Consider the following 287,473-nt stretch of genomic DNA (forward strand, 5'->3'; position numbering starts at 1 on the left):
TTATTTTTTTTTCTTTGTACCATCTTTACTTTCATAATTTCATGTGTGAGTATTTATCTTGGATAAGTTAGAAGCTGATTGGCTCTTTAGTACTTAATATTTCATAAATGCTGATGCAGCTATTCCTCAATTGCTCCAGAAGCTCTTCTTAGCCTGATTACTAGCTCCGCTGGCTACAGAGAAGGAGAGGGGATTATTGTTTAATTCTGGGGAAAACTACAGTTGTTAGTCTCAATAAATAAATAAATAAATAAAAATCCTAGTGTAGCTAATCCAGGGCGATGGGAAGAACATTTTTAATGCATTTCCAGCTTCAGTCTCTTTATAAAATCAAAAAATCAGCAATTGTGTTCACTGTAAAGAGTAACCATATAAACAGTATAACAGTTACTGATGTTCTTTTGCCTCCACATTTGTGAGAGTTCCAGGGGGATAATTTTTCCCAAAAGATATTTTGTAAAGAAATTTGCTTTAAGTTTGAATACTTTATATATTGAGAAACATTTTGTTGTGTATTGAAAATCAATCTTTAGGTTGTTTTTTGTTTGTTTGTTTTGATATAGTGAGCTGAATCTTTTTTGAAGAATAAACTTGATGGCTAGGAAACCTTGACAGAGTTTGGTAGTGGTCAGGAGAAGTCTTGTAGCAACTTGCCTGCTTTTTAGATGTATTGAGGAGTTAGATAAACTCATTCTAGAAGTGTCATTTGTATATAGGATGTTTTTTTTTTTTTTTTTTTCTGTGCTCCCTCTCCCTCAGTTTTTCCTCTGTATTACAAGTGAAAATTGCATGCACAGGAACTATGGGATTTTTGTAGGAACTCAAATATCAGTAAACTTTCATGTAGGCTTTACCACTGTTTTTTGTTATTTTTCCACCACAGACCTCTGAGATACCTTAAACCTGGCAGTTGCTGGTGCTGCTATAAACATCTGGCAGAGAAGTCTGCTGAAGGAGAGCCTTTACTGTGTGATGACAAAATTAAAGACTGCACAAATGGAGAAAATTAAGGTTGCCTGGGTTACCTTCAGGCATTTCCTGTCCATTCCGTGCTCTGCTCTGCAAACTTGTTGTTTGTTCGTTTTGATACAGCATCTGTATGTACATAAGCTTCAGGACTTTAAAACTGCAAACAGAGCTATGTCCTGAAGTGAAAGGTTCTGCCACAGGTCCCAAAGATAATTTTCTCCCTTTTTTCTCATGCAACAGCTTCCCAGCTTTTCTTACAGTGTCTGAGGAGCCAGCGCAGCAGAAAGCAGCTGTTCTGGGAGTCTTGCTCATTCTATCAAGAAGGTTCAGAAAAGAATCGGGGCCTGTCAGTAAATGAAGTTGTTTTTCACTGTCTTTGCTTAGGACGAGTTGAAAGAAAAAGGATCAGGTAAAATTTCTAGCTCTTAAACATTTCTTATGGATGCCTTTACAAACAAGGTAATCTCTACTCTGAGGACCCAACAATGGATGCAGGGACACGGCACTGAAAGCCTAATCCTCTCACACATCTTAGTAAATCCCGTGGGATTCAAGTATGTTTGGCAGTAAGCCAGGATACCTTCTTAGTGAGTTGTCCAAGGTCAAGAGGAAAATCATTGGCAAAATTGGGAGCAGAATTCAGGTCTCCACATCCCACATCACATAGGAATACTTTATCATGGAGATACTAATTTACTCTTAGGGTTATGAAGCACAATAGCTCTCCGATCCTAACACAAATGCATGCGTTATGCTAAATTTGACATGTTGAAGATGATATTATGAACAATGTATAGCAATAAATATGGGCATACAATTCTGCAGCATCATAGAAAACTGTGTTATGTGCTGCACACAATGTAATTAGCTTTCATTCCAGACTTTCATGATCTAGGGATCATATTTGTTATTTGTATATATTTTACACATCTTTATAATGCTTGAAACACAAGACGGCATGTGGGAAGATGTCTGTGAGATTTTTTCAGACATGTACATTTTAAAAGGTTACCATTATCTTTGTTTAACACGCTCTCCTGAAACAAAGGTCATTTAGGGGGTGGTGGTTTTGCCTTAGCTATGCCAGTGAGCAGTGCTTTTTGATAGATATGGTTTCCACATATTTTTTTCAATTTTTTCTCTTAGAGAAATAAGGTTTTTATTATAGTCAAGAAAAAATAAAGTCCATGTAGCACATGGCTATCTTGGTAGGAGCTTTAGTTTTGCATTAAATGATTTGACTTTAGTTAGTTATTTTAACTGTAGGTTAGTTTAGATTTTGTATAATATACATAAAGGAAATCCTTTCAGAAAACCTTGAGGGAAAAAAAAAAAAAAAAGGTGCTTAAAACTGAATGTATGTTTATTCTGAAAAATCAAAGATTAAAAACGAATATGGTCTTGATTTATTTTCTTCTGACCAACCACACCCTAGAGGAAATAATTCACTGAGATTAGGTTACTTTCTTATGCCAGTTTGTGTTCTTTCTCCTAAAACAGAATACTATCAGTATGGTGAAATTGTCTGAGCTGTGTTAATCTACTTTGGTTCAGGTAGTATATCCAAGAAGCTGTTTATCCTGTGGATGTTTACAGTCTGAATAAGTGCTTTCTAGGAAAGGTTACAGTTGAAAATCAGATGGATGTGCCTTCCACCTTAAAATGGTGGTCTGCATGTCCTTTGAAATGCTTTTCCACATCAGATTTCAAAATGGAGCCCAAGATCTTCTAGTCTGCACAGACTTTCTCTGCTGTTTAATCACTGCTAATCACACTGAAACATAGCTAGTGTCATGAGCTTTCATTTCACTTTGTGAAATCCTGGACTTGTGAGCACACACTTTGATGATGTGCAGTGTCCCTGCACTAATTGCAAGGGAATTTCAAGAGCAATTTTAATTTGCTCCTTGGCTATGATCATACACAGCTGTCATATTTCTGCACCTGGATAATCGTTTTTCAAGTGCCAAATTGTAGAAGTGCTGGATTTTTGCAGGTCTGGATTTGGGGGTTTCACTGGTAGATATTGAGTTTATTTAACCCTTGGAGGCTATTAGATTTACTTAGCCTTCTCAATGTGGAAATCTGCAACATATTCAGAAACCTACACAGATTTTAAATTGTGAGCACAGGGGAAGGCGAGCTGAGGAGTAGCTCATCCGGGTGTAAACTATCTAACTGTATAATTTTATTTGTTGACATTTCATTAAATTGTGGGAGGGTGTTAAGTGATATGTCTGAGTCATACTGACAAGACATGCAGGGCAATTTGTGTTTTGAGACTGTTTTGCAGGCTAGCAGTAGGAGTCCTGGAGCACTGATGACTTGCTGGCACTGGGCTGCAGCTGCCAGAGGACTGGCTGGTGACACATAACCAGCAGTGGTCCTTCCACTTGGCTGCCAGGTTCCCAGACTTTACAGAAAGGAAAGTATATGAAATATATTTTCTATCTATATGGGAAATGGAAGAAACCACGTGACTGTTGTCATAAAATGCAATTTACAGACCATGGATGGGCTGTATGGTAATGCAACTGTCAGCATGCATATAACCTGCAAGGCTTACTTGATAGATACATGCTGAGAAGAAATAATTCCTCTTGTACCTTGCCACGCAGTTCAAATTGGGCAGGAAAATGCAAAATGGATCATCAAAAAATTTATAAATTTGTGAATGACCTGGCTTGTTTTGTCCTTTGTAGAAGGCAGGACTCTTCTGTCCCAGGGTACAGCAACCAAAGAGGGAGAGACTGTCATTGCCTCCTAGGAACCTGCATTTATATAAAAATAAGTGGCAGGACAGGACATATACCATCCCATACCTGAGATATACTATTTATTCACCCAGGAGGTTAGCACAGCCTCTTTCGCTGACGGGTTAAGCCAGTTCACTAGCCTGTAAACTTGTGTGTATCATGACTTGTCCCATGTTTGCTTTTGCTGACTTTTCTGCGAGGGACACTTCAAAATAGAATAGACAAAGATTAGGACTCATAAACCTTACAAGTGCTGCTCAACAGCACTTATAGTTTATAGATTATAGTTGCCACTCAAAGCAAAATTGCCAGTATGAGGGGATGTGAAAAAAACATGAAAAGGAGGGAATGATGAGGCAGGATGAGTTGAGAGAGGGGAATCTGGGCAAGGAGGTGTAAATGTATTAATACATGTATTTCATCACATATAGCCTGTAAGTAAAAATGCAAGTAAGGCAGAAGTTTCAGATCTGTAATTCCATTGGGATTTTCATGAATCAGATTCCTGTGGCTTATGGCATTACCTGAATCTTTTGACAGAACTACAACCCTATAATTCACAGCAGGTTGTATTTCATTCATAACATAAATCTGTCAAAAGCTTTCAGTGATACCATAAACTATAACAGCACTGTTCAAAATTAAAAATAAAGACTTTGAAATTGTTTATAATTCGACAAGAAACTGACATCCATTACTTTTCATAGTATACGGGGAAAATGAAAACTTGTATTTAGATGTGAGATACACATGTAAACATACATGTCCATTATATTCGTTTGACTGTGGCTGTTATTTATTAAGAGAACATCCTGTGTTAATCAAGATACTTAATTTTTTTGCAGGTCTATATCTGTGCATCTCATTGCACAAATTGTTGCATCTCATCTCTGTATCATGAGATTATGAAGCATATTGAATAAGTATTCATTCCAGCAAAGTAGAATATTTATATTTATCAAACATAAAGGATATCTGTCATCCTAGATGTCATCTAGCAATAAGTAAAAGCAGTAAATAACTGTTCTTGGAATGGGTCAGTGAGTATTTTGTTGTCCCTGAGCCAAATCAATAACAGCTTGTTTGCTGCATCCCTTGTCATCTTCCCTGGAGTCAATGGTCTGCTTTATTGACCTTAATAACTACTATAATAAATCCAGTACAAATGAAAAAAGCTCTGCTCTGTAATGAAAATCTGATAGCTTATCTGTCATGCTGTCCTGTGTAAAGAACTATGTTCATTCTGCCCTGTCCCCCAGGACTCTGGCATTAGATATGCTGCAAGATTATTAACTACCACACAGTTTTATATGAAGTTCATCTTGTAGCTTTTCTATGCAGTGGTATTCCTTCTAATCTCAGATTTTATCTTTAATAAATTGAATCTTGTTTGACTCTGTCCATTATTTTTATGATTTCTTCAGCTGAACAGACTTACCATAGAAAAGATGTAAATGAAAGTAAACTAGGTCTGTGTTGCTCTCCATTTTTGTTGCATATGTTTCAGCCCAGGAAGTAGCTCTGAAGTGCACATTTTCCCTCACTCGATAACTAAAGTACCTAAAGCCATTGATTATGAGAGATCTTTTAAAGCATATTTTGCCTTCAGAATAACTTGGACTCTTGAGTCATTAGTGTTAAGTATGGTGGCACCAGTTTTGTGATGCAAATGCTTAAGGGCTGCTTCAGAATTTCTGTATTAGCAGCATTTTCTTCATTTCACCCTATTTTAGTAGAAAATGGGACCATCTGCTGATCTTATATAAAGTCTGTACTTACCATATAGTAAAAATTTAATGGTGTTTGACTGTCGCTACTTGGGTCACCTATTCATGGCTGCACAGCTCATTCTGATTACCTTCACTGTAGACTGTGGTGTTCCTGACAAAACACAGCTCTCTTAAGAAATACCAGCTGCTTCACAAGCTACATGTGTACGTATGTGCTACTATCAGGAATATTCAGCGCTGACCCTTTGTGGCAGATTTCCAAGGAAAAACCAGATTATATATGGGAGCTGGGTTGCACCTTGTTAAGTGAAAATGCCTCATAAATGCATTATTTTGAAAGATCTGAGAAGCTGAGTACTGCCAGCAGTTGAGTTAAGAAAAAGTTTGCGAATTTGTGTTTCTCCATTGCATGACATCCAAGTTTAAGTTGAGGTAATTAGACATAATGTGCCCTTTTTGACTGCTGTCTTATCATGGTGAGCATAAAGTCCAACTGCAAAAGGTCTCATGAAATTTCTGTATTGTGAGCACTGATGCTGTTCTGTCAGCATTTCAAATTTTGCTACAGAGCAACATATAGATAAGTCTAATGTTGAGGTCAAAGCAATTTGACAATAAACTTTTACAAAATGAAGACAATAATCCCTTTGTTGGCCTGTTTCTCAAGATGAGAATGCTTCAGTCTCCATTCTGTTTCCTGCTGGCATTATTTTTTGGGATATCAATTCTGCCTTTGTGAATTTTTTAGGAATAGTGTAAGACTGGAAGAAGGAAACCTCATGAATGGATCTGATGTAGTTTGGACAAAAGATTGTGGGGGAGGACTACAGAGGAAGAAGTGGTCAGTGCAAGTGTCCCGATCATGCCATCCATTGTATGGTCTGGGTAATTTAAGGTCACTCTGAAAACAAAATCTCCCATTCCCTCAACACCAAAAAGAAACCCATTCTGATGAGAGTTTTAATGCAGTAGAGACCTTATTAATTACAAAACCCTCTCAATTTGTACAAACTGGGAAGACTTACATTGAATTTATGCTCTTACAGACTAATCCAATCCCTTGCTGTGTCAGCATAGCACTGCACTTTGCAGTGGATCTGCACTGTTACATTGCACAGGTTAGGGAGCAGCTCACAGAGCTAGAATAGGAGCAGAAGAATCCCAGAATACCCACAGGATCCTAGAGTGCAGCTCAAAACCTTCCTCTTCAGGGGAAGAAGCTCCAAGCTGCCATGCAGAAAAAGGGTATGGTTTGAGCAGAAATGGAAAGATTTGCCATATCCATGAAGCCGTGTACTAACAAGCAGTTGCAGACTGAGACTTGAGCAGCAGTTTCTTTGCTGAAATTGGAGACACTTTCCCAATTCATGGCTGTTCAGCATGCAGTCTAGCTATTTGAACTTGATTTGTCCCTCATTTACATAGCTGTAAATCTTTGCACATTTCCAATTAGATTGCAGGAGTAATTTCCAATTAGATAAGAATAGCATTAGGTGTATTTCATAGAGTGTTTTCTACTTTACATGCTTATGACACAAAGGATTTGAAAATTAACATTTTAGATTGCTCATACATGTAGATCACTTCAGATTTCTGGGATTTATTACTAAACAGTAGTTAGGTGTTTTAAGGGACATCTTAGGCAAGGTCACTGTCACCCAATCCAAATTCAGTAAAGATTTAAGCACAAGCTCACTTGATGCACCTGAAAGATCATGCCAAACCAGATGTGTAATGTGAAGTGTGTGCCTGTAAACCCCTGCTCTGATTGTCCATTGTTGCATGTGCACAGGACTTCCTGATTTAACAAGAGCTTCAGCCGGTTCCAGAAGTGCACTTACATGGCAGTGGTTTGGAAATCAAGGGTAACTATTAGCAACAATAACAAACAGTTAGAGGCGAATATGGGAGGAATAAGAAAACCCTAAGAGTGCTTGCCCAGGTTTCTAGCTTGTGAGCATCTTGAGGGCTTTTTTTTTTTTTTTTTTTTTTTACTGCATGCATAACTAATCTGCTCAACTATTTGCAAACTATTAACATATTACACTTAAATATTGCAACTTTATTTTTTTTTATAGTTACTTCAACATGTGTCCTTTTAAAATCACTTAGACTATTAAAGGATGATTAAATGTCGCTACATGGCGACATTTAAACTAAAAACTAAAAATATATACTTCTTATGTAGGACTGATTTTGACTTTGAAGCTGGATCACTACCTCGCAAAGGTGAGGCCAAGTACTGGGAAAACATAAAATGACAGTTCTGACTGAAGTGCTCTGACGAGGAGAATCCTTACTGTTCCCATGTGCCAGGTATTTAGTGCAGCATGAAGGCAGAAGAGGCCTTACAAATGCTGTCCCATTGCAGCAGTGCCTGTGTCACACAGTGGAAATGTTAGGATCATTTGGGCTGCTAGAAGGTCCCAGAAAACATCAAGCACAGTGGAAGGAGAAGGTGACTTTCAGTAGTTTGAATTATTTATCTCTGTTCCCTAAGGGCAGGTGCTTTCAGAACAGTAATTCTGCCACATGAGTAGTAGGAAAAGTTGAATTTCTAATCCAGCTAAAAAGCTCAAGTATAAACACAGCACTGAGCACGAGATGTTCAGCCCTTTAATATATCTCTTCCCGGGAACAAAACAAAAATAATGGCAGGTGTGTAAAAGTAGTGCAAGAGAAATAACAGGAATTTACGTCAGAGAAAGGATCTGAGAGCAGGATAGTTCATTGTAAAGAAATTTCCCGGAGTGGTTCCTTGGCTCTGCACCTCTTTCATGTTTAGATGAGATTTGTCTGCATCCATGGCTGGCAAATCCCCTCTTACCCTAGCAGGGTGAAGCGATGACTTGCAAAGCCAGTCCTTGGCCTGACTGGGTGTGAAGAGGAGAGTATTTAAGCGCGGCTGAGCCCCTGGTTGTTCCCTGTCAGAAAATCTCACTGGTGGCTGGATAACTTCATGAGATGTTATCTTGGTCTGCTTTACAGACTTCCAGCTTGAGAGCTTTGCTGTCCACGCTTCTTGGTGTTGTAACAAATGGCAACTTGGCCTGGAAGCTTTTTTTTTTTGTAAAGAAAAGAGAACTTCCCTGGTTCCAGGATTATTGGCTCAAAACAGGTCCCAAACCACAAGTACTTCAGTCATCAAGTGAGTCAGTATCCTCTGAGGATGCTATTAATAACAGGAAAGACAAAACACACAACCCTAATTTAGCACACATTTTGTTCTTACCAATGGTCAGCTTAGTCTTTTGATTTCTGTTTTTATGCTAGCTTTCTACCGAGAAGGGATTCACCTATTTTTCTGAAAATAAGAGGAAACTTTCTCCCATCACTTCTAGCTAAAATCTAGACAAAAGTTGATTCACTAGCTTAGCCTTCAAAGCTGAACTGTCTACCCATTTTCAACTTGTAAAGTTTATTTTTCTCTGTTATCAGCAAAGGCTGCTCTAAATTTAACCATGCATTTTTATTTTTGGTGCAGACAAAAAAAATCCTCCAGGTTTCCTGTCAGTCAGAAATGAAATTGAAGATTTCTGCTGTGTTAGCCAACTTTGACCTCATAATTTAGACTAGATCAGACTTCAGAGACAGACTGCCAAGGGTAGCCCGTGGTAACTGTGTAACTCTGGTGACTCTGTCTGGGAGCAACACCATCATCCTGCTCACCCTCAGTGTGTTATATCCGACAGATTTTGCTTTAGATGATTTCCCTCCATCTCGCTTGATTCTGCTGGGATTTTCACATGAGTATGTCAGCCTTTGCTTCCTCCAGGGAAGAGGTTTCCATTTATTTTTGGAGTCTTTAGACTTAAAGTAGAATTTGTGCTGAATATAGAAGTAATAAGCTGTGTTACAGTTTCTAGAAGACTCTGGGAAGGTTTTGAGTAAAAACCTCTTGTAAAGATTCAGGAGTTTTCTAAAGGAAAAATTACTGATATTATAAATGGAGCACAAAACCCACATATACCACATTGTTGTATTCAAACTTCTGCCCACAAACACAAAGAAACTTTCCACTTGTGGAAATCTGAAGTGGTTAGAAAAAAAAGAAAAGAGAAAACGAGGTCATTAGTCACTAAATTCCACTGTAACTAGAATTCCACCTATTTCCAGCAACTGGGCAGTAAAACCATGAGGTTCTGGTAGTTCTGGCTGTGTGTCACCACAGGTGTCAACTGCTTTGAGAAAGAATTTGCAGAGTTCCAAATGCAAGTTATTTCCCAAATTCCCTTCTGAAAGTGTGTTGGAAGTAAGAGGCTCAATACTATCCCAGGGTTTAGTGGGTGATATTGGTGGCAGGGGAATGGTTGGACCAGATGATTTTGGAGGTCTTTTCCAAAGGTAATTGGTAACTCTATGATTTTTGAAAAATACTGATCTTGCAACCCTGTTTGTTACTCAAATGTTAACAATAGTGTTTATGGAATTGTTCTGTGCTTTATTTTCTATTTACAGATTACTGCTGTATCCTGTGCAAATCCTGTAATTCATTGAGTAAGAAAAGAATGAGCATTGCTACAGTTTTATGGGTGTTGGGGGAATGGTATACAGTAGAGCAATTGAGATAAGGATCAAGGGGAACAGAAGATATGCTGTCATGTGTGCTTTAAAGAGCCTGGAACTAAACATCACTATAATGTCTTTTCAGTCTATTAATTGTCATATGTTGCAAGTAAACACAAACATCAAATACCACTACAGACAGACCGCATGCCAAGAACGTAACCAGCATTGTGCTTGTTTCCCTAGCTTCCTCTAACATCTCAAGTTGAACTGTATAGTATCTGTGTACACAAAACAAAGGCTTTCCTATTTCTAAGTAGGGACACAAACTACCTCAACAGCCTTTGATTCTATTCTGGGACAGCAAGCTGATGTAGGCCAGGAATTTTGCTTTTGTTTGTACTAAAGGAATTGCAGGTTCATTCACTTGAATGTGTCCAGTAAATAAGCAAACCTATAAAGTTATAATTCCACCAAGACCTAACTCTTCCTAAAATTGTTAATGAGTAAGATACCAAAGCAAAATTAATGTATTTGGGCAAAACTTTAAACTATCAAAATAGAAAGTATCACATTAGTGTAATTATAAGAAAAAAAAAAAAAAAAAAAGTTTTGACCAGAAAAAAGTAAGGTTTATTAAGTTACAAAGGTGTGTATGAAATGATACAATGATGAAATTTCATTTTTGTATTATTAAATTCAGTTTTTAACACACTTCATGAGAGCATCCTCTTCTAGGAAGTGTAGATTTGCAGCATTCTGTGTGTCTTAGTAAAATAGTGTGATTGACATTTAAGCATTCTCAGGGTTTGTGGGAAATTCTGTCTGCTTTAAAATTAATATTGTTTTCTACTGTGCTATGATGTGATTTCTCGATTTCAAATGCAGGAAGGAATGTAGGGTCAAGGGGAAGTATTTTACTTATTGTGGCAGATGCATGGAAAGAAACTTCTAACAGAAGAATGCTGATGGACAGTATTAATCATCCTACAGGCTGATAATATCTAAATATTCGAAAGGCATAAACTTTCCCTGAAGCACAAGGGACTGTGAAGACTGTTCCTCCTGGATCTTTGAAGGTGTGATCTGGTATGGGGAATAAATGCTAACAACAATGCAGAGCTCCCTTGTCTTTATACGCCCCTCTGTTGCAACAAAATTTGTTTGTGAGGTATTTATCTGAACCTGGTCAGAATCAAACTTTTTTTTTCTTTTTTTTTTTTTTTTTTTTTTTTTCTCTCAAGACTCTTCTAAGAAAACAAAGTCAAAAACCCAAGCCAAAATAAAATGCTTGGATCAGTTTCCCTATCCCATTTGCTGCAGTGACCCATGGTGGCACAACGGCCACGCTACACAAGCAAATAGCGTCGAGGAATAGCAGCGTATCCACAGAGTGAAACATCATGCTGAGGACCCATTGTCCATCTTAAATGCATTCCAGGAGGCTGCATTTCAGACTAGCTCTAATCCAGCCCTATGTCCTGAACACCCTTTAGTTGGTGAGAGTGTTTCTGGAGCTGTTTTTTGCTTACTTGCATGCTCTGGGACTGCTCCCCAGTGCGAACCAAAGCATGAGAAATGGGAGAGACCTGATGCAGAGCTACAGTGCTAAGGTAGGCTTACCCTTTGCATGTATTACAGCTGAGGGAGTGATAAATGTTGGGGATACAGCATGGACATTGTTTAAATTAGTCTGACAACACAAGTGCAAAGGAAGCCTCTGATTTGTATTTGCTGACTGAACAGCTGCAGTGGTACAAGAGACGATTGGCCCTTGCTGTGGTTTGCTGCCTTTTTACTGAAGATTTTTCCTTTCATTGCACAGCCAGCGACAAGGAAAGTGTGGGTGTTCCTTGTTTGCCTCAGTAGAAATGAGGATGACCTAGTTTAAATTGCTGTAGGAAGTGTTTTGAAGCAACCTGGATTGCATGGCACTGAAACAGCAGAAGGTGCCCTCGTATGTCCCATTGCTGGGCTCTGCTCTGGTGATGGTAACCTTCAGAGAGGGGTGGCAATATTTCATGCGGGTCTAACTACTTGATAAATGAACTTGTGCATAAGCTGTGACTGAGGGGTTTGAATTTTAAGTTGCTTTAAACACACAGCTTTAAAGAGGCTTTCTGGGAGAAGGCAAGGAAGAAATATATTCACAAGCTGATTCAGAAGGAGATAAGAAAAACTTCAATTTCTTTTTATCCTTTATCCTTATGTTTTCCCACTCTCTTTATCCCTTAGATGATTCTAACCTTTTTGATACCTTTTTTCTGTCACTCCTGTTTTTCTCCCATCAGATGTTTCTATAGGATAAACCAATGCACTTGTACAATACAGCTTTCTCTGCTGGTATCTTCTGTAAAAACTCTTTTCCAAGCCAATACACAGAGTTGTGTTAAAATGAATAGACTACAAGAAAGATTATAAGAGAAGAGTTAAGAGAAGCTGGTAAGGAGGAAATGCAGCTGTGATCTTAAATGAGATGAAGGGTCTATGAGGCTAGGACACACAGGGGGGACAGAAGCTGAATGCAGGGAATAGCCAGTCACTAAGAGTGGTAATGTTACCTGATGGGCCCAGAAGGAATCAGGTCATCTCATCATCAGGTGAAGGACTGAGTGAAGTGGCAGGTTAAGTATCAAAAGCAGGTGAGAGGAAGGCTCTGAAAAGGCAACACCTGGGGGCTGAGTAGAATTCAGCAAACAGGTGAAAATATGGGGAGCTAGAAAGCTGTCTATCTTGCTATGTGTGTTATCACCTGTTAAACCGAGACATGGCTTGATGTCACTGGAAAAAACAAAGGTTGGATTCTGTGAAGTTGTATGTTAAAGTCTTGCAACAGAAGCCACTCCATTATATGGAAAGTAAAACTCAGAATCTCCCAGGTAGAGATGGTCATAAATTGTATTAAAAAAAAAAAAAAAAAAAAAAAGTATAAAAAGGGAGGGAGGGAGAAAGAAAGAGGGAGAGAGAGAGAGAAAAAAAATCATTGTGAGGATTAAATGCACTTAATGCCCCTTGCTAGACCCCAAGCTGTCAGGGGTCTGTCATATGTGTTGTCATATGGAAATCCAGCTCCATGAAAAGAGTTTTGGATTTGTGTATCCCAAACAGGGAATGAGCCTGTAGTTTTGGACATGTGGTCAGCCCAGCAGCACAGAAGTTATTGCATCCACAGTGCCTGTGATTGTTGTGGGACATTTCTACAGTTGCTATTTTTTTTTTTCTCATCCAGAACTCCCCCAAAATACTCACACTGAAACTACAGCTAGGGGAATTAGGGTGTAAAAATGTCAAAGTGATGGAAGGAGCTGTTATGATCCAAAAGAAGGAGGGAGGTTGAAGAAGCCAGGAAAATGTCTCCCAGCTTTTTTTCTTCATTCCTGTTGGAAGCTTGTTTACACAAAAAGAAAATGTTGAAATTTCTTACTGTTACAGTAGCTATAAATGAAGCTGTGACAAAAATCCACCAGCTCTTACTCCTAGAGGTTAATAACTAAAGTTCATATGTGAACATGAATAATTAATTTGATCTATTGCTTGTCGCACTCAAGGGCTAGGCTCATCCTGGCAAGATGTAGTTCCACATAACAGGACCTAATGCTAAAATAGCTGGCATCTAATGGAGTTCACAACTGTGAGGCAGATCCTTAGCTCCCAGAACAGTGTGAGGAGAGAGCTGGCTTACTACAAACAGGATTCAGAAAAAGATGAAGGCTCTCTGGTCCAGTTGTTGGGCATTCATTTGAAGAGAAGCTATTTTGAAAACCAGGACTGGTGCCTGGGACTGGCTTTAAAACCTACGAACACATTTGTGAAGGAGTTCTGATGAACAAGAATGCATGGGATTTGTTTCTTTTTTTTTTTTTTCTCTGCACAGATCATGACAATTTTGGCTGGAACAATTTTTTATTTCACTGTATCCTTTGAGAGCTGTCAGGTAGCAAACCATGCTCTGTGCTAGCTGGCTGCATGTACATTGTCAGCCACTACAGAAGTATTGGCTTCTCCAATAACGCCTTGCCCTTGAACTCTGAGATTTTGTTGGATAATGTCAATGCCAAACATATTGTACACCATAAGTGAGTTAGCTGAAACCCAACTGCAGCTCACGAGGGCAATTGCAGCCCCAGAGAATAAATGTAAATAGTAATTAAAGTCCTTTTTTTGGATAAGTTTAAAGAAACAGGAATTCGTACCAGAAATACAGATCAGATGCAAAGCCACTCTGAGTATGCCACAAACAAAGACCCTATGGGGAAAAATCTGAGAGCACATTTTGGAGACAGTACTGGATGAAATGAGGCCTTGAACTGGGAGCAAAGAAATGCACTGCCTCTCTCTGGTGAGAAGAAAACTTTAATTTAGGCTTGTTTTAATTAACAAGACTGAATTAACCAGATCACCATTTAATTCTTTGACTGAAAACAATCTGCATGTCCCACAGAAGGGTGGCAGTGCTGCAGGGTGAGGTAAATAACCTACTTCCAGCCTAGCCCATAGGGAAAGGCAAGCTCCTCAAGAGTGTGATTCAGAGGGAAAGCTTTTGGGCAATAAGCCTGTCAGGCATGAAAAAACTGAAATCTGCTCACTTCAATGATACCACTGTGGAAAAAAGGCAACTGTAAAAATAAGGTTAAAAAAAAAAGGCTATAAGGGGTTAAAAAGCTTTTTGGTATGAAGCTGACTTTGTGTTATGGTTGGGGCAACTCAGCGAGTGCTTATGGAACAGGGAGTGGGACTTGTCAAATGCACAGAAATGGTCATTATGGACTGTAAGACACGATAAAGATGCTGGGCTTGCAACAGAACAACTTATCTGGTTGCATATACAGTTACTGTCATGGCCCCGAGGGCGCCACCATCCCAGGCCCTATAGCAGCCCCAGGGGACACCCCACGCTCCTCATGCCCAGACCCAGGGAGCCACCAGCCCTCGAAATGCTGTGGCAGCTAGCATGGATGAGAACAGGGGAAAAAGCTACTGTGAGAAATGGATGTCTGGAATTTGAACAAGCATGCTTGAAGTAGTGAATGAGTTAAGGGCTTGCTGGGATGTAATTATGTCTATGAACTTTATAATAAATGCAGGTACAATAAATCTTTTTTAAAAAGTCCTACAAATTTGGTTTGTGGAAATTCCCTGTGAAGAAACATGGCTCAGGTGAAGCCTATGATTTATAGGTAACTGAGCTGCAGTCAATACTTTGGTTTTGCCCCCAGAGCAGAAACTAAGAGAGCTGCATGTTATGGGAGATTTCCACTAGTTGATAGAGTTAGGAGTGGTTGAAATCTCTTCTACAAGTTTAGGGTCTTACAAAAATTGTAGCTGCTAGGATTGCATGAGAGCTATGAGAGAAGGAGTTGTCTGTCTTTTGTAGGACATTTTGATCAAATATGGGGATTTCAGCAACTATTAGTAGAGAGAAAAATAGTCAGAAATGCTGAGCAAAGATGCAAGCTGATCCATGTAGGACAGTGAATTTAAGTGAGGAGTACTGCAACAGGCTGGTAGACTGGCTGAGAGTAAAGCTGGCCCAGCAAATGACGAAATTGTACCGCATGGAGCCAAGGAGACACTGGTGGTTAGGGCCTGGTGAGCAGCCACCCCACGACTGACCACCAGCGTGAAGTGGAGAGACCTTCACGGCCAGCAAGGAGGTGTCTCACCAGGGCTTAGAGCTGAGCCCTCCGTCCCTTCCTGGTCCTCGCTGGCTGAAAACTGAGCCCCCATGCATGTGAGCAGCTTCAAAAGGAAGTAATTTACCTTAGGCACACAATCAGTGAAGGAATTTCTGCCGATTAAATGAAAACTGGAGCAGTGCGGAACGGCCAAACCCTCAGATGTTCATAGATGTATGGAGTTTTCTACAGCGTATCTGTGGGGTTTTCCAAATTCCAAAACAATTGTATAAAATCAGTAAGAAACCAGTTTGGGGTCATTTTCAGCACTAGAAAAAGAAATGCTGTGTTTCAAAACCCCTTGCTTTCCTATGAAACACAGATACTAGTGCTTACAAACTGTGAGCAGGACGGATACAAAGAATAAGAAAGGAAGTAGCTTGGTGGAGCGACAGCATAAACTGCTTGTCCCCTTCCCTTCTGCTCCCCAAATCCCTCTTCCAATATCCTTCCTGTTCAATCCTCTTTGCATTTGTTCTAAGAAAAATCTTAAGAGTTCTACAGTATTTTGTAATACATTCACGCCACAAGAGGAAACTCATTCTTTCTGTGATATATTTTTAGGCTGCAAAAATCTGGTCCTATTCTATTGGTAATGGCTTCTTGTAATTTACTGCAATACTGGTTTAAAAAAACACAGGCTGCTCTTATTGGATGATAGATTTAAAATCCCCTGGAATTTCTGTGTTGTTTTTCTTTATAGACCTTAGTACGTGCAACACAGTAGTCAGACATGCGCGTTACATTCCAATAACGTGGTGTCAAACAAAGTACTCAATGAGAAGTCAAAGTAACTTGACAAAATAAATACTCCTGATCTGACTCAGCCTTCCCCAAATTAGGACTTGTCTGAGTGGGGAAGCTTTCTGGTGTAGCAATCATGGAAAAAAACTGTTCCCCTGGAGTAACATTGGGAGTGCAGTAGTTTGGAATAGAGTTGCAGAGCTTCCACAAAGGGATTTACACTATATTATCTACAGCGGAGCAACTACTTAGGCTAACTTCACAGAGTTGGTACTGTGTAGACAGTGAATTCATGTGCAGTCCTCTGCAAGCCGTGAGTCTGGAGCAGCTGTAGGAAGGCATGCACTGTGTACCTGGGTGAGGAGGTGAGGGGGACTTGCAGTTAGTGTGTCCCCCCTGGGGGGCTGCGGGGAGTCTTTAAAACTTTACAAAGATGAGTCGCAGGCTCCTGATTACTTCTGGCGTCCAGGGCCGGTCTCCTGTGCCGCAGCTCACACGCTCCAGCTCCCAAAGCAGTGCTAGGACCCGCCCGAGAACAAAAGGCAGCTCTGCCTTGACTTTCTTCGCGGCTGGAACTTGCCGTTCCGCACAGCTCTTCCCGTAAACACAGATAAACGCTTCCACGCGTGCATCGTGCATCTGCCCCGCAGGAAGGCAGGCGAGCACAAAGCTCTCGGAGCCCAACTCCGCGGGGAGCGCCCTGCCCGGGGGTAGCCCAGCCCGCAGGTAGACGCTCCGCAACGGCGACCCAGCGCTGCCGGCCACTTCTGCCCGACGACGACGGCTTTCTGCACGGCCCCTTGTTTCAGGGGGGCGGCGGGGGGCACCCCTCAGGAGCCAGCACCTCGCGGTGGGGATGGGGATGGGGACGGGGGCGCGGCCGGTGCCAGCTCCGCCTCTGCCCCAGCGCCGCCGGGCCGGGAGCGGGGCAGGAGCGGGCGGCGGGAGCCTGCTTCCTCCTCCTCCTCCTCCTCCTCCTCCTCCTCCTCCGCTGCGGAGGGGGCGGGCGGACAAAGGCTGAGGGCTGCCGCCGGGCCGGGGCGCGATGGAGCGGCGCGGCGGCCGGGGCTGAGGCTGAGGCTGAGGCAGGGGCAGAGGCGGCTCGGTGGTGCTGAGCCGGGCCGGGGCACATGGTGCGCGGCTGGGGCACGGCGCTGCGCACCCGCGGGCGGGCCGAGGGGCCGCCATGGACAACTTCTTGGCGGAGGTGAGCGCGGGGCGCTGGGCTCTTCCTCCCCTCCTCCTTTTCCTCCTTCTCGTCCTCCTCCTCTCCTGCTGTGGGGTCGCTTTGTGGGACCGCTCACGGCCCCCCGGTGGTGGCGGTGGGGTCCCGGCTGTGCCGCGGGGTGGGCAGGGGGCTCCGTGGGGGCACGGCGGGCCGTCCTTTCGGGCTCCTCGGGAAGGGGTGCCGGGGACAGGAGAGCTGTGCCGGCGGAAAACGCCGGGGAAGGAGGACCTGGAGGGAGATGGAGCTTGCAGCTTGCCTCGTGGGTCCCGGCGGCTTCGTTGTGCCCGGCGAGGGGAGCACACCAAAGACGCTTTGCTGCTTGCTCGCGGCAAACGCCGAAAGTGGAAACTTGGGTCCTCTGCTGCGCTAAAGCAGCTGAATTTTGCACGGCGCTGTTTTAACGAGTCGTTACAACCTGCCCAGCGCCAGCACAGCCTTGTGAATAAAAGGTGTTCGCCACTACTGCGGCCACTTCTGCATGCGCGTAGCTTGCGACTCGATTGTGACTTCCAGTGATTGCGCCTTCACGATTATTTTAGTCACACCCCTTGCTGAAGTAGTTGTAGTGTCCAAATGTTAAGTGCAGGCCAGGCATCTGTTTTCCGGGGCGGCGATTAAGCTGCAAAACTGTCCCCTGCCCTTGTGAAACAGCTGCCTCGTGCTCTCTGTGCTGTTTATGGTCCCACAAGAAAAATAAAAATAAATAAAAGTGCTGTGTTTACCGGAATAGTAATTAGTCAAATAAAAGGAGCTCATACACCTTGCTGCCTGTTACCTTTTCATTTGTCAGACAACAAAAGTTCTGCCAAGTGCAATAAGAAGGAAGAAATGCAGGATTAACTTTCAAGAAGCCTGAGTTAAGCAATAATGGATTTTTTTTCCCTGTAGAAGACGTTGCCCTCGTCTTTCAAAAGCTTGCAAGCCATGAGCAATGTGGTAGTATTAGCCGAGCCTTGCAAAATTAATCCGAGGAGTCATTCGCCCTGACACAAAGTATGGTAGCATGCCCTACATAAAGATGAAGAAGAGAGTTAATGGTTTTGACTCCCCTATTAGCCAAAATTACTTGCCCCAGGCAAAAAGCAAGTAAATTTTGCCCGTCTGTGTTAGTATTTCAGCATATATTTATGGTAATGTGTGGTTGCTGCATGCAAACTTTGATCTTTCTTAAGAACTCTTGCTCCCTTTCAACATGTTGATATTACTTTAAAAGATCAGTAAATATAGCACCTTGACTTTAATCTGCATCCAGAGCCCCACCTATAAGTATAAACATTTTCCTCTCCTCGCACTGGAGCGTATGGAAATTGCGTATGGAGAACATAACATACACAATAGCAGAAATGCAGTGGGCCTGACCCAGCTACCACAGAAAAACTGGTGTTGAAGGTGCTGGGTCGAGACACGAGCTGGCTAATTTAATTTGCGTGAGGCAGACATCCTGCAGCTGCTCTTTATGAAAATATTTACTGACTTATCTGAGCGAATTATTGTCCTTGTTAAAATAGGTTCTGGTGTATGCAAGGAAGAGGAAACTGGATGAAAGGGACAGGTATCAGGCCTGATCTGCCCTGCTTTTGCTTGACAGTGACATATGTCTGCTGATAATGTTACATTTTGGGAGAAAAGCTGCTAAGCGAGAAGGGCGTATGCTAGCTTAAAGAGAATTAACCTGACACTTTATGGGGGATGTTGCTCAAGGTTACCAAGATGCCCCTGTTCAGTGCATTGGAGGCAGGGGTGTCTTCAAGTCTGGCTCTTGCAGAAAAACAACTAAAAGGCATTTCAGGAAAATACCCACTTTTGCCTCTTTTTTCTTCCATGTTTTTTCATAGCTAGATGCTGATTGTAACCTGCTCGCTGTATATTATGGCTCTCACTGAAACAAAATTAGACAGTTGTGTAAGACCTGGTTAAAGTGTATGTATGGGTGCGTTGCAGAGAAAGTGTTCTTGTTGGTACTTGCTGCGTTAACTGAGTTGTGGGATACCTCCAAGCTCGTGCCGCTCAGCTGACACCAGTCATACACAACTTAGCAGCTTTTTGACTTTTGAATCTTGCTGTCCTGTTTCCTCCCTCTACTATTTCTTATCTGTCTTTTATTCTTACAGGGTGACAAGTTGTTATATCTGTCTGCAGAGGAGCCTTGATTTACATTACTATCACAGTTTTTTTTAACTCTGTCACTTGAAAACAAAATAAACTGAAAGAATGCTTTTAGTAAATAATTAGGCTGGAAGAATCAGCCCTGGAACACACCTCCCAAAATGCTTTAATTGATGGAAGATATAAAAATAATTTTGCTGGAAGATATTAAAGTAATTATAAAGTTATACTTTAAATACAGAGGAGAAGCGGTTTTGGAGACTATTTAAAAACGTCTCAGGCTGCTGATTGATCTGCGCTAACTTCTGGTGTGTGAAAGGCCAATGTTGGAGTCTTAACCTCATTTGTATATTTATGTAGTCATATCTTCGGATATAAAGTATTAAAAACTGTAGAAATCCCAAAAATCCATAATAAGAATAAAAATATTAAAACTGTATGTGTGTGCAATAGAGCCATTTGGACATATTGCTCAAAGCAGACTGAAAAAGTTCCTGTGTTTAACCAGTGGCTAGATTGCTGTCTCCAAAGGTGGCTGAGATCAGGCTTCAGTTTTCAGTGGGAAATGTATTCTCATTAAAGAGGGTTGCATAGCAAGAGGTAAGGAGGAAAATCATCACCAGATGAGAAGGGACACAAAGAATTTTGCACAAAAAAGGCACAAGGGGGAAGTTTGAGGTGTCGTCTTGGCATCTGAGGTTCCCAGGCAGTGTGTGCCAGGGTAGCAGGGGAAGTGGATGAGTCAGGTCCATCCTCTTCTCATGCGGGGTGAAATCACCCTGCCCTGCTCATGCATCGTGTTTCATCAAGCCACCATCACTGTCCTCCTTGCAGGAGGAGCGTGGGTCACAGAATGGTTTGGGTTGGGAGGGACCTTAAAGCCCATCCAGTTCCAACCCCCTGCCATGGGCAGGGACACCTCCCACCAGACCAGGTCGCTCAAAGCCCCATCCAGCCTGGCCTTGAATGCCTCCAAGGATGGCCCTGTTGAGGTTGTGGAGCAGTTGAATCTGGGGAGGTCTTGTGAGACTCGGGGAGGTTGCCTTACCCAGAGCTGACCTCTGAGATGCCCTCAGCTCCAGAGGAGCTTGCAGGTACCCATGCACAAAGCAGTGGCTGCATGTGGTTGCTGTTGGTGTGTCCACTGTGCTTTAGTTTTAGCAGTGCTGCTGGAACCTCCAGTTGAGGATGTTTTCCTTCCATTCCTCCACTCCACAGCTGAGTGTATTTGCCCACTACCCTGTTTTAAGGGGGAGGGCTCCCAGCATGTCCTGAAGGAGCAGGTGTTGAACCTCACTCTGCAGGAAGAATAAGGAGTAAGAATTCATTCTGAGGTTTTGAACGTAATTTCAGGGTCTGTCAGAGGTGGTAGTGGCCAAGCATGGGATCTCTAAGTTTAGATAGGCAGCCCCAGGCAAGCTTCTCCTTGGTGCTCTGGTGCTGCGGCACGAGGAGGATTTACTGCTTCCCAAGGCAGGGCTGTTCATGGAAAGCATTGAGAGGTTTGCTGTGCCCTGCAACAGAACAGCCTCAATGCTGCAAAGTTTTTGGTTTTACAATGAAAATATGACAATGCTAATGGATTTTGGCATTGATATAAATGAGCTCTGGCTATGCTGTGCAGCATAATTTACAAGTTTAGGACAATCTCTGAAGTCTGCCAGTTTTCATTAGAGGTGTTTTGCTGATAGCACAAGCATGGGGCTGATGTTGGGCATGTAATATTGGTGTAGCTTACACCAGCTCTACTGCATTTTAGACTGGTGGGGCAAAAACATCACCCTGAAGCAATGGCTTGGCTCTGGCACTTACGAGTTCTTCAGAAACTTAATGTTTGTGCCAAGAAGGAGTTGTGCCTCTTTCAGCTCCTGCAATTGCTGTGTTTTCAGCAGTTTCTGAGGTGTGACTATGTCTTTTTTTTTTTTTTTCTTGGAAAAAAAACACGTTGCTGATTGTTTTGTCAACAGTTACTTTTATGTTAATTAGAGGGCAATCTGTTTTGAGCAGAAAATGATTCAAGGGGGCTCAGGACTACCTTGCTGGCTCAGAAAGAAAAGAAAGTTTTTGTGGGTTTGTTTCTGTAAGTCAGGAAATCGTGTTCGGCTTATTGGTAGCACGTAATCTCGACTGCCTACTACATATATTTCACATGTGCCTTTCATAAGATATATTTGTACAACTGAAGCATAGTCATAACTGGGCTGGAGCCTAGCAGCCCTGCTGGCACCACGAATATTGTAAAATGACACAAGAATTCTCTTAAAGCTATAAAACACATAACTATTGAAATTAGCAATAGAAGCTGTATGTTGTACAGAAATAGCTTGTGGTTTTTAGGTATGTTCAGTCAGACTCCAGCTATAGGAGGGCTGTGAAAACCCCACCATTACAGAAAATTATGGCTTCTTCAGAGTCTTTTTTTTTTAACCTTCTGGTGATACCTAATGGAAATGTTTACGCTTTTTTTAGTCTTTACCATAATTGTACGTTCATGTTAGCGTTTTGTGTGCAACCTATTTTTGCTCTAATCGGATCTTCCTCCTTATACGCATTTTTGCTCAGTGAGGTGGGCTTTTTGTGTGTGTGTGTTTTGCAAGGAAAATCTCTACAGCTGCAGATGCAATTTCAGGTTTTCTGTTTGGCTGCGTGGAAGCGGGCAGGCCTCATACTTGCAAGAGCTGCCCTTGGCTGTAAGGGGCTGTCTCCCTGATGTGTCTGTCCTCTGTTGTGCTAAAAAGCCTTTTCCTGGGAAGGGCTGGAAAAGACCTTCTGGTCTACTGAGGTACTGAGGTGGCCATGGCATGCAAGATGGGGCCAAGAGTGTGGTGAAGACCTGGCACATCTCAGGTCGTCTCCTCTTTCTGACTGTAGGAATGAGAAGTCCAAGCAGAGCTTGTCTCCCTCAGGCTCTGTGAGTTAAATCCTGAGGCCGCTGGTGTGGTGCTGTGGGCTTGTACTGCACCTGCGTACAGGTGATGCTGAAGTGAGGATGTGAAGAACCTCTTCATTTGGCTCTTTTTTTTCTTTCTTTTGGAGCTGTTGCAAATCCTGCTGCCCAGTAAAAAAATAATTACATTGTAAAGCATGACCAGTCCCAACTTATTTCTGAAGTTATATGGCATGTATTTTTGTCAGAAATGATCCACAATGTTTCTGTGATTCTGTGGGGGCAAGAGAGGGGACACTTTGTGGAACAGGGAAGCAAAATGGAACAAGAACTTGGGACATGATATTGATGTCACTTAAAAAAGGACTTCTAGCAATAGCATTTTTTGTGCATGTCTTGGATGGATGCAGCTCTGGTGCCTGTGATGGGTTAGGAGGAGGAAGCTGGTGCCATCTCCTGCAGCAGGAGCAGCAGCCCCGTCCTTTACACACACAAGGTGGTACATGCAAGCCCGTCTCAGGCCACGAGCACCATGCATCCCGTTCTGTGAAGTGCTGGGAAATGTGTCCTCTGGGCAGTTTGATCTCACGAACCACTGCAGCCGCAGGGCCAGTATTTCCCTCAGTGAATCACAGTACCCAGCCGAGGTCTGAGCTAGAGACATCATTTTGGGTGGAGCCCTGGTAAAAGGGCAGGCAGCAAAAAGTCACTATGAATTAAGACTTTTGCTGAGGGGGGAAAAAAAAGTATTACCACCCTGAAGTCACTAATTGTGGCTACTTTACAAGTTTTGGGATGTGTCCTCAAAACTGGCTAGACTGATTATAACTTCAGGCTCATATGAATGAGAAGGTCATGGCTTATGCATTCTCGTTTCTCTTGATCTTCCTGCTATTCATCATTATGTGACATTTTAAACCACTAGTAAGACATGAAGGAGGATGGCTAGATGATGTTGGGGCAGCAGTTCTGGGCAAGTTACTGTTTGGGTATTTTTTTCTCTTTTTTTTTTTCTTCTTTTTTTAATTGCTTATGATTTCTTAAGATACCCTGTGTATGTCTGAAATGTGAACATTATCCATTGGTCATATTTATCAAAACGCAACAGTGCAGCTTTGTTTTGGGCAAGCTGCTGGTTGAGGAAAGTTAACTGGGTTATCCTTTTGGCTAGAGTTCTATTAAGTAGCTCAAACACTCCATTCTTTTAAAGATGGATCTTTTAAGAAATTGAATGCAGAATGAGAACTGGTATTAACTATCTTGTAGGTCTGTCTCCTGGAGTAAACTATCCATGCTGAAGAAGAAATTACTGCTTTGTTACACGGGAAATTTGAACATCATGTGTTGGAAAAGTATACTGGGGCTCATTAGGAAAGGATGGAAGAAATGAGTAGAGCACCACTTGGATTACTGGCATTTCTAAATGTACCTGTAAGAAGTAGCTGTATGTAGGGGGAGAATGTACGTCCTGTCCTAGACTCATTTCTGCAAAGTCCATCAACAAGATTATAATCTCATGTAGTTTCAAGTACAGTGTGATCTTGCTTTTTGATGCCTTGTGCTGGATAGATAGAGCAGATGAGTCTCTTGCATGTCCTGCAGCTGCACTATAGGGCATGGCTTAGGGGAAATCATGCCTGACAGGACGTCTCCCCACTGCAAGCTAGTGGCTGGCTGGGAAGGCTGCTTGCTTGTGTCAGCTGTCTGTGGGGAGGTTTGTTTTACTCTCGGGTATAAATACTTACTCTCTCTTGAGGTGTTATTTTCCTTTGCGGCCAAGTGGCTGTTTTTTAGTCTAGCCCATAAAAGCCTTTTCATGTGGCAGAAAACTTTGATTCTTTTTTCCTGCATTGAAATCTCAAATGTGAGTAATATTGGAGGAACTTGGTAATTCACGTTTTTCCATGTTGAATACTTTACTAGTAACAGACCTGGTTTGGGTTCAGATTTGACATGCGGCAGAAATCAGTGTGTGTTTGGTTTAACTGACCAAAGTTAACATTTCCATTTTGAGTAAATTCTTCTGCAGAGTGGTTTAACACACAGTTCTTGTATGAGATTTTGTTATTGTTCCTAGTGAACGGTTCTGTGCTTAGTTATTTTTTTTGCAAAGCTGGAGCATCCATACTCAGAAATAGTGGGGAAAAAATACACAGCTCTTCAGCCTTTTTAAGGCTTTGGAAAAAACTTGGCATTTTACTCTTCTGCATGGAAGGAAGTATTCAAAAGTGAAAGGTGGTGGTCACTCTTATGGTTTTGTGAACTTGCAGTGAAAATTCAGATACAATGTATCTTAAGTTGGATTTCTTACTTATTTCAGTGGTCCCGCCTCCAGTGGGTAATTTTCACAGAATCATTAGTGTTGGAAAAACCCTCCAAGATCATCTGGTCCAACCATCCCCCTACCACCAATATCACTCACTAAACCATGTCCCTAAACATCATGTCCAACCTTTCCTTGAACACCCACAGGGATGGTGACTCTACCACCTTCCTGGGCAACCCATTCCAATGCCTGACTACACTTCCTGAGAAGAAAGGTCTCCTAAAATCCAACTTATGTTTCTATCAAACCTATGCTCATGTTTTTTTAAACATGTTGGAGCTCCCTAAATGTGGGAGTCCACATAATACCTTTTACTTTTGCTGAGATTAATGGCATGCTGACAAGTGAAGGGAAATGTCCTGGAGGACAGACTTTGTTGATATCCTGTACCATTCAGTAGCTTGCCATAGTTCAGAGTTGAATAGGGTTCCTGCATTTGTATGTTAATACAGTTTTGCAAATACAGCACACACACACATATGCAGCATATGCTTAAGTTGCTTTAGTGGGGCATTTTGCCTGCTTTATGGTATCAGGCTATCTTTTTTTGAGAGTACGTGACCCTCATCTTGTGGAGAGCCTTGCTAGAGATTTTTGAGTTTAAGTTAGTTTGAATACTAAGCAAAGGTCAATACTGAAGAGATCTCTTAGGTTATTGAACAGTTCTCTTAGGTTAAATCTTCCTGTGAGATTATTTGGGTTTTGGTTCTGTTTTATCCCAAATGGAGGAAAGAGGAAAAGAGAGAGGGAAGCTCAACAGCCGGCCTCGAGCAAAGCTGTGTTTTCTCACGTGATCCTGGCTAATGGCATGCAAAGGGTAAACCGTGGTGTTGGAAGACTCAGGAAATAAAAGGCTAAGTGCTCTTTGATGTGTTAGTGTTGCCTCTTCCTATATATTCTTGGGAAACTATTCATAATCCTTTATTATAGGCCAGTGATATGAGAGTGTGTTAATACAAGTCTTTCTTTGTTTTGTGTTGGAGACTGCCCTCACGGGAGATGCCATATACCTCAGCAGAGGGAAATGCTTTATTGCGGCTTTTTCCCTCAGGGGGATAGCTGCATTCCCACCCTCCACGAGTTTACCAAAGGGCTTTTTCTCATGGCATGCCTGCTTCTATACCAGGACAGTTGTTAAGAGTGCTGAGACTTTTTTTGTATTTTTCCAAACTCTTAACTAACTGGCTTCCCAAGCCTGACATTGCGGTCTCAAAGGCGAAATTAATTTTGGTGTCTGTAATGTTCGTTACCTTGGGTAGAGACCTGAGGCTCAAATGGTTGATAAGCCATAGCTGTCATTAACTTCAGCTACAATTACAAAGCTGGGTATTTTTGAAAGCTGTCATTGAAGTTAATACCCAAAGCCCCTTGGCCCTCTTCCTGTAGCACCCTGCACACCTTCAAAGGGCTGTAGAAAACGTACTGTGATGAACTCTACAGCATCTAGAGAAAACATTTTTGTAGAGTTTTTTGCAGTATTGGATTCTAAAAATGGTACATGTTTTTGATGTTGTGCATTGTACATGTAAATGCTCTTTCTTCCGGAACCTGATAACCCGAAATGCAGAATTTATCTGGAAGCATTCTCATGCTTTCCTTTTGGCCCTGGTTTTGGCGACAGGAGATAAAAGTTTATGCCTTGTTTTGAAATTAATGTTTATAGTGTTAATGGAAATGGATTATTTGGTCCTATTTTAGTTGCTGTTGTTTAGTGTGTCATCAAAATGTTGACTGCATTTGTTGAGAGTATGGGATTGTTTTTCTTACAAAGTTGTTTATCCTGAGGAAAAGTCAAATCCCTTTGTTCTACAAATCCATCCAGTTAACAGAAGCAGAGGGCTGCATAAAGAGATCGCTTCTGTTTGACCACTTCAGTGGCTCAAAAAAGAACTGTGTATCTTGGTTAGGCTATATTTTTATTTGCTTCAGGAAGAAGCCAAGTTGGCAAGACAGTGGGGTTCACACCAGGACAAGGAGTAGACACAGATTCTGTAGGTCAGACTTCTTGTTTTGTTGGTCTTCTTTTTGGATCTCTTCCCTGTATTAAATGTAGACAGTGGCTTTGGGATTTCAGTTATCTGCTTATTACCTCTTTCTGTTGATAAGTGCAATGAATAGGTTTGTTTGCTGTGCGTAATGATTTAAGTCTGGTATATTCCATGGAAGAAAATCAGCGTGGCTTTTACAGCAGGGCTTTGAAGGATGGCATTTCCTGTTTCTTTTCAAAGTGTATACCAGGAAGAATATCTGATGAAGTGAGTTCTTTGTTGTTTAAACTCTGAGAATCACATTCTACCATGTGATACTTAATAATCTATTTTCAGGAATAAACAAACTATTCAACGAAGCACATCTATGCTATAAAATAAAATTTGCACAGCAGCCCCCTTCCCACCCTTGCAGTTACATTTCCAATAGCTTTCACGCCAAATCTGAGAAGTTGTTACAGATGGCAGATGGGATTTTGACACAAAGCTGCATGGTACTTGCAGCAAATGGGCGATTCTCAGTTCTGTGTTAGTTTTGAGCCTCTCCTCCTAATTTTGGTGTTTGTGTTGCACCATTTTGCTTAGGTGATTCAGTACCTTAAACGACTGCAGTCCTGGCGCAATAGTGAACTCCCTGGGTCTTTTATACAAAGCCCACGAATAAACATAATTGCAGTATAATTAAATACTTGTGTTAAACTTTTACTTCATAGTTACACCCTTGTCAGGAAGAAGCCTTTGTAAGGTGCAGTTAAGGTGGAGATGCCATCAGTAGCTGCTGGAGGACAGAAAGCGATACCTAAATCTGTTGATTGTCTTGTGGGCTTGCAGTGGTCCTTTGTCAGTGGCAGTTCTTACTGGGGTGTGAGCAGAAAACTTTGAGTCATGGGATCTGTTTGCTTCAGGTTGAGCACTTACGGTGTGCCAGGTGCTACTGGAGTCTGCCAGATATGAGCTTCCATCATGAATTTTGAATTCTTGAGCTTGCATGGTACCTTTTGAAACATTCACTTAAATTGCTTGCAAATCTTGATTTTGAAAAAGCGTGCAATCCCTGTGTGCAGTCAGAGGGGTTGCAAAAGCTTTGCCATTTTCCTGGGATTTTTGTTTCTGTGGCAGAGCTTCTTTGTTTCTTGTGGCATGAGCATGCGGATGTGCACCACCTTTTATTAGGACAGGAGAGTCAGTGCACCTTAATCTGTGGCTAAAATGAGGGGGCGAGGAGGGTTTGAGACAGCAAAGTGGGGACGACTGTAGTGATTCACCAGGGACCAAAGTGGCTGAGGGGATGGTGCAGGGTGTTTCAGGGAAAGTGGTGGAGAGAGGTTGGTGGCAGGCTCCGAAACGGAGTGGGTGCTTTAGCAGGACTGTGCCTCACAGGGACTCCTTGTCGGACAGGAGGGGTATGTCTGAGAGCTGATAGTTTGCAATGAATAAATTAAACATCTGCCTTTGCAATTCCTATCAAAATTGGAGAACAGTGTCATGTTGCTATCCTGATGCCAACTGGAATTTTTCCTCACTGGAGGTTTTGAGTGTAGTTCTTCTGGTTGGCTCTCTGGTGTTACAAATGCCAGCATTCTGAAAAGTCTTGCTTTTTAGCATTGCCCTTTAAAGTCCTTTTTTTTTTTTTTTTTTGAGGGAGGGTATTGAACAGTGGAGTGCTTTTGGATAGTTTCACAGAGGCTTATTGGTGAGATCTGAGGTTATCTTCAAGAAGGCTGCAGTAAGTTATGTCATAAAAGTTAGGACTGCGGTATTTGTTAGTATGCTGCATCAGTGGCAATGTTATTGTAGAAAGAATTGTCCTTTTTAGTTTCACTTACACTGAAATTCTTACTTTAATGTTGTTATGTGATCATCTTTTCCCTTGACTTCATTCCAGACGCTGTATCAGAGTGAGTAGCAATCAGTGAGCAGCTCTCTGTCTTCAGAAGAGCAGTCGTGGCTCTACCGTTTGCCCTCCAGGAAACAGTTGGCTTCTTATCAAGTCTTTGTAACTGTTAGAGGGAGAGGTTTCCAGAGATTTTGGCAGCATGGTGAGTGCTTTGCCACCTGAGGCAGCCCATGCTCCAGATCCTGGGAAGCCTGTTGTTTGTATCCTCACCCATGGAAGGGTTCTGAGAATATCTGCGAGCTAGGATGTCCCTTTTGTCTGCTTTGAAAAAGAAAAGGCTACATCAAAAAGCTCTAAATTAAGGCTGTATAAACTGTTGCTTCTGTTGTGGATGAGTGTATTTATTTAGCTCCTGGATTGTATTGTCATCCAGCTGTGATGGTCTGTGCTGTTGCTTCCTTTCCTTATGTACCAGTGAAGAGGAGAGTGGTGGAGGGAAATAATGCCTTGTACTCATTGTCTGTACAGATCTAAATATGATGTTTATGCCCTTGTTCATTGCTATTGGTGATGTTAGCCAACTAACATGCTGGTATATTGCATGTTTCTGAAGTTTAAGTAAATGATTTGGCACAGCTAGGGAAATATCTGCATAACTCGGAGAAAACATATGACAATGAGTTATTTCAGGGTTATTTCAAAACAAACAAAAAAGCTCTTGCTTTGCATATATGCACCTCTTTCTGACTTTGTAGTTGGAGTCAATTGAAACAGTGTAAAAAAAAAAGTCTTATTTTTGTTTGTTTTGTTTATTTTTCAAAGTTCTGGGAAGTTTGCTGACAGCTCAAAAACTGTACCAAGCACAAATAACAGAAGACTCTGAACAGCTGACAGCTGAGGTTCCCTTCTGGAAAGGTGGTTCATTGAGGAGAAAAAATAAGTTCAGAAGTGGTGACCATTAGTGGCTATAAATAAGTTGGGGGGGGGGAAAATTTTAAAAAAAGTTACTTGCTTAGGGTTTCAGATGGATAAGAGAGAGGTTGTTCCAGTTTTTCATCTTTATTGTGTGGTAAAAAGTAAGGTACGGTATGCCAATGTTCCTTTTTTAGATGGATTTAAAAATAGCTGCTCTTTTACTATTTTCTGCACAAAGAAAACCAGTGCTCTTTGAGAATACTTGCATAAAAGGCGAATGCTCTTTGGCTCCAGTATGAGATAGATAAATGAATTAATGAATCGGTTCATTTCTAATGGCACGTGTTCCCTACAGAAATAACACCTGGTTTGCAACCTCTCACCTTGTGGCCGATTTTCTTCCTGCTGCCCGTTGGCTCTCCAGGGATTTTTACTGAAGCACTGGGGATGGGGATGCCAAGACCTTGTGTGCAGTAGCATTGTGCCATGATGGGGAACCCTGGGACCTCTGGGGTTTGTGACCATCTTTGGAGGGGATGTGGGTGTCATAGTCTTCAGGTGTTAAGATAAAGTTCTTCCAGAGGACCTCCCAGGACACCTCATGTGGTCCTAGACTCTTGGTTTGTTTCCTGTTCCTTCATAGAGTGCTTCTCCTACAAATTACATTTTGAGCTTAAATTCTTCCTTCAAAGGAGCAGCTGCCTTTCACACTAGGTTGATTTCAGTGTAGCTAAGTGAGGAGCTTGGGGGCTTGCATAAATAGCTAAATAACAGTTAACCTGAATTTGATTTCACTTGTGCAGAATTGGGACCTTAATCTTCAGATCCACGTTTCTTCTTTGTTGACTTTGACTGAGCATTGATACTTTTTTAAGTCTTATCCTCTTACTCTCTTAGCACTGAGTGCGTCTGTGACCATCTTATACTTCTCAGGCTCCTCTGGAATATAACAGCAAAGATGCAGTGCACTTAGGCATATCTCAAGTCAGAAGAAGTTTGTGAAGAACCGTTCTGTGCCTCTATGAAGCCTGGCTTCAAGTCTCCCGCTTGCTCTGGCTCTTCCAACCTGTTTCAGAAGAGCTCCCGGGCAGCGCACTGCTTCCTGCTGCGAGGGCTGTAACAAAGGTCTCTTCTGAACTGGGGGTCACACGGGCACACAGGCTGCTCCCAGTCCTGAGCCTCGCTCCTCTTATCAGCAGACGTTGGTAGTTGCCAAACAAGTGGCAGCGATAGCACAGGAGGGGGAAGTAGTTGGTGAGCTGAAGGCGTGCGTGTGGGGCGGTTTAAAGGGGCAGGAGAGTTTTAGGGTTTCAGTGCTCTAAAGCTTAGTTATGAAATCATGGCTACAGCTAATGGACCCAAAACAAGCAGCAAGAGAGAGTGTTGGGGCTGAGGTGGCTAAAATTTGGTGCCTAGACTTGTATCGTATTGAGATGTGTAATTTTATCCCCGAAGATTTAGCTCCTGGTGTTGCTCTGCTTCAATGAAGTAAGGAGTTACTGATTCAGCACGGTTTGTAATCTCGGGATGCGCACGAGACATGCAGTTCAATCTGAATTAGAGAAAAGTCACAATGTATTTAAGATTGAGCACATTGTGTTTTGGCTTCTAGCCGCATACAACTTGCTTGGCTTCCTTACACAGTCCAGGCCTCAGGTGGGAGAACTGATGAAGGGCATCCCCATGGGGTAACTCAGGAAACCCCCCAAACTCCACTTAACAGTAGCTGATCAAAATGACTAAAATTCAGTAGGTAACTACTACTGGTTGTTACTATGAAGCTGCTCTCATGCTGAAGTGCTCTTCTGCATCACTGCTGTAATTTGTAAGCCGATAATGGAGTATGGTAGCCCCACATACCCCATGCGGCTTTCTCCCTCTCTTAGCCAGGAGAACTGATGTGGTCTCTGTCCCCATGTTCATACCATAAAGAATTAGGACAGGAAGTCTCTATTACAATTGGCTCTCTGTTCTCCCTGTACAGATGCAGCTTTGTTAACAAATGACTTGTCTAACTTACTGCCGTTTTTAACCCACGTCAGTATTGTTACGTTGATCTGAACGTTGACTGTACAGCTTCTTTTCTTTTATTGCAGATGTATTCCTGGAAAGCTAGAAATGAGTTCTTTCTATGTAATTCGCTTTCTTTTAATGAGGCCATCAAGCCATCTCCTTACCAATGGGGAAAATGTGGTATGTGACAAGGGAAGAACAGGTACCACTCGTAAACTTTGTAGTGGAGATGTTCAGCATTGACTCAGGAGTTTCATATGAGATTTTCTGGCATTTTAAGAAGCTGTCCTTGAGATGATCAGCTTTAAAACAGTGGAAATGTTGATTCCATACTGGCCCACAGAAGGCTTAGTTTCAGTAATGCTTCTCTTAATTTAGTGGAAAGGAAGCGGAGCATTGTGTGCAGTCAAGAGAAAAGGAGAGTGTGCCTTCTGTGGTTTGTAACTGTTGAAGAAATTGGTTTGTGTCAGTAGTGGATGGGGTAATTACATGCCATCCTGTGTGTTTCAGGCACCAGATGGTATCATGAGAGCTGCTGTTAGGAGGGAAAAAAAAAAGTCCTAACTTAGAGACACTGTGTAGAAAATATGTTTAAAGAAGGATAGGACATTGCCCCCTCCTTGAAGTGAGCAGGAAGAAGCAGTGTGCGATATACATTATTCATTATTGTGTACAGTAAAAGTAGTAATTGAGTTTTACAGGGCATGTTCAACATCTGTGGTGCAGTATTGTCTGTATTATTCACACATCTATCTGAAGAATAGAGGGTGTGAATATGTGTGCTCTTACAATGATTCATTAGCAGTGCGTGCTCTTTCTTGAATATTTGAGACTGAGCTTGCTGGAGAATTTTGCTGGAAGTTTCTTTTTGCAACAGAAGGACCACTGGATATAATGACATTTTATTTCTGCCAATGTGCCCATAAATTAATTTTTAGGCGAAAAATAAATGTACATGATGTTATCTGAGGGACAGACTTGTACAGTAAGTGGGCTAAGAAACAAACCAAACAAAAAAAGCCAACCTCCTTGCAACTTAGCTAAATTTGCAAGTTGCCTTGGAAAATCAGGTGCATTTATGGGATTGGCCTTAATGTGAACATGAGGAATTAAAACTAAGCATGTGTATTTGTAGACTTGTAGCTCTGGGCATACAGACTCTGTAGTTCTCTTCTACAAACAGGAGAGTTTGTAATTCTCCTCTACGAACTGCTTATGTGACTAGGGGGTGGGGATACTCCTGGAAGGAGAAAACATCATAAAAGCATAAGTATATATGAAAATATACATAGAAGTCCTGATGGTCACATTTGTGCATAAACAAACAAACATGCTCGTGGCTATCTAAAGATGAAAGGGAGTTAAAAATGTGGACAAAACAGGGTTTTATAGGCACTCTGTTCAAAAGATCTTAATTCAGTGATAAACACACTGCCAACGTTTAGCTGTGTTCATCAAATGCTTGAGTAGGTAGAATTACGATGAAAACACATTCACTTCTTGAAAACAAGGACAAGTTGATACCCGAAACAACAGGGAAGCTGTAGGAAGAGCAGCCAGCCCATGAGCAAGAGGGAAGGTGATGTCATGTGAACTCTGTCATGGGATTTGGATGACTTAAACTTCACCACTGGTTCTCTCAGAGTCTTAAAATCTTCAAGGACGAATTGAATCTATTTTCAACATGGTTCTGTAGTTGCAAAAGGCAGCTACAGGATTTTCCATTTCCAGTGTTTGGTTTTAAGCCCCTCGGGTAGTGAGGTGCAGTACATGAGGTGCTGGCTCTCGCACCGGTGCAGGAGGAAATAGTGGCACACTTGACCAGCACCATTCCTCACTGAAGTAACAACAGTTCTTAGGAATTTCTGATGTGAAAGGTTTTGCTGTTTCTGATGGATGCAGTTTTGAATATCAGCTCCTTGTTTTACAAATATATCTGGTTGCAAATAAAACTTGACCTACCACCCGAGTTCAGGAGGTAGACAAGTTCTCGTTGGCTTCCTTGGTGAAGGAGCAGGCACATGGACTGGGGTTGGCAGGCATGAAACTTGAGTAGAACTCCAAGGTCTCAGAATTTATTTCCTCATTGTTAAGGAAATCTTTGTTTCACCCTGTAGAATAAAGTATTTTATGTACTGCATATGGGGCTAAGAGCAGTGTGTGCTGTAAGCAGAAGTTATGCTTCCATTTCATGTTATTTATGGCTTCTTTGAATGGAAAACTGGTTGTATTTGAAGCCAAATCTTTTTGACCAGCCACTGAAAGAAGGTAATACAGAGCTGGCAGTGAAGGAACATGTTGCTACTGCAGCATTTATTTGCAGTAAAGTGGAAGTAGCTTTTCATGATTCCTACTGTTACAGCATTAAGCAGCACTGTAGGGATACCAGATAGAGCAGAGCTGTCATGTGGGGTTGGATTTTCTGGTAATAACAATCAAGAGGCTTCTCAGGTGTTCTGCTGCTCTGAGATTAATAACAACAGGCTGGTTTTTGAAGAGTAGAATTACCATTTTGGCTAAAGCAGTCTGAAAAATTAGTAACGTGCTTAAAAGTATTCACTTTTTTAAAATGACACTCTGAAAATAATTCAATGAGGATAGGTCCCCTTCTAGGTGACTGAGTTGGAGCATTTTTCCAAAATGACATCTGGGTTCAGGAGGCATGCGTTCACGTGCATACATCACACGCTCATCAGCTGAAATCAAGCACGTGCTCTTTCTTATGAAGGAGTATTTCTTGCATCCTCCTTTGTTCTGCAGCAATTTGCCCATATAATGCTGCTTCTGCAATTGCATGTTCAGCATTTATGGAAATGTTGTTTTTCAACAGTGTTTAGGTAATTTCATTTTGCCCAACTTTACCTACTCTGTTTTAAAAACAAAATAAAAAAAATAAAAACAGACAAAGAGCTGTTTTACTGATTCACAGTTTAGTAATATGAAGAGTGACTTTACAACTAGTATGAAAAGTAGTAAAAGGTCCTGGCTGTGTTTACGCAAAGGCAAAAATCTATATTTGTTTCAGACTTGCATTCTTTAGTGCCATAAAAATCTGATTGTAAGTATGTAAGGTTAAATATGTTTTAATAGCTCTATGTCAAGCAGCCATGGAAAATTCCCAGTCTGAGTTTGTGCAGGCATTTGGATGCTATGAAGTCTGTACACTTTGTGGTGTGATTTTTAAGAAGAGGCACTTCTGTGGGCAGGCGAGAATCAGCGATACTGCATTTTGAGTACTACGCTTGCATTTTAATTTAGGCACCCTGCTAATTTGACTTGAACTTTCTATGCAGTCACCTTGTTTATAAATCGTGTTAAGCAACATCCTTGTCATGGCAAGCCTGTAGAGTCCTGCCAGGTTTCACAAACTGGGGATCTGCACCACACTGTCAGAGGTAGATGTTTATGGAGTTGTCTGGGTTGACTCTTACAAAACAACTGGCTGACTTATTTCACTGCCAGCTGAAATAAATTGCTTCAAGAAAGGTTCAAGCTGTGGAGTAGATATACTTTCAGAGGTGGCTAGGAGAAAAAAACATGGTTCCCTTGACGTTAGGGACAACAAGGGTGACTTGTGAAAGCGTGCCATCCAGTTTGTTGTAGCTTCCAGCATACCTTTCGGACAGCAGGGCGAGGAAATGCAGAACAGCTTTAGGAGCCTGCTAGAGCACTTCTCTTACAGGAGAAAGGCATGTTTTTGTCAGACTTGAAGTTGTTGCATGTTGTACATTTATGTATGTTGCCTGTCTGTTTCCTTACAGAGGCGTATGTTCATCTCTGGGCTTTCCAAGGCATTTGGTAGTGCTTTATAATACAACTTCTTGAAGACGAAGTCGCCAGAGTGGGAAGAAGTGCCTGCTTCTGGGCACGTTCTCATGAGCAGCACAATCCTTGCACATTGCTACATCCTCAGCTCTCCACCGAGATACCCGTCCTTTGCGTGCAAATGCATTTCACACCCCCAGGTCTCAGCTGTTGTTGTGCTATCCTCACCAGCCTTGACGTCTGCTGGGGTTTGCTGTTGAACATTTCAGTCTAAAAGCAGCTGTGCTCTTGACACATCTTTCTCTTACCCTAATCCGGGGCAGCGCAGCTTTTCACAGCCTATGTTTGTAGGCACTTGCAGGCTGGGAGATGACGTGAAGTGTTGGCTGCAGCTGGCAGGTCGTTGTGTGAAGGAAACAGAATCTCCTCCCCATATTTAGACCAAAAAAGATGAGTGTAACATCTTGGCCTGAGTAGGTCACGTAGGAAACTACGCTCTGATTTCAGGCCTGATCCTGCAGAAGCAGGGAGAAATCTACTGCAGTGATGCTCTGGCTCTCTCCTGAGCAAGCCTTGACTAATGAGGAGAGCTTTGGTGTAAGGAATCCCCACCTTCAGATATGGAGGGTGCAGCTGTGGGGTAACTAAAATGTATAGTCTTTTGGCCAAGAAGGTAGTTTACCCACTGAGGGGCATTGAGCTATTCAGCCCAGGGGCTGTTTTGCTTTTACAAGGAGGAAGTACATGCAGCAATCTAGAACAGTCACAGCCCAGATGCATTTACTTTGTACTCATCATTTATCTCTGCGATAAATGCCCATTTTGTCAGGTACTAATGCTTCAAATCACTTCTGTTTTGTTAAGGTCTCCTAATTGCTTTTGTGGTTTAGTTTTGGATTAAATCTTCCATCAATCTGCAATACAGTGCAATGAATGTGTTAAAAAATATTACAGAATCAACTGCTCTGAGTTGGTGCTTTTGATACTAGGTTGAGGGATTTGTTTTCTCCTGCTAACTGCTACCAGCTTGTATAAACATGCATTGGAGAAAAAAATAATGAAATAAATCAACAACACAGTGATGCAGGAAATGTTCATCCCTGTCGTGAAAAAAAAAAGATGATGAAAAATGCGAATGTGTCAAATCTCTAGGTGTGCCTGTGAGTGAGGAAATGTACCACACCTTCTCGTTGAAAGCTGGAGCACAGATCTGTAGCTTCTTTGAAACGATGCTATGAGCCAAAAGGAAAGGTGTGGTGGTGTGCATCCTAGAAACCTGAGAGCTGCTTTATGTTGCCTGCTTTGGGGGTTTCCCTATAGCTGTGAGATGGAAAGGGGTATGGCTTTACAGGGTTTGTTCCAACATATGGCGTGGAAGTATTGATGACCAGAAAAGGGCTGTGGATTTTCTGTGTGCTGATTGATGTAAATACCTGCTCCTTTCCTGGGTTTTCTGGTAAAGGTGTTCCCTTCTGGCAGCCTAATGGTGGATGTGTTTAAAAGGAGTCAATATTTACTACATGTGCATTCTATGGAAAAAAAAAATCAAAGAAAAAATGAGTTGCCCTATAGATGCTTCATTTTGTGGTAGCACGACTGCAGAAAAATCAAAACACATGCTGGTAAGAGTAGGATTCCTGGAAGGAAACATATCTCGTCAGAGAGGAGTGGACTAAGCAAAAGCAGGAGATTGCTTTCCAGGGGGTTGTGACCTTGAGGGGCTGAATATAATGAACACAGTGTTTCAGGCTGCCTTTTTACCTTGCAACTGCTGCATACCATTGGTATTCATCAGCATTGACGAGGCTCTGCAGTGGAAAGCCTAGCAAAGCATCACTTCATCTCTGAGAGGAGTCTAAAGCTGATAAAATGTTAAACTTCAGCATGCATGGAGGAAACACTGCTACCTTTTATCTGAATTTAATGGCTTTCCAACTTTACCTAAAATATGTGTTATTGCTAAATTTTTCTTGGGTATAGATTCCACAGGTTTCAGCTAAGCTGCACATTCTATATTTATTCACACAGGTGTAAAGCAGCACCAGTGCAGCATAATTTGGGGCCATGTAACCTCCAGGAAGGCTGGGGTTAGCCCTGGTTGTTGGATTTCTGCTTGCACCATTGAACAATTGACTGGGAGAGTGTGCTTGGGATGAATTTCTCCACTGCTACTGCATCCTGTCTCCTAAGGTCCCTGTTTCCTTCTGTGAGGGGAAGTGTTACCAAACACCTCTTGCGACTGATTTTTCTTTAAAGGTGTTTGATCACAGTTTGAGAAGTAACCCATGACCAGTAACCTTTTTCATAGTTACTGACGCTTTGCTTTTTGGTTCGGGGTTAGTAGGTGAGGACACTTATATCCTATTTTTAAGTTATTTAAATATTGAATGGATTTTTTAATTGAATAATAAATTAATCAATACTTACTATAACAAATTATTAAGTTGTAGGTTTGTATCCTGCACAGTTTGATCTATTCTCTTTATATTTCAGGAGGGTGAGGGCTTCTTTTATTTTGAAATGCAGTGGCGTTCAAATTGTATGTGACTCACATCTTACTTTATGGTTGAGTGTTAAAATTGGTTGGGAGCCTCTCCTTGAGGTGCTGGCACACCTGGCAGCACTTCTGTCAGGTGCATGTGAATAAGCCTATGCTCTGCCTTTTAATGATAACGTGTGCCATTATTTTTGCTTAATTGGTTGTATTTTCATCAGGTGATCTCCAGACAGGTAATTTGCAGTTGCTCAGTGATTATTGTGGTTTGTAGCAAACAAATTAGTGTGGGAAGATGCTAACATGAGCTTTGCAACTTCAGGTGTCAGTAGCAGCATCTGCTCTTTTTGTGCTCGCCTGAAGCATGAGAGGAAAGGAGGGAAGGGTACGGAGGGGTGCTATGCTGTCCTCTGCTTCTCAGGACATTTGTGTGATGCTGTGGAGAAAGGTCATCCCATCTTCGAAGCATGCTTGTGAAAGCCAAGCACCATAGCTGGACTTCAAATGCAGAGGGTTGCACTGCACAAAGTCAGGCTGCTTATATCCTTGATTTTTAAGTTTTTTTCAAGGATTAATTTTTAGGGTGAATTTTTAATTAACTACTTTTCAGGGATTTTAGGGTTGCTTACACCCTGGGGATGTAGTGCTGGTTCCCTATCACCTCCAGGTGTTTCACAACCTGTGTTGGACTTGTTCAGTGTCCTGATGTGAGCCTGATAATGTCCACGGGAGCTTCCAGAACCAGCCTCAGCTCTTTTGCTGCCAAGTTGCTGAAGTCAGTTGTTGCAGGCCAGAAAACCACATTTTCCTGCCTGGGTAAAGACAGGGCAGGTATTTATTTTTCATCCATCACGTGTGCAAGGAGGCTGCTAGGCTGTGGGGTGACCTAATCTGTTGGAGTTGATGTGGCACAAAGATATTTGTCCTGGATTTGGTACGTTGCTCCTGATTTATTACAGCAAACACAGATAGGGTTGAGCAGGTGGTGGTGGTGAAAGGTACTGGATGAATCGTTGCAGCTGGTGGGGATGAAAGACCCAAGCTCTGTCTGCTAAGCATGGGGCAGCCCAGATCTGTCAACTGCTTGTGGCAGAGGTGTCACAGGGATTTGTTCCTCAGCCTGGAGTCAGAGCAGCTGGGTGGGCCTTCAGAAAGGCAAGGTACATTGGCTGCTGTGGATGCTGCTGAACAGGCTCAACAACGCCTCCTGACTTACTGACTGCCAGTGCCGTTTGTCTTCTCTTCCTCCTGGTTGTTACACCCTGCTACCTGTTGGCCATGGTCAGGCCTTACCCAACAGGTTTACCCGTATGAAGGGTCCTCTTGATGTCTGAGATGTGGCAGATTGGCAGAGTAAGGAAGGGGTTCTTGTGTTTGCAAGGCAAGAGCTGAGTTCCCGTCTTGTTTAACATCTTCATTAGCCATCTGGATGATGAGGTAGAGTACACCCTCAGTAAATCCATGGACAGCACAGAACTGGTGGGGGTACCCAGTGCAGCCATCCAGAGGAACCTTGGCAGGTGGAGAGGTGGGCTGACAAAAACCTCGTGAAGTTCAACAAGAAGTGCAGAGTCCTGCACCTGGGGAGGAACAACCCCAGGCCCAAGTACGTGCTGAGGGCAATGAGTCAGCAATGTGCCCTTGCTGCTAGGAAGGCTAATGTTGTTCTTGGCTGTATTAGGCAAAGTATCGCCAGCAGGTTGAGAGAGTTGATCCTTCCCCTCCACCAAGCACTGCTGAGTCCAGTTGTGGATTGCCTAGCACAAGAGAGACCTGGACGTATTGAAAGAGTCCAATGGAGGGCTACGTAGATGATCAAGGGACTGGAGCACCTCTCCTATTGAGGAGAAACTGAGGGAACTGGGACTCTTCAGCCTGGAGGCTCAAGGAGGGGAATCTCATCAATGTGTATAAGTTCCTGAAGGAAGGGTGGCAAGAAGATGAAGACAGCTTCTTTTCAGTGATGTCCAGTGCCAGGACAAGAGGCAATGGGCAAACACTGCAACAGAGATGGTTCCCTGTGAACATCATGAGGCATGTCTTTACCGTCGTGCAGGTGACCGAGCACTGGCTGGAGAGGTTGTGGAGTCTTCCTCCTTGGAGATCTTCAGAAGCTGCCTGGAAATATTCCCGGGCATCTTACTCTAGATGTACTGAGCAGGGGGTTTGAACCAGATGACATCCAGAGAGCCTTTCCAGCTTCAACAGTTCTCTGACTCTGTGATTTAAGATTATTCTGTGTCTAGTAATCAGCATTACTGTTAGTAAAATAAGTAAATGAAAGAACTGTGGACTGAATGGGTCCATTATTCTCTTCTCTCCCTCTCTTTCACACTTGACTTTCTTAACCTTGAAATGCAGTCTTGCTAATCCTTATAGCTCCAGATTGTAAACTGTGTCTTTCCAAAATCCTGAGCTTTAGTTTTAAGAGAATATGGAGCATGGAAGAATGGGGCGGGGAAGAAATGCTTACAGAGTAATGTGGGGAGAGGTTTGGTTTTTGACTTAAGGCTATGATCTTATGTCTATTTTCTGCAATGGAGGTAAGGCTGGAAATAGCTTGCTGTCTCGCCTGTCCCCCCTCAAGCCCAGGAAAATACTATTCATGTGTAAACTGATATTTTGGAGTTGCAGGTAAATGTAAACAAAATAAAAATCCCTCAAGTATAGTTACAGTTGTAGTAGGATTGTGAAATTTTCCAATATGGAAATGAGCTAAATTGGAACCTTTTGTAATTTGATGATAGCAACTTGACAAGTGAAAGCTGTGGTGATCATCTTGGGAGTGTACCTTGCACAGTGTATGCCTTAATAGGAATTATTTTCACATAAGAATCCCACTTGGCTAAAGATAAGTTTTCCTGGAGTTGTCTGCTTGATTGGCATGGAGGGAGAGGGGGAAAGAACAAGAAGAAAGAAGATGATGATGATGATGAGTGTCCTAGAAACCAGGAAAAGGCCTTGCCTTGCCCAGTTCTCTTCCTTGTGTTCTTCTAGGTGCAACACAGTTATTTTATGGTTGATGCTTCTTGACGTAAGAATGCCTTTATAACTTCTACCAGAATAGGTTTAGGTAACTGGCAAAAAGCAGTCAATGGTAGAAACTATCTTGAACAGGAATTTCATCTGCTTTGGGAACTAAAATCAGGCTGAACTAGTATGATGTCTCTCTGGGCATGCTTCTATAGCACAATGAGTATCAGAGAAAAACTAGTTCCATATAGTTTTTCTGTATTACAACTTCTAAAAAAATCAGTGTCCAGGTACTTTGTAGAATGGTGTTAAAACCAGTTTCTTGAGTGATGAGCCTAAAAGACATGCATCTCATGAAAATAAATGGCAAACACCAGGACCTGTGTGTCCAACGAATGTGTGTTTTTTCTACTTAATCAGCTTTTAAGTACTCAGAGATGTCCTTCCTAAATAAAAAATTTGAAATTGAGACGGAACATCCTTGCAAGTGGGAGTTCCCAGACTTGTCATGGGATTTACATGTGGTGAATGAGGAACAGCTTTCAAGCTCAGCCTCAAACTGACCCATGTTCCAGAGGAGTCCATCTCTCTTGTGTTACTCCAGGCAAGCCACTTGGTTGGTGCTTGTGAGTCCTCTCACCTGGTCTTCACTTTGTATTCTGTTCAGGCAGGAGAGGCAAGAAGAAGATGAAAAAAAGTGCTAGGGTGTTTTAGAACATTTCTGAGAAATGGCTTTGAGATTCTTAGCAACTTGTGCAAAATGAAGACTTGGCAGCTAGAATATTTCAAAGGCAACACTTCCTAAGAAGAGTGAACTTGTAGACTACCAAGCACAACTGGGTGCTGTGGATAGCTACAGGCACTTTTCTCCCCAGGTCAGTGGCAGAGGTACAATGCAGAGTAACACACTCGATAACACAGAAAAGATTGTTTGCAGAAGGTAATGATGATTTAAAGAGACTTCGGGCAGTTGTGCTGGACTAACTGCTCTTGCCATATTGTTATAAGCCTCGATGAACAGCTTTTAGAGGGAAATCTCTTCCCCTGCTACTTCTACGTGCACTCACACCATCCTTCCTTGCTTCTGACTTTGTTGTGATTATATGCTGCAAAAAAAAACAACAGGCTCACATGGATGAAGAACTGTGTACGTGTGTGTAGATTAGTTAGAATTCTATTGGTTTTAAGCAAGTAAAAGAAGTTTTTTTTGTGTTTGTAGTCATGACTGTAATTGATTAAAAAAATGTTTTTGAAAAATAAGGATGCTTGGCAAAACAAAGCTGTCATCAAAGACAAGAGCAACTTTGTTTGAAATCTGTGAAGACAGATCTAGGGCTTGTATGGTTGGTTCTTAGAACAAATTCTATGCTATTTTGTGAGCATACTGTATATTCCTTTTTAGGAACTTGGATTAGGGGAGAGAATTACATGCTACTTACCTTCTTAAGGTGACCGTGAAGGCCCTAGGAGGTCTGTCATTTGCCTGTTTCTACCCCCTGCCCCAATATGGATGGTGACGGAAAGGTTTGCAGTGGCCCCAACCTCTTTCCCTCTTTGTTCCTTACATCTCCCCTCTGTCACCAACAACTGCCTCTTCTTCTTACTAATTTGTTGTCTTTTTGAACTACCTCTCTTCCTTACAAGTTTTAACAGTTTTTCTCTCACCTGAGATGGGATGGGGAGAGCAGTGGAGGCAGTACTGCGTGCAGGACCCATTTCTTGTACGTGCTGGTGATTTACAGAGGGACTTGCAACTGTGGATCCACTAAACAGAGAAACATTGCTGTGCATGTTCCCTACTTCCCTGATTTCACATTTTGCAGATTTACTCACAGTTGATAAGAACTATTCAGAGTGCTGATTTTTAATTTTGGAATTAATCAGAAATGCCATTGACTCAACTGCCTAGAAATTTATTTTATTTTTAACATAGACTTGCAAGCACAAGAAACAGATGTCTCCTAGCAGCCTGTCCTGCCTGCCTGAGACTGGTAATGGGTATAGGCCTTCCAAATCCTGACATTGTTCTATTTTTGTAGCTGTGATCCCTATGGTGTAGGTTGGGCAGTACTCAAAGCACAAAAAGATAGTATTTTGCAAAACTTGACAAAATGTAAAGCTGAAACTCAAATCTTTCTCATTAAAGTCATAATTCAGACTGTAGCAATACTGGTAACTCTTTTGAAAAGACTTGATGGCATCGCACTGCTGTATTTTCTTCTTCCATTATAACAAAGCCAGTGTTTCCTAGTGGCGTGGAATCTTCGTTGTCCTCAGGTGCTGTTAACCATGTCTTCAGAGCTCCATTAGTGAGTGCAATTGCTTTTTGGCTTTTGATCTAGGCCTGCTGTTAATGTGTGTATTCAAGCTAAGCAGCAGAAGGTGGGGCGGGGTGTGCTCGTCCACCTGCACGTTTAAAGGTTAATCTCTGCTCTGTTTGTGTTGGGAAAAACTGGAAACTATATATTTTTTTAAAAGGCTTTACTAAATAAAGTGGCAGTGGTGTGAAGGGATGGTGTATTCAAAGGCCCTTGGAAGGTAAACATTAATTCCAGTTCCCTATTGAGACAATAATAATAATAATATAATAATAATAGTTTTAGTCCAGTTAGTTGCTTTTAAAGTGGCAGGCTATTGTCAGTGCTGCGCTATCTTCAGTTACTGAAACAGGAGGAGATGGATTCTGTTCAAGGTTAATCAACAGCTGCTGCGCAGACCTCAGGAGCAGAAGAGCTGGTGCTTTGATCTCATGTGGGGGATGGACAGACAAGAGAAACATCGAGTGTTCAGGAGATTTTGTTCTGCATTAAACTCTCCTCCTAAACTGACCTTATATCCCCTGGAAACTGCTTCATGGTTTTGTTCTGCTTTATAACAGTAAAGTAAAGCAATATGGCTTAGGAGGCAGAGCTAAACTCATTGAGGGAATGATGTTGGTAGCTTACTATGCTCTCTGAGGAAATTGTAATTAGTGCCTTCAGTGTTTTGAAAATGAATTCTATTTCATTCAGCTAGATTAAGTATGTGCCAAGATCTAAGTGCATAGTCATTTAGTTAAGTTGAGTTTAAGATTCTGGAATTTAGATTAAATGCTCAAATACCTTCCAGAGCTGGCTTTCTCTCACGCTCTGCAGAGACTTAGAATTCAATTAGTCCTTCTCGGTAACTCCTTCTGTCCTTTGATAATCTGCCTTCCCGACAGAAGACTGCCAGTTACTCATGGGGGAAGGCAGAATGTCTGGAAAGAGAGTTCCTCTATTGATTAGTTTATTTCTCTTTCATAGACCGTGTGGCAGTAGCGTACACAGACTTCAGTACTAACTCAGTATTTCAGCCACCCCAGAAATCCAGCGCTGGGGAATCCTTTTGCTGGTGAGCACACAAGCCCTGTAGAGAGGGGCACCTAGATCAAGAACAATATTCTGAACTACACATTAAGATGTCAGGCAAGTGGCCATTATTTATTTATTTTTTCCCCCTCTGGACTTTACCATGGAAGAACAGGTCTGGTTCTCTGCTTGGGAGGTCTGACACTTCATTTTCGGATGAAGTTGGTGAGAGAGATCCTACTTTCAGGGCACTTTGAGTTTTCCACTAAGTTGTTTGGCCAGGCTCATTAGGATTTTGGGGTACCTGAAGTGAAGTGTTTTCAGTTTTGCTAAGCTAGCGATGAAAGACAAGTTTTCAGAAACAAAAGAGTTCATTAATACGAAATTGCCAATGTTACATTTCTGTCTGCATAGCTTTTTTTATTGGTATGGCCCTCCTAGTGATTAGTGCATAATTTAGTAAAGAGGAGTAACAAAGATAAATGTGGTTTTAATTATCTTTGTCATGAAAAAGTTATATCTGGCTTGACTGAGTTAATAACATCTTTTCCTGTCTCTCAGAATTTACGTTTTTGAGCCAAGCTACTGTAGTGCATAAATGAAAGGTTTTCTAAATACATATTGACTATTTTTCCCTTTGCTTTGTCAAGGCCTAACAATTAATGCATTTTGAATGCAGTTGTGACAATAACCTACATTACTTGCCCTTAATTTAAAGCAGTTTTAACTGCTTTGAATCAATTGCATTGATGAGTCGACTTTTTTTACATTATAACATGTGAATGAGTAGCATTTAGTCTTAGATGATGACAGTTATTATGCAATGGGTGCTTGTTCATACGTATGTGTGTATATGCACTATATATCTATGCTATATAAAAATGTGATAATCATGCATGTAGTTAATTTATTCACCATACAACCTGGATATGTACAAAATTGGATTTGTTAATTATGGTTTTGCAATGAATTCTCCACTGTTTAACTGAGATAAGGTTCTTCTATTCTGGAAATCAAAATATGAGCTGTTTCCAATAGAAAGTTAAAAAGTAGGTTTTTGTCATCTAAGAACAGAACACCCAGGAACAAAGAAGTCATCTTTGCAATTTCAGCAGTAAAATCTGCAAGGGAAAAGAACTCAGGACTTCTTCAGGTAGCCTTACAGCTGTGAGATTTACAAACCTATTTCCTTTGCCTTTTGGAGTCAGAGGAAATCAATTGGCTTGAAAATAATGGCATATGGCCCTTCTTCTGTACGTACAATTCCAAGTATTTTTACAACTTTGCTTCACTGAATTAAGAACCATTGGGCTTTAGTAAGTACTTCGTGGCTTTGTTTTCCCCCTTATCACAGAGTGACAGAATGGCAGTGTCCCAGATTGCTTGTCAAGGAGTGACCAAGTTACCAAGTTTCTCCCCTAAAAATAAGTTGGGATCAACATGTGTGCATTCAACATTGTCCTTCCTTGGCGGGCTCACAGTTGGTATCTAAGCCCATGCCTGGAGAGCTGGCTGCGTGCTCTCTATCTCCATCCAGCAGGTCCAGAAGTCCGTGCCTGGTAGTCATTCCTTGCGCTCACCCTACAGACCACCAGGCTAAATCAAGTTGGGCTTTAGGCTCTGAGAAGTCTCAGACTTTTATTTCAGTGAATCCTTTTTTGTAACCTACCTTTCTGAAGTGAAATCAAAAGGTGGTGGCACTTTGCTAAAGGATACTGCTGGAGTTAGTGGACATTTCAAAATGCCGTCCCTTGAACTTGGTCAGAAATTGTGAAATGAAAGCGTACCTAAACTCTGGGATCAAAGTAGATTGATGCGAAGATTTTGTAGATCTGAAGACTACAAAGTCTTTGGTATATGTCTTGTCTGTAAATTAACTACTACTGAGGATTTTGTTCTCAAAGCTGTCGCTTGTAACAAATATGCTTCAGAAGGATTGCAGTGTAGAAAATGACCGATGGGATCTTTTGCCAAGGCATTTTTTATATTTTATTTCTTCTCTCCCCCAGACCAGGAGGTCCTGCAGTGTACCCTGCCCATGGACAGACATTGTATTGTTGAGCTACCTTGCCAGAGCACACGTTGTATTTGCATTTCGGAGGCCTCGGGCTTTGCAAACCGCATTGTTCCAGCAGTCTCTGAATAGTGGCTATTGACCCCTAACAATGTACATTTGTTTAAATCAAACCGTTCCATACTTGCTTTAAAATGCTTGTTTTAGGGCTAGCCCAGCCAAGTGAATGCTTCTGTGTAGGCCCCTGTTTCTGCTTCATAGCCAGAAAAATGCAGAATGCATTATTTAATTTCACTATGGAAAAGATTATTCTCCTTTTGAGAGGCTATTTTGAATTCTGAGGTTTTGGCAAATATTGTTGTGGCTTAATGTTTATAAGCGTTTTCATTGCCCTTGAAAGCATAAACTTCATGTTGGTTGTGCTCGGAGATTCTGGCAAATAATAAACGAGGTGAACAACGGGGTTTTGATTGTCCTGAAGTGCTTGAGGAACTTGACTGCATTTGGACAAACAGGGTTTTTTGCTGTGTGTTTAGAGAGATCGAATTCAGAGGTGGAGACCGACTGGCAGGGACACTCGGAGCTTTCCTCTGGGAAGGTAGTTAGTCTGGAACAGAGTCCTTTTTGCCAGCTAGGGTGACTTCAGCATGTCATCCAACCTGTTGTGATTCGTGAGCTCGACTGTGGTTATTTGCTATGGGGCTGAAGTGAGGCTTTATCAGCTTTTGCTGGTGAGGAGCCTGGGAAGCCTGAGAGTAACACCTCCTGCCATGCAGAGCGCCTGCTGGCTCTTGGGTTCCTGTGTGCAGACCCAAGCAAGTGGGTGCTATCACTGGGTTTTGAATTACATTTTCAAGTCCCCTCTCACTTTGACCACTCTCAGGGAGCCCCCTGTTTCTCCCCCTCTCTTGCTGTGGTTGCTGGTGCTCTGCTTTCTCTTTGGCACCACGCGCGTTTCCCTGCTCTGTGCTGACCCCATGCTCTCGAGTCGACATACCCCATGTTTGATCTGCCTTGGACTTGGTATAAACCTGGAAACCATCTGGCTCAAGGTTTTAGACATAAAGTGACAAAGAGCTCTGCAGGTATTTAAAAAGGAATGCAATTTGCTAAAAGATGGAACGGGGGCAAAAATCAGGGATGCTCTTGTGTGTGATCCCCTGTATATGGCTGAGCTCATGCCATTCAGAGAAACCAAGTAGCAAAAGGTAGCTTTCTGTAATCTTCACTTTGTTTCTCAGTGCTGCTGTTCTCCCAACATAGGAACAACGATGGTGTTTATTCAACATTATTTTAAATGTATGAAACTTGTAATGTGGCTAAGCTTCTGCAGTACATGTGAGCCACTCTCTTTAAGGACATAACAGGAATAAACTGTATTTGTTGTGGTTGTTCATCAAGAACCTGTACCCAAACCAACTTTTTAAAGCCTCGAGTCTTTTTTCTGTGTGTACAAATTCAGACAAGGATGATCTTTGAATGCTGGCATGCAAGATTAATTTGAATCTTTTGAATTGTTTAATTCAAAATAAAACAATTAATTTTATTTATTTATTTATTTATTTATTTTTCAGGGATTATACAGCCAAAGTCACAATCTTTGGCTTATCAGAGTATATCCCAGCCCCTTCCTATCATGCCTTTACCTTTCCTTCTGGAAAGGATTTGCCTGTTCTGATGGAGGGGCGACACGACACAAAAGCCTCTGTTCTCTAAATAGGCCTAAAATACTGTAATTCTGATATGGAACCTGCTGTCCCTGTATAGAAAAAGGACTATAGTTTGTGTTTGAGGTTCAGACCACTGGGGTGCTGCTGCTGAATATCTTCATGCTGCCTGAAGGCTTCTCCTGCTCAGAGCAGTTCAGGCAGGTGTGATTACCCTGCCCATCTGCCTCATGTGCACTCGGTGCTGGCTGTTTCTTTTCCTCTGTGCTGGATGGGTCTACCTCTGAGGGCCACAGACAGCCAAATAAAAAACTAAGTCTGCACCTACCCTCTTTCACTAGATTGACTTAGGTGTTTAGCTGATGGTGTTTCTGTTGCCTCTTTGGCTCTAAACAACAAATGCTATTTCTTTCTCACTTTTCTTGCTGGCAGATTTTAAAAATCGGAGTTCTTCTGCAGCCAGGAGAACAAGACAAGATAAAGGGCAAGGGGGGTTAGAAAACAGGTGAAAGTTGGTAGGGGAGAAGTGCTGTGATCCTAATGGGTTGAAAATAAAAAGGTAGTGAGCCTGTTGGCTTTGAGGAGCCAAAATGGTGTGTAAATTTAAACACTGCTTTGTAATTTTGTGTGTGCTAACATGAGGCACATGACTCAGTGAATTAGCCCCAGCTGTTCATGCTGGCATTTAGGCACTTCTATTAAAAACAAACCAAAACTACTCCTGTGTTTGCGTACTTTACTTATGGCAGAAGATGACAACTACTTGCTGAAAGATTATTTTATTTCTCACTTACTTATTTTGCAAGTGAGCTTGCTTGCAGCTAGCTTGCTTTCCTTTTATTTTCTTGAGTTTTCAGTTATGCCATCTATAACTCTATTTTTTTTATTCTAGGGGTCTCGTGTCTGGTTACGAGAAAATAATCAGCATTATCCAAGTACTGTTCATTCCTGTGCGGAAGGAGTTGTCGTGTTCAGGACAGACTATGGCCAGGTACGTGCATTGGCTCCTATTTACATTCTCCTTTCTACCACTCTGTGGAAAAGAAACAATTCTGCCTAACAGGGAGGACAGGAGAATGTAAAAGTCTAAGGCGCATGAATAGAAGCATGCATTTTATATGACTTGAATGTGGAACTTTGGTTTCAGTCGTGTTGTCCATTGCATATGGACAGCTGGTCAGCTGCTACAGCCGTGTCTGACAGAGCTGAAGGTCTGAGAGCCATGTCCAGGAAGTTACTTACATCCCAGAGGCTCCGTCCTGCTTGCTTAGGTTACCTGGGCTGTTGCAAGCAGCGTGTGGTCTGCTGTGGTAGCATACCACTGGCTGCCAGCTGGGGAAGGAGGCTGGTGGGCAACTTCTGTTCTCTCCTTCCTCTCCCCCTTTTTTTTTCTTTTCTCTTTGGCCAGAAGAAGGCAGAACAAGCCCTGCCAGTTGCTGACAGCATGGCAATGCTCTGCTTTCTCACTCACTTTTCATTTATCTGTTTATTCTGCTCTTTATCAGGCCACAGTTTATCCAGACCTCCATTCTTGCAGCTTCCTTGAAGAAAGTACAGTGGAATTCACATTTTAGATTAAGACTCAGATACAAACAGTTACACTGGTGCAGATATCAGAGTCAGAACGCTGTCTTTGACTTTTGGAGGGTGCTCCCTCCTCAGTTTTGCTTCCTTTTTTCTTAGTTATTTGTACCAGATGGAGGTAGCTTCAGGTAATGAACAAGGCAGAGGAAAGTTTGATAGTATGGAAAACATGCTACCTTTTCTTGCTGCCTTCACTTAATGTTTTTCTGAGTGACAAAGACAGAAAAGCATTTCATTCAGAACCAGAGAACCCCTACTTTTCTCACATGCCTTTTTGCAGACAGGAAAGGAACTAGACAGAATCGGTGTTTTTTGATGGGCAAGATATAGGTTAAATAGAGGGAGTGCAGAAAATGGGATTGTTAGTCACACAAAATGTCTTGAGGCTGGTCTCAACTGAGGCAGGAGGACCTCCTCAAACAAGATGAACTGAACAGAAGATGCTTGTTGATAGAGGCACGCAGAGCTGCCTAACTGGTAGCAATACTAGGCTGTGTTGGATTCAGATTGTCTTTCCTTCATGAAAGAAGGTGGTAGACAAGCGGTGATAGCCAGGTTGTAGAAAGCTGAAGGACCAGTATAACACACTCCAGGTTACTAGGTGTCTTGGATTGGTGACCCAGAGACATACAATACAGGGGAAGATGTCCACAAAGAAACTACTGCTAGATGCAAAGCCTCCTTCCAGGACAAGAAGGTGCCTTTGTGTGTGTTGGTGTGTTCTCAGTGTGATGCATGTTAAGTTGTGCATTTGTTTGCTCAGGTTTGGGAAGTTGCATATTTACAGTTTACCCTCAACATGCTCTACTGAAATTTGAGGCCCCATGAAGTGCAGATGCTGAGACTGTTTCTTCTGTTGTTTGTGAATAAAGAAGGATCTTCCATATTAAGGCATTGTAGTTACATTTTGTTTTGCTGTGCATGTTGTTACAGTATCATATGCTCCAAGCCACTATCTTCACTAGGCACCTCATTTAAACATAAGCCCTAGTTGGAGTGACACAAAAGTTTCAGAGGTGCTACCTATAGTTTTTCACAGAATTTTATAGATGGACACCTGACTGTGAAGAACCTGTCTTTTAGAAGTGGTTCATGATGTCGACATGACAGTCCTTGTACTATGGGAACTGCAGGTGACGGCTTGCATTGGTGCCCTAACATGCCGTGGCAGAGCTAATATCAGCATCTATGAGTGGCCAAGCTGCTTGCTAGCTGCCTTGTATACATGCATTATGTGTACTGTTGCCTTTCCATGGTGTACAGAATGCAGGCTGAAAACTCAGGTAATTTGGGAGAAGACTCAAGTCACTACCGTAATACAAACTAACTGATTCCATTTACTTAGAAAAGTGGTGTTTACAGCATTAACATAAGAGAAAAAGCAAAAAGTTTGTCCTGCTTGTTTTAAGAGCAGGTGTCATGCTATGCTGTGAAACATCCAAAGACATAAGGAGCACACCTCAGAACCAGTGCATGGCACTTAATGTTGCCAGTGGGTCTGAGCCAACTGTGCTCCAACTAAGGGCAAATCAGCAATTCACTGCATTTTTAACTTTAATACTTTTCAAGGCTTATGCTTTCAAGGGTGCACCCTGAATTTACAGGAAATGTGCCAGCTGACATCAGTGCCAATTAATACTGTTCCTCCCACTGCTTTCTGAAGTGTCTTTGGAATATCCCGCCCTTGCTGCTGGGTTACCTGTGTGCTGCAGAAGGCAGCAGGCATGAGACGTGAATCTTAGGTGACACCTGATGATGACCTCTGATGGCTTTGTGATCTCCTGCAATGCTATCCTTCATTTTAAAGAAGGAGGCAGGGCAAGTGAGGGGTGAGATTGAGGAAGTGTGGGGTGATGATGATTTTTTGAAGGGTAGCCAGCATCTTGATTCCCAGACCCTTCCAAGAAGCAATTGTACTCAAGTCTAATGACAAACTGATGAAAGTGTTGGGGCCTTATCAAAGCGCAGCACTGTAGTTAATCTTCTCTAATTCAGTAGCTTCTGTTAGGATTTTCAGTTCTCACCTTTCTTTTTTGGATTAATTCTCAAGATGGGATTTGCTGGGCAGTGGGACTAGGAAAGCATGTTTACTAGATCTGTGCTCTGAGCTTATTTGTATAAACTTGGGTTTCAACTCTTTGCCAGCATCAGTTTGCAGAACAGTGGAAAGACATCATACCAGAATACGTTACTTCTGAATTTCTGCTTTTTGTTATAAATGGTGGAAATAAATTTGCAACAAAAACCTGTGGCATACAGTAGTGAACTGGAGGAGTGTTGGTTGTAAGTAATGCTCCTGAATGCAAATATTCATGTGTAGACTACACCATACTGTTCAGCGTTAAACAAGTTGCATATCAGGTTTTGGATCACTTCTTGATAATCACATGCTAATATAATTATTCCTTGAGCAAGACTAATTATCCTAGTGGTACCTGTGTGTTGAAGTTGAGCAGTTCATTTGTTAATCATTGTTAAAGACTGTTGTGATACTGTTTGCTGCTGCCGTCATCCTCTGTGATTTGATGGGCTTGAGTGGAATATCTGCTACATGTGATGTGATACTAAAAAAGGAATTTTGGGTTGGAGGTTTGGGGTTTCCTTCAGCAAATAGCTATGAAACAGTCTCATCCCTTTATGAAAGAAAGGAAAATGTGGCACTTCACTGAGGTAGATGAAAGCCTACTTAAATAAAGGGAGGAGAAAAAGTAGATCAAGGCTATGTTTCAATTCTGTGGCCCAACATGTTGGAGTGGGAGGTGAAAGCTGTAAAATCCCTCTCTTCCATGACATTGGCCAGTAGCTGGCTCTGGAGTGCCTCTGCCATATCTACTGAAGGCTGGCTTTCACAATGATGACTGCAATGAGTCAAGACAGTGTGATGAGTGGACAATTCAGTGTGAATGTTTTTCTCTTTCTAAGCACCCCCCAGATGCTTTCCAGAAGAGAAGACTACTGTATTAATTTGCCGTTTAGTGGGTTCATCGTTTTTTCTTTATTTTCTTGTTCCACTAGTGTGTGTGTGTAGAAAGGTGGTAAATGACTGTGCCTGAAGTTTTGGTAACATCATGCCTGTGAATGTGTGAAGTATGTCAGTGCAATGTATGAATACTCAGATTTTTTATTTTTTTATTTTTTTAAAAAAGGCACCCTAAACTTTCCTTGCTTGTGTATGTGGTGCATATATATATATATATATATATATATATATAAAAAGATGTCATTGCAGGTATTGCAGCTTCTTTCATCTTCATGGGTATTTTTATCTCTATTTTTAAGCTTAAAAGTTATTTTTTAAGGATGTATTCACAGTACAGCAGACATTTCCTCATTGCCATATTCTATAAATTTTTAATGAAGCTGTGTGAGCTTATAAAGTACTCAAGTGAATGTTAAAGAAAATGCTGAAAGCCCTGCTGTCGCTGTATGCTTTGTTTGAAATGCCTTACTTGCACATGTTCAGTAGAGTGCCAGTGATTCTGAGGGGAAAAACTCATTCAATTTTTTTCTCCTTTTTTTTTTTTTTTTGTTTTCAAATAACATGAACTTTACCTTATTTCAAATAAAATCCTAATATTTAGTTTACCCTTATATGAAGGAGGACTGTGTTGTTGTCTTAACTTGTACAGATGCACTTGAAACTGTCCCCAAGGAAAGCATAGATATTAAATATAAAAAGTTTGGGGTGTACGATATCTATCAGCAGAGCTTTGTTGAGTTGTGTGGCATTAATTCCAATAATATCTTTCTGGTCTCCTAATGAGGACTCCATTTTTTCTTCTGTTTCAACATCAAAACATATAGGCAAAAAGTGTAAAGAAATGTATAGTCAGAATTCCCTTTGTTTAAGTAGTAATTGTGGTTTGTCTTAGCAACACTGTGTCAATGATGGTGAGTTTTTGGACTTTCAGAACAGCACCTAATGGCACACATTTTAAATAACATTGATTCCCTTCAATGGAGATGTTATAGCTATAAATTTAAGACACAACGTGTGTAGGGGAAATCTGTTGTGAAGAAATTCATACAAGGGAAGTAAAAGTTCAACCAATTGCTGCAATCTATGTAGTCTGACATTGAAATTTAAGAATACTTAATTGCATACCTGCTTAGTTGACCGAGAGGAACTTTTAAATTAAATGTGTTATAAATAGAAGCAGCTGGGCTGTAATATCCTAAAAATGTAGGTTATTTAGAAACAGATGTCAGATTTCACCAGTAGAGACTTTGTCAGTTAAAACAGCTTTCTGTGAACTTCCTTTACAATGAAGCCCTTCATGGAACGGTGTTATGTCAGCAAACTCAGCACTGCTCAGTATCCTCTGCTTCAAATAAGAGGCACCTGTAAGTGGTTTGATCAGCAACAAAAGTATTTTTTCCTGTGTATTTAACTTAATACGGCTCTTCAGGGGCATTTCGGCATTGCAGGAATGGGGAGACTACAGGTGTTCCTTGTTAAACACAACTCAAGTATGTTTTCCATGGCGGCTGTCACCTTTTTTTTCCCCTTCTGGTTTGAGGGCTTGAAGAGTTTCTCATTATGACTTCCATTCAGAAAAGTTACTTTTCAGATTTGATTGAGCTTTTTTTTTAAAAAAAACAAAAACAAAAACAAAAAACAAAAGACTTGGTTTTGGGGTTCTTTTCCTTTGTTTTCTTAAGTTAATGACAGGATTCTGTTGAAGTTACCCAGTGATTATTCCAGTAGAATTTGTTCTCATATTTAGAAAAAGTTATGGGGAGAAAAATAAAAGAAAAAAAAAACAAAACCAACAAACACACCCCACAAACCTGCAGGCAAATGGTTAAGCACTTCTCATAAGTACTCTTTTCTTTGCCTTGTGTCCTTTCTCACCCATATTTGGGACCGTTGAGCTGGTTTTTGAGACTGAGTAGTCCTTTTAAACAAGAGTCTTCCGTTCATATTCACAGGGCATGAATAACTCCACTGAAGTTACTTGGCTTAAGCTGCTGAAGTCAGTAGGAGTGTTTATCAGTAAGCGCTGTGTTTGGCTGTGTAGGTTCATGGGATCAGGCGTCTGAGAAGTAAATCCTTCTGGACAAGGATTTTCTTAGTTATCATTGAAAGACGTCGTGCTTGCTTCTAGCTCTTCCATGTGAAGATTTGACAGTATTTCCAAACAGAGTTGTTCTTTTTACTTTTTCCTGAATTCAATATCTATTACCCTTGAAATACACCCTTACAAGGGAGCATTTTAAAGAAGTCCTTTGTGCTTTTCTTTGTATATACAGTGTCTTAAGAAAAATACACAAATACATGCAGTGAACTTTGGTATTGGCTGGTTTTAGTGCTAAATAAATCAATCTCTTTCTGGAAAATTATGAATACATTTCTGCTTTTTAATTCAATGGCACTAAGAAAGATTTGTGGTTACTGGTACTGTGTCGTTTGTGCACGTTTGGGACAGCAGATCCCCTGCCTCCAGGGTATGGGGTGAATTCCAAATTCAGCAGCTTTGTATCAGGAAATTGGATTCCATCTGTCTAAACATCATAAAGCGCATATTATCCTGTAGTTAGTTATATTTGGCTTAGCTGCAGTAATTCTCCCGATTATTTCTAGTATACATAAAAAGTGTGGTACTCTGGCTATCTGGATGTTGTTGTCTTGGGCTACTTTGGGGCAGGAGGGGTGTTGTTACTGTTGTTTTTTAAGGGGTGTGCATGGGAATGTGGAAGGAGTGGTGGTGATGTGGGGTTAGGGAGCAGCCGAAGTCAGCCGGAGCGCCTCTTGGTGCTCTGGGTTTATCCTCTGTGGAGAAGTGTTTACATCTTCATGCAGGGCGTCAGCGTTCGGCCTTTCTTGCTGCAAGCATCTGTTGACACACGTGTAAACATGGCTGGAGGCAGATGCAAGCTGGGTGCTGCCAGGCCTCAGGGAGGCTGAGCCAGGCAGCATGGCCTCGGGGAGGCCCCCTCTGTCCATCTGTCCCCAGCCTGGCCATCAGGCTGCTAGGTGGGGCAGCTTGGGGTCCGTGGCTTCCTCCTACACCGCACATCGTGGGCCATGACCAAAGCCCCTCCATGTCCAGCAGGGGCTCAGTGCAGGTGTAGGCCTTGCAGCTGAATGTTTTCCTTCATAGAAGTGCTTCCTCAAAACATGAAGCATTACTTAAAAATATTTCATCACTGACTCAGACTAAATCACTTGTAAATTGAACATTTTTTTTCCTGATGCATCATCTTACTTTTTTTTTTAAGTACCAGCTAATTGGAGAAATTACTAGTTTGGGTTTCATAAATTTTCCAAAATATTGGGGAATGCCTCTTTGCTTTAACCTTGACATGTTAAAAAGGCAATTCACACTACTCAAAAAAAAAACAAAAAACATTATCTTTAGTAGAAGACTTTTTTCTGAATTCAGGAGTCAATTCAGATTGCCTTTATATCTTCTTGATATCAAGAGAAATATTTTTATATGATTGTTATTCTCTGAGTATTTGTTAAAGGGCAATAGGGAAGAGTCTTTTTCTGTGTGTTTGTCGAACTACTGTGTATTTATTGCATAAAAATACAGAGCAGGTTTATAAAATGTCTTCTAAGATGTGTTGCACATGTGCTGTCCTTACTTTTTTCCTGTTGCTTGCCTTTCTGCCAAAACCACTATCAGTTTGATTAATTCCAGGAAGGGGAAAGTTTTAATCCTGAAGTGAGATATTTTAAAATAAAGGATGAATCAAAAATAAAAATAAAAAATTGGCTGCTAGATCAAGTTGATTGTATTATTCCTGCAGAATTAACATTCAAGCTACCAGTGCATAGCCACTTTTTGTCAGAAATCAGGGAGATTGAAAGTGAACAGCCTAGAGATTTTTAATGCACAGATGATGGGGGCAGGAAGGCTAAGCAGTGGCCATAAATAACTCTTTTAATGCTGGGTTTTCAAGGGTTTTGTTCCGTGTTTCCTAGACATAATGGGACTGTTTGCTTTAACTATACTGAAATTAATTTGTTTGGCATTAGTGTGGCTGTTGTTAAGTGTTTTAGTAACAACGTAAATTAAACCTGTATGAACAAAAGCATTTATCTCTGCATAGAGAGTTGCTTTCTGCTTTTTTTTATAAGACCCGCCTGAGAGCAGTTAATATCTGAGCTGCTGACAAAGGGGTGCGCCTTGTGTCCCCGTCGCTTGCTGTGGCCACGTCATCAGCTGTGGCTACGTAAACAGTTAAGATGTCAGTCTTCTCTCTTGCTTTCTGCAGAGAGAAAATCCAAACCATCTGTGCTTTTTTGTGCTTTTATTATGCTCATACTAAAGATAGCAAAACTGCTTTTGTTTTAAGATTAAAGCAGATGTACACAAGCTGCCATATTACTTTCTTTTGTAAGAGAACACAGTTCAGCTGTTCACAAAACACAGAAAGGAGTTCAGGCTGCCATGTGCCAAAAAACGACAACAAAAAATCCATAGTGCTGTGATGAGTAAGCTTGTCACCTCGATTGTTTTGTTATTACTGAATTCCCTTGGATGTGGAGCCAGTCTCCTTGTTCAGTGCTGTTGGTGCTTCAGGGTATGCGTGGTTTGGGTTAAGTGAAGTTACACAAGGATAACTTCCGCCTGCAGTGCTCAGTTGTGTTCAGGTGAGATTCGGTACCTTGCAGTGCAGATAAATGGTGGTGACCAAACACTGAGATTGTGACTTGGAGAAGGCTCCCATCAACTTGTCCGTGAACTTGCTGTCATAAGGAGTTGAGTTAAATCATCAGTTCCATAGAATGTCCAAATACTTTATTTAAAATAAATTAAAAAAAAAATAATCTAAGAAATGACTGTGTAATTTTGAAAGGGATTTCACTGAGTGAGGGCTTGCGAGAAAATGCTAGTGTGCATGAGCAATTATTTTCAGACATGGTGATGGTCCTGCAAAGAGATTCTCCTTGGGCGCACTGAAAGCCATCCGTGAGCTGGTCCCACTTGGAGCTACAGTTTTGGGAAATGTAGAAGCGCTCATGCTACTTTGCTCCCTTGGGGACAGGTGGCTGTGCTCCAGGAAACAAACGCTGTCTGCGAGTGTGAGCTGTGGCTGTCTGACACTGCAAACTGCTGTGTAGCAGGATCACAGACCTATTAGCTGGTACCCTGTGAGCAGAATAAATCAAGTGCTGCTGAGTGTGTTTGTTTCTCTGATAACTGGCCTCCAGAAGAAAGTATGAGCTGAAGGGTCCTTTGTATGTGCTGTATATGCTTTGTGTTTGGAGCTACTGTGCGTTAGCATTGGGGCAGCACCAGTTTCTTCTTTATGCTGTCAGCCTGCAGAACATCAGTGAAAAGACATAATTCAGTATCGTGAAGGGTGTAATTAAGGGGAAAAAAAAAAAACAAACTTGTGTTATGGAGCTTTGAAAATCTTGGGTTGCTATTTCAAAATCAAGTGAGTAGTCAAATCAAGGAGGAAGAAAAAGAAACAGTAACCATCTGGCAGGTGGTCAGAGTACTGCATTGGTGGTCACAGTCATCCCAGTCAGCAGGTACCATGAGGCAGTGGTAATGAGGTAGGGAAGCAGCTAATGTCCTCTTGCAGGTCATTTGTGGGAGGCTGTGGTGCCAGTTTTGTAGGGGACAACATCATTTGATCTTTCCCCTGTGGTCCCTTGAGTAAACGTTGTGATAACCATTACCTTTTTATGGAGAAATATGGAAAATGTATCCTCATTTCCAGATATCCTTTTCTGCACAAGTTAACTTTAAAACAAACTAAATCTGCAGTCACATTGTAATTTTGATGTTGGATCACTTTTGAGGCCTAAAACCCAAAATACGCTCCACTTGAAAGATGAAATACTTCTTGTAGAACTTCAAATTCTGTTTTGACCATGTCTATAGTGGGAGAACTCTGTTTTCATGGCAGCTAGCAGCAAATTCAGGAGCATGAAAGTATATGGAGTGTATTGTTTTGTAGTTAGGAGTTGCAGAATGTTTGTGTTCTTGAAGATTTCAAAGCAACTTTTTGTTTGAAAGCACCAAGCTTTCTAATGGGAAGGACATCTGAGCAAGATTTCCCCTAAAGCATTTCTGCAATGTGATAATAAACTCTTAGTTGCAAAAGGAACTTTAAGTGCTCTTTCATAGTGGTGCTTTTATGTTCACTAAACGAGGAGAAGGGAAATGTTATCATAGGTCACATGCCTTGCCCTCATACAGCACACTTTATTTTGTAAAGCATGTAAGTTCCTATTTAGTATAAACATGATGGAACCAAGAAATGATTTAAGGAGGTTTATCTATTCAAGCTGTCTTAACTAAGGACTAGCAAAAAAATTATATGGGAAAAGCTTTGTGTTGCATTGTGAAGTTAGGTACTGGAGAGCCAGGGAATGGTGTGGTGCCTCTTTTTGCACGGTAGAATAAGCAGAGTAAAACCCATAGGCAGGGAGGTGGCTGTGGTAGACATGGGTGAGGAGAAAGGAGTGTACCCCAGGGGAGGTGCTGGAGATGTGCTTGGGCTTCTCTGTGTTCCTCAAGGAGCTACAGCACCCGGCCCAGACTGACTGTGGTGGTTAAAGGCACCCAGCAAACATTAACAGAATGGAAAACCTCAGTTAACCTTCTTCAGCTAATGAGGCGCACAAGGGAGGTGGTCCTGCCATCCTCCTTTCAAATGCTTGGATGTGAGTGAATGTTGATAGCTGGGGCAGAGAGCTGCAGGGGGAAGCAAAGGGAGATCTCGCTCAGCAGCACCTGGAGCTCGCCACGGGCAGATGGGCTTTCCCGAGGTGTTCAGCTGCCAAATATTTGAGGCTCTCCTGAATGTTCACTGTGGGATTTTCCTTCAGTGATTTATAACTTTGTTGAACTGATGACTTTTATAGGAAAGATAAAAATCTCGCCTCTTGAAGAAGTTGCTCCCTTTCAAAAATAAACATACGTTCTCCAAAGAATGGGCTGGTAGAGCATTCAGACATTGAATCACTAGAATTAGTGTAGGTGAGTGAGACAAAAATACTGGCTTTCCTATGAAAAGAGACTTAAAATAAGCTAATTTGAAAATATATGCATCATCAGTAAGCTATGTACCTGACATTGAGTGCTTCATCAGAAGCTTTCCAAACGTAGCAGAATTTTAAGCTATTGAAAACAGATTCGGGAAGGGAATATTTAGCAATGTTAATAACCAGAAATGCCACAAGCCTGTAATGAAAATAATGATGCATCTTTTACTGCTGATTACTTCTCTTTTGAAAGTACGTTTTTCACAAGCATCAGCAAGGAGTTCTAATTAGAAGTAAATAATAGAATATGTTCCATTATTAATGCTGCTTTCAGGCAGGCATTTAATATACATTGAAATCTGATGGCCAGACTTTGTTGGCATTATCTTTGCATCATTATTGGCTTAAATGCAATTAAAGAGGGTATCTGTCACCACAAGATTTGCCCAGGAAATATGAAGTTCTGACAAGGATAATTCAAGGTCTGTGAGGCATTTGAGATATGGTAATGGTTTTCACATGTCCTCTGGGGAAAAGAAGGGGGAAAAAAAAAAAAAGTGTGTGGGGAAGCAGTATTTCTCTGATTGGGAAAGCAAAAGAAGCATGACAAAGACTTGGTAAGTTAAGAATATGAGCATGTCCTTCTAAGAAGAACGTGACTGCTGCACAGAGCTTTCATGTGACTGGAAAGATGTGATACAGGCAGGGGCAGCATCCAGCACAGCTTGGGCAGAGTGCAAAGTAGGCAGAGAGGCAAAGAAGGGTAGGGCTGCTGTGAATCTAGTTTTTTTTTTAATATCGCCTTCTGGTTTCTCTGGGTGATTTTTTGTCTCAGATTCCAGATCCAAGTGTTAACAGATCAGACCAGACACTCCTGTGCAGATTCGGTGTTAACAGTTTGGACCAGACACTGCTGTGCATATTCAATTACTACAAGTCAGCTGCTGATATCTGTTAGTCCCAAGCATGTCTAGTGTGTACATATGAAACAGATGTGTTCAAATGCATTTAGAAAGTAGCAGAGCTATCTCAATGCAATGTGGTATCTTAGTGCCTCTGATAGGTTGATGCAGCTCTTCGGCAAAGTATTAAATGATGTGTACATATTCTGTGTAGATGAGGTGGGAAATGTGCATGTGTGCATGCAGATGTGCACATGTACAACAAGTCTGCCACATCAAAAAAACACTGTATTTGAAATGTCTACTCTGCATCATATACACATCCATTTCTGCAGAAGAAATCCCAGGCAGCAGGGTAGTAGCCTACAGAAGTTTTCTGAGTGAAGACTTGACTTTCCAGACAAAATGTTACACTAATGCTAGATTAAAATAAAGCCACAGACCTCAGCTAAAGAAAACAGAGAGTTAGAACAGTATTCGCCTTGTGTTATTGATAAGCCCTGCAATTCAAACAGCACTGACTCTGAGTCAGTGCTGTTTGAGTATGAAACCCCTGTGACTGACTTTCTGCAAACTGAACAAACTGTTTCCTGTACCTGATGTCCTCGGAGCAGATTAGGCAGCTTGAAGTAGGCTAAGATTTAGACACCACAAACATTGAGTTGCTGAAGCTGTTCTTTAGTCATGCATTTTTGCATGACTTCTAACCTATGCACAACGTGATGTAGTTATCAGTTACAGTGTGGACATTATGTAAATATTAGGCAGCCTATCAGATGTGGTTCAGGGTTGCAGTTACAAGCAATGCTTCCTCCATTTGTGCATGAAAATGAAAAGAAATGGTTGACTAGCAATGGGTAACTGATTAGGGAGCTATGGGCAAACATTACCACACTTACAGTTGCAAAACAAGTTCACCTTTGAAGTGATATCAACTGAAAACAGTGGCCAGAAAGACTTCTTTTCTTGAGAATTTGCTGAATGGAAAATGGATTTATTTTTGTAGCAGAAGATGAATTAACTTTACTTTTGGAACTTGGTTCCGGATTTTTTCTTCACTTCAAGTTGCAGTCTTAAGCTCTTAATACCCATGAGGTAATGTTGAGACTTTCTCATGTGAAAGAGAATGCAATCAAACTCATTCCCTTGCTTGATGCAGGTCTTAAATTCATTTTTGATTTTCATTTGGACTTAACATGCAGGAACATCCCATTACTTCTACAGGAGTTCAGCTGTAAAGGGATGCCAAGTAGTGAGTGAGCCTTTGTTTGCACAAAACACAGATAAAGCAACCGAGCTCCTGACTGAGGTGTCCCTTCTTGTGCTGCGTTCCTTGGATCAGATTTCCTTTTTGGTAGGCACTAGGGGCAATAAAGCGTAAGATACGGAAGGAGAAATAGCTACCTTCTGAAATTCCAGGCTTGCTGACCAGTTCAAAACACACTTGCCTTTTGGAAGAGTTTGTGAGATGATGGAAAAGCAGAAAAAAAGTCTGGATGCTAACCTAGTAGTGTCATCTACTGATACAATTGAGCCTTGAGCACTTCTAGCTTTGTTTTGTTTGAAGCTAATTTCCAGCCTGGCAGGAACTGTTCTCTTGATGTGAGTTTTTTGTTTAGCCTTCTCAGTGCAGCACATGCTTTCAGGAGATGAGCTTGTTATTTCTGTCTGCCAGAGACACTCCAGTATCCCCATCTTGTTCTTGAATTACACAGCCACCAGCTTACATGTCTCTAGAGTGAGTAACAGTTCTTTGCAGTATGTGGGTAAATATTTACATCTCTTTCCCTCCCACTTGGTAGAAGACTCCAGTCTAGTACAGTACAAAGTGCTTTGTTTAGAGGAAGAAAAAAAATCATTGTTTAGCTCTTCAGTTTGGTTTTGTGGGGGCGTTATGTTTATTTAACAAAGGCCAAACTAGACACGGCATGCGTTTTGCAGCAAAGCCCTGCTTTCACCCAGTTTCGCGGCTGGGCTGATGGATTTATGAAGAGGTGATGGACTTCAAGGTCATGCAGTGAGTCAGTGGTAAAGCAGAACCTCAGGTCCTGCTGACTCCAGTGCTTTGTTTCATAGTCAGACCTTACAGCTTTGTCTTCACAAATGACTGCAGCAAATGAACCAAACTCACTCCCCACTACCCCCTGCCCCGCAGTTAATTTCAATAAGCAAATGCCGTGGGGGATGTTCTGCTCATTTAAAATGAGGTCGATTGATGTCGATAGGCTGAGACTCGTCCTGACAGTAGGTGAGGAATTCTAGAAGAGATTGTGTTGATTCTTTTTGGCTCTTGGGTGCTTAGAAATACCAATTAAATGCAAGTAAATTTGTGTGTTGGCTATTGCTACTTGCATATTTACTGCTGAGCAGTGGTATGTGCGGATCCTAATCTGTTTGCTAATCCATTGTACCAATCACTGCATGAAGGCAAATTGCCAAAGTGAAGCAATTGTAGTGGTGGATTGATTGGAAAACTCATTGCAGGTTTGGGCCAGTGTCTTCCTCTGCTGCAGGTGCCTACCCTGAGCTGCAGCAAGGAGCTTGGTGTCTGGAGCCAGCAGAAGCATTCTCTGCACTCGAGAGGAGCAAGTTGTTCCTTGCATACATCAGCAGCTACAGGAGAAAAATCAGTAAAAATTTCTTGACACTCTCATTTAGGTGAATATGATATTTGCTGTGTGGCATACCTGCTGCTAGAAAGGCTGGCTGTTGGTCCTGTGGACTTGGAGGGGAAGAGTTCCTTAGCTTTAAAGGAGTGTGCCAGGTTTTCATGCTCGAGACTTCAACTTTTTCCAGAGTTTGTGTAGATGGCAAGTTCTGGCGGTGGCCTTCAGCCAAGGGCACTGCAGGGTACTTGCTGACTGAGGCAGAAACGAGCTTGTAAATACTATCCCTAATTTCCAGTTGAGAAATTTAAGAAGTGATTGCATTTTCTGTTAGTGAAAAAAAAAAAATTAGCAGTCCACCAACTGAGAAACACTTGGTGTCTGCACAGGTTTGCCAATGGCAAAGCATCCGGTAATGTTGCCCTGGCATGTTGGTTGTGGTTGGAGTCACCTGGTGGTGCCACTTAAATGTTGTCAGCACCGCTTCCAGTTCCCATCCGCACTTCCCTTTGTGCTGCTGCACCTGACTTCAGGTTTGGCTTTCTCTGTTCGAAGGTTCAGGGTCTCATGAGTATGCCGTGAGAAGCTTAGTAATGAAGTCATTTTTATTTTTTATTTTTTACTTATTTTACCTTTTTTTTTTTTTTTTGCCTCTTTTTTGTTTCTTTATCAGCAAGCAGCACTTTGAACACACATGTCTTTTAACTTTCTCATCACAATGAGATAATACTAACACCTAGTATTAAAAATTTATTCTGTTACGCATCAAGTGTAGTATTCCAAGGCCTTTCTTTCCTGAGTTATTTTTTGTTTGGTCCTCTACAGATGGATGCAAATGGATATATTAGCTTTACTTCTTTTGTGATAACTGTTTTGGCCTTGATTTGAATTCCTCTTATCAATTGCATCTGCATGCAGAACTTATGCCTTGTTGGGAAAGTAAGGCACCTTACTATCTGTCAGTTGCAAGGCAAAAATAAAATCTCTGCCTTTATGCATTTAATAGTAAAATAATAGAGATCTTATCAGTAGTTAGAGACGTGTATTGCTAAGCTCAGCTGAAAACCTGGTGTGTGGTAGGAAATCAAGCTAATACATGCTCCATCCGTTAAAAGGAGCAAGCACAGCATGAGGCCAGGATAATGAGAAGAGTATAAAGGGAACAATGAATTTTACTGTTAGACATTTTTTTTGAAAGCTCATTATTGGACATCAGGTTTGTGAAGAGGTTTGAAAGAAAAGCCAGTTCTTACTGTTAGAGTACAAGTGGAGTTTGAACTTTATTTGAAAAGATCTTGAATCTCATTACAAGTATTTTGATCTACATGGTAGCAGTAAGAGTCTGAGTTTTGGTCTCTGAGCTCACAGAAAACTTAGTTAAAAACTTAGTTTAAAAACTAAGTCTAAAACTTAGTTAAAACTTAGAAATTTGATATTTAAAGTCCTGTCTTTTACTTCTTGCTTTGTGTTTGAAAATAGGTCTGTGAATCACAACAACAGCAAAAACCCTGTGTTCTTTGCTTTCACATTTTGTATGAGAAGTATTGTGGCTTTTCTAATTATAAGTAGAAACTGCACTATAATCAGGGGAGCGTCAACTTTTTTTTAATAGAAAGTACTAACAAATGCAGCCTATTACAGGCTGTGGGGACCTTTTCTGCTCCTAATAAGTTTCCAACAAAGCTATTAGGCACGTGTGTAATAACGTTGAGCGTCTGAGCATGCAGCAATGCTCTGGGCAGTACCTGGGCTGTGTTTTGGCATAGAGTATGCATACGAGTTGGCAGCTTGGTTTGGTCAGAGACTCCCATGGACTTCACTGAGGTTTGGATCTAGCTGGGGTTGGTGGAGGGCTGAGCATCCAACCAACCGGGATGAAAGTTGTATAACTGATGAAGATTACAGTTTGAGTGTTGTTGCTTGAGTAACCAGCATATGCATTCCTTACATCCTCTTCCACTGGAAATAAACATTTGGTGGTGGCTGATCTGTATGCTCTTCTTCACCTTACCATCCAGTAGCTTGTTTGAACTTGTATAAGTAGTGCATCTTCTGTGATCTTTAACTGGAGATAGCAACATCTTGCTAACATGTAAAACTCCCGTGTGTTTTGGAAGCCTCTACCGTGCCTTTTCTCCACGGGAGGTTGCTCTTTGTGTGTGTGCTTTGGTGGCTTGCACTGTGAAATGTTCATTCACCGTGTAGCATCAGGTTTGAAGTGCCTGTGTGGAGCCTTGTGCTTCAAGGGGATGTCACTCCGGTGCTTCAAAGCATCTTTCATATCACGTGGCTGGCTAGACTTTGCCTGTTAACTCACATTTGGGCACAGTCCTTTGGAAATAAGCTTGTCTTTCTCACCAGATCAGATATGTAAACAAGTGCCCGTGTTCTTGGTCTGTTGTGAAAGATCATGTTTGGAGGGAGGAAAAAAAGGGCCTTTTGTTTGGCGCTCTGCTAAGCTGCATCTGCTGCCCAATGCAAGTACTGCTTTGCATGGTCTGAAGACAGCTACAGCCCAATAGTGACTGTGAATGTTTTAGCTACAGTGATACGAATTCTGACATTAGCATTTCATTTTGATATCAAAATGTCTCCTTCCTTTCCCCTCCTTGTCTTCCCAGTGCTTTTATCTTTGACTTTCTGGGATGTGGTTTGTGCAGAGTCAAAATAAAAATATCTCTGTGGGCACTGATACCATTATAACTTCAGCTGATGTAGCACAGTGGTTTGACTACAGTGGTGTGGTTGTATCAGTAGAAGGACATCCTTGTAGTTAGGCACTGAGTTTTGCTGAGACAAAGCTGTTCTTGTTCACATTGCAACTGCACAGAAAACTCCCCTGGCATCCAAGGACCCAGGCTTTGCCCACATGGCATTGTCTCAGATACATATGGAAAAGGGTCGAGTGATTTTGGTAACAGCTGAGAAAACTTTGTTGGAAAGGGTTTGACCTCAGTTGCTGGTGCTATAGCAAAGCAAAGGACTGCTAGGCTGCTGTATCCTACAGCACCAAGGGGATAGTTTTTGAATTTTATTGCAACTGTATTTCAATTGGATTGAACTGTGTCCCAAAGGGCCTAGAAGACAACTTTGGCAGATGTGCTAGCACTTCCCAGTTGAGGGGACAAGCTGTTAACCCTGGAACATGTAACCTTAGGAGCCCTGTGTGCAAAAGAAAATTCCCCCAAAAAGCATGCTCTGTCAGCATGATTGTGCTGAGGTCAAGGGCCTCTGCTAGGAAAACTTCTCGTATTTGTGATTCACAGAGCTGCCTCAGCAGGATCTAGTGCAGACCTGCCTTAACAGTGAAGCCTCTGGTGTCGACGAGTCATCTCCTTTGGAGACCAGCACTTGCTCACGTTTTGTCAGCAGCAGAGTGTGTCCAAGGTGTTGGAGTTGCCTTGCTGCGAGCTGCAACAGATGGAGGGGATAAAGAAGAGTGCTTTTTCAACTTCGTTATCTGCCTTAATCTAATTGAGGGACTGTATGCCCAGCACGTGCCTTCTTTGACTTGCCCTCTAAAGTCGTGCATGCTAGTAGTCCAGCTGTGAGTCCTCCCCTTAACTGCCTTCACTGGTGCTTGAGCTACATGAGCGTGCGGTATGTGTCCCTGCCTGGGAAGGTGAAGCAATCTCTGGTAGATGCGGTCCTGTGGTGCTGTGGGAATTCTTCATTTTTATGCAACCTCCGATAAGGGTGTACCTATTTTTGGTCCTGGGCAAATCAGTTAAATCAAAACCTGTAAATAATGGTAATTGAAATCAGGCACTCTCATTTAGATAACAATGTGAACCTGTGTAGCATGTTTTTAAGGATGCTAAGTTTCTTCCTGGATGTTTACACTTGTTCAGTATTTCATAGTAAGGTTTTGTGTTTGAATTTTAGCACCTGAGTTTGAGCCTTACTTGTCACTTTAGATCCATTTCCTTCTCTGAAATTCTCAGCTGCATTGGAATCTAGCTAATGCAAAACCACATGTTTTAATATGGTACACTGGAAACATATTTTTTGCTTGTGCAGTTATTCCACATGGGTATTCATTCCCTAGGTATACTGTGTGGGATTTTTTTTCTCCCTATACTGCAGTAGTATTTGTGCATAGAGCACAAGGTATGTAAATTTCAGTTGTGTTTTCTAGACGTTCAAGGTTTGTGATGGTGTGTCTCCAAATTTGTCTGTTTAGCTGAGCTTCTCAGATGAGTGAGCTCCAGAATTGAGCAGCTCCAATACAATAGTAATTATTTTCTTACAATACGGGGGTCTTCATTGGATAATTTAGGATAGATTAATTTTCAAACCATATAAGAAACAAGTATGGTTTTCTTGCACCTACCTGTCTTCTGAACTAAATGAAGTGGCGATTGCTCACTGACACTGGCCTGTTGATTAAATTGACTGTGGAGATCTTTGTGTGCTTTGCCTGCTTATCCACACCTTGCTTATCTGTGTGGATGTTACTGGAAAAATGCAGAAAGATCAGTACAGAGATTTTTATTTCAAGCTATTGTAATGTAGAGTGACAGATAAATAATAGGTTTGTTACTTGAATAGTTGGTAAGCATTCTGTTGTGCTGAAATCAAGGTGTGTGCGTGTATGTGTATATATAAAACTCAATAGATTGTTTTAGGAAATTATCTTTTTCAAAGGTTAAACAGTTTATATACATTTGTCTTAGTATGTAAGAAACTTGCTTTTCGTGCTGGTGCTCATGCATATTTTGACAACAAAAGGGCTTGCAATACAAATCCTAAGGCTTTTGTAGGATCACTACATTTTTCATGTTTTGCGGTTGATTTAGAGTCACTTGTTGGTTACGAGTGGCTTGATTGTGAGTCAGCTCAGTATTGCCTGACTACTTTCTCATGTCTTACCAGACCTTTAAAAAAGTAAGAGGATAGTGCTGAGTGCTATTACTGCTTTCTTGTTAATGAGAAGTGGGACCTCTGTTGAATTGGCCTCTGGTATGCCTCATTTTTGTAGCTTCAGGCAGAGTTTGGGGCAACAGAATGGCTGTACGTAAAGTATTCAGCAGAGACATTTGTGTGTGGAAGTCCTGATAATGCAATGTACTTGTTTTTTTCCTTCTCATTTGGAGTTACTTTCACCTTTTTGTCCTGGCTATAGACAGCCTAACCACTTCCTTGGACGAACGAGTCTGCCCTTCAATCCAGAGCACCTGAGTTTTGAGAAGATAATGTCTTGATTAGGGTCACTCTGTGAGCACGTGTTGGTGTAGTGGGAACCAGTCTTTCACTGCAGTATCCACAGATGCGCTTTCTTCATTTGTGGTTTTGTGAGGCATCACTCCTTGCTGATGAGGATGTGTTTTTGTGTTTTCATGATTGCCTTGATACTAAACAGAATTGCAGTCCTGGAGCCATGCTGTAGCCTGGTTATTAGGTGGTGTCTGTGTGCTCTGTATGTGACTGTCCAGGTGTGCCCCTCCTGCAATCTCTACTCTCCACAAACCACTGGTAGTGGCCTTCCTTGTATGTTGTGTGCTGTGGTACATCACTGCTGCCTTGGACTTGGTGGCTCTGGGATGAGGACAAGTGAGGCTGAGAAATGCTCAGAATATCACTGAACTTGGGTTTTGAAAATCAGTGGGACAAGGGCTGGGAGCCATGAATCTTGTACAAAAAATTACCATCAGGGGAAAGGTTTCTATTGCTGGTTTAAATTGTGAATAACAAAAGAGAGCATCCATCAGATGGTGGTAAATGAAAGATCCTTTAAGGGGGAAGAAAAGAGTTTTGCAGTATTTCACGGCTGAGGCTTTACTAAATAGAAACTGAATTTAGGTATGCCTGTTCACTGTGTTACACAGCTGTAGAGCTGAAAATATTATAATGGTCTCTCTAGCTTCATAATTTTTGCCTGTAAGATGAAAGCATGCCCTTGTGCATATTTCCACCAACCTCTGATTTAATTTCACAGACTGAAGCTATGTGTAACAAAAATCATTGCATCACCAGAAGAGTAGAGTTTACGCGTGGAGCTAAGTGACTGGATTTTGCCAGTGTGTCTTTTTGTAAGTCTAGGTTTTGGTTCTCAAACATGCACGGGTGAGATGAGAGCAGGGGAGAAATAGCTTTGAGAAATAGTTATATTTGAGAAATAGTTAGGTAAATATTTTCAGGGTAACATGACATTTGCGAGGGCTCTGGGTAGCTAAGCTAAATGGTTATTTAAAACTTTTTTTTTTTTTTTTTTTCAAATCTGACTTTGAAAAAATCCTCCTATAGAACAAACAGTTCTATATTTGCAGTAGGTAAGGGCAATACACCCATCAGCTTGTAACTTACATGGATAAAAATACTCAGAGCAACTAGTTCTGTTTTTTCTTCTGCATCTCTTGCAGCAGAAGTTGTTCTCCTTTTTCTTGCCTTAAACAAATAAAATTAAAGAAGAAAATTTTGCTCATCTTGCATATCACCAGAAATCATGAACAATAGCGTTTTGAACTTTGACAAATTGAAATTTGCAGTGGGTTCTAGCTTTTAGAGGAATAGGGCTGGGATGTAGCAACACAGGCAATCTGTGCTCCCTCCAGTGCCTGAAGTGCGTTTGCCTGAAGTCCAACAGGGGTCTCCAGGGCTTATTTAGCATCAGTTCAGCTCCTAACTAGGTGGACATGCTGTTTTATTTGCTACTCTCTGAGCCTCCTTCATGTTAAGGACTATACACTATAAGTGTCTGTAATAAGAGTAAATAGTTTGTATGCTAGCAAGAAGGCTGCACCCTTGACAAGATCGTGCATGCAATAAGGTGAGCCTGTTCTGGGAAGTGAGAGGTGGCATCTTTAGGGGAAGAGAACATTGAATTTGATATGGGGAAAGACGGCCTTTCCTCACTTGGAGGAGAGCTTTTCCCGTTGATCTCTAAAGCTGAGTTTTGAGATATGATTTAATCAGAAAACACAGTAAAATAACCCTGTTTGAATAGTTGAGATTATCCTGGGAGAGTAAGTGGAGGGCAGCACTATTCATGAATATAAAACATTGTCTTGTCCACGTCTTCCACCTTTCTTCCTATTCAAGCAATCAGAAAATGTGGTCTAATTTTTATCTTTCTTCTCTCTTTAAAACATTTTTAGTAACATGCTGGGGGTAATTTCACTAAGTTTTCTGTTACACTTGTATCTGACACTTATTTTAAATGACGTAGATGAGCTTTTAGAGCTTCGCGTGCTTGAGGTTTGTCAAGACAAATTCAAAAACAAACAGCAGTATCCTTACAAAGAAAAAAACATTTGTGTATTTTTCTTTGTAGCAAAAGGCTGAATTTTTCTTTCTAGGAATACTAACAGTATGGTTCTGTGTAAAGCTACCAAGTAATCCTCTGAATATGGACATCTTTCTTCTCTGTCTCCATAATTCTGGCACAACTAACGCAGAAATACTGCCCTTATGGGGGAAGGGAGGAGATGCTATGAATTGCTCTTTGCTCGTTTCATGTGAACCAACTGTCAATGAGCTCCTCAAACATATACACGTATATGCAATCTGGTACATAAAATTAAAAAAAAAAAAGTCACCACAGGCTAGCTATGAGATACCAAATTGCCTATATTGTAATTAAGTGTATTACGTTCATATGTGTAAAATTTGCTCTTTTGCTTCATTCAAGACAGAAAGTTCATAGTTCAAATGTAAGCCAACCATTTTATATGCTGATTTTATGGGAGTGACTTAGAGAACAGTCTGTCAAACATTTACAGCCACAAGCAACTTGTTTTCCTTATCTGTATATAATTCATGTTCTCATGTATGTCAAAGCACTACCAATGTCATAAAATAAGACTTATGCAATAAATTTTGAAGTACTGTCATCTTTTGACCATTCTAGCTGTACCATTTACTTACCTCTTTCTCTCTTTTTTTTTTTAACTTAAAGGTTTCATATTTTAATAGGCACAGGCTCTTCACAAGTGCAATGAAAAGAGATTCTTACTTGTACACAAGGAAAATTACAGGAAATTAACAGTAATACAGGAAATACAGTAATACAGGAAATAAACAGTAATACCTGCAGTAGTCTCTTGACATTGTAGTGTGTCTAAGAAAGAATAAAAGCTTTTTTAAACTGTTTTGTGAATCTCTTAAGGCTCTTTGGGCCTGTTACACTCTTGTTCTGTTTAATGGAAATGCACTTTACAGACAAAAGAATATATATATATATATATATATATATATATATATATATACCAAAGCAGACACACTAATATACAGTAATGTTTTCATATTTGTACTTCAGTATCTCCAAGAAATGTTTCACTCTTAGTGCTAAGACACTGTAAAACTTTACAGCAAAAGAGTAGCTTTTGTCCTAAGAAACTTTCAGAGAGCTCACTCTGACATACCTAGGAAAGTATACAGTATATGAATAATAGACAAATTTATCAGCATATACGTTTGAGAACCTAAGTAATTAGTGACCGATTGACTAATCAGTCTGACTAATGCTCCTATTAAGTGAAAATTATGTGATGATGGTGGTGGATGCTTGTAACTAAGTGGTGCTTGTCTTGTTTCCAGTCAAAAATTTTGTACTTCAGGTAAAGTATGCATTCATGTCCAGTGCAATATTTTATAACCAGTGAAAGTTGCATGTGGGCTTGTAGTTCAGATAAGTACACAAAAACCTAAAATTTCTGAGTCTACACAGTCCAGGTCTGCCACCTCTCATTTCTTCACCTTTTCAAAAAAAAAAAAAAAAAAAGCAACATGGCTTTTTAATATATATTTATTAGCTTTTTGTTGTTTTTTTTTTTTTTTATTCTACCACTTTGCTTTCTCTTGCTCATGGTTTCATGATGATTGAACATTGTGAAATACTAAGCTGTTTCTGCTGATCTGAAGCCAGAGCTGCCCTTGAACACAGGAGGTCTGGAAGACTTCAGCTGTGTAGTGTATGTTGGGAGGGACACACGCTACACACGAAACACAAACAAGCAATTGGGGAGAAAAAAAAAAAAGAGTCCCATGAGGAAAATCTGCAGAGCTGGTAAATGAGCTGCCAGTAGCAGCTCCCTGATGGGTGCGGGGCAATAAGATCCTGGCCTGGGGGGGCCAGTCGGTCTCTCAGGGCATGGGTGGAGGTTTCACACACGTAACAAAAAGCCGGCTCTCTGCTGGCAGAAGAAGCATGTGGTTTCGTTTCACACTTGTCCAAACCTGTTTGGGCCTCTCCTGCAGCAGGGTTTCTTCCTGCTACAGCTAACTGTGTTTGGGGGGGCGGAGGGCCAGCCCTCACCCTGCGATTTAACGTGGCCAGTTTCACCACTGTGGCTCCCATGGCAGCTTAATCCAGAAGGAGGTGTTGGTGAGTGCCGTGCTGCAGGGGCATCGTGCCTGACTGATGGAGGCAAGTGCCAGAGCCCTGGGTGTCCTGGAGCCCTCACCTTCGCTTAGCACCATGCCTCACGGAGAGCCGTGGTAGTTTTTATGAGCACGTCAGGGCTAAAGGGTAGAAGGAGGCCCAGCCATGGCAGGCTGATGTGAGCAGTGTTGCCAGCTGACCTGTAGTCCCAGGGAACAGCCTAAGGGCACAGTGAGTTCTTCAGGGCTTTAGAATAAGGTGTCTTTGGGCTTATTTTTAAAAATAACTTTATGCTGAGATATGATGATGAAACCTTCGCGAATAGTTAAGCTATCAGAACGTACTGTACAAAACGTCCTGCTTGCTGTTTCACAGCTACTCCCGCTTCTCACCCCCTTCCGTCACTCTTCCCTCGTCCCCTGCTGTCCCTGCCAGGTGGGCTGAGCAGCCCCCCAGCCCCCGGGATCAGCAGGCACTGTGCCATGGACACCATCACTCTATCCCCTGCCCATGCAGAGGCCTTCGCTGAGGCCCTGCTGGCAGCGTATGCGTGGGCAGTGAGTGCCCCTCCAGAGGGATTATTGCCCAAGGATCGTTTCAGAGCATTAAATGCAGGTTTGGGCAGACAGCTCTGCAGCATATCACACACTGGTTGGTTCCCTTCCAACCCATGGAAGTGTCTACTTCTTAATTTCTAGATTGGAGCTGAAAATATGATATACAGCTATCTTCTGGGAGAAATGGGAGTGGGATACACTACAAGTTCAGATAGGAAATTCAGGGAGGTACGATATAGCTGTACATAACCACAGAGCCAGCACTGTGGACCTGAGTGTCAGTGTTCTTAGTGTCCCGATGTCTGGCAAGTCTGCTTGACTGTGGTGCAGAGCTGAAGCTGCGCTGCCTCTCTTCGCCTCAGCTGTGCTGTGGCAAAGCCAGTAAACCCTTCCACTGTGCTGCATGAAGGCTTCTTCCACAAATACATCCTTGTCCCTTTGTGGAGCTGGTGCTGGCCTTATTGCTGGGCAATGGGAGGTGAGCAGTGAGGCCAAGGCAACAGTTGACCCCACTCTGGATCCATACATGGACTACCCTGTGTCTCTGAACTGCCTGTGCCGGCATCCTGGTTCATGCACTGCGTTTGGAGGACATTTTATTGTCACTGCGTGGAGCCATGTGAGATTTATCTCCAACGTTGACTACGCAATGTGGCTAAAACATCCCTAGGGAAGTGGTCACTGCACCGAGCCTGACTGAATTTAAGAAGAGATTGGACTGTGCACTTAGTCACATGGTCTGAACTTTTGGGTAGACCTGCGTGGTGTCAAGAGTTGGACTTGATGATCCTTAAGGGTCCCTTCCAACTCAGGATATTCTATGATTCTGTGATCTTCTGTTTTAAATACATAGGCTGTGCTGTTCTTACCACTGGTTTATGAAACCTGTGCTATACCAATGGCATTGGCCAACTCTGTGGATTAACTACCTGCACCTGCTTTTTGATTTGCCATTACTTTTATGCATGGGCATCATAAGCATTGATATGCCACTGAAAAGTCAGATCGCTAATACTATTAGCAATATTTTTTTTTTTTAATAATTGGGGCACATGCTTGGGTGAAGTGAACTATGCTATTGTGGGACCCAAAGCTAATTTGGGTAGGTTAAAACCTTTGGAGACCTGCTGAGTATTAGTCTCTTGCTGCATACTCTATAATTAATTACCTCTGTGTCAGAACAGGGCCTGTAGCAAAAGAGGCAGACAGGTCACCCCTGTCAGTTACTTTCAGCCAGAGATGGGGAAAAAAAAAACAACCTCTGTTTGTTGTTTAGTTGAATTAATGAATATAGCAATGGAGGGAGTGGCCTTGCTGTGTTCTCCTCAGGTAGCACTTTCCTGAAAGGCTGATGAATTCTTTTGAGATAAGTATTCATGATAAAAGTTAACTTTGAAATAGCGTAGCTTTGTGAACAAGGCTACTGTAGAAACTGTGCTGTATGCTAAGGTTCAGGGGAAATGCTATGTTTTACATTTACCTACCTGTAATTCTGCTTTGAACATTTTCCATTATGTATTGTGATTTCCATCATGTATGTATTTGCTTTCATAGATATAAGTCCTTAGGAGCTTATTTTATTCAGGGTTTGAACTCGTCATGTTTCCACCTCCGTGTCCCCACATGTAAGTTAAAGCTATGCACTTACCTTATTGGGGAAAGGGAATTAAATAGACAGCCACCTCTTTAAAGGGATCCTTCAAAAAAGAAGCTTTGGGCTGTGAATAAAATATGCCCTTGGCTCTGTAACTACCAGAATAACCATGTCAAAACCTTATACCACAGGCAACCTGTAAGAAAAACAGGTAAACACTGGCTTAATGAAAAGCCTTCCTGTTCTTAAAAAAAAAAAAAAAAAAGGGGGGGGGGGGGGAGAGGGATTTGCATGGCATTTGGATCATTTGATATCCAGTTCCTATTTCCAGGGATAGCAACAGAAAACACTGGCAGGGGCATGAATGGGAGCACAGGGTACCAGTTGCCAGTGAAGTAGTGTTCTTGGCTTGTCTTTACAAGGCCATTGTTGATATTACAGAAAAAGATTAAAAGTTAGCTTTAAAAAAAAAAAAAAATTGAAGACGGGGGCTCTGGATTTTGTTATCTGTTAAAACGAATAGCTCATGCTTCAGTTTGGATTTGCATTTTCAGAATCCCTGCAAGCTCATACTGAGCTTTGTACTAATCCTTAATATTCTGATTTGTTTTTCTCATGACATAAACAAACAAACAAAAAAAAAACACTTTAAACTGTTTTTTAAACAAGCAAAAATAATACTAGACTCCTGTCTATATTTCACCAGAGTGGGATCAAATGGTTGGAAATTAGTCCCTCAAAGATGATTTCAGAGCTCTACCAATTTACTGTCATGTTAACCTTTTGCCTCGGCTGCTTCTCAGGAAACCTGTCAACACAGAAAGACAGCTTTTAAATGAAGAAGGGAAAATAATACTGAAACAGACACATTACTGTTGTGAACAAAAAGTAATTTGATTAAATAGAGATTTGAATGTAATCATATGTTTTTGCTGTGAGATGTGCAATATTTATAGTAGGAAAAAACAAGCCAAGATTTGGATAAATTAAAATAAAATAGAAACCTACTTAATTTACAAGAGTGTTATACATGTAGTTAATGCTGTTCGGAGATCAGAAAGCTAAAATTGCACATATATGAACTTTTTCTGTGCAAGTTGTGAAGTCTTTAATTCACAAAAATTCACAAACAATTATAATGCAGTAGACTTTTTTTTACCTTCGTTGCTGGAATCAGAAAAAAAATATCTGTTTTATTTGTTTGTAATATTTTATTTGACTGTTTTAGGACGTGTCACATAAAGTTTATTTTCCTGTTTTATTAGGAGCTATACTTCACTGTTTGTGAGCACTTGTGCGTTACCTCTTTTCATGTTCCTTAATGTTAGGTCCTTGCTTAGGTGTTGGCTGCACTGAAGAGCAGTCAGTTAACTGAGAGCTTGGTTTACCTCTTGCTGTGAGCACCTGAGCCCATCAGCTCTTGTCCCTTTCCTGCAAGAAGGGTGAGAGAGAGGCCTCCAGCATCAGCTGGAGCAGAGGATGTTGCAAGAGTATTTTATTTTTTATAGCTGATGCTATAGCAGGTTCTACTTTTTTTTGTTTTGTTTTCTCCCGAGCATGCTGGCTCTGCTTCTTTGCTGTCCCAGACAGCAAAACCAAGTGAGTTAATTGAGCAGGCAAATTGGATGGTGGTGGTTGGGGTGCCACAACAGCCTTGTTCCTGGAGGAATTGTCCACGCAAACCCCACACGTCATCCTCCATCACCATCCTGGTGTGGTGAGGGAAGGTCCCTGCAGGGTCTGGGATCCATCTGTACCATAAGGTCAGTTCATGTGGAGCGCTAAGTGGAGAGGAAGGTAGAGAGGAGTGAGGCCAAACAGTTCATGTAGACATTGCTCTGGTTTTGTTCTTTACCCCAGAAGGCCTCGTCAGGGTGTAACCTTCTTCAGCTGAGCATTTGCCCAGGACAAGGCTTGCTTTGCTGGAAAGGTGCCTTGGAGCTCAAGCTTCTGTGTAAACCTTGCCTCTGATTTTATTACTGCAACACTGCACAAAGACTGTTCATATTGTAGACTCAGAGGCAGTCCAATCAGCTTCCTGCAGTTTTTTTCTTCTTACTTAGAAAGGAAAAAAAAAAAAAAAAAAAGGATTTACTGAGATTAATTGCTGTGTGCCTCAAAAAAGCTGGTGTAATTTGCAGGCTGCTTATTGAACAGAGTTGTTCCAGTTCTTGATAGCAGGGCATTTTATTCAAATTCTCTTTGTTCATTCAGTTGCAAATAATCATTGTTTATCTTGTATGAATCATTGAATAAATATGAATTTAAAATTGGGAGTTTCACTCAAGCTCTAACTGATGTTGACAGTCAAGCTAATGCTTTCAGTGCCTCACATTGTCTGTGAAAGCACTTTCTATTGTGTGGCAAATGATGGATAAAGGAGACGTTGTTGGTTTGTGGTGGGTTTTTCTATTTTTTGAATCTTTTGGTCTCAGAGGAGGAGGAAGTGTGAGTTTTCACCCCCTTGCCCTTGGAGCCGGTTAAGGCAGTACATGCTGGAAGCAAGGGCGGTACTGCTATTGGGGCTGTTTTCTGGGTGCTGCTAACAAACAGTGGGATGCTCTTGTAGTGCTGACTCCCGGGGATGCTTTGGGGTGTCCATGCCTGGATGGCAGAGGCTGGTCCGGACCTTCTTTAATTCTGCCAGTAGGTGCTTGGGTCTGCTTTCTGCTTCATCTCAGTGCCCTGCAGCTCGGAGCCTCTTCCATGACTTGTGGCTCCTTCAGAGCTGGGTTTCGTTCAGGCCCTGTGGCTGGCCTTCTGTCTGGCAGAGAGCCGAAGGTTCATCCGGCAGTCTGTCTTCTGCCCCATGCTCTTGGACTGTATTTTTTTGGTTACACATTCTGGGAAAGCCTGGGCAGCTGCAATGCTTCCAGTTCTCATTGCACGAACAGAAAGGGGGGTACTTTTCCATGGCCGAGCAAGTGCTGGTGACGTGCCAGGAATGTTTCAGGTTTTCTGCAGCACCATGGTCACAGTATTTATAGGTGTGTGGACTTATTAAAAATGAGCTATGATGAGTCTTCAGGTGCAGAGAACTGTAGGTTATACCAGGTCACCTGCAAGAGAAGTTAAATTAAAGATGCGCCCTTTTTTTTTTCTAGTGTGAATTAGCATGGACTGCCTAGAGGCTTACTATAGTATAATCTAGGTAAAAATGATGTGTTTAATTTGAATTAAATTTCTTTATTGTCTGTGTAGGCAAGCTCAATTGAAGGGTCATAAGCACTGAACCTGTAATTGAAAGCTTGTTCGTACTTGATGATAGAGCTTCTCTGCAAACGGAAACAGCTCGGTGTGTGGAATAAACTGTCTTGAAATAACCCTCACAGAATAGGCATTAGGTGGGAAGCCTTGATCAGACGAGCTTATTGACGTTGGTCAATGTGTAGGGGAAGAACAAAGAGGTGTGATTTAGCAGGTTTGCTGAGCTCTGCTGCAGTGCTGGCTGGGCTTGCCCGTCTGACAGGGAGCTTCTCCACGCTGTTTAAGTTGAGAAGCAACAAGGGCCGCTTTTGTGAAAATGCCAAAGGTTCAATAGCAGTGTTGTTCAGGGACGGTGATACAAGCTGTTGCTGGCACTGTAGCTGGCAGAGGTTAGTGGGAGAGGTGGGGAGAGGCAGTGGGGCAGGCTGCCAGCACGTGAACCTGGGGGGCCGCTGCTGTCCCAGGTGGCCCAGGCAAGTCTGCGAAGTGGTAGGGGAGGGAGATGGAGGGAAAGGGTTAGGGAGATGTTGAGGAGGAGGAACTGAGCCTAAAAGCTGTGGAACTGAGGTGGGCACGGGGTAAAAGCAAACTAGGGGATTATAAAGAACTGCATTTGGTACATCCAGTGACATGCAGAGTGGGCATCCAACCATTTTGATGTGCAGGTCATGGTGACCACCTAACTGGAAGGGAGGATGGGGACTGGGGTGATTCCTGGCGTAGGTGGGGAGAAATAAAAACAAGCTGATTCTCACTGATGTGTGTATGGGATGTTTGCCTGAAGAAAAGGCCACTGTTGGTCACAGTAGTAACAATATCAGTTTAGTTGGTAATATATTTTTTCATGGCATCTGGAAGTGCCTTACATAAAGTTACTTAATTTCCCCCCATTGTTTAATAAATAATAAACTTAATTGTGGCTTTATTTTTTCTTTGAAAAAGATTAGATTATATTGCATCAAAGCAAGCCTTGAGCCATGGTACATCTTGTTGCCTGAAAGATTGTTTGGGGACAATGGGATGGATGTCTAAGGTCAGCTGTTACAGAGAAACAGTAAATTATCAGACAGAAGCATTACTTGGGTCACATTGTTGTCATACTAACCATAGAACTTAAAATGTTGGATTTTAATCTGCTTTGCATTTGATCTTAAATTTTTTTTTATTTATAAGACAGCCTCCTTGTCCTCTATTTTAAATATCCACTTAGACAGTAGATCACTCCAGGAAAAAAGTAAACTACTAGATTTTTATTTTTGTTTTTAATCTCTGGATCCTTGGGCTTTTAATGATTTTTTTTTTTTCTTCTTGGAATGCTGCATTCCACAGTTTGTAATGTGAGCTCAAGGCCTCTTGTTTCTACTTGGAGTCATGTATAATAGAGAGATCTTGCAAGATTTATTGCATTCTTTCAACTTCTAAACACGAGGCGAACACAAATGATGATCCTCAGTAAGGACCAACAGCAGAGAATTAAAAAAAAAAAAAAAAAAAAGATATTTTTAAGTGGGTGTTTCTGTGTACAGTGACTGTGAGCAAAAAGATGCTGTAGAAGATGGAAGGCACTGCTGTCTTAAACGTGTGAGCCAAGTCCACTGGAGTTTCTGTTGAGTCGTGGGGATCTTCACTGGCATCACCACAGCAGTTGGGATTAAACTTGTAAAAAACACATAGGCAAGCCCCCTGGATGACAAGAGGAAGTCTGTTGGTTTTAGGTTTTGGGTGACAATTAACTTTCTTTTGTTGTCTGTGGGATAACCAAACACTGTAGTAGTTGATTTGCAAATGTCATAGACAATGTAAGTCTCGTTGTTTTGTATTTTTTACAGTTTGTCATCTGAGAAACTGGCTTACATCTGTACAATACCTCTTCACATTCACCTTCCCCATCTTGCTGAGTTTTATGTTTAGAACTCCTATACTTTTCCTAATCCCTCTGGCTACGTGGATTCAAACAACTTAATTTAAACTGAGACTTTAGACTTTGATATTTCTGTTTTTCATGCATAAATATCTGTCTTACCTTCTGGACTGACCAAAAGTTTTCTTAACCTAGAAGAGGGCAGCAGAGGGAGGTTGGTTGCTCCTATTCAACAACGCAGGTGACAGCGAAGTGCTATATTGCGTAGACACTGATGAGCCCTGTGTTATCAGTACTGGGTGTTACTCAGGAGCCAGCTCTCACCGAAGCACGAGGCCGCCCTCGTGTCTGCTGGAAAGGATCAGGTTCCTCTGCTGGTGGGGCAGGGCCTGAAAGCTGGGCATCCTCAGCCAGGCAGGGGAGCAGGTGTGTTGATGCTGCTTGTGTTTGTTCGATGGAGGTTAAAGCCTTCATTATTTTTATGTATTTATTTTCATGAAGAGTTGAGCTATGTTTCCATTTTTTAAAATAATGAAAATAACTTTGGGAAAGGGTGGGAGAGAACTCAGCCTGCATTGGTTGGAAATTGTGTTTGGGAGGGATGAGGGTTCAGGTCACTGTGTAAAAGATGCTGTTTCAAAATGCTCACAGTACGTAAACTTTCCAGTAGATGGTCTTGCATTGTTCTCAGAGAGCAGATTATGTAAATGATATAGCTTGGGTCAGGGCTTCTGAGGTGTAGACAGGCTCATTTCTGCCTTGAAACAAAAATCTCGCAAAAATCTCTCTAAAATTTTTAGCAGACCTTCAGGCTTCCTCCCATCCAGTATTGTTCATCAGCATCAACATAAACACTCAGTGCCTTGTGAAAAGCACCCTGAGGGATTTGATTGTGTGTTGGCTCTGTACAGACTGGGAAGCTTGAGTGTAGCTTGTAGCTTTTACAAGAAATGGTGATTGTGTGTTTTTTGATGCGCCTTACCTAAGCACTTAATTCAGCATCATCCTACATTCACTTGAGTCAGCTGTTGTGAAATCCCTTGATACTGCTTAATGACCTTATTCAAGCAGGGATTTTTGTCACTTGGCATCATGTCATGAAATGATACAGTGAGAGAGAAAGCATGTGTGCTCCTGTCAGTGAGTGCCTGCTCTGGCATTCCTTCCTGGTGTTAATAAATTGTATTACAAATTAAATTACATTTTAACAAAAGATTTTCATTAGATTTTGAGCTTAGGGCTGATTGCAAGTGCAAAAAAAAATTAATTAGATATTGTTCTGTGGTGTCTCCTTTCAGTGGAATACTGGAAACTTCTCATTTTTTTTCTCGTGCTAGATTACTTGCACAGGATACAAATGTATTTTTCAAGTTAAAGAAGTGACAGATATTAAGGTCTTCAAGATAGTGTTCTTGCTCTTTTACAAGCAGCAGTGAAATTAACTTAATTGCAATCAGGTGCCTCAAACTCTTCATTTGGTGTTATTTTTCTTTATTTGCTGTAATTCTCCAGTAGGCTCATGGGTAGATTTAAATGAATATATTCATGTGAAATAACCAAATATGAAGATACAAACTTACTTAATAAATGTTTGCACACTGTGGAGTACAGTATTGCATCGCTGATGCTGCAGTATTTATGAATAGGGTACAGTATTTATGAAGAGGCAAAATTATGTATTTATTTAATAAAGCCATCATTTTCATTATATGTCTTTGTCTTAACATGTGATTTGTGAGCTGTCAGCTCTCTAGATAGTCCTGTACAAAATGGCTTATACCAGGGATTCCACCGTTTTGGATCAAAACTTCTCACATGACTTGCATTGTGAAAAACTCCTTCACCTAAGGTTCGTCTACAGAGCCTCACCTTTAACCTTGGTGTGTGCTGTTGGAAGTTCTCCAGCTTCCTACAGTGCATTAGAAAGTGTTGTACCAGTGTCTTCTGCAAAGAGAAGGTGCCTGGGGGATCAGGATGGCATTGCAGAGGGTGATGCGGGAATCTTTCTGGTGTGCATGATGCAGTCGTGCTCATGTCTTTCGGGAGTTTGTGTGCTGTCGAGGACTTCCGTCTAACTTTTTTCCTTGGCCCTGCTTGCAAGGCTGATGTTCTCATTGTGAGACAGCGAGGTTTTTTTTCTACTTGTTCCTTCTTATCTGGGTAATACTTCTGGAAGTATGAGTACAATGCCCACTCCCAGTATGTGGGGCCTGACATTGTGTCTTAGATCTGACAAGTGCTACAGGTAGCATGGTTGTGGAGCAGGTGGACCTTGACAATACTCAGGGTATGTCCCTGTCACAGCAAGGCTGATGATTTTTACCCAGTTTTGGAGAAAGTAGATTTCAGCTAATAATCCTGGTGATTTCTAAATAGGCATGAATCAGGATATGGGGGGACATATCATCAAAGCTTTCAAACTGGCTTTCAAAACCAGACCCCAGTGTGTTTTGTTTTTTCATACTTTGAGTGTGACCGTATTCTTAATGTTCATTCAAATATTCTTGTACTCGCGTGGTAAGGACAGTTGGGCAGCTTTGAAGTGTTCTCCTTTCCCATTGAGATACTCTTTACTATTGATTAGCTGGATTCACTGTTGTGTCTTGTTCCTTCTGTTGCTGCTCTTTGTGCTGCTCCCTCCTATCTCAACCTCTAATTTTCACTTCCGTGGTAACTTCGAGAGCTCTCATTTTCCATGCACTCTTAGGGTTTAATTTATAGTTTTCCACATATTCAGCGTGTTTGTTATCTTGGTCCATTTATATCTTGAAAGGAAAGAAGTTTTTGCTGAATTCTCATTTAGGTTTGTCTTAAATCTCATTCCAAGTTTCCTGCATGCTTTACTTGACCTTCCACAAATGTTGGCAAGATCTTGAGGATGGATGCTCCTGTGCTCTGCCAATGTGCTCTTCGTAAAGTTCAGGAGCCTACTTGGTCATCTTCCTTTTCTGCATGCTGACCCTGCAGAGTGGCTCTCAGTTCCTATTTCCTGAGGATTTCATCTGCTGTAATACTAAACAATGTGACCTTTTGATTAGTAACGATAAAGTTCAAGGCAGCTTTTTCACGTACTTGTCGTAATGAAGGCATGAGTTAAGATGAAAAGAAAAAATAAGCAGGCCTTTCAGGGCTCAAGAAGCAGGGCTACCCCAAAAACCCCTTTGAAGTAAATTAAGTCTATGCATGTGATATCGCTGCCTTGTCTGTCATCTCTGAAGATTTAGTTAGAAGACTTTGAAATTTTGCGGTGGAGTTGGGAAATCTTTAGGATACAGCAGCAGTGGGGAAGGGGTTCCTTCTGGTCTGGGTGACAGCCACTACGACCAGCCAGTTTTCCAGTGGGTTAAAAAATGTCTCTGAGTCAGCTTACAGAGCCATTTCCTCATCCAAACAAGAAGACAATGTGTGGAAGAGCTGCAAGTAGGAGAAAGACCAATCTGAGCAAGAGAAAATAGTGTTTTTCAGTGACAGAGATGAATCTGTAAAGACCATCATCAATAGTTCTGCAACTCACAGGTCAATTGTCATGTTATTTTTTCTTAGTGCGTTTTTATTAATTCTTTATGCTAATAATTTTGCTTAGTGATAAATGGTATACTCTGCATACCTTATTAATCTAGGCATCACATATCAAAGAATAGAAATCACAAATATTAATATTGTCCTCCTAGAAATGATGTTTAATTTCTTTTTCATGTCCACATGACCTACACTCACAGGACATACCATCCCCTTTTCGTTTTGAGTTCTCTTACTGAGTATATCTTTCTGATTTAATTCTGTGCTGATATATGCCTGTTAGGCTGCTTACTTTTCTCAGATTTGCTCTGCTTAAATCCCCCCAACCCCCCTTTGTTCCAGCTTTAAGATACTATTTGTTCTGTTTTTTTCACCATGGTTCTTCCAACTAGCAGCTGCAGTTTGTTACTCTTGAAATGCAATTATCTCTAATTCCAAATTGCTCTTTATGGTTAGTCTTGAGACTGCTAACATTTATTTTTTTTAGCTCCAAAGTTTTGCAGTCAATTGATTCTCTTCACAATTTGTTCAGTCTCGTAGATACCTAGACTGTCTGCCCCCGCATCATATAAAAGTTGCTGTTTTCTCTGTCCTGGCTAACATCTGCCTTGTACAAATGCTTGTCTTGTCATCTTGACAGTTGCTCATCACAAAATGCTTCTTAGATCTCTAGATGTCTGTCTTTGCCTGCAGATATGGGTTGTGTTTTGGATCCTCTGAATCTTAGGAACTTTCTCATGGTTTGTGTGTCCCGTCGCTGCTCACGCTGCCTTCCAGCATTTGTTAGAGATTCATTCCCTACTTCTTTTTTTTTTTTTTTCTCTCCCAGCCTTTCCCCAGTGTACTTTCTCATGGTCTGAATGACAGCTCTAACTGTTCATTGGTCTGTGCCAACATATGGTACGTTCAGACTGGGATATGATCTTAATAAACAGATTTCATCAGGCAATTCTCCGCAGTCAGATGGTGGGTTATCCTATACAAAGCTTCAGTGTGAAGTCTGTTCTGTGTTCCTCCTGTTGCTTCTTCAATGTCTTTCTCACTTGTCTCAGCAAGACAGACAAAATCGTGCAGCAGCGAGTGGCAGGAATCTTTTTTCTTAAATGGCATTCTGTGATGATATTGCTATCCTTGTTCAGTCTTTCATTAGCAGGAGCATACTTATGTTTGTATTTGGAAAAATTTTTGGGTTTTCTTTTCCTGAGCAGAACTGTTCCCTTCCACGCTGCTGCGTAATCCCCAGCCTGCACAAGCAGTCCTGTGGTGCTCAGGAAAAACTGGTGTGCTGCTTATTCCACTCCTTCAGTCAGTTTTATAAATATTATTTCAAAGGATTTTGAAAGGTTTGGTTTTTTAGTATTCCACATTGTTAAAATATTTGCATTAATTCTGTGCTTGACTTTCTTAGATTGCAACGGTGACGTTAGCAGGGACTAGTGTTGCCAAAGTAGCATTGGCTACGAGATGCAGACATATGTCTATAAGGATGGGTTGCCAAGATGTAAATTAAAAGGAAATGGGAAGCTGTATTCCTAAGCAATTTTTTATGATCTTTAGTGATGTCAGTATTTGTAAAAGTTTGTTTCACTAGTTTGGGGATATGTACAACTTCTGAGCATACTTGTGATAGTTTTATGAAAGATCAAGACTCTGTTACAAAACACTTCTACTTAAATTATGACTTTTTTTTTTTTTAGGTCTTTTACTGTCCACTTGGAGTAGGCTTTAGAAATCCATCTTAGCAGTGTATTACTTAGAAATTGGTCCATCCATTCACTTTGGAATATCTGCTGCATGATGAACTTAGTTTGCTAATTACTTTAGGAAAAATGACCTAACCCAGTAGCCGTCCTGATCAGGACTTGAAACTGAATGGAAGCATTAAGTGGATTTCAGATGCAACGCACAAACACCAACAGCCTGTTCAATCCATAACTTTTATTTGCTGTTTTGCAGTGTAAAATGTTTTTCCCCCCAGCAATTTGATTATGCTAAGTTTACTGTAAGGAATGGGGATTTTAGGGAGGGGAGAGGGTTGGTCTTGGAGTTTGGGGGAATGACTATTTACTTGGTTTATATGTCTGTCTAAAACTAGATTCCATTTACCCATAAAAGACCTTTTAGTGTTCGGTGTATTTTCAGTAAGCAATAATTTTATATGACCCCTGTGCATGTATTTGAAGCTTTAATGAAAGAAGCATTAGAAGAAGGTACAAATGGCAGGCTGTTGTATTGTGCAAGTCTGCACGCTTATGAACTGGATAGAGAGTATGAACTGGTATGAAAACTCCTTTCTCAGATAAGAGTTTTTGAATGTGTTCTCTGATAATTATTTCTTTTTACTCTTTCAGGTATTCACTTATAAACAGAGCACAATCACACACCAAAAAGTAACACCTATGCATCAGACGAGTGCAGAGAGTGTGGAAGACATGGCAGCCCTAGTAGATCTTCATGAAGGCTCTATTATGCATAACTTATTCCAGCGATATCAGCAAGATAAAATCTATGTAAGTTTCTTCTAAAATTAAGAAAAATATCCCAAGGGAATGTTTTTGTCTGTGTAACTGCTGTGTGTGTTTTGCTGTTCTATGGTAATATGTGCTGTGAAGTTCTCCAGTTCTTTGTGTATATGAGTGGAGTTGAAGCATGCTTTGTCTAGAGACTTATCAACAGCAATGGAAGGAGAAGGCAGCTCAGGGCTGGCAAGGCAATCCATTGCAAACCTCCAAAAACTGCTAGACTGCATGTCTGTACACTTCCATTGACTGGGTTGCGCAAAGGATTCTTGTTTTTTCTATTCTCCTTTAACCTTGTGCATATGCCGTGTACATCTATTGGAGATGCGCACTATTGGAGATCCAAGATTCAATTCTGACCACCATAGCCCTTTTTATTACAATAGAAGGGGGAAGGTATTAGGATCCTGAGGACTGTACCATTAAAGCAGAGGACCTATGCTATTAAATACGAATAGAGTTTGGTGTGTGTGAGAACAGGCAGCTGTTTAGGAGTCTCAAAAACTAGGAGTTAGCCTACACAGAATTCTTCTTCTCAGCTCTGTAACTAATATATATATATTTTTTTGTGATTAGATTCACCATATCTTAAATATGTTTATTAGTCTTGGTCTGAATAGATATTAATAATTTCCTGAATCTGGAACTACACTAAACGTGAGAGAGGTACAGGGAATATTAGTTGCTGTAAGAGGTCGTGAAATCTCACTTTTCAGTTGTTGTGTGGTGGAGGTGGTTGTTGTTTTCAGTAATACTTAGAGAACATAAATAATTCTTGTCTGAATAATCTTTACAGACCTTTGATTTGGCCATACACATGCTTTATTCCAAGCTTCATTTAAGTTTGGCTTTATTTTTTTAAACATGAATATGTGTTAATGTAAAGATTTCCCTGTATTTAGAAACTTATTGATGATAAAAAGGAAGAAAAGGCACAGGGAAATTCTGTCCTTTGTAAATTACCTTAAAGGGGCTTTAGAATCCTAAATGACACTTAGAAATCTAAATGTTGAGGTGGTTCTCTTTACAAAAGTCTTTATTTTTTTAATTTTTTTTTCCTCGAGCCAAATGAACTATTTTGCCTTTCAGAAAAACAGTAAACAAAAAATAAGCAGCATGTGTGAGCAATTGCTTGTGCTGGTACTTGGTAAGAGTTTAGTTTTCCATTGTTATTATTAAATTAGACGTTAACACTTGGTGCAAGTCTAAAAACAAAAAATCCATGTACTCGTGGGATGTGGATGTCAACCTTTCCCCCTTTTACAGAGTGTGAGTAAAGGAGGTAATTTCTTGAAGAGGCAAAGAATATCTTTGTTCTGAAGACACGTCTTAGTTTCTTCCCTAGCTTGTCCAGACAAGTTTAGGATATTTCGATACTTGGTACTCAGTGTAGTGTAGATTTCTAGACAAACAGATTTGTGTGCAGTTAGTGATTGATGACAGATCTTCAGTTGCTGCTGAATACTCACTGTCCTTTCAGTTTTGCTAATTCTACTTTTTTTTTTTATGCAGCTCACCTGAAAATTGAATAAAGGTGATTGGAATAAAAAAAAAAAAAGTGTGTTTTGAAATGCATATGTAAGAGTCTCTGTTATCTGGTATACCTAACCAGGGATGAGAATGAGAATCATCTCTCTCCTCATTGGTATCCCACTTTTGCTATCCAATGGCAATGCATTAGCAGGACAGGCTTCCAGGAACAGAATCCCTGAGAAAAGCGGATTAAATAGCTTGCATTTTATGAAAACTTGATAGGTGTATACGTGTGTGTTTTAAGAGGAGGTGTTGTCAGATTAAACTGCAAAATAATGTCTGTTCAAGCCAGAATCTCTTACCTGTAGTGAGCTGTTTAATGGTAATTTGATGTATGATTTTTTTTTTCTTTAAAGAGAGTAAGAGAGACTGAAAGGTGACTTTACCTCTGTTAAACACATACTTGCAGCTGAAGAAATGAGGCTCTCGGTCATTCTTTTTTGCGAATAGACTAGTTCATATACTGGACTGTGAAACCCACTGGAGTTCATGGCAGGAACAAAAAACTTTACAGATTGTGCATGTGCCCCTTCTATTCCCTCCCCAAAGTCCTCTGCTGTGGCTAGTAAAAGCTTTGCCAGTGTAGTGTGCACAGTGAGTCTTCCTTCTATCTATTAGCACCTCAGTTGTATCTGTCCCTCGTGAAGTAGGGGTAAATCAGGAGGGCATGTGCCCCACTGCACTTTGAGTTGAGGGGCTAGTCATCCATGTGGAATACTTCTCTCCATTGCTGAATAAAAAAGCAAAATATAATTGCCATGTCCTGGCTTTTAGTTTACAGACGCTTGTCATTGTTTGTCACCATGTCCCTGTTTACTTCAGCTCTGCTCACCTCCTTGCCCACCTCCTGAGTGGAAAGGTACTTTTTAGCTTTCTATGAGTTCTTTGCTTGCAGTATTACAAACATACTAGTGTGGTTCTTGAGTTTAGCGGCTTTTTTTTTTTTTTTTTTTTTTTCCCAGTGGTAATAAGACTGGGAAGCACCTTTGTACACAAAATGAGGATTGCACTTAATTAGGATATGAGTTTGGGTGCTTGCTTTTTCTCACAAACTGGGGAAAAAATGGTATGAAGTGAAATACACTAAATTGTGGTGTAAAATATATATAATTTTAGAAATACAAAAGAAACAATTTAAAAGAAATTTAAACAGTTGCTTTCCCAGGAAGACAATATTTATGCAAGTCTTCCCCTGTTAAGTTGTGTGTTTGTATTTGATGAAGTGTTTATCCAGCAGTGAGCACTTCAATAAATATCTTCAGATGTTTGAGTTCAGTTTACTTTTCCTTTACTTGATAACATTTTTGCTTCTCAAACTCACTTAATCATACCCTTACTCCTAAATTTCTCTCTATTTCCTAATAATTACTATAAAAGATACTTGCAGTAGATGCCAAAGATTGTCAAACATGTCAGTGACTTTATTTGCTGCTGTTAACAACTCCAGCTATAAAGGTCAGCGTAGGATTTTATGTATTTCTTCCCTTTTTAGGTGGGTGCTGGGGGGGTGTTGGTTCTATTGATTTGACATATAGACTATGTTATAGACTGTGTTCATAGGGTAAATGATGCCTGGCACTGTACTTAATTTGTTGAGGCACCTAGCTGAATCTATGTTGTGAGATGAATGACAAAATTTGTTTTGATCCATATGCAATCATCCTTTTATATCAGCATCAAATCTGTCAACATCTAATTGTGATACTTCCTGTTTGTATTTCTGTAGAAGATAAAAGGGTATGTTTTTCCTTTTTAGTATGTGAAAAGCGTGGACTATACATGCCCTTGCTAGATTCCTCAGAGCAGGCTCCTGTCTGATACTTTTTTCAGGTTTCTTGATTAATGCAATTTTTCTCTAAAAGCTTGGTTTTGGGCTGCCACTGGAAAGGGGCAGGGTCACTATGCCAGTGATGGGGTGCTGGAGGGGTTCTTGTTGCTACTCCCTCCCCCGTTTTGCTTAACAGGAACAGCTTGAGACGGGAGGTCCAGCTTTTCGACAAGGTTTAACACCTGTGTTTGAATTCTCAGATTAGCTTGAGTGCCAGGTTGGTGTGTGGAAAAACACAGAAAGACAAACATCAGTGCTAAAACTGGAAGGTGCCCACACTGCAAAATGGAGCCTTTTTTGAAGGCAAGTGAGGGATTTCATGGTCTCTGAAGCCAAGCCAGCAATGGCCTCATGATGTGGAGAGAGGAAGTGCTGCGGCAGCTGTTCTTGTCGCCGTTCAAAGAAGACTTGTTCCCAAAGCTGTTGATTCGGGTTTACTTTTAGTTAAATACACATCACAGAGGAGACTGGCTTAGTCTTGGAGAAGACACTGTAAACCACATCGTGTGCGAATTGTAGTACAGGACACACAAATTACAGTGTCCAAACTGGTTGTGGGAGGAGCTGCTGTTCCCTTGTCTCTGTGGCCAGTGGTTAGGTGCTGGTGCAGGCAAGTGGATTTCAGAAGAGCACGACAGAGGAGTAAAGAAGAACTTTTGCTGAGGCAGAGGAGGACTGAAAATAACCGCAGTATGCATCATGCACTTCCCTACAGAGGTTTCCAGTGCCAAATTGACCCTCATTTGCCCATGTTCAGGCAACAAACAAGTTCAAAAGCACTTCTAGTTGTTTATTTTTCTGTTGATTTAACTCTGAAGTAGCTTAGTAAGACCTTTGAAGTAGCACTTCTTTGACAGGTGCCATTTTGTTTAGGCCAGAATCGGGTCCATGTGCCCAGAGGGGCGTGCTGGGCCCAGCAGCCAGAGGCCTCTCGGAGCAGGGAGATGTGCCTCCAGCTTGTACAGCGGCCAGGAGGGTGAAAGCACATAGCCTATTTTTGCTCACTTTCAAATTAGGACTGCAGATTGCCCACCAATAATCATAACCATCTGTTAGGTTTGTGTGTGTCTCTATAAAAAAAAAAAAAAAAAAAAAAGAAAACGAAAAAAAAAGAAAGAAAAACCTTCTGTACCAGCCACGTAGACATGTAATGTAGCAGCCACATCCACATCAGAGGAGGGTGGTGGTAATTAGGAGCTCAGTGTTTGTGGCTGGTTTTCTTTGTCTCTTCAGCTGAAGCAACAAATATGGAATGCTCATCTATCTGTACTTAAAATCAATGTATAAATAAATGAATATACCTTTTAAAAATCTATTTGTGCTTATTTGCTTTAGCAGCATATTCAGATGTAGTTTGTTAAATCATCTAATTATTGCATGTTTATCTCCCGTGAAGTCATGAAGGTTCCCTGAGGGAACTAGTTGTTGTTTGTGCAGTATTAATCAATAACCACTGTCGTGTTTGTTTTTTTTCCCTCCAAATTCTGTTCGCAGACTGAGACACCGTAGTATATAGGTCAATTGCTGGCTGTGACTTGTTGTCTAGGTTTTTGCATATTTATTTTTTTTTCCTGAGTAAAGTAAAACGCATTTCAGAAGCAGTGCAGTTGCTCTGTCAACAGTGCCATGTCAACAGGAAGTAGACGTTGTTGCGCGTTTTTTAGTGGGAAAACCACAAGGCATGTTGATACCTTGGTTAATTGAACAAAGTAAGACAGATGTAATTTATGGAATCTGAAAGCACTGCTGTTTGGATGTTCCCAACAGTGGACACAAGTTTTAGGTAGAGGCGGACAAACAAAAGAAAATTGGTGAAAGACAGTAGCTCCAAAATGTTTTACTAGAAAGACAAAAATTATCATGATTATTTTCTTAAGCAGAAGAATTTGGAAGCTGCAGAATGTGCAGAAAACTGGACCTTAAAAGAATGTGTATAAAGTACCTCTACACGATGCTGGACAGCTTTGGTCTTCGGCCTACCATTATCTGTAGTCCAAATAAGTGTGGGCCATTGACAGAAGAAGAACAGTGACAATTTAAGCCACCTGGTAATCTGCACTTCTGTCCAATTTTCAATAATGCTGTCAAGTAATGAGTACATTTTGAAAAGAGGCCAAAACATTTCCTTGCTTCCACATAAATCTTACTTACTATAAAATGTGTACATATAAATGCTAGTATTGTACATGTCCATTTAGGCCAAATCCTTAGTTATTTCACTGGCTCATAGAACCACATTTATTATAGTCTTATCTGCAAACTATCTGTAATTGCACAGTTTTTTCTATATGTAGCTAATACTCTAGGGCGGTTCCAAGTAATCAGTTTGCAGGATCTGCTGTTTGGTCACTGAAGAAACTTCTGTTTATTTAATTGCTATACTTTACTTTACTGTAAATAAATTTAGAAGTCATGTTGATGAATCTGTGTTTTTTCATACCTTCTGTTAAGGTGCCTCCTACACTACTGCAGAGAATGGGGATAATTGTCTATACCAGGTCCTTTCATGGAGGTGCACCAAACAGCTCAGTTGCTAAGATTGCATGAAAGATGTCTATATATAGCTACTTACCTCTATAATTAGCACGTTATGCTTACATCAGACAGTGTTTTCAAAATGTAGTTCAAAGTGAGTTCATGTCTCCAAGCATTAATTACAGCTTCCGTTTCACATCTGTTATTGGAGAGCAGTAGACAAAGATTTATGTAAACACAGCAGGCTTTTAATTGGAAATTTAGTGGAATCTATATCTGGTGATCACTATTTCTAAAAGATGGTCAGTTAAATAGATCAAGATTTGTCTTCCAAAGACCAATTACTGTTATTTTGTTATTTTTCTTTTTAAATCCATATTAAAGGAAGAATATAGCTGTCACAATATGAGTAAACAAATGCCATTGATTGGTTAACCAACTTTTATTCTTTTTTAATTGCTCTTTACTGCTGAACTTGTGACACTGCTAATAATAACAATAAAAACTTTACCTGAAGTCCCTACTGAAAACATTGGGGATTTCTAAGGTGTGTATACTCAGATCTTAACAATTCTTTTGGTCTGAGAAATTGTGGTCAACATAATAAAAAAGGAGTTGCTCAGAAAGGTCCTTGTGGTTGGGTAAGCTATCATGTTTTCAATGGCTACAGAAACAATTTGATTTTAGGTAAATTTCTGTTACAGTTTGTAGTAGGTTAGGTTCTCTTGATAACCTGCTATGTGTGTATGGTGCAATAGGGATATTACTGGCCATCATCAACGGACTCTGTCAGTGAGGAAGATGAGGAGGAGGAAGACAAAGTTCTGTTAAAATAACAAAAATCTTGCTTTTTGCCTGCTCTGTACCACTATTTTTCTTTCCATGTGGCTAGCTGCTAAAAGAATAAATGATGCATGAAGGGTCAACAGGGTAAATTCCTGTTGATTTCCATGAGTTTTGAATGAGAACTGAGTCTTTTGTATTGAAAACTACAAAGTAGAAATCTTACCATCTTGTACAGACTTGAGCATTGGTGATGATATTGCTAATGTTTTCTTATATTTGACGGATTGCTTTTTGCATTGGCTTTTCCACATCTTTATCAAACGTCACTGGTAACGATGTGAGCTGAGAAGAACAGAAAGTAGACCATTTGAAGTTATTTTTTTTTTTTAACAATTGGATTGTAAATGGTGCTGGATACTTCTGCATGCACCTTTGTATTGTTTGCAGGTAAGGTTCGTCTCCTTTCTTCAAGGTCTATTTGCTCTCAAACATCTACAAAGGAGGGCAGGGATTTAAACTCTGAAACTTAAGCCACTTGTCTGTCACCAGGACGTGGTTTCTTAATGTGAATTGGGCTTTGACTATAAAGTGAGCTGTACAAAATTTACTGCTTGTGCTACACAGACCAAATGCCTTATTCCAGCAGTTTAAAACTAGAAAGGCTATAGACAAGCATTTTAAGTTAAAAATGTTATAGCTGCTGTCTACCTGCTTAAGTGGATAGTTCATAGTGAGACTTTCATTTGAAAATATTTAATCCATTTCTCACAAGCAGTTTAAATTATTTCCTTTCGATGTCTGTCAATATTTATTTTCAAAACACCAGTGGGATCTAGACGTTCCCTTCAGCAGATTTTTGGCTACTAATACAGTTTGCCATCTTAGTGCTGATTTGTAGAACCATGGCTACTTGACTGTAGTTCAGTGTCATCCAATAAATAATCTGGAATTGACTTCATTTCGGTTATTCAGGCTTTTAGTTTCTATTTTCATGCTCTGTTAAAGCATAATTTCTATTCTTCGTACTTGCCTCCTGAAAGAGCATTTTTTGTAGGAGAAGCTTAAAATGCCTAAAGCATGGAAGTTTCAAAAATCTGGATGTCAGTACAGAATATACTTGCAGGCAGAAAAAAAACAGATCTCCAAAACTTTGTATTAGAAATATTTCTCCCGAGTTCTGGAGACACTGATTTTGGCGATATCATTGACTAGAAGTTTTGTTTTCATTTGCATGTGTTTTCTCTGAAAAGCCTCTTTATCTTAGCAAGATTATCGATAGGAAGGAAGAACTTACTTTTCCCTTGCTTGAGGGCTAATTAGACCTTCAGACAGCTTTGAAACAGTCATTTGAACATTGTGCAATAACAAAGCAGGAAGAAGAACCAATGTGTGGCCACAGGCCATTTGAAATGAAGAGCCATGGGGTCTCCACTCTTTGTGGAGCCTTTTCTGATTTGAGCTAGTGTTCTCCTCATTAGAGCCAAGCTGTGAAATTGAGCAAACCTACAGTCACATTATGTATTGCTGCACACGAAAATGTCAAAAAATCAATGTCTCATTCTGATTGATCACGTTTTTGTTTTGTGTGTGTGTGTTTTGTTTTTTTTTTTTAATTCAGGAGGTCACCTTCTCTCTTCACTTGGCCGTGGAAGAGATTCTTCCATAAGAAGTAGATATTTTATATAAACAGTCTAGGCAGTAGATTGCTGAAGATCATTATCCTGACATCCAGTAGACAGACCTGCTAAATGGCAGAGATTCTCTTGGTTCTCTTGTACTAGTCAGCAAAGAACAAGGAGGCTTGGTCCTTCTTATACTGAGGAGAAAAATTACTAGAAACTGGTGAATTTCTTAAATCAGGAAAGGTGTCCATCTGATATTAATATTATAGTCTTTTACATCAGAATGTTTTTACTTTTTACCTTTGGCTGTAACAACCCTTTTGTATCAGTTTTTCATTATATTAGTTTCACATTCCCCACCTGGGTTTTGCCGTTTCTGGTTTTAAGGTATGGATTTTTTCTTCTTTGGCCCTTTTAATATTCTGGGCACTTCTTCGATGCCAGTTCATCTTGTTTCCTCCAGAAAAACAAAACAAAACAAAAAAAAAAAAACAACAACAACAAAAAAAAAAACATTGGAGATCCTCTATGTGTTGTGTGGATTCTGGATAACATTTGTGAAGTTACTTGAGTATCTCGATCCACATAGAATTGTCTGTTCCATAGGAGAAAGTTAATGAGAAAGCAAAGGGAGTGGATCTCAACTTGTGGAGATCTCTTGTTTTTATGCAGGTTCTTCATTATCTCTGAGCCTTCTCTTGAGTTAAGCTGAAAGATACAGCTGCCACTGCACTCTGTTCTGCTATTTCTGTTGGTAGCTAACGTGAACAAAACCCAGTTTTTACCCCTGAAGAAACACAAAGATTTTCTAGCTTCGTTTAGCTCTCTAGAACAAGGACACTATGGATGTGCAAGGTTGGAACTGTAGGGAGTGGAAGGATTAGCATAGTTTAGAAGTTAGAGGTAGCTGGGTTGCTAAGTTTGTCTTTCTTCATGAAAAGGTCACATAGCCTTTGTCCTCAGAGAGGCCTGGAACAGGGTGGTGTAGGTTAAAACTCAGTACCAATGGAAGCGTAAGGTCGCTTTAACAGAGTTGAAGTGTGAATGCAAATTGAATGGGGATATTGTTGCCCAACAGTTGCCTCTGATCATCTGAAATCATGTATAAATATTTCAAAGTTATTCCAGAATCTTGCCATGAGCTGTGCCAGTGAAAACGAGCATAAAGCCCAGCTTTGAAAATGCCTTGTTCTGTTACTCCACAAACCTGATCTGTTCTCGGCACAGAAAGGTAAAAGGCCATCAGGGAGGGGAGGTAGCTGGCAGAAGAGGCTGATGCAGCTTACCTTGTGGAGCAAAGCACATGGGAAAATGCAGTTAAGTAGTGTGAATGTGTCTGGGAAGAGACTTAGAGAAAACAATGAGAGGGACACCATTAAAAGGTGGGTCTTGAATGTAGGCAGCTGCCTGCTGGCATTTGAACTTAGTGACATGCTGCCTCATTCTGATTCCCTTCAGAAGGTCGTCTCCTGTGGATGCTAACTCCCATGTTTATAGTATGTTTTGTGAACACACAGGCCATCTCATTTTGCAATCAGTTCTTCAACTGACTTTGAGAAGAAGGAAGGAGAATATATTTGTGCATATGATACGCATACATAATGATGTGCGCATTGAGAAGGAACACAGTGATAAAGAAAAGCAAAGCTGATGTAAATTTGGGCTGATGGAAACCCACCATGAGTCACCAAACATGGTGAGGGTTGCAGAAGCCCAAGCATGTAAGGATAATTACAGAGTATGACATTTTCATCACAAACATGGCTTGATTGGTTGAAAACATCTAAACTTGTAGTCTAGTAATTCAGTTTGATTATGGCTTTTAAGAAAGGAGCTTGGCTTCAGACATTTTAACTTATAATTTAGGGAGAAAACTGGATTCCATCCCACTGAAATTAGCTCAAGACCAGCTGAAAGACACAGCATACTTACCACAGAGAGGATAAATCAAGAACCTACCATGAACAACAGCATTAATTTTCATCCCGCTTATGGCATGCATATGCTCCTTCTGCTCCCTTCCTTAAAAAGCACCCCAAAATATGGTCCAGCCATCTTTCTCCTTTTTATGCTAATATGTGTATGGTGGTTGACCTAGTTAGCTTTGCTTCAGCATAAATGCAGTCACCATTAAAATTAATCCTCTTACCTGGGAGAACTGGGGAAAAATTGAGGCTGTGCCTAGAGCATTAAACAAACTTTTAATCCCAGGTTTTACATCGTCAAACTTTGAAATTTAGTGTTGAGAAGATAGAGAAATTTGACAAGCTATTTTGTGCTCTTTTAAGACTGTCTGTATTTGCATGTGCTATGAAAGCACAGGTGTTTTAATTCAATAGTGTTACTCTAGCCTACATGATAAAAGGTATGAGAGAGATGAGGCTTGTGTGGAACGTGGATGATCTTTTAACATTTGTTATCTGAAGGTACCAGACAGTGGCTTTCTAGTGAGCCAGTTGCACTACAGTTTTATTTCAGTTTCCCATATATTAATGGCAAGCCCAGAAAATGATACTTGTTTCATAAATTGCCAGGTTGATACACCACCACCACCAAACAAACTAAAAACAGACAGCAGCCCTTACTCATCAGACATGGAATCAGTTCCATCAATGATTGTAACAAAGTTGAGAGCTGTACAAAAACAGTCTGGAAACAGTTTTTGATGCATCTGCAAACATGATTTTGTTTCTGCAGTAAAGATAGGTGGTTTTTTGGCCCAAAGCAGAATATCTTGAAAGTGCTCTGAAAAGAGGGTTGGATGCCTAGAGTGCTATCTTAGTGTTAATGTATGTATCTGTGACCAAACATCTTAATTCTGTATTTGATCAGTTCCAACTAGTGTCATGCTAAGCAATGTTGCGAAGAATATACTGATATTGGCGTCACTGAAGAAGCACAGTGATTGAAATTAAGTAATGTAGTCTTTTTGTGCCTGTTTTAATAGTGCAGGCAGTTTTAGCTTCTCTTCTGATCGTTGATCAAAGACTTCATTCGGGAGCAGCGTGTAACGCCCTTTAACAGAGTCCTCCTGCCTTCTCTGTCACCTTCCCTGTAGCATGATATGCAAAGCCCAAGATAAGTCTTTTTCTATTCTTTTCATTTTCTTTTAAAGGAAGAAGGAAAAATTGGATGTCTCAAATACTAGAAGTCAGGGAATTACAGAGGAGTACATTGATGTAGTGGGTGAAGAGAGGTCACAAGAAAAATAGTGTGGGATAAAATTGATGACCTTACATGGGAAAACCAGGCTTGGATAAAACAGAGATCATTGAAGAATCCTTGGGAATAAAAAAGCTATTGTGGAGGAGATGCCTGAGTCTTGGCATGAGAGGGGAAGAAATGGAAGGTGGATGATTGCTGGACATGAAGCAAGGCTTGAAAGGATGTATGCAGAAAAGATTTTGTGAAAACGGGAAAAGATGGAGAGCAAAGGTAGTCCTGATCTACACAGTGTGATTGGTTTATAGGATTAATTAAGTGAATGTGTGCTTGGGCTGCTTCCTTATTTGTTGCTTGTTCTGTGTAAGAAAAGTTGGAAAAAGAAAATTGAAGGGGAAATTTCAAATTCTACTTTTTCCTCTTTTATTTAGAAAGCCTTTTCTACATGGGGTAGAAAGACATTTAAAATTATATTTAGCTAAACTATTGCAAACTTTTTTCTCATCATTTTAAGCTAACTTGAAAGAGATTATTGCAACCAAGATAACTTCTGTAGTGATAGACAGGACTACTCTGACAATCTATAGTTTCTCTGGAGTATTTCTGTGGGTGTCAGAAATCTTTGTGAGCTCTTGAGCCTTGTTAAAGAACTAAGTTGTTCTTGAGTGTTTGAAGAAGTCTGGGGTGATTTCTAGACATAAGGTTTAAAACTGATTGCTGTCACAAGGCAACAAGAAAAACAAACAAAGAAAGCATTTAGAGAACTGATGAAAAATCTCTTCCTTTCTCAAGTACATCTTTCATTTTGACTCTTGTGATGCCATCATGTAACTGAACGTCTAGCTGAGAAGACAGGGCTTGAACTTCTAATTTTGGAAGTCAAAGGATCAGCAAACAATCTTATTTCCTTTTTTTTGTGTTAAAAGGGGGAGCAGGAGTGTCTGTAGTTTGTGACCAGGATGCATTACCAATGTAAAATTTCAGTAAAAAAAATTAAGCAGAAAGCACCACATTGGGATTCAGACTGAATTACTCAACTTTTCATTTATTTTTAGATTCAAATTTGTTTATTAGTGGTGATCTGATAATGAGTTGTTGCTGGTTTAGTCCATAACAAAAGAAACCAGGCTTGCAGCAGAAGCTCTACACAGTATTTCTTTGAAATACCCCTCAGACTTTTTCAGCAGGAAATTTTCAGAAATTTTCAGTCCACTTGCTGGTACTCTGGCAGACACACTAGTATTTTTCCCATTCATAACTGCTTTGGAGTGCCTTCATTACAACAAGCAATTATTGACTGCGAGAATCAGATTAGAAACTGCAAAGAACAAAGAGAAGAATTAATTCACTCTCTTTTAAGCAAAGTGGAAGTGACATTCTTACATGAAAACACCTTTTCTAAAATTTCATCTAAGGAGCTGCCTCACAAGGTTAGCATAATAAAGTAATTCAGAGTTCCTGCTTTTGACTGGTATCTGCTTTAATTTGCAGTATGAATGATGCCTGGTGCAGGAAAATGCTCAGGAGATAGTGTAACAGCCCTGTGCTTTTTTGTGTATCTTTGCACCCACCTGGCTCGCTGCTATCCTGCTTGCACTTGCAAAACTGGAAAGTCTGCCCTCGGAGAAAGCAGTTGAATGGGGAGGCTGATAGGATTCCTGAGGGGATGGAGGCAGAGCCCTGCACGGGACAGGGTGAATTGTTGGCACCTGCTCCCTGTCTGTGAGTCCAACCATGCTCCAAGTCCATGACTCGGGGGCTTCTGGGGGTGCCAGGGTGGAGGCTGGCAGAAGTGCGATTGGGTTTCAGTGAAATTGTGCTGCTAGGAACAACATGGGATGGTGAGGGGACAGGAAAAGTAGTGATCCTGGCATTGTTACAGCAAATGACTCTTGGAACAGAATCTGCTCACGGATCTGGAACTGCCTGTGTCATTTTGAAAAAGTTTTGCTGAAGCCATGGGAAAGATCATCTCAGGTTGAGAGAGCTGGTACAGAAGTGGGCCGCCCTCCTGATACTTCGGGTTTGGAATAGGAGAAGCAAGAAGAGTTGCACTGCAGTCAGTGGTGGTGCTTTTTGCCAGTGCTTTATCACTGGAAGGTAGAGGAATATTGTGGTGGTCTGTTATGTGTTTGACCACACAGAAGCTGTAGAGTGGATATTTACAGTTATAAAGTTGGGTGGTATCAGTGTTCATATGTTTGCTTGTTTGCCGTAGTATCTGGTTTGATGGTGTGCCTCAAGTTACTATTCCTACTTCTGACTTCAGTCAGACTTTTTAGTAGGGTAAAGAGGTGGATCCATAGCAGTCTGCAGTGCAGGCATTGACCAATAAACCACTCATGTAATTAAATATTATGGATATATCTCTGCCCATGCAATCTGTACTGAAATACGTATCAAGCTGAGGAAGTTTGTTCCTAGATACTTGCCCACTAGTTATTCAAGAACCCAAGAGGGGATGATCCCAGGAAATTAAACTGTTGTCTCGGTGCTCTAATTGCCCTGCGATACGATCTCGTGTTGAAATGGGATCTTTCCTCTAGCTGAAACCTTATGAGCTATTGTACAGTGTGGCAGGTTTATGAAACATACGGACTGTGAGCTCACAGCTCTGTAAAATACACCTCATTTACAGTGAGGAAGAACATTCCCCTTGCATCTAATAAAATTGTCATCATTTCAAGGACATTGCTGTAGTCTCCTTAGCAAAAGCTTCTGCTGGTGTTGGGCCTAACAGAGGATGAAGCAGATGGATAATGGGAAATAAAGCAGCAGGATAACAGTGAGAAAGGAGAGCAGATACACAGTGATAATTACGTATTAATTAAGGAGAAGAGAAAGGAGGCAGGTAGATGTGAAACGCAAATGCTGTGGAGACATGGAAGAGATTGAAAGAGAGGAAAGCATGAGGGAGCTGGTGGTCAGTGGGTCTTCACAAGTGCCCCTGCAGTGGCTTGCTGGAGGCAGTGCTGCAGGTGGAGGACATGGGGCCCCTTCCTGGAGCCCTCTGGGGATAAAGTGCTGCATACACGAAGAGAGCCCCAGCCCTGCTGCGAGCTTCATAGCCAATTCCTGTTGGTGATGACAGGGTTATCTGCTGACAGAGCATCTGTATGTACACAGGGACCATGCTACAGAGCTGCAGCCCAGATCTTTGCAAGGCCACAGCAGAGCTGTTGAAGCCAGGCGCTCTAGCTTCTGGCGTGTAACCTCAGAAAGAGCACTTAACAAAGTAAAATTAGTATCACAGTGTTAACACTACATATATTGTATGCTATATCAATTAGTTTTATGTGCCCCAGAAATGTACCGGAAATTCTGGAGATAGTGTGCTTAACGTTATCTCCTGCTTCACTTAATTTGATTTTATTTGAAAAATATATTCAGGTGGCTAGACGATGACTGTGAAGCAGATGGAAAAGACAGAAAATGAGTAACAGTGCAAATAGGCTGTTGTACATGATCACGTTACCACAGCTTAATGAGTTAAGGCAATGGGAATGGGTATAAGCTACTACCTGGGTGGTTTTAACTGATGTGCTCTCTAATTGCAACAGGAGAGAAATGAATGTTGTGTCAGTTGCCATTGTGCATCAAAGCAGTAGTAAATTAAGTTGCATAAATTTAGTATTTTGGCAGCATCTGCCAGTTCATGTACTTTTCTTAGGGCCTGTTACCCTCTAATGATGCTAGTGTCTGATACTCCCACCTTAAAAATGGGGAACAGAGAAGGTTTTTGATACTGTGCATGGAAAAACAGCCTTTGCAGCAGTGCTCAGGACCTAGGGATACAGTCATGTTTGGAAAGTTCATAAAGTCCCTAAGAACGTGTGAAAAGCACATGTTCACTGGTGCTCATTGATGCTTCCGTGCAGTGGTAAATGGTGTTAATGCAGGGACGAATCCTGAGCTTGGAAGCTCTGTGCTGTAGGCAGGGTAAGCATGAAAACACGGGGGAGGTGGAAACAGTTTTCACCCTTCTGTTGCTCTTGTCCAAAGAACAAAAGTGGGGAAAACTACTAGCCAACTTTATCCAAACTCAATGAGGATTGGTAGGCTTTTGCAAATGTGTTTACTGTCTTTCATTTGTGAGGTCTGTTACTTTGCTCTACCCCATCTCTAATAACAACTGTGGGGATTTTGTGCTTGCAGACGTACATTGGTTCCATAGTTGCTTCTGTGAACCCTTACAAGACCATCCCAGGGCTGTATGACTGCACTGCCATGGAGCGATACAGCAAGCACCACATGGGAGAGATCGCACCTCACATCTTTGCTGTGGCCAACGAGTGCTACCGCTGCCTTTGGAAGCGTCACGACAACCAGTGTATCCTCATCAGGTAAATGGCTGCTGCTTTGATTATCCCCGACAGTGTACCTCAAGGTGGTTTAGAGACAGGTATTCAGAATGAATGAAGAGGAAAATTCCAAAAGAAAGCAGGCTTTTAAACCATCAGTTTGGGCAGAGATCTTTGAAATTGCAACTCATTATTCTGCAGACCTCTTAAAAGCATCCCTTGCAGCTCAATAGTTTGTCAACACTATACCCCAAACCTGCATCTAGAGGGAAAAAATAAATCTATACCAGTCTTGAGAAATGCTGTAAATAACAACAGCAAAAGAAAAAATTCTTCCCGTTTCAGCTGCTTGATTCTGCCTGATCACTTTTACTTTCTTAATCTCATTGTGCCTTAATTTAATGGCATTTTAATAGCCTCCCATTTGATCCACTGCATCGCTGGTGCTCAGGATCTCACTGCTGCTGAATGTACACTGAAAGCAGTTGGCATTTCAATAGCTTTTAGCAGTTTTCAGCTCCTCCTTCCTTCTGGTTCCAAAAGAGCAATGAACAGAGCCAGCTCTTCGCCTGGTGTGGCTCCCTTTCCCCAGCCTGCCAGCTCAGCTGCGTTGGCTCACACAAGCACAGGGGAAACCAAATCCTCGCTCACCAGATCAGCAGGACCAGCTTGTTGGCAATCGCAGTGTGGCACCTTCAGGCTCCGTACAGGGACTGATGCATGATGGAGTGAGAATTTGTTTCCCCTCCCTCTCCCCTCTCCCCTTTGCAGTATTTTTGTGCCTGTTTTCTCTCGCCATCCTGCAGCCAATAGCACAAGCAAATGTCTTCAAAGTGAGAACTCAGGCGCAAGGTGACGTGATACTGGCTGTCTCCTGACCTCTGTGGGAGCCCATGCGACAGCAGTGGGACCAAAGCACTGGTCAGCCATCAGGGCAGAGAGGGGATGAGGCAAAGTGAGAGTAACACCTTTTGCAGTAGGCAATTTCTACAGGCTTTTAAAATTGCAGAACAATTTGCAAGGTTTCCTGGGTAAGAAGAGGATTTGGCACATGTAGTTCAGCACACAAGCTGTTGTTGGAAATGCGGATCAGGTGCAACACAGCTAGGTCTGTTTTCAAGTTTCTGAAAGCTCTCAGCCTCTGCCTGCTCTTTCCTCTGGGCAGGTCCTGTCTGGTAATGACAAAGACAGAGGTGGGCTGTGAGTGATTTTTTCAGCTTTCAACTTTTTTGTTTGGTTGTTTTTGTTTTTAATGTAATATATAGTGCTGTACATTAAAAGATGAGTCCAGATGATGCTCCAAGTTAAATGCATGAAGATCTTTGTGAAATTAGATAGACTGGAGTCATTATTTTGTGGTGTAATGTCAGCTAATTACTTGTGAACAACCCACAAACTTGAACTTTGGGGTCTGAAATCATTTCTGGTGCCTAGCAGGTAGCCATTAGTATCTTTGTTAATTTTATTCTGTACTGGCCCACTTATTTTACCTTTCCTTCCAGTTCCTCACAAGCTGCCAAGAGAAAAGCATGTTGTGTCCTAAAAAGGAAGCAAACAGAGGTCTCTAATGTTCCAGAGGAGTCTCCAGCAGTCCCTGCTCTGTAAACCTTGGTACAGATAAACCATAATATGGAGAAGTTTTACATTAGCAGTCCCTTTTAAAATAGCTTACTTTGGCTATGGGATTAAGCAATGATTTGTGTAAATTTCGTGTTTCAGAGAAGTGCCATAATACAATCTTATAAGGGTATTTTCTATTTCTACAAAATATGAAGGAACGTGCAATTCAGAACAAAAAATAAAAAGTAAAATCTACTTTCCTAAAGCAGTATTATCTGCTGTATCTGTGAAGGACTTGGAACAGGATTTTATTTTTTTTAATCACTAATGGTTTTCAAAAGTTCCCATGATTGCATTCTTAGTTTGAGGCATCAGAATTGAAAATATAGCAGTTTGCTAGTCATCTCCCACATTCTGCTCATGCCTGTATCTTTTACTGGTTTAGATTGAGGTGTTGCAACAAGTCACTGTCAGGCTTTCTTGCTTACTGCTGGTATTTGAAAATCTGGTCCAGTGGAGCTCTTCCATGTCTGAAATCAGGCAAATGTTTTTGTCTTGCATTTCATGTAAGAGATGGAATAGAATAGTTCAGTTGGAAGGGACCTGCAAAGTTCATCAAGTTCAACTGCACTGCAGTGATAACCAAAAGTTAAAGCATGCTATTGAGGGCATGGTAAAAAGGAAAACTTTGTTCCAGTAGGAAAAACACATTAAGCTGTGACATCCAGTTAAGCTGAGTCACTTACTAGAATAACTTTCACATTCTGATGTTTAGTTTTCACTTGCTTCTAGTACAGGGATTGGAAGACTCAATAGCTCCTGTAACAAACAGGCCTTTGAAATAAAGCACTGAATACTTGTGATCCTCTGGACTTGAAGTGCCCCCTGCTGGCATCTAGATTTAATTCAGTTTTGTTTTGGAGCTGCTTTCTTATGTGGTATTGGTTTCAAAAACCTGTAAAAAAATAAAAGTAAAAAAGCTTCTGGACTGTTGAAATAGTTGGAATATTTTTCTGTATGGGGTAAGATAAAAAGGTTAAGGAAAGAACCTGGATCAACAACTGTCATCAGTTGTGACTCAAAATGTAATAGAAATCTGAGACCATTTTTATAATGTAACAAGACAGCAAAGGTATAAAGGAGGGGATATGGAAGAGAGAATATTAAATGGAGTCATCTAAATATGCTTATTTATCATTCTGTTACACAGGCTTATTTTAATTCATTATACTGCTGCATACAGAAGACTTCGCAGCCTAAAATGTCAACGAAATGGCATCTTGAAGAAGCTGTGCACAGCCTGGGCATCAGCATATTAATGCAGATGTGAAATGGTATTTTCACTCTCCAGGCTAAAAGATGCTTATATGGTTATTAAACTAAAGTTTTTCTTGTGAAAATGTCTACATCAACGAATGTTTAGTTTCACATTGATCTCAATCTTACATCAAAGGCCAATTTCATTTAAAACAAAACAGAAAAAAGCCATTCAATTTAAATTTGATGTTACCACAAATGCATTAAAAACTATTTATGTACTCTGATTTTTCAGCTGGCATAGCTGCTATTCACAGAATGTGAAATGGCATGCCCACCAGTTGAGCTGACTGGCTGGTCAGAAATCTGGGTGCCTCAGCAGGAACACAAAGGGGGAGTCCCTCGTACTCAAGGAGCAGTCAAGCAGCTTGTCTTGATCAAGAGCAGAAACTGATTTCCCCAGGGGTTAGATGATGTGTTCACAAGCTGGGACTAAGTTCAAGCCCCCACTACCCTTTAATGTAAGAATAGGAAAATATCTTTCGGTTTTATTTTTGTTGCTCCTTTGTTTAAGGTGGTCTAATCCATATACATGCAAGCAAACACTCTTCTCTCTGATACAATAGTAGTAGTTCTGCTTTAAAGCACTCAGAAGATATGTAGACCAATACAAGGAACAGCAAGAGTCACCCTGGATTATATTCAAGTTGGTGGCACAAGTGGGAAATCACAGTCTGACAGCATTTTGTTCTCTTTGTTATCATCTGATGGCTTGACATTTTCATTGTTGTTCTTCAGCTTGAAGATCAACATAAAACAAACTGCTCTTTGGGTGAGACCCGGGCTTGTGATGGGAAAACTTTCTAATGAGACTGACACACCAAAATTCACTTGTGTGTTTGAAGAACAGTATTTGCTGAGGGGAGCTATTCTGTCTGTGTCTATCTGTCTTTGAGGATTTAAAGCCAGAAGACAGAACTGAGAAGTGATTTACAGTTGTGTTGATACAGCCTCACTTGCATTATGTCCTTCAGAAAGAGAAGTGTCTCATAGTGACCCTTCTTCCATTGCAGCAGTCCAGAGTTCAGACTGCTGTGCCCTTTGTGAGATGCCCAGGGTAGAACAAATCATGGAGGAAAGTTAAAGATCTCCTAAGTGAGAGCTTTGTGGGTTGCTGTCACACAACATATTCAGAACACTGAATACAGTGATGTGAAACAAGCTTGGCACTTAAACTCATGGGATAAAGAGTATCTTGAAAGGTTGACTGGGTACTAAGAAATTCACCCTTCTTTTAGTGGCCTTAGCAAAGTCTTTGTAGATATAGGTTTTTTAAGGAGTCTGAAAGACTGATCCAATTCAATCTACTGCCAGTGTATGTACTGAAGAGGTTGAGTAAATAACTTTGAAGTTTAGTGTGCTTGTTCTTTATTTTCATCTGATTAATGATGTTTTTATAAAGCATTTTGCAAAGGAATGATAAAGAGCCAACTTGATGTGGAGAAAATCATGTCTCAAGCTGAGCAACACCACATACGAGTGAGATCTTACTGCCATGTGAGAGGGGTCCCAGAACCCATCTACCTAATGTTTGGTAGTGGTTGTAGAACTATATAGAATCAAGTGCTTACTAATAAGTGAATAGAGAACAAAATAGAGATTATTGGGTAAATCCATCTGTTGTTTGTATCTTGAGTACTATGTACAAGCCATTTTTCCCCTTGATTTATATCTAAGAGAATTTTGTGGAACTGGAGGTAGTTCACAGGCCAAAAAATTGTAATCAGAAGTATAGCATGATTGTATGTGGAATTAGCTCATGTAGAAACTCATGGAAGATAAACCCACTGAGGTTACAAGACACACAGAAACTGGGGTCTAGATCTGCAGCCCTCTGAACAGCAAAAGACTGGAAGCTGGAAGAAGACAGAAAGGAAATAGACCATGTCTTTCCTGGGCATCTCTATTTGGAGGCCATCAGAGGTATGCAGTGAGCGGGTAGATCATTATCATTGTCCTGACCCGGTTCTGAGCCTGTCATGTTCTAAGAAAAAATTTTGCAGGTACTAGCTATGATATAAATAAGCATGGGAAGTATTTCCCATAGGCTTTGACCCTCTCTGTTTAAGGGTTGTTCTTGATTACTCTGGGGTGGCTCTCAGCTTCCCCAGAACTACACATGTTCCTTGCTGTTGAGCTATGCGTGCTATCTACCTGGCAAGGAGGGGTGAGAATTTAGGCAGGAAAAGGTACGCGTAGCTGTATTAAGGTATTTGCACCAGGCAAAGATGATGCTGGCATTCGTGAAGCTCTTTCAAAACTAGTAGTAGCAATGTTTTGCTAGTCCTTTGGTGTACAGGGAGCCAGTATTAGATAAGTGGAATCTCAAATACTTGCTTTGTTGGCTTGAGCTTGAGTGAGCGCTGGTCTGCGAAGAGAAAGGGGATGAAGCATTAGGGGAAGGTACTTATAATTTGGAGTCCTGGACATCAAGGGTAAAACTAAATTAAAAGTACTACAGAATTGGAGATAGTAGAAGTATGATGAATCATACATGCTGGAACATTTCAGCAAATAGCGTATCTTGTATTAAGTTTTATGAAACATCTTAAAGATTTGGTGATTGTTTGGGGGAAACACTTAAATCTCAGCTACAAAACTCTGTATCTCATTTTGTACTCTGAATGCCTATTTCCTGATGATTTTTGTAATAGTTGGGATACATTTGCAGGAAAATTACATGTTGTTTCCTCAGGCTGTACCTTTCTTACTTGCTTTTTACTGGAAAGCATCATTATCCTTTGCCGTGACCTAAAATCACCAGGCTCAGCACTCAGTAATGGCACAGCAAATGACTGTCAACTCAGTTAAGCTTGCTCCACATGTTCAGTTGTAGTCCAGTGACAAAACTCCCACTTGCTACAATGAAAAGGGTGGAAGACCAAAATATACCTCCTTTCATTGGGAGTAAACCAAAATTAGATACAGTTTGATTAGAAATTAGGAAAACTAGGAATTAGGCTATAGCATAGAATATAATGCTATGACTTCACGTGAAAAGTAAGCAAACTGGACAAACTTTAACCGCAGGCTATGTTTCTTAAAGGCTCACAGTATGCTTTTAATTATATAGTTACATAATTGAAGGGAAACAATACTGGGGAAACAAGCCAAATTTACACCTTATCTTTTTAGACCATTTGTTTTACAGAGAAATTGAGTGCATTGCTTTCTGCTGTATCAGCAGGATTGCTTATTAATAATGTGTTTTTCAAACACCAGTTTAGCATTATCAAATAGTTTTGTTCTGTCAGTTAAGATGAGAGATTTTACATCTCTGATGAGAGGTTACAATTATTTTGGACTCATAGTTCATTTGAATAGGTATATAGAAAGTTAAAGAACATGTAAATTACTAAGAATATCGGTATTAATTACAGTAGTAACCTATATGCACTGGTATCTAACATTCTCCTCATGGAAGGACTCCCTCCTTAGCTAGATTGCTGCAGGATAATCCCAAACTTGCCCAGCCTAACTCATGTTGGGGAAATCTTCGTACTCTGGACTTTCTCACTGAGCATTGCTGTGCCTTTGTGCTAACTTTGTTTTTCAGTTTTCGTGAGAACTGCTGGATGGTATGTGTTCAGAGAGCTGCTCTTTGCCTCATGAGTGTTGTGTACATCTTTACGCAATAAATGCCTTAAAATGCCATCTGGAAAGTGGTATAAAGCCTAAGAATAGCTTGAATTTTGTTTTGAATGTTGTATTCAGCAAGTTTAAAGGTGTCTTCTGTTGCTGTTTGAGAATTGTAACTAATTGCACTAGACTTCCAGACCTCTGGGAGTTGAGAGTTTGGAGGGCTGGCTGTGTAAAGGACTTCTTCCCTGGTATCTAGAACCATCAAACGACTTTCCTCCTCTTCTTCTTTCAGTGGTGAAAGTGGTGCTGGTAAGACAGAAAGCACTAAGCTGATCCTCAAGTTCTTGTCTGCAATGAGCCAACATTCACTGGAACTGTCTTGCAGAGAGAAGACCTCCTGTGTGGAGCAAGCTATTCTTGAGAGCAGGTACTTCCTTCATACGTGTGTGTGTAGCCTTGGGTGTTGGACAAAGGGTCTGTTAACAGAGGTGAGACAGTCTTAGAAGATGAAAGTACTTCAAACCTGGGTTAATGGAAAAAACACAATTTTGCTTTTGTTTTGTGCCAGAGGCCCTATTGCTGTTTCACACGAAACCTATTAAGGTGTGGTAAGTTTAACAGAAAATTGGTTGGTTGGAAATTGCTCGATGGTCTCCAGGCACTTCAGACAGTTTTGAAGGACTGGAGAGTATTTTGCTACTTTGAAACCCCTGTATATATGCCATTTATTGCTTTGAAAACCATTAATGAATAAATTAACCTTGCTTTCTTTCTAATGTAGGTTTGTGCAAATTATTGCTGGTATTGCTTGGTCTCATTTTTAGGAAAAGACTGAATCACTGAGAAACAGTTTAGAGATGGTCCCTCTACATGTGCAATATGATGCATGCTCACTAGTTTTTATAGGAGTTGTCTGTACTGCTGATGGAGTAGTAATTAATTAAATAACATACTTGACTGAGCATCTGGATGCTCTAGAGAAATGCGAGCACAGTGGGATGAAGCAAAAAGATTCATGGTTTTGAGAAGGACTATTTAGTAGTGGCTTTCATTTTTATTTGTAGCTGAATTCAGATACTCACGGAGGAAAATGGGTAATGGGAGGAAGAAACTATTGGTTTGTATAGCCTGCGGATAAGGAAGAACAATATTCAGCACAGTGAGGATAAAGTGTGCAAGTGCTAAAGGGAGAATAAGGAGAACTGATAAGACACATGAATAAATGCATCAGACAAGGTGGACTTTCTACACAAGAGTAAAAAGCAATCAGTGCTCAAATGAAATAACACATGATTCTAAGCTATTTAAAAAACAGACAATTTGAGACGCTATTACCTTTGTTTATCATGCTTCATTTTTTTTTAATCTTTTAATCTGCTGTATCTTGGTGTTTTTTTAAGTGCCTTAGGACAAGGACTATTTTCCCTAAATCTGTATAGCAATCTGCATGCACTCAGATTTCTTATTTCTATGATTTGAGTACTATAATGATAATTGCTTGTGCCTTTTCACAGTTACAGATCAAGCTGCTGAGTAGTTTAGGATTATCAGTCTTCTTGTTCCTTATTACTTGCATATCTTGATAGAAAATTGAGATGTCTGTTGTTAATAAATTGAGAGTAATACTGAGGATGTAGATTATGGCTGAGGAGGGTGTCAGAAGTAGGCTTTACTGAGTGCTATCCCATTCACCAGTCCCTGTGAAGCTATCAGCATTCTGGTCACGCTTTAACACTTCTGTCATTCTTCCGTATTTTCACAGTCCAATTATGGAGGCTTTTGGCAATGCGAAGACTGTTTACAACAACAACTCAAGTCGCTTTGGGAAGTTTATTCAGCTGAACATCTGTCAGAAAGGAAACATTCAGGGAGGAAGAATTATAGATTGTATCCTTGTTTGGTGATTTGTCTTGTGTTTGCAGGCAGCCTGTATATGCACCTCCTCTGTGGAAGGCTGAGAGTGAAGTTGCACGTACTCTTTTCTGTCCTTTTACCCTATTCTGAAACATACAGTTAAGTTGACCTGATTTATGTTGGGAAAAAGAAGCAATAACACCAAATCCTTCATGTGTTTGTGCAAACATGCATTTGTGGTAGGGCAGGATGTGTATAATCTCAGAGGACCAGAATTTTGTACTGCTGCTGGTGAGAGTGGTTCACATGCACGCTCCTAAGTAGTGAGCTAACAGAGCCTTAGTTCTTGGGAACAACTTCAGTTGTCATCTATTTCCCTCATTCATTATAGCTGAAGATAAATTTCTCAAGTTACTGGAAAAGTACTTGAAGGAGAAGAGCTGCTGAGTTTCTGCAGTGTGAGGGTGGGTGGGTCAAGTCCTTAGATTTGTCCTGCATTTGGAAAATTAGACTATGAGCCAGCTCCACCAGAGGTGTGAGGATGAGGAATACAGCCAGGGGATGGTAAGGTGTATAGATGAAGACACAACTGACTAGACAGGTTGATTGTGGACTCCACTTGCAGTCTCAAAATAGTACCTGGCGTAACCAATGTAGAAATTTTTTACATCTTGCCACTCTGTTTGGGGGAAATATACTGGTGGCTTCACCTTCTGAAATCCTGCATAGTATTTTGAACATAAGTTGCTTTTGCAGTGGAACAAATTTCATCCTTAAGGCTGCTCCCAAGCTTTAGATAAAAGACAAAGTAAAGGAAAGCAGATGCTGTTTAAAATGCATGAAAATACAAGCCCAGTTTTGATGGGATGGGAGGAGGAGTTTTGGGAACACATTGGTATTGCAACTGTCCTAGTATTACCACTGTTGCTACTTTATTAATCTTATTATGGTAAAAAGCATGTAGAAAGAAAAGGCCATGATACTCTTCCTACTGTCTCAAATGAAAGAATTAAAATTAAAAATAGCTTGTTTGTTAATTGCTTTTTGTTTTATTCCTTGACTGGAGTTTTTGTTCTTGGCTATAGATTTATTGGAAAAAGTAAGTTCATATTTGTTCATGCTCAGTTAATTTAGTTTGTTTTCTTTGTGTATGAAGATTATTTTTTTTCTTTTTTTTAAAGTTCTTGAAAATGGCTGTTTAAATAGAAACTATTTTTTACTTTGACAGAACCGCGTAGTAAGACAAAACCCTGGGGAAAGAAATTATCATATATTCTATGCTCTGCTGGCAGGGGTAGAAGAGAGAGAGAAAGGTGAGTGGCAAAGCTTAAGTCACATAACTGTACTGGCTTTCTGTTAACAGTCAGCCACAGTGACAGCAGCAGAGAATATAACTGCAGAAACTCAATAAGCCAAGCAGCAAAATGGATTATTTATTCAGCTGGAATTCACTGGGCATGAATTTGAGCTCTACCTGATAAAGTAACCCGCTTAGTTGAAGAACGTCACCAAGCTGTGGGTCATTTTTCTAACAGCTTCTTCTGTGGCCCTGGGAAAATTACTCGGGGACAAACATGCTTCACCATGTTCAAGCTGAATATTTTTGCTGGTACTAAATAACTCCACAGCAACAAAGAGAAGAATTCTGGTTCCTCTAATCCTCTCTCATAAAGAATAAATCTACTGAACAAAAGAAATGACATTTGTATATGTGCAAATTTGCCTAAAGCTGTCTCAGTATCTCCCTTTGGGCCTGCTGTCTTTGCATGCTAAAAAATAGAATTATCTCCATTGTACAGCTAAACAAAGTAAAATAAAACACCATGTTTAATTTTAGTATAAAATGTTGTTCACTACATTGTCATAATTTCTGAGAAGATGAATTGTGAACTATGTAGCTCTGACATATTAATCTGTGGATTTTTTTTTTTCATTCCTCCTCTTCTCACCCCTCATCAGATGCTTTTTACTTATCTGTACCGGAGAACTACCACTACCTGAATCAGTCTGGATGTATAGCGGATAAGACAATCAATGACAAGGATTCTTTCAGAGAAGTCATTGTGAGTTGTTTCACTAATTCCTTATGCTTTAAAAACATCAGAGGAGTGGATGCCTGGGGCCTGTTGATAGAGCAGGAGACAAAGCCTTCCTATACTTACGTGTGTTTCCCTCTGACATTCTGGCTCTGTGTGGAGCTCTCCCATAGAGGCACTAAGCTGACAGGGACTTGTTTCTCGTAACGCACCACTGTTACCATGAACATGTGTCATGTCACACCTCCAGTGTTTGATTTTTTGTTTATTTTTTATTCTATTTTTTTGCAATGGATGATAATTAAGTGAAATGATTAAATTTTGGAATCAGAAGAGTATCAGATAAGAAGATAGTAAAGCATTTACATGCCTTTACACTTCCCTACATGCCCAGCTGTAGGAATATTTACAGGAGTTTAGGGAACCTACCCATCTATATGGTTTTTGTACCAAAACCATCCATATGCCCCACTGGAAAAGCATGTCATGAAGAAAACATAAACTGTAGTCCCTTTGTCAGCATAGCCTGTATCTGAAGTAAAGCATCATAAAGCATAGGTGTGCACAGGAAGCACGTTCTGGTGTCCTGCCTTTAAACCTGACTCATTCCAAACATCCTCCAACAACAGGGTTGCTCTTTGCTCTTCATCATAAAAAAATAAATAAATCACAAAATAAAGTAGTATATTTGCTTTCCCTCCTTTGCCTTTCTCCAGTATAAATAGAGCCACTATATCTATACTGAAATGGCCAGTTATGTTTATATAAAAAGGCTTATTTTATGTCTCTTATTTATATGAGATTGTTCACATGAAAACATCAGAACATAAAGCAACTGGAAATAGCCTGCCTCTTATGTAGAGAATGGTTTGTTTTAGCAGATTGTTTTACATTGCAGGCGTGTCTGCTTCCACTGTCTTTTCATTCTAAAGCTTTGTATGGATGGTGTAGTGCCTGCTGGACTGACGCTGCAGTGCAGTTTGTGGAGAGTGAAGCACGTGGGCTTCTATGATTCTTTCAGCTGCAGTTGAGAAATCCAGTTGAATGCAGTAATATACAGAATAGAGATGAGCAAAATGTAAACACAGTTTAAAAAACAAGTCTTGATGGAGATTTTATCTGAACAGCTTTATACTAATGTCAGCAATTAGCTACAGCAATTAAAGTACACTGACTGTTAGGATAATTCCTAATTGCTTACCAACTTGCTAGGGTTATTCACAGCAGAATTTAAAAATCAATAGAAATAAACACTTTAATGCCCTTCACCAAATTATATTCACTTAGCTATTTAATCTCTTTGCCAAAGTGAAAAAATAAATATGTATTTGATGCAGCAGTTACTTTCAGTGTAAAACTTCCTATTCTGGGGGGGGAGGCTGTTGAAAAAGTTGGTAATTTATTTAAATTATAGCCACATAGCTTAAGTAGATTAGCATGACATTTCATTTGTACTAATCGTCCAAGGGGTAGGCAGAGTATGAAATCAAGTTGGCAGGTGAAGTTTGTGTGCTGTCCAAAATGTGGACACGCTTCATGCACGCGGTGAGGCTGCCCAGCCGCTTACGTGGAGTGGGAGGTGGGCAGAAACCCTGTAGTTTGCACTTACCTGTCTTTTTCTATTATGTTCATCCCCTTTCTGTATGTTGATTGCAATTTAAGTTCCAGAAATGTTACTTAGGTAAAACTTCTTTTACGCCTTCCCCCCTGCTTTCTTTTATTGATGCTTTCCTGGAAGCAAGATGATTCTCAAATGCCTGCGCTTCAGACATTCTTTCTTTCCTTTGTCTTTATGTAGGAGACAGTGAGGAAGACTTGCAAAGTGAGCATGGAGATGAATTCATAGTGTTGCTGCATTTTTTTAGAGCTCTGTTTTGAAAGGTCTTCTAAACAAAATAAACCTTCAGCCTCTGCACTTTTGTTTGCAGGATGGGTCTGAAGTTTTCCGTTTGTAACTTACGATTTATGAAAGTTAAAGTGTGTCGTGTGTCTACTTGCAGTGACCATAACATGATGCACCTTAACTGCAAGGGTATAAAGCTATGATCTAGTCTCAGACAGAAGCATACTAGACCCAAGTTTTGGTAATTTCCAAAGGTATATAGTCACCCCTTCTATGTCAGAGAACAGTGGATATTTCTCTCAATATTTCTTTAAATAGAGATTTGCTGTTCTTGTTACGTAGTTGAGCCTTGATCATAGCCATATTGGTAATTCATAATTTCAATGCATTTTATATAAATCTGCTTTTCTTTCGCAGTTTTACTGTAACATTTCAGACCATGCTGGTAAGATCTGTATTTGGGCTTCATGGCTGGCCCAGAATATGCCATAGAAGACCTCCTCCGAGATCTCCATGGCTGAGAAACAAACAAACAAATCTTACACATTGCAGTGTTTCCTTCCACATGCTTTGTTACCTGCAAGGCTAATTGGCAAAATTTGGTAAAAACACAGAGAAGGTTATCATTTATCAGTTAAAATCACTGAAATTGTCTAATACACAACTCAGTAGGGCATCTCAGTGTTCGTGTAGTTTTAGTGAAGAATTTGAAAGCAAATAATATCATCCTTATAGTATCAAAAAGAGATTTCTTAAGACCAGACTAATACCTGTGTGTTCCAAGTTGTCCTCAGAATGTCCTAAAATGCATTCAATTTGGGTTGAAGCCACAGGAATTAACTCCTGCTAGTCTTCTGTTGGTACTGACTTGCGTTGCAAGGGCCTGACAACGTGGTGAGTTTGTGCTTGTCCCCCTTTTTGAGTCAGTGTGTGTTTTATTTAAGAAGTCCACATGTCATTCCAGACTGCAATGGAAGTGATGCAGTTCAGCAAGGAGGAAGTGCGAGAAGTTTTGAGGCTGTTGGCTGGCATTTTGCATCTGGGAAATGTTGAGTTCATCACTGCTGGAGGGGCACAGGTGTCCTTTAAAACAGGTGAGAAGGCTGTGCTTCCTTGTAGCATGTAAATATCTCTTGTAATCTTATATTCATTGCTAGTAGATCCGACCATAGCAAAGACAAACACTGAAAAGGTATTTTTGCTTTTTAGCACTTGTAAATTTTGATTTAAGTTTTATTTTTTGCTTTTCAACAGGTGAAGCAAATTAGTCGTTGTTGCTGGATGCTAGATCTTAATTAGGAAAGACCTTGAACATGTATTTATTCCATTAATAGTAGTGAAATTCCATTTTATTTTAATTCTTTGTTTGAAATAATCTCAAATTGACCAAACTTAAGTGAAAAAGTATGTTCCTTAACTGATACCTCCACTGAAGGTATATTTTGTTTAGAACTTTATATACTGCAGTTACAAACGTGAAAGCATGTGCTGGTATGTGTAAAGACTAGGCTTCTGAATATTTTAAATATTTGTTTGTATATGGCAATAAAAAATAGCATTATGTCCTGTTTTATATACTGCATTACAGCAAATTAAAATATGCAGTAAGAAAAAAAAAATGCTGGTTTTCATTATCCCAAGGAAAGCTTAAACACATTCATCTGTATGGTGATTTACTTTTTGTATCTGCAAAAATATGTTGGAGTAAGCAGCAGATTGTTCGAATCCTTGATATGTAGCATTAAGAGGAAAAAAATGTGACTTAATTGTGATGAATCTCCACTGCTGACTTCCTTCAATTGTGCATATCTGTGATACTGTGCTTTCTTGGTAGCAACAGAAAAAAACTCTAGAAATTCTAGCTGTCTTTTGATCTCTAATTCCCATCATAGATTCTAAGAATATTAGATGATTAGAAGCATCTTAAATGCTGATTGACATAATAATATCAAAAAACGAATTCCACGACCTTATATATTCAAGGACATATTTGTCTCTTTTGCCAGCTCTGGGTAGATCTGCTGAACTACTGGGGTTAGACTCCACACAGCTAACTGAAGCATTGACACAGAGGTCAATGATACTCAGGGGAGAAGAAATCCTAACACCTCTTAGTATACAACAGGTAAAGCCATCCATGTTTTAACATATTTCCCTGGTCTGGTCAATATCTGGCTCAGTCTTCACTTCACTAGTTAAATCTTTGGCTGCTCATACATCAAAGTTGCCATCAAAAATGTTATGTAGTTTTTGTTTTGGAAAAGTATAATTGGACTTCTAGGAATCTCTGTAGATCCCATTCGGTCATTCTGGCCAGGGCTGGTAGCTTGGCTGTTGTAATTATTAGTCTGATTGCTTAACATTTTTTCCAATTTCTAATCATGCAGGCTGACAGTTTTCCTTGTTTGACATTTGTGTTACGTAGGCATTTGTGAAAACTTTCATTAAAAATAATTAGGTTTACAAGGGGATTAGAAAAAGGTGTACATCAAAATACGCTTACCAGTGGAAGGGGGAATATTACATTGTTACTACCTACCCTTTTATTTTCTTCATCCCCAGTTTGTCTGTAATTTTCTAATCTTTGAATGCTTTAGTTTTAAAATGTAATTTTAAAGCCATGTAAGTATGCAGCTGTTATAACTTACACTGTTAAAGTTCTCAGTTACACTGGTGATTGGTATGTTGTGTGTTATTTTCATTGCAGGCAATCGATAGCCGAGATTCTATGGCTATGGCACTTTATTCTCAGTGTTTTGCTTGGGTCATTAAGAAAATCAACAGCAGAATCAAAAGCAAAGAGGACTTCAAGTCCATTGGAATTTTGGACATATTTGGATTCGAAAACTTTGAGGTAGATTTCAAAAATTTGTTCAGATGAACTGTCTGATATTGATGCTTCGTTGTTCTACATAGCTTTGCCATCTTCACTGGAACAGATTAAATTTGTTATAACTTCAATCAGTTCATTACTTGCAAAGTAAAATGCTTTGAATGTATACATTTTTGAAAACGTCTTCCCTTTTTAGGTAAACCGTTTTGAACAGTTCAATATTAACTATGCAAATGAAAAGCTCCAGGAGTATTTCAATAAGCACATCTTTTCCTTGGAACAACTGGAATACAGCAGGTAAGGGTTCCAGGTGAAATTTGAAAGAATTTTGAAAATATAAATATTCACTTGAAATTTGCATTACCAGCTACCTTAGCTTCCTTTGAAAGTATCTTACTCTGTCTCTATGTATTTTTTAAAAGAAAGCTGATTTCACGGTAATTTGCAAGACAAACACATCAGCTCCTCCCATTTGTATATTTAAAATCTTTTCTTTGTAGTTGTCAATAAAAAGGCTCTCCTTATTTTCCTTAGGGAAGGACTAGTTTGGGAGGATATTGACTGGACAGACAATGGAGAGTGCTTGGACCTTATTGAAAAGGTAATAAAGTATTTGGAATCAGTACCAATTTCTAGATCTTTTTCTCGCGTAATATGTTTCTAAAACACTGCTGACATAAAAGAGTAGATGATAGCAGCTCTTGCATGTTTGAGTAGTGATCTTTTAATATGATCATTTTCATGCATGGACATATTCTAGATTATATTGTAAGCTCAATATGCATATCTTTCCTTGTAACTTTTAACAGTGTGTGATTATATACAAAAGGAATATCTGGAAATTATTTAAAAGAGTAGAGAGTCTGTCTTTAGTCATGAAGCTTGCCTTCCTGTTTTTTTTCTTCCTATTAATTACACTAATATTCATTGCTATAGTAAAGAAAAAATTATAAACTTAACACTATAAAGTCCACATTTAAAGTGTAACATGCAAGATAATTTCTACTTTGCAAGTAAAAAAAAAAGTTTTACTTCTGCAAGGCAAAAGAGAAGGCTGATAAGGTGGCAGGAGGGGACGAGACAGGACAAAAAGAATGACCATGTCTTTCTGTCATAATTACTTTTTCTGGGTTGTGGGTAAACTTTATTTGTTGCCTGACAGTTTTTGCTTCATCCATAATTTGGTGTGTGTTCTGATTTGTACTAAAGAGACATGTAAAAGATTGTGAAGTTTCTCTGTAATTATTGATCGGAATATTAGCAGTGAGGGGCAGGTGAGACACAAGTTCACTGCCTAGATATGGCTGGATGCTGTCTGGCTGAATCCAAAAGCCTAAGTTACAAACAGTTTTCATGTGTCCACTTCTGCCAGCAAAGCAAGAGGACTGCATGAATTTATCTTTGCATGGCTTTTTGAGTTTACGTAATCACAGAAACTCCATGGTGGTAGGCAGAGGATGTAAGTGTCAGGATGTGACTGCCATCAGAACAGTGGAATTTGGCAGAGGCTGCTCTAGGCTAAGAGGAAGTGAATTATTAAAATGTGCACCTGGAGAACTGTGTTTCTCTGAGAGGCTGTATCAACCTGAAGTTTGCTGGACACATTAATTAACTGCAGGGTAGCTTACTTTGTTTGCCACCTATTCTATTACAAAAAGTAGGGAACATCAAAGGAAATTATGAAGAGGCATATGCAAAACAAAGGGAGGTTCTGTTTTATGCCATGCATAGTTAAACTGTACATCTTTTGTTGTGCCCCTGGGCACTGTGCATGCCAGAAGCCCTTATGGGTTCATCAAGTAAGTAGATAAATTCATGGAAGGAAAGTTGTTGAAAGGCTTGGGGAGCCCCAAGCTGCTGATCATTGGAGACTTTAAGGCAGGCTGGAGTTGTATTCTGAGGCAGAATCACTGTATGCACCTAAGAACTCCCTACATGAAGAAGATTGTGGCTTCTTTCAGTAGCTTCTATTTCTTTGTTTTGTCTGCATATTGTATGCTGTATGTTTCAGAAGGAGTATAGCTAGGAAAACAGGATTGCAGTCTTCTAGGAGAGTGGGTTTTTAGTCATGTAGTCATGGCTTTGCGTTTCTCTGCAAACAATACCTTCAAGAACATTGTGATTTTTCCAAACTAGGGACAAGATTGGTGTTCATCTGTGCACTAACTCATCTTCTGCCTGTTTTCATTGTTATAGAAACTTGGCCTTCTGGCACTCATCAATGAAGAGAGCCATTTTCCTCAAGCTACTGACTCCACCTTACTGGAGAAGTTGAACATCCAGCATGCTGTATGTGATGTCTTGCTGATGTATTCTGGGAAAATTATGAAGGGCCTTTTTGCTTCTGTAGAAATGCATGGTTCAAATACACAACATACAGTTGCAGAGGATGCTATGGACATGATCCTACTTGCTTTCAGAACTTGAGTCAGTTACCAGGGAAAACAAATCCTTGTTACTGTCTAGGTCAAGTTTCATGTTGGTGAACAGGTCAAATTCAGCTCTTAGAGCTCTGACAACCACAGTAACTTAGATTACTTAGATTTTCAATTTCCCTTGATTTAATGAAGTATTCACCTTGATGTGATTTTCCAAAGTGTTGCTGTTCCCTCTGTACAGAACAGCATTACCTTTATTTGTAATCCTAGAAATATTTTCAAGAATTTTGGTGATGCAAGCATATATCTGCTGATCTTTGTAACTGCCAATTTAAGACAGAACCGTCCTTTCCGAGATGCCTTTAATAGAAGGGTTTGCCAGATGGTTTCAGCTTTAGCATAATGTCTTTGTAGATACTATCAATCTGTTATTATTGCATTTAAAGTAGTCCAGACTAACAAATCCTATTACTGTTATAAGTTGATTGTTTGCTTTTGGAGTACTAATCTTCTGGGGAGTTTGCAGGAAGACAATGGTTTGTTCAAGTCTGGGTTGAGAGGATAATGTGACCCTTTGTATTATTCTACTCCCTGGCCCCTCAGATATTTTTCTCTTTTCTTTTTCCTTCAATTAGAACAATCCTTTTTACGTAAAACCACGAGTTGCTGCTCACAATTTTGGAGTGAAACACTATGCTGGGGAGGTAATTTTCTGTTCTTTTCTTTGCTGAAATTATTCCAAACAGAATTTTCATTAGCTTAATTTTACCCTGAGGCTGCTCAAAATTAACTAAAGCACTCTGGTCCCTCAGCGCTTTTTACAGTACCACCATTGTGAGAGGTGCTCAACTGCTGGGCTTGGTGTTTGAATCAGCTCTGTTTCCTGCTAGGTCCAGTATGATGTCCGGGGGATCTTGGAGAAGAACAGAGATACTTTCAGAGATGATCTCCTGAACTTGCTACGTGAAAGCAGGTACATTTCCAAGATTTTTGTTTAGGACATCATGGTAAGAGGTGTCATATTTCCTAATTCTGCCGAGGTTCGAGTATGTTAAATGTTAATAGCATCAGACCTTGACAGAGTTGAAATGAGCAAAGAAATATCAGAGGTGCCTTTAAGCAGATTCTCACTAAGGCAGGTTTTCCCGTCAAATTGCCATTCACTCCAGGAGACAGTAGCTCACTACCTTGTGAGTAAGGAAACTGAAGGCTGATGATGGTTTCCCACTATTATGGGGTGCCACACAGGCAGCATACATGCATGGTGTTTCATTTCACATACAGCTCTATCTGCTTGTATTTCTGGCATTTCCTAATTTTGTTGAAAGCTTAGTGTTCAGGACCTACCACAGTGCAAATTATTAGTAAAGGCTTAAAGGGAAGAGTTTCTATAAAGAGTCTGCTCTTGAATGTCATTTGTACTTACATGCCTCCTGTCATCCTGTTGTGTAAGGTCTCACAATTCTTACAGTACCTTGTAAGCTGGAGCAGGCCCACATATGCCTTTCTGTAAGCATATGACTGAGACTCAGGGTGCATGGGGGTTCACAGAGAGGAGGGAACTGAGCCCAGGTTGTCTGTGTTCTTGGCTGCTGCCCTAGCCCATCCAGTCATCCTGCTTTGCTATGGGAGTTGTTTGCTTGTAAATCCCTTAACCTGTTCTGTGCAGGTGAAACTATTAATGAGTATTTCTCTCTGTATGTTGCTTGTTCTATTTTCATGATGTATCTGACATGGCATCTGTTAAGTGATGTATGTAGGTTTAAGTAGTAAGTTAAAGCTGCAGGACCTAGTTTTAGAGTAACTCCATTTAACTCCTGGAGTAATTCCATTTAAGTTGAAAGATCAGTATTTATGTAGAAGTGATAGGAGAAGGATACTAGTGATAGTGTGAAAAACAGCCTATACAGCTAGCATCTGAAAATGAGGCTCACGTGGGTAGCTGTTTTGTGTTGTGGTACAAAACAAAATGGAAATTTCGTTTATTCAGGTACAGTTCCCATTACAGTCAGCTGGAGTTTTGGTTGAGTGAGTGGAGTAAAACGGAGTAAAGATTCTTCACACTGCATTTCCCTGATGGCGTGTTAGCAAGGGAGAGGAAAAAACCTCTTTGTTACATTTTGGTTATTTTTGGTTTTGCTCCCCTGAGTAAATTCTGCAAAGTCAAAGTCTGTAGTTAAAGTTATGGAGAAAATTAAAGTTATGGAGAAAATTTGCATGGAGGATTTCTGAGGGACAGAGTTTACTCTGCATTCTGTGGCGGTACACTGTGTGCTCTGTATACTTTAAAGATTTTATTTCTCCTTTCTGTTTCAGTCTTGATTTCATCTATGATCTATTTGAACATGTTTCAAGTCGCAACAATCAAGACACTCTTAAATGTGGAAGCAAGCACCGAAAACCCACTGTCAGTCTACAGTTCAAGGTTAGTTATTTTGTCGTCTCTGCTCTGTAGCTAATCAGTGACAGATAAACCCTGTTCACTAAAGAAAATCGTGGACCAAAACAGGTGAAAATTAAGCATCAAAATAATACTGTCTCGTCTATGAAACTGCACTTACTAATCAACTGAGTGGGCATACTAGTTAGTTTCAAGCAGAAGCCAAAGTTCACATCACACCATCCACACAAAACTCCTGTTGCTTTCCATTTGCTTACTTGTCCTTATTTTAAAGCTCTGCCATGAAGTTGGTCTCTGGTTTTGTTTCTTCTTTCCAATTCAAAGCCAACCACACAAATGCACAAAGCCTTACAGCAGTGCCTGTATACTATGAAAAATAAGTACTGAGTAAATATCTCACTAAGATGTTGCATTGCTTTGTAACTTAGCTTGGAAAGCATTTACATTAAACAGCATTTTATGAGGCTTTATAGCCCTGCCATCAAAAATGGCACCAAATTGAAATCTAGCATAAAGTCTAAAGTCTATCTGCAAATTATTTAAAAGAGAAAGTTTGGCACAAAACCCTTTCTAAATTGCAGGAGTACAAGTCTGGATTAGTTGTCTTTCATTTTGCTTAAATTAATATACATTTGCACTCTTCATTTACTTTTTTTTTTTTTTTTTAAAGGGAGCAGGCTTAACCCCCTTGAGGGCAGATTTTATCCTAACAGACTATTGCTGACTGTTGGACAAAACAGGAAGGAATGTATGCTGGGGCGCACACAGTGCATTTTATTGAAAAACACAAATGTTATATTCTGTGGACAGCCTGCTCTGTGCTATCGTTGCTTGCCTCACACAATACCCACTTGTGATGGGGTGAAATTATTTGCTAGCTCTTGGGGATAAGGCAAGGTACTGTTTCCACATAGTTCTATCTGTGTAAAGTAGGTCTTAAGATGTTAACATACAGAAACTAAGTATATTTTTCATCTACTTTGCAAGATAGAACATAATGTAGAGTTCCTTCTCTTCTTCATCAGGGCCCACAGACAGCATAAAACATGATAAAATATGAAATCAGAACACGGTTGCCTCTTAGCTAAAGCTGCACTAACTGACCATTAACTAGTCAGAGTGCTTTACAAGAGGTTGACTTTCAAGTCACGCTATCCCCAATGAATTTGTTAGGGTATTTTTCCATGTTTTAAAGCTGTCCAAAGTTCTTAGGATAGGCTAGTTAACTCTTTTTTTTCATTTGATTCAGAGTGCTGACTGTTGTGGGCCAGGGAGTGTATGTCAAATAGCTGAAGTTGGATATTATCTGCGTCAGTTTATTGCTTAAAGCAAGGATAACTTCATTTTGGCTCATCATCTGACATTGACTTAAAGGTGTGCAGAGCTTTATAAAATCTGGATGCCTGTACCAAAGATGAGTGTGAAAACAGATCAAATCATCATTGTTTAAACTGACCAACTTTCCAGTCTGTGCTGGTGTTGTAGTTGGTGTTGCTAGAAGTCTGAGAATTGGCTTAGAGGTTCATAGATAGGTAATGTTCACGCAGGTTTATGCAAATGAAGCCATTACTTCAAAAGTGTAAATATTTGTCTTTACACAAAAATATTTGTCTTTGTATCTTCTCACTGCTTAATATTTGCTGCCTCTGACTCCTAGTCCAGAGGCCAGCAAAAGCAAATAACCCACAGAACTATCATTTATGTTCCCAGTCACTTCACCATTTGCTCCCTTTGCTCAGTAGCAACTCTTGTGCATATCCACAACTCTGCCTGTTGCCTTTATCGCTTCCTGTTTAATCACCAAGAAAACCCTTCGTCTGCAGATTAAAGCAAGAATTTGTTGCAACAGACTGCCCTTGGCAGTTTCACTCAGAAACATATGTTAGGGCACACAGTGTTGCTCCTTTAAAAAGTGAATTTTCTCTCTACTTGGCAGCTTGCTCTGTATTCTCTTTGCTGCCTGGCACACAGTGCCACCTTTGAGGAGTGAAACGTTACCATTGCTAGTTTTCAGTGCTGTTCAGAGTGTGGGCTATGCTCCTGCTCAGTCATTTGTATATCTGCAAGTAAATATAAGGTTTCAGTTTAAAATGGAATTATCATACTTAATGATACAGAATGGGGCAAGTTGGAATAATGGCTCGGGAGGGAAAGGGGTGGATATATAATTAAAATAATAATCATAAAAAGACTGAGTTTTTTTTTGTGATTTTTATCTCCAGTTTGAGGTTTAGATAACTGATAGTATAATGTGAATTGGGTCATACAGAGTTACAAATCTCAGAGGGAGGAAAAAAAAAAACAACACATTTTTACATTTTTTCTGTATTTTTTACTGAAACTTATAGCGTATCTTTTTATTGTTAAGTACAATAAATAACTGATAGCAGTTAGCTATCAAATGAAATAACTGTGCAGCTGTCCGCTTAAGTGTTGTCTTTCAGTAAGATATATCTTCTTTACCACTATATAGTTTACTCAATTTTTGTCAGATAGGGGGATTTGTTTGAAAATCTATTCCTGACAAAACAGTAGGTACTATATTCTAAAGTACTTTTTTTTTTTTTTTTTTCAGAAATGTTTTACATTTTTTCTGCCTTCATGTTGATTTATATTTACTACTACAGTGTTCTTTTATAGCAAGAAAGGGAGAAACCATGTAGGAAAGGGGAACTCTGAACAAAATGCTGCTGATTGCAGGGAAATTGGAAAATGAATGGATATTGGGTGGTTGAAATAAAAAGAGGAAATCTAGTTTTTGCAGTTATTTTAGTTTCACCTTAGACCTCCACCTTGCTTTGTGGCTTGATTGAGTATAACAGTTTGCAAAATGTGGATCCTAAGTCTTAAAACACTCATTCAAAGATACTTGAAACAGAAATTTTCTAATTTGTTGTTTCCATATGAACGGTTTCCCTCATTATCAACCTGTACATCTTGTTCACTGTAGAAGAACAATGAAAGTTTTGATCAGAGGGGCTAGTGGAAGAAACAAGCATGCATATGTTTATTCTGTATGCTCACAGTGTTGTAAGTTTACATAATGTTGTATTTTCTGGTGTGAACCGCTAGGTGTTGCAGTAGATACTGTCTGCAGTACTAAGCTGTAAGAGCTTTTTCTGGGGTATTTTGCTTGTACAAAAAGTCCACTTGTGAAGTGCTGTCTTCTTTCCACCTGTATTTTAGGAATCACTTCATTCTTTAATGGCAACACTGAGTTCTTCAAATCCTTTTTTCATTCGGTGCATCAAACCCAATGTGCAGAAGGTAAGATTTAAAATTGCTTCTGTCTTTTCTGTGTATCCCAGGCTTAATCTTTCACTGCTTGGTTGGTTATTTACAGATGTGTGATGTAGACAGTAGCGCTCTTCACCAGCTTTGTAAAAGAATCTGCAAAGTAAAGGTACTGGGAAAGGTTTTTGATTGTTTTTTTTTTTTTTTTCAGGCAGACTTGGTCTCTGGGCACCTTTTTAATAGCCAGTGTTCAAAACTTTCTGTGTGGGCTCTAAGGATGGTTATAAAGGGAAGAGTTGCCAATTTTATAACCTGTGAGAGCCTTTTTAGGAAAAAGATGTCAAAACTACAAAGCTAGTTTTAAATCAGTAGAGGAAGTGAATGGTGGTGCATGTAACAAATACTTTTCTTCCAATTTATGTGCAATACTAGGCATAATCATGCTGGCTGTTCTGTTACAAAATAGGTTTTTAAAACAGACTTGGAAACTAAGGCTTACTGTATCAATTCGTCTTTGAGTTGCAGATAATGAAAGAAGATATCAAGACTTAATTAGATATGTTTGAGGGCTCTGTAGAAGATGAAGGTAACAGTATAGTAATTGCTGAAGTTAATATTGTTAGCTGGTCCTGATATTGTGGGATTTTGTGTGTCATTTTCTGGCTTTATAGACCATTGTTTGGTATGGTCTGTATATGTAAAAATGCGACAAGTAGAGGTACTAGGAAAAATGCTTTATGGTTTTCACAATGCAAATAGCTGACTTTGCTATAAATCTGGTTTTAGATACTACATTTATATGAGTTATGTAGTTAATCAGGACAATGAAACATCAAACCAGGCAGATTTCCAGATTTCCCAGCTTTTTTGGATTGTCTGTATGGTATGTCTCTGACCTTACATGCTTTCAGCTGCTAACTGTTTTTAACTACGCTTTCGCACTGTTGCTCGTAGTATGTGAAATAACATGCAGATTGTGGGCACCTTAGCAAGAGGAACTAGCCAGTAAGCAAATGGGACCTGTTTTCTGTGTTCTGAAGTCTTTCATGCTCTGAGTATGCTTTGATTTGCAGCCACAAGGCAGCCAAAACCCCATGGATGACAGAGTCTTTGCTGGCAGCTGGGTTCGATGAGCACGTGTGTGTAGCAACGTTCCTGATCACTGAGGGAGTGCAGTTTTGAAAAGCCTGTTTTCCCTGCTCCCATTTATTTCTGGAAGCCCCACAGCCCTCATAAAGCCCACCTGCTGCCACTAGAATATAAGACGAATTTCCGTAACTCTAGTGTTTTTTCTTGTTTGTCCATTTGCATCCAAGTAAAGCTCATCTCTATAGTGCCAAAGTCACAAGGATTTGCCATGGTTGATGCAAGGACTGGGTGCTTGTTGTGTTTCCATTGCAAGAAAACCACTGAGTTCCCACTCCAATAGTCCTTGTTGTTCTCACAGTCTTTTCCCACTGGAATGCTCCATCCCTGGTGAATTTGGCATATGCTACTGTATCTGCACATACATTTTACTAAAATTAAAGTTCTCACAGAATTAGCATCTATGAAAGCAGAAGCTTTAGAGAATCTTGAGACAGCTTCAGTCTCAGGAAACCACATCTAATTGTAGGTTTCTGTGCAGAAAAAGAGATTTGGAAATTCCTGTAGACAGTCCCTTTCAAAGTGTGCACAAAAATATCAATGAAAACTCACACAAAAGTGTTTGTCCTTGTTTTCCATTTGCTTTAATTTCATTGCAAGTTACCTGGTGAAGCTGTTGAATCAAATTAAAGAAATCCTATTTGAAGAACTAGATTGATGTTGTAGTAGGGAAAGGATCATGCATTTTACTTGGAGCTGGCGCAGTAGAAGACCTGATGGGAAACAAGGAGGAAAATAGTACATAATACTTGTGAATGACATTTTGCACTCAGGAAGGTATTCTCAGAATGCATTTCTGGAATTCAATATTTTAAGTTTTGTCTGCTGGGCACTGCTGTCTGTTTCTTCCATCTCACAGACATGGTGATTTTTAGTGCCAGTCTTGTGTAGTTTTTGGTATTCCTCCTGCTGCAACACCTCTGCAGAGGCAGGCCTGTGGATGACATCTAGCTCTTCTGTAGCTTGGCTGGATTCTGAAGATGTGCATCATGTTAGAGTTGTCTTTCATAGTTCGTCCTGCCGTATGACATGTTGCTTTTTTTCAGCAAGACAAAGGAACACAGGGTGGGTTGGTTTGCATAGCTGTGAACTGGCACAGCTCAGAGGGACGTTAGCAACACATGAACTGTCAGGGATTACCACATATGTGCCTCACTGTGCAGGGCTGGATAGAAACATAAATGCCAGAAACATTCAGATGAGATGCTAAAATGGAGAAATTAGGATGCTTTCAGTATGTTTTCTGTCTGTAGGTTTTACTCTGTGGTGGCAGTGACATGGAATGCTAAAATGCCACCCTTCAAAAGGTATTTAATTTAAATGGTGCTTGAGAATTAACAAATGATTTGAAAGAAAGAGACATTTTAATTGCTTTTTTGAAATATGCAGCAGTAAAGGAGAGCTGGACCAGAAGGGCTCTGAAAGGAAAGAGCAGAAGTTGTGTTGTCAAGAGCAAAGCCTCTCAAACTAGTCGTTACTCTCGTGACTGGGTACGAATAGGTAATACATCTATCAGCGAGCATCCTCTGAAATTCTGGAGAGGAGGAGGTGGTGCCTGAGAGCTATTTTACCATAGAAGCATGTTTGAATTCTGTAGGTGAATGAGGTTGAGCAGATGGAAGACATTCAAAGCTTTGAAAAGCAGAACATGCAGCAGACAGGACTTCCTCCGCTCTTCTAGTCATTAAAGTTTATTCATGTTGGATAAGAGAGATGATAATTTACAGTAATTATTTGATATTTAATTGATCAAAAGTTTAATTTCCAAATATGTTACAGTGGCAAGCAAAAACAATTCAGCACATGCAATAAAATACTAAACATTTACATATCAAAGCGGGATCTACACTCATTAGAGCAATTTCCTAAAGGGAGCACATAGAGTACATGACCTTTTGTCACAAGACATTTCAGCAAGCAGGCCTCAGACAGAAGAACAGAGGACCCATTAATCTTTGGGAGACCCCTAAACAATCAGTCTATCTGTCTTCACAGTTTCCAGTCTCTTCTGACTAGCCATAACGTGGAAACTTTTCCACTTGGAATGCTTAATGAGTGTTTTCTGCTAATGAAGGGTCTTTCTCCTTCATTCCCTTCAACTTCAATGCAGCATTCAGAGCTACATATCATTTCATCCTTCTGAAATTTCACACAAGTTTCTCTCTTTTTTTTTTTTTTCCCTCATGTTTCTTTTCCTGCCTCCTTTTCTATCTGATAATGATTCATACTGGCAACCTTGCCTTTTCTGTTCTTCATCCATCCTTTCTGTGCATATTATTTGTTTGTTTTTTAGAAGTCTTTTAAAAACAAACTACATCTACTTCTACAGCAACTTAGCTGCATGTTTCTTCAAGGTTTGCTTTTACTAATAAAAAGTTGTTAAGCCTTTGTGCTTAACAACAGGAGTCAGTTTGGGTAAATCTAAGTTCTGAACGGTCTATGCGATCTCTTCCAGGGACAGAAATTCTCCCATTGGCCAGAAGGAGCCAGCCTCAGACAGTTGGCTCAAGTGACTTCTCGAGTTCCCCTCCATTCAGAACTTTTCTTCAGAGTCTTAATGTTGGTATAATCCCTGTGGGTGGCCCCTACCTCTAGTGTTGGTGTTCTTCTCTGAAACGGCCTCATCTGTGCTGATCTATTTTAAAACTTTGGTTAGTACAGCTTGCTCCTGTAATTCCCTGCTCTTGAGACAGGTTCAGCCACTGCTGTTTTCTCATGCACATAAGTGAGCAGGCTCAGGGCTTAATCCAGTTTGATCCTGATGGGCAAAATCCTGGTTTCACTAGAGTTGGCATCAAATTCTTGATGCAGACCAGATGTGGTTTTGTTTTTTGTTTTTTCTTTGAGGAACAGAAGTGCTGAGCCTCTGTTGACTTTGCTTTCTGTTCATTTATTGTTGGTCTTATTCCTGTGTTGCAGTGATAGTCTAGCTACTGGCAAGATGAAAGCCTTCTCTGAAGCGTTTGATCTCTGAAAGGGCATTTTTTTTCTCTGCAGTTATTTTATATATATTTAATCTTTAAATTTAACTAGATGAGGTAAAGAAATGAGACAAAATTAAACCTGTATTGTAAACCTCTACTGCAAAGCTAGGGGTTACAGGGAGAAACAGGAAAACCATTAATAGCTTTGCAATTCAAAGAAAGGCTGGTACAAAAAGGTCTGTAATAGATTCTGTGAGGGTTACTGCTACTTAGGAGTCCTGTCATCATGTGCATATTCATTCTGGGAAAATTAGTATCAAGGCAGTAAGATTGCTAACAGCGTTTCTGGGGACAGAGCCACTTAAAGGGATCAAGGTAACACTATTGGCACCTGCAGTGTGCTTTGAGGCATGGGTCATTAATAGCCATGAGACACTGTGGAATAGCAAGTAGCATGTCCCCTAATACCAAATAAGATGCAAACCTATTTCACTTGGCGTCTGAATGAAAATTGTACTCTTAAAATAGCTCTGAATCATTACAGACATAAGTATGGCATGATAGCAACCTAAACACCAATTAGAAGTACAGCTCAGGAACGTGGTACAAAGGAACAATGGAAGAACAGCTTGGTCCCATCTGCGACGATGATTGTACGCAGGGTGTAGAGCAGGTACAAGTTCAGCAGTATGTGTACTGGTGGTCAGGCTGGAATTACAGTATTGTCGTATTGAACCTTGACTCCATGAATTACTGAGTTTACCTTGTAGAGAGTTTTTTTTTTTGCAGAAATATGCATGAAACAGAGCAACTGTAATGCCAATGCAGCAAGAAACAGCCCTGACATAAAACCTGAATGATGCGGGATGGGAGGCTCTGAACTTCAAGGCTAAACCTTCAGCACAGGATTGTTAGCCATCAGGATAAAATACTTATTTTTAGAAATCTTTATTTAAAAAAAATCCTTAATACAGTGGTCTGGCTTCAAATTTTTATGCACATCCTACTGCAGTTGTATCTCAAGCATATACTTTATACACCAGCCTCAGTCTGTCAGCAGACTGGCATGTAGATGTCTTTGTGTTTTTTGTTGTTTGGTTGTGTTTTTTTTTTTTTTTTTTTTTTTTTTGGGGGGGGGGGTGGTTTGTTTTGTTTTGTTTTTCTTTTTTTTTAAATATATTTATTTATTTTTATTTTTATTTTTAAAACATTTAAAACATTAGGTTCCAAATGGAGGCATCTTTATGGTTTACTGACCCAGTTGTAGAGCCTTGGGGTAGCCCTTCTGCAGTGAAGCTGCTATGGTTGCTGGTGCTGGGAGCTGGCACATTATGAGGTAAATTTGGATGTCCATAAGGAGGGAACAGAAAGCCTGATCATTGTCCGTACAACTTCCCTGTTGTAATACTTTGAAAGTAAAGGCCCAGCTACAACTGCAGGGGGTGTGTGGTACTGTCTGTAGAAAGTTATGGTCTGGCAGTATTCATTTATAGGTGTGTAATTGCTCGTGTATTAGAGATCCTTCCTGCCTATTTTAAAAATTTGTCTTTAATCTCAGTTGTTCTCAATAAATATTTGTCTTAAGAAGGCTCTCTGGCTGCCAATTACTGCTGTCATTGCTGCTGGAGGAAGCAGAGCCGCAGGCTCTGAGCATGGATCAGACTTGCTGAGGCAGTCCGGGTATGGCTCAGAGCACTGCTCTTCGGGCTCATGCTCCTGGAGAGACCAGCCATTTCCCCAAAGCAGAGCATGTTTCCCTGCTCTCACATCTCTTGCCACAAGTACACAGGGCCAACTATGAACTATTTGTCCTTATTGCTTTAACTAGCTCTCATAAGGCTTTATTCTTCATCAGGATGGCACAGTCATAAGGTGTGGCACCGTGCCCAGCTGACACGGCTTAATTCAGCTACCTGGATCTTGTCGCCTTGGGTTTTGCAGAATTACATAGCTTCAAATCAAGACTTGTGGATTATGTCCCAGCTGCATCATTTTCTGGCACATCACTTAAGTAATTAATTAGGTCAGGCACTAGAAGACTCCTCAGGTAAAAGTGATGAAGGGAGTGGGTGTAAGGAAAGCAATCCTTGCTTGCGCAGTGCCAGCAGTAACGTTACGTGTGGATCTGAACCCATGGAACAAGACGGTTCCTGCAGCGAGTCTTGCGCTGCACAGGCACTGCCCAGCTTCTGTGCTGTCTTCACGCAGCGTGCCAGTAATGCTGCCCGGGGTGCCCCTTTATCCCTGTCTCAGAGCACAGCTGCTTGCTGGGCTGAAGCAGGTCGTTCCTCTCTCCAGGCAGTTGCCCAGACAGGCATGTCCTTCTTCTTCATCAAGGTTTGTTGCTAACTAAGCAGGGCTGACAAGGCATCCCTTTGCTTAAGTGTATTAAGAGTTTTTTCCAGTGACCACGTGTAAGGACTGTAAAAAGGGAGGTGTTTAAAGCTCGAGAGCTGGGATGGGTGCTACCGGGGAGGGAGCAGGTGCTGTGTTGCAAAGATGGCATCAAATCCCAGGCAGTGCAGGCAAACAGACTTTTTTGAGTATTTTGTGAAAGTGCCCAGTTGCCAGGCTCTCCAGAAAGAGCATTTGGTGGGAGTCTGTCCACAGGTCATTGTCAGATCTCTGATGGTAAATGTGGTGGTGTCCTTGCAGGAGCAGGCTGGGAGGCTGCGTGGAGAGCAGACGCTGCTTTGGGAGGAGGTGGCCCAAGCAGCAAGCTCCAGACCAATTCTGTGCGGGAAAAAGAAAACCCTCGGGTTGGAGTGTTTTTCAAGTGCAATGCTTGCTGTGTAGTTATTCTTTCTGAGCTGATACTTGTAGTAATTAAAAGTGAGAAGAACTTGGACTGCTGCAGCAGTTGTTCTGCCAGCAGCAGAGGGTCTTACCGGTCTTACTCTGCATTTTGCACTACCTGCTGGCTTCTTTGCGTGTTTTCTGAATTCCTTTGTATGTGGTTAGGTGGCATGGACAGGCATTTGCAGAACTGCAACTGCTGATCGCAAATCTGAAGTAGTTTCTTTTTATATATACCAAGCAAAGAACTTGGCTTTTCTTCCTTCTGGTGCATTGGCACCAAGTATTTGAATTGCAAGCATTGTCATGCAAATGCATGCGTGGAAAAAGTGTGTACTTCATCAAGCTTTTGGAGTTTTCCTTTTCTAACTGCAACAACAACAACAAAAAAGTCCTCCCGCATCTCTAGGTGGCAATTTAAATTCAAATCCTGTTTGCTGTGTTCTCATGGTAACTACTACAAGGGAATATGCAGAGTCCATGATAAATAGCCATCGTTAAAACTCCAAAAGCGTAGCTGGGGCAGAGAGTATTGTTCTTTAGCAAAAACTTCAGCATTCGTAACTCCCTTGCTGAACTGTGTCTCAGGGCATTTTGTGCGTTTTATCTCTTAAGATTTAGGAATTTGTTGGCTGTGAAATATATTTACATTCTTGATGCTTATAAAGTGAGATTAGCCCTGCTGTCCTGTTAGTCAGGAATATCTACAGCAATTGCTGTAGAGCCAGCCCTCGCTAGGCTTGACTTCCTTTGAGTGCAGCAGGAATGAATTAAGCAAGTACAGCCAAAGATATCACATGAAAGACTTGAAATACCAGTGAGCTGAAGAAAGCCCTGGTCTGTGTGTGTGCATAGCTGCAACTGCTAAAGATTCAGTTTTCCACAATGGGTGAACGCTGAAGGGTGAAAAAGCCTTAAAAGGTAAGGGTCTAATTCATGCAGTTGTTTTTTGTGTGTGTGTGTTTTTTTTTTTCTTTTTCTTCTAATAATTTTAATCTTGCATGCTTGGAGCTGCAGTGGACTTGTAGAAAGAGAAAAGAAAATGCCTGGAGTTTGTCAGAGCAAGCTGTATTGGAAATGTTTCTGGTCTTGAATTTTCTTTTAAAGAGGTTAAATGTGTGCAGAATCAGGTTTATGAACAAATGACTAAATTACGGGTCTAATCATATTTTTGAACACCAGGAGAACTTTCCTTCCAAGCGGTCTGCTTTACTAAATCATGCTCTGTTTGAAAGTTAAAGGAGTGATTGTTCGCAGAGCAGGAAAAAAGTCAGCAGAGCTGGAGCTGTGTGTGCAGAGGGGGGAAGATCTGAGCTGTGGCGATGGTCTGCTTTGTGGAGAAAGATCTTTTCTGTTGTTTAGCAATTCGTGGCATAGATTCAGGAGAACCAGCTATGTAAAGTTTAGGAATGTAATATCCCTGCACTTTATTACAGCATAAGGCACGGCTGTAGTTTGGCTTTGATTACATTGCAGAAAAGTGTCAGTGGGGATGAATGCATTCGGGGGTGGGAGAGTCCAGTGAGATATCTGCAGTACCCAGAGGTTTAAACTGCTCTTTTAGTTCTGGTGAAACTTGATGGGATGCATTTGAGAAAATAATTCTTTCACTGCAGAAACACAGGAAACTGAATGTGCCTGTATATATATTAATAACATAAAGGATATTATGACAGCATTGTATTTTGTCTTGCTCTGTGTCATTTGCCCCCTTCTGCCCCCCATGAAACAAACCCCACAGCCCAGCAAGTAGAACAGCTCTGTTCTGGGATCTTCATTTTGTTCTTGCTTTCCCACTTAAAGAGCTTGCCTCTGCGAACATTAGAATTCAGCCACAGGGTAGAAAATTAGTCTAAAATTGCTTGAGAGAACCTGTTGTGAAGGGAATGGGTTTGATCCTGTGTCATTGAAGTCTATGGGAGTTTTATTCTGGTCTCAAGACGAGCAACCCTAGATTTGCCTTGCAAATCTAGATGGAGGTGATATGATCTGATAAAGTGCGTATGGGACTGGGAAAGGGGATTCTCATAACTCCTGATTGTTCTTCTCGCACTGATGTTAAGATACGTCCTTTTAAACCCCAAGTGGTAACAGTGGCGGTAGGTCAAAAAGTAGGTGGTATTTTTGTTGTGTGGAACATGAATTAAAGGTATTCGGTATTTCTTTTGCTGAAACTGCTTAGCTTCAAAAAGGGGAGCATTCATTTTGTTTCTCATTTGTTATTTGCTTATTCAAAAAAAAAAAAAAAAGTACTTATGAGCTGTGTACCTTGCAATATAAATAGAAGCATAATAACATTGATTTTTTTCAATACAGCTAGATTGCTGATAGGAATTATCTGGAAGTTGTAGTACTGTCCCAGCTATTCACAAATCTTTGTCAGCGGCACCCTCAGAATATAAAAGTTATGTTAAGAGCGAATGGTAATGTTGAAGAGTAGACTTGGGTCAGTTCTTAAACTTTGTTTTCATATTTAACTGTACCTGTGAATGTGTGTGTGGCTTTTGTTAGTTTAATCAGAGTGTACTGCAAATAAGCAAAGACTTCATGGGAGAAAAACTCACTGTGATAAATTCATAAGGACTAAGTACAACTGCAGTTACCTTGTAACATACTTCAGACATGAAACATTGGCTGAAATGTCATCAATGCATCTTAATTTTGTTGAAAACACTCAAATTGTTTTCTAGTGTTTTTAGGAAGTTGATACATCTAAGAAGCAAGGCATGTCCATTCTTAACACTGTTGTTATGTCAATGTTAGAGAAATGAGATTGCATTTTTAGTTGTATGAAGTAGAATTTAGTTGTAAAATCCATGTTGCAGGACAACAGCTGAGTCCTACCTGCATGATGGCAATTAGCCTGATCTACAGGAAGAGTTTGAGGTTGCTGTTGTTGGTCTGTCTCCCCTAAGCTCCTGATGTGTGCTCCCTGCTCCAGCAATAAGGAGCTGGACGGCAGGACTCAGCTCCCTGGAGCTTTGCTGTGGAGGTGGTAGAAAGCAGAACTCTGCAGGCTCTGTGGACAGCATTAATTTTGTTGTTTGGTCCCAAGCACGGGGTAAGTGTACACTTCAGGCATCCGGTCTGCAGAGTTCCTGGTTTTCTGCACATGAGCCAAGAAGCACTTTGCACTGTGTAAATCATTCAGGCCACTGAGAAGTTTCTAGTTTTGGCTGCCACCTTGGATTGTCTCACACACCTGTGAGCATTACACAGTGTTTGGTGTAGAAAAGGCAAGTTTGTTGCCGAACTAATGCTGTGCTGTATTTTCAGAGCTGACATGATGAGATCTATAATGGCATTTTCAAAACTTACTCTCTCTGGACCTGGAAATCTTAAACATTAGGTATATAGTAACTAGGGGATTTGGGTGGTCTCAAACTTTTTATAATCAAGCAAAGATAAAGTAGATGAATTGAGAGAATATATATACTTCCAGAAAGCCAGATAAATGCCAAACCTTTTGTGACACTGGCTTTCTCAAATGAATGGCTGCCCCAGATTCAGCATGAAAAGGACCAGTATGTCTACCTACAGTTTGCCAGCCACACAACTTGTGCATATTTAGCCAAGAAGAGATGGTGTCCAGCCTCAGAGCTACACTATCATTAACTAAGTAGTCTTTCAAAGGCAGAAATGGTGACGTTTGCTAAAAGTGGGCTAGCACTTAAGTTAGCATCACAGAAGTTGTTAATGTAATCAAATCGTTCACAGAGCAAACAAAATCCTGTTTAGGAAAGCTGATTCTATCTTCAGTGTCTCTTTCTGACTTAAACATGTAAGGGTTCTGTTTTGTTGTATACCGAGTGCCAGTGTATAAATTTCTCGGAGAAGAAATTGCTGTTCAGCCATCCAAAATTGCTGTTTCCCTGTGACCACTGGCATGCTCAACCTAGAGCATCTCAAGATCAGCCAAGTTCTTAAAGGGCATATACATCTTATTGGCTTCAGTGAGCATGTTTGAATGGTTTAAGTTATTCATGCTGCTTTGGGTGTGCTGGTCAGCACATAATAGAGTACCTGGAGCCACAATGCCTCTTGTCACACAGCTTTGGGAAAAAAAAAAAAAAAAAGGAAGAAAGCGAGGCATATGTGCAGCACTCTTACAACTGTGTACCCAGACTGAAGTTGCAAGTCATCTGTGCAAAGAAGGAAGACGCTTCACACCTGTTGCTCCAGTGAAGTGCAGTCCACAATGCTCTTCAGTCCCAGGAAAACCTAGGCTGAGTATGCCAGCAGTGAAAATGCATCTTACCAGTCATGGAGTCTCATGATTGTATTTTCCAGATTTTCTGATCATGGTGAAGAGGGATAGAGAAAAATACATTTCTGGGGGGCAGAAAGAGCCATGTTCTTATTTAAATGTGACACAGCAGATTGTAAAACCATAAGTAAGGCAGAGCTTTTTTCCACAGGATTTTTTTTTTTTTTTTAATAAAAAAAAAAAAGAAATAGAGTTAACTAAGCATGTGCTTCATGTAACTAAGAAAAGATGGAACTTGCCTTAGGGAAACAAAGGGCCATTGATCAGTGTCCCTGAATGTAAATTCTGCATGCTTCATGGAGATGAACAGTGACATCCCAGTTAAATCACTGAGGTGGTGGTTGAAGGTTAAATTAATTAGGCACTGATGTCATTTTATCATCTATTATAATTCATTCTCTACTTGAATGTGTATCTATATATTTATACAGATACTTATACTATATATAAATAGCCACGTATTCATATAGATACACACATGCAGTTAGATCACTTAATAGCTGCACTAATTGTTTTTTTAAAATGGCATATTGGTGTTAAGGGAGAATTCTTGCCATCTGTTTTGGGTAACTCTGAATCATGCAAATACTGCAAAGTCAGTTGACTCTGTAGGTAGCTCTTATTTCACAAGCTACACGGGAACTGGAACAAACAAGTACATCTAAGTTGGTGCAACTTTTTTTTGTGAGAGAAAAGTATACAGTGACTTTGTTTGCAAGCGTTAGCGTTTGCCAATATATTATCTATAGCAATGAAATCACAGTGTCCTTTTTGTTTGTTTTTGGTCTGCCAGGTGAAATTGTTAGCAGTGCTGTTAGGAAGCGTGGGTAGCTAGCTGCTGCTCTAGCCAACCTTCTGCTGCTGATGTTGACTCATCTGTTCAGTCAGCCTGGACGCTGCAGCAGCACGGCAGGGAATATAGGGGGAAAGAGGTCCTCCACCCTTTGTTTAGATAGTATATCAAGAAATCACTAAAGAGGTTTTTTGTTTGGCTTAAGGTGGAAATTTCAGAATTAACAGAAAAAAAAAATAATTTGATTTTGATGTGGTACTCTCAAACATCAAAGAACTAATGTAGGAGACTTTCCAACTCTTAATTAAAGAGGGGGGATCTGTTGCATTTCAACAAAGGAGTCCTAGGAGAACAAATGCATTGCCTTTTTCTGTGATATGCACATACAGAAGAACAAACAACTGCCTTCATTTTCTGTTCTTCCCCTGCAAACACACGCACAGATGTGTGCGCATTTCAGTTGGCCTTGGTATCTGGTGTTCTAGCTGGGTGTAGATTTGCAGAGCAAGCCCTGAATGCATAATGTAAGAATGTGTAGAGATAGAAGAGCAGCAAGAATGAAGGACCAAATCCTAAAAAAAAAAATGCCAAAGTTAGACTGATGCTATCTGAGACGTACTGAGATAAAAGAAGCAGGTGTAATTAATGTACTGATTATACGGGATTAAGCTGGGTCATTTATCCAGGCCATCACGCAACTCTAGTCAGCCAGATAGATGTCTGTGCTGATCATGGGGATCCTCCTGACTTTCTTCTGTAAGCCTGATAGTCCTTCTGCACGCTAACACCGTATCTGAATGTAAGAATCTGAAGGATCTGAAATACACTCTTACAGGTTTTAAAACTTAAAGCAGCCCCTGGATGTCCTGGACACCCCTAGACTGCAGGAGGTCCTTGGTAGTGATGTGAAATAGCAAGTTTTATGTGGCAGTGGAAGGGGTAACTTCGGCATGGAGAGCTGTGCAAGCCTGCAGCTCCTGCAGGCTGAGCACAGGGGTCCCGGGGGCCCGAGGAGCGCTTGTGCCTCGGGAGCGGTGGCTGCAGCAGTGCCATGACCCAGCAGTGAGAGCCGGGGGCCATGCAGTGAATGGAGCCCTGTGCCTTTGCTGGGATGGGAATAATCTGCCCTTTCAGTGCAGCCCGACCTCTGGTTTCCCAGCAACTCAAAGCTGCACGGCAGAATATTTTGCAGAGTTCCTAATTTACACATATCAGATATTGGCTGGGATTGAAACCTGGCTAATTTCCCATTACGACTTTCTGACAAAAGTCTTGATACATGAAGAAGAAGAGAGAGGACTCCTTAGGAGATAACTCTTTTAATTCAGATCTTTTCCTCGATGCAGGAATTGCACTGGAAAGTTGACTTCCTTGCAAAAGCAGCACATCTGTGTGTTACGTTGGCTCTTTATTCTGTAGGCTTCTCTGTTGGTCTGGTGAGAGAACAAACTTTGTGTAGGAGCGAAATGCATCAGAGAAAAAGAAAACCACTTGTGACTGCATTACTGAAAAAGGGTGCGATCAAGTGCTACTTCCTAATGTTGCTTGAGTCCATTTTTTGATTTTCAACTAGAAAGTTGCTGGCCTTCGTGGACATGCAACAAGCACATACGCTCCACATCTAATTAAAAATAACTCAAACTTGTTTATTACTTTTAAACTGTATGTTTTTCAGAGGTGTGATTCCTGATTGTTGTAAGATTTTTCCTTTTTTTAAAGGTTGGAGTTGATGATGTGAAGGATGTTTTTGTTACTTGGTGCCAAACGTGTGAAGGGTTTGTAATGACTTAATCTAATCTAGTCCACAGTGCTGCAGCCTGTGCCTTAGAAAGTCAGCCAAACTTCCCTTGCTGGACTGTCAAATACTTGCATAAGAAATGAACCTGCTCCATGCCAAGATGAAGCTTGTGTCTGGGAAGTGCAGTTTTGGATTACAATGAGTACTGTGGGTCAGGAGCTGGGCGTCTCCTTCCTATCCTCGACACAAAGTCCGTGTTTGGGAATTCCCATACCAAAGGTTATAGAAGCCAGCGCTGAGCTTTATAAATAAATAAATTAGCATTTTTTCCAGAAATAGAGTGCTGAAAGGGGATCGCTGAGATCATTTAGTTGAACCAGCTGCATGGCAAACTGTAGGGAAAATAGCACCTGCTGGAAGAAGGAAGTCCGGCATTTTCTTGAAGGGTCTAGTGGTTTTAGAGGGTCCCACCATCAGGAGTAAGCAATTCCAGTTAACACATTTGAGGGGAGTGGAGAAAAGTCATGCCTTCTAGTTTAAATATGTCTTCTGTTGATTTTCATGCTCTTCATGTGTGTATCTGCTACATTTTAGAAACTGTTGTTGAAGGTAAACTCTTAGTTTAGCTACTTACAGATTATCATCAAGGCCTTGCAGGTTTCTCACTGATGAGCTTCTCAAGGCTCTTATTGAAGTCCCTTGCTGCTTTTCTTCAGTCTGATCTTTATTCTCATGACTCTTTTCTAAATGCTTTCCAGTTTAGCATCTTCCTTTATTGCACTTCAATTTGGATGCAATATTTCAGTAGCAGTCACACAGCTGAGGAACACAGGATAGCCCACAAATCACTAAACCAACTTCTTAAATACCAGAGAATTTTTAGCATTTTCTTAAGAGCAATGCCCCAAAACAGAAGACTCAAGTCCTAAATGGCATTCAGGTGTGCAGTCCTAAAGGAAGAGACTGTGCCCAGATCAAGAGGAAGTGGCAGGTTGGTGTCCTGGGACTGAAACTCAGGTCAGTGCGATTTGGATTTACTGTTTATCTGCCACTCTCCTTGTGCTTCATGAACTGGTGTCTTTGTCCTCCTGTGAGTGCAATGTTAGCTCCTTCCACCCACGTGTAGCCAGTAAGGTCTTGTGACTGGAATTGAGGTTATTCCCAGCCATTTCTACCTCTTTATTTCTACTTGCAATAGGGAAGAAGAGATGATATCCCTGTATCTTCTCCCTTCCTATGGAGCTGCAGACTCCATAAGCCTCCAAAAGGCTTGCTTAATTTTGTGTCACCCTGGGAAAGCAAGGAGAATTGCAACAGTGGTGACAAAAGTCATCTGCAGTACTATTTCAGGATGCTTAACACAGTACCACTGCTGAAGTAATACTGTTAGCATTTTAGTGAGAACTCGCTATTTGGAGGATTTCACAGACTAAAGTGTGAGATTACTTGTAGTAATGCTACAGTAGACATAAAAAAGTAGACAGGATTAGGTTCTTACAGTGATAGTTAGAAGAAATGGTTTTACACCTATGTCAGGCTTCAGCCATGTAAGATGAAATTAATCTTAGTAACAGGTTCTCAAGTATTTTTGTCCTAATTTTCTACCCCCAATAAACCTTTGGATCTTTCAAAAATAAAAGCATGATACTAAACACCATTATCTGTGCCACGCAGGCAAGAAAAAAATCCCATTATAGTAACCATCCTAAAATGGGATTTACTGCTTTTAGATACAGAAACGGACTTATGGCCAGCCTTCCAATAAACTGTCAAATTAAAAAAAAAAAAAAAAAAAGGTTGAAAAGTCTGCTGTAAACAACTAAAAGTATGGTGAAAAAAAAATGAAAACACAACACGGGTGGAGTCCTGGTCTGTGTAAGTTATCTAGAGTCACCGCTGACCTGGAGGGTCAGGATTTCACCATGTGCAGTTGGTTTGTGTGCAGGCTCAGCAGACATGGAGCAGTGTATGTATGGCACAGGCATGTGGCATTGTTCTCTTGACCATTGTAATGAACAATGGTGACACTGGTGTTGGCTGTCCTGACACGGGGTTGGTAAGGGAGGACAGCTGTCCTTGCAATTAGTACCTCACAGTGTGTTTCTTCATGGTATGTCTGTAGCTATCAGGCAGCCTGATCGATCTGATTGATTCTCTTCAGAAGAGGCCTGCTGACCGATCACAATGTGGGGAGAATGAGGCCAGATCAGGGTTTAGTCTGCACGGTTTGGAGGTTTTAATTAGGAGGACCTCAGATGAAATGGCAATGGATTACTCACAGGTGGAGAAGGAGGGTCCATAAAAAGTTCCAGCTGGGGTCTCTGCTGTGAGTTGCACCTTCTGGTGCTGCCCTGGGGCCCTGCCAGAGCTGCTCCAAATCTTAAATCCTGCTTTTTCCAAATGCTCTTAATCGGCTGTCTCACATGGATGGTCCTGCAGCCACTGTTTGGGGACAAATGGCTGTGAGACCTGCTGTGCATTTCAATGGACTCGCTAAATAATGTATTCAAGTAGCAAAGGCTCACTTCAGCAAAAAACTTAGCTTGAGCAGAGAAGGCTCTAAACATACTCAGATAATTTAGGCTTAAATACTGGAGATTTCTGTGCCTTTAACAATCCGTTCCTGTTCCATGAAGTTTTAATTAGTGTGTAAGAAATTATACACTGTCATTTTGAGGAGGTTGCATTCCTCTAGGTTTTTAAATCACCACTACTGAGAGAAGTAGACAAATCCTGTCTTCAGACACCTTTAGAAAGGAAGGTTCACAAAGAGGCTGTTGTGTTTTCTCAGGGTAGCATTTAGTTCATGCGAAACACCCAAAAATAAAATTTATCTGAAATGCAAGACTACAGGGACACTGACTAGCAAACTCATTTAAATAGCTCCAGGATTGTTAGTTTGACTGTTGTTGATGAAAGTAAAAAATCACAGCAAGCCAGTCAGAGTCATTTCAGCATCCTTCCCCCAGTTATGAAGCTAGTTTGAATTCTTATCTTTGCTACAGACAAGCAAGACCTGAAATGTGACATCTTTGTCAATGGACCTAGCTCAGTAGTGTTCCTGACCCAGTTGAAATCGTTAAACTTCAGTGCAAAGGGTCAGTGTGGAAATACCAACTGCTGCATAGCTCTTAAATGGCTGCTTTCTTTAAAATATCCTTGAGACATCCTTACTTGTTAAGTAAGCTGAATGACAGGCAGAGGATAAATACAAAACCATTTTTACATTAATTTATTAAGTCTCCTCCTTTGACTGTTTTGGTACAATTGAAGAACTCTAAAATTACCGTGTTCTTTCTATGCAGTATTATTTTTAACACTGGCATCTCTAACCTGCAGCATGAGTATGACAAAATTCTGAAGTTTGTCACTTACCTGAGCTGTTTAGGGTTGGAAGATAAATCATGCGGGTCAGATGCGGTATTTGGAATTGCAGAGAAGATCAGTTAATCGTGTAAATGCTTGCTGCTGGTAAATGTAGTACTTTCATGTTCAGACCTGTAGAGATTATATAAATGAGACAGCATATCATTATTGAGTTTGCAGTGAAATCTGACCTGGAGTTTGCCAGAGATTTTTTTTGAGGCATAAGTGTTGATTTAATATATGTATGCTCTTTTTCTGTCAAGTTACCACCAGCAGTGTTAGTACTTTTTAAAGGATTTTTTTTTTTTTTTTGGGGGGGGGGAAGGGGGTTGTGTGGAAACCCAAGAGAATTTGGACATGCGAAAATGCAAAATACTGTTATTTTATGTTTATTCAAACAGTGCTTGACTTTCTGCTGCCATGAAGTGGAAATATGAAATAAACCGTTTAGCTGTGATGTACTCTTTGTTTTTATCTACCTGTACTTTCATGGTATTTGTCTGTGTAGACATATACATACTCTGGGATAATGAGGAAACATCTTCAAAAACAAAGCCAGCATCAAACTTGCTGCTTTTTTTGACCCAAATCTCTTCCAGCTACATTTCGTTGCATACTTGACAAGACCATAGAGGGTTTATTTTCTTAATCTTTCTCTGCATGGACTTAGATACGTGGAATTGATGCTTCGCTTCTTTGGAGAGGACATCCAGATTGTCGTGCTCTTTCTGCTCTAAGTGTAGCAGTTCTGGGGTTGAAACCCTAGTGAAGGAGCAGACACCATCAAAGTTGGTGGTGCAAGGAGCTGAACAGTGGGTGGCTGGAGGAACAGGGGTAGAGAGGTAAGATAGTGTTTGTTCAGGGTAGGACAGTGACCAATGTGGACGGCACTGCAGTTCAGGGCCCTTGAATGACAGCAAGAGTGCCCTAGACCCTGCCCATATCCTATCTTTGCAATGTATTCTCCTATTGAGACTGCAGCCATTTCCTTTTCACTTCTTTCAGTTTGCTGGACTGAATCCTTGGCACGAGTAGAGGCTGCCAAGTAGTGTGCGTGGATAAGAATCACTGAGTGTCACGTGGTTTAATAAAGACAAACAATGGGAATGCAGAGATTTTCCTATCAGTTCAGCTAGACTAGGTGTTACAAGTTATTTTATTCACGTTTCAAATCTGTCTAGGAGAAAAGCCTGGCATTAGTTTTGACTCAAGGAGTTGTTGATGGAGATCAGTGGACCATGGGGAACTGTTTCAGAAAGATCTGGTTTAGTAAGTCCCTTGTGCAAGCAGGGGTTATTTTATTTCTGGGGGAAAAAAAAAAAAAAAAAAAAAGAAGATATCAGTGCACCTTGGGATGCAAAAACCCACTACAAGGCAGGGGAAGACTGACCTGTTTTTAATTCATGCTACTTTTTTCCAGAGTTAAATTGCCAAGACTTTGTTCTAGGAGTGAAGAAGAATAGATTTAAAGAACTATGACAGTGAGAAAAGTTACCATTTTTTAAACAAAAAGTTACTTTTTCATATCCTCGTGTCTGTTGTTCAACTTTTCCATCTCTGTACATATCATCCTACTCAAATTGTCACAGCATGATCTATAAGCAAGGCGCTGGTATTTTTTTTCCCTCCTCATCTCTCTGTGAAGTTCCTCCTGCCTAAATAAAATCTGTGAGACTGTATGTAATCTGTCATTATTGTGGCTGTGCTTTTCTGAGGCAGCTAGTAGTTCTGGGATGAAGAAGGATGTCTGACTGGTGAAAGTCAATTATCCTCATTGTCTGAATGGAGCAAATGATCTGCAGAACAACAACACAAAAGTTTTGTGTGTGTGGTATTTGCTTGGGGCCTCCACTTATGGTGCTGTCCAGGGAAAAGGGATGTTGTTCTTCCCAACCTCAGTCAGACTGTAATCTAAGGAACGATTTTATAATGAAAATTATGCGTAGGTGTTAGATGTCTATCCTAATGGCTTCTTTTAATTGTGATTTTAGGCAGAAGCTTTGCCCTTTAGGAGGCTCACAGCATATCAGAGCAATCATTTAGCAGTTTAAGGAGCCACAGTCTCGCCAGCACAGACTCCAGGTCACATTAAAGCCTTGGCATTAGTGCTGTCTGGCCCAAACTCAGGGGAAACTTTTGAATTCTGGAAATGATACATTACAAGTTGTACTGTGAAAGAGTGCACTGAAAAAAAAAAAAAAAAAAGCAAAACCCAAAACACCTTTATCAAATAGAACAGTCCTGACTCGTAGCTATCAAAGAGTAAGAAATTCCACGTAGATGTTGCTCAGTACCTGAATGTGGCTGTGACCCATGTGAGTCCATAGCCTTTTGCAATTTTGTGCATTGGAGGGGTTTTGGAGGGACTTAGTGGTAAAAGTGTTTGTGTTCCTCCCATGGGCAGGGACACCTCCCACCAGACATGGCCTTGAATATTTCCAGGGATGGGCCATCTGCAGCTTCTCTGGGCAACCTTTTGTAGCGCCTTACCACCTCTGAGTGAAGAATGTCCTCCTAAATTCTTTCTGATATCCAATCTAAACATACCCTTTTTCAGTTCAAAACCATTAATTATTCCTTGTTGCTACACTCCCTGACAAAGAGTCCCTCCCCAGCTGTCCTGTAGGCCCCCTTTAGGTACTGAAAGGCTACTGTAATGTCTCCCCAAAGATAGGTGAAATATTTTTTGTATGGATATTTTATTCTGTTCTACACTTAACACCGCTGTGGCTGTTGAGCATAGTTCAAGTGGAGGTGGTCATTGTTCTCCATCTTAGAAGTTGTCTGCAGTGGCATGTGTATAGTCCTTGTGCCCTGCTTCAGTAAATGCTTCTGCAACTGATTCGTAAGTGCGAGGAGCCCTGCTGACTGGAAGTTGTGCTTAAGGTTATCCCTGCCTGTAAGCATTTATGTGACTGAGGCTGAAACCCCCTGTGTCCATAATGGAAAACTACCCGATGTGAAATGTATCACCAAGTCATAAGGTGCTGAATGCTGAGATATGGTGCACAGGACTGCATTTCTTATTTCTTCTGGTTGTTTTCATAAGACATGGGAAACCATGGATGCATTTAATCGTTTTGGGTTTGTCGTGGTTCCGCTCGAGTGGGCAGCCGAGCTCCACCACAGCCGCTCTCTCACTCCCCCTCCTCAAAGAGGAATGGGGAGAAAATATGTGAAAGGGGCTCAAGGATTGAGATAAGGACGAGAAAATCACGCAATAATTAGTGTAACGGGCAAACCAGACTCAGCATAAGAAGACAGATAGTAAGATTTATTGCTCATTACTAACAAGCTAGAGAAGTGAGAAACAAAGGAAAGAAACCAAAAGCACCTCCCCCCCCCATCCACCCTCTTCCACCTCCTCCCCCCGAGCGGCGCAGGGGAACGGGGGAATGGGGGTTATGGTCAGTCTACAGCACTTCTTCTCTGCCGCTCCTTCTCGGTCACTCTCGTCCCCTGTGCTGTGGGGTCCCACCCACGGGATGCAGTCCTTGACGAACTGATCCGGCGTGGGCTTCCCACAGGCAGCAGCTCTTCCAGAACTGCTCCAGATATGGGTCCGTACCACGGGGTCCATCCCTCAGGAGAAAACTGCTCCAACCTGGCTCCCCTACGGGCAGCAGCTCCTGCCAGATCACCTGCTCCTGCGTGGTCTCCTCTCCACGGGCTACAGGTCCGGCCCGGAATCTGCTCCGGCAGGGGTCTTCCACAGGCGGCAGCCTCCGTCGGTGCAGGGCCACCTGCTCCACCGTGGTCTCCTCCACGGGCTGCAGCGTGAAACCCTGCTCCACCGTGGTACTCCATGGGCTGCAGGGGGACATCCTGCTTCACCATGGTCCTCACCACAGGCCACAGGGGACTTCTGCTCCGGCGCCTGGAGCACCTCTCCCCCTCCTTCTACACTGACCTTGGCACCTGCAAGGCTGTTTCTCACTCCCTTGACTCTCCCGGCTGCTGTGTGGCGCAGCAGTTTTTTCCCTGTCTTAAATATGCTCTCACAGAGGCGCAAAACAACATCGCTTATTGGCTCAGATCTGGAAAACAATGGGGCCCTTCCCAAACATGGGGCGGCTTCTAGATCTTTCTCACAGAAACCACCCCTATGGCCCCCTGCTACCAAAGCCTTGCCACGTAAACCCACTACAGGGTTTTGGCTCCCTCCCTGCCTGGCTGCAGCTCTCCTTGTTGCTCAGGTCTGAAGAGTTTCTGGGATGGCCCAGTTAAAAACCCCCAGGTGATGGGAGTTCTGTGCCTTCTGGTTCTTCATATTGAGAAGGGTAGGATAGAGTCCATCCAATCTCTTACCACTGCCCCCAGGGTTACTCAGAGCAGCCAGATTTGTTACTGGTGTAATTCTGGTGATAAACCAGGGTAGGATTTGACCCTCCAATTTAACAGTCTCATGTGTCTTGGAGTAATTAAAAATAATTAGTAATGGAAAGTGAAGGAAATTCACTGATGTAAAAAAATTGCATTGGTCTTTGTGTTGCTTTGCTGATACCACATTAACATCTCTTGAAGTTTGTTGAGTTTTGGCTTAAAAATCCAAGCTTCTGAAGTTGGGTGACACTGACAATCTCAGCTGTTGGTGACAAAACAAGGCTGTTTCTAACTTCTGTAGTTGCAAGAAAAACAGTCTTGAAAATGTTTCTTCCCTTGTGAATCGAAACATGGATGGAAATGAAAAGGGTTTTTATTCTTAAAAAAAAAAAAAGTAATGATCATTCAAACCAGCCTTGTGGCTGACTTCTGACTCGTTAAGTGCCTGGGGCTGGTGTTAAAAGGATTAGGTAGTTGAGCAGCCAGCTGGCTCTGAGCAGGAGGCCCTCCTTCAGGGAGGGAGAGATGTCCATCTGTCCATCCACAGTGTTGCTGCCGGGCTTTAGTGTATCCGCTCCCATTCTCACATCTGAACACGCTGTCCTGACCACAAGTCTGGCGGGGAATGCTGCCCTTTAAGCCAACATGTGTAGGGGTAGAAGGACCGCATCATGGCCTACAACTTCCTCACGAGGGGGAGTGGAGGGGCAGGAGTCAATCTGTTCTCTTTAGTGACCAGTGATAGGACCTGAGGGAATGGTGTCAAGCTGCCACAGGGGAGGTTCAGCCTGGATATCAGGAAGAGGCTCTTCACTGAGAAGGGTGGTTACGCACTCGAACGGGCTCCCCAGGGAAGCAGTCATCACTGCACCAAGCCTGTTGGAGCTTAGGAAGTGTTTGCACTGTGCACTTACATGTAGTCATGTGGTATAAACTTTTGGGTAGAGCTGTGCGGTGCCAGGAGTGGACTCGATGATCCTTGTGGGTCCCTTCCAACTCGGGATATTCTATGGTTCTGTGACAGAACCCTGAACCCCCAACAGCAGCTGCTGTGGTGCAGTGGATGCAGCTCCTGAGCCTCCCTGGGATGCCACGTGCCCATCTCAGTGGGCAGCAGCAGTGTTGGTGGCTGAATTTCTCCATCGTCCCCATCCACCAGCTGAGCCCAGATCAGGTCCTGCAGCCACACAGCGCTGATAACCCCAAGCAGGGCAGGGCTCACCACTGGGACCAGACACTTGAAGGAAAAAAAAAAAAAAAAAAAGGAAAACACAAATTGTTTTCATTTTTTGTTCGGTGCTATTGACTGTAGGGGAGGGGTCAGGCTGTAGTATTTTTCCATATGAATTTCAGTCCCTGAATCAAATGAAGGGGTCAAAAAATTTTGGGGTGGGTGGAATGGTGAGGGCTGAGGAAGTGTTCGCCCTCGTGGCTCTGGGGCAGCTCTGTGCAGAAGGGCTGCTGCACATACAGAGAAGTCGCCTCTCACTGCTCCAGAGAAGAAACTAATGAAAGGAAGAATTGTAATTTATTTTAGACATTCTGCCTTTTAAAGGAGGGGTTTAGAAGCTAATGTATCAATATTTTTTGAAGCTAGCAAATGAGTTACCATCACTAGCACAGAGTATTTTGTTTTATTCATTAACAGATGAAAAAAGTGTAGACAGCTGTTTTTAATTAACTTTTGAGTCTGTTCTTGATGAAATTACTTCTGATAAGTTCAAATTTGGGGGAGTCATTTATTTGCCGAATTGAACAAGAAGCACGATTAAAGCAACTTTATAAATGACAGGAGAGTCCTCTGAGTTACGGTTGCTCGGGGCTTGGTCTTGCTCTCATTTCTGTCAGCTGAAGAACTTAGGCTGAGTGTGAGCTACTTCCGTTTTTATATAAACCAGTAAGTATAGCTATGAGATCCTGCCTTCCAAACTTTCACTTGCAAAATACCAAAGGCTGCACTCTAATTCTGCAAATGACTGCGGTAGGGTAAACTGGTGTGTTTAAGTGGACTTCCAGCTGGTGAATTAGAGAGTGTATTTACATGTGGTGTTATTTCAGTGCCAGGACTGTCAGCATTTTGCTGGGTGGTGATTAGCACTGTCCTGTGTAGCTTTGTTTGGCATTGGCTGACACAAGACCTAGTAGAAGCATAGGTGACTTGGAGGCTTCAGAGATGACACGGGAGGACTCCTAGGAGCAGAAACACAACTGACCAGTATTCACAGGTTTTCATGATGGGGTGGCTAGGTTTATATATTTTCTAAATGAAAAAATGTTTCTAAATGGCATGCAAACTAACAGAAACCTGGAGAATTTTTTTTTATATTTACAGATGAAAACATCTCTGATGTTCAGAATAGAAACTCCTTGACATACAACATGTTTAAGACTTGAGATGTTATTGTCAACTGTAGATGAAGTGTCACTACATTAAAAACTAAATCTTTTCTGATTTTGTTTTGCTTTTTTTTCTAAAACTATCACAGCACTATAATAGCGTATCTTCAATATTTGGAATTGTCTATAGGGACTGTAAGTTCAGTTGCTAAAGAAACAAAATAATTGAGCTTTGCACTGTCAGCTGGTCTGTGGTTTTTACCGTCATTTTGTCCTGCATTGTATTGGTTAGTTTCATATGAGAAATGGAAAGAGATGTCTGATTGGATTATAGGGATGTAAATGTTTTATCTATGGAAGTTATATTATGAATTTACCCTTTTATTTTCAGATATATTTTCATATGTTCTGAGCCGTTACTGTGCTTAAGACATTGTGTAGCCAGTTTTTAGCCTTTGTACGTGTTACATTCATATGTTTTTCCCTGCGTTTATTTCCCCTGACATCTCTAACCATTGCTATTAAAGTCCTTATTTTGAACTTGCTTGTTTTAGATGCCAGACCAGTTTGATCAGACTGTGGTGCTTAACCAGCTGCGTTATTCTGGGATGTTGGAGACCGTCAGGATTCGGAGGGCTGGCTTCCCAGTCCGAAGGCCCTTTCAAGACTTTTATAAAAGGTAAACACAATGACTTGTGCACTTCAGATGTGAGTCATGATGGGGAATAAAGTGAAAATCTAATATTAGAAAATGTAAAAATAGAACTTTTCTCTTAAATAAAGTAATAAATACTTTTTGATTGCCAGGTATAAAGTCCTCATGAGAAACTTAACTCTGCCTGAAGATTTAAATGAGAAATGTGCTGTCCTACTTCGTCTGTATGACAACACAAGTACTGAATGGCAGCTTGGAAAAAATAAGGTAAAGTAATCTGACTGCTGCAGTGGCTTCTGCTTTTATAAAGTTGAGGGGATGGGATTTAGACTGCACAGCTACAGAGGTGTAGTTGTAATGTTAATTGCCTTTGGACTTAGAGGAAGCTGAGCATGTCTGTTGATGCTCTTGAAACCCCTATAGTAACAACTCAGAGTTGTGCTAGAGAATTTGCTGTCTGAAGCACTTAAACGGACTGCTGATTTCACTGACGGAGGAAGAGTCCACTTGGATTTTACAACAATGCTCAAGAGCATGAACACTGGGGAGGATCAGGGCAGAAAACGTGGTTGCTGGACTTAGTCATTCGCAGAAGTACTCACCCTGTGAGGCAGTACTCTGTTCTGCAAGGCAGTTCTCTGTTCGTTACAGTAAATCCACCGGCCTGGCACCTGCTCAGTTGGGGAAATCACAGAGAGAAATTAATTGTAGCCAGCGTTGGTGTGGCAGAGTTGAGCTCTACGTGCATTTGCCATCCCAGTCTAAGAGTCTTTTTCAGAGGTACATGAGACCCCAATATGTGCCCTTCCAGACAACCTGAACTTTGCACCATTTTTTTTCTTCCAAAAGATTTTCAAATGGTGTTTATTAAAAGAGTGGAATTTTACTTTGAGTGAAAAAACAGTGCAGGCAATTCTGCACTCTCATTTTGCAAGCTTGATCTTGGACAACAGCTATGTGCAGAACTTCCACCTGTCTTGCAAATTAGTACTCTTGGACTTAACAAATGATGTAAAAGCATTGCATGTTCAGGAGAAGGTTCCCCACTGCAAGATCTGAGATTTCCTAAATACTAAGATTGCATTGTGCAAATGACTACAGAGTGGATTACAAATCTCAGGCCATCACTGCCAAGGATCCTCCCTGCCAGGCCTCTGCAGATCGTGTGCTTTCTTTTTCTCTGAGTAACTCCCATCAGGTCTCCAAGGACTTCCATAGCTGAGAGAAAGGATACAGATCAATAAATAAAGTTAGCTGAATTATATATTACTCCTGCAGTTTTCCTGTCAATTGTTAAATGCAATTGTGAAAAAGTTTTCTCATTACCATGAAGTAGAAAAAATATTTTATGAAATTCAAATGATTTCTGTGTGAAGTGCCATTTCTCCTCATACTCTTCTCCCCAGAACTGCATAGCTTTGAAGGGTTTCCTGTGTTCCAAAGGTGTCTCAGAGATGATATTGGAAAATTTGATTAAATCATTTTAAAGTTAAAACAGAAATGAGACATCAAATCTGAGCTATTCTGATTGCAACTGCAGTTATTTTTCATGACATTTTTGTAGACCATGGCTTGCAAATAATACAGGGATGATGATCAGACACAGAGCTAGGTGTTGGTTCCCCTTATTCTTTCAAATGTAGTATACTAGTAGTTTTTATTCACAGACCCTGGACACAGATTAACGTCTTAGCAAAATAACATTTATAAGAACCCCAAATTGTTTTCACCAATTGCTCAGCAGGAACCAGGGCTCTGTTGTAACCTCCCTTAGTGGGGCCTGGGATAATTGCCCCCAAGAGCTGCATGTGCATTTTTAAGAGTCTTCATAAATAGCTTATTGTAGAAGAGAACAAGGGGGCATTGGTTTCAGACTCAGTATAGTATGGGGCACTATGTTATTTAAAAGGAGTAGTAACAACATTGCAATGATTCAGCTCCAGTGTGAAATTTTCTTGTTTTTTACATCTCAAGCTGCAGTGCACCTGCTCAGGAAAATGCGTTAGCCTGTGCATAATATGTGCTTAATGTCTATTTTGGTTCAGGAAGTAGCTGAATGCCTTTCTGAATTTGAATTTCAGTACATTTTTAAAGGCAGTGTGTGCAAAGCAAAGGAAAGATTGCCCACTGAGTAAAAGAAAAGGCTTTTTATGTCACAGCCTATTTAATATATGAGCAAAAACCTTATATATAAAGAGCTGCCCAGCGCAGCTCAGATAGTGGAACTTTGGGACTTTCTATGGGACTTGTTACATTCTTAGTGTTGGTTAATTTGTGGCAAAATCTAACAGCATTCAAAACTCAGAATTGTGCTTTTCATCAGTATTTCTGCTGCTTTTGCATCAATGATGGGCTTTTGTCTCCCTAAACTACTTTTTTCCCACTTGAACACCCCCAAAAGCTCATACTTTTTTTTTTTTTTCTTCCAAGAAAGAAGAAAAACACTTCAAGGAAGTAGTCTTGCTTTTAGCTCTCTTGTAGCAGAGTCCATGCAGTTTCCTTGTCGCCATGTTGATGTGTAGCTTGGCTCCGATCCTAAGTAACCAAAGTATCACTGAGCAAAGTATCCCAGCTACTCACGTCTTACCCCGCAAAATGCCAGACTGTTGCCACTATAGGTGATACCAGAAGATTTATCCTTCATCATGTAAAAGCTGACAAGACCTAGAAGAAGTACTGGCAGCAGTTAGCTCACCACTTGTTGAGTGTACAGTAAAGGACAGACATCAAGGTGTATGGAAGAGGTAACCACATCCCCAATGCCTCTGCTTTGCTGGAGAAGCAGTTCATTTCATTTAAGGCAAAATTAGCTGGATTAGCTAAATGCATTAAAATGGTGTATGTTAACGCTGCCTCTAAGAGCCCATGCCATAGAGACAGACTTTCCTTCATCCTTTCTAGCCTCTGCTCACAGTTACCTGTGCATTAGCACTGAGCAGTCCAGGTGAATGATTCAGGTTTCTCAGCCTTGCCAGAGAGAGGATGGCTTGTGGAATGGACAGGTGGTACCCTGTAGGAGAGCTTAGCAGAATTTCTTCCCAGATCTATGTGCACAGATAGTCTGCCATCACACTTAACTGAGGAATCCATGCCTCCGTACACTTTAATTCCGGGCTTTAGTTAGAGAAGAGGTGGTGTATCTGCTGGAGGAACTGCAGTGATCCTGTGCTGGAGATTGGCTGGTGTTTCCTGAGCTGCTTATGAAGCTCAGCTGAGAGCCTGGGGAGCTGTCTGTCTGCAGGATGCTGGATGGCTGTGATGGATATCTAGCCCCAGCGGATACCCATCACAGCATATCTCCACACGTAAAGGACAAGAACAGGCAGTTGAGTCAACCTGAATATGGAACCACACTCACTTCAGTGTACTTCTGCAGGTTTATACCGCTAACACTTGAAGTAATGAGGATTATAAGAGGTTATGGAAGCTCAATGTTACAGTAAAACAGCTGAATTCCTAGGAAAAGCATTTCTGCCCCACAAACAAACTGCTCTGGGTGGCCCTGCTAGACCAGGGGCATTGGAGCTGGTGACCTCCAGAGATCCCTTCCTACCTCAGCCATTCTGTAGTACTGCAAAATCAGGAAGTTCACACTAAGTCGTACAACTTTTTGTCCGTGTTACTCTTTGGTGGGAAAGCCCATCAATGAATCCAGTAATTAGATTGTATTTGGAAAATCCCTGCTCCTAATTAAAATGCCTGTTACAGTGCTCAGGCCTTTCCTACTGAAATCCATAGTCAGAGGATCATCTGCAGGTATTTTAAGAGAAATATGTTTTGTTTTGTTTTTCTTTTTCTTTTATTTTCTGTTAAGGAAATGTTTCGTTTGACTCCAAATACAAAGCTCAGGCCTGCTGCTCAGAATAATGCTGGCAGCACCCTGGCTGTCCTCTAAATGTGAAATTATCAGCAAGTTAAGCCAGAAGTTTTCTTTTGTAGGTTTTTCTCCGTGAGTCCTTGGAACACAAGTTAGAGAAACAGAGAGAGGTGGAAGTCACCAAGGCAGCAATGATTATCCGAGCACACATCTTGGGTTACACAGCCCGGTAAGTGACTTGATGAGAATATCAATAATTGAACCTTGGTATGAGTGGGGGAGGAAGTAGATAAATAAATACCTTGGGTACAACTCTTAACCTTTTACAGAGACCTGGCATCCAAATCCTGTAAGTGGCTTTTGAAAACACCATCTGGTATCTTTACCAGACCCGTGAATAAAACAAAAAGGTGTTTGAGTCATCTTGATGTAATGAATAGGACAGAATGGAAGGTTGGAGGTCAGCCATCCATGTAATGGCATCGTGGTATGAGATACATAGTAGGAAATCTAGCAGGATGGTACCTAATGGGGCTGCCCCAAATTAAATTACCAGATGAGATGCAGATTTATCTTTGCTTTTTCATGTTGAGAAAAGAGAGGGCAAATAAAACTAGTCAGTTTGGTTCTTAAAGAACCATGACATTAGGTAACTGATTAATGTTTCATTTGTTTACTTGGCGTCCTGCATTATGTATTAGTTGGAGTTCCTGATCCCATCTGTTTATTCCTCTGCTTTTTCTACAAATCAGTTGAGGATAGTTTAAGGAACCTTGTTTACATAATGAGGTACTTTCTCCTCATGTGTAGAATTAATCCTGCCCTTATATTCTGACCCGTATGTTACTCAAAAAATGTATTCCATTTTTAATGGCAGAGCTTCCTGTGCATTATCTTTCTTTTCGGAGGTGTTGGATGGATACTTATGTGTCTTCTTTCTCCACATGTGTGCACATATGCAAGCCAAACTTGGTAGCATCTTCTTCTCAAGGGAACAAGAACATCCAAGATTGATCCTGTGTGTTTTCTTAATGAAAACACAGCTCTGTCATGGTAATAAGAGAATCTCTTTCCTCTCATGGGGAAGAGAATGTGAACAAGAATGGGGAAACCATCACAGAGCTAGACATAATAAATTGCTTCACTATTGTGGCTTATTATTGCAGGTCACTATGGCAGGACCTCTCATGACTGTTCATTAGTCCCTTGTTTCCTTAGAAATGTGCTTTATTTTGTGACCCCCCCCCCCTTTTTTTTTTCCTCTCTCCAGAAAGCGGTATAGAAAAGTTCTTTACTATGTGGTTGTGATACAGAAGAACTACAGAGCATTCTGTAGTAGGAAAAAGTTCCTTTGCCTGAAGAAAGCAGCCATAGTCCTTCAGAAGCAGCGGCGAGGCCAGCTTGCTAGACGTGTTTACAAGGAAAAACTAGAGGAGAAGCGGAGACAAGAGGAAGAAAGGAGAAAAGAGGAAGAAGAAAGGTGCAGTATGCTCTCTTGCATCACACCCTGTGCCATGTTAGATTTTGTTCTCTCTGTGCCACATTAGATTTTGCTTTGAAAAGCCTTTTTTGGGGTGGGAGGTAAATTCAAGTGATTTTGTAAGTCTTTGCTTCTTTGCCTAGAAGATGCACGTAGCTATCATGGTAGTTACATATTCACAAACGTATCCTCGGTGACCTTATTTTTGGCTCTCTCTTGCATCTGGCAGATGATTCGAAAATTGAGCTATTGCCCTAGCAAAGGCATTTGATGATCTTATGTAGAGCTTGATTTGCTAACTTCTTTTCTTCCCCCACTTTTAGGGAAAGACAAAGGCAAGAAGCAGAGCGTCTTGCCCAGCAGGTAAATGATATTCCTAATGCCTTTAGCCATCCTGTTTATTTGAATATCTCAACCCAACCATTAAAAAAAATAAAAGGCATCTGTGGCATTTAAACTAAACTTATTACAGGATTTGGCAGATAAAGCTAAAGGAAACTTGATACAGTTGTTTGCATGGAAATTTCTTTCACCTCATGCTTCATTTAATTTTTGGCAAAGACTAGATTTTCTGCATGTACTTGAGCTTTTCAGTATCTCTGAGTAAATATAATCATGATTTAATTTCTCTTTTTCTTTCATTTTCTTTCTGATGTAGGGACAAAGGTCCTTCTAAATGAACAGCACGGTGGGAGTATAGTATTTTAGAACAACAGCAACAAAATCTAGTGTTGGGGGGGTACTATTTTATTTTATTTTATTTTGAACGCAGGCTGAAGAGGAGAGAAAGAAGCAGGAACTGGCTGCCATTCAGAAAGCCCAGAAGGAGGCAGAGCTGAAGAAAGAGGTGGAGAGGCAGAAAGAAAGCAGGCAGGTGGAAGAAATCTTGCGTCTGGAAAGAGAAATTGAAGACCTGCAGCGCGTGAAGAAGCAGCAGGAGCTGTCTTTGACAGAGGCTTCATTACAGAGGCTGCAGCAGCTCCGAGATGAGGAACTCAGGCGGCTCGAGGACGAAGCTTGTCGAGCAGCCCAGGAGTTCCTAGAATCTCTGAACTTTGCTGAGATAGACGAATGTGTCCGAAACATTGAGAGGTCACTCTCTGTGGGTAGTGGGTATCCTGCTGAGCTCACTGAACAGACTGGAAATGCCTGCAGTGAAAAGCCCAATTTTAACTTCAGCCAGCCATATCCCGAGGAGGAGGTAGATGAGGGCTTTGAAGCTGATGATGATGCATTTAAGGATTCACCCAATCCAAGTGAGCACGGCCATTCTGATCAAAGGACCAGTGGCATCAGAACAAGTGATGATTCCTCAGAAGAGGATCCGTATATGAATGATACTGTGGTGCCGACAATTCCTGCTGCTGGCAACACCATGCTTATACCTCCAGCCCATGACACAGTCAGTCTCCACAACTCTTCCAGTGGTGAGTCTACATACTGCATGCCAGAAAACGTATCCTGTAGACCCCCAGACTCTGTGGAACTTATTTCTCCCGATGGAGACTATGATTATGACCAAGATGATTACGAGGATGGTGCTATTACTTCTGGTAGCAGCGTGACCTTCTCTAATTCGCACAGTAGCCAGTGGTCACCGGACTACCGATGCTCAGTGGGGACATACAACAGCTCTGGAGCGTACAGATTCAGTTCTGAAGGAGCTCAGTCTTCTGTAAGTATCGATCTTTGTGTTATCTAATAATTGATTTACGATTTCCAATATTTTTTCCATTGTACAGCTGTACATATGTCTGTATCGTATAGTTTGACTTATTTACACTGCATATGGACATAGTTTTCTGTTGCAATCTCAGTGCCACTGGGGTGAGCACATTAGAGTCAGAGGCAGCTCCAGTCACGATTGCAGTCCTAGGTTATGCAAGGATATGGTTCTGTCTGTTTTAATGCAGAACTGCGCACTGTTTTGTGAGGAGCTCGGTGCACGGGCATGGATGCAATTCATAAGCAAAATACCTGCGTGCGTGCACATTTGGCATGGGGTAGTGTGGTGGGTAATTGATTTCAGAAAATACAGGTTCAGTTATGCACGCAAGTTGGAACAGTGTGAATAAACTGCTTGCAGAAATCCCCGATATGCCAGGTGTATTTGAAATTACTTTCAGAGTAAATTTCATATGATAGCAAATGGTAGAATTACTAAGGCAGACGCTGACATTGAAGAGCTCTTTTTCTGTGCTGTTTACTGAATTTACTATAGCGTTTACTCTTCCAAAAAATATTTTTGGAAGAATATGATTTCATCCACCACTCACAGAATACTTCTGTGAAACTGTGTGACTGGGAAAGTGAAAAAGTATTTCAGCAACAATACTGACTTATTTAGAAGGAAAATGTTAGCACTAAAATACCTATGGCAGTGGAGGTAATGAAAGCCAAAGAACGTGATCAGCATGGCCATTGGGATAAGCCAACAGTCCTTGCCCAAGAGGAAAATGCTTTTAACTGCCTATTTGTCTATCTACACTGAAGACTCCTTCCTGTTGCGTGGCTGTGGGTGGGTGTCAGATATGGAACCGAAGTTCTGATGACTGGGCATGGAGGAAAGCCATCACCACAGCTCGTGGAATAGATTCTTTTTCAGGGCTTCTCTAAGCAGTTACCCACAACACTTTGGTGATGGAGGGGGATTGAAGACAACAGCATGCCCTCATCATGCTCTTGCAAAGGGACAACTTCCCTGAGCACCTACAAAGCAGTTCTGTAAATTTGTTACGTGAAATTAGGGCTACTGTGTAATCACATAGGACAAGCTGCAGCTTACTACTGTGTACTCCCCCTTGTGAGCTGGAAAAGAAGCACCAAGGAATCATGTCCTTTCAGTGCATCATAAAACATTTTAGTTGAAGAATTCTAAAGCTATTCTCTCTAAACTCTTTCGTGAGAGATTATTCCACCTTCATTCCTTTTTCTTTCTTAGTTTGAAGACAGTGAAGAAGATTTTGACTCCAGGTTTGATACAGATGATGAACTTTCCTACCGAAGGGATTCAGTCTACAGCTGTGTCAGCCTGCCCTACTTTCACAGCTTTCTGTACATGAAAGGTACTGCATGAATCAGATATTGCTAAATGTACAAGCTAAACAGAAATGTTTACTAAACCTTGCACTCCAGTTCTTGTGAGGTTAAGCTATTTTCAAATATTCAAAGATTGATGCAAAAGTTTGGAGAGAGCTGCTCTCAATTTAAGTTACTTGCAGTGGTTTACATCTGGCAGTGTTTTTCGCCTCTGCAAAGAAACATTAAAAATTTTAGGCTGCCTCTGTTTCATTTTACATATTTGCCAGCTCATAACAATGGAATATCCAATATAGGCATAACAAAATAACTCGTGAAGTCCAATTGTACCAAATTTTGAAGAAAGCCAATTCCTTCTCCCAAAACCTTATAACAGACAGCATTCTATATTGCAGACCAGTTTTACTGACCTCAGTCAACTTTCATTTGGGATCTAAAAGACTGAAAGGAAGGGTATGCATAGCAAAGGGGCATGAGAGACTGAAAGAATATACACAGCAGTTCTCTGGTTACGATTCTTAGGTTTACCTTCTAATGATTGACACTAAATTATAATCTAGAATCCTTCTATCATAACAATCACTATAAATGTCTTGCAATAAGAATAGGGATGAACAGGCACATGAGTACATTTGCATGAAAAATAATGTATGCAGTCACCATTAGCATGGATTTTTACCCTCTGACATAGTTAGCCAGAAGAAATGATAGAAGATTGGTTTGGTTGAGGTTTTAGTACCTACATAACAACAGTTCAAGCTGTATTGTCTACCATAGCAAAACTCTTGTGAAGTTTACACAGTATAGCTACGCTTTGGTATGACTGAACTCACACTGGTATGCACATAAAGCACACTTTAAGTATGCTTTTTCAAGCTTTTATAGTTTTGAGATGAACATTGCTACCTCCTAATAGCCAAAAGTATTGAAGAAAACTGGAGAGAGGAAAGGGTTTAACGCTTATTAAACTTCCTTAGGTTATCATCAAAATGCACTGAAAACAGTGTTGGAGATCTGTTTCTCACATACAATAAGACCTCAAAATAATTCATTTTAAATAATTGTTGTATATGTGTATAGCAAATATATAGTATGTGTTTACATACATTATATTGGTTTTGTTTAAATGTATTTATTTATTATAATTTATAGTTCCAGGGTCTTTAGGTTGCCAACCGTATGGTGGCCTTAAGGATATGTAAAAATGAGGTCTTTGGTGTCATGGCTTACAGCAGAGACTCACTTGAACTGCACATTGTTGGTCAGCATCTTCCAGCATTGGTTTGGTCACAGCTTCTGATTTATAATATAATGGTGTGTCTTAACTACCTATAAACCTACATCTGTCTTTTTTACCAGGTGGCTTAATAAACACATGGAAGCGACGCTGGTGTGTCCTGAAAGATGAAACCTTCCTGTGGTTTCGTTCCAAGCAGGAAGCGCTTAAGCAGGGATGGCTTCATAAAAAGGGGGGTGGATCATCCACGCTTTCCAGAAGGAACTGGAAGAAACGATGGTTTGTTCTCAGGCAGTCCAGGTTGATGTACTTTGAAAATGACAGTGAAGAAAAGCTGAAGGGTTCCATTGATGTCCGAACGGCCAAGTAGGTTTACTTGTGTTCATATGCTAGCTATAGTTTCTCCTAAATACTTCTTGGGACTTATTCTGGGAAAATACTGAGTGCTCTGCCCTCAACTTGTACAAATGCAAGCACGAGCGTGTGTTTGATGATCTTGAAAGCAAGTATTGTCCTCGCTTGGCTCTCTCTTAAGTCTGATCCAGAGCAAAGCTAGAGCCAAATACTTCAGAAAGCTGCTGCTATGATGAACCCATCTATGCTTTCTCCCAGACTGGAGGCCCTACTTAGTCTGTAATAATTCCCAAGGAAATTCAGGGCATGTTGCCAAGTCTGTTGCTGCAGGCAAACACAGAATGGAGAGGGTGGAATTAATAGGTGATGAATATAATTAAGTTAGCATGGGTCAAAACTTTATCCTTGGTGTACATTTATGTTTGTTTTTACGTGTTCGAAATAATTATGGTAGTTCCACAAAAAAAAAAAGTCTTAAAATGGATATATTCATTTCAAAACTCTACAATTACTAAACCCAACTTAACAATTTGTCTTGCTAACAGAAGTTCCTTATGCCTTAAAATTCTATGTTTTATAAAGCATGCATCAAAGAAAGTTTTCTAAGGGATAGCATTTTTCATCCTAAACAGTCAACATGTTTTATGAGCATAGATTAGCTAATTTAAAAATTACAGTTTACTAATATTGGTAGTCTTATTTCTGTGTAAACGTACCTAAGCTTTACTCCAAGGTAGAGAAAAACAGCTGTAACACTTGATTTCACTGAGAATCTTGTAAACTACAATTGTCCATTTTGTTTTGTTCATTTAACAGAGTACTTGAACTAAACTAAAAGCTTAGTTTAAGCTTTTCTTTGGAAGCCTTGGTTGAGCTTTGGATTCAGGCAGGACAAAGCAAATAGTTTTGGTGAGCATCCTGACATGCCCTTGTAAAACCAATGGGCTGCTGGCTGTCAGGTAAAACTCCATATAGACTAAATTTCCTATCACAATTTTTGTGTTGAAACTGAATTCAACTCTGTCTTGTGTGCCGTAGCATTTATTTAGTCCTTCTTCTAATACATTTAAACCTTCTTTTTGTTGTCACTATGTTGTTTCATTGACTGATCCCTGAAGAAGTTCTTTGCTGAACATACCTTTAAAATTGTCATTTAAAGGTTGCTGAACCTAACCTGAACTGTAGGTCGAATCTTCCTTCCTCCCAGTAACATTGTCCAAATGAAAGAAAACAATACAGAATGATAGCATTCTGCTTTTACAGCAGATAAACAAATTGTCGAGGCTGATAAGGAGAGACCACATGTTGTGTGTAGGAGAGAGATTTATGAGAACTGTAGAGCTGATAAGGAAGCATAGATCATTAAGAAGGAAATAATAAGCTTCAGACAAATACAGTAAAACAGTGAAAAGGAAATAAAGTTGATTTATTTCTTAAGCTTCAGGAATGTCTTGATCTTCCACCAAAAACTTCCAAAAGTTAATACATTATTTCAGTTACCCCTTAAAAATCTTGTGCTTTGTGGTCCATGATTTTTTGGTGTATCAATACTTAGGTATCCAAACTGCAAATTAGAAAGATGTAATTTTTCAGAAGATGAGCGATCATCTTTTTTGGGAAGTTATGATTTTTAATCGTCTTTATACTGGCTTACAGCTACACAGAATCACTAATAAAGGTTTTGTTTTGTTTTATTTTTATTCTTTAAGGGCTTTCATTTTACCACTCCAAAATCTATTGGTATGCAATCAGTTCAGAAATGTTTCAATTTCTAAATTCAGTTGTCCTTGCCTCTCTCATGGTTTGATAATGCTTTTCCTTTAGTTCGTGTTAAAACGTTTGAGTAGTCAACTTTGTATAGTGACATTCATAAAGTAGCATGGATGTACTGTAGATGTACTGTACATGGATGTACTGTTTCTAGGTAGAAAACATGGCAACTATCATTTGGTGTATTAGTACTGTCTGAGATAAAACACTAGTCAGGTTCAACAATGCTGATTGCTGTTACTCTGAATGTCAGTAGTTTGTGATTCTCTCAGGAAAATAGCCATTTTCAAAATATAGTGACAATCTAATGCTCAGTCTTGGCATTTTCTTCTTTTCAGAGAGATTGTTGATAATACAGGCAAAGAAAACGGTATTGATCTAATAATGGGTGATAGGACCTACCACTTGATCGCTGAATCTCCTGAGGATGCAAGGTATGAAAATCATCAGGCTTTTTTTTTTTTCTTTTTAACCTCCCTGCCATTCTGACTTGTGTATATCATTTATTTATTTACCCACTATCACCAAATAGTCAGGCTGTGTTAAACATGTTGCATTTAGCACTTTTTCCGAAGGCCTGCCGATGTAATTGGCTCTTGATGCTTTTCTTTTGCATTACCCTGCTGCATTTAGCTGCGCAGAATAGATCAGTAAGATCCCTCCCACCTGTTGAATATAAAGTACTGTTTAGGGTTGGGATCTTTTTGCCTAAGCAGAGCCTAATTCTTTTCAAGTTGCAGTGGGATCATTGGATTTTAGAGTGAATGTGTGTTCATGAACAAGAGGGGCATGCAACAGTGTTGGCCCTACTACTGATTTAAAATAAGGTCTTAACATTTGTTGCTGAAGGATCCGTATCAGGCTGTAGGAGCATGCTGGTATGTGAACAGCAAGCTTAACTTGTCAGATCAGGTGTAGTGTATCTTTAAAAATAATAATAATAATAAATAATAAAATAAACCCCACACTACCGTTTGTGTGAGATAATAATATGCTTGCCTCTAAAAATCAAGCATTTAAATAAAGCAAACTTAGTAATCAAATACTACTACCCATTGCATTGCTGCCCCAAGGCCAGAGCGCAGGATGCTTATGTCAACATTACTTGAGCTAGCCTTGCTCTGAAGCCTTGAAAGTTGCTTTGTTTTTTGTTTGTTTGTTTGTTTTGAATTTATAATACTTTCCTGTATCACATGACCCTGAATATAAATTCAGCAATGCTTACAATGCAGTCATTGATTCATTTTTAGGCATCCTTAAAACTACACTTATGTATAAATTTTTCAGCAATCATTGTTAAGATTCTTGTTTGATGTAATTTTTAAAATGAAGGCTTAGCTAAAGCCTTTTTTATTAGACTTGTGTACATGCCCTGATAAAGGTTCCACAGGGATCAATAATGAATTGCCAGCATAAAAATTTGTCTGTTGCCATGCATTTTTTCTTTAACGTAGAAGAGGAGGCACTACACACCATTGTTGTATATAGTATACATAACATACCCTCCAGCTTATTTTTTTTTTCCAATATGTTTCAAGTTTTCTTTTTTCACATTCATCTTAGAAAACCTTAATGAGGGACATGTGTAAGGATTTCTGGATGGGCTTAAGTCAAAGCCTTGTTAATGTTTGGCATTGCTAAAAGAGAAGTACAAAATCATTGTACTATGTTGGTTCTGGTTATTGAAAAATTATTTTTCACATGAGCTAGACGATCAACTGAGGTTGCTTTTTGTTCAAATGAATGGGAGGGTGGGGAGAGAAACCTGAGTGCCCCCCTTCTCAAAAAAAATAATAAAAAAAAAAATAAAAAAAAAAAGGAATTACTATTTTTGCTCATGGAAGTGTATTTGAGGACTCAGCTGAAAACCAAGGGACGTCCCAAGAGGGAGAAAACAAAAGGAGAGTAAAATCTGCCCTTGTCATTTTTGCAGAGTGAATGATGGATTTCTTTTTCGTTGTTTACACCAAGATTGCACAGTGAAATTAGGAAACTTTTGAATTGTTCTTTAGTTCAATAACAAATTATTACTAACTAACTGCATACAGTGCTATGAAGTCTTTTTTTTGTCTTTAAATAAAAGGTTAACATTTAAGTACATTTGCAATTCCTAAGCCTCGAAAAAAAGCAGAATTTGTGGGAATCTTCAGGTAGGTAAGTTTTAGGTTTCTTCAGATGATGGTTCATTCTCTCTGGGCAACCCTCATTTCAGGGGGTTTCAGTGACCAGTTATGGAGACAGCACTCCAGTTTCATAGACATAAATACTTTGAATATAATTGTAGAAAAAATAGCTTTAAATTTAAAGCCATTAATCCTGCATTTGTTTTGTCAACCTGGTGGTGACTGAGAACCCTCTGTAGAGAAGTGAGGACTCAGTTTTAAAGGCTGGGTTTTTGAGCCCTTTGAAACCTCAGCCCCAGGTAGTTTTCATTAGAATGGCAAATTCGTATCTCAAAGAATGGCATTCAGGAACTTGCCGAACAGGCCAAGCTCTGCCCTCAAATTTCTTTCAGAGGAATTGCTTAGAGTAGTTGAGCTTTATCATATACAAATGCCAGGAGGGTAGAGATTTCCCAGAAGCAGAAGGTGTGGTTGGAATTAAATCCTTTTGCAATTGCTGCTCAGCACTGGGGCAGGAGTACTGGAAACCTCTCTGCCAGTTTCCCTACTGTGGAAATACAAGGCCAATGGAGTGGTGTGAATTGGCTCTGGTTCAACATCCCTAGTCCGTCCAGCAGCTGGATTTTCCAGTGCTCCACAGGGAACAAAAAATGTAGAGGTAGTTGCTTGAGGGTTTTATTCTTTTCCCCCCTCTCAATTGTGTTTCTACAAAGGACTTATGTCCTCTCAGCCTTTGGAGAAGTATCATTGTAAGAAACTATTACTGGTCATGTTATCAGTGTAGCAAAATTTATTATCTGAAGGTTGGATTTCCCAATAAAGGCTTTGTACATAGATAGTAACCTATTTTTTTTTTCCAGATGAAATGTGTGGAATGTGTTACAAATACTTTCTAAACACTCAGATGTTTCAGCGTGCTTATTGCCAGTTTTTTTAGAGGTGCCACTTTTTATACATGGTATTTGTCTTCAGGAAGAAGGGTATGACATGAACTTGGATGGGAGACCTGGAGGGGCTTGTTTGTATCCTGTATTACTTGAACTGACATAAAGCTTTGCTGCATTTATGCATGTTGACAAAAGGAATCTTAAGCAATTTCAAAAACCAGCAGAACCTGCTAGATCTCTGCAGAACAAAGGTGACAAAAGGCTTGTGCACAAGCAACGTTTCACTTATACTGCTGCCTTTCTCTCCACAGCCAGTGGTTTAGTGTTCTGAGTCAAGTCCATGCGTCCACAGAGCAAGAGATCCGAGAGATGCATGATGAGCAGGCAAATCCACAAAATGCTGTGGTAAGTCAAAATCTGAAGAACTTTTCAAAGCAAAGATTTTTAGAAAAAAAGGGACACTATGGTGGCTGCAGCTTCTGACAGTGATAGCTGTGACACTGGCTAGAGGCTCCAGGTCCTAGGCCCTGTACCTGTACAAGAGTGGCTTCTGTACAAGGCTGGCTTCTCTCCCCATCCCCATCATTTGCCTCAGTGAAAAGCGAGCACTGTTGTGTTCTTTTCTTTGTTTGGTCCAGTTTCCTGCCACGCCACAGTGTACATCTGAGTTCTGAAGCTTTGCAATGATACAGTTAATGAGTAAATTAAAAGCACAAGTAGAAAATTTGAGATTTCCCTTGTCCTGCATTTGTCATTCTTTACAGCTTTCACTGGAAATAATGTGATAAATTTGGAACCTACAATCAGGCAAAGGGAAACACAAACTTCAAATGTTTGCCCTCAGAGAATGCCATTTATAGTGGGGTGGCACTTTTAGGACAAAACTTAAACAGGTTTGGGAGCATAGAAAAATTAGAGCAGCTTCTGAGCTGTCTCCAACTTAACTAGAGATAAACTTTTACTGAATATGTTTATCTGAGTCTCTTAGTTTTTCCTCTCCTTATAATGGTTAGGAGAAACCACTGCCCAAATCTGCGGTTCATTTTGCTTGATCAAAGCTGCAGCTTCTATCACCTGTCTCTGAGTAAAGCACTGTGAGTAATGTAATAGTAAATGTCTTCCTCCTTTTCTGCTTGGACATTTGTTTATAGGGTACACTCGATGTAGGACTAATTGATTCTGTCTGTGCTGCTGACAATCCAGATAGGTAAGTCAGAACCATGACTGGTGACTTTATTCTTCTCATTTCTCTAGTCAAAATCAGATGCTTTTTATTTTAGTCCCTATATTATGCTGGCCAGCCAGGCATTATTTTTGTGTCCCTTTTCATAATATCAAACGCCACATTGAAAGAGGGAAGGTAAGTAGAGTGATGTTTTATGTGAGGACTTCACTAACTTCCCTGACATTGCTCCATATGTGAACCATTCAGCTGTTTTACTAGTACGGTGATCCAAAAGCAGAAGATTAAATGTTTCTTTCACTTACACAAGTAATACTCCTGAAAAAGAGAAGCCTATTTTTGAGTCTCTTAGCAATACGGTAGAGAGAAAAAATCTTCTTAATATTTTGCCATTCATCTTCTCTTGCAAGAATGTTGTATTCTAGATGGATGATACTTATTTCCTAAAATAAAAATATCTTTTATAACAAACAAAATAATGCAGCATTTTAAAAATAAACAGAAAACAGTCAGGGTATTCTTAGCTCTTGAACTAGCAACAGCGTAATGAGGGATAAAAAATTATCTGAGTTCAGACTATGGCTCTCGCTTTGAGATGTTATTCATACTGGAACAGTTCATTACAGGCTCCTCATTGCAAACGTGTGAAACATCTGGGTTTAAGTTACTGGTTTCTCCTTGGCCTACCACAATCCTGATACTGCAAGTAGCTGTGATTGTAAGCTCAGGTTTTCTAAATAATACAACACAGATGTCCAAAGCTTTCAAAATGTTAGAGGCATTTCTCCTGTAAGCATTTTTTTCACACAGATTTTTTTCTTGATTTTTTTTTTTTTTTTTTTTTTTTAGTTCTCTGAGTCTAGGAATGCAAATCAGGGATGGAAGGGTTTTCAGTTAGGAAATTAATTTGACCCATGTAGGTGATAGAATAATTTTATCTTTACACATATGAAACCACTATTGCAAGCTTAAAAGAGAGGAGCTAAGCAGAGAGCCCCTTAAATTTGTATTCAGAAGGAATCCCAAAATCCCAAGAATGGAGTTTCTGCTGTTTCCCTAAACTGGGGAGAAAGGGGAGCCTGTAAAGTTGGCTACTGTTGGTCAGAACCTCTTGTTTGATAGCTTGCTCTACTGTAGTTTATACCTTAGCTCTGTCCTTTTCATGTTACTTGACTTACTGTAACCTCCCTTCACCAAGTATTATAGATTTATCTCCTGATCATTTTTATTACTTTTTCTTTATGCTGACCTCTATCAAGCTTTAAAGAATACACACACACATTGGACATATTGGGTCATATTTGGGTGAACCATTGCCATAAACAATTTTAATTGGTTCTAAATTCTACCCAATTACCTTCTTGCTAGAACCATATAACGAAAGCCTATGCCCTTCTTATGCATGGGGTAGCCCAGACTGCATCATTCCCTTTTTCTACACCTGATACAGGTCTTAGCAAGTGGGTGGACATGGTCCTGGGCAACCTCCTCTAGGTGTCCCTGCTTGAGAATCAGGGCTGGACCAGATGGCCTACAGAGGTCCCTTCCAGCCTCAACCAGTCTGTGATTCTGTGTTACAGGATGAAAAGAATTAATGGTAAAGGGTTGAAACAGGTGTTTATAGGCTGAAAAACCTACACCTCTAATCCAGAGAGCCATCAGAACAGTTCACTCGGGCTAGTTCTTTATGCTTCAGTGAATCCTGGTGTAGGATTGGATAAAAGCCAGAGTGTCATTATAAATAGATTGTACTGTCTGCAAATTGGGATGCACTGCATTAAAAATAAAAGAATGTGTTCACATGCTGCTTCACTACAGACCATTGTAAATTGTTGATTTTAGCTAATGTAACCACTGAAGCAGACACTCTAAATAGGTCCAACCCTGAAATAAAGTTGTGATTAAGATTGAAAGCTGATTAAAGATTTGATTTTTTTCTCACGATAGATTTATTTTGAGAATAGGACAAGTTGCAATTTAAATTGAACCCTTCCACTATTCAGAGCCTGACCATTTCAGTGTGAATCCAAGACAGTCGTGTCTTGTAAAATGCCTAATATTTTTTAGAACTAGTGGTGTTGAAATAAATGCTGTAGAGGTGGACAATATTTATCTGAATACAAAAATGCAAACAATGGATGGTGTTTATGGTGAATGACTTAAGCAGCATGTTGACTGCAAAGGCTTTTTCGATCTTTATTTTCATAGACCCAATTCCTTTGTGATCATCACTGCTAATCGTGTTCTTCACTGTAATGCTGACACTCCTGAAGAGATGCATCACTGGATAACCCTGCTTCAGAGGTCAAAGGGGGACACTAGAGTGGAAGGACAAGAATTCATTGTGAGGGGTAAGAACCAAGTCGAATAAAGTAAACAATATCCATTAACCTCAAAAGAGATGGTACCCCAATACAATCTGTGTAATACGCTAGCATAGTATGGCAGTGTTGGAGCCTCATCTTTGTACAGTATAACTAACTCACAAATGAAAACAGTTGAAATTATCTCACTCTCATAGATTCATTACGGTGAGGAAAGCCCTCCAAGATCATTTGGCCCAACCAGCCCCCTACTACCAACGTCACCCACTAAACCACATCCCCAAGTCCAACCTTTCCTTGAACACCCCCACGGACAGTGACTCTACCACCTCCCTGGGCAACCCATTCCAATGCCTGACTGCTCTTTCTGAGAAGAAATTTCTCCTAATTTTTGACAAACATCAGGTATTTATAAACAGAAAGGAATGAAAATCTAAAATCTAAAATCTCAGCCCATTTAATGAAATACCATATTTTTTCATAGACAGCCTGAACTTTGGATAATTCCTGCTGCTTTATAAGTGCCCGTACTTGAAAATAAGTTCTGTTACAACCTGCAGTGCAAACTAACATGCAGTAAATGAGAAGAAAGGGGTACTGGTTAGAGATTATGGGGAGGGAGCAGACGCAGATAACTCCAGGGTTAGAAGACACTAATATGGACAAAAGCAACTTTGTAAGTTGACAAAAGAATTTCTCTACGTAAACACCAAAGTTGAAAAATTTTCATATAGATTTTATATGGTATTTTCATCATTTCATTGCTTGAAAATTTTACTCAGAGTTGTTTAATATGTGAGCTAAATAATGTACATTGTGTTTTTGTTGTTAGAAATATGCAACTAATTTGTAGCAACTTAATTTTGTCCAACTGTTAAAAAATAAATAAATAAGTAAATGTGATTTAAATTGTGTCTTTAATAGGATGGCTACATAAGGAAGTAAAAAACAACCCAAAGATGTCTTCATTAAAACTCAAGAAGCGTTGGTTTGTTTTGACACACAATTCTTTGGACTATTACAAGAGTTCTGAGAAAAATGCTTTGAAATTGGGTACACTGGTCCTAAACAGCCTTTGTTCAGTGGTCCCTCCTGATGAAAAAATCTTCAAAGAGACAGGTAATTGTCTGCTCAGGGTTCAAGTCTCCTTTCAGTTACCTTCTGGCCTACCTACCTAGTAATGCAACAAACACTGCATAAGAATATTTTAAATAGATTGTTAGAGTTGCAGTTTGATAACCAAATCAGGTCCCTAAGTCACTGAGGTATTTTACATGGACTTACTGGGCAGAAGACAGGTAATTATGTACACAACAGTAAAAATTGTTCTCACCAGCATTCAAATTACTGACCAACACTGCTGCTAAATTAGCTTGAACACGTATGCTTTCACGTTAAAGACACATGGGTAGCAATTGTGAGGGCAAACATTCGTGGAGCAAGTGTAAGGAGATCTAGAGTAAAAGTCCTCAGTGCTAACCTACATACTACGTCTGAGTCAGCTCCAGAGCACATTTCCATGCTGGTTTTCAGCTCAGACATGGCTGTTTGCAAATGAGAAGCGTTGACAGCCCTATGTAATCTCACTGGGGTCACTGACACTTCAAAGAGGCTTTTGCTAGTGAGAGATGAAATAGATTTTATTTAATTGAATCTGCTTCATAAAAAGCCTATACAATGATGCAGAGAGTGAATTTGAATTGAAATGCTCTTCTGTCATCTTTGCCACTTCATTTGTGTGAAATTAATGACTGCTTTAAAAAAGCAGTAGCAGCTCGTGCTTTATACCTGTTAGCATGTGTGCCATAGATGATGAAAGACTCATATACAAAACAAGACTTAGATTTTTCTTCTACAGACAGGACTGGAGAAGCAGGGCCTGCAAGCCATCTATCACTCTCAGTATTCCACAATGATGTTCTGTGATCACTTGTACTAAGATTACTGGGTGAAATGGAAGGCAGCATGGTGGTGGTTGCATTCTAAGATTATTCTTATGCTTTTTTAATCGAGAGAAACTCCTTTAAAACCATACTGTCCAGACTATGTTACTGAATTGCCAGTACAACTTCTTAGTCCCTGAAAAACTGCCAGCCCAATCCAGAATTCAGCACTCAGGGTCTCATGGGACTATCTGTTTTCAGAGAGAAGTCGTGGTATATTTATAGACGCTGCTTCCATGGTTAACAATTTTTATTGTTGTGCTAGGCTATTGGAATGTAACTGTGTATGGACGCAAACATTGCTACCGTCTCTATACAAAATTGCTTAATGAAGCGACCCGCTGGTCAAGTGCCATCCAGAATGTGATTGACACAAAAGCACCGATTGATACCCCAACTCAGCAGCTTATTCAGGATATTAAGGTAGGAACAAACAGGTGGGACTGGGAAAGAAGAGTTGTTTAAATAAATATTTGAAATTGGTCTTTTTTTTTTTTTTTATGTTGCCTTTGCAGTATGTAGTAATAAAGCAGAAAACATGAATTTTAGTCATGCAGTGACATGGACTGAAATTGTGGAATCTCATGTATTCACTCACCTGCTAAAGGAATTTTTATTTAAACAGTATAAGAACAAAGTATGAAATGCAAATTGAGGGGAAAGAGGGAAAACTTTTTTCATTAAAACAGTAATAAGCTGTACTGTTTTGGGCAACTTAACAGACATTGCTGTATCAGGCAGTAGAGCTGTAGTGTGTGAGTTCATGAGTTAGCAGACCTGTCTGGCTATGTCCACAGTGAGCAGCGTGCCAGGATGTGGATTAGACAGCTCCTATGACTTTTATTTTTATTTTTTTAATTCTCCCCTCACCCCCAATGTCTTTCATTTCTTGTTTTATGATAGCATTGGTTAATTATGTCCCTGCATGGCAAGAAACATGCTCTATGAATGTTTACTGCTTTACGATCCTGCTGGGGACATTGCATGCATACCCAAAGAAGGTCTAGAGATTTTTGTTGATCTGCTTTCAGGAGAGGGGATAATGCTTTTTTTTTTTTTAGTATCTTCTAAGAATCAAGGGGGAGAACTACCAACCTTTTTTCTTAGTGGAAGCCTCTGTCATGGAGAAAAATTATCAGGTCCTAAGTTCTAAATTTCAAAACTCCAAAGGCTGTTGAGAACCTTTCTTCAGAGCAGTAGAAATATGTGGAAGTTCAGGATTGACAGAAGACAGTAATCACACATTTGTCAGACTTGAGCTAAGAAAGAACAGTATTTAGACATCAGAGTGGGTGCATCAGGTTTACAGCAGCTATTTTTCTGGACTGTTTTGCTGATGATAGTTCCAGCAGATTACAACCGAAAAGGCCAATTAGGTATGCTGGAAAAATCATTCTAAACTTAACAATATCTTGATATAATTTCCGCCATGAAATGCTGGAATAAAATAATTGTACAATGAAAACACACTTCCAAAAAACTTTATGAAACTTCATTTGTGTCTCCTGCAGCACTGCTATGGTTAGTTTTTTTACTGCATAGATAAAGAAAGCTTATCCAACTACTGAGGTTAGCAGGCACTAAGCATTCATAGCCTGCAGAAAGCCATGACAGCCACAGTACCTGCAAGTGGATTTAGCACCAGGTAGTATCAGTAACACTGATGACTGACCTTTTCATAGCCAATCTAAAGGCACGAAGCATTGCATCACTGTTAGTGCTAAACCCCAAATCCTGCTTTTTTCTTACCCCAATAGGAAAACTGCCTGAATGCTGACGTGGTTGAGCAGATCTATAAGAGAAACCCTATTCTCCGTTACACTCATCATCCATTGCACTCGCCATTATTGCCGCTGCCATATGGGGACATCAATCTAAACTGTAAGTTTTTCAGCCATAGAAACACTTTTCTGTATGAAAAACTAAACTCTGGGATGGGAGTTTTCAGTCCGTGGGTATAGTGCAAAAATTATTTTTGTAATGCAAATAAAGAAGTTTCCCTGTTCTCTTGCAAAAGGTAGAGAACAGCAGTTTACCTAGCATAGAACCACGTGTTTGTGGTGCTCCTACAGGAGTGTTGCAGGAAGGAAAATTGCTATTGCTGCTTTAAGACAAATTTGTTACCCTCACCAACACAGCTAAGACGACAAAGTTTGAAAAGCCTGGCACTGAAATCAGGAAAAAAAGCCAGTTCATTCAGTCTCCTTGAATCATACACTCCTTCTCAAATTATTGTTTTTTCATACCCCATGAGGGGAGCTGCAGCTGCACAACTTCAATTCACAAGTGTAAGGTTCATCAGTTGTGGTGAACAACTTGTGGTGAACAAGTTGTGGTGAAGTATTACTTACATGAAACAAGTTGCGAGTGGGCATGCTTTGAAAAAGTAATGGTTCATTTATTGATGATTTACCAGTTATTGATGGTTATGAATATGATGCCTGTAAATGGATTTGCTTATGTTATTTTGCAACTGCGTAGTAAACAAGATTTGTCTCAGATCAGAAGTTTCATCTCTGGGAGGAGGGTGGAAGGTGACAGTTGATCAAAAGCTAAGGTATTTCTGATAATGCTTCCTGATAAATCACGTGATATCCTGCTGCATGGATGAAAATGAAAAATAAAATCCTAGGGAAACCTCTCCTTTCTCTTTTTCTTCCTCCTCCTGTCCATTGGCAAGCCACAATTCTGATCTTGAGCTGGTCACTTTAGCTGGTTGTCCCATGCACAAAACGCAGCATGATTGGTTTCTAATCCCTATGGACAGAAAAGGCTAGCTCTCTCTGAGGTAGAAGTCTTTCCAAAATCTTCCCATATTAAATGGCTCTCTACAGATGGGCTGATGTTCGGTTATTGCCATGACTTGCAGCTGAGTTCTAGTTACTTTCTCTAATAGTATAATGTTAGGTTAGAAATTTAGTATTTGTAATATATGCCTGTACTGCTTCCTGCTTTGATGGCCTAGCTGATTCAGACACCGGAGCAATCTCTCATTCCTTGAACCCAAGCACCATGTTGCTTTTAAGAATATTGTGCAAGTTCTTAGCCCATGCTGAAAAACTTGTATTGTGAAAATCAATCAAATCACCTTCTTTTCCAGCACTTCAAAAGAAAATTGGAGTTTCATGGCAGAGATTTTGTTTTATTCATATTGTTTGGGTTTAATTGAACTTCTACTGCTGTAGACAAAAGCGATGTCATGAACTTGTCACTTTCCTTAATCCAGTCATGCTTTACCTCAGTTAAAATCTGACTAGCTTTCCACTTTCTTGTGACAGTGACAAAGTGATACACTTCCAGCAGTGTGGATCCTTTCTCCATCAAAGAAGCTTCTCCATCAAAAATCTCTGATCAAGCAAAATACACATGCTAAACTACATTGTCAGGAATTTCAAAATGGTATTTTATTACATTCAGAACAAATCTCAATAACAGAATAGCTCATAAAATGAGTTGGCATTATACATTGGAAATGGAAACGATCCATTCTAATATCTTGCATAATAAGGGCCATGGAATATATCACTGGGCAATTCCTATGGTAAGCCTGAGTGCTTTCTCTTTCATATCTCAGTCTAAATACCGTTCTCCCTGTTTTTTGTTCGCAGTGCTGAAAGATAAAGGTTACACAACTTTGCAGGATGAAGCTATCAAGATATTTAATTCTTTACAGCAGCTGGAGTCTATGTCTGATCCCATCCCTATAATTCAAGGTATCCTCCAAACAGGACATGATTTACGACCTCTTCGAGATGAGCTCTACTGTCAGCTCATCAAGCAGACCAATAAAGTGCCTAACCCTGGGAGCGTGGGGAACCTTTATAGTTGGCAAATACTCACCTGCATGAGTTGCACATTTCTGCCAAGTCGTAGCATCCTCAAATATCTCAAGTTTCATCTCAAAAGGTGAGAAGCTTTCAACTACAAGAGCAAGAAGTTTCTTCATTCACTGTCTTTTTCCCCATAACTTGTAACAGGGTTTAGACATCTTGTAGTGAGATTTGAAGATACATTCACTTAATGAACTGGTTATGCTAAAGAGTAAATCTGAAAAGAAAAAAAAAGGTTGTAAGAAAACAGTGTTTGAGTTGATCTTGATTCTTATTCAAGGAATCAAGCAAAACCCCATGAAACTGAATGCACAATCATAATTTATTAATGTTGACAAAAGGCAGGGGGTAGGGGGGGTTTTCTATAAGTTTGTGTAGTTGCTTAAATGACTCGTGGCCAGTATGCACAGGTCCTGTTCCTAACTGTCCAAATCAAGTTCCTAAAAATTATTCATCATGCTTACCTTAGTTTCTTGAGGTATTATGCACATAAAAGAATATTACAGTGTTTAAAGATGTACTAGAGTAAAAATGTCTATTTGCAAATCTAATTTAAGACTTTAGCAACCGTTGAGGGGAAAAAAAAAACAACAACATTTTTGACAGCTAAGCATTAACCAGAATGTGGAGTTCCTCTTGCTCTGATGCAACCGAAGAATGTAAAGTGTGTCCCCTTAGGAAAAGTAGTACAATAGTAACAAACTGTTCTCAGTAATTTAAAAGTCACATCTATGTTTGTGCTAGAGCATGGACACTGTAAATCACTTTGCTGAATGTAGTTATTCTATAAAATATTTGTAAAATCCTTGAAGACGTACCTGTCAAAGTGAGATTAGTGAAATACATCAAACACTATGCATAAATGTTGGAATTTTAAAAAATATAACAATATTGATTCACCTTTTTAATTTAACTCAGTTCATATAATAGTCTCCCTGTTTAAAAAAAAATAAAATAAAGCTATCTGACACAATATTTGCAGGTTGGTTTCAACACTATAGCTGCACAATCTTCTTAAAGCATTGCTGTAATTCTTCAGGAATCTTTTTATGCCTTGTAGATGATGAATCTGTAATTTTTCATACACTCATAAATGAAACCTTATTAGGTTGAAGAAGCTGATATTTTGTCATTGGAAATATTACACAAACACTCTGTACTAAAAGCTACTGGAATTCAGTGGTTTTCAATAATTAAAAGTTCATTAAATTCATTATAAATAAAATATTGTTGTAATGTATAATCAAAAATGAGTTCATTAAAGTTGTTGCTGAATACTTGTAGTACTAACTGCTGAACAGTAAGGTTTGAGAGAATTTTCAAGAATGTCATGAATAGAAATCAAGTATCCTAAGTGACACTACTGCAAGACTGAGCTGTCAAAAATGTTTTTTTCTGTAGTACCTCAGTGTAGGTTTGTCTTTATTCAACTACTGTTATTGACCAGAAAGGGAGTTGATTGCAATGAGATTATTACAGTTATCCTGCTGTCAAATCTGAGCCGTTACAGTGTTCCTGTAGTTAATGCTTATAAAGGCTGTTCAGTTTTTTCTGTTAGGTTTGCAGAACAAGATTGATGTATGTACATAAGTTACCGCACAGTAAATCGTGTTAGAACACTTTCCTTGACAGTGAAGATAAACCTTTGACTGTGCCAATTAAATAGCATACTGAATACAGCAGTACTTTGTCACTTTCAGGAAACAATGGTTCTCAAATAAAAAAACTTTCTGTTTTGCAGACTGGCAACTTAAACAATATTTGTCTTACAGGGTTCGTGACCAGTTTCCAGGAACTGAAATGGAGAAATACGCACTTTTTACTTACGAATCTCTGAAAAAAACCAAATGCAGGGAGTTTGTGCCATCACGGGATGAAATAGAAGCCCTGATCAGCAGACAGGAAATGACATCTACGGTGTATTGTCATGGTGGGGGCTCCTGTAAGATTACAATCAACTCGCACACCACAGCTGGAGAGGTGAGAAGTGGTGGCGGACAGCTTTGGCTCAGTGTTTCCCTGTAATGGCAGTTCCAGCTAGTGGCGGTGTTAGCCCTTGGAAGCACCATCGGTGTCTCTGCCAGGTGGGAGGGCAGAGTCGCTGCTGTCAGGGCATGGAGGCTTACAGGTCTCTCTGCCGCACCCCTCCAGGATGTTCTGTAGAAATACCGGCTACCACAACTGTCTTTACACTGCAGAGCATTACCCAGCAATAGCTCTCTTGTAGGAAAAAAACGCAGGACAGACTAAGCAACTCAATAGAGGTGTTATTGGAATAACTTCAGGTATATACTGATGTGTACGAGGCCAAATTGTTTGCTAAGCTGGAACACTTTAGCCGACTTGGTAAAATACAAAGGTTATTTATATCTGGGCAGGTGATAGCACATATATATTCTAAAGGAATCATCCTTACTTAGGATAAAAATGGAAGTGGAATTTGGCAACAATTAATACTGATGATGAGAATATCTTAGCAGCATTTTTAGCCTAACGTAAAACCTATTTTTTAATTTCTCCTACTTACTCGTCTTGCCTCTGTGGTACTACTTTTCCGTGCTATGGTTTCCTCATGTGCTGTTTTTCATTAGGTGGTTGAAAAGTTAATTCGTGGTTTGGCCATGGAGGACAGCAGAAATATGTTTGCTTTGTTTGAATACAATGGAACTACTGATAAAGCAATTGAAAGCAGAACCATTGTGGCTGATGTCTTGGCAAAGTTTGAAAAGTGAGTGCACCTCTCCTTCTCTCCCGCCAAATCTAATAAATAGCAATTAATACATTTCTTTTGTTATATGCATGGCAATCAGCATCCTTTATCTACATACTGCTGGGACTGTTTAGTCTGGAGAAGAGGAGGCATGGGGGAGACCTTATTACTCTCTACAACTGCCTGAAAGGAAGGTGTGGGGAACTGGGGGTCAGCCTTTTCTTGCAGGTAACTAGTGATAGGACTAGAGGGAATGGCCTCAAGTTGGGCCAGGGGAGGTTCAGGTTGGAAATGAGGAGAAATTTCTTCTCAGAAAGAGCAGTTAGGTATTGAAACTGGTTGCCCAGGGAGGTGGTGGCATCACCGTCCCTGGGGGTGTTCAAGGAAAGGTTGGACGTGGTGCTTGGGGACATAGTTTAGTGGGTGACATTGGTGGTAGGGGGATGGTTGGACCAGATGATCTTGGAGGGCTTTTTCAACCCTAATGCTTCTATGATAATAATGAGGGAAAAAAGGAATGTCTAATGTGCAAGTACAGTTTGTAACATGATAACTTAATAACGTTGCTTTTATCAACACTTGTCCGAGCCATAGATAAAAGATTGTGAAGATAAATTGGGTTAGAAACAGTTGACTGAGGACTGAGACAACATTTGTAAGTCCTTGATTTAGTTTTGGGCTTTAAATACATATTTATATGTATCTCCAGATCACATAAGTCAGGTATAGGAAACAACTAACGGCTGTCAATGATACCAGATTCCTACCAGGTGTAGGAAAGCAAAATTCAGCTAATGCCATGCTGAAATTTTTCATGTGTCAATTTAGAAAGGAGTGTGATTATGAAGGTCTGATCTCTGTCTCCCTTTCCACACACACCTGTAGGCTTGCTGCCACTGCCGAAGCTGGGGAGATGCACTGGAAGTTCTACTTCAAGCTCTACTGCTTCCTGGACACGGAACATGTCCCAAAAGATAGCGTGGAATTTGCCTTTATGTTTGAGCAGGTAAGAAAAAAGGTTTTGTTCTGAGGCAATTTTAAGAGAAGGAAAAAAGCGAGATCTAGGCAACAAGGGGAATGTTTTGATTGTGCTTCTGTTTAACTAAATGCACTATTCAAGCAGCAAATGTAAAAATAATAATAATGAAAAAATAAAGGCAGTTCAGTGATAAAAATAAGCTTATCCTGACATAAATTAACCAAATGTGATTCACCTAGTGTTATGACTATTCTTGCTTCTGCGTTACCTGTGAATTGCTTTATGTGTAGTGGTGAAAAAAATGGATAACTGGACCTATGCTAGATAATTTATATACAGGGGGGAAAAATGATAATGCCTGCATTTTATTTTGCTCTTATGAAACCATTTTCTTAAGAAAGAACAACAAATAAAGTAAAAATATGTAATTGGCAAGCAAATTCTGAGATACCCATATTGGCAACAGTATAGAAATAATCAGACATCAGCTTTTCTTTTCAAAACCTGATTGGAATTTCATAGGCACCATAGTAAAACAAATCAGTCTGCTCTCAGCCATAACCATAAGACAGGTATGATAAGCCAAAATCCACTTAATCACGGTGCTGAGCAAAGAGTGAGGCCATACTGCAAAAATGATTTATAATGAAAACTAAATGCCTCAGCAGTTGGATTTCTATTCTATGAAGTCTTGCAATTACTCTGAAACTTGCTGATGACAGATATTATTGTGGAAAGACCTCCTCCTTTTCTACTATACTGCAAATGGCTAAAAAGTCTTACAGTGAACAGCTTCTTTCAGGTGTGTACTAGGCACTTAAAGATTTCAGAGTCTTGGCATGCAAACAAGTTCACATAAGTGTTCTGTTGGCAGGTAAGCATGAAGTGATCAGGAGCTTACATATTTTAATTTTTGTATAGATGAAGCCTTTTCCTCTTCCCACAAGATTGGGAACACGTTCACTGTAATGGAGTATTTCTTCCTTTCCACAGTTAGGGTTTTAAAGCACCACGTTACAGCACAACTCTACCAGAATTCTCCTTGCAGAGCCTACTGCTGTAGCTCGATCTAGAAACACTCATTGTTGGCTGAAGGATCTGCGCAACAAGCTTGCCTTGGTTAGGCTTAGAAGCGTTGCCAGTCTGAAGGCTGTCTGTTTTTACATACTGAAGAGTCAGCCAGTTAATGCCTCCACTTTGTGATGAAGTTTAAACTGTAATAAAATCCATGAGAGTTCTGCATCAGATTTGTTTTTATTGGTTTATATGACAGATCATTTTCATGCAGCATTCAGTACCGACTGGTGTTGAGCCAAATATTTTATGTCTTGCTAAGACCAGTAGTATTTCAGTTATAAAGCATGGCACGCTCAATACTTACGATTAATATTAAAATACCTGAAAGAGGTTCATCAGTTCTGTTGTTTTTTCAATTTGCTGTCAGTGTCAGACATGGATGTTTTTCAGCAACTAACTTCAGAGAGATCCCTTCTGTCTAAAGTTTTGGTTCTGTAACCTACATTTTTTAAATTAATTTGATTATTATGTCTGGGACCCTTTTAAGATTTACTGTTTTCCCTCATTGCAGTTTGTTACAAAGCTGTCTTAGGGTTTTGCTCATCATTCCAGAAACATCAGTTTCACAGACAGATTATTAATAGCACTGAGTCAAAGTAGATAACTATTTCTTCCCAATGCTCTTGAACATAGATGACTTCCCCCAAGCAAGTGTTTAGATCCTGATTTTCTCCCCTTTAAATTTTCTTCTCCTTTCAGTGGTTCAGTTGCCCTTACGTAATTGAATTCTCAAAGAGCTGTACTAGTATGAGAAATTCCCGTGAGCAAGTTCATCAATTGCTTTGCAGTTCTTCTGGTAAACCCTGTCTTAACCGGTTTAACAAATTTCCCATGAGATTTACCACATTTGTTTTATTTGATGGTTCATTTATTTCAGATCCTGGGTTTGCTTGGCGCTAAGTCTGTTTCCCATTTCTCTCTCAGGTCTTTCAAATATTAGTTTGTACATAAAAAGTTACCTTTTTCCTCTCTTCAGGCTCATGAAGCAGTGATTAGAGGACACTATCCTGCTCCTGAAGAAACCCTCCAGGTCCTTGCAGCTTTGCGTCTCCAGTACCTTCAGGGAGATTACACTCCACATACCACCATACCAGAAATGGAGGAAGTATATCCCTTGCAAAAGCTGAAGTCTCGAATTACACAGTCTACCAAAACATTTACTGCAGCAGAGAAGGCTGAGAAGAAACGAGCCAGTTTTCTTGAAGGAACATTGCGGAGGAGCTTTCGCAGTGGCTCTGTCAGCAAACAAAAGGTCGAGGAGGACCAGATGTTAGACATGTGGGTCAAAGAGGAAATCTCAGCTTCCAGGACTAGTATTATTGACAAATGGAAAAAAATGCAGAGGATGAACCAGGAGCAGGCTATGGCAAAGTATATGGCTTTGATTAAGGAATGGCCTGGCTATGGGTCAACACTGTTTGACGTAGAGGTGAGTAAGACCTTCTGACCACTCAAAATATAGGTTGTGCTGTATAGCTGGTGATCTCATTACAGACTAGTGAAACCATAAATGCCATATCACAAATGCTCAGACAGCTGATGTAATAAAAAGTTGCATATTAAAAGCATGCTCCAGTTAGCATGCACTGTAGGCATTTAAATCCACCACTTACCCATAAAATACAGAGAGACAGAATGCTACCCTGTAAGTTTGTAAGTAAGTGTGTTTAGGAGAAACATAAAATGTTGTTCAAAGATGGAGAAGCAATACACTTTTTAAAAAGAGCTACAGGCAAGAATCTCAACAGTAAGTGTGGTGTGGCTCCCTCTGTTACTGTTACTTTTAATTTACATTCTTTCCTCTAGTGCAAAGAAGGAGGTTTCCCACAAGAGTTGTGGCTTGGAGTCAGCGCTGATGCTGTTTCTGTCTACAAGCGTGGGGAAGGAAGGCCTTTGGAGGTGTTTCAGTATGAACATATCTTGTCATTCGGAGCACCGCTTGCCAACACCTACAAGATTGTGGTGGATGAGAGAGAATTGCTTTTTGAGACTAGTGAGGTAAGAGCAAGAAGGAATTTTGTCAGTACTATGGTCTTTCTGTTCTGATAGCCAGGGCACTTGGTAATTACAGAAGCTGCTGTGACTGTTAACAGTGTTTTTTTTCAGATCCCTTTAAAGCTAAAGGGAAGTTATCATGAGATGAATATAAGTCCTGAGTTTTTATTTAACAGCAAAAGACTTGTGCTGAAAGCTCAACAGTTTCTTTTACTGCTAGCGTATAAAGGAACTCATTCAAATACTGTTACCTTACTGAGGACTTTCTGCTCTTTATTCTCTTTTGGCAGGTGGTTGACATTGCAAAGCTGATGAAAGCTTACATCAGTATGATTGTGAAAAAACGCTACAGCACCTCTCGATCAGTGAGTAGTCATGGAAGCCAGGGCAGCTCCAGGTGAAAACAAAACCAGTTCTACTGCACTCTAAATAGAACATATCGCTGCTTGGCCTCAAAATGACCTGATGATACTGATCACATCTGTTGACAAGCTAACCAAGAACCAGAATTTCCAAGGAAAGTATCTTCCAACCTTGTAGAAAGACCAGAGGGTGGGGAGGGAAAAATCAGCTGAAATAGTCACATACTGGAACTGCTAGCTCACTCAAAACTTTCCAAAGCATTATTATCTTCAGTTGATGTAACAAATGCCTTAGGACTGGATACTCTGCAATACAAGCAGTAATAAGTGCCTTACAACATTAAACCCAACTTGCATTGACCTAAAATTGATGATAGTGGAGGGGAAACTTTTCACCCTTTCAGAACACTGAAAACAAAGTTTTATTCATCCATTCTGCACTAACCTACTGGCCTGCACATATGTGGGAAGAGGGAGGGAAGAAGAGCAAGGTATATTTTTTTGGAGAGCTGCTGGCAGCCTTCCTGACAGATGCCAACACTTTGCTTCTTCTTGCTTCTGTGGATGTGCACATTGCACGTGCATATTTGAGCTGTCAGTAAATTTGACTAATTTTATTCTGTATTTCATAAGTCTTTCAAAGCAAAGGGAAAAAAGTATGTGCAATGGTGTAAACAGTCTTTCTGTACATTTTAATAGTTCAGAGTTATAGTTGTTACAATTGTATGGTTACTTTATAAGCAGTTTTATTAACAACTAAATTCCAAAATTTTCATACATTGGTTTTACTATTGCAAATATGTATTACCCTATAAGTAGCAGAAGTCTGCATTCTGTATCTGCTGTATTATAAAGAGAGATGTAGCTGAGAATATTTATAGACTGCTCTAATACAGAAATACAATTATCAGTTCCAGTACTCCATAATGGCAGCATAAGTTTTTAATATTAAAAAATTTTCTTTTAAAGACACCAATCTTGTAATTGTGGCTGGACTCTCCAACCCAGACTGACTGGCAAAGGTCAGAGCCATTCAGAATTGACTGAATACAATGCAACTGCTTTAATATAGAGTTCTATATTTTACTTGGTTGCCTGATGAAGTTTCTTGACAGTACCCTGTAAATACATTGGGGAATATCAGCTAAAAGTAAGCTGATTTTGGACTTTTATTTTTGTACAGAAATAACTGTAATATAAGGCAAAATTTTGATCAAAGGTATCTTTTAGCCCACAGAGGAAAAAAAAAAAAAAAGGAAAGAAAATATTTACTGTTATTAAAAACCTCAGCCTTTAAGGAATTACGCCTACTTACTCAAAAAAAAAAATAAATAAAAATGTCCAGCAATAAAGAAAATGTACGTAATGTGTTTTGTTTCCACTTTATATCGAGTTGGATGTACAGAAACCCTTTAATTCTGCGAAGTCAGGAAAATAGGGCTGACTCCACATAATGGGTTTGCTTGGAAAGGTGCATGTGCTTTGTGTTGTGATGGGGAAGTTTCCATCTCTGATCAAAACTACCCACTTAATCACATGATACGTGTCAGTTACACCAATACAACACCAGGGAAAGATTGCTCAGCAATTCCACTCTACAAGCAATATGCAAGTAAAACTTTTTGCTTAGCCTTGATGTAAAGTAGCTGGCCTTTAACTAGCCATCTACAGTACTTAGGGCAGCAAGCACTTCCCTCATAAGTGCACAAAGCCTTTATATGTGTTGTGGTTTAACCTGGCTGGCAGCTAAACACCACACGGCAGTTCGCTCACCCTCCCCCCTCCCTCTCTGGGATGGGGGGGAGAAACAGGAAAGTGAAGCCTGTGAGTTGAGATAAAGACAGTTTATTAAGACAAAAATAATAATAGCAATAATAATAACAACAATAATGATGATAATAGTACTGCTAATAATAATGTGTACGAAACAAGTGATGCGCAATGCAGTAGCTCACCAACCACTGACCAATGCCCAGCCTAACCCTGAGCAGTCTGGCCCCCCCCCTCCCCTGGCTAGCCACCCCTATATATTGTTCAGCATGGTGTCAGATGGTATGGAATACCCCTTTGGACAGTTTGGGTCAGCTGCTCTGGGTCTGTCCCCTCCCAGCTCCTGCTGCACCCCCAGCCTGCCCATTGGCAGGACAGAGTGAGAAACTGAAAAGTCCTTGGCTTGCTGTAAGCACTGCTCTGCAACAATTAAAACATCAGCATGTTATCAGCACTCTTCTCATCCTAAGCCAAAACATAGCACCCTACCAGCTACTAGGAAGAAAATTAACCCTGTCCTAACTGAAACCAGGACAATATGCTACAGGGACATGAGAAATCCTATGAGGAACCCTCAAATTTGCCTGAACTGGCAAATAATTTCAGTCACTCTGTCAGAGACACACTTGTTAATAATGATATTACTAATTTTTTCCCCATATTTCATGCCCCCCCCTTCCCCTAGAAAAGAGGAACTTACCTAAGGAAAAAAGAAAATGAGAGAACTGTAACTCCAGGATGCGTCTGTATATGAATCGTTAGTCATATTGTACTGTATATATTATCTGTACAAACACAATATTGTGTATATTATGCACACACACAGTACTAGTGACTAACAATTCTGATTTTGTTATTTAGAAAGAACTCAGCTGATTTTAGCAAGACATCCCTGGAATAACATAAAAAACGAATTTCAGCCAGTGTTGCAAGAGGGTTTAGCTTTGTTCAAGTGCTGTGGCAGGGCCTTCTCTGAGCATGTTCACAAACAACATCATCATTAATAGGTGGTTAAAAAATAAAAATAAAGTGACAGTCTTGTTGAGGGTTATAGCCTTGAGAAGCCAAAGCCAGTTCTCCAGTCCCAATTCATTTACTTCCTAACTGACCTGTGGATGCCATTAACTGTTAGGAGGGGTACTTACTCTTAGTCAATACACAGAAGCAGCAGTCGCTGCCTCTAAGAGTTTCTCTTCATGCGAATTCCACCAATCTTCCACAAAAATCTCAGTTACTGCTGTGGAGGCAAATAAAAAATTTTGTAATTGTTAATATCTGAAAGAATGTACAGTTATAAAAAATTTTGTTTGGTTGGTTTTGTTTTGTTTTATTATTATTAAAAATCAATATCACATAATAGATAAGCCTAGGTTTGAAATTTTAATGTTCCTGAAATTATAAAATACTTAAACATGCATTTAGGCAACAACCCAGCCTTGGAAATTATTTTCATTCAGTGAAGACATCCCAAGAACACAAGAAATTTCTTACTAAAGCCAGAAATTCTCTCCTGCTTATGATTTCTTCTGTTACAGTAGCAGTTGAGCTTATCTGCACAAAGAAGAGGAGCTGTTCTCATAAATCAGACTACATTTTTATTTTTGTATTGAAATAAAGTTTTTTTTTCCAACATAACAAACATTGGAGAAGCCTACCACTACTTCCAAGAGGTGAGCTGTACTTCTGGACAGGGTATAGGATTGCAGCTGCTCCACCGTGTTGTCTTAATGTTTGGTTCTAAAGAACTAAGCATGTGCTTCTGCCTGAAACCTTGGAGTTCAAAGTCAAATCCAATTAAACTTTGTCCTTCAGTGCATGCCATCAGAAAACTAAGACATACAAAAAAAGAAAGCTATCTCAGGTGTTACAAGATCACTTAACTTTTTTTAAGAGGACTAGTACTTGAGGAAAGAAGAGAAAGGAAAGGGGTATGGGCAGTTCTCCTCTGCCAAGTTGTATCCTCAGTTTTACAGCCTCTGTTTTGGTAACTCAGTGGTGGAGCACAAGTAAATATTGCATAAGGCTCCTCTTCTCTCCAGTAAGTTCCTGTACTTTCTGAGGCCTGACGGTGCAGTCCTGGTTGCTCCAGGTTGAATGCATCAGACATCACAAGCTACTGACTATTAAACTATTATACTGACAGCTAAAGAACAAACTAGGTCCAGTCCTTCTGGAGAGATGGGGGACTTTACTGTGTCTTTTGTGGTCTTCAGGATTTGAAGCCATCCTGCTCCTGGGGAGAGGTACGAGCAGTTCCTGCCTGCCACTCCCCAGCGGACAGGCCAGTGCTACTGCCAGCACCCCACCAGCTGGTGGCCATGGGGCACCCATGCCTCTTGTGGGCCGGCTGCAGGGTGCTCTGCTGCAGGTCACAGAAGGAGCACTGCCACAAAGGGGCTGGTTACTGCATGGCTGGACAGAGCCTGACAAAATCCCTTTGGACAGAAACGTCGTCCTCCAAGTCTGCTGACTGCCTGGTCACATAGGCCGCAGCGAGGAGAAAAGGCTCACGACCCCACTGGAGAGATGGGCTGCCAGACCCCTCCAGGGCAAAAGCTGCTCGGTCAAGCCTAGGAACACGCCCAGGTAATCGGCAGGGTAAGGCAGCAGCTGCAAGGGAAATACAGTCGTACATCATCCTATTAGCACACCCCTATCCTAACGCCCTTAAAGCTGGCCGTGTCCTCAGGCTTCAGTCTAACAAGAGCTTTCCTTGAGCCTTATAACAGAAATACATCCATCTGTAAGGGTGCCAGAAGCCTTAATAAACTTAATTATACAAGTTAGGCACAGGAAATTGCTTCACCCAAAAGGTGTTGCATCAGAAACCTAGGTTTCAATCCCCGTGTTTCTGAGACATACAGCTGTAAGAGCAGGTACATGCAGGTTTGCACCAGCACAAACTCCAAATGGCCTACAGAACGGAAAGTCATCCTGGCATAAGCCCTGCATTACAGCAACTCGGGCAGAACAGTGGGAATTTCTCGCGTGCAGACTAGTTCTCACAGCACTTATACCCCAAATCATCATTTACAGCTCTGTGAAGCAAATATGGAAGAGTACCAAGCAAATATGACAGCACTGTCTTGACTGTATCTAATCCTGTATGGTGTCCAGCCCTAGAAACCCACTGCATTTCACTCCATCAGACAGAGGGATACAGCTACCAATGGTGCAGTTGGCACAACTACCTTGACACACGGCTGCAGGGTGGGTGAGATTGCAGAGACAGGCGTTTGCAGTATGTTGACAGGACTTCACCCGTTTCTTTCAAACTACTGAGTTACTAATTCCAGTTAAACTCACATTGCAAGCAAACACCTAATAAGAGTCTTGATCTCCTGAACTACATTTTTTAAACAAGCACTGTCAAACATCTGATCTTCATAGAACTGCTCACACACACAGCTTATGTCTAAAAAGTCAATTCATGAACAAAGTCAACATTACAATCAAATTCAACTAATTACTTTCCTCTCCCAGTGTCTGAGACATTGTATGGTTTTACCACGGTACTAATTATTTTTGCTTCAATCACACTTCTTACAAATAAAGCCAAGACACTAATGTACAAATTTGCTGATTCCCAGTGATTTTGATTCTGCCTTACTAATCACACTCCCCCTTTTATTAGCTTACCTGTTTCATAAATTGTTAACAATTACCAGAGTCAGAGAGGGTCCTGGCCTGCTTGGCCTGCTCTCAGGCAGAGTTGACCAAAGAGTGCAGTTAAACCTATAATGTCATTATTGACTCTCCCACATACATTCAAACAGCCAATGCTATATAAGAGGTTAATGTAATTACGCCCAGAATTAGAACTATGAAAATCGATTAAAGTTATTAATCTTCCACATCATGATTAACCAGACAAGAACAGCAACATATTTTAGTGTTGAACAACACCTGTAAAATTTTGCATAAATATTTTATGAGAAGGCTGTACAGTACAATTTCTGAGCCAAAAACATTTGTCTTACCTGGTTTCTTAATGGGCTTTGACCATAGCTGCTGAGCCTGTGAACATGCATTTTCTTTCAGAAATTCCTTTGTCTCAGGTCCTAGACTATTATATCAAAGATACTTCCTTTCTAACTTAAAGTTGATCAGTTTGTATTATCCAAGCAATCATCTAATCATCAACAACTCAAAAATGTTGAAATGTACACCATTACACTAGCTCAATTCTGCAAAACCCAGATTCAGAGAACACTACATTTGAGAAAGGAACATTGACCATTGCTCTCACACTTATTAACCATGCAAAACGGAGTATCTCTTGCATGGTGTAGTGGGTTTACGTGGCAAGGTTTTGGTAGCAGGGGGCCATAGGAGTGGTTTCTGTGAGAAGGACCTAGAAGCTGCCCCATGTTTGGGAAGGGCCCCACTGTTGACCAGAGCCGAGCCAATAAGTGATGTTGTTTTGCGCCTCTGTGAGAGCATATTTAAGACAGGGAAAAAAACGCTGCTCCACACAGCAGCTGGGAGACTGAGAGGAGTGAGGAACAGCCTCGCAGGTGCCAAGGTCAGTGCAGAAGGAGGGGGAGAAGTGCTTCAGGCGCCAGAGCAGAAGTCCCCTGCAGCCTGTGGTGATGACCATGGTGAAGCAGGATGTCCCCCTGCAGGCCATGGAGTACCACGGTGGAGCAGGGTTCCACGCTGCAGCCCGTGGAGGAGACCACGGTGGAGCAGGTGGCCTGGCAGGAGCTGCTGCCTGTGGGGGAGCCAGGTTGGAGCAGTTTGCTCCTGAGGGATGGACCCCGTGGTACGGACCCATATCTGGAGCAGTTCTGGAAGAGCTGCTGCCTGTGGGAAGCCCACGCTGGATCAGTTCATCAAGGACTGCATCCCGTGGGTGGGACCCCACAGCACAGGGGACGAGAGTGACCGAGAAGGAGCGGCAGAGAAGAAGCGCTGTAGACTGACCATAACCCCCATTCCCCTGTCTCCCTGCGCTGCTCGGGGGGAGGAGGTGGAAGAGGGTGGATGGGGGGGGAGGTGCTTTTGGTTTCTTTCCTTTGTTTCTCACTTCTCTAGCTTGTTAGTAATAAGCAATAAATCTTACTATCTCCCTATGCTGAGTCTGTTTTGCCCATTACAATAATAACTGTGTGATCTCCTTGTCCTTATCTCAACCTTTGAGCCCTTTTCATTGTATTTTCTCCCGGTTCCTTTTTGAGGAGGGGGAGTGAGAGAGAAGCTGTGGTGGAGCTCGGCTGCCCACTCGAGTGGAACCACGACACGAGGCTATCAGAGCATCCCGACCAACATCTCTATTACAGGAAAAACTAAAACTGAAGAATAAGCATGGTTCTTCCATATATTACTTCACTATTGGATTCTCCTGTTAAAGCTTTGAGTTTGCCAGCATTAAGAAGCAGCATAACCTAGTGGTGAGAAAAAAACACTACCGAATACTAACATTTCTGGATAAGAAGCAGCATCAACACTCATATCATAACATTGTCAATTTTTTATTTATTTTTTTTTTAATCTTGTACCACTTGGTAGTTTTAACTTACAAGGCCAGTAAGTCACATGAATTCCAGCTGCCCAACAGAAACATTCCAGAGCAACACAAGTATTTTTGAGAAGTCTGAATTGGGAAACTTTTATTTTGCTTAGCATGCTATACATATTAATGTATTTCTTCCCACAAATATACATCTATGCAGACATGGTGTTAAAAGAACCAAGTTTTCATTTCATCCTATCAACTAACATTATCTACTACAATCCAGCATAATTATGTATCCCCTGAGCAGACTCATAACCTCAGACAACCAAGCATTTCATTTTAAGGCTGCTTACAAGCTTTTGCAAGCACAGACTTTTCTTAAGATCATAGAATCATAGAATATCCTGAGTTGGAAGGGACCCTTAAGGATCATCAAGTCCAACTCTTGACACCGCACAGGTCTACCCAAGTTCAGACCATGTGACTAAGTGCACAGTCCAATCTCTTCTTAAATTCAGTCAGGCTCGGTGCAGTGACCACTTCCCTGGGGAGCCTGTTCCAGTGTGCAACCACTCTCTCTGTGAAGAACCCCTTCCTGATGTCCAGCCTAAACTTCCCCTGCCTCAGCTTAACCCCATTCCCGCGGGTCCTGTCGCTGGTGTTAATGGAGAAAAGGTCTCCTGCCTCTCGACACCCCCTTACGAGGAAGTTGTAGACTGCGATGAGGTCTCCCCTCAGCCTCCTCTTCTCCAGGCTGAACAGGCCCAGTGCCCTCAGCCGTTCCTCGTACGTCTTCCCCTCCAGGCCTTTTACCATCTTCGTAGCCCTCCTCTGGACACTCTCCAACAGTTTCATGTCCTTTTTATACTGTGGTGCCCAGAACTGCACACAGTACTCGAGGTGAGGCCGCACCAGCGCAGAGTAGAGCGGGACAATCACCTCCCTCGACCTACTAGCGATGCCGTGCTTGATGCACCCCAGGACACGGTTGGCCCTCCTGGCTGCCAGGGCACACTGCCGGCTCATATTCAACTTGCTGTCTACCACGACCCCCAGATCCCTCTCTTCTAGGCTGCTCTCCAGCGTCTCATCGCCCAGTCTGTACGTGCAGCCAGGGTTTCCCCGTCCCAGGTGCAGGACCCGGCACTTGCTCTTATTGAACTTCATGCGGTTGGCGATCGCCCAGCTCTCCAACCTATCCAGATCCCTCTGCAAGGCCTTTCCACCCTCATTTGAGTCCACAACTCCTCCAAGTTTGGTGTCATCAGCAAACTTGCTCAAAATGCCTTCTATTCCTACATCCAGATCGTTTATAAAAATATTGAAAAGTACCGGCCCTAAAATGGAGCCTTGAGGGACCCCACTGGTGAAGATTTGTTTTAGAAATCAACCACAGCTTTGATTTGTAAATTACAAGTTCTCATGGTTTTCGTTATTTATATTGGGAAAGTACCTGGGAAATCTGTTCGACATTGCACCCTGCTTATTACACTTGGCACTGTGCAAACACACATTATAAGGCCAGTAAAGACTTCAATCTGTAAAGACTTCAATCAAACAGAAAAGACAAAAAAAAGGTCAAGAAGACACAAGGAGGCAATACAATCTTCTCATGCAACAGGACAATGGGAATACTGGAGTGAAGATCTCTTCATTCCCAGCCAATGCTCTCTTTTCCAGGTTAGTGTAACTTGAAAAAGCCAGCGGAGGCAGCACAAGCATTCTAAACACCATAATCCTGCTGATAACAATGTGTTAAGGTTTGTGTTTTAATTAACTTCTCCCATAAATTGTCCCTCTTTAGATAAGGAAAGTTAATCACAAATTTATTAGATCACATGAGAAGTAAAAATGAGGAGACAGTAAGAAAAAGCAAGATACAATCTTCATACAGTACCAAACAACTTTAGTGACTAAAGTTCTTACGGTAGAGTATGATTTTGGACAAGATATACTATGCTGCATTTGACACACAAAACTTAAAAATACTTTTACTCACGAAAAAAAAAAAAAAAAAAAAAGCAAGCAGCAAAGCTGACAGTTCTGAGAAACAGCAGAGGGCAGTCTCTAAAAGCATTTCTGGAAGGTGATTGATGTTCTCTCAGACTCTAGCAATTATGTCTCTGAATTTCCCTGCATTTCCTTTAGCTATTAGTTAGTTACAACAACCAAAATACACTGTACTGAACCCCAAGACCTGGAATAATGAAGTGGATGCTGTGTATTTAAAACAGTGCTCAGGGAATGAAGGTGCAGTAGGACAGTTAGTGCCTGCCACTCTAACAGATACACAAACTTCTAAGTAAAATACTTTAAAAGGTGAGACAGACATTAACTGTGTGGTACATTATGTAGGACAAATTTTAACATTTTCCTGTTTAACATTATGACATATTCAAGCCAAAAAACAAAACAAAACAAAACAAAACAAAACAAAAAAAACAGTTTGGGATGTAGTTTCAACAATACTCCACAATAGAGGAGAGACCTTTTGGAGGCTGAAAGGCTAAGAGGGTGCGCATAAAAGGAGAAAAACTGTTTGGCTGTTATTAATTCAGAACTTATTCTACTCTTAAACTGCAACAATAAAAGATATCAGAGGTAAGTAAACACTGAGAAAGTCCACAAAAGCATGCATGAAGCTTCAGGCAGAAACAGAAGTAAAGAAAGGTGCATGCTATGTATATCAACATCATGTATGACACCAGTCTTTAAAAAGAGTTCAAGTGATCCAGGGAACTAAAGGCTTTTAATGTTAATTAGGGAATATAAAATAAACAACATAACTAGTGGACACCTGAAGAAATATAATCTACTGGGGAGAGGCAGTACAGACTGTACAATAAAGCTCTGTGTTGGAGTTCTTTGATGGCCTTAATGACCTGCGCATGAGGGAAAACTATTTCATGTGGATTTCCAAAAAGCTTTTGGCAAAACCTAAAGCCTAAGGCTTTAGGAAAGCTATGAAACCACAAAAGAAGTGAAGTTATGATGTGGAAGAATAGTTGGCTGTAAGATAGGGAACAGACAATAAGAGGAAATGGTCCGCTCTCAACATAGAGAAGAGACCACCACTGAAGTTCTGCAGGGGTTCTGCAGAGGCAGGGGATGTGGGGGGAAACCCAATCCCAGATCCAACTGTACAACAACAAGCTCTGAACTGATTGTTATCACTAAGAGATAAAATAGTGACAGTGTAGTAGTTTCTGGAAAATACTGACTCAGTATTTGGAACCAGTTTTAAAAAACAAAATCAGATGCTAGAAGTTATTAACCAAAGGCACATCAGCACACCTTAGAGCAGTGCTAGGAAACCTAAATCCATTACCCTACAACACACCACTTTGAATGCAGTGATGATGTGACTAGAACTGGACGAGAAGAATATACTAGAACTGGGAAATTTTCAGAGATGGGCAACAAGGATGAGCACTGCCATAGAACTGCTACTGTACGAAGAATGACTAAAACATGACTCTTCAGCCTCAAAACAGAGGCAAGGTAGGAAGTGGCATGGTGACGACGGGAAATAGAGTCCATAATCATGCACTAACTACGGGTCATAAACAGGACAAGGGAAGTGGTTCTTCTCCTCTTTCTACCATGTGTGAGACCACACGTGGGACACGATGTTCAGTTCCAGGCTACCAAAACAAGACACCCGCTGACATCCTGTAATGAGTGCAGAGGGCCCATGGAAGGTCAAGGGCCTGCAGCATGTGATGTAGAAGGAGGGACTGAGAGAGCTGAGCTTGTTCACTCTGGAGGACAGAAGGTGAATGGGGATCTAGATGATGATCTTCAAGGTCTCTTCCAACCCAAACCATTCTATGATTCTATGATCTACATGCAAAGTATGTAGTGTATGGTTATGGGACAGAGCAGTCCTCCTCCTCTTAGATGATGCACAGCAAATAAAGAGGTAGAGAACAAAAACATAAAGCATGAGAAATTTTGAATAGGAAATTCTTTGTGAAAAAAGTATTCTTCACAATAAAGGTGGTCAAACACTGGAACAGGCAGCCCAGAGCATGCTGTAGTATCTCCAATCCTCACAGACGTTCAGACCTGACCTGACGTAACTGTTGAGTAAGAATGCAGACCGAATGTCTCCCAGACATTCCTTCCAAACTAACTTATTCTGTGGCCCTGTGATGAAATAAAACAGACAGGAAGCAAGGTTTTTTTTTGTTTGTTTGTTTGTTTTTTAAAAGGGGTGTGGGGTGAATCTACACAGCAGGTAGCTGTGTAACTCCTTGATAAAGGATACTGTTGTGTCTAAGAACATGAATTCAAGGAGCTACTCTAGGAGCATTTGGAAGAGAAACCCCGTAGGGAATTACTAAATAAGCAAGCCATACTGGGCTCAAGAAATTTTCTGACCAGAAGACAGTTGGAGGCTGGGAGAGAATTGAAAAGATGAACAAAGCATTATATATATACTTGCTCAGTTCTTCTGTAGTCTACTTCTTCTAATTTTATTGTCTCCACTTCTGAGAAGAACCCACCCTAATAAATATTAACTTAAACTACTAAAAAGAAACAAACCAGAAAATATAGGACAGGGATTTTTGTGCCGTTTCAGAAACTATGGACATCTGTAGCTGATAATGAAAAACACATTGAAAGTCGCACTCCACCCTCAGTCCTCCTCTTCCTGTTGCATGAAGGCTATTCTGAGAAGCAGAAAAGATCTTCAGACTTCTTAGTTAGAACACTTAATATCTGCTTTATTGTTGAACATTTAACAGCTTAAAATCACATCTGGTAGATTTTTGTATTACCACACACACACACACACACAAACAGGTAATATCAATGAAGTGCAATATAAAGAAAAACAGAATCCACACCTTAATCCAAACAACAGAGAGAGATCTCTAGAGGCAAACATAAACATCGATATTTCTTTTTCTTTTGCCAAATTGCAGGCTTAATATACCTTCATTATTTAATAAATGTTCTTTAATTAAATGCAGTTATCTTCCTTTTGTCCTCAACCTAATTCAAGTTTTCATTGGTTTTAAAATGATTAATATAATTGTATGTGACAAACCGTTGGAATTACTTGGTGGTCGTATTCAGCATTTTAGACTGGAAACATCCTTCTGGCCCAGCTGCTTGATCAGAAATACTCCTCAGTTGCACCTAAAATCTTCTACCAGATGTGAGATTTGACAACATAGCGACACCTTGTATAAAGAGGAGCCATTACCCAAGCAATTAAAAAGACGGTCATAAAAGTTTTGAATGTATCAGATTGGTTGAATGTGTGAATTCTAACAGTCACAATAATGACTGAACGCTTTGATAGCTGTAAGCTCCATTGACACAGCCATTTAGAACGCTTTCTCCACAGGCTTCATCCATCATTTACATTGCAGCCCCCCTCCCGTGAGCCGCCCCCCTGCCCCGGCCCCGCGCACGCGCGCCCCGCGCTCCACCTGCCGCCGCCTCCCGTGCCTGCGGTGACGTCACCGGCGGCGGTTGGCGGCGGTTGGCGGCGGGTAACGGCCGCGCCCCGGCCCCGCCTCCCTCCCTCCCTCAGGCCCCCGGTGGCTGCTGCCGGTGCCGTCCCCTGGCAGCCGCAGCCTGGCCGCCGCCGCCTCAGCCTCAGCCTCAGCCTCAGCCATGGCGAGCGAGGAGCGCCGGCAGCCGGAGGCGGGCGGGGAGAGCGACGGCGGCGGCGGGCGGCAGCGGGCGGAGGCTCGGCGGCAGGCGGCGGGGCCGGTGCCGGTTGCCGAGGTGCCGGGCGGGGCCGGGGCGGCGCTGCTGGGCGAGACGGGGCTGGCGCTGGGCTGCTGCATCGCGGCGGCGCTCAGCTGGGAGCGGCCCCTGCGCAGCCTGGGCGGCTTCGTCTGCGCCAACCTGCTCTTCTGGTGCGTGGGGAGGCGGCCGTGCCTGGGCGGGGGGGGTCCCCAAGGGCGTGGGGGCCGCGTTTTGGGAGCCTTTGAGCAGCAGGGGTCGGGGGAGCTGCGAGGTCCCTTCTAGCCATGCTGCGAGCCCTGCTGCAGGGCACCTGTGCTCTGTCTCTTGGCTAAACTTTTTCTGCTCGGGTTGCATCGGGGTGGCGTCGTTGTTGTGTTTGCAGCGAGCCTTCTGTTCATGCCTGTAGCAGACCACTGGCCTTTCATTGTGAAATTGCTTCAGAACTTTCCCCACATTGTAGCTGCTGGCGATGCCTTCAGTTTTCTCATCTAAAATGTTGCTGTATGCCCACCCGTTTGTATGGAGCAGTCTGTGTACCAGGATTCCATCTAACGTTACAGCTGAGACTTTGAGACTGAACTGTGTCCTCTCCTGTGGCTAAAACTGCCCCATTTCCTCTCAAATGAATGAGAGGCAAACAACCAAAGAGGTGGATTAATGGCAAACTCCACTTAGTTCTCTGTAACCCTAACAGCCTGATGTTTAAACACGCGATCATGGGAAGAGAACTTCCTGAAGCTTTGTGTTGCACGTGAAAGTCACTCTGTGCAAATATTTTTGAAAACATTTTATCCTCTTTAATCCCAGGAGCAGCACACGTGATGTCTAATTTAAGTTGCCTTTTATTATCAGTCTTGCTCTTAAGTATCTTTGGTAAGCTTTTTCAGTGGGAAAGTTACATGGTACTGCTCTTCTGGCTTCAGAGTTCATCTGCTCATTCAGCAATGTGGAAGGGTCATAATGCTTTATGTTTCTTTGAGATTGCTCTTGATTTTATCAGAGCCAATGTTTGACAGGATTTGTTCAGTTCTGTATCTCAAGGAATAATAGCTACCGGGCAACCTGTTTGCCATTCTTTTGTGTGACTTTGGTCATAAGCAAAGTGTATAATGCGTGTAGTATATAACACGTACAGAAAATCTCCTGTGGTAGTCCTGCTGGCAGCTTGCTAAGTGGCCAGTATTTGATGTTATTTTATCAAAATGCGTAGCTCACTCTACTTTTTTTTATTGTCAGAATGAAAACAAAAGCAGTCCTTGTGCTGACTTTTTTTTTTTTGGTGGCATTGTTGTCGCTCACCAGGAAGCTCTCTGTCCTGGTGCCACAGGATCTGAACGGTGGGAACGAATCAGGAAAGACTGCAGTACCGTTTTGGCTGGTAAAGCTCCGTGTTCTGAGACGGAAGGACATCAGGAATGGTCCTGTTAGCTAGCCTGTGAAATCAAACACTTAGAAAATGAAACACTCGCTTAAAGCTAGCCTCGCGTTTCCCTGCTTTAGTGTTGGCATCACGGATTTGCAGTGCAGTGTGGTTGCTGCTTCTGCTCTCCTCTCTGGAGATGCAGCTGGCCGTCTGGGTTTGCCGTGACTCAGCCTCTCCTCACAGGGCTTTGCACTGCCAGGCCTCGAGGCCGAAGAAGGGCCCCTCAGTTACTGCCACACACACCCGTGCCCTGTGCCTGGAAGCATCCCTGTCCCTGTGCAGGGGCGTTGCGTTCCCAGTGTGCAGGGCCTCTCATCTCTCTGTTCCTCAAAGCTGAGAAACGAGATTGGCCAGAAGGACAGGGAGCTGCTTCTGGATCAGCGGCAGTACTGGCGGGAGAGGGAGGAAGGGGAGGTGAAGTTTACTTGTGCTTCTTTCCAAATGTCAGAAGAGTGATCATAGTTCCTTCCTCCAACCCCATTAGTTTTGGTAGGGCAATGCCCTCCATTAGATTAGTTTTGAACCTATGTACGTCATTCAAAACCCCTTGCAGTACGAGATGCTGAGGGATAACTATTTTTATGATGTTTTGCCACAAGATCTTTTTTTTAATATATTTAAATGTAAGCTCTTTCCCATGAAAAATCTTTAAACCATGGTACTATATAAAAGCATTTTCAGTGTTTTCTACTGAAATAACTTGCTTGTGGGTGCAATAAATTTACTAACTTAATTTCATTCTGTTTTCCAAAATTCCTTCATTTGTGAACATGGCAAATAAATAATGATGGGCAGTTTTAAAAGGCTTAAAGCAACTTGGTTTTGAGCATGACTTGTTGAGATTCTTGGTCTGGGCATTACTGTATTCTAATATTTTTTAGTTTCCTTGGAAATTCCTAATGTAAAAGACTGCACAAAACTTCTAACCTAGCAAAAGCTAGTGCAATATGCTTTACATTAATATTTTTAAGGATAGATAAATATCAAATATTTATAATAAAATTCAGCTTTGATATATACTGGTATATATTCAGCGAACTAACATTTTGTAAAAAAAATAAATAAAAAAAAAAATAAAAAAATAAAAAAAATGAAACAAGGCTGACAATTGAAGTAGAAACAAATCTCCTGATTGAAAAAGCAGCCATCACTTATCACACCATTATTTGTTCACTGTGAACAGCTTTAAACTCCCCTGCAAATGCCCTCAATGGAAGATATTTAAAATGAACAAGGGTTAAATATGTATTATTTAGCATCTAATTATCTGATGTGTGATTTGGATTGTTCCTGCTGTAGATAGTTTATGGACTGAGGTAAAAATGCCACCTAAGAAAATAAAAGAAAAAAGAGGAAAAGAGAATGTGGCATTTTTCTCATTTTATACATATAGTACAGAAAAAAAGGAGTGCTTCTTCCCACGTGCAGGCAAACTGCTGGTGCCAGAAGCTGAGGCTAGGCATTCCAAGTGTTAGGCAATGGATATGTAAAATCGCACCTGAGATTGAAAGTGAAGTATTAAGAGTCAATGTTAGATTTTAATCTACTATCCTAGCTTAATTATTACTGTTTTGTGTGTGTATGGGAGGGGTTGGTGGTGGATAAAATAATTTCATTTTTATTCTCTCAGTCTGTCAAATATTTTTATGAGATCCAGGGGGCAGGTTTATTTTCAGTAATCCTATATTGTCATATGTCTTTCGTAGTTTGCAGATGGTTTGTGCATTTTTAACATCATACCTTAATTTCTGCAAGTCCATCCTTAGATGCATCAGTTGTGTATATCCACTGATTACTCAAATTACAGATTTCTATAGGGTTTCTTGGGAACAGTGACAGTAAAAAGGCTAGGATTTAGTAGATCTGTCTCCTTGTGGAAAGATTTATTGCATTGTATTGCTGTATCCTGTTTGCTGTTCTCATTGCTGGCCCAAATCCAAATTTTCTTTGAGGATTTTTCTACACTTTCAGATATACAAATTGTATGTTACTACAGATCTCTTATTAACAACATTAGATGATTTTGTACTGGATGAACCAACTAGATTGACTATGTAAAAGACAGCTATCGTTCCTTGGTTTAAAGACAGGAAAGCTGGCCAAATTGTGCCATTAAAATAGTATCTTTTGCCATCCATACGCAAATTTTGGGGGGTTTGGTCTTAGACCTGATGGATGTTTTGATTTTTATGGAAGAACAAATTAATCAAGAAACAAAGCAGTATTTCTTGTATCTTAAGTAGCCGTTTGCATTGCTTCAGATAAAGACTGCTAGTAAAGTTATTCCAGGTATAAAATCTAACTGCTATTTAAGTATTAGTAACCAAAACACATTCAAAGTTCACAGGTTTGTTTTGTTGTTATTGTCTGGTTTGTGTTTTAGTAACTATCCAATTTTCTTTAAGACTTGCTATTAAAGTTTTTCTTACTTGGAATCCTGGCTAGGCAACGATAATGTTTTACCATGGAGAGATCTCAATGTCTTTTTCATTTCTTAATTTATCCTTTTAAAGTAGGAAGATAGTGCTGGGCTAAACATTTCTTTCAGGTGTTTGCACACAAACTGTAGTGCCACTACCTATAAAGCAAGGTTTCAACAGGTCTATAGCAGTGTGTATACACAGTATATTCAACAACTGGATATCTATTCATAGAATCATAGAATATCCTGAGCTGGAAGGGACCCTTAAGGATCATCAAGTCCAACTCTTGACAGCGCACAGGTCTACCCAAAAGTTCAGACCATGTGACTAAGTGCACAGTCCAATCTCTTCTTAAATTCAGTCAGGCTCGGTGCAGTGACCACTTCCCTGGGGAGCCTGTTCCAGTGTGCAACCACTCTCTCTGTGAAGAACTTCCTCCTGATGTCAAGCCTAAATTTCCCCTGCCTCAGCTTAACCCCGTTCCCGCGGGTCCTGTCGCTGGTGTTAATGGAGAAAAGGTCTCCTGCCTCTCGACACCCCCTTACGAGGAAGTTGTAGACTGTGATGAGGTCACCCCTCAGCCTCCTCTTCTCCAGGCTGAACAGGCCCAGTGCCCTCAGCCGTTCCTCGTACGTATTCTTTGTTATAAGATTTTTTTTTTTATAAGGGCTCCTGGATAGGCCAGTTTCTGGCTATTCATAACTGTGTGTTTGGTATAGCAAGGTTATGATGTTCCATTTTAAGCGTCTGAGAAAGGTGATTGTAAATTTCTACCTATTCTCAAAATTGAGCATAGGTACCACTCAGGAGGTAGCCCTCAGCAACAGGACATCTCAGGCATCAGGGCATTGTGAGCCTTAGGAATTTCACTGCTTACAAAATGCCATTTTCCTGGTTTTGTCTGTTGTAGGAAGTCTCCTTATACTAGTGATGTTGTTCCTAGAAGGCCGATGTGGTGTTTTTCAGTTGGTGTAGCAGTACTACCTGCGGGTCGTGAGGTTAGCGGCTGTTTTCCCCAGCAGTTTGTGTGGTGCTGTCTTTAATGATGACTCACTTAGTACTTGTACAAGGATCCCGTGGCTTTTTTCTATCCAAACCACTCATTACCAACAGCCACCAGCTGCCATTAGCAGGAAATTCACAGACACTCTGTATTGTCTCTATTGGCTATCTAAATTTGGCTTTTAATTTCACATAAATGGCTCTGGATTTTTGATGAGTTCAGTTATTGAAATTTCAAGTATCAGTGGCTTACGCCCTATTGCTTTAATCGGCTTACACAGTAATTCAGCTGTTTCAGAATCCCTTTTCCTCTCAGTCTTACACTTTCCCAGAAGTGAAGTTACAATTTCGATGGCAATACAAGTCATGATTTAGTTTTAGGGGCTACTTGTTTTCACCCAAGCAGTTTTAAGCTTATGTTTACTTTTTCAACACACATTATTAACTTTTGAGGGTTTTGGAGGTAGAGTGGAACAGAAAGCTAACTTAATTAAATTTAGTTAAGAAAAAAAATAAAGCCATTAACTGAACAGCTTTTTAGTGACAGTTTGCATAGCTTTGGCTGAGAGGTTAGTTTACAAGAATGAAAATTGACATTGTTTATGAGCCAAGCTGCATTACATAAAAAGCCGGGCAGTTCACAGCATTTTTTCAACCACTCAGAAGAAAACAGAATCTGTCAGAAAATAAATTGAATAGGATAATTGAGGCACTGAGGGAAAGCAAGTTTTACTGAACAATTTAGGATCAAATCCAGGATGAGGACTTTCCAGAATATGGAAATCCCAAACAAAGCAGAATGGCAGAATTGTAACATGGCTTGGGTATTTCTGGCCTGGCGAAACTAATAAATTCTGTGCCTAGCACAGTTGTTGTGAGAGAGATATTTTTTGTGTGTATTAACTGAAAATAATGAGACTTTCTAAATAATATGTAGAATTTGGAGAAGAATGGAAGTTTTAGGGGGATATGTTATGCTCCTTGGTAGATGTTACAGGACTAACGAGAGCATTAAAGAAAAGGACATTTAGGGCAGCGTGGTAGAGGTGGATTGTTTTAACATCAAACTGCTGCTACTGTATGACAAAATGGAATGAAGATTTCTTCAGTGCTTTCCCAGAGTATAGGTTAAGGTGATCTGGGCATGTTTTTACAAAAATAAAGGAAACCAGGCTCTTTGTGTTTGATTCAGAATAATTTTAACTAATGGAAATAGCCCATTTTCACTGAAGTAGCAGTAGCGTTTGATGTCCTGATAGACTCAGAAGGTATGGTGTTTAGGTCACTTAAGTTTCCACCTTCTTAATCTTTTTATTTCAAATACCTATCTGAATGCAATTGGTTAGAGAAAATATTATCTGCAAGCTACAAATGTTCAAACAATTCTAACTTGCTTTTCCCAAGAGGTTTTCCTGCAAAGAGTGGGAGATAATTTTGTAGTGAGGCACTTTATTATTGACTTGTTCACATTTCCCAAATCACCAATATGCTTCCAAAATTTACCACTTATAAACAGGTTTATCTTTGATGATTAAATGGAAAGCGTTTTAAAGTTTTTTTTTTCCTCATTTTTTGCTTAGAGAAGAATACTATTTTCATTTTTATTTGTACCTATTTATAAGCTAAAAATGTTGTTTCTTCTAGTTGGGGTAGAGAGAATATGCAATTTGAATTTTTATCCTGTGTGTTGCTAACCGTTAGGTAATAATCACACAATTCTTCAGAAGTGTTCAGCAGCCTTTGCCTTTGGTACTGCAGCCTGCTCACAAACCTCTGAGAGAACCATCACTTCTAAGTGTGGCTGTCAAAGTTAAAACAGCTTGAGTTTGTGGCAATCTATTTCTTATGACAAGTTATCTCATTATTCACAAATCTTTATTCCTAACATTATACAAGGTTTTCTAGAGAAAGAGTTATCCAGGTTGTTTGATTCGATCTGTGCTTTCTGGCTGAACAATTACAATCCTAATCTGTTGAATAAAACCTGGCAAATAAGCTTCTTGAACAAAAGGTAGATTACTGTATTGTCTTTAACAAAGAAATAATTAAAGGGAATGTGGCAAGCTTTAGAATAGTAGTCATGCCACTTCTGTTTTTTGTTGTTGTTTTCTTTTGACTTTTTTATGTATTTAATGATAGAATTTTTAGTCTTTCTCCACAGGATAGTGCCAAACAGTTGGGTTAGCTTGTAAGTCAAGAATCAGCTACTTTCCAGTTCTTCATTCTATTCCTGTTTTAATATTTTATTAAAGTCTTAGATATCTACATTCTGGAGTGGCATACTTAGAGAAAAAGAGAAAAAGGTGTTTCTTCTTAATTCATATCTCTACAGTGGCTTTTACTTTTCTCCACTAATGAAAAGTATTTTAAAACTTTTTAATGTATATATTTTAAGAAACAGTCCATTACAGTAATCTACATGTTTTGGCTAAACAGACACATGGCTATTTATGTTCAAGCTGCCAGACACTGGAAGTGGCAGTGTGGCCATTGTAAATTTGGATTAATATGCTGTGATTTCTTTGCAAAAAGGGAGTTGTGGAGTAAATATTTGTAGTGTTTTCTTTAAATATTTTTTTTCAACAACTTAGGCTTTTTTGTAGGGGTGAAGAGGGTTGTTAGAATTTATAAAGACTTCGTTCATTCTAAAATTTTTGGCAGTATATACTCAAATGTATTTTGTTATATGTGATATGTTTTCCTCTCTACAGCAGGGAACCTGCTATACCACAGCCTTTTGTGGTATCTTTCAGACTTGCAGATTAACAGTTAAATACCACATACATATATGTGGGTGGTTTTACCATGCTAGGCAGCTAAACACCACAACTGCTCTCTCACGCCCCCTCCTTAGATGAGGAGGGGAAGAAGTAAAGTAAAGAACAACTCACAGGCTGAGATAAGGATAATTTAATTAAAGGGAAAAAATAATAATTATTAAGGAAAGATTATTATTAATTGAACAATTTAACTAAAGGAAAAGGGGAAAAGGGAGGGGGGAAGAGAAAAAGGAAAAAGAAAAAAAGAAAAAACATCAAAGAAAGGCTGTGTGGAAGTGCAGAGGAAAGAAACTACTCTCTACTTCCCACAAATGAGCAATGCTTGACCAAGTCCTTGAAGCAGGGCCTCAATGCACATAGCCAGTGTTCAGGAGGAGGACCAACGTTTTCACAAGAGCCCACTCCTCCCCTCTTCTTCCTTTTTCCACCTTTGGACATCATATGGTATGGACTATCCCTTTGGTTGGTTTAGGTCAGCTGCCCTGGTGATGTTCCTTTCTTACTTTTTTACTTTTTTGCCAACCCCCTAGCAGGGTTAAAGAGAGTCCCAATGCTGTGCCAGCGCTGCTCAGCAGCAGGCACAACACTGGTGTGATAACACTGCTGTTCTAGCTGCAAGTGCAGAGCACAGCACTGTATGGGCTGCTGCAGGGAAAGTTAACATCCCAGCCACACCCAGTACAATATAATAAGAGCAAATACAGACTGGATATTTTGCAAAAACAGCACGCGTAACTTTTTCTACTATAAGTGGGTATCTATGCTTTTTGTGCAGCAATGGGGAAAGGTTTTTTGCGCCATAATTCCTGCTCAGGAAATACTTCAGCTCAGACCTAAATGCGCTAAAGGAACAATAGGAAAAATACTGAGTTTGAGTTTTGGATTTTGAATGCGTTGAATATTTGTGCATTTGGATTTTAATATTTATAGATACTGCATTTTAGTATTTCCAGAACACAGATGATTAATATGAAAGTAATAATCCTTATCTACATACAATCACTATGGGCTTCTTTTGGAACAGTGTTGGGCAGTTCTCTGTAAGAGCAGGAGCAGTCATACTTTCAGAGAAGTTGCACTGTGCAGTTTAAGAAAATGACTTTGTGCTGGAAAAGCTGCTATACTGGAAAGCTGCTATTACGTCTCCTCTACAAAGCCACCTTTTTCCAGCCTGAGCAAGACCAGGTTCCTAATTTTTTTTTTTTTTTTTTCCACACAACACAAGTGCTCCAGCTCCTCCCCTCCCTCACCCCTAACTTCATCTTGGTGGTTGCCTGCTAAATTTGCTCCTCATCACTGATGTCTTTCATGTTTTGGGAGACCAAAACCAAGCAAAGTATTCTAGATGTAATTTCATGACTGTTCTGTAAAGGGGAATTGCTCACCACCTGTGCTGTGCCTGAACTCCTGCAGATGCAGCCTGATACATTGTTAGCTTTCATCACTGCCAGTGTGCACAGTTCATGCTGGCTAAACCTACTGTCACTCAGGACCTGCATGTCCTTTTCCAAGGAGTATCCCCTCAGCCAGTCAGATGCAGGAGGTTGGTCTGTACCAGGTGCAGGACTTTTGCCTTTGAATTTCATCTATTTCATTTTCTTTCAGTTGTTGCCTCTAGCGTACTCAGCCAAACCACCCCCCCATTCCCTGTGTAGTGTTAGTAATAAACTAACCAAAGGCTGGATCAGACAAAGGGCAACTTTTTAACCTACAGAACTGATGGGAACAATACCTGGGTCCCCATATTCATCTCTAGAGCTCTGCAGTCCTTCTTTGTTTTTTTTCTGCTGTTCCTTGACAGTACCAGTTGTGCCCACATGCATGAACAACAACAACCAGTAGTCAAACCAGGTAAGCCTTAGCAAGACCTCAAATCCAGGCCGCTGGCAAGCAGTGAGCCTCTCATGACAGTATGTTTTTTCAGCAGCTGTCTGCTTCCATTCCCTGCAGAAGATAATCTTTAACCCCTTAACAGTTTCTGCTTCCTCTTGGTCTGAGTGCTGTCTTCAGGCCCAGCTGGTTTTGAGGCCTCCTTTACCACAGGTGTTTTCCCTGTATTGGCTATTACAGCATGGTATGGTACTGATTCTGCGAGTTCAGCTCGAAGGGCAGAGAAGGAACCTTTCCTCTGCTGCCAGAAGTCCCAGGCTTCCAGCTTCTCCCATCGTGGGGATCTCCATCCACTGCTCAAGGTCTGCTTGGCCTTCCTGCTTTGCAATGCTGGATTTGAGTTGGTGCCTCTGCAAGATCTCTGCAGATACCGTATAAATCACCTGTTTGTAGAGTCATAGAAGGATGTGAGTTGGAAGGACAACAGGAGGTCAGCTGGTCCAACCTGCCCAAAGTAGGTCCAGTTAGATCAAGTCGCTCGGGTGCTTACCCAAACAGATTCTGGAGATCATACTTCCCTGATGGTCTGTCCCTGCTTACTGCTTCCAGTAGGTCTTTCATTTGGCTGCTCCGTATGCCAACCAGCGACCATCTCCAGGTGAAACTGCTGTTGCCATCTGCCCAGGGGAGAGGCTTGAGGCATTTCTTGCAGCCCCCAAACCAGGTGGCTGTTTCCTGCCTCTGGAGCTCTGTCAGAGTGAAGGCCTCTCATGTCCTAGGGATGCCTTTTTCAACCAGTGTGGGGGCCTGAGTCCTGTGGCACCTCATGGCTGGTTTTAAGAAGTCCCACGCTGCCTGCAGCAGTCCCTGGCCACATTGACATGCAGGCTACCCTGTTGTTAACTACTGAAGTCGTTATGTAAAATGCATAATTCTATGCATTGTTCTAGCCTTTGCTTTCTGAAAAAGCTATCACTATCAAAATAGTGCAGAATTTCATGAGGGAACAAATCTGTCTCTGGGAATGGTTATTTTCCACACCACTTGTAACAGTATGTTTTTTCAGTAGAAGAAATTGAACTTCAGCCTGTGTTGTTTACTGATTTAAAAAAAAAAGCATAAAAGCTTCTTAAGTAAGTGTAGCTGTTGTTTTACTAAACAATTATTTTTGTGCAATATGTGGTGATGTCATTCTGGTGCCTTCCAGTTTTGTCAGGAATGCTTGTGTTTTAGAAATACTCAAGTAAATTCTAATTAAAAAAAAAGGGGAGGGGTAGGGGAGGAAACCCCAAACCTAATTCCTAATAATAAGCAAAAGTACGACTGAAACTTTTTTGTTAATCTGGTTGCTATGCATCATGTTGATAATTCCTTCAAGAATTTTGAATCCCTACGCCATTAGCATACATGTAATACATGGTTTTCATATCCCGGCATGAAATCCTTTCCCCATTGCTGCACAAAAAGCATAGATATCCAGCATGGACTAACATTTTGGTAAGCTGAAGGTAGATACCTACCAAAAAAATAGGGAGGACATTGTCAGCCATTGACTGATAATGGATTTGAGGATGTGCGTCAGAGTTGTCTGACATATGGCTTGCAGCTTTTCTAATCTGTATTGGTAGAGCACCTGAGGGCTGATACACAGTGGCTGTGAATGAATTTCCGAGAGAGAGACTTTCTTGCAAACATTGCAGTCTAAGTTAATGAAACAATGGAGGGAGGGTTGTGACAACTAATAACGCTAATGCACTGGAAGTCCAGTCAGAACAATTCAAAGCTTTCCAAGTAAGTGAAGAGCCTTTGCTTGCCTACTATGTTAGCTGCTCTAAATAGATTACGTTGTTGTTTCTTTTCCCCAAAAGCTGTGGAGCAGAAAAACAGCAGTATTGAGAGCATAAAATGACATGACTTGGAAGCGTCTTTCAGACAGCATGCTACCTTGCTAATCCTTTTTTACTAATCCTCGTCCACATTAGTACAACTGTTTTTAACAGCAGGTGACAGCTGTGATTGCAGTGAAACTATGAGTATGGCTTAGTTGCGACTGCAAAGTAGGTTAAACACTCTATATATTCATTGAAAGATAGTAAACATCTTACTTTAAGAAGTAGCAAACTGTGTATGCATTTATGCATGTGTGGAAACATGCATAAACTTCAGTACTGATGTATTTCTTTCACCCACAGAGGATGGCCCAATGTTAATTATTAAGTCAGAACATACTGTTTGATCCTAGGAAACCTTAATGTACAAGCACCATGAAGAACCTGTAGAATAGTCATGGTATTAAGGCCATGCAGCTTAAAGGTCTGCATTTGTTACAAACTTTAGGCATCTAGAAATCACATTTAAAATACTTTAGTTTACTTTTCTCCACGGTGTCTGATCTCCACCCCTCCACTTTTTTCACTTGTTAGTAAGTGGAAAAAATAGATTAGATGTAATCTTCAATGCAGTTGAACTTCACCCTTAAACAAAATCAAGGATGTTTAATATTGAAGATTATTATTTGATCTAATGAGAGCTATGCTTGGGCAGTTTTGAAAAAGCTTGTCAACATCTTTTCTGTAAGCATCTCTTGGTTTTCTTGAGCTGGCTGAAATTGTAGAGGTACTGAATTGAGGAAAAAAAAATATATATATACACATATATATTGTTCCCATAGAATAATAATTAATACTTTGTATAGATGTAGAAACCCTTCAGAATAAGTTATCTGTTTGTATTGGAAGACATACCCTGGTCTGGTCAGGGTGATAGGGCTTTGAGTTTCTGTGAATTGTATTAAGTGTGAAAATTAGTGGCATAGAGGTTTTCCTTGATGCAATCCTATTTTCTCAGGATTTCAAGGAATACTTGAGCAGTTTTTCACAAGTGCTGGATATGCTTTTTATGGTAGAAACACCTAGAAGGCAATTTTCTTTGTAAAAGTCTGGTGTGCTCAAAGGGTATTCCTTGGCTTCATCCAGTGCCTATATTTGCTTCTTTTCATTTTCTTTCTCCTCTTTTCTGTAGGAAAACTGCTGCAGCAACTAGGTGGGAGGCCAAGTGCCCTGTTTACAAATCAGTTTCTTGGAAACCTCTCTGCTTTATATGATTTCGTTTCTGTTGGTATTCTTATTTGACCCACTGCCCCTTAGATGACTTCTTATTTTTGACTATCCTCAGCTTCAGTTATTTATTTGTTTTGAAGTTAACCTTTTTTGCTCTTACCTTGAAAATGATCGTAATACGCTCATTGTTTGTAATCAGATCTCTGGTTTAAAGTGCTTGAAACAAACTGGTAAATTACTTCTTTTATTTAGTTGAATGTTAGACAGAAGTGTTAAGCCAGACACTCTTAGACAGTTAAGTCAGTAGAGCATGAGATTATAAATCATACATTGTGAGTCTAGGGCTTTTTGACTTGACTAGACACACTAATTTTTTTTTTTGTAATGAAGAACAAAAGCTCAATATGAAGTTTGAGTATTGTGCCTTGAATTGTACAGTTCTACCTCATCTTTGCATTTGAAAGAATCATTTGTATAAAACTTTGATGCGAACTGAGGTCCTCTAGAAAACACAAGAAAATGTTTAACCATTATATGTGAATAAAAAGAAAGCTGTTATGTCAAGACAATTATTTTTACTAAAACCTTAAATGATTTAAGTAGTAATGCTTCTTATGCAATAATGAAAATATTCAGGTTTGTATACTTCCTGTGCCTAGGTTTTTGTTCACGCTTTTATCAACAACAAATTCTATGAATGAGACTGTCATGCTTGGAGCTCTCATTGTTGACTTTCTGTGAAAATGTTGTGGGGACAAACTAAATTCAACTACTGAAATATCAGTCTATTTTTTCTCTTATTTTCTATACTAATAACAGATGTCATTATATGTATACTTTCAATAAGTTTACAAGTATTCAATGTTTATTTCTTCTTAACATTCTAGGTTTGTTGCTCTGACCCCTTGGAGAGTGTATCATCTGACTTCTCTCATAATACTTGGAGTGCTAGTTCTTCAGATAATAAAGGATTTGGTCTTATCTAGGATAAAAGGTAGGTCAGTATACTGATAGAGTTTCTTGCTTAAACACCCACAACTCCTTTACTAAATCCTCTTTAACATTATGATACTAGGATTATTGCAAAAATATTAGCTAATTTCTGAGTGAAATAACACAATCTACAATGATCTACTACCATTTGTAGTAAAGTTCTGATATATTTTAGAGACAGGGCATTATGAGATTTGTTTCAGTATGAGTATAACCAGTATCAGTGAGCAGTCAGTCTTGTATCTTATCTTCTAGGTCTCAAAATCCATTATTATCTAAAATACAAAGTTTTCTTAAAAGTTCCTACTTCTTCTAACACTACTCTAATTAGATCACTGTTGAAAAGTTGTGGAGATCTAATATAAATTGGTCAACTTTGTAAATGGATTGTGAAATAACCTATCTTCCTCACAGTTGAAATAAGTGAAACAGTAATTTTTTTCTAGTTTATGGAGTGTTCAGTTTCCAGTGTGTACAATCTTATCTAAGTACTACCAAATTAAAAGGGGATGTTTTTTGTGTTGTTGTATTGTTTTAACTGTTTTTTCCCTGTACTTCATTACCATCTTGAAAATTCTCTGGCAAAAGGTTGTTCGTCAATGTGTATTTCTTGTTGCTAGGAAGATTTTTTGAAGTGGCTTATTTTGCTTTTTCTTTGATGTTGAATATGGTGCAGTGTTTGAAAAAAATGCAAAGGAAAGCAGGAAATAAGTATCAGAGAATCACAGTATTCCTCTGCAACATTACTAGCATTTCATTTTTGACCTCCACAGCCTATTCTTCCCTGCTAAGTTACAGTCGTTATCCACAACCTTTTTGAGAAATTTTTTGTTGTCACTGCCTTCTCTGGAGTCTCCATTACCATTGTTTCCTGCTTGAGTGATGCAAACTTAGAGGCTAATTTAAAAAGCTTAGCGTGATTTGATTTTTAGGCTGTGTTGTATAAATCACCTCTAATGTTGAATACTTCACCAGTTGGAAGGTGGTTATTTACACAAGTAAATCTTAGCTGTCATTACTAACATTTTTGTATTGAGCAAATCCAAGATGTACCAGTATTGACCAAGCTACCATCCCCTCTTCATTTCTCTTTCACTCTTGCTTCTAAGTGATTATTCAACTTTTCATCATAGAGGTGAGGTCAGGAAGACCTCTGTTCCCAGCTTTATGATTAGAGAATGATTATTTTACTACAGTTAAAATCTTGTTGTAGTGACAATTGGTGTCACTCCAAACAGCAGAAGAAATTCTTCCCAGGATAACACTTCTGTAGGGCTACTTCACAGTTCCAGCCAGCCACTAGATGGCAAGACTATTACAGAGTCATAAGGCGTGTAGAAACTGTTTGCCGGTTTGTAGCTGTAAAGCAAAAGTTATGTTGATTATCTTCTTCCAAATGAAAATATAGCAACATAATACGGTATTTTTTTCATTAACATTTTAAACTGGTATGTTAAATTTAGAGAAAAGACTTTTTCTGAGAACTGTTACTTTGGTTTTAAATGTTAGGGAGAATTCCTTATTCATTTTGTCCTAAATTTGCACAATGCTTATGAATAAAGAAAAACCTATATGTGATTTCTGTTTTAGTGCATTGTGTGTCATCTTATATTCTCACAATTGCAGGTGCACAGCTCTGGAGGAGAATCACTGACAAGTAGGTATATCATTTTTAATATTCTAGATATATGACATCTTTTCTTACAGTGAATCTGGAGTTTAAAACACAGTCTACTTTCCCTGTAATTAAAACAGAACATGAATGATTTTGAAATTCACGTTTTTTCTAAATTTGTTACTGCTTGTTCCAATTTTAATTTTTAATAACTTTCTGCAAAGTATTTTTTCTGATTTGAATTATAATAAAGAATAGAGTAATATATCAAATACTTGTAGAAATGCTTTTTTCTTAGTATGATTATCACATTTTGTGTTTTCTGGGAATTAGTGTTTGCTTTGAAATCAGTTATGAGGGAAAAACACTGTGTTGGTTAAGAAGCTTAACTTTCTTTTAGAACTTCTTTACACAAGTGCTGTCCAAAAGCAGGTAAGTTTGGTGTGGTTTCCCTTATCTTTGTAGTAGCCAATACAAATAATTGCTGTTAAATTTCATTTAAAATAAAAATTACTTGATATCCATTGCAATATAAATTAATAATTGTGAATTCAGTTGTCTTGCCACTGGGCTGACTCAGTTTACAGGCAAATGTTTCATAATGTTGATAGGGTAGAGTACATAATCGATTGAATTTGTTTTGGATTCATACAACATCTCTAAATGCTTTACTGGCAACTTCCAAAATAAAAGTTTGTGTGATTAAAAATATTACTCTTCTAAATAGACCACCAGGGCTAGCTGGACTTCTGGATAATTTGCAATAACAGGAACACAAGATCAGTCCAAATATCCAACTAGCAAAGTATCTTCTCTCTGAAGGTGGCCAGCCAGGAGGAAGGTGGCCAGCGAAGCAGTGTGTAAGAGCAGGATGAGCTTGTAAGGTGCTTCTCCTGGTATACTTTCCCAGCCTCCAGCAGTTTACAGTTAAAGGACTTCTAGGTTCCAGATGTGGTGTCTTTTACTTATCCCCTCCAAGCTGTTCTCGGTGGAGCAGAAAAGGTCCATGAATATGTCTCGTTGCTTTTCTTATTACAAAATTCTGTTGTTCTTGGTATCCTATAGTAGAGAGACCCATAGCTGAACTGTGTGTTCTGTGAAAAACTCAGCCTTGTGTTTGTTTACTGTTATATGATAGTTTCTTAATCTTATCCTACTTTTTTTGGTTGGAAGAGTTGGTAAACAATCACACTGGCTAATCTTCAGGAAGCTGTGACTTTATAAACTTTTATCTTGTCCTGTTAAGTCCATGGCTACTAAATTGTTTTTAAAATAGAAGCTTTCTGTAGGTTTGATATCTTCATTGTGATTTTTTGGACTTTTCTTCCATTTCTGTTACCCTTCTCGTAGGCAGAACTAGAAATTGTGTTCAGCTTTCAGGGAGACCTCGGACTGTACATTAGCATAAAAATGCCCTCATAATAAATCCTAATGATTGATTTTTTAAACCTCTGTTGAGCACTGAATTGGTGTTTATGTGAATATATAATCTCAAGATTATGTTCCTGAGTAGTAAATGTTATTTTAAAGCCCATGTGACATTAATTTTGTTTGTTTGTTTGTTTGTTTTTCCACTGGATGAATCTCTTTATTTTTACATACATTTCTTCCATCTTTTGGCAAGTACATTACTTGATACTTCGTTGAAGTTCTGCAGTTCTTTGCAGTTGGTCTTCATCTTTACCAGAATAATTTAGCATTGTAAGGAGACTCATCTTTCTGTTCACTCCTTTTTCCAGAATGTTGTACAGACAGTTCAAAACGGTCTTTTATTTTCATACTTGCAAGGACTTCCCCTCATATTCCATGACTTCTTAGCCTCTATAAGAGCATTTTGTAAGAGACCTTGTTGAAAGCCTTATAGGAAATCCAGTTAGTTTTGTATGAGTATCACTGGTCATCTTCAGTCTTACTGAGTTTGAAAGAACAAATGGTTTGTGATGTGATGTCCCTTTAAAAATTGTTCATCCTTACTCCCATTGTGCCATAGAACAGGCATGCACATTTGTCATTAGATTTTCTGACAATTTGCACAGAACAGAGATGAGTCTTTACTGATTTACAGTTCTGGCTCTGGCATAGCTCCTCTAAAAATAGATGTTGCTTTAGACACTTAACAGTCCTCTGATTAAGGCGCTTTGAGAGGTTATTTAACATAAGTGACATTTCAACTGTTGCATTCTAACTTTCAGTTAGAACTCTTACAATCTCATGTAAAGTTTTTTTTTTTTTTTTTTTTTTTATTCTGTGGGTATTTACAATTCTTTTGTTGAGCACATGTGCTCATTGATTGGGTTGAAAATGGAGCATCTGCTCTAAGACATTGGGGCTGGTGCTCCAAAGGTTTTTGTTGTTCTTAGTCTTGGATGTGAAAGACTGTTCTCATGTTATCTTACATCAGCAAGCTGTGTCAAACATACCCCCATACTGCTGGTTAACAAAAAACACTACCCAGTGGAGAATCACATGCTCTTAAATAACATATAGAGGAAAAAAAAAATAGATCTGTGCTGCTTTGAATGCTTTGTTTGTTCTAATGGGTCAACTGTGTTCGCAACCATTCTGTGGCATTGATGTTCATAGGCACAAAAGAACTGAGTCCATAGCATTTAATTGCACTATGGTTCAGGCTGAATGTCCACATGCAGGTTGGAAATGATTTTTGGTCTGTGCCTACTGCAAAACTACTCAGAGGAAGTACTGGGAGAGTGCTCGTTGGCTGGTGCCAAAACTGCAAAGAGCTGTATTTATGGTTTAACTTTATAAATGACCAGTCCCAGCACCTAGCAGCATTGCCACACAGTTTAGTTTATCAAAGTAGACAGAAAGTAACAGATGATAAAAACAGGCTCATTTCCTACTTTGTTTGTTTCCACAATTGAAACTGGTCTTCATTTTCATTGGGAAATAGGGCTGATATTCTGATAAGGAATGATGACAAGCCAAACTTCCCTTGAAGCTATTAAAGTTAATTGCACTAAACAATCTTTTGCTACAGTGTATCCAAAGGGGATAAAATTGCAAGTGATTTATTAACCAATAACTGCTTAAATTTATATTTGGTTCTATAAGTTGCACATTGTTTTGCAGTCCGTGATATTTCATATTATTTATTAGTACATTTGCAGAACTCAGTGTACTAGTGTCTACATACAGCAAAATGTTTTTTTAAATGCTGATGTTGTGATCTCCAGCTAGTCAAGGATTGGAATTCTTATTTTGCCTTCACTGGGATCAGATAAAATCTTTAACCGTTATCATTAAGATGTTTTAATTGTTTCTTACAAGTTGCTTTACGTAACATGTAAAAAATGCTCAGTGCCTTTTAAAAGTGAGAATAACTGTTTACAAGTTACTTCATTGTATTGTATTTTTGTAAACTACTAGAAGAGTTACTTTAGATTCTTCCCTGTGCTACAGGTACACAGGTCAGCAGCGTGACAGTGAAGTATTATCCTGAACTGAGGGCTAGGGAGCTGGGCTGGCTGAACCTGGGCTAGCAGACAGACACGCACCTGCCTGTGTGCGTGCTCTCCCCTTCTTGGCAGCACTAGGGGAGAAGACAGGAGGAAAACCTTAGCTGGATGAGATAAAGCGGGGAGATTTGCTGGTGATGGTAACTGGTAGGCAAACACATTCAACTTGAGGAAGGTTAATCTAATATAATAGCAAAGCAGATTTGGGTGGAGAAAAGCAAAGTCATCTTTGTTAAAACAACACTTTTCCTTCTCCCTTTTGAGGCCCAATCTCCCCCTCCATTCCCCACTCTTCTTCCTCTTGCCCCTGAGCAGGGGGCTGGGGCCGGCCTTCGCAGCCCCTCTCAGCCTCTGCCTTCCCCAGGCTGTCCCTGAGGCGAGGCGCCGCCATCTTGGCTGCTGGGCCCAGCCGTGCCCTGTGGCGGAGCTGTTGGAGCCAGCACAGGGCAGCCCTGGTGTTGCCACACGCTGCGGCAACAACACAGATGCATCCACGCCCATGGGTGCGCACAGACCACAAGTTTAGTGAGGGGGAAATTTGTGTTTCATACATACGCATAAACGTGAGAAGCTCTCTATATGGTTCTTCCCCTAATGAAACTACTACTGACTTTTAAATTTACTAAGTAAATGAAGGAAAAAACATTGAATTCAATGCACTTTTTATTGTTTAAAAAGCTTTTGCTCCAATAATGCTGATGATTTTTTTCCAAACATCTGCTTTTTTTTTTTCCATGTGTTTTGTTTTTAAGAAGAGCTTTTGTAAAGCATCACCTTTAAAGCTTCCCAGTTTCATGGTCATTCCCAATTTTAGGATTGATTTTTTTTTATATTTCTGAAAGTTGTACACTAGATGTTCAGAAATAATTATAATCATGGAGATGTTGCTTTTGGTAGCACTGTGTACAGCAGCATAATTCCTTTTTACTTTTACTAAAGGATAGCCAAACTTTTCTTTCCATCCATGATACCATGTGATGCTCAAGACCATTACAATATGATCTTGGAAGTCACTATGTCTTAGACCTGATGGTTTTAAGCTGTTACCATGCATCCTCTGTGTCTGACTGTAGCCACTTTTTCTTGAAAGGAAAAAAAAAAAAGGCATAAAAAAGCGCGCTTTGTTATGCAATTATGGTTTTGAAAATTAGTATCTCACTGTGATGTTTCATAAATGGTAGCACAGCTTTATGAGGATTTTCAGAGTAAAATTTGATGCTTTGCACTGTTATGTTTGCCTTGTGATAAAATATCACTGTTCTGATCCTTGCACTTTTTCCCAACATTTGCACATCCCTTCTGCTGCAGGTACACTAAGCATCAAAGATCATTAGGAGTCCTTCAGTGAAGGTATTTTTGATTTGTTGCACTTATTTTCAGTCCTTGTTGATCCTTATTGAGCACTGCTCAAGCACTAAGAAGGTAGAGCAACATGGCCTTGCTTCTTTTTCGTTGTCCTACCTCAAATGGAGAATGGTAATTGTCTCCTGTTTAAAATGTGTCTATGTTAGAAGACTCATGGCTTCTGTTTGTAATGGAGACATTCAGTACCACATGATGTTAAAAAAAATTTTCAAACCAGACCAAGATGAGATCTCATTCGGAACCCTTCTCAGTTCATTCTGTTTCTGAATTTGCTTCTGTTCCTGAGGAAATTCTAAAAGGGTTCTCCTGGTTCTGCTTTCTGAAGAGAAGAAACCCTGAATGGAAGAAACCCAGAGTGGGGCTTGCCTAGCAGATAGACTTGCACTCTCGCATTCCCAAGAGGAGGGAAAAATAAGAACACCCATTACCCTGAACAGCATGTCTTATCCATTCCTGCCCACATTTCACCAGACTAGTCAAGATTTAGACTTCTGTGAGAGGAAACAGGAGTGTTACAAGAAAAGAGACTCTTCTTGGTTGCAGCTTCTAACTGGCAGCCGTCTTTATTGAAGCTGTTTAGTACTTAATGTTGAAAACCAAAAAACGTTTTGATAAATGAAGGATTTGCTTCATTTATTATGTCTGAGGCTTTACATACATGTGATTTGCAAATGCTTTGCCTGCTGCATTGGTTTAAGACAAGTCTGTTAATCATTAGACTAAAGATTTCTGATCTAGCCTGCCTAGTCTTCTTTCATGATCAATTAAGAAAGAATAGAAATAAGTTGTGAGATAGCATGATTTATCGTGTCATAAATGAGATGTCTACAGGCTGGTCAGATATATCCTACTTTTTGTTTCCCTTGAATATACTGTAAACCTATGGTTAGATAAGAAAGAACATAAGATCCTCGCGTCATTCTTTCCTGTTGCTCTGAAGGCCTGTCTGTTGTAAAGATGTCATTGAACGATGCTAATGCCTACGCTAAGAAGCTCTCTCTTGCAGCAATGTGCTGGGATACCATTACACAGCAGTAATAACTGCAGGGTTTGACAGACATGCCTGGGGACTAGATTTACCTCTGTCACTTTGTATGCAAGCAGTTTTTGTGAATTGAATATCCAGCACAGTATGATTGCATCTTCAGATCACTCTTGAGACCTTGCGGATATGCTGCTTAATCGTATCTCAATACAAATGTCCTTTCCCTCAGGCTGTTACTGGGATCTGTTTGAAGATGAGCAGATTAGGTAATAAGAGATTTACATTAGGAAAGCAAAACAGAATCACGGTTGTAACAGAAATGCTTCTGCTTTATGCTTGTTAACCCATCTCCTCAATGTGGTACATAGTAACAAAGCTAAAGTAAGCCAAAGCCAGTCATCTTTGGGCCAGTGCTGAGATGGGAGCTATTGCTATCAGCTTCTGTTGCTCAGATGCTCAGTCTTGGCTTGATCATCCATATTAGATCTGTTCTTCACATGGCTATACACAACTGCATGAAGTCTGGTAACAGGCATTAGAACAAACAAACAAACATGTGCCTATGGATCTCTTGAACGCCTCAGCAAACAGAAGGCAGGATATAGTCTAGTAAGCAAAAATATACTGCAGAATGCAAATACTGCCGCCTTGGGTTGCTTCAGTGTAATCTGAAGGCATCAAGTGCAACCAAAGAGATCTACTCTTGACATAAAGTTTGCTGTTCTGTTCATTTTAGCTCATATGTTCCTATGAGTTTGTTGTGTTTTTATATATATATATATATATATATATATAATCTACATAAAAGCTATAGAACATCTCAAGTAGTTCTCCTTAAACATACAACTCTCCTACATATTCTTGATATAAAAAAAGTGGTTGCAGTCCCACAGAAAACAGATATGTACATGTGGATCTATAGTCTTAGCAAATGAAAAGTGAGTTTTATTTGCAGATTGAATTTAGATTTTATTTATACAGTAGCCACTGTACTGCTCAAATATAAATATGGAGTTATTATTAGTTTTAGATAACACGTTGGCCCAATTCATATAGCAATATGCACGGTTAAATATTATACTCTCTCTCTCCACATATATATATATATATATATTTGTTATACAAACATCTTGACACTAGTATTTTGTTTTATTTTTCTTTAATAGTGTTAATAGTGTTACCTTTTTCATGCTTACTGGTTGGTCAGTCCCAAATTGTTAACTTAATTCTTGGGTAGCATGTTCTTTTTCAGAGTTTATTTTTATATTTGGTAAACTACAAAATCAACACTCTGATAACATTTGGTATGTTAGTTTTTTTACAGGAAAAAAAATTAATAAAAGTTTAATAGAGAGTCTGTAACTTAGGAAAAAGCACCACACTTGAAGTCTGAAGAGCATTTAATATGTTGTCCTATAGACCTATGCTTGCTTCTTTGTTGGTTGGCGCTTTTTTTAAGTGCAGGGAAAGGAAGAACATGGTATAACTGTTGTAGATACTCTGTATCCTGTATCTTAACTGTATCTTTGGTAGGTTTGTTTGGCAGTTGTTTGGTTTGTTGTGGTTCTGCTTTTTTGTTTTTCTCCCATGTAATGGATTTCTTCTCACGTCAAGTGTGGGTTACAAGCTTTTGAGGTCAGACCAACTTCCCGTGATTCTCTAGTAATTTGTCTTCAATGTGATTCTTCCTGAGCTGTCACGTGACATTTTCCTCTTTTTCAGCTCCAGGAGCTCAATTCAACTTCTGTTATGGAGTTTGTGTGGAAGAGATTAGAGGAGAAAATACTGGAATTGTCTAGCCTCTTTACAATTACCAAACATTGCATATCTATTTCTGTAACCCTAACTTGTTTTCTGTCCCTATCAGTTAAAAATAGCAGTAAAGCATTCTTGTGGTATCAAGAAAAAAGTAACTTCTGAGGAAGTAAGGGCAGGAAGCAAAGGACCAGAGGAATTTTACTGAGGTTTCTTTAACTGTTTTTAACTGAAATATATTCCATCATCCCAATTTGATACTTGCTGACTTGTCATTTAGGCTTTTTGAAACTTTAATCATTCATGTTGCTCTTCTCTTAGTATCCATGTATTTCTTAGAATGTTACCTCAAACCAAGGCCTTATGGTTAAGTAAAAGAGATTAATTGTGCTCTATGTTTAAGAATCTTGCAAATACATCCCAGGCACAGGCATAGATTTATTTTCTCTAAGACTATTGCAAATAACTTCCAGCTGCTTAGATTCTGATGGGAACACTCTTGGGTTGATAGTGTCATACCATTTTTCAGTTTGAGTTCCTCTGTGAATCCTGAGTCTCTCCACTATAGCATCTGCTATACCCAGGAAAATACCCAGGGTATTTTCACTGATTCATCTGAAGGATTAGCACAGGTATTCCATGAAAGTACGAAGGATATATATGTCTCATATAATGAGATTTTTCTAGTATTTGCCTTTTGGTGTGACTTTTTGATTAAATGTGCAGTTACCTTATGGGTACTGCATATAGGCCGTATTTTAGCAGTTTGTTTTTAAATGTTATATAGGAAAGTTTCAAAAGCATTATAAGAGTTAATAGGAGCATGCTCCTATTTTTTTCTTTACCGCAGGTTAATTATTTTCAAAAAGAAATACGCCTTCTTTTTTACTTGTTTGTATATAGAGTAATCCTTGTTGACTGCTTTAACAGCTTCTCAGCTGTTATTAACTTAGTATCTCTCCAAGTATCTAAATGAGAGCAGTTGATCTGAAGATCACTCTATTTTTCCACCTTTAATAAACCGTGACTCCTTGAGAAAGGGATTAGTCTTTAAATTCCTGTCTTTTCTTCTGATAATATTCTTTGATTCATTAACTAGTTGTAGTCAGAATTATCAAGAGTTATTTAAAACTTTGTAAACTATTTAGACAGCTCTGACAGGTTTACTGTATATTTTGGCTTGGGTTTTGCAGCACCTAGGTACTAGGGAGTCATTCAGGAGATTGCCCTTGTTTACTTCAGATTTTTTTTCCCTGCTGTTCTGATAGCAAAAGTGTTTTTGTGCAAATCTTTAATTAACTTTGAGATACAGAAGAATAACTTGGATAGTCTGATTTGACAGAAATTTTAGTAATAATTTCCAAGCATTTTGAAGCACTCTTTTTAGTTTCTTCTCATGGATAAATGAATGCTATTTCTTGCATAAATCAGAAGGAGAAATAGCACGGAATAGAAGTTTTCATATGGAGGCTTCTAAAAGTCTTTGTACCTAGCATTTTCTCAGTTTGTCTCCGTGTTGGAAAATAGGTCACCTGGGCACCAGCACAATGAGGCATATATGTGTTTAAAATATTTCTATTTAAGTGAAGTCATTGCATCCATGGTTAAATGTGTGAAATAAATACCTGACATAAATACAGTCTTTGCAAACTGCAGGGTATGCTGCATCCTGTGCAAAAGTGACTCAATAATTAATTTCCTTTGTTACTCATTGGTAAAAATGAACTCTTGCACTTAGTTGAAAAAATGCTAGCTTCATAATGATGGGAGGATGGAAATACAGCCTTTGTTCATCACTTTATATATAAACCTATGTCAGCTTTTCTTCAGTAATTGATAACATAAAGCCAGCTCTACCTCATGTTTAATTTGTGTAAGTATGGAGCTACAGTCACCTTTCAATTATTCATAAGAGTTTTGTCTATGTATCTGTTTATGCCCAAAATGCAGTTCTGTTAAAGGTGTCTGTGAGTGCAACCAGGTGGATTTTTACATTGTGAACAACCTAAGAACTGCTAATTCTGAGCTGACCCAGTTTTGATAGCTCTGTGTCATTCTTGCTGGCATGTCACATAATACCCATATTAGCACCACTGAGGAAAAATGTAACCTCCAAAGTTGTTTTCCATGTTTGTTTGTTTTAACCTTCAGCTTATTTTCAGCATTAAGAAAATAAAACAGCTGATGAGAGTTGAAGGGAGATTGATAAAGTGAATACAGTCAATTCAGTCGAGGAGGTGGGTGGAGAAATGAGCCAGAGAAAAATGCAAAAATAGCTGGTGTTACTCTGCAGTTCTCCTGTGCTACTTGTCCCTTTCTTCACTTTGTACCATCTCAAAAACAAGTGCCTAGATCTTCTCTCCTGTCTTAGGTAAGAGCAAGTATGGTAAATCCTGCAGTTGAACTTCCTCATTTGTACAGTGCAAGAACATTTAGTTGCCTGTAGTTTGCCAAGTTTTCTCAGCTTTCAGTGAGGGAGTTTAAAGGTGTTCTTCACTTGTTAATACTTCCTTGATTCACACTGATGCAGCAATATTATCACAAGTGTTTTTTAGCACGAGAGATAAAGCGTTAAAAGCCTCACTATAGGACAAAGAGAATGTACCCTCTTCCGTGCTGAGTTTGTGGGACACATTTTGGACATAGGGTGAGAGCTACAAGCTTCTCTTAAAATACTTATCTATCCCACCTTCATGGGTTGATTTCTTAAACCTGTGAACACCTCTATAGGAAAATTATAACCAAAATACTCAAGAGAAAATTGTGCTGGTATCATCTGCCTCACTTTTTGTGTATGTCTTGAGGGATCTCTGAAGCAATTAGAAACTAGAGTTGTAGAAAAAGAGAAAATGTTCGTGTACTTCCTGAATCTAAGCAGACGGTGTCTACTGACCATTTTTGAGCAGATCAGCTTTCTCATAAATACTGAATTCTGTTTGCTAAGGTATATGATCTATTGTTCTCTACTTAAAATTGCTTGGAGATTCTCAGCTTCTGGCATGTGCGTAGTATATGTTGTCAAATCTGATTAGTACTGCACTTGCAGTATAAAGCCCTTTGCTTTGTTACTTTTTTGACTCGTTTATATTAACAAAGTGTTTATTATGAATAGCATGCTTCAGAGGCAGGGTGTAGAAGAGTACACTCTTATTTTGGCTGCTTACCTAAATAGCTTTATAGGAAAATCTGTCCAAGGACATGATTGACATGTATTTCCTCAATAAGAAAGCGAAACTTGGAATGAAGTGTATGTGGGGGAAAGTGGAAAAGACCCCTTTTGTCTTAGATAAATATCTTTCCAGTTGGAGGATCCAAAAGGTTTAAACATACTCTTATAAAATGTCAGCCAAAAAGTGATGTTCTTTCTTAGACAGGTGTACTTCAGCACATATGTTGAACTCAGCTTCACGTTCTGAACTGTCTCTTGAGGGGTAGCAAGATACTTCCTACCAGGCTCAGACAGGGAATAGAGAAAGCTTGGATACAGTCGCAGCATTCTGAAATGAAGAGCCTGCAATTCCCTGCCTCTGTCAGCTCTCACCCTGAATATTTATTCCTTCATCCATGAAGATATTTGAATTAGCATTTGGCATTCTGGGATTTTCTGATTTATGGTGGGAATCTATTTCAAATGTCTTGCAAGTTATTGTTGTGTCTATGCAGAAGTAGCTTTATATCAATACACTAAAATTAAAACAAGGTCATTGGTTGGTGTGCAATATTTAAGTTTTTATTTTCAAGTTGAGGTATTGTATTCCAAGGGACTGTAGACAGTGTAAACTGGAAAAGTCAATCTCTCATGAAGTGAAGAATGCCCTTTTTAGCGAAACTCCAAACTCTAGGAGTCCGTAAGGCTTTCTTCGGCACAAAAGATATGAAAGAGCACAGGCAGACTTAGTAAAATGTTTCAGCCATTTTTCTAGACAGTGAGACTTCAGCTGCAAAGATAAAACTTCAGTTTTATCTGTGAATTTGTTAACAAACAACAGTATTTTTTTTAGAGTAGCAAGATACAAAGCCCTGATGAAGAGGACAGAAAACTGAAATGCTGTCAACTAATTCTTTTGGTAACTCTCTGTATGGTCTTACAGTACATTTGAACTACTGTCTAGTTCAGGAACAGCCTGTTTGACTACCAAATAGTTATTTGGTGTGTTTGATTGTCTCAGGGATTTGTTCTGTTCACAAATGTCATGCTGATTTTTTTTTTTGCCGTGTGTATGTTTTCTAAAAAGCTCTCTATAATTAGGGAGCATTGCATGGAATTATTATAAATGCCTGAAAGAGCAGAATATTATTGCAATAAGCATGGGACAGACCATGACTACAGAGAGGAAGGCTGCATTTCTGACCAGTGTGGAACTTTGAACAGTATGACAGACCTCAAATTGCTCATCAACAGAGAAGTTCATAAAATTGACCTTTTTAAAGGGTAGAGTAAATTTAAGTGTAAAGATTAATGTTAGGACGCTCATGTGCCCTGTTCCTTATGTTTATTCCATTGCACATGTAACATTTTCACCATGGATATTTTTATTCTATTCTTACCGCTTTCCATTTTAACAGTTGAACAACTGTGGGAGATAACTTACAATCCTGAAGTCATTTGACTTGTCATCTTAAAGGGTATTTATAAACTATAGCATTCAGGGAGCCCCCAGTGTTACTTTAAATAGAGATACTACTTTTAAGATTAAGAAAAAATGACTGTTTCATTTTGAAGTTGCTTTTCTGAAACGGGTCAAAGCATATTTGAATAAAATCTCATAAAACCAGGCAGCAAATTTAACTGTGCTCTGTATTTTAATATAATAATGAAAGACAGCATGAAAACCAAATGTTATGGGTTATGCCAAACAAAAATATGAAAGAATTATTTTTCTGCTGTAAGTACAATTGACTATTTTTTCCCCTTTTAATGTTGGTCTGAATTATCTGTTTCCTTCAGGAAGAAGTGTTGCTTTTGTTATTTTACTATTTGGGGACAAAACTAAAATTTGTCCCGCATGGAAAGGTTACTGAATCAAATCCCAAATCTGCCATAGGTTTATTTATCATAGGCATTTGCCTCCCGTTTTCAGTGATTGCATGTCACAGTTGATGCCAGTCACAGAATTTTTCTTGCCACATCAATCTGATTATGAGAATATATATATATGTGTGTATGTGTATATATGTGTATGTGTATATATATGTGTACATGTAGAATCATATACATATACATGATTCTACATGTAAATTGAATTGTTCCAGGGCAGTTGTACCTGAACATTGATTGATTGATTGCGGTATTGTCAGACCAGTGTTCACATTGTTCTGCAGACAATACAAAGGTTTCTAGAACCTGAGACACAAGTCATTGAATCCGTGGCTCTTTTTTCTGCTTAGGGAGCTTGTTTTTGCGTACCATTGCATGGGGCTTGATAAACTGTATTATTTAAGTAACATTTTGTACTGTCTCAAATCTCAACAGTAAGAACACAGGTTGTAAAGTCTATAGTGCTACGCAGTTTGCCATAAGCAATACACTCCCTATATGCAGCAAGAATGTTTTGCACAAAGAGAAAGAATGTGCATGTTTCCCAACAGCCTCTTGAGTTAATGTCAAGTTCTCAAATTCTAAACAACTTATAAAGCATACTGGACATTTGAGGGTAATAAGAAGAAAGGAAAAAAAAAAAAAAAAACAAAAAACACCAACATCCACTTTGGTTAATTTGACAACTCAAATGTTTCTTACTTCCTTTATGAATAACGAAACAAGGCATTTTTAAGAATGTACTGGATGTTGCTCTGTAACCAAAAGCATTTCATTGTGTAGAATCTTTAGAAAGGTGACAGTCAATAGCAAGAGTTTATAAAGCAGTAGGGTATTGACCTTTAATTGCATCTGGTTTGCCAAATACAGGCATTAGATTACAAAACGCATGATGGAAATTATTTACCGAGGGCATGAGAACTTAGTTGTAGACCCATTTTTTTTTCGTGTTGCAGACGCCTGGGTTGTTGTAACACGTGAGGGTGTGTTTCCCAGCACAACATCTGATTAGTCACTAATTTAGTAAGGAATGTTCTGGCACACAGTTTTGTCAAAGCATGTGAGCGTATCAGCAGTGTAACATGTTATATTCTTTTACGTGTTTCAACATACAGTTGAATAAAACAGCTCAGCTCTTTTGAAACAAATGTTATGATATTCCTTCCTTGAGTCTGCTTTTTTTTCTCTTCTTACTGGCAGAAGAGATGTCGCATATGTTGCGTGTTTACCTACTGAAGTGCATTTGGTGCCTAAATTCTTTCTCTGCTTATATTCCAAAATGCTGTAGTCAGAATCTAACTAACAATGAAATCCTGCTCTCAAGCTACACATCTTTTTTACACTGATGAAAATAGAGGGTGGCATATACTCGTGTTGTTTTTCATGCTCAGGGTAAGATTCCCCATTTCTGGAATACAGGTGAGGTGACCAGATGTACTCAGGAGTCCAATTTAACAAAAATGTCCAGAGGTAAATATTTACTGTAGCACAAAAAAACAGAAGTTCTTTCAAGTCCTGCTATATGTTATGTTCACAGCACCATATGACATACACCTTCTTTTCCTAGGTAAGATTTTCTGTAACAAGAACAATCCTCTTTAATTTCTTAAACCGTTACTTATTAAGTGCTTTTATTAGTAGTACAATTAAGAGATCACTGACATAGCTGTGGTCATTCACATTAATGTAGGCTAGTTCATAAAGTCAGGATAATTTTTAAGAGAATTTCATGATGAATACAAAAAATGTCCACTTTTAAAGTAGTGGAAATATGTTAAAATAAGTATTTTTAAATGTCAGAAGTATTTAAAAATCTGCGGTAAAAAATCACAGACAAAAAAACAGTGACAGAACACTGAATAGAATTTGAAGTAGGCCTGTAGAATTTCCAACAGGCATTAGCTGAATTTCCTTGTTCTAAAAGGAAATAAGTCTGGAATTCAAGAGAAGACTTGCTCGTGCTTTAAACAAACAATAAAAAAAGTAATAAAATAAAATAATAATTAAAAAAAAAAAAAGAACAAAAACAGAAAGAATATGGGAAACAGGTGAGAGTAAATGGCTAATTTTGTATTAGTGGAAGGAGTCCTTCAGCAGGGTGTGCTGGAACCATTCTGTTAAATTTATTTCTAAGATACCATAAGGAACATGCCTTTTCTCTCCCATTATTGGAATGAGGAAGCATAAAAATAGCAAGTAGCAGGTTGAGAAAATAAAAGGATGCAATTAAGCTTTGGAAATCCTTAACACTGGATTGTTGCGAAAATTAGAAGTACATGTGGATTAAAAGTATAGATTACAGGACAGTTCATTGAAGCAAATTAATTGAAGGCTATTAAAATACGAAGTCACCTCCTCTGGCTTTGAAAGTCCCTGATCTACAGTTCGTTTGAGGCTGTATTATATTTTATAGAGGTATCATTATGTGTTTTCCTGCATTGTAGTCTGTTCCTTAAGCACCCCCAGGTATTCAATTTTGGCAACTGTTAAAAACAGGATACAGGGCTGGATAAACCTTTGGCTTTAGTTTACCTGTTCTTGTTAACCACATTACAAGCATGGACTTTTCATTGAGTGACATGGTACTAAAGTAGTCACTTAAGGCTGAAATAAATGCATCTGTTTATTTCTGCACTTATATATGTTTTTAATAAATTGTAAATAAATGTTAAAGTCTGAGAAATGCTGGAAGGGCATGTTAGATAACCATTGCCCAGTTTTACACTGAGTGTTGTTACCAACAAATTCATGGGAAATTCAAGGTCAAAATGTGCCAGTGAACTTGCTTTAATGCATTTGAGTGTGAGATCAGTGTCATAACGTCAGTCAGAGCAGTGATGCCTGAGGTTTGCGTGTGATCTTTTAAATCAAACAAAACCAACATAAAGCAATTTCTTAACATTTTAAAGAACATTTAGCCAAATGCACCTGTATGTTTCTGTAGAACGCAAGCTGAAACAAAACTGTGTAGGACTGTTTTCTTATGTATTGATTGCAAGGACCCCAAATGTGTCTGAAGAAGTTTTCACATCATGGCTGTACAGGAACAAAACTGATTCCATTGTGAGTTCACGCTGAGAACACAGCTTTCCTAGGATGGACAGCTTGGCAACTTCAGTTATCATTTGTTTTCTGAACTCAGTATTTTGTATTATAATCAAAGTCTCAAAATATGGGAACTCATCTGAAAACTCCTTAATCTGATGATAAATAGAGCTCTAAGGAAGCTTCTGTAAAGGACATAGAAGCAGAATTTTCCATTCAATACTTTGAAAAGTATTTCAAATCCTTTGTTCAAAACCTTTCCTGATGTACTTAGGAAGAAATATTTAATTCATCAATCATTAATCAAAGACATTGCATACTGAAGAGTTTTTAGGTTTTGTTTTGTGTTTGCTTTTTTTTTTTTTTTAAAACAGCTTTAGCATATGGAAATCAGTCTGTTAGGGCTTCTTTTGTCAGTTCCTGGCGTGATTTGAAGAGAAGTGCAGGACACCTGAAAAGTAGTTGAAAGACGATGTATTTGGTGTATTTAAACTGCTCTGAATATTTGCCAAATAAAGACCTTTTATGTATTTATTTATTTTTTTTAAAAAAAGGCTTACTTCCCTGGACTAGAGTAAAACTGTTATTTTTTTCACCCTTCTATTGCCCTCCTGTATAGGACATGTGTATATCAATAGAGAAGGTTCTTCAATGCAGAGGTATGTCTGAGGACAAGATTCTGAAGGAAACAGCAAAAACTGTAACAAAATACCATGCAGCTTACACATTTATGTACATAAAATACAAGTATGTATAGTAACTTATAAATTTAAAGCTTAATTACTTAGTATACTGATAGCAACATGTGCAATTGAAAAATACTTCCTACAGCTTAATAAATTATTTCTTTAGAAATGTATAGGCCTCCACGAAAAATGAGGAAGAAGGAAGTTAAAACAGGGCTGCTATTCTGCATTGCAAAATAAGATGTTCTGTACATGTGGTCTAAAAGCCCCTGTGAAATGGATTGAACTTAAATAAAAATAGGAAAGGAATTGGGAAATTAAATTATTATATACTTCGGTACAAAAGTCTAGATAAGTGAAGTTAATTTGTCTTTCTGATAGCACTGTCAGCCTCTCAGCAAAATGTCATTCCTATTATGATCTTTTAAGACAGGGCTAAGGTTATCAGGTTCAGCACTTCTGGCTGAGTGCTCTGGCAGCATTCACACAACCAGTTCAGGGCATTCCTCTAAATTATAAGTCTTCCTGTGTGCTTGATGACAAACAGGCTAGGCTGCAGCTCTGTACTGATCACTGGTCCTGATCTGAACGTCTCTTGGCTTGTATTATCCCCAGAACAGTTTAGCTCTGTAGTTTTTTATGGGAGTGATTTTTATGGGTGTGATTGTAGGAGAGGGTTGATTTCTTGTTGCAATCTTGGCTGCACTCTTGCTTTCTCTGTGGAGCTCTGTGGTGTTTTATTGGCCTTCCTAGCTTTAAATTCGCAGTTATTTCACAGAGAGCTGGATGCTAAAAGAGCAGAAGGATTGTGGTTTGACAAGTATTTGCTTTGGAGAAGCTCCAGAAAGAAATTTGGTATACCTGTCACTCCAGGATAAAAGTTTGCTTTGTTTTCATCAGTGAATCTCAGAATTAATCATCCTATTCAGTTAGCAATTGTATATGTATATGTATTGCCATCATGTGAAACATACCATTTCTATGTCTAATGTATTTCTGATGCTATTTATTATTATTGCCTATCTTACCCTCCTATTCTATTGTCTTTGATATTATTCAAGAGTATGTTCTTTGTTTTGATGTTAGCATTTAAGAAGCTTGTATGTCTTTTTTCTTCTTCCAACTGGCAGAGCTGTAATTGAGATTAAATGGTAACTTGAACTGTGATGATGAGTTCCTATATATTATTGTTTTGTTTTGGTTTTGTTGTTGTTTTGCTTTTAGCATTTTGGTTGCTCTGCATACACAAGTATGTGCCTTCTAAAATGTCATGCATTATTTTCACTGATCTGTTTTAGTTGATAAATACTCCAACCTTTGCTTATATAAATTTACATTTTGATTTTGTTGTATCAGGTTTGCTAATGTGCCATTACATGTATTGGAGTTGGAAATAGTAATAAGTAGCGTACAAATTACTTATTGGTCCATCAGAAAAATCTGCCCTAAATCAAGTCACATCAGTGATAATTTAATATCTTTGTGTCACAGATGTGCACTTTTATAAGCTCCTACAGTGAGACTAAAGGATGATTCTAGTGAAAAAACTCTTTTTGTAGGGAGAGAATATTATTCTGGTTTTAACTTCAGACATAGTAAACATTAAGAGACTTTATCTTCCGTCACACAGTAAGTCAAAAAAAAAAAAAAAAAGATAAATTGATGAGAAAAGTTAACAGTATAATTCAGTAATCTGTCTCTCTTAATTGATGTGGGCATTAACAAAGGATGAAGCCTGGAAGGGCAACCAGAAGAACCAATATAAAGTCATATTTAGAATGCAAAAACCTGGCTAGCAAATCTGAATATTAATAAAGAACTTTGGCTGATTGAGTTGGGGCATAACAACAAGTTGATGTCAGTGAAAATAATCGATAATATGTAACTACGTTCTACGAATCCATTATAATGTACATGAAGTCCTGTGATGATTTATCCTTAAGTTTGTAATGTCTAATTCAGGACTGGTGACCTGGACTTTGATCTAGTTATGGCTTGCAATTGCACTCACTGCTCTGTTGAGATATTCTTATGTTGCATCTAATAATAAATTATTTAATAAGGTGGAAAACTGGCTCATATCCTCCTCTTCATAGGATGGTGTCAGTATCGAAGTAATGGTGGGTTCTCTTAGCAAACTGTTAGCAAAATCATTTGGACCTGGGCATTTTTCAGTATGTGGCTCTGAGTGTCATAGTAATCTTAGAGATTCTGCAAAGCTGAGTGATTTCTTACTTTGAGTTAATTACATAGCGAATATTTGGATGATATTTCTCTTTTTCTTGGTATCTTAATGGCAGTCTATGTTTTTTTTTGTTTGGTTGGTTGGGTTTTTTTGCAATGCTTTGTGCTGTGTTTAAGAGTTAAGTTAGAAGGCAACAAATTTCTCAGGTTTGTGCCTTAACGCTTTGTATCAACACCTTTGAAAAATATTTTAAAGTCTTCACATGTTCTTAAATATTTTCAATCCTTTACCAATTCATTCAATGCAAGCTGATTTCATTGTATAAATATTTTGGTATTTGGTCTGCCTTAAGTATGGTTCACCTCTTTTCAGTGGCAGAAGAAATCATTGCTGAGAATAAGCAGATTCAGATTGCTACAAACCAAGAGAAACTGGTGGAGATGCAGGTTTCAAAATCTTGAGTATGTGCTTCAGAAAGAATTTGCATTTTAATGTGACTTAACTAAACTACAGATCATGATTGTAGATGAGCTAGTATGTAAGTACCTTTCTAGTCTTTAGGAAATTGGAAACGTGGTATAGTAAACAAAATAACAGCTTCATGAAATGGTGTGTAAGGAGGCTCTTCAAAAAAAATGGAAAAATACTCAGTTATCTTTACAAATTGCTCAGATCATTGCTAGGTGACATATTAAGTTTTTTTCTCCAAAATATGTTTCTTTTATAGCTGTTTGAGATCCCATGGCCAAAAAGCCCCAAGGCAGTTGAGATTTTCAGCCTTAGTGGTAAGATCTTCTACCACCCTGTCTCCAGCTCTTCTGTTTGTCACACAACTCTAGCATGATCTATCATATTTGTCCTAGAGGGAAATTTGCTATCTTCATGTGACTGAAGTGCAGTTACTTGCATTTTAAATGCTGTTGAAGTGTCTCTTACTTCCTTTAACTTTTCTTTCTGCTTATGTTCAAAAACTTGTAAATACTCTCATGCACAGTGGTGCACTATTATGCGTGCTTTATGTTGAAACACTAATATCTAACAGTTTGTTGTTCCTGATACAAGTCAGGTTTTGGTGTCTGTTGATAGTCATGTTGCTTTCCTATTCCATTTTTTATGATTCTTTTAAAATGCATATTCATGTGCTTTGTTCTGTTGGGTAAATATTTCTTGCATGTGATATCATGTTTAGCTTTCTGAATGTTGCATATCTTTTTTCTGTCAAATCTGAATGTTGCCTTTGTTTTATTTTGTTTTGTTTTCCTGAATATGCAGCTTGTGATTTTTAAAATGCTGTAACAAATAGTTATTTTATCCAGGCATGAAGAAAGCATCCTGCATAATATGCAGGATTCTATGAGGAAAAAAAAAATCCTGAGTGTATATTTTCTTTACTTTTGTTGGTCTTTTGTTGAAGGATCTTTTTTTTTCCATTCCTAGTCTCATGTACAGATAATACAAAACTATACTTTGTGTGTAGTAGGTGTCTTAAGCTTTTTTTTTTTTAACACAACTCTTACTAGATTGAGGTCATACCTGGTATAATACTACAGCAAAGAACCTATTCAGCAGGTTTGTCTTGATGATTGTTCATTTATGCTTGTATGAAAGGTTTAATCTCTTCTAAAATAAGCTTCCTGTGTGTATCTTGTAGTGTATGATGAGATCTCAAAGTTAAGTTAATATAATAATAAAATAATAATACAAACAAATAATATAATTATAATAAAAAACATATCTAATTTGAAGTTGGATTTAGAAAGAATTGGGACAGGTATTCAACAAATTTGGATGTTGAAAAACTAGAAAATTGGGTATGTATTTCAAATTGATGAAATACAGTAAAACATTCGCTTTTTCATATGTTTATGCATGTATAAATGCATAAATGTACATGCATGCATACACACTTAAATGTGACCAGTCCATTCACTTTTCTATATTGAAAAAAGGGGAAAAAAATACTGTATTTTGGGGAACTTTGTTTATATTAACAAAAAGAAAAGTTTTCTTACCAGTAATGTGCATTTCAAATGAGTTTAATCTTAAACGTGCTTTTGAAATTATGATAATTTTTAAACTTTTAAAGAGAGTTGCTGAAAATAATATCAGCATAAACTATCTACAAAAAGTAAAAAGCTAGACTTCCTATTTCTTCTGGAATCTCATCTAAACTATATATTATTTTTGTACTTTGATTTTATGCTATGAGTCAGTTGAGGTTTTTTTAGGTAGTTTATAAGTATACAGTATGATGTTGGTTATTTTTATTCACATTATTAGAAGTGAGATGCACTCATAGCTGAATAATTTGAGCAGGGTTATACATTAAAAACATCCTCTTACTGTCTCTCTAGATGAGGAGAGACACAGAAGGCGGCAGTGATTGTGGCTAGTTCTGAAGCTGGTAGACAAGTTACAGCATGACTAACTAAAATACTTCTAGGTTTGCAGACTAGGTGGGATACACAGTCTACCACACAGTGCCTGATTAACCTCTGTACTCCACACGGACGGTGTGTTGTCTTTTACCCACCTGCTGAAGTCCCTGAGCATGTTCAGTACCTGAATATGTAAAATCTACACTATTTCTGATCCTCTCAGCTACTCAGTAGCTGCATTCTTGTCTCTGTCAAGAATGTACACTTATTTTCTTCTCCTGATGATGACATCCTTTTAATTCTTCAGTGGCTGTCTATAAAAGGAAAGTTTCATGCAGATGTCTACACTGTTTTTTGAGGCCATTTACTCAATGATTGTGATATATGTTCAGTCCAAATCAAATATGAGAACATAACAGGTAGGAATTCCTGATCAAGTAATATGTCAGGATGGCATCTGATATATGCACTAGCACATCTTTGGGAGGGTTTCTAAATTCATGTGTGTAAAGAGAGCAGTTACCAACAATCAAGGAAGTAGTGTGAAAGGTCTAAAGAAGATTTATTTATTTATTTATTTATTTTTACTTGAGGGTAATGTAGATGAACAGAAGTAAGGATCATTTCTTAAAGTTATCTAAATATAATGAAGAAGACTGTGTACTCTGGAAAGTTGTGTATACAACTGTGGTAATGAAGGTGAACCGAGTGTGAAGAGCAATTCACTCAAAAGGTAAAAATGTGACGATTAGTGTAATCAGTAAATGTAGTTGATTTACTTTGATAGTCCTGTTAACACATCAGGAGCAGGAAGTCTTTGAGACACTTTTTAGTGCCAGTAGATGATTAAGTAGAAAAGAATTTAGAGATCTGACTATAGCAGAAGAACTAAATGCATTTTCCATTTCTGTGTTCACTGTGAAAAGTTAGGAAGGTTCCTGTTACAATAATCTTTAGGATTTCTTTCCTGTTAGAATAATCTTCAAAGAATCTACAGCAAACTGCAGCCTCACTAGAAGATGGTGATAAACAGAATAATAACAAATAGTGTTAGGGCTCTACAGGAATTCAAAGATGAAATACTACAAGCTTTATGGTATACTGTATAACCAAGACATTAGTTGTAATACAAAATTATTTAAAAAAAAAAAAAGGTTATAGGGGTCACTTAGGCAGGTGTGGGCTGGTGATGTAGTCTGTACTGGGCAAACTGGTGGAATATGGAAGGAAACAACAACGAAAAAATAAACTGCTGGTTAAAGAGAATACTTTTGGGGAGAGGCAACCTTTTTCCTTTTTCTGAGAAAAGGGGAACCAAGCTTCACAACTCTGTTCTTTAAAGTTTTAAAACAGCACATTTATAAGAAGAGCTGACCAATAAAGCCCAAAAGGCTGCTATAAGAGAAAAACTAGTTCTGAAGCTCTGCATAAAGTTATTAGTTTTGAACTGACTGTTCTCATTCAGAAATTAGATGCTTTGATCATAATGAATTGTCCCACAAAAATGTCAGTGTAGTAATTAGCAATTGCCAAAAACAAATTAGAATTGCTAAGAAAGGTACAGAGACAGAATAAAAATATCCTAACAATGAGGTGTAAATAGATGTCATGCCCTCACCTGGAATAACAATGTATGTTTCTGGTCTTTTCCATCTTAAGTTGGTTACAGTATACATGAGAAGAGTTAGGAAAAGAATAGTGAAAATACAGATAGGGAAACAGCATTTCCCTCCTAGGTTCTGTTATTCCTTGTTACTTGGAGTTTTCCATGTTGAAAAAGTTTAAAACAGATTTTTAACAGTTCTAATACCAGCTCTTTTCTAGGCAGCTCCACCTCACAATTCTGCAGTTTCATCAAAAAAAATATCGTAAGGGTCTGTAAAAGTAATAGTGTGAAAATCTAATGTGACAGAGCTGTCATCTATCTGGTCCAGTTCCAGCTGGTTCCTAGAAATCAGCCGAAGCTGGAAGTGGCTAGATTAGAGGAGCCAAAATCAGGTGATTTTTTTCAAAAAGCATATAGTTAATCTGCAGATGTCCTTCCTGCAAGATGTTATGAAATGTTATCACAGAATGAAAATCCACTGGGGAGAGCTAAAAATACAGACCTCACTGCTGGCTCTGGAAACCCATGAGCCACCAGTTAGAGACTGGAAGAACATTTGGAGAAGGTAGCAATGCATTTTTTCCTAGGCTATGCTTCTGGACACTGTTGGAGGTGCCAGATACACTTTGGCCTGATTCAGTACAGTAATCTTGTTCACCTGCTGCACATGTCCCACCCATGTGTATTTGAAGTCATTCTATTTCATCCATCTGTGAAGTATCCTGGAGCCATACTGCTGGAAAAATCCAGTTTGGTCAATACAAGCTCTCATTCCCTTGTGTATGGAAGATGTAAGACTTATAAATAAATAAATAATATGATGAATTTTCTAGATGGTTGTCTTTAAGATACTAGGCAAAATACTGTCATTACAATACTGTTAACTACTTACTCATACTGTTTTGCAAAGATGATGAGCACTGAAATCAGTAGAGTGGTCCATGAGTACTTTATAAATGCTCTGCTTTCAAAGTAGTAGGTCCTTGACATTTCAGTTAGATACTCATTTGGTAGACAGTTTGGAACCAAATCTATCAATAAATAGAGTGATAATATTCTCCCGGATAGGGGAAGAGTTCTCAGGAATTGTAAATTGTGAAACATTTTTCTGTTGCAGTGATGAGCGCTGATAAGGTTCTGTAAAAATAGTAATTTTTATCGGAGCATGACAAGGGAATGAAGAGAACTAGAAAAAAGTACTAGAAGAGTAGGGATTGTAGCAAGGTCTAATACTGATACGCAGGGATAGACACAATCTGAAGTTTCTTCAGGTTACACGTGTGGCCATCAAATACATTAAAAAGGGTCTGGTGCCACAATAAAATGCAGGTGGCTACATTAAACTGTATTGTAATGCATATGAAGAAACAAGAGAAATCAAAGTTTTACAGAAGGCTTAGTTTTGCTTTCATTTTTGATGCTACATTTACATTTTGAACGTTGCTTTTGCATGTTTAGAGATTTCATTTATTTGTTTTTATTCTTTTCATACTTGTTAGACTTAAGAATTTTGATCTAAAAATGAAACTTACAGATAAAAATTTTGCTAAGGAACGTTTAGAGTTAAGCAGTTCTATTGTTTCAGGGTAATCTAGAAGGAACTAATTACTAACACAACTCTAATTATTTCAGCTATTCAGATGAAAAAATAAAAGAATATTCAAATAAGCAGGCATAGTTTGCCGTGGAATGTCTCTGAGTAGGACATGGCTTCTATTTATATATGAAACAATAAATCATTAATGTTTTCAATATATATACATGTATGTATGTATATATATGTATTCATATACATGTAATAATTTAGAAGTAGGATTTTATTCCTGTTTTTAGTCTCCCTCTTTTCTGTTTAAAGTCCAGTAGGACTAAACCATTACAAGAACAACATGTCATACAAAAGGTTGAGGAAAGGAAGACTGGATGGGATTAAGAAAAGAACTGATGAGAATGCTACATAGTAAAGTAACAGTAAATGCTAATAGTAAAGTAAGTTGTTCTTCAGACACCCAGTGTTCCTTTTCTGTTTTGTTTACTCCCCATTTACTGAGATCACGTCATTAATTCAGATACTTGCGAAGTAAATATAAATCATACAATTTAAGTTAATGGATCTCTGATTATGCTGTTTGGGGAATTTTTGCAATTTTTATTTAGATCTTTCTTTATGTTTTGATGCATTTTATATAGAAATAAGAAGAAAGGCTATGGTCGCTTGTGGTTTTGAAAATTAAGCAGCATCCAGCTGTATGACCCACAATGCATCAAGTACAGCTTACCAAATTGAGGATACAGGGTGGTTATTTGTAATCTGCCGTGCCTTTGTTCCAGCTTTATTTTTTTTTTTTTATCTTTAAGATGTGACATTCACAGGACAATTCTTAAGTGCTGGACAGGCAGATCTAAGCCTAAGTCTTGGTATACACTCCCTTATAGAGAAAGAAAAAAAAATCCATGTGAGGGTCTTTGGATGGGATAGTTGTTTGAAACTATACAAAGAACAGGTCGGGCTGTTTAATGGAAGAAAGATGCTGTGCAAAGGAGCAGTGCTGAACAACATAAATACGTGACCCGTAGAGTCTTGGACTGCACTACAAAGCTTCATCAGCACAGATAAGGTGGCAGGGGTGTTGAAAATTAATAGAAACATATCTGGTGTAGCTGGAGTGACAGAATCCCTGTCATGCATGCAGAAAAAAGTGATACGAGGAAAGTGATTTTGTCAGTTCACCTTAGGTTGTTCACAAAGAGTTTGGAAGTATTTTGGCAGAAAGCCTCCACCTGTCGGCATACTTTCATTTCTGAGAGGACTGCCAGTATAATTTGCCACTATACCTATGACAGCTGAGACTGCTTGTGGCAGACAAGTTTGGAATCAGAACTTAAAAATAATGCAATTAATCAGTAATAAAAACTTCTCTTCCTAATCCTTATTTTAAAAGAATGCTAAGTTTTTATTTCGGCTGTGAATTTAGTCAGCGGAGAAAAATTTTGCTTGTTCTGACAGGTTGTGACTGGCACTTTGTGGGAAGTAAAAATAGAAATTTTTACAGTTACAGTAAGCTCTTCACTCTTATGTTTTCTAAATGTGTTACTTTAAAGCTCTGTGCTGTTTAGCTTCATATCATTTTGGTTTATGCTCGCTTGCACCTGAGCAAATGGGAGACACTGAGGAAGAATTCCAGTGGAAGCAGAAAAATAAGATGTAATAACCGGGTGATGATTCTCTCTCACATGACCCAAAGAAAAAAAAAAATGTTGTGCTCTTGGCTGTGCTTGCTACTAAACACCCTGTCATAGTGTGCGAGGTGAGTCACGACTTGTTTATTTATAGCATTGGCCAATCAACGCAGAACACTCCGAACTTCATTCAAGACAAGCAGACACTTAGGATGTGTTGTAAACATTTGCTCTCTGAGCGAGGAGCTTTTCTCCACTGCAAACAGAACAGGTTCCTGGTGTGGTGCTTCTAAAACACAAAACAGACTAGAAGATCTTTGCCTGGATTATCTAAATTGGTAGAGAGTGGGAGACGTAATTTATTTTTACGTCTGAAATGCCAGACAGTGAGGATCTGGGACAAGATGAAAGGTACTGTAAATTGATTCTGATGGCCTTTTTGTACAACATAAAATAAACCAAGGGTTCCTGTAATTAATCTGTATGATGTCCTAAGTTTTCATACTAGTTCTAAGATCAGTTTGCTATTTGTTATAACAGATCATCTAGTTCTTGAGAGCTTTGCCTCTAATGCTAATATAAGGCTTCTTAGCAGAGAATAATTGAATCTTAACATATACATAGAGGTTAAATTGCACAGGTCTTGTATAATTCTTAAACTAAATCCAAATGGAACAAAATACTGGGTGATTTCTACTTTGTCCCAGCCATGGGACAGCTTACAAGCCTCAAAATGTCAGAGAGGCAAATAGTTTATATGGAGCCGCATACTGACAGAACCATAACTCATTAGTAGGAGATAGGGCACTGTGTCCCTTTGTGGTATGCCTGTTGTTTTGAAGTTTAATTTTTATCTTAATAAAGCCAACAGCCAGGACAAGAAGAAAGTAGTTGGACCTAAAACTTCACAGCAATTTAACAAATATGGTTTTCTCAAATGTGATCTAGTATGTTCCTGTGGAAATAAATGTGCTAATTAAATTTAGCTAAGCAGATTTTAAAATGGATATTTTAAAAGCAGATGTTATTGGTGTTTTGCTATGACAGAGTTTATAATTTAGATTTCTTAAAGTCCAAACTGTCTTTCCATAGTTAAGATTTTCACTATCTTGATGCTAATTAAAATGTTGACTCCAAAACAGCATTAATAAATGCTTGATACTGGGGGAAGAAGGAAAAAAAAAAAAAGTCCTGTATGTGGAAGTAGACTTTTTTAGAGGTTAATTTAAAAGAAAGTAGTACATATAGGCAAATAGAAGAAATTGTAAGAATTAAAAGTGAGCATTCCATTATGTCTTGGGACTTGATTTCTTCTTTTTATATTTAAATTTGAACATTGTGGATGTTTTTCCAATATGTATGCGTTGTTGCAGGATGGGTGAAATACAGAAAAAAATATTTCTGGTGTCTGTTGTAGATCAGATAGAAGAGCATTGTCACCTAACTGGATGAATGTGGGTGAATGGATCCCCAGTAGCATAATTGGGTCTTCGCAAGGGTGGGGTCACCTACGCATTTCCGTTTGAAGGGATCTACGTTGTGCCCTATATATGACATAGATACAAAGTAATTGTAGCACAAGGTAGCACTTCTTTTTTCCTTTTAATGAAATGTTTACTAATTATGTGATAGCCACGGAAGTGTTAATTGCTATTCATTAAAAACTGTTTAGCCGGATCTCCAGTTTGTTAAACTGTGTATTTTTCAGTACAGGAAAACAGCAATATGTATGACATATTGAAAAAGAGGAATCAAATACAAGATTGGAGATCTTATCAACTGAGAAAAACAAAATCATAATTTTGATTTTTTTAAGTGTTTATCAGTATGCAAATGGAGGCAATTTCTATGCAAAGCATACACACTTTGTCATACATAACTTCCTTTGTTCACAATTATTTCTCTGTAACAGGTTTTGGCAGTAAAAAATGAGATAATACTAGGCCCAAAACCATTAAGAACTTCTTATTGTATGAATCAAAGCTGAAAAAGGACAAACATTTCTAAAGCAGTGACCTGAAAAATCATGATAATAAAGCCTGCTCTCCCCATTTATCATTTCTGAAACTACCTTTGAATTAACCATAGTTCCTCATCCTTTGCTATTGACAAATATGGATTGAGAAAATAGTCTAATCAAAAGGTTCTAATTTTTCTGGAATTATTTGTCTTTTTTTTTTTTGTCTTTGTGATAACAAGTAGGATATAGCTCAGGATCATGTTTACAGATGTTCTAATGAGATTTTGTAGAGGTCAGAACATTTTGGTCCAAGTTAAACAGGAAGGAATAGGAGGAGGAACTATGGGAGCTGTACTGGAGCAGTATGGGAACTGTACTACAGCAGTGCATCTTAGGGTTCCAAAAGAAGATATATTAATGTAAATGCACAGATAATGGGGTAATTTTGAGGGCACGGAGAATGAAAGAGCTATTGCTTTATATATTTTTAAAATTTTGGTAGAAGTTATAGAATCAGCTTTGCTTGCTGATTGGTTTCAGTATGCTGCAATCCTTGTACTCCTCAGATAAAACCAAATACTTCATATATCCTCTCCTCTCCCATGCTTGAAATATATAATACTATGTCACTGATGTGTATTTCAACATTATAACATCATCATTAAAGCTGTGGCATTGGTCAATAGTTTGTTATTCATACTGTGAATCTAAATATATAATAACCAAAGGAACATAGCACAAATACTTCATAGTAAGGATAGTAAAAAGGCTTAAGAGTTGTGAAGATCGGGTACCCAATCGTATCTTCTGTACTGTTTTGTCATATGATCCCAGGCAGATAAAGAACAGCAAGAAAAGATGAGGTCAGAGGTCAAGGATTGAAGTAAGGACATAAAGACAATGTTTTCCCAGTTATACACAATAGTTGGTGTAGGATAGCATAATTTATTAAAAAAAAAAAAAAAAAAAAAAAGACAATTCATGAGGAATCTTAATGATGGTCAAGAATGTATTAAAGTTTCTGTGAATGCTCAGTTCTGAAGTGGTAGAAGGCCATGGCTGTATGCGCTTAAAAGAGGTACTGAAGTGTAACTAACTGTATTAGAACAATGTCTTTGTTGTTCTAATTGCTATCATGTGCTCCTTATTGAAGAGGATGATGCACTGAACTGTTAGCCAGGAACCTTTTCTGACTTGGATAAAAATGAGAGGTAGCTGTCATTTTTAACTATATTTTAAAACGGTTATTTTAGAATTATAATCTCAGTCCATGACCTCAACCAATACATGCTTAGACTTAGAAAAACTGAGGTCCAGTTTAAAGTCGTCTGCATGTTATTTCATTACTGATTTGTAATAACGTAAGAATACTTGTTTCTGCTGCTAATGTTATTTAATAAAGTGGGAAGCCTTTGATTTCCTTTTATGACTGAATTCAATGCACAGACGTAGGCAATGGATGGCAAGCTCATGCCAGGAAGTTGCAGTAATGCAATAATGTAAATGGTCACCAGTTCATACTGTATGCATTGAAACCCACTGAAAACAATCAGAATGACATTCTTCACAGAAAGAGTTAAAACTGTAATATCCCCCAAAAAGTTATGATGTTCTTGCGGGTTAAAAGTATTCTTTGTTTGGCACTTGAAAATGCAATTTTCCTTTTTTGTGCAGCTGCTCTGCAACTCAAGGAATGCTCAGCTCATCTTTCCTAGCTGTTTGACTTTGAGAGGCCTTGAACTAGAAGTATCCCAGCTGAAGAATGTGGAAGCTGAAGAAGAAAATGAGTTGAGTTTGTGAGAAAGGGTTAAAAGTGTTGTCCTTGAGGGGAAAAAAAATGTAAAAGCTTCCATCATATGGGCAGAGTTATTTTAAACAACTTTATGCTTCTGTTGACAGAAATATAACTTCTTCACTTTTCTAAACAAAAGTAGTGTGATAGAAATGCCTCTTCTGCATGACCAGCTTCTGTCACAAATGCTGATCTGGAAGATCTTAGCACTTCTGATGTTTTAGTAAAAATAAAACAGCCCATATAGAATAGTAATTACATTGTAGAGTTTTCTATTTAGAAAACAAGTCTATAAAAGTATTGGTGCGACGCTAAAATTTAGACTCATTTTCATGCAAAGATGCGTTTAAGGAATCTATGCTGATGTAGTAAATCATGACTTTGGACTAAGCACTTGACTGTCAGATCACATTTCACATTTTGGATGACCTCAAACTGGAGTAGGTGGCATTCTTCTCAGGAGAGCTGGATGAGAGTAGTGTGGACCAAAGGAAGTATTTCCTGTGAGAGATGACCTGTCAGCTAGCTTAGAAGAGTCTGTGTAGAGAAGCAGGACAGTGGAACACCCCAAATTTTAGTAGGAGTGCATTTCTGTTTATTTAGCAGGGCACTCAGCTAAAAGCGACACATAGTAGAATACATGTATGCTGCATTGAAGAACTTGTGTACTACAGTTACCTTGGGGAAAAACACAAGTTAACCGGTTGCATCCAATCGTTAAAAAGAATATAGCTCCTTGACAAGACTTCCTAACACCTCTGATGTTATACTTGAGTATAAGAGAGAAATGCATCCTCCCCAGAATAAAATCCTAGTAGTCATTTGTTTTTGTTTTTACCTCAGGCAGCCTATAGGACAAGATGAGTTTGCCTATCGCTCTGGAGAACACTTGAGTGTTTCTCAACTCTAGTTGAAGTCCCTGGAGTGAACACTTGAGGTTTTTTTTAAGACAAGTTTTTCTGAACTAGCCATATAAGGGGGGGGAAAGGGTCTTCGTTTATATGATTGATACAGTTTAGCAGCACAGCAGTGACAAGTTGTTCACATATCAGTTGAAGAGAATAAAATACCATGATGACTTTAGTGTAATACACTGTGCAGGAAGCATATATAGTTAGGGATGAAAGGTTGCTTATATTTTATTGTGTTGATAGTCGTGTTGAGCAGTCTGCTGTGCAGTCCACTGAGAAAAAACACATCTAGCCTTGTTAAATGCTGATCGTTTAAACATATTTATTGTACAGTAATATTACCAAAAATATTAATGGTCAAGAAATAAAAAGGGACACATGTTACTGAAAGCAGTGTAAGAAGACCATTTTCTAGCTGCTAATTGTATATCTTCCCTTAAAAAAAAAAGTAACAGTAAAAAGCACAAATCTGAAGTGTCCGAAGAAGACAGATGAAATCAGAGGGAAAATAGTTTAATGTTTGAGCAGCCACGTTGCATATTATTTATATAATTCATTTAGGTCTTAGAAATAATGTATTTAAACTACAAGAGAGATGATAATCAACAGAGATTTTTTGACTGGAACATGTTAGTTACTTTCTAAGGCTGACAAACACATTCTCCAGCTTCAGTGTAAAAGGAGAATCTGTTTTATTAACTTTTTGTATTTTAGAGACACCAAGTGTGCTGAAGCTTTAGCATTGAAAGGATGTTGAGTGTGCTTGGTTAAAGGATATGTTTGCCCCAATATTACACTGAGCCTGTGCAGCACTTAGAGAGATTAGCAGTGGGAAATAAAGTGTGTATGGGTTATCTACAAGATGGAGAGATTTCTCTAAGAAAAGTGTAATGGACTTTATGTTACAAAGTGTTTAGATGAAGATCCTCATTGAAGTCTGAGAACAGTATATTCCTTGCTGCTTGTTGTGTTCCTCATTCTTTCAATTACATGTGTAATCCTTTCATGGAGTTCTTTGAAGAAAGTAGAATTCTACATGGTGCCCCAGTGATTCATTTAAATTGCAAGTTTTGTTGACTTTATTCATAACCACATGACACAAAAATAATTACTTTCATACACTTAGGTATTGTATAGGATCCAGAAGTGGCACAGGATAAAACAGAATTCTGAATATTTGCCTTTTAAATTAGACATAGGTTATTAAGACACTATGCTGTGAGCTCAGTGGTTTTTGCTACTATGTCTTTCCACATAGTACATACAGCATTCACAAATTTGGTATATTGTATTACAATAAGGCTAATCAATATTACATTATTTTCTACCACACAGTTCAGTGGTAGATTTTAGAGATCTTGTCATTTGTTCCTAATTACACTTACTGGTAAATTTGTGCTTTTTACACTATTATAGATTTTGGAGAGAGAGGGATGGTTCTTTTCATTTTGAGTATGTGATCACCTGAAATTTAAATTACAGTGGTGGGAGGGGCACATTTAGGTATCATTCACAAACTTTTTTTTTTAAATCTAAATACTGCTTTATATCCATTACTCTGTACCTTAATAATTTCAAAGATGATCTTTAAAATATATTTTTGGCATAGGTATAAAATGTTTGCTTCAAAGAAGGGTAACTGCATCATTATAATCATTCCCTTTTGCACTGTGGAACTTCCTTTTCTCTCAGGAGAGAATTGTGGAAACTCTGAAAAAGTGAAACGTTGTGTTTCAGTTTTGATAGTAGTTTACATACTCAATTTCATTTGTTCAAGCTTTATACTTAACTCCTGATTGCCTGCGAGGTTTGTCCTTAGATATCATGTCCCTTACAGCTGTGTCATTTTATCAGATGTTTATCCTCTGAAATGATAATAAACACTGCTTGGAATTAGATTTCTATAAGCTCTAGTTTTTTTTTTTGTTGTTGTTGTTGTTGTTGTTTGTTTTTTTTTTTTAATGCCAAATACAAAATAGCCACATTGCCTATATTTTGATCTACATATTTTTGGTAATTTAAGATCGAGCTCTTCCACCTTGACAAATAGATTCTAAGTTCCACTTAAAATTACAGACTCTGCACAGGTTTGCAGCGTGTGTGTTTACAGCTGGGAAATCAAGCAGGTTTAGAAGCTCTATAATTATTGCCTCCTCTGTTTATGTAGGTGCAATCCTTCAGTTGCCACATCATGTCTACTTGTGCCTGCTGCAGTTCTGAGTAGTGTATATACGTGAAGATACATATAAAACCATGTACACATAATTTAAAAAAATCCAGCTCATCACGGAGAGATCTTTAAACCAGTAACATGAGAGCTACTGACCTTTCTGAGAGAAATGTGATGGGGCTTTACTTGAACAGATGTCTAGATACAAAATGAGAGCATGACACCATCAGTCATTTTTAGAGAATGTAATGCTAGTGACTCTTCTGGCCAGCGTTTGTGACTGTGATGGGTTGAAGCATCTGGGGAGAGAGGTGTGTTTTTTTTACAGCTACTAGGTAACAGTTTACATATTTGCTCAGTTTTAGAAATGATGTAGTAGTTAGTCAGAAGGATGTGAGTAATCAATTTTCTCTCTGAATATCTTAATTTTATTGGCAGTAGCTTAAACATGGAAGTGTAGTACTTCATTTAAAACTCAGTATAAGTAATGAGAGTATAAAATGTTACCGTCTCTAAAGGGTACACAGAAAACTTTGAAGGTGTTCAGAGTTGGCTACTTACATGTGTGTCCCGTTGGCTACTTACTTAGGTGTCCCTTTGAGGAGTTCGAAAATCTATTTTGGCAGGAAGGATAGGGTTCACGTTTAAGTAATTTATTAAGGTACTGTAAGTAACATCGTGCTGAAGTACCTTATGTTCTTGATTGACTGATGTCACGGTCTTGCATTTCATGTTACACGTCTGCAACACTTCATGGATCTTTTTAGTTTTTGTCTTTAAATTTGATGACCAAAAACATGATTTTCTGGAGTGTGCTTTATTAAGTGCCCATTTGATCTAATGCAAGTTTAATATCTATCTGTTTCCAAAAGAACATGCAATAACTTCTCTACCTTTGCATACATACGACTGTACACTGTACCCCCTTCTTTCTCTCTTGCTCCCCCTTCACCAAGATCTCTGCTGCTGCCCCCTTGTTCCAGCCCTCTGCATCACACTGCCACTCAAGTGAGCTCTGGGGAAAAGGGACGAGAGGGACAGAAGTTACCAGGGCTTACAGCTGGTGGGAGATGCAAGCAACAAGAAGCTGCGTGTGCATCTGGCTGTTGCACTGAGGATTCACAAGCCAAGTTTCTTACATTTCTAGTTGCCTACGATCAGAACAAGACCTAAAAAAGACCTAAAACTGTCACTGGTGTTCCTCATAACATAAAAGTGTGGCTGTATCAGAACTGACAACAATGCATCGTGGTTTCTTGTGGCTTAATGCTACAAGAAACTGCCAAGTATTTTTTTGCGAAGCAAGCTTAATAGTGGGTTTGTATTGCTTTGAAGCCAACTTCACCTGTACAGTCCAGTCCTCCAGCTTGGTTTCTCCTTTGTTAACACACAGACCACAGAATCAAAGTATCTAGCAATACACTATATCTGAGCACTGCAGCTTCATTATCCTTTCAATTTGGCAGAAGAAAGTACTATTAACAACCAAGAGAATCAACTCCAAAGAACTTTCCCCATGCTTGTTGTTTTTCTGCATAATTTGCTTGTTTCACATGTCATTATTTAATACTCTCTGTGCCTTGTAGTATCTCCTTCTCATTGATGTACATGAAAATAGTCTGCATTATTATTGTAGCTTATGCCTTTATCCTTTTTCTTTTTTCTTTTTTTTTTCTCCCTGATTAATTTTTAACAGTAATAAGCTAACTATATGTAACTGCCCTGTGTATTTCAAAACTGTTTTCAGAGCAGAACCAGCCTTACCCATTTTCTCTCTTCCATTAAGTTCCACTTCAACTGCAAACAGTTTTAAATAAAGGATAGGAGCAAAGTCTGTGAAATGATTTTGTAATTCATAATATTGTAACAATACTACTTTTCAGGCAACTCTTAAAGTACATTATCACTGCTGCAGTGTGGTTTACAAAAGCTAGAAGCAATGTTTCTTTCAGGAGAATAGCACATCCATAAAATGACATTCTCTTAAGACAAAGACCTAATATGGTGCTTTTCTCAAGCCTCTAATTATCAGAGAGGCTGGAAATTGAGATTTGTATTGTGGATGTGTGGAAGATAAAGTTCCGTGTAACATTCCTAATCCCTTCTGCTGGGTTTCTACAGTGTTCTTCTGAAGCTATTTAATTTAGCTATGTCCTACATCCTCTGTCAGAGGAAAGCACCTGCATGCAGTGCCACGTTTGGCTGGCAAATGTGTTGCATTTTCTCAATATTGCAGTATTTGTTTTGTCCAAGGCATGAGATTCTTGTCCTGTGGCTTTCAGATACACTACTTAAAATTGTTTGTGGTTTTTCTTAAAGGAAAAAAAAAATCTCACTGAATATTCAGTAATGTAGGAGGTAATCACGCTACTTCAATACTATGGCAAATACTGTATTATAATAAATACTAGAATAACACCAGGAATAGGGCAGCAGTTTGGGTTTAAACTTCGATCAGGTTTACACCGTGGTTGAAATACTAGTTTTTCTAAAAGCTGTGTTCTGTGCTTTTCTATGCATTGTGACAGTTTGAATATTGCCTCCCCTCCCTTTAATGCTATTCAAGTTCCGTATAAAATGGCTTCTAAACCTCACTCGGACGCTGCTGTTGCTGTATCACCACCTTGTGGCGAAGTTGCTGTACACAGCTTGCATGCAAGTTGTTGGCGAAGTTAAATAGAGGCAGAGGAAAAAAAGATGTTTTCCAGATTTTGGCTGAAATGATAGTTACAGGTTTCAAGCAGAACTGACCTTTTGCTGGGACATTGGATTTGAAATTCAGAGGCATTTAATTTTTTTTTTTTCTTTTGTCATTTTACAGAATAGAAGTGGTATAACTTTGGGGTTATCGACTGTAAATGTATAAATGGCAATTTTTTTTTGTTGGGAAAAAAGTGAAATACACATTTCTACATATAGTTAGCTACCATTTGCATAGTTTCGTTATTAATTAGTTTCGTTATTAATCTATGACAGGAAATCTGGGGTAATAATGTAATCCAAAACCTCTTTACATTTGACATTACAGTGTAATAAACCCATTGTAACGTAGCCCATGCGTGGGCTACGTTATTTTATGTGCTATTATGATTCATTGATCAAAGCTGCTGCTAATTCAGGCCACTTGACCCTTTTAATAACTGTTCTTTCAGTGAGTGCCAGGTTAGTTTGTCCTGCATGCTGACAAAACTAGGTGAAAAGTTGTAGCAAATAACCTCAGCCCTGCTAAGAAAAGCAAATCAGAAAATTATCTTTTTTGGAATAATCAATATATCTCTTGTAGTCTGTGCAATTATATGTGTAACTTTCCTTCGAGTTGCAGCCCATTTTCTTTCAACCTTTATCTCATTGTGCTGTGTAAGTAACCCTGTTGCTCTTGCTAGGGAGGTGTGCATTGCAACTCCCAGTGTGGTGCACTGAGAATAGAAAGGGTGGACAAAAGCAACCCTGACTTTCAACAGAAAATCCAGAATGCTTGTGAATTCTTATACCTTTTACAACATGTAAAGAAAAAAATATATAAAATACATGTATAGCATGGTTGGCTTAGAAGCTAATAAGGCTTCAAATGTTTTCAACCAGTTCTAACTTTCATATGAGCTACAACCAAAGTTGTTGGGTGTTTGTGTTTGTTTTACTTAGCTGGGAAGTCATCAGTTCCAGGCAAGACTACAGACTCAGAATAAATCAGTGCATTTCAGAAACACTGATGAATTTATTTGTATTTCTTCAAGAAATGTCCCACTTCAAGGAACAAAACCCTGGCAAGGTAAGCACTGCCAAGTAAGAGTAGTAATTTGATACCATTTGATACAAAAGTGGAAAAAAAAGAAAAACAATGAAAAGCAAAACACACACATTCAGTCATGAATTTCTGCTAAGTGCTACCTGTGCAGATCACTGGTAGGTAAACAGCAAGAAAAAGTGCCCACAGTAAAGTTCATTGCAATATAGTTCCTCGTCTTTTAGCTGCTGGAACCTCACCAGTCATTCCATGGAAAGGCGATTTAATAATAACTTGCAAACAAAAAGCTCTTAAACATGCCTGTGTTTTTTTTCCAAATAATTGTAGTTTTCAGAAATAGCTGTATTATATGCATTATGTAATAGAAGAGAATTCTTCATATTTTATTCTGATAATTTTTCTTCTATACAACTCTAGTTGTTTTTTGCCTTTTTTTTTTTTTTTTTTTTTCTAAATCTGGAAAGACTGAGCTGGAGAACCCCATTTCATGAAGAGGCAAGCAAGAATAAGGCTTATTCTTTCCTAATAGGAAGAAGATGATTATGTAGTTGTAGCCCAACATGAGACAGCTTACTTTTTTAAAGAAAAATGTAAATCATGTAGCAGTATGTAATGGCAATAGTACTGGAAAATGTAAATTTAATTTTTACATTCGTATTGCCAAATATAAAAATGTAAAATAAGAATATTATCTTTCCCTCTTTTGATCACAATTAACTTTGCTACAAAATCCTTAATGAATTCCAACCGTTCAGAATTAGCAAAAAGGAATTATGTAGTAGTGCATGCAAGTATTAGGAGTTTAGAGTGAAAGTACAGATCAAGCAACAGGATCAAATACATTTCAAAGATGTATGAATTACACAAAAAGTGATGATGTGGCTTAGATAATAAAGTTATGATTAAAAGAAGTTGGTGTGTACTGAGGTAAGGAAATGTGTTGTCAGTATACACTGTACTATAATTTTGTCCTGTAGTAACATGACGAAGTAACTGTATCTTTAAGATATATCTAATCCTGAATTAGAAAAGCTTATTTTCACAACATTTTGCTTTCTTTTTCCTGAACTCATTCTCTGAGACGTGTCACTACTTTCTAATTTTGAGCAAATTAGACACAGGTGCTGTGTGCAAAATTGTTGTAAACTTCGAACAGATCGGGTCTGTATTCAACATTGTGCATTTCAGAAAGATGCACTTTATGTCTCAGTCACAGCAGAGGTTGAATATTAGGTTTTATGTTTAAAATTCAGCTCAGTCTTGTCCTAATGGGGATGTGGAGTGTCCAACAGCCATCAAGAGAATGCTTACTCTCATTTGAGAGAGAAAATAACACAACTGTACTACTCATAGGAAGGGTGTCTTGGTTTTTGAAAGCATGCAGCAAGTACTCATTTTGTAAAATTGCAGTTACTGATTTGTTTTGTTTCCTGCAGATTAAGTGCTAAGCTCTTTTTGTGTAATGAAGGCAAAGTAATTTCTAGCAATTTTAGTGGTAACTGTGAACTTGTTAAACCTGTACAGTAACAATAGAACAAAAATAGCATATTTTTATAATAGAAAAGAAAGTACATCCTGATGAGCCAAAATGCACAATTGGTGCTTATTTACAAGAAGCATTAAAGAATTTTCTAATTAAATATATACATATATATTATTTTCCACTGCATTCTATATTACATATAGAGTCAAACATTCTGGAGAATTATTCTTTTGCAAGACGATATAAATATTTATAAAAATTGAAGCATTAATGGCCAATTTTAATGTCTTTGTCAGTTTTGCCTACTCGTCTGCAGTATATGTACATTTTTCACTGTCTTGGGAAGTTACATTCCTGGAGTTGTCCTCTCCTATGTTCTGTGTAAGTAGAGTCTCTCTTTATTCATGATTTATGTACATGGTTTGTTCATTATGTGGTCAGTAGTGCATATAGGGAGTAGTATTTATATATATGTGTGTGTGTGTATACACATATATACACATACACGTAGGTTCTAACATGTTATTTGTCCTTTGGAAGTCAGCTTTCAGTTTGTTGATTTTGGCATAATGTTGTATAGCTATGTATCTCAGGTAGAGATGTCAAAATCAGACTAAGTCAAGATAATGATAAATAATACTGTGATCATAAACTGTTCCTTACTAGAACTAAGACAAGTGTAATTTGCTATGAATGCAATGGTGTTGTTTTGTGATGAGTAGAAATAGCTCCTAGAAAATGGCTTTGACGTTAACAGTTCATCAGATATGGGGATTTCACCGTGTCTTTTATGCAAAATTAATTGTGTTATGTAAAATTAGTAATTATCTTGTCTGAATTTAAGAAGAGATTGGACTGTGCACTTAGTCACATGGTCTGAACTTTTTGGGTAGACCTGTGCGGTGTCAAGAGTTGGACTTGATGATCCTTAAGGGTCCCTTCCAACTCAGGATATTCTATGATTCTATGATCTTAAACAATGCATTAATTTTTATTTATTAACTTATTATAAAGCAATATTTCAATAAATTTTCTGTCTTTATTTTTATCACAGTATTGTGTGCCTTTTTATGTCCCTTCCTCAAGTGCAATGAATTTGGACAGAAATTGTGCAACAAAATCAAGTCTGTTCTGATGAAACTAGATTTTGGAATAGTGGAATACATTAACCAGAAGAAAAAAGAGAGATCCGGTGAGTAACTAAGTGTAGTACCAAATAATATATTTCTGTATGCAAAGACCTTTTTATTCACCCTGCACACAGTTGGGCTTGTCTTCTGACATCAAATGTAAAGGTATTTTGTGCTTTGAACCTGGCTACCATTATAAGCTTTATGATCTGTAGTCAGAACATCTGTATGCCAGTATGTCAAACATCTGGGTATAGTTTAAAAAAAAAAAGATTTCACGGGAGAAAACAAGGCAAGATCGATGGTTCTCTTTATACATGATTAACTGTACTGCTTGTAGATTTTCAGAAAATGCTACTTAATGTACAGTATGAAATGCTTATTTCTCTTTAGATAGACAAACTCATCCAGGACAGAGAACCACTCAAGGATACAAAAGTAGTAAATCACAACATTTTCAATAAGAGCCTGAATTCTGTTCTAGCATCTAAATCTGCCTTGTTTTGTTCCCAACAGCAACAAGGAAAAAAAGAGGTGTTTTCTTCCCCAAATACTCAGTAAACATTTAAGAATTGTAGTAGGATAGTAACTACAAATTAATGAAAGCTTTTAGATAGACAAGGGTTTAAAACAAAATCTCACCTATCTCACATGAATTCTTTATAACATCAGATAGTTCTAGATTTTAAGTAATAAAGCTGTTTTAAGAAAAGTGTGAATGAAGTTGTCTGTGGTTTCCTTTTTGTGTGTGCTAGTTTTGGTCATTAAAACCAAATTGTAGTTGTACATAGATTATTTTCAGGTAGCCTAACCTTTTTTAGTTAGATTCACATCAGTAGATTTCCTATCTTAAAATGGGCATTCCTCATAGCAGTTCACAGTACAGTGTGCTGTTCCTGCACACAGTGAGTGGAACCATCTGCCTTTTTGTATCTCTTACATATGGTACAGTAGTTGTTAGAAATAAAAATAAATCAATGCATTAGTCGTTTTTTTTTTTTTCATGCACTATTTGACCTTATTCTAGTTTTAAGTGAATCTGTCAGAGAGAGAGAGATCAGACTATTGTTTCATAAATTTCATAAGCCAGTTCTGGGAAAATGGTCCAGGTAAGTCATGCTTTCCTGCCTGTCACCCTCCAATTTAACTTAACCCAGGCAAGCTCCTTAACTTGCTTCACCACTTGGGTCTGCTCTTGAGTTCACAGACCCTTGTACTGGCACCACAGAGGAAGCAACAACTTGTAAAAACTGGCAACCAAGAAGAATGTCACTGTGCTTTCCAGCGCTACTGGCCTATCTTAGTTTAAAATATTCACGAGACTGTTCTGAGAGAGAGAGAGAGAGGTGATAAGGTGAAAATTACTTTTCTGTTCATTGTTAGGAGCAACATCCTGCCAGACTTCAGAGATGCTTTATATGCATATTTGCATATAAATGTTACAAAAGTAGTATAGCTGGGTGCAAAGGAAAGTTTTGTGAATTAAGACTAAACACAATTATCCAGAAAACTGTATGTTCTCATATAAAAGCAATGTGTTGGAATAACTATGTTTTAACAGTATGTTGCAATTATGCCTTGTACCGGCAGCGTAGTTTAAAAGATTATATTAAAAAGGTATATATTTATTTAAAAGTTTATATTTAAAAGATATATTGCCAGGGCACGTTATATTAGTGTGAGCAACAGAGGCTTCAGAAGGAAGTACAAAACAGGTAAATAAATATGTTGGAATGCATTTCAAAGCAACATTCTCTCTCCTGCTTTGGCTGCTGCATAATATATTTTGATAAATATCTAGCCTTTTGATCAGCCTTTTCTTCTCACCTTGGTAGCATAATTACATAAATGACAGACAATGTCAACAGGTGACAGTTTGCTGTACTCGAGCTGTGTGATAGTACACACGCAGAACTTGGAAGTCCATTGTCACGAGTAGGATAAAAAATATTTTTTTGTCTTTCAGAAACAGCAAAAACAAAACCCACAGAAGATGACAGTGAATTAGACATATCAGCCCTGTGTCCTAAGGTGACTTTTTTCAGTCAGCCCTATCTTCTTTTTAAACTCTATATAGATAATGGAGAGTTTTCTGTGGAAGACTTTAACTTCTCTAGGAGGCTCTGTTCCTGAACTAAGTATGTCTTAAAAGTGATTTGTAGTCTCCATCTTTAAACCTATACTAATTAATTTGGTGCACTTGTGACTTCTGGCCTTCAAGATAATGGTTTCTTTGGCCTACTAAACTAAAAATGTGTTTAGTTTATATTGGCTGTAGAATGATTAAACCAGAATTTCTTAGAAAAGGCACTTTTTTTTTTGTTTCATTTTCAAAAGTAAAATTGCTGGTAATTTTTATCAAATTAAATTATAAAAGGGCAATCTTCATAGAAGACCTACATTGTTCATCAGATACTTTAATTACTTGTCAGATCATATTCAATGATAGTGTAAATCAGTATTTTATCTACAGATATCTTTCCAGGTATATATGAGAATAATTTAACGCCTCCTTTCTCGTTTAATATTCTAAGTAACTATATGGCAAAGGATTTTTCCTTTATAATTGGAACATCAGTTGATTAAAAAAATAATAATTTGGATTTGTAGAAGTTCTTAAGCAGATCAGTCTTCTTAAGTTCTTAAGCATTAGATCAGTAGTGTGTAGAACCTGACTTCAACAGTGATTGCTTTGAAGGTGTTATTGTATTATGCAAGAAAAATATAATAATAAAATGTCATGGGAGATAAAAACTTGTTACAGATGTTATTGGATAAATTCATAAAGGATAATGATTTTTTGATTTAGCTATTTATTGATTGCCTTATGGATAATTTTTTTGTTTCAATGCAACTTTTTACAATTTCTTTATATTTATGCGTAGTTTGTATTTGCAAACCTATTCTGCTTTTGTTACACTAGGATATTACTTAAGTCCTATACAATGAATAATTTGAATTTTCTGACTTCTTTAGCTTAAAACCGCCTTCAATTAAGAAGAGGGATGCTTCACTTCTAAGTATTCTATACTGTTATTTTCACATTTCTACAATTAAAGCTTAAATAGGAGACAATGTATAGTGCTGTGACATGCAAGAGATCTCTTTTTCAGTATCTAAGCATTGGCTTCCCGTTGTGTGAATTTTTTGAGTATAAGAATGCTATGTATGGGACTTCTTTGTATGTAGGTTAGTCCTGCAGTTGTTGCCAAAGAGCTGTCAGTGTCTGACACAGATGTATCAGAAGTATCTTGGACCGATAATGGGACCTTTAACTTATCCGAGGGGTATTCTCCACAGACAGACACATCTGAAGGTATGTAGTGGCTTCATCTACTTCATCAATGAATTGCACTCGTGTAAGTTATCTGAAAACTATTAGAGAATTTGAGGACATAAGTGGGGTTTGGCTTTGGTTTTGTTTGTTCTTTCCTACAGTGAATTTAGAATTAGTTCCAGTGCTTATTTTGTTTTGGATACATCTTCTATGAGAGTTGTCTTCATCTTAAAAATAATGAAGTAGTGAACTAAGCGTCTAAATACATAGCTAGTGGTGAGTAAAACAGACACATCTGGATATATGTCAGACTTAGCTCTCTCTTCCATCAGATCTCTTAGGCAAACAAGTTCATATCAATGCTTTTCGGTGTAAACAATATGAATAAAAGCTGAGGAAGAAGAAGTGAATACTTTGAATTGCTAAACAGCCAATTAAAGAAAGTATTTTTAGGCTCTGGATACTACAATGCTGATGAAGTCATCCAGCCATGAACCTGAATGAAACATGAAAACTAAGACTTAGGAAGAGATTCTCAAGCACTTGTCTTGATCTTGACTAGATCCTGAAATTCGTACTTTTTACAGAACAAAGTTTAAGTGAGTACTTTGCCCAAATAAATATTAAGAACCGCAGTAGTTTGGTGCAGTCTTATGTGTGGGTTTATTTCTCTTCTGGTCTTGCAGTTCTATTCAAGGAAGATATTCAATGAAAATGGCAAGTAGGGTGGTAATACTTATCAACATTATAAATGCCAAGTTAATAATTTAAAATATTTTTTTAATATTTCAAGCTGTAAATAGTATTGTATGATCAAGGAATGATAAATTGGAATGTCTTCAAAGCCACTTTCTGTCTCATTTCCAGCTAGTTCTGCTGCATGGGTTATTCCATCAAAGATGCAGCATTTCACATTTGCTTTTGATGGACTTCATGACATCCCCTTCCTGCCCATTCATTTCTCCAGCCTGTCAAGGTCCCTCTGTGGGCCCTGACCTCCAGAATATTAAATGCACCTGCCCCACAGTGGCTCCTTGCTGTCCGTGAACTTGCTGAGAGTGCGCTACATTAAGTCATCACATCATTAATAAAAACACTGAACAGCATTGGTGTCTGTACTTTTGAGAGACACCACCACCCAGTTGGATGTTGTAGCACTTATCACCGCCCCTTGAGCTGGTGGTCAAGCCAATTTTCCACACACCAAGCAGTTCGCCAACCCAGTTCACTCACCAATTAGGCTGTAAGGATAATGTGTGAAATTCTATTAAAGGCCTTGTTAAGTTAAAAATAAACATCCACTCTTCTCCCCTATGAGCCCTTCAGCAAATTGGACATGCACACAAGTACAAGACCAGATGGGATGCACCCGAGGACTGTCTTATCTCCTGTCAAAGCTCTGTGCATTTGAGCCACCACTCTGCAGACAACATAACCCTTCTTCCTCACCTTTCCAGCCTATTTTTTCCCAAAGAAAATGGGAAAAATGATGAAATTGATGTGTCAGACATTTTTAGGATTCATTTCCTTAGCCCTTATGAAAGCTCATATTGCTTGTTTTCATAGAAAGTAAGTTCAAATTGATTATGTTTTATTTTTACATTCATATACTGTCTACTAGACCAAAGTATTTCCTTATGCTCATTAAGGCATATTCCACAGGCCGTGTATTGTAATCAATATGTTTTCCACATTTCTAATAACATACTATTAAAACAGTCATTAAAATCAAGTCTTTTATTTGTTTACATTCTGCTTTTTATCCTTTTGAAACATGAAACTACATGTATACCAGTAATCTGTAGAGTTCCCATTTTCTTGCTTCTATTTAGTACAAGCATTGAATGTGAAAGCAAAAGTTTATGAATTAAGTCTTTACATTGTTTTTATATCTTTATTTAAATGTGTTATTAGAAGTTTATTAAACTTTTTAAAAGCTTATTAAAAGTCTGTAATACCTTCATATACAAGTATTTGTAATATATCTATATATAGTGAAGAAAAGGAGTTTAAAGACTTCTCACATTATAAATTTTAGCACTTTAGTTGATTGGTGTATTTAGAACTGGCTGTGCTGAAGAGTTGCATGGGTTGTTTTTTATATAGCTAAATACCACTTTTTTTCTTCAAATATTATTGAAAAGAGTCGTTCTCAAACACTTTTTCCAAATCTCTACATAAATACTGCAAATTGACTTTAGGTAGAAAGTTTTAATGTGGAGTCACTGAAATGGAAAATGTAATGTAACTGAATGCTTGTGTTACTTCTCTTTTTTGGGACTGGAATGATTTTCACACACACTATGAACCCAAATTCAAAGTCAGGTTGATAACAGTTGATTTGAAGTACTAGATTTTTATTTTATTTTAAATGTAAGATAATGCTCTTCTGCATTAGGATTACAGAAGACTACAGAATAGTAAATGTATTCAAAGGAAAATTTACTAATTGCATTTTTACACTTGGCTGCTTTTTTGGGGAAGCGTTTCTTGTTTGCTAACGCTGTTTCCTTCTGTTAATCCTGTGTAATAGATTTTGACCGACCTAGTGATCATGAGGAAGCTTTTGCTAGAGATCTCGCAGAATTCCCTTCCTTAGAAAATGGTGCAGGAACAAATGATGATGATGACTCAAGCATCGGTATGCCCATCCAGCAAAAAAGAAAAAAAGAACAAACATATTTCAAGGTGGATCATTCTTCCAGACAGAGTAAAGAGAGACCATCCACTGCAGGGCTCTCCTTGCCTTTGACCAGTGACCAAACCTTTAATTTAATGAGTGGAATTGCTGGGGATGTCATCGCAGCTGCAGTGTCTGCTGCCATCAAAGACCAGTTGCAGTCTGTACAGCAAGCTTCTTCGCATGCAGTGCCCAGTTTGAGTGAAGAGACAGACACAGAGGAAGCCGATGATTTTGAACTGCTTGACCAGTCTGAGCTTGAGCAGATTGAGAAAGAATTGGGACTTTCACAAGGCCAAGAAGCAGAATCCCAGGAGAAAAAGAAGTCTTCAGGCTTCCTTTCAAATCTGCTTGGAAATCATTAACCTGGGAATTGCAGTTGGTGACACAGAAGAAATGAAACACAAAACACATACAAAATCAAATGCAAAAAAGGAAAATTCTGAGCTGTAAGCTTTAACTATCACTTTAGATGTGTTGTAATAATTTCCCTTATGCAGAGTGAATTAACTGGATAAATATCAGCTGATACTGATAGTTTAATGTTTCTGGTAGTTAAACCTCAATGTTATAGCATGGAAATGAATTATCTATCCACTGTTTGGTTGCAGATGAGTGTTGGAGGTCAGTTGTTCAAAAGGTTTGGGGAAGAGGTTTTTTTTTCATCTTTTTGCCAAACATACATTTTGGGGTCCTTAGCCAAAGTTTCAACATCAGCAACTTATTTATTCTCAGTTGGCAACCTTGGCCGGCAATCTTAATGATTCACACTGCGAGGATGAGTTATCAGAGAATTGCAGTGAGATTAACTAAGTCTCGCCTCCGTCAGTCATACTGAGAAGTCTGGAGCCCTGCAGTTATTATTAGGTATAGTGCATCTACTATTTATGAACACGGTAACCAGCAGAACTCTAGTTTAACTGTGTGCAACACTGTCATCAGTGGACTTGATTTAACACTTAAAATCTTTGAATTATTTTGGATATGGTGATGCATTTCCACGTTTTTTGCTGTTTTAGGCTTGTAGAGTTGTAACGTGGCACGCTATTTGACTGACCACCTGCTGTATTCCTTGATAGAGTCTGGTCCTTGGCAGTATTGCCTGTGTAAAGTCAGCCAACACATTTTTATATTTAAGAGTTAATATGTAAACTGAACAGCCTTTTGGGGAGCAGGTGGGGTAGTTATTTGGATTAGGGAAGATATATAAGAGTTAGAGGCAAAGAGAAGGGCTTCTTTAGCTGCCACTTCTGTAATTCAAGATTCTGTGTGGGTTTTTCTTTGTTTGTTTGTTTTGTTTTGTTTTCTTCTGTTCTTTTTTTTTTTTTTTCCCTGGAACAGCTGCCATCACTTGCAACAAAAGTTGTGTTGCAAGCTGGATCTCTTAATACACTTAAAGTATTCAGTGCGGTCATTCGCTATAGAAGTCACTCAGAATCTTCTCGGCACCTAAACTAGTAAAATAAAAATGAACTTGTTTAAATTATTTGCCATTTTAAACCCCATGTGTGCTCAGTGAATGGCATGGGATCTTAAGCAGGTTACTTGTTTGATTTTTCGTAGGGCTTTTTTGTTCACCTTTAATATAATCAAATTGTAATACCAAGCAATAGTAATCAAAGAAGTAGGAAGAAGTAAAGCTAGTTTTTCTAATGTGATGTAAACAGTTAGCAGAGTCGAGGGACCATGTCAGCTGCTACTACTACTAAAGTGATTTTCCATTTGCTGGCATTTTAAGAGGTGAATACTGTCATCCAGGACCCTCAGAAAGTACAGCAACGGAGTGAAAAAATGTTCACTAACATGTATGTGTAGGTAAACCTGTGTTTAACTCTTTTTTTCCTGAGGTGACAAAGTAGGCAGATGGCCAAACAGATTGTAGCTAAAGAAAAGATGCTGATAATCTTTGACACTGGCTTTATCGTTGCTTGTGCTTTTGTGTCAGTAATGCATATTGATCGTGTTTGCTGTCCTTTACCAGTAAAAAAGTGAGCCTGTGCCTTCATTATCCAATCCATTTTGAAATAAGCAGATGCCGGATGTAGATCCCAGAAGATGCAGCTTTTGAAATGGTAACATCTTAACATTAAAAACAAGATACTGGAAATCATTTTAAAAATGTGGCCATGTCGCTTTCACACTGTTAGTTGTTAAGTTTCATTTTCAACTTCCCTAAGTCTGTCCTTCTCATTTGGAAAAACAAAAACAAAAGAGGCTTTTGCTGAGAAATGAGTGAGTTGAAAGGCCATTTAAGTTTCTCAGACGAGTTAAGAACATTGTCTCCCTGCTGCATGTATAGGACAATCTATATATTGAGAAGAGTACAACTTCCAGGTTGCTGACGGGACTTTGCAGAGTACCTAGGCCAAGCGTGCTTCCCGAACAAGGGCACTCGCTGGTGCCAGAAGATGCAACAGGCGCCAGGACAGGGAGAACTGGAGAGGCAGCAGCGCTTAGCGAGTTTTGCTGAAGTGGGTGGACAAGACATGCAAACTAGCTGTCAGTGGTGGCATCGCAACAGCGTGCACTTTATTGTTGTTTTATGAAGAATGCTGTGATTATAAAAGTACTTAACACAGGGGCGCTCTTCTAGAATAATTAGATCAAGAAGGATAAGCAGTTGGAGGAGTTTCTCAGACTTTTTGTAAATGATCCATTTTCTGGTTTCGACATAGAAAAACAGATCCATTTTTCTTCAATAAAGCATGTGTCTCTCTTGCTTTTACTTTCCATTTAAAAAAAAAAAAAAACCTCGAGAAAGCAAATCATTAAAGCTTAGGGACATAATTACTTATTTGACTGTCTTGAATTTTGTCTGTTCTCATGGTAGTTGATTACATGGTATTTTTTTTTATTCAAGCCCCTAAATACTGTGGAAGGAGGTAATTCTCTACCACTTACTATTCCTCCTAAGGTAGTGGAAAGATGCGTAGTTTTTGTGGAAAGTTACCTCTACCCTCCTAAGCAAGTGCAAGTAAGAAACCCTTTGCTCAGACACAATACATTTCACTGACAATAGTTGGAAAGCAAAACACAAAGAAAACATTTCTCTCCTTCATGAGATCCCTTCTACACCATGTTTAGTTGGAAATCATATGAGAAACCTTCATTTTGCTGTATTCTAGCAGCAGCCATGACATAGCTGTTACATACAAATTCCTGTCATGTAATCTGCCAATCGTCCACACAGTCTTTGCAACCAAGTGTTGTCATCATATTCCAAAATTAAAAAAAGTAAGGCAGGAAAAAGGGCAAGTGAGTACGTGACAGGCCATGGCTTTGGAACATAATTTTGTTACATAGGAGGCCTGCTTTCGGACAATTTACAGACAAAAACCAGCACAATCAGTGTGGAGGCTGTGAATTGCAGAGCACGGACGTGTGAGCAGGCGACCAGGAGGTAATGCCAAGTGTGATCTCGTGGGATCTGTGCCATGCAGGAGCTGCCTACGTGCGTGCAGCTCTGCATCCTCTGCCTCCAGTCGTGTGGTTCACGTTCCTCCTTGCCTTTCAGTGGCTTCTTCGTGTACCTGCACCTGGAGAAAGCTACGTGTGTTAGGGCAGTGTCTGTGGGATGCAGCTCACTCCTTCGTACTCACAAAATTTCCCTGTGCGCGATTACATCTGAGTAACCAATACTGAATTGGTGGCCTTACATGCATTAGGTCCAGAATAAAAGCACTTTTCAATGCAGAGCACTTCTCCTTGTGCATGTGCTAGACATTTACCACGAGTCTTGTTCTTGAAAACAAAATCATTCTACACAGAGGAGGAGGGGAAATAATGTTAACCCCAAGTAACAGGATACAAGACAGTGCTTGTTTCACTTGCTCTCTGTTTGTTTGGCACTTTTCCAGACTGTTCATCTAAGCGTTCAGAACAACCTCACTGTACTCCAAGTGCAATGTAACAGCCCGTAACGCCCCGACAGGTAACCAGAAACTGGAAAATTACAAAATGTCTTTATTTAAACTATTTCGCAGCACTTTACCTAGCTTGATTACTATTTTGTAAACATGGAATTACTATATCGATTGTTTGTAAAAAATCATTTAATAAAATACGTGTTAGTTTTTATCTTTCACCGTATCTCCCCCTACGTTTTGTTCCCGAGGCGGGCGGGTGGGGGTCCTCCTCAGCAGCCCCCGGGCCGGGCCCGCCGCGGCGGCAGGGGGCGGCATGGCGGGGACCGATCGTTCCCCGCCCGCGGAAGGAGGGCGGCGACAGGGCCCGGCCCTTCCTGGTGGCGCAGCGAGGCCGCTACCGGCACCGGGACCGACCTCGTTGGGGAAGGAGGGCGTCAGTCTGGGGCCTGGTGGGAGCCTCTGGCTTCTGGTCTGTGGGGAAAAGGGGCAGGGCTTCTGAAGGGCTGTTACTGAGGCGGGGAGACCCCCTCTCGGTCTGTGCCTGAGCCCTGGGAGCCGGGACGCGGAGGTGCTGCTGTGGTGCCCGTCATTGCTCACAGCCACATCTCAGCCTTTGGGGTGGCGGTAGGTGGGCTTTAAGGTCCCGTCCAACCCCAGCCATTCCGGGATTCTGTATTGTGATCCTCCCGGTCCGTAACGTGCCGTTTGCTGACGCTGGTATCTCACAAACATTGTTTTGTACCTGAACTGCAGCTGCTATGCTGCCTGACATGGGTGCTGTCAGGATGGGTTTGTTTTGGTTTGTTTTGGTTGTTTATTAGCGTGACTTATTTATTCCCCGTTTTCTAGCAATGGCAACCTACACGTGCATCACTTGCCGCGTGGCTTTCAAGGATGCTGACATCCAGCGTGCCCACTACAAAACCGACTGGCACAGGTACAATCTGAAGCGCAAGGTGGCCGACATGCCGCCCGTCACCGCCGAGAACTTCCAGGAGAGGGTCCTCGCGCAGAGAGCAGTAGCAGAGGAGAAGAACAAAGTCACTGCCACCTACTGCACAGTTTGCAGCAAGAGGTTCTCCACCTTCAACGCCTATGAGAACCACCTGAAGTCCAAGAAGCACCTGGAGTTGGAGAAGAAAGCTGTTCAAGCTGTCAGCGAGAAGGTGAAAATACTGAATGAAAAGAACCTGGAAAAGGGGCTTGCCCTGGAGAGCGTGAACAAAGATGAAATGAACGCAGCTATACAGCAAGCCATCAGAGCTCAGCCATCTTCATCACCAAAGAAGACACCTCTGCCCCCTAGTAATGCAGGCAGCTCTCCCGTTTCTATGGAAAGCACCAGTCAGTCGCAGAGTAGAGAACGATCCGAAAAACCTCCACGTCTGCAGTGGTTTGAACAACAGGCGAAGAAGCTGGCCAAGCAACAGGCAGAGGAAGAGGAGGATACGGAAGAAGGTAAGGCAGTAAATATGATGATGACAGTTAGCTGGGCATAAGCTGTGTAGTTGGTTTTGTATGAAAGCCTCCTTTTTATTTTCTTTAGTGCAGCTTTTTTAATTACATAAGGTCTTCCTGTTGATTTAGTTTTCATCTGAACAGAGGATTTAAGGCTGGTCCATGATCGCAGTTAGGGCCTCCATGTTACAGTGTCTGATCAGCCAGCTGTGCAAGATACTAACACGTGTGAGGGCTGGATATAAGCACTGCTGTGAGCACTGTTTCCAGCGTAAAGTCCTAGGGGAATTTCATGGCCAGCACAGAAGGTTACCCTGAAACTACTTCTGAAAAGTAAACGAAATGAACAAAAATCAATCAGGATTATTTGTACCATGGTTCACTTTACTGATCTGTTGAGAAGGGACGGGAGTGGGGCTTTTGTTTTTAATTGCCCATCAAGACTAGACGTGGAAGTTTGCTCTTTAGACCACCACTCTGTGGCATAATTCCTCAGCACATTGGCATCTATAGTAAAAATAGTTTAAGAGGTGCTGCCCTGCCTGCCTGTTCCTGCTGCGCCACCCTCGCCACTTGTGTGGATACAGCTCTTTGCTGGGGGCTGGCCTGGGAAGTGGACAAATTAAATAATCAGAGCTTCCGGACTCCCAGGAGGGGTTATTTGTAAACCAGACATTTTCAGTGCTGTGGTTTACAGTGCAGGCCACAAAGGCATCTAGTAGAGCATTGGAATGGGGTGATTAAACGGCAGCAGGGGGGCCAGGAACGAATGAAATGGGAACATACTATTCCAACCTCAGTACTGAAACCATTGCGGCATGTTACTACGTCTGTTACAGCATTTTTGTGCTGGTGAAGTGTCAGTTGCAGTCTCTGGGGAATCTGTGCATGGGATAGGACTGTTCTACAGGAGAAGGAACGAATGCCGCTGAACGTGGAGCTTAGCACCTAGAGAAGAAGGCAGCTTGCACTAGTTTTGTATTAATGTATTTGGCATAAATTGTGACCCTAAATCTCGGTGGGTTTCCCAGTGTTAATTTGCCTTTTAAGTATGTGCCCAGGCATGTTCCCTACACGTCCTGCTAACTCAGTCTCATTAAAATTGTTAAACTATATCCTGTAGCAAAGATCTTTAATTAGCATCCTGGAGCACTGGAGAGTGTCCCTTTGCCTGTTCTCAAACACTGTGCCATGGTGGTGGGAGCAGGGAACTGGGAAATGCTCTCTGTCCCGCATCTGCCCCCTTTGAAAACCATTTCTAGATCCCTCTACCCATATAACCAGATTCCTGGTTCACAAGCCTTTTTTTTTTTTTTTTTTCAAATTATAATTAGCTAATAGTGCATCTGACAGCTGATTAAGGATGTAGATCAAGTGCACTCTGTTGGTTTTAAACATCTATCATATTTGGTAGTGGCTCTGTGCATTTACAAAAGCTCAAAATAAATTTAAGAAACAGCATTTCCCTGTGGAGTTAAAGCCCTCCCTGATGAATCCTGAAGCCCATGGTCAGTACCTGTGGGCGATCCTCTGTAGCTTGTAGTCTGCATTGAGAGCTGCAGTAATCTTGCAAGCATGTAAAATTGTTAGTAAATCTTGGGTAACTGCAAGAACTGGCTTGTTCTTCTCCTTGGTTGAAGAAGTATGTGTGAACAGGAGTGTGTTTTCCCTCGCTGCTAAGTCACTGCTGGAAATGAGTGTTTCTATTTTTCTGACGGAGTTGTGTTGTTTTTAATGAAGCATGCATGTGTTCTTGTGCTGTAGCGAATTAAATTAAAGGTTTTGAAACTGCAATTAAGTGTTAATAGTTGAGAAAATGGAGGGGGAAAAAATGAGACCTGCCAGCTTTTTTTATGACCAGTCTTGAGCTTTGCTGTGTGTTTTACAAAAAAAAAGTTGTTTTACTGGAAATGATAAAACCTTGCACCTGGAAATAAGCGTGTGGCACGTAGCTGTAAGAATAGATAATGCAATATTTTCTGAAAACTGTTTTTTAACTTAATTGGGAACTAGAAGAAATAATCAAGTAAATAAATCTTTCTTAATTTTCCATTGAAAAGGCTGGGAAGATATGGATTCTGATGAAGACCTTGGCTCTGATGAAGAGATGGAAAGTGTGGGAGAAGAAGAGGAGGAGCAGGCAGAAGCTGAAAGTGCTCCTGCTGTCGGGGCCATACCAGTCACAGACTGCTTGTTCTGTTCCCACCATTCAAGATCCCTCATGAAGAATGTGGCCCATATGACAAAAGTTCACAGTTTCTTCATTCCAGACATAGAGTACCTTGTGGATCTCAGGGGACTAATTAAGTACTTGGGTATGCCTGTAATCTCTTGATTTTAACCTGGATAATTATAGACTGTTAGTGCTTATTTTCACTTAGATACAACTTAAAATTTTGTTTTGTTTTGTGTTTTTTGTTTGTTTGTTTTTTTTGGTGGTGGTGAGTTTTTTTGCATATGTGTAAGATCTGGAAGCTGTCTAGTTCAGTATTTTGATCATGGTGAGGACTGTGGGTTTTCTAGGGAGAGTGAAGGGAAACCCTACTGAACAAACACGTGGCCACATACCCTGTAGATCTTGCGTGGTTTTTTAATGCTGAGAGATTTTTTCAGCTAACACAAAATTTAGGGCAAAACTCAACTGCTGTAGTGTGCCTTTGAGCCATCTTACACTGGGGGAGGTTCTGAATACCTAATGAGTCATCAGTGCTTGCCTCATCTGTTGACAGAGCAGGTGAGACAGCTAAAAGCTAGGCAAAGAATGTCTAGTGTGTTGTCTGATGTGATAGTGAGGAACATAAAGTACTACTGGAGTATCAGATAGAAAGTTGTAACAGAAGCTTGAAATGTTTTATTGAGTATACATAATGATCCATACCTAGTCACGTAAATTCTTTAAGTGCACAGACTTTGTCCCTGGTGGAGCCGTATGATCAAGGCATAGCAACAGCAGGGTGTTACTGGATATGAAGGACTCAAAGTTCTTCCTCAGTCTCTCTGCCTTCAAGCTGGGAAGGCCACATCACTGAAATGTTAATTATTGAGTAGGGACCAATAAAAGTGTCAATTTGGTCTGCAGGAGAGAAAATTGGTGTTGGGAAGATCTGCATCTGGTGTAATGAAAAGGGGAAGTCCTTCTACTCCACGGAAGCAGTACAGGCTCACATGAACGACAAAAGCCACTGTAAACTCTTCACAGATGGAGATGCAGCATTGGAATTTGCAGACTTCTATGATTTTAGGTGAGGACACTTTTCTTTCAGTGGAGCACAGCTGAGGGCAGACAAAAGAACGGTTGAACGTTACATCACATCACAATCTCTTATTATTAGTTTTTAAAATTCGGTCCTGTTTCTGTTTTGATGCTTATTTTGTGTAGCTGTTTTGCTACCTTTCTAGGTTAGCATAACACCATGATGGTGGTGGCTTTTCACAATAAATAAATACCTGTTAAGAGCGCAGCAGCACAACCGCACTGGGTTATAGAACTTGGAGGAAGGGTAGTTCTTGTCTTCAGCCGCTGTTCAGGGAAAGGGAAGAACTCTTAAACCGGTGTAGGTGAAACATGATGATGGTTGTGGGTTGCTGTAGCTGTGCACAGGTTCTTCTGTGTGATGGGTCTGGATAGCTGTGGCTGCTCGCCCCATGTAAAACGTGCACTGCTTCTCCTCTCTAGGAGCAGTTACCCTGATCACAAGGAAGGGCAAGATGGGGAGGTGTCCGGAGAGCTCCCAGCAGAGAAAGACTTGGAATATGATGATGACACCATGGAGCTGATCCTTCCTTCAGGTAGGCACGTGATCTGTGTTAAGATGTACTTCCTCTGGGTTTCTCATAGGTGTAGCTGTTTCTTGAAGTCATTGTGATAAGTATTTTCCTTTGGCAAGGGAGCAAGTAATTTTGCATTAAATGTATTTGGGGTTTTGTCTTCCCTCTCCATGATTCTCACTACAAAATTTAAAGACTTGTCTGTCATTTCACAGAAAATAATTAGCTTAAACAAATTTGGAAGCCTTTTTTTCTTTTTTTTTTTTCCTCGCATTTATTTCTTAAATTTAACTTCAGCATTAATATAAATATGGTTTGGGGCACAGAGTTCCTTTGGCTATTTGACCTGTTCATTAACATGTGATTCACACAATACACTGCAAGAGTTTCCTTATCTTGCTTTAGTGCAACATGGAGACATTGTAACTTAGGTTACCTAGTGTAGTTTTTTTTGCAGAGTGGTATCTGGTACACTGGTAATAGATTCCATAAACTTCTTCATTGAAATAAATTTCTATAAACAACCCTACTCTTGCCTTGTAAGAGTATTTGAGAATTTGGCACTCCTACACATGATTTTGTTGTTGTTCTGGTGTTTTTATATGAGGGGACCACAGCCCTTTCATTCTGAAAAGTATTTCTGATTATTCCCCAAATTAAATCTTTCTGCTAACTACCTGTTTGTTACCTGAGCTAAGGCCCTCTTGAAGAGTGTTCTTCAGAGTTTGGAGGTGGTTTGGTGTTTTTCCTTAAAGTGCATTACACCAAATCTTAAGTAATTGCATTCAATTTGTAATAGTCTTAATTTTTTTTTTCTTTGTAATGCCTTAGCCTTTTAAATACATTTCTTGGCACTTTACCTTTCCACAGTTTTCACAATGTGCTCGATTACCATATTTCAGAAACTGCATTATTATGCATAGTAAGATGTCTCCTCCTCTGAACAGGTGCCAGAGTGGGTCATCGTTCTTTAATGAGATACTACAAGCAACGGTTTGGTCTGTCAAGAACAGTGGCTGTTGCCAAAAATAAGAAGGCAGTGGGTCGGGTGTTGCAGCAGTACAAAGCTTTGGGCTGGACAAGTCAGACAGGTAGGTGCCAATTTGAGGTTTTGGCAGATGGTAAGGTTCTAGGATACCATCACCGTACAGTTACGAGAGTCGGGTTTGTTTCATGTTTGTGGGGTTTTAGTTTGTGTTCCACTCAATTCCCTTTCATTCCTGCCGTCCAAGCAGAAAAGGAAGTGCGTTTTGTCTAAAATCCATTGCAGCTTCTGTGCTAGCCCTTCAGTTCACCAGCACATTTGTGATATTTGGTGAATTCCTGATATTTTGGGGTTTTTAGGGTAATAATCACATCTCTGTCTGTCAAAGCCACTACTCCTGATATTTAATATGTAGCATAAAGCATTCTTTGACAGGTGGAGTACTTCTTGAGTTGGGGAGTAGTGATGTGTTCTATATCCACTTTTGAAATAAAGGAACAATGCACTGGAATAACTTTTTCCCTTCACCACAGTTGTGGGTGTTCAGAGGAAACTGTCCTTTCCCAAGAGAAAAGTGAAAAGAAGCTTGCTAGTATGAAGAGAAAATATACAGCTAATTGCTGATGTGGACCCACAGTTTTGCAATTTAGTAGTGATCCCACAAACATTTATCCCTCTTTCCCTTCCTCCTTTCTCTCTGAAGGGGCAGTCTTTGCTCAGCAGCGTGATATGCAGTACCTGCAGAGGATGAAGTCGAAGTGGATGCTCAAGACGGGAATGAGTAACAATGCTACAAAGCAGAAGTATTTCCGGCCACAAGTCAGATTTTGAGTACCCCGGAGAGCTGCGTGCAACTGGTTTTGGAAAGAGGGATTTAATGGTTTCTGGCTCGTGGGTTGTGTTATTAAAATGGATTTGGTACCTAACAAATGGTGGTATGTATGCTGGTGTGCCGCCCTGTCTATGAGAAGATGTCTTGCAGGGAGCTTGTCTCTTCCACTGAAATGATGGTTGGCCTAACTTAAAAATGAAAATAACTTAAATGGAAAATGTGGCGAAGTAATCACAGCCATGAATAAGGATGCATAGTCTTACTGCTCATCCTTGTGCAATACCTTTCTGTGGGGCAGTTTTCATTGCCATTTGTCTGAATATCTTCAGTTCCCAATTCTGCAAATCAGCTGAGGCCAAGAGAAGATCCTCGACCTTAGCTTAGATTAGGTCTAAATTGGAGATAGAGAGTATTGGAGGTGTTTACTTGTGGTGCCAGACATAAGTTAGCTGGGTATTCTGGACTTCTAGCTGGCACTATTGAGGTGGAAATTTGAAAGCAGAGATTCTGGGAAGGTTAAGTGATAACTGTTTGAAGAAATGCACTAATGGGAAACAACTCCAGGATGCATTTTGTCCCTTGAAGTTGACTGTACTTGCTTAATGCTCCAGGTCAGGGCTGGGTTAATGACTTTCAACATAAACCAACTGCACTGCATTTCATGAATTTTCATTACTTAAAACTGCTCAAAATTAATATAACATATAGGTGAATGTCCATCTAAACTTCTGATTATTTGTTAAAAAATTCCTGATTAAAACTGAAGTAACTGTTGACGTCAGCTTTTGTTATTCCCGTTGAGAACTTGTGTTTTATGATCTTGCTGAAGGAGAGTCACCTGAGACATGTATAGTTGGAATGGAGTGTCCTTCCTGCCAAAAGCATGCTCTCCCACTTGAGCAAACTGTTACAGGCAGACGTAGAGAAAACTTGCTTGTTAAAGAGCTCAGGCACCAGTGCTAGTGTTGGTCCTGCTGTTGTAGATGTTAAAAGCTTCCATGGCATTACCACTTCTTCTGACCTTCACGTAAAGAGTTAGACAATTAGACAAAATGTGTCGCCTAGCTCGTTGTGCTCTTGAGCTGTACTATGCTGGACTTACAGTGTCAACAGGACAGGGTCCTCAGGAAAATTGCTGCTTGCCTGCCTGCTAGTCATGGAGGTTAGCTGCAGCTGATTACGGTCAAGTCGCATTTCCACGTTTTAGGATTACTCTGGACTCCCTAGTAGTGGGTTTGATTAGCATGATTTTTGTAAATTTTCTTCCTTTCCTTTAATGTTGTGTCCATTGTATGACTGGAAATAACAGGGGAAATTTATAAGAACTTTGTCAATAACATTGGAATAATAACATTGACCTCTTAAAATAATCCACTAAGTAAGAAGTAAGTGCAAAAAAAGTAATACTGTCAGCATACCAGCACTTCTGAAGTATATACTTAGTATGGACTTGGTATAGACTCTTAGGAAAGAAATCATTTCACAATGGATGAGTGTTATGTACTTTTGTTGTATGGATGTTTGTTTGTTTGTTTAGTAAGTTCTGCTGCCTCAGAAGTTTTCTGCCATTCCTCTTGCAAGATACAGATTTGACACAGCATTTTCTAAACCGACTAATACCTTAAAACGTACAGATGAGTGAAGGGAAACTGAAGCAGAGATAATTTAAAAAAAAAAAAAAGATAAGCTGTCTTCGCATCCAAAATCCTAACTAAAGTTGGATTCATTAATTAACACCTCCTTTCTCATCCTCCTTTTTCATGACAAGGCAGAGTTACTGCCATTGTGTATCCATTGTGACATCTAGCTCACAATTAAATTTATCTTAGAGGGTTTGCTCTCGTCAGAAATATGTTTCTCATACTCTGGGTTATTGGACTTCACTCTCAAAGTTAGCTGAGACTGGATCTTACTCCTATGTGACTCAAGCTGGATGGCTCTTAAGGCATCAGCTCCTTTATTATACCCATGACTTGGCTCTACTCTATGTCAACGTGCAGTTATGGTACGGATTTCTGGCACTGAGGGTATTTCCTACTTAAGTTTTTCAGGCATCAGCATCTGGCTCTTGAAACTGCTTGTATATTTTCCTTCAAAGTTGTAGGTTACTATCAAAGGGTCTTATGTCTATGGACAGGTTAGGTTGTCCCTACACAGAGAGTAAAATGAAGTGCCATTAACTTGAAGCCTCCTGAACAAGCTTTGAATACCAGCATTAGTCGATGGTGAGCAGCACCAGAGCAGCATTCAGACTGTAGCTGCTGGAAAACGCTTCTGGAGTATCTGGAATTTATATTAAGGATAGCACAATTATCCTGGAAAAGCCTTGAGCATAACCTAGTATAGTTGCTAAGGCCGTAGAGGTAGGTGTTAAGAAGCTTGGCTGTGAAGGCAGAAATGCAACGAGGTAACTGACGAGGAGCAGCAAGTGGCTTTGAGTCCAATAAGGTTCCAGGTGAAGGTGCATGGAGTTTGCTGCCCTCCTGGACAGGAAAGGGCAACCAAATGAATCATAGAAACTGCTATGAAACTGCATATGAAACCACTCTAGACTCACTGAAAGGAGCCTGCTGCTTATGAAAAAACGGGGATTGTCTGAACATCCTCGTCTAGTTCAGGAAGAAATGCAACGTGAAAAATGGTAGTGATTTGTCAAGTCACAGGGACAGAGACAATTTGTACGGCATACACCTGTGACTCCTGCCCTGTACTTCTTACTGCAGCTTGATCGGAAAAAATGGAGATGTGGGGGCACATACTGCTCTATTATCGGAAGAGTTTTAACTCCAAGATGAAAACGCGTACCTTGGAAAACCAGCAGAGGGCATAGAGAAGCCTTTCCCAGAATTGTGTTTACTATGAAAAGCCCAGTAAGGGTACATTCATGCAGAGGCAAAGCTCACCACTAAAGCAAGTTAAGATTAGCACTGGCTTCTGTGAGATGAATTGCTATTAATATCTCTGTTAGGTCCAGGGAGAGTACTGCTAGCAAAGGGTAATTAGGACAAGCATGCCGATTATCTGCAGTACTCAGCAACAGTCCGCACAGCTTGCAGGTAACTCCAGTGATGTCAGAGCTGGAAGTATTTTTATTAGACATGCTTCATAGCATTACAGTTTAGTCTCTTACCTCCCCAGCCTAAGAATTGTACAAAGGATAGCAGAGGTCAGTTTATTGTTCCCTAAAGGAGTTCCAAATGATGGTTCCCATCAAGGAGCCAGGTTTTCAGCTTGGAAGGAGCACAGACAAGGTATCGCAGTTTCGGCAAGGCTGGGGTCCTGCTGCTTGCCTGCCCAGTAATACCTGGATGTTTTAGCCGTCCTGACACTGCATCGGGCATTGCAGGATGAATCAGTGGAACAAAAGAACTGATGATGCTGATGCAGCACGTCTGCCATCTCCTTTGGGGAACAGCGCTGTTGTACGCCTAAGTCACCTAAAAGCAACCAAAATAATCCTTGAAGGGAAAGTATGCACCCATTATCTGGAGGGGAGGGATTGGGAAGAGAGAAGCTTACGGGAGGTGGAGTGGCGGAGATGCAGAAGAGTCAGATACGTACAACATCCTAGTGGCTGTTATGCTGAAGCTGCAACCCAACAAGTGAAGATCTATTTAAAGTGAGCACTCCCTTTAAGAGTGCATTATTGATCCCTAATTGGTTCCCACAAGGTAGAGGGCCTGAAATATATAGGAGTTGGGCCGTTGCCCAAGTAACATCTGATGCTTGAGGGGGCATCAGAGCAAGATCCTTCACTACAACTTTCAAGAGCTATTTTTGATCTATTAAAACTGAGGCATCCTGTGCTAATGGGCTGTCTGCTCAGGGGGTTGGTCACCTTCCTGCACGCTACCCATGTAAAGCTGCAGGTGGAAAACTTTGCACTTCAGAAACACAACTGGGGTTATACTATGATGACCTACAGATGAGATGTTAGAGATCAGCTTTTTAGGGCACATCTTGCTGAAAATGGAAAATGTACCTTAAAAGCTGTGAAGCTTAGTGTTTAATTGCTTTAGTCCAACTAACTACTACATTGCAGCTGGGAAGGAACAGTCACCAGACTATCATGAATCCCCTGCAGCTGGCAGGGCCCAGGTAGTTGAGATGACCAGCTGATAGGACTTAATGTGTCAGAGCAAGTCAAATAATCGCTTTTTTCAGGAGTCTGACTCAAAGGAAATTCGTGTTGTCTCACCCACTGCATCCTGTACTAACCCGAGTAAGGTGCAGTGGCCTGGCACTTCGGGTGCACTGGCAGCAGTAACAGAAGACCCAAAAACAGGAGTCCCAAAAGCAAAAATAACAGCAGCAGCAAGAACTAACGGGTAAGAGGAAAAAAGGAAAAAGAGGAAAACTAATTTTCTTAGAAGCTTTAGCTCTTTTTTCACTGCCAGCTCAGTGAGAAAGTTTCTTAAATAAAGCATGCCTAGAAAACCCAGCTAGAGGTTTACAAAACACAGTGGCTCAGCAGATAGTTACTAGACCAACAGAAGTTGCATTTATACAACAAATGACTAAACCAAGCACCCCAGGCATGTGAGAAGAGCAGTGCAGGACAGGCTAGCACTCAGCTGTGAAGCTGTTTTCCAGGAAGCTGGGAAGAAAAACCAAGCCTCTGAGCATACACGCTTATCAGCTACAGCGCTCCAGAAGGGGTTTCTGCCTGTGCAGTGTGCTAGTATCGGGCTCTGCAATGGATAAAAGAGCAGCCCCTAGTACAAGATGAGGCCTGAGTGTGGTGTCCTTGCCTCAGTTTCCTCCGTTATTTCAGTTTCCTTTAAGCTAGTACAGAAGGCATGCTTGTAAACCTCAAGGCCAATTTGCCTTACGTTGCTCCCCCTCGACCAAATCCCACCATGCAAAAACAATTTCACATTTCCTATCCCTGCCAATGTCTGTTAATGATTTGGCAAGGTCTGTGTAGTCATCTATAGATATCTTGGCGGCTTCCTTTTCTGGCTCGGGTAGCTTTCCACACTTAAATTTCTGTTCTTTGCAGACATGAAAGCAATCTGGTTTTCCTGGGCAAGATCTGCCTTTGGTCTCACACAATTCTGCTTCGCTAAACACCACTCGTGACCTAACGGGTAGGGCAATTATGTGTTTGCTTGTGACATATGCACTGAAAGTCTTGATAAAATATTTGCTGAAGTATTCTAAAATCCAGGTATTTTCTGACATCTCTCATAGCTGCCAGCCTCCTTAATCCCTTACAATCACGGTATTTCAATAAATTCTTTTACCCAAGTCACCACGTTTTAACTGATCTATCCTGATGGAGTGCATGCTTTCAAAGTACAGCAGATAGTGGAAAAAATGTTGAAACTACTCCTCAAGTGTTAAGCAGTACCTACTGAAATTACCCTAAATTGGCCAAGAATAAACCCGGACAGTTGTTTTTATTCAAATGGTGTAGGGTAGGTTGACCCTGCACCCAAGGGCCTGGTAAACAGCACGGTCTTTCTTCATCTTTAATAGAGGACACTGGAAACATCTGCGTTTCCAGCAGCAGAAGGCTCAGCGACCCACAGAGAAGGGAGCTGTAAGGTGCAGGGCTGTCCGTCATCCTCAAATGCTTTATGGGGATTTGCTGACGGGTCTCCATGGAAGCCCTGTAGTTCATTGTACGGTCTGTTTTTGTTTGCTTGCTTGTCCACTTAGCTCAGCCAGGCCTGCCGTAGCTCCATGAGAGGGCATGTTACACTTCAGTCTGTCCTTGACTCTTCCCACAATTAAGTCACCACGGTCCTACCTGCAACACACTTCCTGGCAGGAAAAGAGCATTTTGTAGCAGAGCGTAGGAGCAGCACGATCCTGAGTTAGCCCAGTAGCTGCTTACAGAGCACAAAGAGAAGACCAGGTGGCCTTGCTGAGACCACATAACTCTCTAGCAAGGAGCTACCAAGAACTGATCAACGGGATCTAACACAACACCTCACCTTGCCCCAGAGCCTGGACACCCAGATCCAGTGGCACTCCGAAGCACAGGGTCCTCTCCTGAGGGCAGGTGCTTCTCAGATAACTCACCAGAATGGATTTGAATGTTCAAGTGCTTGCAGGAAGGTGCACATTTTTTAATGAATAGGCCAGCTGTTTGCATTCTTTGTTACCAGGTAGTTAAACACAGAAATCAGCCATAGGCCTTTGAAGTTTTATTTTAAACGCCTTAGTCTTTTGGCCCTACAAACCATACATTTTTTTCTGTACTGTGGCTTGGCTCCAATAAGCAATCCCAGCACAGCCATTAAGGATAGCTGAGGTACTTCAGGCGGGATTACAGCCAAAGTGGTACGTGCACACAGTGGTTACTCGGGGTCATCTGTACAGGAAACTTGTGTCACAAACTGCAGTCATTCCACCTAAAAAAAAGAAAGCAAGATCACCTGGACTTAGGAGGTCATGGAGCAGACCTGGCATGGAATTGTTTGGAAATCCACCTGTTCTTACCACTGGCCAGGTTCCCCTGCACTGTGCCCTTGTTTTGCTGCTGCCTGCATCACCTTGTTCTCTTTGGCGTCTCAGGATAACTCTAACAAACCACCAAAGGAAATAAAAGAGAAAAATATTTTTTACAAGTTTTTCTGCCTGCAGTTTGTATGAGCAGGAGCAGATCACAGCTCACGTTCCCGTGTGCCCACTTACGCGAGGCATTCCAGCGTGCAAGCCCCTGAACTTCCAAGCCCATTTATATGCCTATCTGTGACAGCTGCAGCTATTAACAGCAAAGCATTCAAGCAGAGAGAATAAATAAATCCCCAGTTATTCTGTATAACATTTTACTGGTTCACTGGCTGCGATGAAATAATCCAGCTTTGACTGGCTAGGTTGGTTGATGTCCAATGGCAAGTGGAAGAAGTCACCGTGTCTGCAGCTGAATGTCATAAAATGCATTAAGGCACGCGTCAGGAGCATTCAGCTTAACTGTGCCCTACCTGCCTGCGTGGTTAGTAGCCCTTATGAACAATTTTTTCCATAGTTCTTTCAAATTTTGATACAAATATATATACCTATCATAAGGAGATTAAAATGCAAAGGTTGCCTGGATATGCTTGGTCAGATCCTGCCCTGTATTTCTGTTTAAAAGCAGCACTACAAGAGCTGCTCCTGGGCTTTCCTCCCTCATTAGCACTCCATTCTTGTTAAGATCTTGCCCCTTTAATAAATCTTTGCTCTTCAGTGTTTCACTGTGTACCAGTTACGCTTTGAATATTCCCAAGGTCTGTATGACCAAGACATTCGTTGCTGTTGGCCACTATCTCAAAGGGAATCTCTTGAGAATATTATCAGAAATACACACATTTTAGCCTCCTTGCTTTTCTTCATTAGTTGCCTAACAGAACCTCTTGAGGGTATCAGAGCGAAACAATAAATCTGCAGCACAGCTTAAAGGGTTTGGAGGAAAAGAAGCAGCACTGTGAGAGGAAAGGATTTTGTGCAATCCAAGACCCCTCAATACTGATACGTAAAGGTTTGCAGCTTGCAGATAAAGAGTCCCAGTGGATCTTTAGAGTCTGATATGCACAGAGCAGCTGCTTAATGTTCTAAAAGTCCATTGGAGAAGCAGGTGAAGTGTTCCTGTAACCTAACCAAATGCTTCAGAAAAATATGAATTGTAGCCACTTCAGCATTTTCCAGCTATGGAATTGGTGACTGGTTCTCAAGTAGATGCTAACTTACTTGATTTAGTTCCTTCTTAACTTTTCTGCTTCTCTTATTTATTTGTCACTGCATACACAAGGCTGTTGCTTTTTTTCTCCATACTGTGCTATGACTAGCTATTTTATGGAGCCACTGAAGACTAGACTGGAACTCTATCATTAATACAACAGCATCAATTCATGAACAAGTATCCAGCAGGCTTCATAAGACTGTCTCCCTCCTTTGCCAAGGTGATGATATTGCAAAAAGCCTCATCATTCTTCTACGTCTGTTTATCTTCCCATCTGACGTGCCCTTCCTGGAGTAGAGCTACGAATCAAGTTTACAGCAAGAAACTGATAAGTGTGTCCAGCAGAAGGAAAGAGAAGTTTTGCAGTAGGAACCAAGGTCTCTTCTAAAACTTGGAGAGCCACACAACGCTGGGGATGTTCTTCTCCACAGAAAGTTAGCTTTTTGAAAGGGCTCTGCCTCCAAGTGGTCTTTGAGATTGGCAAAGCATTATTTGTATTACTTACAAACAGAACTTGAGTTTTCATTACCACGGGACATGAGGTCACACAATTGTTTTCACTCCTCCTGCTATCTGTTGTCTGTGTAAATCCTGTACTTGGAGACCCCAAAATACAGAGAAATGCTGCTCTTTCAGTCATGGGTTCTGTCCCTCAGGCAGGTGAGCTCCTGCAGTCTCTGAGTTACTTCTGGCAGGGTTTCCTATCTATTAGTTACAGAAGATGCGCATCCCTACAAGGACCCAGTACACTGAGAATGGCTTCAAGAGAGACAAAACATCGCTTTCTTTTTATGTAGTTTAGTATAGTCCCCTGCTTGCTTTCTCACATCCAAAAAACTTGTTATACATATGTCCAGAGGTACAAAACTTCAGAGATAACACACCAGCCTCACTGAAAATGCCAACTTCTGTCCACAACCAGTAGTAAACATACAATCTGCCTTGAAGTCAAATACATCCCGTAACAGGAGTGAGAAGACAGGGCCAGCTATTAGTGTTTGAGATACAGCGAGCTCTAGTACAGCTATTAAAAGACAAAAACATTTCTGTCTCAGGAATGTGTTGTCTTCACCAGTCAACCACAGCAACATGCGCTGCAGCCAGCTGAGTGGAGCAGCTCTGTCCCTCTGATCAGGGGTGTGAGAGCTCCTATGCTCCTTGGACAGCGCTCACAGAAATCCAGCTTCCTTCACAGCCCACCAGGCTGCAGAGTGTCTGTGTGAGGGGGAAGAGCCTCCTGCAGCTCTCGGGAAAGCATATGGTGCACCCCGTGGAGACAAGGGAATGGCATAGGAAATCCTACTGCTGCCTGCAACGTAGGCATGTGCATTGCCCATGCGGTGGCAGAATCCGGTGGGGGTTGCACCCTGATGCTGGATCTCTTACATGTCAGATACTGTGCTGAAAGCAGAAAGTAAAAGGTCTGACTTTCCTGAACCTGTGCTTAAAAATAACACCGAGTTACTAGCAAACATTCTGACAAATGAGACTTTGCCTTGAGAGCCCTGGCGTAAGACGGTAAACAGGGGGAACAGGGCAAAGCAAGCAAGGAAAGACTCAGCTGGAAAAAACAAGTCTGTCAACTGTGATATAGACCACCTCACCGCTATTTATTACCCCAGAGGACCGCATTTCTGCTAAGCAGGGGGACACGGCCAGGACTTCAGGCTGGTCACACCGCCCGTTTCTTGGGAGGCATGAATGCTCGGCTGACAGACCATGCTGCTTGCCACCACAGCAGAGAGCCGCCCTTCGGCAGGTACACCTCTGAGACAAGCATTGCAGAAAGCACTTCTGTGGTTAATTATGACGCCAGTATGACAAACGGTGCAGGCAGGACTCCTGGGGACAGATTCTCCTCTCTGCTCTCGTCCCTCTCTCCAGGCTGTTTGCCCTGGGACTGCTTCCAATTTGCCCTCGCACGGGTGACGAGCCGGGCAGATGGCATGCGGGGGCAAGTGGGTGAAGAATTTCGCGTTGGTTGGGAACAGCCTCCTTACTTTTTTTTCCCGAACTGGCGCTTTGCGCAAGCTGAACGCTTCTAATGTTAGCTCTGGCACCATATGGGAGGGAAAAGTCGAGGCTTCCTGCGCAGAGCCGCAGACAGGGGAACGTGCTTCAGGGCCTCGCACCCTCCCTTTGGCACCCCTGCAACAAAGGCTGCGGGTCCCACAGAGTGGCTGCACCAGCGCTCACTGCTTCTTCCTCCCCTGGTTCCCCTCCTGGTTCGACATGCGGTGCCTGCCTCTGCCCCGCTCCTCTTCTGCCCCCCTGGCATGGCCCGACCACAGTGGGGCTTTCTCCAAGTGTTGAGCTCCTCATTTTGTCAGCTGAGATGCGCGTTAGCCTTTGCATGCCAAGCAGAGCTGTGTGCAAGGTCAGAGACATAACCATCAGGACACGATGGTCCAAATCCAGTAGTCGTAAAACCCCTGTAATCTTAAAGGAAATTATAGCCTCTCTACCCAGCAGAACTGCAACAGCTTTTAGATTTGTTACCCAGTCATAGATGCCAGTTTTTCCTTTTTATCTCCTTTCAGTACTGTCATCTTGTACGATTAAATAGGGATCAGTAGTGTCACTGGATGAGATCAAGATAGCTCAGTAGTAGAGCATATGCTGATTCACCTAGGCTTGCTTTTTATTTGGCTTCTAAATACAGAAGCCCAATTCATTAGCATGCAGAGCATTATTAACAATATTCATGAGCCAAAGGTTTTAACTCACTTGGAGCTACATTCTGAAACTGGTAATGAACTTGAAAGTGTTCATATTGAGAAGATAACCCTGTAAATCAAACTTTTTTTTTTTTTTTTTTTTTTTTTTTGCCTATTATTAGCATGGTTAAACAATCTTAAAGCAGTTAATGAATGAATGGAGGAAGAGAAGCATGCAGAACATCAAGAGTGGTGCTGATCCAGCTGATCAGCATGAAATATTTGTGAATGGGAATTGTGCTAAATACTTTAGCAGTGCTGTGGGCTCAGTGCCTACGTGTTCCTTTTTACTCGTGCGGTTTCATAAGGACTGCGTTTGTGACTCCCACATCTTACATCACCTGCGCAGATAAGCAGGCTTCATACTCAGGAGTAGAGCTTTGTCTGCTACCCTAACTTTTCCTCTGCATGGTTTGTAGAGGTGAAAGACAGGACTCTTTAGGGGAGGGAAAACCAAAAAGTACTGGAGAAGTGGCTGTATCCAGCCCAGGATCTGATCATTCTTAGGATCTTCAGGAAATCCCTTTAACCCCACAAAGTCTCCTCCTCTGAGATCTGAGCCGAAGTAAAGAACAAAAGCCCAAGATCTTTGCAGCATTTTAGCAGTATTTTGCTTAATGATGGCTACTTTTGGCAAGCAAACATCCTTGGGAAATAACAGATAATGCAGAACAGCAAGAGACATGATCATTGAGCAACAGGACTAAAATTAATATGTTAATCACAAGAATCAGCCTCACGTACTGAATTACGTGTTGTATATTTATATGAAAAATCTGTTCATTACAAGCCCATGGGCTTAATATGCAGATGGAGGAGTGCCAAGGTAAGGGAGAGGAATATTAATTTTCTTACTACAGTCTCCTTTAAAGTGCATTGGTGCTGCAGCTTGAATGATGAGTCCAAACTTCTGGTTCTGTTTGTTTTCCTTCTAAATTGGAAGAACTCCATGCTCTTGTCTTAATGGCCTAATCCGTCCTGTTGAACTTCATATTTGTTAAAATACATATCTGCAGCACTGGAAGAGGTTCAATCCTTTCAGAAGAGAGACTACAAAAGATTGCTTTCATCTTTCCCACATCACTGTAGAGTCCAATAAAGGCTGACGATGCACAGACCAATGATGCATCTGGTGCAGTTCCCTGTCTTCCTGCCGGCTTATTCTAGGTGTGCTGTGGCAATTACTGCTCGGTACCACATTCTCCACCCTCCAAATCCTCTTTTTTTTTTTTTTTTTTCCCAATTGGGAAAAAGGTGAAACACAGCAGAAAAGTTGCAAAGAAACTTTAAAAACATGTTAATGTCTAGTTGGGCTAGTTTGTTTCCTTTTACATGGCACTGAAAAAAAATCCATAAAGAACAGAGAAAGCCTCAATGTCACAGAATCAGGTTTATCATAATAGTCACAAGTCTTATCTCAGTCCTTGCTGCCTGGAAAACCAAACTCTCCCCCACAGCAAAAGAAGGCACTGCCATCCCTTATCTCCTTCCTCTAGGAGCCATAGGGTTGTAGTTTCAAGCTTTTCACGAAGAGGAGAGCAAGAACTTTTATAACTGCCCCTCCCTTCCTGCCATCCTAAGATACTGACTCATGAATTCTGGACTCATGAATTCTGGACTCATGAATTTGCAGCTTTAAGAAGAACTTAAGAAGCAGACCCCATTTTTTTGACAACCCTACCCCTTCATCTCTCCTAAGCTGTAGCAGCTGAGTACATTGCTTTTGCCAGCTTTCCTCCTCTAGTTTATAAGTGGAAATAGCAATCATCTCTGAAGCAAGGGCCAGAATCCACAAGATGCTGAAGGAGAGAAGAGCATTAATGGAAAACGTTTTAAAAGCCTCAAGATTTTAAGCTTTGGCAGTGCTGTTCCATGGGTACCACAAAAAGCCTGAGGAAGAACTTGTATAAACAGCATGCAAGCTGCGTATATAACCTTGATTCTCTTTCTTCCCTTGGTCTCCTACTTGCATTCATACCCTACTCCAAAATCAATATCTCAAACAGGCTCCTCACCTGCCTATGGGCTCACATAACTGGTTTATTGCTGGAGGTGTCCTAAAAGCTTTTTCCTTTTCTGTACCAGCTGCATAGTTCTCCTTTATATCAATTCCTCCTCCAAATCTATTTAGTAACTGAAGATTAAACAGAACAAACCTTGAAGGTACCCTTTGGCTTGGTGGGACAGTAAATTTAGCAGCTCCTGCCTTCCTCTAAGCCTACTCAAGATACTAAGTTGTTATTCATGCTATTAAAAGCATGTCATAAAGATGGGAAGTTGGTGGTCAAATGCTTGTATTAAGGAAAGATCAAGGGTACTAAAACAAAAGTTGCTTGCTGTAAATAAGTATGGCTCCCTTTCTAGGTTTTTCCTGGACAGGCTGTGTGGAGGTTTTACACCTCTATGCAGCTGAGCTCCACCCTCACTAACCCTCTTCTAAGGGAAAGGGGGAGAAAATACAATGAAAAGGGCTCAATGGTTAAGATAAGGACAGGGAGTTTCTTCACCAATTATTGTCACAGGCAAAACAGTCTCAGCACAGGGGATTAATGTAATTTATTGCCTATCACTAGTAAAGTAGAACAGTGGGAAACTAAAAGCAAACTAAAAACACCTTCCCCACCCATCCACACTCTTCTACATCCTCCCTACATCCATCCCCCAGGAGCAAACTGCTCCAGCACGGGTCCCCCACGGCTGGGCGGCAGCTCCCCCCAGACCCCCTGCTCCTGCGGGGGCTCCTCTCCACGGGGGGGCTGCAGCTGCGGCCCGGGGCCTGCTCCTGCCCTGCGGGGGCTCTCCATGGGCCGCAGCCTCCTCCAGGCCACATCCACCCGCTCCACCAGGGGCTCCTCCACCCACGGGGGGGCTGCAGCGTGGAGATCTGCTCCATGGGGGACCCATGGGCTGCAGGGGGACAGCCTGCTCCACCAGGAGCCTCTCCACGGGCTGCAGGGGAACTGCTGCTGCCTGCCTGGAGCACCTCCTGCCCTCCTGCTGCACTCACCTTGGGGGCTGGTTGTCTCCCATTTTCTCACTCCTCTATCCCAGCTCCTGTGGCACAGCAGTTTTTTGTTTCCCCTTTTTTCAACCTGCTCTCCCAGAGGCCCACCCAGTGTAACTCAATGGCTCGGCTCTGGCCAGCAGTGGGTCCCTTTTGGAACCAGCTGGAGCTGGATCTGATCTGACATGGGGCAGCTGCTGGGATTTGCTCACAGAGGCCACCCCTGCAACTTCCCACTGCCAAAATCTTGCCATGTAAACCCAATACAGGCTGAAAACGGATGATTCAACTAAATCTGACCCTGACAGTCTGTTGCCAGCCTTCCTTCCACAGTGTCCTGCATGCCTTGAGTATCTGCGAGGCTTCAGAATCACAGAATCACAGAATTGTCTAGGTTGGAAGAGACACCAAGATCGAGTCCAACCTCTGACCTAACACTAACAAGTCCTCCACTAAACCATATCGCTAAGTTCAACATCTAAACGTCTTTTAAAGACCTTCAGGGATGGTGACTCCACCACTTCCCTGGGCAGCCTGTTCCAATGCCTCACAACCCTCTCAGTAAAGATGTTCTTCCTAATATCCAACCTAAAACACCCCTGGCGCAACTTTAGCCCGTTCCCCCTCGTCCTGTCACCAGGCACGTGGGAGAATAGACCAACCCCCACCTTGATACAGCTTCAGACATCTTTGGTTTCAGCTTCCATGATTTTTCTTGCTGTCCTTTCAAGAACGTGGTTTTCCCTGAACCTGACCATCACAGACTTCCCTTCCTCCAGTCCAGTAGTTTAGGATATATCCTATAAGCACTTTCATTTCACATCTCCAAGGATGTAAGACTATGAAAGTAGATCTATTCCGTGAAGGTATCTACGGCTAGAACTGCTTGTGCTAGGCTAATATACTCTTCCACACCTGTAATGCTCCCTGTCATCTCCTGTTTTAGACTCCTGCTCTCCAAGGCAAGGCATTTTTGTCTTTTTGTTCACACCTTGTAATGCAGGTCAGAGACCTGTAAGTCTGGTTCTTCCTTCCCTTTCTCAGTCTCTTACATCAGTGTCTGACGGCCAATGTCTGCCTTAGATGAATAATGGTCTTATAGGCAGGTAACTCAATGGTAAATCCTCCCTTGTCTGACTGTTGTAAAGTTGGGTTTGACTCTTCTCAGACTCCTTCTTAAAGTTGGGGCAATGGTTGTTTTAATCTGCTGCTTTGTTTCTCCAGCCTGGCCACACCCAGTGAGGTTGGCTGAAGGGCTAGTCTCACAAACAAACACCATGCATATGGCATCATTCACCCCTGCTGATCTTTTCTTCTGTCACCCAATTTCTTCACAATTGCAAGTCATGGGGCTTCTTCCAGCAATCCTCAGTAAGAAGTAGTTTGATTTGTCCTGATCTGTATTAACTGGACAGGGGATTTTGATTTTTTTCCCCCCTAATTTCCAGCTCTAGGAACATGAGAAAATCTATACTGGGTCATTTCAAAAGACCATTTAGTCTAGTATCCTGTTTGCAGTAGCAGCCATAATGCTGTGGAAGGTCCAGTGGCGCATACAGCCCAATACTGTCTCTCTAGCAGAGGCACTATTTAGCAAGAGCCTATGAGCCTGGCCATTTTCAATGATTCATTCTCCTCATATTTCCTCAGTAGTCATATATATATATTTTAATACCAGTGTTGAAGATTCATCTCTGCTATTTCCCTTTAACTTATTACCTTCATGGTCCATGAGTTTTCTTTTAGCATACTGATACAGTGTGCCGTTCCCTATGAATAATGCCTTGCATTTCTAAACTGAAGCCCCAGACTCCATCAGTCTCTTCTTGCAAGGCAGGTGCTTATTTCTTTGACTTTTGCAAAACCTCCTCTAACTTTACTACGTCTTTTCTTGAGATGAAAACGGGATTCTACATAGTACTTTAGTGCAAAGTCCTTATTAGGGCCGAAAACATAACTTCTACCATGTTCATTCCTGATGACTACCAAAATTTTGTTTGCTAAGGGTGCAGCAGCCACCAAAAGCCAATTTCAGAGAACTGTCAATGATGACTCTGAGATTCTTCTTCAGTTATAACTGCACATTCAAGTTCAGCATCATCTGTGTGTGGATTTGATTATTTTCCCCCTAGATGGGTAACATACATTTATGTACTCTCTGAGTCTCATCTGTCCCTACTCCCACCACACCTATGCAAAGTTTTATAAGGTCTTTGCTGGCATTTTGCAGCTGGATTGATTCTCTTTACCTCCATGTTTTGGATATTTCTATGTCACTTTTCCAGGGAACTGATGAAGATTGAAAAAAAACAAACCAAACCAAACCAAAACAAAACCAAACAGATCCCAGCCTTGGTTCTGCGATGAGCCCTTCAGCCGTCTATCCTAAGAAATTACTGTTAAGCTAATCTTTTGCTTTCTACCCTTTAAATCCACATAAACAGCTCTCCTTCAAGGCAACTCAACATCTTTAAACAGTTTCTGTGTGGAACATGGTAAAAGACTTTTTGAAAATCCACGTGTGTGATGTCCACTGGATCTTCTTTATCCACACGCTTATTGACAACCCTGTAGAGCTCCAGCAGGTTGGTGCAGAGGTTTCCCATTATAGGAGCCATGCTTGCCCTTTCCTAGCAGACTGTGTTCATCCCCTGCTCTGAGACCTTATTTTCTATGGCAGACTACTTCTTACTGGGGGTGGAATGGTAGTTTACGAGTCTGCAGCTCCCAGCACCTACTCTGGGCTGTATTTGTAAATGGGACTTGCCCTGACAGAATATCCTTTTTACAAATTGGTTGGCCAACCATCTCACAGTTCCTAGCACTTCCTGCTTTCTAGTGTTTACATCATTTCTTGCTGTCAGCATAAGTATCCATTCCAAAGTGCTCTTCATTTTTAGCTTCCTTCATTTCCTGTTTACATTTTACCTGACTTGCTTTATGGCCATTCTTGTTCTCCTCATTTGGGCAACATTTCAATTTGAAAGTATTGACCTTTTAGCCCCTTCAGTGGTAACCTACCTGACATTTCTAATAAGTCTATTCTATTTTCTATTTCTGTGCAGGGTTTTATTGTTCTATTTTTCACTTGTGCTATACTGTTTAGTTGAGTTTCTGTTACAATATCATTGGAAAGTCTCCAGACTACGGAAAGGCATTTGAATTGTTTTTTGTATATGTATGACCAATTCCCTTATTTTTATGTAGCTCTCTTATTTGCAGTTGAATAGCTACAGCCTGACTTTATTTGGCTTGCTCTTTCCCACTGTAGCATTAAACCTAGTGGCACCATGGATATCATTACAGAGCAGCCTTTAGCCAGTATGTCAAGAACTAGGTCCCACACCCTCTGAAGTTTCTAAGAAAAAGTTTTTAAAGTGCTCCCTGGAACTTTTTGTTCTGTGTCTCATACTGATGATGCATTTATTCACTCTGTGGAGAGGTAGCTTAAGACTTTTACAGCTACCAGTCCTAAATTTTCAGGTTCTCTGATCTGAGATAGCATTTCCTAAACTTCATCATCAGCCTGATCACAGTGCATTACAGTATTCCAACCCAGAAGTATTCTTCAATTAGTTTCTTTCCCATGATACAATTCTGCTATTGCACTTCACCTTTAGCATCCCTCCCCCATCTGCATGTCCCACCCTATCTTTCCTGTAAGGTGGGTGGTGTGGCAGAGTTACCATTGATCATCTTCCCTCCACATCCCCATGGTGCTGGTTTGATGAGGATTGCCAGTTGATGCCAAGCTATTTTTAGACTCCTGGTGTTGGTGTAAACTTGTGGATACTGCCCTGGCTCTGTCATTCAGTTACTGGCATTGTAGGCAGTGTGATTTTCTGTATTCACTGTGAGACCTTATCCTACAGCATACCTTCCTACCCTTCCCTATCATTGCTACCAGCATACCTACGTACCTGCTGGGTCATTCTTTCACTGTTAATTAGCTTCTCTGGCTGTCAAGCTTCACTACCTGGGTGCCTAGCAAGCAAGTTGACATGCTGTCCTCTCAGCTGCCACAAACCCAGATGTCTGTGTCTGGTAATAAAAGTACTGCTACTGCTTTCTTCTTCTTGTCCTTGAAGGTCCATGATCCCACCAGCTTGTATGTGGTGCAAGGGGACACTGACATGAGCTGGAAGGCAAATCTCATCAAAGACAGATCTTTCCTCCTGCCAGGATGCCCGTCTTCCTGGAGAACGTGCTAATAAGACTGACCAGACCAAAGGTATACAGGGGACCAGTGAGAGCGCATCTTTTTCCATGCTATGATCAACAAACAACCCCATATAAACCACCTGTGGTCAATGGAGTTGACCAGCTTCAAACAGCTTCTCTAAAAGCATTTCTGTTCAGATGGAAACATGGTTCTCTCCACTGTTCAGTATTCCTAATGTGCACCATACAACAGTGTCTGTTTGTTTGTTTGGTTGTTTTTTTTTCCCTTGCTTGAAAGGATTATGTTTTCTTGTCTGATAGCAAAGAAGTGTTTGATCATCTCTGCGCATTCACCACCATGGTACTGAAGTGCTTCATAAGGAAGCGATGCAGGTGGTTGGCAGACTTTTCCTAGAGACCTCCAGTAGGAGAAGTGGGCCTTGCAGGATTACAATAGCCTGCCCATGTCAACCTGTTATCATTTGGTATGTGTACATCAATGAAACAAACCCAAGAATTTCTGAGCTGCCTGGGTGCCACTGTAGCAGATGGCTGGGAGTGTGAAAACAGCCCAGAAACAATTTCTGCATGCAGCAGTGCTGCTAACTGAAGGCAACATTCATAACTTGAATGAGTTTTTTCACCCTGTGTTCTCAGATGTTTGAGAGGATGGACATGTCATCAGTAATGTGGCCAATTTAGTGGAGCGATAACTTTTTGTCAATTTCGGAAAGAGATCAGTGTCAAAGGTCTTAGGCTGAGTAGGCAGAGGAATCAGCACAGATACATTTGCTTTCTCCATGAAAGGCTACTTTCTGCCCATCATCCTCAGGAGAGTAGGTTCCTTTGGGAACAGACTCTTACAGACACACAAGAAAATATACATTTACATTCATGAACATCAGTTAGAGGTCAGAAATGTAACCTCCAACAATGGGTGCAATGGGAACACATTTTAATCAAAATTAACTTTGTTAGATCTTTCTCATTTTCCACCCCTCCCACACACACTTTTTCTTTCTTTCTTTCTTTCTTTCTTTCTTTCTTTCTTTCTTTCTTTCTTTCTTTCTTTCTTTCTTTCTTTCTTTCTTTCTTTCTTTCTTTCTTTCTTTCTTTCTTTCTTTCTTTCTTTCTTTCTTTCTTTCTTTCTTTCTTTCTTTCTTTCTTTCTTTCTTTCTTTCTTTCTTTCTTTCTTTCTTTCTTTCTTTCTTTCTTTCTTTCTTTCTTTCTTTCTTTCTTTCTTTCTCTTTCTTTCTTTCTTTCTTTTCCTTCCTTCCTTCCTTCCTTCCTTCCTTCCTTCCTTCCTTCCTGCCTGCCTTCCTGCCTTCCTTCCTGCCTTCCTTCCTTCCTTCCTTCCTTCTTTCTTTCCTTCTTTCCTTCCTTCCTTCTTTCTTTCCTTCTTTCTTTCCTTCTTTCCTTCTTTCTTTCCTTCTTTCTTTCCTTCTTTCCTTCTTTCTTTCCTTCTTTCTTTCTTTCTTTCTTTCTTTCTTTCTTTCTTTCTTTCTTTCTTTCTTTCTTTCTTTCTTTCTTTCTTTCCTTCCTTCCTTCCTTCCTTCCTTCCTTCCTTCCTTCCTTCCTTCCTTCCTTCCTTCCTTCCTTCCTTCCTTCTTTCCTTCTTTCCTTCTTTCTTTCCTTCTTTCCTTCTTTCCTTCCTTCTTTCTTTCCTTCTTTCCTTCTTTCCTTCTTTCTTTCCTTCTTTCTTTCCTTCTTTCTTTCCTTCTTTCTTTCCTTCTTTCTTTCTTTCCTTCTTTCCTTCTTTCTTTCCTTCTTTCTTTCTTTCTTTCTTTCTTTCTTTCTTTCTTTCTTTCTTTCTTTCTTTCTTTCTTTCTTTCTTTCTTTCTTTCTTTCTTTCTTTCTTTCTTTCTTTCTTTCTTTCTTTCTTTCTTTCTTTCTTTCTTTCTTTCTTTCTTTCTTTCTTTCTGTCTCTCTCTCTCTCTCTCTCTCTCTCTCTTTCTTTCTTCTGCATGACAGCTTCCCCAGTGTCTTCTGGGGTGCTGTGGAATCGGTACACAGAATTTAAGCAGCTCTTGCCATTCTGCTAATTCCAGTTGACTGCAGACACATGTAACAGCAGCACTCAAGCCATTTTGCAGCCAGAGATATAGTGCTGTAATGGATTTTCTAAAAGAAGAGCACTGCTATTTTCCTCTTTTAGCTCATCTGGCTGAATACAGACCTTGACTTTATCCATAGTTTTATCATTGCCCTGCCCTTTCCATACTAAAGCACTGTCTTTCCTTTTAGGAGCCACAGTGTGGATAAAATGCCACAAGATTAAGTCTAATGATAATTCATCTCTCAGAAAGTGGAAAGAGTTCAGTCCTCAGCAGAGAATGGATATGAAACACTGGTGGCATTAACAATTAGTCAGAGGAGAAATACATATGTGTTCATCTGCAAAATACCTTTCTTACTTTATGCAACATCAACACAGATGTAAAGGAGCAAATACCTTTGGAGAGAGAAAATATCTGGCATGAAATTTACTCTTAAAATATAAATACCAAATACATCAAGTGTTTGGACAAATGCTTATATTACTCGCCTACCACTGACATACAGAAAGATGTCAGTGTCAGTGTAATTAAAAAAAAAAAAAAAAAAAGCTTTTTTAACTTTCCCCTGGTCTGCAATGGGAAGGGAAGGGAAGGGAAGGGAAGGGAAGGGAAGGGAAGGGAAGGGAAGGGAAGGGAAGGGAAGGGAAGGGAAGGGAAGGGAAGGGAAGGGAAGGGAAGGGAAGGGAAGGGAAGGGAAGGGAAGGGAAGGGAAGGGAAGGGAAGGGAAGGGAAGGGAAGGGAAGGGAAGGGAAGGACAGGGAAGGACAGGGAAGGACAGGGAAGGACAGGGAAGGACAGGGAAGGACAGGGAAGGACAGGGAAGGGAAGGACGGAAAAAGAAGAGAAAAGAGAAGAGAAGAGAAGAGAAGAGAAGAGAAGAGAAGAGAAGAGAAGAGAAGAGAAGAGAAGAGAAGAGAAGAGAAGAGAAGAGAAGAGAAGAGAAGAGAAGAGAAGAGAAGAGAAGAGAAGAGAAGAGAGAAAAGAAAAGAAAAGAAAAGAAAAGAAAAGAAAAGAAAAGAAAAGAAAAGAAAAGAAAAGAAAAGAAAAGAAAAGAAAAGAAAAGAAAAGAAAAGAAAAGAAAAGAAAAGAAAAGTAAAAAAAGAAAAGAAAAGAAAAGAAAAGAAAAGAAAAGAAAAGAAAAGAAAAGAAAAGAAAAGAAAAGAAAAGAAAAGAAAAGAAAAGAAAAGAAAAGAAAAGAAAAGAAAAGAAAAGAAAAGAAAAGAAAAGAAAAGAAAAGAAAAGAAAAGAAAAGAAAAGAAAAGAAAAGAAAAGAAAAGAAAAGAAAAGAAAAGAAAAGAAAAGAAAAGAAAAGAAAAGAAAAGAAAAGAAAAGAAAAGAAAAGAAAAGAAAAGAAAAGAAAAGAAAAGAAAAGAAAAGAAAAGAAAAGAAAAGAAAAGAAAAGAAAAGAAAAGAAAAGAAAAGAAAAGAAAAGAAAAGAAAAGAAGGAGTCATCTTAAATTTTCAGAGGATTCTGTAAAACCTTGGCACCATGTCAGGCAGCATGTGGTATATATTACAGATAGCACCTCACAAACATGTCTTAAAGGTTTGATTTTTCCACATACCATTTACCAACAGCTGGCAATTTTTAAAAATTCTTTTCTCTCTTACTGATACAAAGTTCTCCAATGGTTTGGCTAAGCACTCTCCTCTCTCTAAGCAGCTAAACACCAGACACAATTTTTTCCCATTTTGAAGAGCTAGGTGTGAGACATGGTGGTGAGCTAAGCTGAGCAAACAAATTTCTTCATCTGATGAAGAGCTGTATTACAGTGAAAACATAAAGGAGTTGTCCTGTGCAGAGAGGAACGTCAACAATATCTGTACATTAAATGTTATCTCTCCTCTTATTAAAGGAAATAAAACCTTAGAACCACAGGCACAAAAGTCAGTCTGGTCAGGTCATTGAGAAACTGGTACCTCCATTCTCCAATGACATCAACAAGGAGGCAGCCCAGGAGCTGGGCAGAAGAACAGTGGGAAAGCAGACAGGTTTGTAGCAGCATTCCTGTATGAATTCCATTCAAGCACAATCAAGTAGTCTATGGAAAAGATTTATTTCTGGAAGGATCGGCAAATCCAGTGAAACTGTCTGTTTCTAAGCAGACCTAGCTGGCTTGGCTTATGGTCTAATGGCTCATGGCATGCTCCCTCCCTGCTAGCGTCCAGCATGTATCAGCGTATTTTCCCTTCTTGCTAATTTGTCAATAATTATATTGCTCTTGTTTTAACTCTGTGAGAGCTATGCAAATGAGGGAAACCAGACTGAGTATCATGACTTTCCCAGCCTTAACTGAGAAGAAGACTTACAGGGAGCAGTGAAGACAGAAATTTAGCCTCAGTGGGCTGTTAGTCATGGGAACATGCCACTCCTGAATGCAATTCCACTTCAAGTAGAGAAATTGTAAAAAATGGCACTCCAGATCCTGAGGAAGAGTTGCCAAATAGATTAACCCATTTGAATGGGTTGATCTATGAACCCATTGGTTCATAGATCATATGAACCCATTTTGGTTCATAGATCTATGAACCCATTGGTTCATAGAGAATGAAGCTGAAGCTTGAAGGTGATGAGATGGAGAGAGGAATGGAGCCCCCTTCAACACCCAAGCTAGGATTATTTTGACAAGTGCCAATCTGGTGAGTAGTAGACACAGTCATAAGTGTATTTCTAAAGAAGAATCTGAAACGGTCAATTAACCAGTCAACAAAAAATATCACAAGCTTTTTGGTTACTTAGGAACAGAAATCAGTGATTCAAAGCCCCTTCTTAAACATGTCTTTGATTGGTATAGTCCCTCCAATGCGGGCAATAGAAGACTGATTCGATCTATCTGACACGGATTGCCAGGTCTCTACGTCCCCCTGTTCCTCCCCATCTCCTTCATTTCCTTCTCTGAATCAATGCATCTGTGAATCTTAGACTGGATCCCAGCCAGAAGTATCTGAAAATGCAGTCTCATATTGCCCAAATCTATAAAGAGGAAACCGTTCAGACAGTTGATGCACCTTAAGGGCAGGATGTTAAATTGCTCCTTTGGCAAGGAACACCATGTGTAACTTTACTCAGCAATTCCCATAAATACTAATATGCTTATCGGTCAAAGCATAGATCATCTGGAGCTGTGGTTTTGTTCTAGGAGCAGCTATGAGGGTAACAGTATGTAGCATGTGCAAGCACTTGCATTATCTGCTTCCCCCTCCACACACTCACTGTCCATGCCTCAAGGAACACTTGTGGCGATGCATTATCGTGTATGTTTGAGGGGGCAGTATTACTGAGACACAGCAAATCACCCATGGAAATAGCACTATTAGAAAATCAGAAGGGAATGGCACAGATTCTCTGCTGCCTGAAGCACATGGAAAGGCAGTAGCTGTTGCTTTGTCCATCTCACTTCATTTTCTTCTAAACAGTGGAAGGCCTGGGAGTAAGTGGTGGGGTCTTTCTGGGGCAACCTCAGCATCAGTTCCCTTAACGCATTGTGACAGCTGGCCAAGTGGCCCCCTCTCTGCCTCTGTAACCCCACATGTTCCAGCTCTGCCCTTTCTCAGTCCCTAAATGTTTTCTGTTAGACTTGCATTTCTGGGTCAGCACTACATGGCAAAATATATGCAGCTGTGTATATGTGTAGAGTTACATATATATTCAGATCTGAGCTACAGCTTGAAGGACAGGCCTAACTAGGGCGTTTCCTGACTTCCCTGCATAATTCTGCAGAAACTTGCTATTCTCTAAATCATTTTGCTTGGAATTTAAATTTAATGTAAACAAGCTTTGCAAAGAGCATCTTCTAGAAACTTTTTAAAAGTGATTTAAAGGAGTCTTAAAACATTAGCATATCTTCAAAGATTTTCCTAGAAACTCCCCTGGCTGCCACTAGGCATGCTTTCTTGGAATAAGAATTTTCTTCTCTGTTTGAGAAACATAAATACGACTCTTCAGTTTTCTCAGCATAATGTCTCCAACCCTGTCTTCTAATGCACATTTTTACCTCCTGGCTTGTCTTTGGAGACTGACTACCTATATAGAGCCACACAGTCACCTACAGAAATTAATTCTGATTAAATGTTCTTTGTGGTCAGTAAGAATGAAGTGTTTGCTTTTTCTCTGGATGCAGTGTACATTTTTGTATATGCCCAGCTATTTTTAACTTGCTTCTAAGTACCTTATTAGGTGACAATGGCACATAATATCATCAGCAGCACAAATCTTAAGTGTGCTTTATACTCCCACCTGATACAATAAACATGTCACCTTCTATTCATGAATGCCTGTGGATGGAGATCCCACATTTTGAA

General features: G+C 40.0%; 3 protein-coding genes and 1 long non-coding RNA gene across 8 annotated transcripts; 3 read left to right on the forward strand and 1 right to left on the reverse strand.

Annotated features, from left to right (window-relative positions):
* Positions 1 to 8,053: 8,053 nt before the first annotated feature.
* On the reverse strand, positions 8,054 to 17,288 carry LOC119715770 (uncharacterized). The gene is made up of 2 exons (XR_005263181.2): positions 12,523 to 17,288; positions 8,054 to 8,627 (listed from the first exon to the last, which is right to left on the reverse strand). It is a non-coding gene; the product is annotated as an uncharacterized lncRNA (long non-coding RNA).
* Positions 17,289 to 17,402: 114 nt separating this feature from the next.
* Positions 17,403 to 181,106, forward strand: MYO10 (myosin X). Its single transcript, XM_038173950.2, has 41 exons — positions 17,403 to 17,587; positions 48,815 to 48,913; positions 85,378 to 85,536; positions 101,107 to 101,294; positions 108,004 to 108,138; positions 109,474 to 109,598; positions 110,651 to 110,664; positions 110,794 to 110,878; positions 111,525 to 111,628; positions 114,409 to 114,538; positions 115,451 to 115,569; positions 116,152 to 116,298; positions 116,474 to 116,574; positions 116,812 to 116,878; positions 118,474 to 118,566; positions 119,291 to 119,359; positions 119,546 to 119,628; positions 120,972 to 121,080; positions 124,243 to 124,323; positions 148,535 to 148,659; positions 148,788 to 148,902; positions 152,575 to 152,681; positions 153,723 to 153,932; positions 154,256 to 154,295; positions 154,705 to 155,607; positions 156,874 to 156,997; positions 158,331 to 158,574; positions 160,671 to 160,766; positions 163,654 to 163,747; positions 164,494 to 164,549; positions 166,734 to 166,876; positions 167,774 to 167,968; positions 169,058 to 169,215; positions 170,550 to 170,673; positions 172,401 to 172,698; positions 174,395 to 174,602; positions 175,214 to 175,350; positions 176,218 to 176,338; positions 178,365 to 178,817; positions 179,195 to 179,386; positions 179,674 to 181,106. The coding sequence occupies exons 1-41, from the start codon at positions 17,567 to 17,569 to the stop codon at positions 179,782 to 179,784; spliced, it is 6,183 nt and encodes a 2,060-aa protein (XP_038029878.2). The 5' UTR covers positions 17,403 to 17,566; the 3' UTR covers positions 179,785 to 181,106.
* An 11,411-nt stretch (positions 181,107 to 192,517) lies between these two features.
* On the forward strand, positions 192,518 to 256,735 carry RETREG1 (reticulophagy regulator 1). Of its 3 annotated transcripts, XM_027451633.3 has the most exons (11): positions 192,518 to 192,852; positions 206,087 to 206,193; positions 207,819 to 207,849; positions 227,070 to 227,127; positions 237,138 to 237,250; positions 243,979 to 244,105; positions 245,861 to 245,945; positions 246,619 to 246,756; positions 248,661 to 248,725; positions 249,884 to 250,010; positions 252,505 to 256,735. In XM_027451633.3, the coding sequence occupies exons 1-11, from the start codon at positions 192,605 to 192,607 to the stop codon at positions 253,014 to 253,016; spliced, it is 1,611 nt and encodes a 536-aa protein (XP_027307434.3). In that variant the 5' UTR covers positions 192,518 to 192,604; the 3' UTR covers positions 253,017 to 256,735. The 3 variants fall into 3 exon arrangements, with proteins under 3 accessions (XP_027307434.3, XP_027307435.3, XP_005010779.1); XM_027451634.3 differs by lacking the exons at positions 227,070 to 227,127; positions 237,138 to 237,250 and having other exon boundaries at positions 192,522 to 192,852; XM_005010722.6 differs by lacking the exons at positions 192,518 to 192,852; positions 206,087 to 206,193; positions 207,819 to 207,849; positions 227,070 to 227,127; positions 237,138 to 237,250 and adding an exon at positions 233,669 to 233,914.
* A 78-nt stretch (positions 256,736 to 256,813) lies between these two features.
* ZNF622 (zinc finger protein 622) lies at positions 256,814 to 264,334 on the forward strand. 3 transcript variants are annotated; one of them, XM_027451630.3, is made up of 7 exons: positions 256,814 to 256,966; positions 257,367 to 257,975; positions 260,036 to 260,290; positions 261,055 to 261,217; positions 261,652 to 261,764; positions 262,691 to 262,834; positions 263,432 to 264,334. In XM_027451630.3, the coding sequence occupies exons 1-7, from the start codon at positions 256,831 to 256,833 to the stop codon at positions 263,557 to 263,559; spliced, it is 1,548 nt and encodes a 515-aa protein (XP_027307431.2). In that variant the 5' UTR covers positions 256,814 to 256,830; the 3' UTR covers positions 263,560 to 264,334. The 3 variants fall into 3 exon arrangements, with proteins under 3 accessions (XP_027307431.2, XP_027307430.1, XP_005010777.3); XM_027451629.3 differs by having other exon boundaries at positions 256,841 to 256,986; XM_005010720.6 differs by having other exon boundaries at positions 256,917 to 257,141.
* The last annotated feature ends 23,139 nt before the right edge of the window (positions 264,335 to 287,473 follow it).

The sequence above is a fragment of the Anas platyrhynchos genome, chromosome 2, assembly GCF_047663525.1.
Source record: "Anas platyrhynchos isolate ZD024472 breed Pekin duck chromosome 2, IASCAAS_PekinDuck_T2T, whole genome shotgun sequence".
Classification (NCBI taxonomy): Eukaryota; Metazoa; Chordata; class Aves; order Anseriformes; family Anatidae; genus Anas; species Anas platyrhynchos.

What these genes read in the sequence shown, in the direction of transcription:
- RETREG1 (XM_027451633.3), top strand. Translation starts at nt 192,605, where the DNA reads ATGGCGAGCGAGGAGCGCCGGCAGCCGGAGGCGGGCGGGGAGAGCGAC. An exon ending in TGCGCCAACCTGCTCTTCTG is followed by an intron (nt 192,853 to 206,086) that starts GTGCGTGGGGAG and finishes TTAACATTCTAG; the next exon opens with GTTTGTTGCTCTGACCCCTT. An exon ending in TGTCCTCTCCTATGTTCTGT is followed by an intron (nt 245,946 to 246,618) that starts GTAAGTAGAGTC and finishes TTTTTATCACAG; the next exon opens with TATTGTGTGCCTTTTTATGT.
- ZNF622 (XM_027451630.3), top strand. Translation starts at nt 256,831, where the DNA reads ATGGCGGGGACCGATCGTTCCCCGCCCGCGGAAGGAGGGCGGCGACAG. An exon ending in AGAGGAGGATACGGAAGAAG is followed by an intron (nt 257,976 to 260,035) that starts GTAAGGCAGTAA and finishes TCCATTGAAAAG; the next exon opens with GCTGGGAAGATATGGATTCT. An exon ending in GGGACTAATTAAGTACTTGG is followed by an intron (nt 260,291 to 261,054) that starts GTATGCCTGTAA and finishes TTTGGTCTGCAG; the next exon opens with GAGAGAAAATTGGTGTTGGG.
- MYO10 (XM_038173950.2), top strand. Translation starts at nt 17,567, where the DNA reads ATGGACAACTTCTTGGCGGAG. An exon ending in GGTAGAAGAGAGAGAGAAAG is followed by an intron (nt 110,879 to 111,524) that starts GTGAGTGGCAAA and finishes ACCCCTCATCAG; the next exon opens with ATGCTTTTTACTTATCTGTA. An exon ending in TGGGGACATCAATCTAAACT is followed by an intron (nt 170,674 to 172,400) that starts GTAAGTTTTTCA and finishes TTTTGTTCGCAG; the next exon opens with TGCTGAAAGATAAAGGTTAC.